Raw genomic sequence first — 276,884 nt, forward strand, 5'->3', positions numbered from 1 at the left:
CTGCTTGGAGCAAAACACTCCTTGTCACATGGGGGTGGGTGGGTAGGGAAGAGAAAGAGAGACATGAAATGAGTGTTGTTCACAGTGAAGGGGAAGTAACATGTTGTGCTATTTTTCTCCCACAAAAGCTTTCTGCTTTTATATGCAGGTTTTGTTTAGCAGACTGTGAGTTGCTCTTGCTCCTCTGGCAGACTGCAGGACACCAGCCCAGAGGAATTGTGTCACAGAGCTGTTTCATGGTCCCACACTCCCTTATACGTTACCAGGAAGTAAACAGCCGTATTCTCAGCTACAGTTTTATACTAATACTAAGTGGAAAAGGCTCAAAGAGAATATTCTATTTCAGGGTGGAAATTCTCAACCTACTCTTGTTTACCAAAGTGATTGTTTATTTCTGGAAATTAGCAACACTGTTTGCTGTCTGGGGCTCTCTTAATTTCCCCCACTGTCAACACCCGGAAACCCATCAAAGTTCAATAACACAGTGCAACCTGGAGCAAAAGCAGCTGATATTGAAATTGAAAGACCATGAAATGAATATTTACATTGAAAAGGCAGGAGACAGGGATTTAGTCAGTGGCCCAGATGACGAAGCTCCGAGGGGTGAGGGGGGTTGGGTGGAAGAGAGAGGTGAGGCAAGGAATTAGGGGGAGGAAGGTACAGAACACCTCCAATTCCATGGGGCAAAACACCAAAGAACACCTGCTATATGAAGGTAGTACTGGAGCTGTTAGCAAGCAGATCTTGTGACAGACTTTCAACTCAATGAAAAGCTAATAAAAACAAACTAGTGGCTGAGACATGGTTCAGAAGCAGAAGCAGAAATATTGAAATTGCGTCTGAAGACAAAATGGGGCATCCTGTCACACAGATAGAGTTATACTTGATTCTTCAATGATCTTCTCTGAGGAATCGATTAAAAACTCTTCCATTGTCCTGCCTATTCACAGCAGAATTAACATGCAAGAGAAAATTAATTATGCACTGCCATGATTAAGTTTTTGCTTCTAATTGCTACAATTTCAGGCTTGAGGAAGTTTAGATTGGCCAATTTATGGGGAGGTTAATGGGTTCCTATTATGGCTAGATTCCTCATCGGCATTGTGACTGGGACTGAACAACACAGGGAGGAACAGCTTTGAAAACAAATGACAACTTGCTCCCTGAAACTCATTCTGAAAAACATAACATTCTATACTTTTCAGAACAAAACTTTGAAAGACAATAAATTTGAAGGATCCCTGTCTTCAAAATACATTTCTGTCTTCATTTTAATGAGTACAGAGCATACAGGTGACCAGAGTAAACAGTATCAGTAAATTGTGAAAATAGGAAAACCACTGACCATATTTACAGTATATCTTTTTTACACATTAAACAATAACAGGCCCAGAAGCTGAAGACCACTTCTGCAGTGCAATGGTCTACTAGTCTGTTCTAGGCCTGGAAGTCTAACCAGCACATCTGAATGCGACTCACTGTTGGAATTTTCAGGGACTTGTGTCAGGGTGTAGCTATGAAACCATAGAAAGGACTGCTGTATTTAGCTGACAGTCTTGTGTTCAGACGTGCTGATGGAAACACTGTAGATGCAGTAAGAGTCGTGATCCAACTCTCAACAAAATTGACCTTCTGCTGTGGCAGAAGAGGATTTTATTCCTGTAATTTATTTATTTCTTGGCTTAAACTTTGGGGGTCACTGGAGCGCAAAATTACTGTGCAAATATACATTATTCACAACATGACAGATTTATTGTCTCCATAGAAACTGGCCTCTATTTTCTGTCGTTAAGGCAATTACCAGACAATAAGGTAAAGAAAAGTAGGAGAATCACAGAGTGAAATGGAGGTGTGTGAAAGGAAATCTAGACAGTGTGTGAGTGTGAAAGAAACAACTAAAGAGTTGATGAAGACATCTGAAGGAAGGGAGAGAATGAGGTAACAGCCTGGTGCCAGACATGCTGTGCTCCAATGTTGACCATTAACCTTATATTTATTAAAAGAAAAAAGTCTAAACGTTTTTTTAATCCTGTGGACATTAGGTAAGTACTTGTCAGAAACTGACAAATCAGCATAGCCTTTTTCACTACAGAATACACGTGCAATACTGTAGAAGAAGGCATGTTCCTGATTGGACATTGATTAGGATAGAAGATAGACACAGTTACAAAGGGGTCAGAGAACCAGACACTTCTACTCCAGTGTGACATTTCAGCCCTTGTCTCTCTGCAAGATATTTCTGACCCCCCTCATACCCCCACCCTGACCTCCCTCGACCCTCACACACATACACATACATACACACACAGGTCCAAACACTTACAGACACACACCCCTCTCCATAAGAGATGCAGCATTATCTGAGCTGGGCTGTCTGGTCAGCTAAGCCGTAAAGTCATGAAAAGCTTGCATGGATCCGACAGCCGCAACTATGACATTTCAGCTCCAACTGTTTTTCCATTAATGTTCCCCTGATGGGACTAAGCCCAGGTTATTCTCCTCCACCAGCCTCCACTCACAACACACTGAACACAATGAACCCTTGAAGACAAAGAGCAGATGCAAAGATGCTGCATTACATTTTCTGAAATCTTCACCTCTCTCTTTTAATTTCACTCCCTTCTCCATTCACTCTTTAAATCTCACTTCCCCCACCCCCACAACTCTTTCTCGCTTCTTTCCCTCTCTTCAATCTGGCATTTCATAGATAATCTTTGTGCGAATAGGAGAATAAGGTGGCGAGGGAGAAAAATGAAAGACACTCAGAGTTAAGGTGAATAAAGCAGATACAGTACTGTAAAAAAGATTTAAGGGAAATGTACCTGCTCACCCACCGTTCATTTTCCAATCCCTAGCCTTCGCATCGCCTCAATCTCCCTCCATTAGGCACCAGATGTATTCCCTAGCCTGTGAAGCTGCAGCATCAAGCCACCATTTTCACCTTTACACCTCTTACTTACTTTACACTCACAGTCTCACAGGGAAATGACGAAATGTGGAGACAGGGACAGGACTGAATGTTCCTGTTGCAGTCTGCGGGTGAAATTACATTCTCTTCCACAGTCTAGTTACCACAATCCAGGGTGATTATCTTCTTCTTTCCCATGACTGACAATCCTCATGTTCATCACCACAGCCACACTCCACACATCTGTGCTTCCAAATGTTCTGCCTCAGAGGATAATCACTATACTTTATGTGTAAAATATTACATTACATGGTTCACTGTGCTGACATCATGATTGGTTCATACTACTATATGAAAAGAAAACAGAACAACCAGTTCCTGGGTATCAGAATGTCTTTGTGTGAACCAATCCTAAAGTGAGTTTTATTTACTGTTAACATTCAAATGTTGCATGGCAGGGGGATTAGTTGTCACCCCCTCTGTCTGTTAACATGTCTCTAATCGTAGTTTATACTGTGGAGATTTGAGCAGGGAGGTTGGTATCCCTGGGTTGTTTTCTCACTTATAGTTTATTCAGATATAGCACCTGTCACCTCCACACCCACACAAGCATAATCACAAACCAGAAAACCCCCTTGGAAATTATATCTTAAGCGTCACTTTCATGTGGAAAGTGTTACATTTTTTTCGTGTGAGTACAGGTTGTGCACGTGTGTGTGCGTGGGTGACAGAATCGAATTAAACACATCTGAGAAAAGAAGGTAACAGTTTATTTCAATCAACATGTTTTGGGGGAAATTCTGAACTACTTGTTCACAGCCTGTCAATCGTTTGATAGACCACAGCAATCCTGGCAGAGGCTGGCAGAGGCTGGGAAAGGCTGGGAGAGGCTCGGAGAGGCTGGGCAGCCAAACTTAAGATCCCCCCTGACACGGCTGGCCTCTGAAGGAACACATCCTGCCTTGGGTGATCTCACCTGGGGCTAGCTAGGGCCTTATCTCTGCCTGGTCTGATTTAACACCAGCAAGGGAGGGTGGGGGGAGGGAAGTAGGGAAGGAGGGAAAGTGGGAAAGAGGGAGGGCTAGGCTCAGGAGTGGCCTATAAAAGCACTGACTTCTGAGTTCCGTGCTGATGGGTAATGAAAAGTTCAGTCCTGGGGTTGTGGTGGGAGGGGGCTTCCTCATCAGACAGCGGGATGATAATAAAGAAGGAATGGATGTGATTGACTGAGCATGTGATGGCAGTGCAGGTGGGTAAAGGGCCGACAGTGTTCACACAGGGTCAGAACTGGTTAATGGAAGTGAAGTGAAGCACTCAAGTAGTGCCAAATCATACAAAAAAATTGAATTATATACAATTAGCCTCTTCATTGAATCAAGCACTTTTACTGCATGTTGTCTAAAACTGCAACATCCTTGTAACGTGCAGTGGGCCTAGAGCCTAGAGCAGACAAACATACACACACACACACACACACAGAGGCCTTCATACAAATATAGACACATGGAGGTTTTTCTAGCTATCCCATTACATCCACTTGGAGGTCTTGCTTTTTCAGTCTCCCACACACTTGTCATTCTTCTTCGTGCCATTCCTCACAGTACTGAACATCAAAGTGAACTAAATAAACGAATGATAAAAAATGTTCCTTGGTTGCCTTGGTAACCAATTACCCTGTATTTTGCGAGGAACATCGACAATAATTGCCGCATCATGCCAAGTGATGAGCATAGTTAAATTCCCAGTGTGAAGATCGAGGGTCAGGGTGACTCTGGAGATTCACTCCAGAGTGTGGGCTGTTCCCACAGAACTGCTTGCCTGCCTTCTGACAGGCTGGTGGGAAGCAAACATGCCAGGAAGATCAGAGTTGTAGTATACTCACTGGAAGTGCCTTTTTCAAAAGTCAAACTAAAGCGATGACATTTCAACTCCAGGCCACAGTCCTCCCCCTTCTTATTTAGTAGCAATACTATTGCCGTCGATGCTCCTAAATTGAACGCTAAACACATTATTAGGGTTTTTCACTCTTTATGGCAGTGAAAGCTACAAAATATATTTGACTGAGAAAGAGCTTTCAACATTCTCTATGTTTGTTTTCATGTTTTCATAATTGTGACCAAGAAGCATTAAGAACTGAAAGGAAGCTCTCATAAAACCTCTTTTAAACATCTGTCTGTTCTGCAAACCGCCGAAAATGTTTTTGTCGGCGTCCCTCTGTTGGATCGTGGGCCACTTTGTTGACCCAAGTGAACAACTTTTTCTTGAAAACTCTAGCTGGAAGCTAACCTTCCCCACTAAAAAGTATTTTTAGCTCAGTGATGACTGCCTGCACATTTTTCACATTTTCACATTTGCAGCAAACAGCACTTCAGAAAGCTAATTCTTTGACCCATTAAATTAGTCAGAGACATCTTACTGTAACACTTCCAAAGACGATTAACCATCATTAACACAATGACAGTCATTAGCATTAATAATACATTTGTTTCAATGCAAATAACGTGTAAATGTTTTCTTTAATTGATACAATAGCCAGAAATTATTGTTTACATTTGCTTTAAAGAGAATTGTATGTAAATAGAAACACTTGGTGTTGTCTATCCTCCCTGCACATTTACCCGTCTCGTATCTTATTCATTAACCTACTTTGAACTCAAAACCACACCAGTTTTTATAAGCAAAACTGAAAAACACAAGAAAAATTGCATGATATCTCTAAATGTGTGTCCCTTATTAAGGTAGATTGTCTAAAGTAGCAAGTAAGAGACTAAACAGAGATTTATTTAGTACTAAGCATCTGTTTTTCAGAGAGCTGAATAATTGTGAATTATTTGTAAAATCCTTTCATTCGTATTGAGTGCATTTTTTTATGTGCCCATCATCTTTTTACTCCTACATTCTTCATATTTGTCTTTTTTGTGGGCAGAGAATGAATGCATGTATTATCTTTCAGTTGTGCCTTAATGAGTTTTATCTCTATGAGCAGGGTTTATCGCTCTTATTCAAACTCAGACACAGCTGCACTTCTGAAAAAATGGATTTCCTTAATATATGATATTTTAAAATTGCTTGGAAATGTCCAACAAAAGCTTCTATTATTCTCTCTTTTTGCAGCAGGAAAGAGTTTTGGTGATTCACAGCAGAAAACAATGGCTGTGCCAACTGAAAGGTCTCCCCTACTGCAGACACAGACTGAATAGAATAGAGAAATCACTGTGGCTGCCTGCCTATATCTAAGCCCATGTCTCCCACCCCTTTTATTAGATTTACTAAAGCAGTCCAATACTGTCCTTTACAATAATTCCCCATAGGCAGTATTGTGAGTGTACTATGAATAGAGAAGTCATATTTAAACTAGCATGCATTCAGATGATACCTTCAAGATCTTCTCAGCATTAGCTCCTGGTTACTAGGCAACAATAGTGCTCTGGTCAAATGAGTAATAATGTAATATACCTGTGAATGCATATATATAGATATACATTTGCATTGGAGGCCCTGTTTCATTACAGTGAGCACACTCTGTGCATCCATGTTGTGTGATTCTTCTGTTGCCTGTCCATAAACTGAAATGAATTCTCAGAGGAGAAGAGCTCTTTGGCACATTGATAGCTATTAACTTGCTCAGTTTTTGTGGATCAATGCAACATTGTGCTGTGCCCTCTACACATGACTGTACAGCACTTCAGAGAAGGCAGAGATGGGATGCCAGGTTTGTTAAGGAACTCCGAAGGTAAGAGACACAGCAGCCATCAAAGAGGAAGAGTGGATGATCATGATGTGTTGAAATCAACAAGCTCATTCTTCAAATGTAATTATCACTTGATTACAGCTCTTATGGTGCACCAGTAAACACAATATACCACTTAGAGAGACATTAGCATCAAGCTCAGTGGCTCCTCACATCAAGACAACAACAGAAGCAGTCAGCTGAACACAGCTCCCATCCACATCTCTGACATGTCACAGCGCTTGTGTCACACCAAACAGTGCCAACTTGTATAAAGTATTTATGCTCTGTTTGTACACTATCAGGAAGAGGAACCGCAGGGCGTAATTCTGAGACATGCAAAGCTTCCTGAGATGTATGAGAGGCAGGGGATGTTGACTGGTCTGGGTGGTAATGTACAAGGAGAGTGCCAAAAGTGTATTAATGTGTGTGTGTGTGTTCACACTGAAAGCAATCAATGCTCTGCATTGTCACGTCCTCAAGCTGCTTTCAAACCTGATAGTAAAAGGGTACTGTATTTTACTCAGTAGCTGCAGAACTGCAGCTTTTGTGAACAGTAGTTTGGTATCTCGAAATGACCATTTACTGTTGAAATGTTGGCTTTGATTAGGCACTGATCGCATTGGAGACATGACATACATGCATCAGTTAGACAACCAATGAAATATTGCACAGGTGAATCTTTTAATCTGTAGTAGCATGGTAGCAGTTCACTGCAACTACAGATCACTGTCTCCTTTTCCTCTGATACTCTTCTTCTGGATATGGCTCCTGCTTCCCTTGTGTCCCCCACTACCACACCCTTCCTGCTTACTGACTCACCCTCCCCAGCCCCACTCCCTACCCTTCCTCTGCTCAGACTCACTTGCCTATAAACAGGGTTCTGAGGGTTCACTGAAGATCGCATCTGAAAAGAAAGCCACTGGTGCATGCGCTATCGGGCTGCTCGCTGTGCCTCGTGTGTGGAGATGTGGCATTTGAAAAAGATGGCTTGCGTGTTTAAAAAGACAAGGGAGGGGGGCAGAAGCATAGAAGTGACTAGAGAACGGATTGTGCCACGATCCAACAAAGCGTTCGAGTGTCGGTCTGTTTCCGGGGAGAAGTGGCAGTGCAGGGGTGAGGGGAGGGGAGGTGAGAAGAGGAATGGGGAGAGGGAGTGGAGGGAGATGCGACCTGTCAGGGAGACAGGGGGGCTGGCTGAATGACTCCACATCACCCTTTCAGCTCTGCCGACTTCCCATTTATATTGTAATGCAAATCCAACGCCTGTCCCAGATGGTGCTTTTCCAGCGTCGTGGGTGCATAGAAATATGATTATTTATCCCTCTCGCTTCTCAAGTCGTTTCCTCTCAAGTCTCCTTCTCCTCTTCCACCTTTCCTTCTTCTCCTCTTCCTTCCTAGAGACCAGACTGTTGTATTGTGTCTCTCACAAATGACACAGAGCGAGGACAGAATTAGATAGAGAGAAGAGTTGAAAAATAAGAGAAAATAAGAGAGAGAAGAGGACAGAAAAAAGTTACAGGGCATGGAGTGCAAGAGACAAATGGAAAGTCAAAAAGAATGACAGAGGAAGACGAGAGAGAGAGAGAGAGAGAGAGAGAGAGAGAGAGAGAGAGAGAGAGAGAGAGAGAGAGAGAGAGAGAGAGAGAGAGAGAGAGAGTGAGAGAGAGAGAGAGAGAGAGAGAGAGAGAGAGAGAGAGAGAGAGAGAGGGAAAGGGAGACAGAGGAAAGTGGAGAAGAGAAACATAGGTACATCATTTCTTCTGGCTGAGCATTACTCTGAGGAGCCTGAGCAATAACTCTCACGATTCAAGTGCTCTTTTAATCATCTCCACTGAGCAAACGCAGCGCACAAGCCCATATCACTGTTAAATGTCACCTCTCTGGCACAACACGCAAGAAATCCCTCCTAGATTATTCAGCCTTTAATCTTTCCTCTGTGAAAAATCTACTATGAGATGTTATCTGCTGCAATCACTCAGGTTAAGATAATGTTGCTATAGCTACATCTGTTACTTTATGGTCATTGTCATGACTCAACTTTAAGCCATCTAATTTTGACACCAGACTGCCCCACATTTAAACCACCCTCCTATTTTATTAGAGGCGCTGTAACAGCAGATGGGTTGAACAATGAACTTTGATAAGAACATTATATAAGAGTGCAGATTAGAGGAAAGTTAGTTCAACATTTGTTGACAAATAATTGACAATCTATAAGGAACTCATTGATGTTAAATACAATCCGCTTAGCCACAACAACTTATTTTGATTTTAGGATACTCAGTCCTAAACATCTGAAGCTCAGCCTGAGCAAAACTTCAATACAAGTTCCTTTACCCAGGGGAGGAAATATGCTGTGCTTTCTCCAGGGCTGTTCTACTTGAACGTGATAGCTTTGTGGTGTCAGAGCTGAGGGGAATGGTTCGAACTCATAGGGGGTAAACACAGTGTATACCAGCCCATGGCAGTGAATGTAAACAGTGTTGTGCCGTACGAGTGGAGCATCAAGGAGATTTGAGTGTTCTGTAATCAGTCTGTTCCATTGTCAGTGTACCTGAGCTTTTATCACAGTGTGTCTGGTCTGATCTCCTGTCAACCTCAGAAGCCTCTCTAAAATCATACACACCACCACTGCCAGAAACATGTAATTAAATCACTTCCTGGTGTCAGACCGACTCCTCCACCCTGTCACCCTCTTAAGTTACAAGCTTTCACAAAGGTATGTCTTCCTTGAACTTGACTTATTTAAGCACAAAGTTAGCGAGATGCCTCACAGAAGGAAGAGTAGATGAGCAGCGAACAGTACATGAAGCTGCATCTGACAGCCTGAAAGGTGCTTGGCAGCTGGTTTAGGAGAGGAGGGGGAGCCACACCCTTTCAGCAGCACAGCTTAAAATGTGTTGCTTTGTTTGGCATGAAACACTTTACTCTATTGTCTCCATCAAAAATACAAAAATAACTTTCATGATAGTCTAATAATATTTATAGAAGTTTTATATGAATTATCATATTAACTTAGATGCATCTACACCAGTGGTTCCCAACACTGGTCCTCAGGGAACACCGGTCCTGCATGTTTTAGATGTTTCCCTGCTCCAACACACTTGATTCAAATGAATGGTCGTTAGCCAGCTCTGCAGACGCCTGCTTATGACCATTCATTGGAATCAGGTGTGTTGGAGCAGGGAAACATCTAAAACATGCAGGACCGGTGTTCCCTGAGGACCAGGGTTGGGAACCACTGATCTACACAAGCAAGACATGGCTGCAGATGTCATGACTGTCTTTCTGTTCCCCTCCCCTTGTGGATATGTCAGCTCATTTGTTTTCGGTCACTATCACCACCTGTCTTGTGTTAACCCACTGATTACCCTGTCTATTTAATGTTCTTTCTGTGTGCAGGTCTCTGTCAGATAGTCGCATGTGGCAACCCCGTCTTGTGTCTCGTGGAAGTTAACGTTTCGACTACCCCCAGTGCTTAGGACCTCTTGTTTTGTTTTTGTTATTTTCCCTGTCTGTTACGGGGGCTTTTGTTGTCTCCGGCTGAGTCGCCTAGGTGTTTTTGGTTTCGCTTTTGACTTATCGGTTTATCTAATAACGACCTTGGTTTGCCTACAACTAACTCTGACTTCTTGGATGCTACCTGACAGCAGATTCTGTGCTGTTGTGATTTTTCTACTTGACAGCTCTAGCCCAACGTAGATCTGTCCAATACAGGTTTGCCCATACAACTTCATAACTTAATCATAAATAAGCAGGAGTGGGAAGCAGAGGAGGTCACAGCAAATTTGTCATGAACCCCCCAACTAGCCCTCTGGAGTATGTGCTCATAGAAAGTGAATTTCTCTCATCACTGCTCATTAATGACAGAAGAAATCATCACAATAGCATCACATCCACCAGTTTTATAGAATTCTTGACACAGCATTTTGAGAAATCATCAATTATGACAAACACTGACGATTTGTTTTGTACTTTTTTGAAAATAGCTGTGTCTTTTACTTTGGTTTGTCGATTAAGGGTATCTAGAAACATCAGTAGCTGTATCTGAAGTAGAGCGTAGAAATTATCTGTAAAGAATCTATTGCGAGCAACTTTCTTGTCTTTTGTTGTGTATTTTGCATTTTTTTCTATTAGTTTATATACACGCTGCTATTTTGCCTGTGTGACCTATGTGGCTTGGGAAAAACAAATATTTTTATCAGTATTTTTTTTTCAAATACGGCATTTGTCTTCAAATACATTTCTAATGGTCATAATGTACTTCTTTGCTTTATTGTGTTCAACTCAAACCTCATCCACAAATAGAACCCACTCACGGTAATCTAATTTGTAGCAATGTGGATGGTATAATGGAATAACCCTCTTTAATTGCCCCTCTCAGTCAAGCATTCATTACTTCAAGGGAAGAGTAAGCAAAGTCTTTGCTGTTTCCTAGATAGCAAATGACAGATTCCTTCCCACAAATAGCTTTTTATTTCATCACAGTTGTCTCATTTGGGTGCTATTGTTACTCGCTCATGTGAAGGTAAGTTACCTTAATGTCTCAGTAAGAAGGATCCTGGAGGTATGGCTCCTCGGCCGAGCCTCTCCTGGATCAAGGGGCCTCTCTTACTGTCAGGGGGCCTCTTTTACTGTCAGGGGGCCTCTTTTACTGTCAGGGGCCTCTCTTACTGTCAGGGGCCTCTCTTACTGTCAGGGGCCTCTCTTACTGTCAGGGGGCCTCTCCTGGCTCAGGGGGCCTCTCTTACTGTCAGGGGGCCTCTCCTGGCTCAGGGGGCCTCTCCTGGCTCAGGGCCTCTCTTACTGCCCCACTGATGTCTGGACAGGGAGTGCCAGGTATTCATAGTTGTATTGAATTGTATGACATACCATGGAACTACAATGAAATAATATTTCAAACATGATTAATCTTCTACTGCGTCTGTGAGAAGATGGTGAAAATGGCAGTCCCACGACATTGTTTGTGCGGGACAGAAGTTTGTCTGATCTGAAAGGCTAAAAGGACAAGAAGTTCCACTAGCAGTAGAAAACATTGCAATCTGCTGTAAATCACAAGCATTCTTTTTCTGCTAACTATTCCAAACAACACCTTTTTTGCAATGAGACTATTGTCTACTTTTTAACTAGTTTCTGTTGGTCAGGTGAAACAATCAAGTCACTTCTCTATTATGTATTTTCTTCACTTGTCACTCAGTGGTCTACTGTTGTGCTTGCTATTATAAGATCTGATAGTTGTCGTGTGTTGTTCTGTTACCGGACTACAGAGGTGTTTGGCCTTGAGCCGGGTAGTCCCAAAAGTTTCCAGCAGCTCACCATCTGTGCTCAAAGCCTTTCCCCACAATGATCATCTCAGTCACAGAGAGATGAAAGACACAAGTGAGAGAGTGAGAGAGTGAGAGAGCGAGAGAGCGAGAGAGCGAGAGAGACCATAAGGCAGAATTAAATAAAGGCAATATGAGAGGACATACAGATAGATGGGTTGATCAAATAAAGTGGTGGGAAAAGGTGGAGACACCATGTGAAAAATTGGACACCAAGGAAGGCAAAAAAATATATACAACTAGAATTGGTCACAGACTTTCCAAACGCAACAAATCCGAGCTTAATCCATTTGAGCCCCCCCTCCTGTGGTTTTTGACCACCCTGTAGTCTATGACCCTTTATTTTGGCAGCACTGATAACAAACCAGAATGGTGTATTGGTCATCATTGACTGAGCAGAAGTGCACTATCGCCCTCTGTGGGCAAGAACGGTAATTACAGCCTTCCATTCCTCGCACAGCAGCTGCGTCTTGCACACTGCCTGCTCCGCCAGGAGAGACACACCGTGCCCACAAACACAGCCATCAGAATCAATTACTCACACACCACAGGTTTCACAACAGTTCATTAATGTTCAATTACCAGGGAATGTTCAATAGTGAGCCCATTACAGGGGAGAAGTTTCAGCTCTCTGACAATGATGCGTTAGAATGAGTTTGACACTTTAATGACACCATTAAAGTTAAGACTGAGCAGAGTACAAACACATGCTTTCAAGATGATTGGGATGAAGACACAGATTTCAAAAATCATATGCCACTCATGAGAGCAAGTTTGGACAGGCACATCAGAGGCTTATTTCCCCTAATCAACACCCCCCTCAGAGAAGAACACCTTTTCTGCTCCTGCAGGTCTGAACAGAGTACTCATTTGCTCGAAAACATTCCAACAAATAACAGAGAAGCTGCCTTTTCAATCTCCTTTTATCAGTGTCTTGTTGTTATCATTCATTTGTTTCATGATTAGGCCTTCAGAGCTGACACATAAATAAGATCACACCAAAAGCTAAATTGTCCAAACATCGTTCCCCCCCCCCCCCTTATACCTAGTAGAATGCTACTTTCTCATTCCATTTCATTTCTCTAGAAAGCAGACATGTTTTGTGGTCGAGGAGCTCCTGGCTCTGTACCTAATTAGCTGCACCCCTGACCTCCTCCTCTCCTCAGAGACAAGACCTCTTGCTGGGTACTGTCTGACAGACACTATGCTGGTAAACAAACACCACTCTTTTTTACAGCACTTCTGTGTTTAGTTGTGTTTTGTCTGTGGAAGTTTGGCTGTGTTTCGTCATTCTCCACATTCCGCAGATCCCAGCACTCGTTGGTCCCGAGAGGGCAGCTGGAGACTTTACTTCACATTTCATCAGATGAGGTAGGACATGAAAAGGTTTATTTAAATAAGGAAATCACTTGCTGAAATTCCAAGATGAAAATGTCCTTTGTTGACTAACTAAGAGAAAAGTCATGTGGAAATGCTGTTGATATTTTACTGAACTTATTCCCTCCTTCAAACTGACAGGTTTTACATTTGACTTGAAGTTCACAATTCTACAGCGACTTTCCCATGGCTTTCCCATAGATACACTTGTGTAACATGTGTCTTTATTTCCACATATCCACATTTCCATCCTCTAGCAACACCATCAGAACTGGTGTGTGGTTTCTTTTCACATACTGACCATGACAAGCATTGGTAACTGAAGCAGGCATCCAGCTTTTACACAGTCTGTTGACTATTGACAGGAAATACACAATTAACACATGAATAAATGAATCATTCACATAAATAAATCACTTTTGACGTAAGAGTTAAGAGCTTTCAAGTTAAGTAAGTTTGAAAAATGTTTGATTCCATATGGAGAGAGTAGCCTACTGATCATTTCTGTCTGTCATGTACAGTGGCAATCTTAAGTCTGCTAAGTATGTTATCTTTCTCATTACTCAACATTTAAGACCAGCTAATGATTTGAAGGCATTGTGGTAGGATTGGAGTAGATATTTTTCTGAGATAGGCTATTAGCTGCTATTATTCCAATGAAGAGATGGGTGACAGATCAAGCTCAAGATAAAGCTGTTATCAGAGCTATTAATGTAGCTATTATGTAAAACTCATAATGGTTTTCAATTATTACGGAAGACATACTCTTAAAACTAAAGAAATGTCTTAATAAATTCTGCTTCAAGCTATTTTGTTTCTCATTTTCAAAAACAGTCACATCTTTGTGAAAAGATCAGTGAAAAAAATAATTATCTTATTAGCTAAAACCTACCCATGTCAAAATGTTGGACATTTTCAGAGAAAACTGAATGTTTGATTATTCCTTTGTTTTGGTCATGAAAGACTTGTTTCTCCATTACATAGTCTCTACTGAGAGTAGCCTAGGAGTAGAAAATAAAAGAGAAAGAGCGACAAGATAAAGTTGGTTGGCAAGTGTTGGTTCCCCTGTTGCTCTCTCAACACACAGCCAAGACGGCCATATTGTGTCTCTAAACAAGCAGAATGTTTGGCACGCTGAACAAGGATTGTGTGTGTGTCTGTGTGTGTTAGTCTGTGTGTATGTTCTTAACTGTGTGTGTGTGTTCGTGAGGCTGAGTGCCACCAAGTCAGCATGACTGTGTACCCTGATTCCCAGGTCAGCACATGCAGCTGGGAGGCAGAATGCCATGTAGATGCTGGCAGTGTAGTCACATAGTAACCATTGCACTGGTCTGATCTTTTGGCCAGAGGAGGTGAAGGAGACGCCGCATGCTCATATAATCTCAGCACATATTCACATTTCATGATCTCGCTCATTGCTGCATGTTAGTTACTATGCCAGTAACTAATGTGGCGTGAGAATGTGTCGTGTGCTCCCATCTCAGCTGAGGCAGACCTCCGTCCAGACAAACTCTGTTGTGTAGAGTAGGAGATGGATGAATACACGGTATTCCTCTGGCTGGAGTGGTTGGTGGAGCTTCTGAGATCCATGGGGAGCCATCACTTAAGCTTGGACAGAGATATGCTTTAAAAGTGCATGCACAAACAGTCACCCACACCCACACATATCCACACACACTTGCTGTGCGCTCAGAGGCTGTGATTTCCCTCTGCTGTCAGATAAACAGAAGGCTCCAGCAACCCTTTCGCCATGGGAACCGAGATGGCTGCTCTCAGGGGTGATGAATGCCTCTTTTTTATGACCACGCTATAAACACACTGACACACACACACACACACACAATCCATTACCGACTCCCCTACAACAGCCCTTTACAGGCAAATAAAGGGTATTAGTGTTGGGCTTTAAAACCTGTCACACCTCCGGTTATGCGTGTCAGACAGTCAAAGCCCAAAGCACTGTCCGGAGAGGGATAAAAGAATCGATAACAGAAAGAGAGAAAGGGTAGAAGGAGTGAGATTAGCCATGTAGCACTGTGCACTCACTGGAACGCTCACAGGCTAATTGCTTGGAGGTTAGTGAGGAGCTGGGACTGGAGCACCTCCAATCAATTGAAAGTTTGGGGCATCTCTGTGGGGACATTGTTTTATTGTCCTCCTCCCTCCTCTTGTCACCAGATTGGCAGCCTCCAGGATACCTTATACTCACTCAGGAAGACCGATGGAGAAAAAGTAGAGGATGGATGAAGAAAAGCAGGAGGAGGAGTCTGAGTTCACCGAAGCAGACCATTTGAAAACACACACAGCAGGAAGTGTGACTCTTGAGAGTTCTCAGACAGGCAGGATTTGGACAACCCTGCCTATGAGGATCCCACACTGACTGAACAGATTGATGACATCACTATGCCTGTCTTGGTCGCATATCAAAGGCATCGAAGGCCAACGACCTTGTGTTATCTCTTGTAGACAAGGCATTGTAACATTTTGCAACAACACAAAAATCATCCAATTGTTATGAAACTAGATAAAACCAGCCTATACTGTTTTGAAGTTGATCATCCCTCTCCGAGATCTCTGATATTTTCTATCAATTTAGGACTTACATTGCCCTCTAGTGGTCCCAATGTGTGGACATTAAGCTTTTTGTATGGTCCTCATATTGTGCATGTGGGCTTTGTCAAGCCCAAACAGAAATTCCAAAAGCACAGAATAGTCTAGAATTAGATTTTATGCTTCAAACAGCATTTTTTATATTTCCAGGCTCCAGCACAAATAAAGCGATGAAAAGCATCTCTCACAGTCGACTGGCTTGGTAATGCCCCCATGCACAAAGTGAGGTCTATAAATATTTCATCAAATTGGAAACACTTGACAGATCTGCACAGATCCCTAAACTAAACACCATCAAACACATTTTTGATCAATTATAATGCAATATGCAAGCCAAGCCAGATATAATCACTGAAAACCAGTGCCTGGCCTCGCTAAAACTCTTGTGGCTCAATGGGCAGAAATTCCCCCAGACACACTCCAAAGTCTTGTGGACAGCCTTCCCAGAATAGTGGCAGCTGTTATAGCTGCAAAGGGGGGGGGTGGGGGGGGGGGGGGCGGGGAGCCACTCCATATCAATGCCCAGAGATTTGGAATCTGTCTATGAATCTCATATAAGTGAGATGATGAAACTGAATTCAGCAGACATGCACCAGCAGAGGGCAGCCTCATCAAATACATCTTACAGTTTTGTTCCAATGTCTCTCAGATTAAAACAGACTTTGTTTTGATTTCTATTGGTCTCAGGATATCACCTGGTGTGCAGAGTAAGGAAGTGATAAGAGTTCTAGCCGTTACTCCACCAAGACTGCAGAGCAGATGGTCATTAATCCCAAATCACCAATTCCCATTTTATAACTTAATGTACCATCTATATGTGGAATACCATTGTCACTGATTAGCAGATGGTATGGAATGAAAACTTTTGTGATATTTATGTAGGGTTTTCCTACACGTTTTCCACCAAAAGTCAGTTGAAAATATACTGAGTAACCAAAGTGGCTAACTGTCCCTTGTCATTCTTGAATGGGGCAATAGATGCTATGGTGTATTGCCAGTTGGTCGTCAAAGTATCGATATATCTGTCAAAATGTGGACAAAAGATTAAAGTCAGCTGCTGTCTTCAAACATTAACACAAGCAACAGGTTGGTCTTTAACTTCTTAGACCAGGGCACTTGACACACGCACATGGACCACTGCATTAGGACCAGAACGGCAACGCTCAAACAGGTACAGCAACCAGAGAGGGTTCCTGTTTTCTTTCCATTAGCCATGTGTATTATTGAATTAGAACATGGAGGAAAATGGAATGGAAAAAGGAGGGAGAGGGTCTGAACCCAGACCAAAACTGTGACCTGAGGTTCCCATGCAATACATAATACATAAAGACCAGGCTACTGATGAGAAGAATGCACAAATACAGACACCAGGACAAGCCTTTAAGTATTCATAATGAACACAACAGTTTGCAGAGAGCACGGCTAGTTTCTGCAATGTGGGATGGGCAGTGTTACTAAACACTTGGTTAGAAACAAATAGGGCAACAATTTACAGCAGGTTTACATTACGATCTAACTACATAGCAATGCCTTAGGAACTAAAGGAACTACGGTGTAGTTACACTTCATTCTGGTTATGACACAACTGAAACTTGATATGGGGGAGGTAGGGATTTCCAGGGGTGAGTGCTTTTTGATCTTGTTTTGTCAACACAACCTTCCAGTGTCCCTTTACATCCACTTACCTTGCCCCCCTGCCACATACTGCCCCTTCTTATGATTTTGTAAGAACTAATACTTTTAACACTTAAAACCATTAAATTACATAGCGATTAATACGTACCTACAATGTTTTACTATAGGTAGACAATGACGTTTTGTGACAGTATATGCAACATTGATGTAAAGTGTTGCCACAAATAGTAATGTAAAATTAACCTGAACATGAATGTGTCTATATTTGGAAAAAGAAGAACACAATCCTTCTCTCAGTCATGGTCTCTCACTTAGCTTTAATGATCTATGTCTGGATCCAGACTGAAACCTGTTTAATTTGTGTCGAAAAAGAGATTTTATTTTTATTTAAAAACACAAAACATTTGAAGGAGCGATAAAACATGGTGGGATACATGTTTCAAACACGCCCTGCTACATACAAGGCATGTGCTACATATATGAAATTCAGATCAGTCACACAACGTGCTTAGTCTTAGTACATGATCTGTGCATTAGTGCAGGAAAGTAAGTGCTGACCCCTCCAGGAGAGGAACGAGTTATATGATTTATTAACTAAACTCATATGGTTAATTAAAAGCCATCTCTGAAGGGTGCTTTTCCCCAAGTCCTAAAATGTCTTCATCGTAAAAACATAACCACTTCATCTAGCCAAGACATGCAACAGAAATGAGTTTCACCCAGTATCTTGAGCAGCTGACTTCCTTACATCATCACTGAAGCAAGAACCCTTTAACACCTTCATTGCCTTATACAGGATCAATCAGGACATCTCTTCACACTTTTAGAACCACATGTAATCCTTCTGACTTTGAAAACCCTGTTCTTTACATAAAAATCATGCTTTGCAGTGTGCTTTAACATCTCTTCACTATGCATGTCAAAACATGTTTGTGTCATGCTAAATTTAAATTATATCATGCAGATCATGCTAAATTATATCACTGATTTTCAAAAAATTGAAAGCAGAGAATCATAGTCTTCACATGAAGAATGTTAAACTGCTATGCAACTACTCTATGAGGTTTAACCAGTACATAAACACCTATGTACAATGTAGTGTACTATTGTAACATTTGCTGTGTATTAAAATATGTGTGGCAAACAATGTGTGAATCTAACCTTAAAAAATATAAATCTAAAATGACTTCCGCCTGGAGCGAGGGAACTCCCTGAAGTTGTACCCAGGAGAGAGTGCACTTTCTGGGGAGGACAGTCCTGGATTGTTCCTGGGGCTGGTGGAGCACCCCTGGATCCTGTAGGAAATGGAGTTGTAGTAAACAGAGTTAATGTGGCAGCCAGGGTGCTCATTGTATGATGGTATGGGACTGTCACACACACCCAGGCGGTAGCACATACAGGAGCAGAGGGACCCAAGACGGGTGTCAGGGCTGCAGTTGCCTGCTCGGATCTGTAAGTGCAGCCTGTTCCTGGAAGAGGCACCCCTGGCCTCCTGCTCCTCTGCTGGGGAAGCAATTAGGTTGGTGCGACTCGTTCCCTCTTCCATGGGTAAGAAAAGGGTGCTGTGACTACGACTGTTCGCCATATTGTCCCTGTTCCTCTGCCTTTGACCCGCTCTGGCCCTCTGCTCCTCCACAGTGTGGAGCCCCAGGGTCCCCTCCATCAGGCCCCTGTCTCTCTTCAGAGAGGCCCTCTCTTTAGCGTCGCGCCGCTCGTCCTCTGTGTTCATGGTGAGGAAACGCAGCACCACCAGGTTGAGGAAGGCCCCGATGACTGTCAGGCCCACAAGAATGTACATGAAGCTGAAAGCCACGTACGGAGTCTTCTCCTGCAGGTCCTCCTTTTTCTGCAGGGCCACAAAGTCCCCAAAGCCGATTGTGGTGAGCGTGATAAAACAGTAGTAATAAGCATGGAAGAAGGTCCAGCCCTCAAAGTGAGAAAAGGCTGCAGCTCCTACACAGAGTGTACCTAAGCAGGACAGGAAGCCAACCAGAACCATGTTTTCCATGGAAACTTCAGTCCGCCGTAATCTCATACACTGCTTGATGTTGCGCAAGAGGTAGCGGACAAAGGTGTTCATCCTTTCCCCCAGACTCTGAAACATGACCAGGGTAAGGGGAATCCCCAACACAGCGTAGAACATGCAGAAGACCTTCCCTGCATCAGTACCTGGAGCAGCATGGCCATATCCTGTTGAAAGAAACTCTACACTTTACCATGCTGTACTGGGATATTTAAACAGGTTAAGTTTGTGGAAATAACCCACACTGAATGTATGCCAATATTCCCCATTTAAAGGTGTAGGCCTAATAGTACACAATCAGTAGAAACGAAACCTAACCGACAGGGGCACATGCCTTATGCACTGGGGTCTGGTAGCTGGAAGATACCCATAGTAAGGTCACTTACATTTACATGTATTCATTTAGCAGACGCTTTTATCCAAAGCGACTTCCAAGAGAGAGCTTTACAAAGCGCATAGGTCACTGATAATAACAACAACAGATAGCCCCAAAACATTGCGAGTAGCTTAGGCTTAGGCTACAGCAAAGAATACAAAACTTACCAATAGTAGTGATGACAGTTATGGCAAAATAGAATGAACCGGCAAATTTCCACTGTCTTCCGGCACGATGGGGTTCGGCTTGGAGAACCACACGCTCAATTTCTCTGTAGTCGTCCTCGGAGAAACTATACTTCCTTTTCATCTCGCTGCGCTTCTGCTCCAAAATACGTCTACGGGAGCTCTCCGACTCGGATTCCAGCGCGTCAAAAACTGCGGCACCGACCAGAAGATAGGAAAACATGCAAAGGATGAGCGACAAGGTCCGGATGTTCTGCTTCTTCATATTCGGTTTCGGAAAAACTGAACAGTTGAGCTCTGAGAGCAGACGCACTGTTACAGGTGGTAAGCTACAGATAACTGAAAGAGAACACGACAACCATAGGCACCATTGGAGTAGAAATCCAACTGCAGGTGTGGTTTCGGGAGGAGGTGCATAGATTAAAGCAAATTGAATACAATTTAGTTACTGTATGTTTCTTTAAGCTATCGAACACGTGTGAATACATTTTGCACAACATAAATGCGCATATTTTACAACAGGTCAATTATGAACGTATCCTATTTCAAATTACGCATTTGAAAAATGCAAAATTCACTCTTCAATTGAGTCGAATGGACTTCGATATATCCAGTCAGCAACTTGCTGTAGCCTATAGCCTGTTGAAAATATAGATTTAATCACGAATGTCTCATTAACTCCCAGTCTCTCATTAACTAGTGTTTCCGTTCATATAAATAGCAACGTTCTCTAACCAGAAAATTTACCTAACCTACCACACAACAGTCTGTCCAAGTCAATTAGCCTTTTATGCGCCTTATTGGTGAATGTGAGAACAGAGCTTGAATCCAAAGTAGGCAACATAGCCTATTGGACCAATCTTTCAACAGGTTTCCCGATCCTTGCAGCCCACAGATGAAACACCGACGTTATATAAACCTGTGAGTGCCCACGTAACGCCAAAAGTCAAAGTTGATGTGCGATCACATGACCGCTTTTACTCAATATTGACTGAGTGCTGAATCTCCGGGTTTGAAAACATTCAGCACCGCGGACAGCGAATGGCGTGAGTACGCTTTGGAGCTATGGGTGACTGGACACCCCATTTTTTATTCCTGCCCACGTACAGGAGTTTAAAGTAGCTGACATATTTCTAACATTTTTGAATAATCTTTTAAGATCATTAATGTCAAAATGATTTACGTCACAATCCCAAAAATGTTTTACGTTAGCTTGAAATTCCAACCGCTTTCCATGAATAGGCCAATAAAGAGTTGGTTTTATCACTCTAAAATGGATCTGGCATACCTGTGTGCCTTGGTTTTTATGTAGCTATTCTTTTCTCTAGAGATAACAGACAGACCTAGACCTGTGACTCAATAAATGAAGCCCGATTAATCTAGCCGTTTCCTGAGTGCGAGAAAGGAACCTCCAGTTTGGATACAGGTTGCTTTCCGGTCGTATAACTTGATTGCTTTGCTTGGTGACGCGTGCGCGCGAAAGGCATTACAAACTACGGTGCCTCTGCCTTGTATTTGTTCCACACTTTCAAATCCTTTTACCAGAGACATTTAAAAAGACCACTGTAACAATCGCCAATAGGACAGCCAAACAAAACCTATGCTTCAACCATCTGCCCACGATGCCTCATTGTGCAACCGTGAGTTTCCTGTGTGTAAGTGTGTGTACGTGTGTGCGTGTGTGTGTGTGTGTGTGTGTGTGCGTGTGTGCGTGCGTGTGCGTGTGTAAGACAAACAGCAGTGATAGTGCCAATAAACCTAGAAGTGATACTAGTTACCATGGTTACTTCACCATCATCATGCAGCTACAAATTAAGACCGATAACTGTTCTGATTGATCTATGCATCCTCACAATTGACACAACTGGTCAATTGCCCTGCAGTATACATTTTTACTGTTAAATTATAATTTTACATAATTTATATTAACATGCCAAATGCAGCAGAGTAGGGTACTGCAGGTGCATTGTTGTTGAGCCCTTGTGTCTATTTGTTTGTCTCTGACACACCAATCTGGTCTCAGGGGCTCCCTGTGCTCTGGGCTGTCTGCTGCGTGTTAAGTGCCTTACAAAGCACACTTAAGTCTCCAGTGTAATTCAAACCAGCCCACTCTAAATCAATTACATGTCAGCTGATAACAGAGAGAACATGCAGTGCTAACAGCCACCTATCAATTCCCCCCTGCTTCTCTCAGAGACTGAGGGCAGAACAAGGAGAGCAGTGGCACAGTACTGTGAGGCATTTCATCTGTGGGGGGGGGGGGGGGATGGGAGTGGGGAGTGGGGATCAGAGAACCATTACCTAAAGAGATGCTTCATCAAGGAGATGTACTATTTGTCATTGAACAGATACATCTTTTCGGGGTGGATATGGATATGGATATCAGGGTTACCCTAACCCTGATATCCATTTGTTATTGCAGTCTCTACTCACCTCTTCTGAGGTCTGTGGTTATGCTGCAAATTACTTTATATCACGCCTGTCTCTGGATAAAGCAAGGCATCAGGCAATGAAAGGACAGCCGAGAGCTGGAGGCATCTCTCTCCACAGAGCAAAAAACAGATCCATCAACTCTGCAGGAAAAATGCTAATGTAGTAATCACAGTGTAGGAGGGCTTAGTGAAATTAAGCTCCTTATGATTTAGTCCAACTTTTGGTAAGAAAGAAGAACCCTAAAAGAGGAAGAGGGCACAGAGAACGCAGTCATGCAGCAGGACGAGAAAAGCACATGAACATGGACCCAGGAGGAGGACTGGGAAGAAAAAAGGAAATGGAATGAGAATGAGCAAAGGGGATTCAGTCACAATCCAACAAAGAGCATGCAGATAGACAAGGAAAAGTGGGAAATTGTAAAAGCTTTGGGATCCAAGCGGCTGTGGCTGATGTCTCCTCTGAGTCATAATTACACGGTGAGAATTCAGCATGAGGTCTCACATACAATTGGAGCCCTTTTGTAAAGAGCAGATGGAGTTGAGGAGGGGCAGGAAAGGTTGTTGTCCCCATCTAAGCTCTGAAAGACATAAGAGCTATACTGTGTGCTGTGATGCCACCCCAACCCTAAAACACCTTCTATACCAAACTCCTTTGATAAGAACCTGTATTAAAATAACTTCTAATTTAGTTAAGGCAGAAGGCGTCATGTACTGTACAGTGCTATGCGTTCTGTGCTGGTTTTTCCCTTTTCTTGTCACATCCATTATGTGTGGAGATGTGTCTTTTCACTGTAAACAACTCAAACATTGGAACCCAGTAACACACACTCACACGTGCACACATATTCAGCAGCAATGCACCAGTTAGACCATGTCTTTGAAGTGACACACATACTTTCATGGGCACGTTGCCACAAGAGTCTCACAACATAGGAGCTGAAAGCCCCTGAACACACAATTAAAACCCACACTTTACCACACGGTAAACAACTTAGAGGGAAACATGTTTTCAATATGTGCGTGTGTGTGTGGGAAGGGAAGGGAAATGGGTCTGCATGTGCATCTGAGATCTTAGATAAAATGGCACATCATGTTGTCATGACCTGCTGTGAAGCCTTGCTAAGATTCAATGGAACTCATTATCTCTGACAGGTAACATGGGCATCTAAAGCTGTTGTATTTTCAGCTAATTTCCTTCATCAAAGTTCTCCATCACGCCATCCAGCTCTGTATAACACTGTCAAGCACATCTTTAATGTTGGTGTGGCTCAACTATTTACTCTATGATAACAAAAAGGTGTGTGCATATGTGTATGTGCTTACATATATGCATCTGTGTGTGTGTGTGTTTGTGTGTGTGTGTGTGTGTGTGTGTGTGTGTGTGTGTGTGCGTGCGTGTGTGTGTGTGTGTATGTCTTTATCAACTGTAATCCCATAATACTAGACCTAGATCATTTATTATGAGTATTTGTACTGAATTATTCTCAATAGTATTGAAATCAACATAAAAAAATGTGAGCACAGCTCTACAGTTTCCACAGTAACTAGGACAAAAATAGCAACCCAAAAGAGCAGCCACACCACTCAGAATACCCCCAGATAGGTCAAGATACTATTTTTATCTACTAATGGTGTGAAATGAGAAAACACAGAGGTTTGTGTTCTCAGGATTTCCAATTGCTTAAGACAGCAGTTCACACAAAATGTTTGTAATCCAAATAGATAAAATGTTGAGCAATCCATTCTAATCTCATTAAATTGTTGAATTTGGACCTGAAATCGTTAATAAATCAACTGATTAACTTCAAAGCAAGATATCAGTCTTCATTGTGGTAAAGGAATGTACAGAGATGTAGCTGCATAGGGAACATAAATGTTGAACTACGCAGAGAAGGTATGGTATCTTAGAAATGACCATGGCTGTTCATTTCTCCATGGAAACCACAACATCACACCTTGAATGGCCAGATTGATATTAAGGGATCTGCCAAGTGACTCTTACTGCCCATCGGGCAAGATCCAAATAGCCAGCACAATCTATAATTTCCTTGCATGGGATTCAAGCATGCATTATTAAGACAATTAAAACAAAATCTCAGGATATCATCCTGAAACAGTACAAATACCTTTCCGCAAACCATCAATTTCTGTCACGTTTTAGACATGAAACCACAGTTATTGAAAGCTTCTAGGATATGGGTATGAGAAAGGCCTAATGGAAGTCAAAGGGCTGTTAGTAGTCACAGTCAGTAGATCCGCCTTCTTTTTTCTCAACCTCTTCTACGTTGCCTTCATCATTAAGCGTCATTAACTTGCTGACGTCAGCATACCAGGTTTACTAATGAGCTGATGAACTAAATAGTGTTAATATTTTAAAAATCCTCTACAAATTGACACATCACTAATTGACACATCACTTAAAACTATATTTGAGATTTATTTTAATATTAACACAATTTATTCATTTTTCTAACAATATTTTGTTCCTTTTTAGCTATATTCCAACGTAGACGGGGTACACAAAGTGTTGCATTTTCACTCGCATTTGCTGTCAAATAGTGGCCAGTCCGGGAATAACAAGTTGGCCTACTACTGACTAGCCTAGTAGTGCATGTCACTGCTAAGCTAATTCAACCAGTTAAAAGAACGCTACTACGGTGAACGCAGTGATGGGTAGTGACGATGTAGAAAGACGGAGGGACAGTAGTCCTCATCGAATTTGGAGCTGAAAGTTATTCAAATGTCTCATTGCCGTGGCAGACCCTTTGAAATTATTAGTTTACTTGAAGACTTAACATTGTTGTTTTAACTAAGTGATGGAGGACGATTTCGTCTGCGATTATGATTCGACCTGGGAAAGCGATGGGGACGACCCCGGAGAAAACCAAACGCGTCGCTCCAACCAGGAAAAAACGAAAACTTGGCTGGTATATTTGTCATTCGTTTGAGACTTTGAAGTATAGCTATGAAGCTATACAATCTTTTCGATCAACTACCTTTTGAACAATGGAAATAATAGCAGTAGTACGCTTGGTAGCTTAACTTGTGATGCTAGCCACTTTGCTTGCTAAAGCTAGTTTACATGGTAGCTACTAGCTAGCTCTGATGTAACACTACCTGTACAGTGTCAGTGTGCCTGGTTGGCTTTATACATCGGGTGTACAGTAGATTTGTTCTCTTTTCTTTTTTGACGAAATGCGAACCTAACCGTTTACGTTTGATATTTAAGTGCACTTTATTACTGCGTCAGGTTCGGAAAAACACAAGTGCATTTGGTTTGATGTTTTACAGTGTACTTTGGCCTGCAATTGCGAGCGTTGCTAAATGGCTAAAGCTTCCAATCCAAATATAATTGAAATCTATATTCTTAGCACATCACAACCAAGCATCATTCTGGAGCTATCAGAGGCCTTTAATTAAACTTTCTAGTGCTTGTTATAGAAATATGGTATTGTACTATTTTAATCACCATTTTAGTGAGACTGAATTCAATACAGCTTTATACGATGTAGGTTGTTGGTATTGGAGGACAAAGGTTGCATGCAGTGACTAAGCGATTGTATTTTATTTTTTGACAGTGGCTCAACACCTCCTCAAGAAACATGCGAGCGGCAAAGGATATGCAGAACTACAGGCGAGGTTATCCTGTAAGTCACAAGCTAAATTTCATGCTCTTGACTTTATCAAGACATATCAGAGACTGATCCAGATCATTCTTTGTGTTTTTATGTGTCAACAGAATCTTAAAGATGAGGAATTCCCAGAAGACAGAATGATAAATTTGAAATTTTATCTAAATGAATATCGCTCTTCTCCTGATGGTAGGTCACTAGAATGATTTGAATTCTTAAGTATAGCATATTTATTTGTGTTTGTCCCATAAAGTCTTGTCATGCTGTCTTTTGTTTTTGTTTTTACTAGATGTTTCAATTGATTCGTTTCTAAAAGAGTGGAAGACGGACTATAAGAGGTTGGAAAGAGTTCACTCCTACATTCAGTGGTATGTAAACATGTTTATTCTAGCCTTGATATCAGTGATTTTGAAAATATTTTACTCCCAATGTAGTGAATGGTAATGAGACAGATTTGATTAAGCTTCTCAGTATAAATACACCCTACCTGCAATCGTTTTTCATGGCATACCTACCTAAAGAGGTGTTTGCAAGGTGGTCAGCTGTATGCATGAGTAAGGGGACTCCAATTGAACCCCTGAGAGAGTAAGAGAAGGAGGATGTGGTAAAGATGAACAACCCTAGACACCTGTGACAACGCAGTGACGCACGTGACAGCTAAATGCTTAGATCAGTTGTCATACACAGGGATGGCTTAATTTGCAGCAACGACTGTCGTGTATTTTAACACATCAGGAGTAATTCATCAATGTATGAATTGATGGGTAATTGATGTTTCAATGTTGTCCATAGGCTTTTTCCTCTGCGTGAGCCGGGAGTGAACAATATGGCTTCTGAGCTGACCTTGAACGAGATCCAGGTGAGGAGATGAAACTGAAAGTGTTATGTAACAAATACCAATCTAAAAGTGAGTGTGAGCTATGGAGCTATTTTGGTGCCAGCACAAATGGAATCTGTATTTAATAGTTTTGAATTAGAAATTTTCAAACTGAACATTGTATGCAAAATTAGACATTTTATTTCACAGATTATAGTGGAAAATAGTTGGAAATTGTTTGTTTTTTTGTTTGTTTTTACAACGTAGTTAAGGCGGCAGGCGTGTGTTGCATAGGCGGCCGCCTTAACTGAAAACTGCTTTGGGTAACCCTGCAAGCTAAGTGTGAGTTTGTATTGTTTTCCATGGTGATTTTAAAAATTCCAATCTCCTGGTTACTCTCACTGTTAGGCTTTCAAGAAGAGTACTGATGCTACACGAAGGCTGGTGGAATCTTATGAACTTATGCTGGGCTTCTATGGCATCAGGCTGGTCAACCAAGACACTGGCGAAGTGGAGCGTGCTGAAAACTGGAAAGAACGATTTCATAATCTTGAACGGTGAGTTACAGAGTCAGACCCAATCTAAGGCTTCATATTTGTAATTGTATTCACTGTAAGGTGTGTTCTTCTTGACTGTAAAATAGGCTTTTCAATCTTATTTTCTGTTGACAATTCTGCATTTCTCTCACATTTAAAGCGTCAATTGAACTTTCCATCTAAATGTCTCTTCTAGTAACGTACACAACAACTTGCGCATTACTCGCATCCTGAAGAGCCTAGGAGAGCTGGGCTTTGAGCACTACCAGGCTCCACTGGTACGCTTCTTCCTGGAGGAGACACTGGTCAAGAAGAACCTCAGCAGTGTCAAGCGCAGCGTGCTTGACTACTTCCTGTTTGCTGTTCGCAACAAGAAGGAGCGTAAAGATCTGGTGTTTTATGCCTACCAGCATTATGAGCCTAAGGACAAGTTTGTCTGGTGCCCCAAAAAGATTCAGAAACAGTTAAAGATTAAGGCTGCAGGGTTCAGAGATGGAGTGGAGGAAGGTCGCTCACAGGCTAAAGGAAGAGAAGCAGAGACCGGAGCGTCTCCTAAGAATGAAAAAGACATGCCAGAGGATAGCACGCTCCCTCAGAAGGAATCTGAAGACACAAGTGCATTGATTGTTCCTTCCAAACCAGAGTTGAAATCTCTGGAAGATGGTGACAGCAATGATAATGATAACATGGACCACTCTGATAGCGCAGACCCTGATTCTGGAAAAGGGGAGAGTGATATGGAGGGAGGACTGAAAGATGGCAGTCAGGCAAAGGACACCCTCCAAGAGACCCCTCCAGTCCCAGAAACAGAGTGTGAAAAACCATTGAAGAAGAAACGGGAAGGTGACAGTGAGACTCTCAGCAACAGACCTACAGGGGACCTCACCAATGGGCAGGCGGCCATCCTCGGCACAGTCCCCCCCAAGGACACACTTTCTGACCAGGCAAGCCTGTCTGAAGTGCCACCCGTCAAGGCTCCCACTGAAGGTTCCTCTAAAGGTTCTCCCTCCCTTTTGTCAGAACCAGGGGAGAAAATCCCCCGCACTGACTTCACATCTGTTCCTGAGGAGGGGATGGCAGTACAGCCAGCAGCAAGTCTGGAAACCCTTGAGAAAGCGGGTGGTGACCAGACAAATGGAAAAGATGTGGAGAAGATGGATGTGGAATCCAACACTCCAAACTCAGAACAAGACATGGGACTCTCCTGAATATATAAAGGAGCAGGAAGTATCAAACTTAGTTATATGGTGTTCTAAAAATGACAGGTACTGAAGGTGTAATGTGTTCCCAGGCCTTATTGTTTTCTACTCTTCTCATTATTATTATTATTATTACTATTATGTCAATTGATCTCTTTTGTCAAAGATCTGATGAATTTACAGGAATCATTTTTAAATGCAAATCCATCAATCGCTTATTTGTTGGTTAGAACTGGGATATCTGTTCAGGTGGCGGGACAATAATACTGTGCCATAGGTTAATGAAATGTCCCTATTGATAACATGAACCCTTTTTTAAGTTTACTTGTGTAAGAAGCGTTATTAATGAAATGCTTGTTTCGACCAATATGTATAATGCAACTGTCTTTTCTTAGTACACTTAACACTATCAGAAGCTGTGAATGCAGTTGTTTTGCACTGAAAATGTGGGAAACTGATTGGTAAATATTATGATGAGGCTATACTCAAATTGACATTCTGCATTATTTTCTTTTGAACCCCCCCTGTGAAAAGGGAACATGATTGTATGCCCTTAGTTTTCTTTCAGGGTTGTTGCACAATTTGTATATTTTGGCTAAGAGATATGAGTTATATGAAGGACAAAATTGCCAAAAAACTAACAAACTAAGACTGGGTGATTGGGTGATTGTATGTGGTCTTGGCAGTTTTAGAATAAAATATGCTGTATTGAGTGAAATACATGTGGTTGATGTAAGGTGCTGGTTATGATCTGTTCCATTTGCTAGCCCTTGTGGTCTTTATTTATTACATTTAATGTTCATTTGTTTCTATATATTCAAGAAATGATTAGCCAAAGCCCAGGTTACCCTCCTAGAATATTGAATTGCAAATCTCAGGAAACCCTGTGGTGGATGGTAAACTTTGATTTCTGTATGGGTCATGATTATTCAATTTGTGTGGACACAAGTTGATGGTGCCATTGTTCAGGACACAATTTCATATGAATTATTTGTAAATGGCAAGAATTTATGCTCCATATTAATTTGTACCATGCAGCTTCTGAGATCTGTTAAATAAATTAATAAAGATTGTGCAACTGCTTTTGGATTGTTTACGTTTTATTTAATGCAGCATTTCTTTCAAGGCCAGATGAGTTCAGCTATTGATGGATAAAACCCCATACAGAGCTCTGAAAGTGTGTGCACAGTTACATTTAGAGGGGGCCACATTTTTGGACCCTAATTTTCCCAGCCTCATGATCAAATGTATCTAGCCACAGTCCTTTGTAGATGTGGCCAGAATTCATAGATCTTTACATGACCAGTCTGGACAAGTGGAATGTCAGTAGGCCTGCATACCTTTTGGAGATTCAACCATATTGCTTACACCCTTCCACTAATTTTTCACAAATAAGCAAGGAGTCGGCAGTGGCCTGTTTTTAATTGGTCACCACTCGCCCCCTGGAGTTTTGTGGACTTTTAGCTCATCCCACCGGTTCCAAAGTTATGTCCTTTTCCTTACTTTTCCCTCCACCCTTCCCTCAGCTCGCCTCACCCCCTCACCCCTTCGACAGAGCTAGACTGAGCTCAGCCCCTTCGGCTGGAGGCTCGGGTTTATCTGGATTCTAAGTGAATGCCATTCAGGAGCCGCTTGCTGTAAGGTGAAGGAGCGGTCCGTTGTTTATACTGGGGGAGCCATCGATAAGGATAGGGAACGGGGTTTAAATTTTTCCGTGTATAATCCGATTTGAGGGGCGAGCGGGAGCTATGGCTATGTTCTCAGCTCTTGGTGTGCTTTTGCTATGCCAGCTTTTGACATCATCTTCAGCACAGGTAAGCGGTAGCTTTAATGCGTTTCTCATTCCTTTTTCTAAAATGCAGTCTACATTCTGTCAGTGGTCTTAAAACTGAGGTTTGATGGTGGGTGGACGAAATAGTTGTAACTCCACATCCATTGCAGTAGCCTACTTGTAGGCTGAGAAACTTGAGATTGTATCATTGTCATTGAGATGCGTTTGATGGAGACATTTTTCCGTCTGTAGTGATCTAGAAAAGTGAGCAACTGCATGTGGCCCTGACAAATCTTGTCTTGTTTCATCAGGTAGCCTACAGGTAAATCGGTTTTGCACAGTGCTGTTTGTAAAACAAGGCCTACCACTGCAGTGCAATTTAGTTGTAACTAAATTAGCTTTCTAAACTCTTATTTAAGTTGGTCTAAATGCCAGGCTGTTGACACTTCTGTATTGTTGTATTCGTCTACTTTTAAGGATTTCTAAAGTCGTGGAGTTCAGTTTCCTGAAGCTGAGGAATGTAGAGCCTGGTGATCAGTCGCCAGCGCACAATGACACCTTTGTTCATTCAGATCATGCAGCTAATGGAAACACTGAAACTTATTAGCAATGTCCCTTATAAAATGATTTCTATTTGGCCAATATTTTGTGAAATTTGATTGTAGGCTTTTTGTGTCCTGGCCATGCCCCCCATCCGTTTGTGCGTAAACCTTTTTACCATCTACCCACTTTTCATTACCATCTAACCTGCAATCAAATATTATTTCGTTACATTTCTCATTATTACCCTGAATAGCATAATCCCGTTTAAGAAAACTTATTTATTATTATTATTTTTTTTTTTTATGTCTGTAGCTTTCGCCTGTGGATTCAAAAGCAATGCGTAAAGCAATGCGTAAAGCGTTGGCCATTAATATTTCCCCGCTTTTAAAGTTCTAGGTGCAATAATAGTTAAGCTACTTAAAAGCAGTGGACTTGTATCAAACACGATTTTTTCTTACTGAATTGGCCCTGTCAATTAAGCTTTAGTAGAAATCCTTCCCTAAATACGTAGAATATTATTCTGTTTTGTTGTGAATATTTATTTGGACGTTTTCTTCCTGTTACAGAGACCTGGCCCACGAGGACCAAATGGGCTGCCAGGAACCCCAGGACCCCCGGGAAAGGATGGCACTGATGTGAGTTGCCCAGAGACTGAAGACATAGTCTGTACTTCATAAGCTTTAAGACTGGGCCGACAGTTTAAACACATTTCCAATTACATCCACTATGTATTCATTCATCATGTAAGTCTAGCATGAGTTGTGTTCTTCACACAAGACCTGACACAATTGTGTTGAACTATATTCCTCATAAAATTTGACATAGGAACTGAGATAGACATTTGTTATTTCCGCTGCTGTAAATAAGGACAATAACTGAGATTAAACTTCTAATTTAATTTCAAATTTCAACAAATCAACAGGCACATACTGCTGTTTCTGTAAATGTGAAATTTGTAAACTGCCTTCATTGATGCTGATGTATAAGGGAGTTCTTGTCATTTGAGGATGATTGCTCTCAGAATAGGTTTTATAGAGTGGCTCCTCCCATTTAAAGTTTTGGTCCCACCCCACAGGCAGTCATCTTATATATATATGTATATATATATATATATATATATATATATATATATATATATATATATATATATATATATATATATATATATATATATATATATATATATATATATATATATATATACATATATATATATATATGGTGTCTATGTACGTAACAAACTAATATTAGCAGAAATGTTATGGTGCAAATAATAGACATTCAGATTTTATGTCAACCAGGCAAACGTGGCTGCCTTTCTTTTGCATGTTAATTCAAGTAAATATTTTAATGTGATTATCTTCGAGATTTAACATTTTGGGAGGGAATACTTCCACTGCTTTGATGAAGTAAAGTAAATTCACAACTGCCAGTTATACAGAGGCCTTATTCATACATTTCCCCGGCCCTAGCAGCAACTAAAGTTACCTCCTACTACCCCTCCCTCTCCTCCGTCACAACCCCCTCTCCACACCAACCTGTGGTCTCTCCATATGCCCTGTAGAATTATTGGGTCCTTTTAGCTCTGTTTGTTTTTCCTAATGCAGGCAGAGGGGAACTGCAGCCTGTTGTGTGCTCAAGCACAGTATGCATCCAGACTCTCTGTCTAGATCTGCTACCTCCTCAACTCATACACAACATGGGATTCATTTGTTGTATATATTTTGTGAGCTATTTGAACCATTGTCTTATGACAATATGAGTTTGTCTTGAAAATAGAGGTAAACAGAAACTTTATAGATTTGCATATAATAATAATTATGTAAATGATTCCATCTATGATGATGTTGTTTCTGTTTCTTAACAGGGCAAAACTGGCCCTGCTGGACTTCCTGGGAAGACTGTAAGTAGGACCACACTGCCATTTAAATGTTATGCCACAACAAGAGGCACTTTAAAGTGTAGCTATTGAGCTGGCCATGTGTTTATAGGGACCTAAAGGGAAAGCAGGTATACCAGGAGGACCTGGGAGCCCAGGCCTGCCAGGCCTTCCAGGGGTAGACGTAAGTAATTGCCACACACACACAGACACACACACACTTACATACACAACACTTCTTTCAGTGGGTGTCAGACTCATGCATTCTCCACACTCTTCTGACTTTGGGTGTACATCTCCCTTCAGGGATTGACTGGTCCTGATGGCCCAGCTGGGAAGGATGGTCCTCCAGGGGAGATGGTGAGTACTTCACTCAGAAAGGCTCTCCGTGTCACCCACTTCCCCAGGGCTCCTGGTGGAGGGTTTAGAGATGTGCTTTGTTGGATATCACATCTTCCTGAACTGTAACCGTCCTTTTAGTCCCAACAGTAAAACAGTAAAACACTCCCCCACACATACACAGTGAAGTCTGTACACTTACTTATCCAAACTAATTTCAACACATCCTTTTCAACATACACAGGCACAGGGGAGGGGTATGTCCCCTCCCAATTTGAAATGGATTTGTCCCAATACCCTCAGTTCTGTGATCGAGGCAGAAACAGTTTGCACATTAGGACCATGCAGAAGCAAATGCTGGCTGCAAGCTATGTCTTAAACTGACAATGAAATCAATCAAATCAAAAGGCATCAAACGAATGAGCCATAACCATTCCCCCATTGGTAACATTGGTTACCCCATTCTGTTTAGTATATAGAGTCTGTGATGCTACAGTATACACAGTCTGATGATCAGTCCCATGACTGAGGATAAAATAACCCACAGTACTAAATGTGTCTACCTATGGTAACATGACGGGTCAGTGTATCAGGCTGGTAAAGAGCGGTTCTAACAGACCTCACTCTGGGCCAAGCTGGTACCCACACCAGGCCTCTGTTATTCTCTGTCAACCTGGATTTGTCTGAGTCTAACCGCCTCTTTGTGGAAATGTTCTTAATGAGGAATCAGGTGACTGTCAGTCAGATTAATCTAGGTTGCTGCTTCTCTAATCCGGCCCGGAATGTGCCCAGTTTCCCACTGCTCTGGCCTAGACTGTTGGACCCAGGGGGACTATGGGAAGAACAGTCATCATCTGAAATAGAGAGAACAGGAAAGAGGCATGAAAGCATTGTGGTGTCTAAAGATGAATCAACTATGAAGGCCTGTATATTCATGCATAAAATCTGAAAATAAAGGGCGGAGGATCAGAAAAGGTCTGATGTTAACTTGAAGACTGACATTGACTACACTGTCAAAAAATAGGCAATTCTTTGCACTTCAACTAATCCACACATGTAATTAGGACACGCATGATTACCTGACAGCCTTAAATACCAAGATTTAATGTGTTGTGTTACTTCCTGGGTAACATCCACGTGCCAATAAATTGACAAGCATAACCCCACTCCCCCCCCCAGCTTGGAAACAAGGAATGTAGAGTGAACTACGATCTTATTTACTTTGCTCCTAGTGTCAACCAGTGACATTGGAACTATTAAGTATTAATCTATGTAAAATGTTCTAATTATGATTATATCTCAACAGAACAAAACATCCCATGGGAGTGAGTGAGTGAGCGAGTGAACGAGTTAAGAAACAAGTGGCTTAAATTACTCTATGTGTATGTATGGAAGTGTTTGTGCACAAATCAAGTTTTTTTGTTTGAACAGGGAGGAATGCCTTAAGGTTGCTGTGACACCACTATGTGACAGCTGAATGTTGATGTATTTTCCCTTCACACCACACAGACACTCCAAATAGAGCTGGGGTATAGGGGGCAAGGGTGAGGCCGTACGAGAGAGTGAAAGAGAGTAAAAAGGGAACCTGAAGCAGGAATTCCTTGGACTCATTCTGTGGTTGATCCCCACTCCAATGGGAAAACAGTCCCAGGTGTTTTTCTTTAAATCATGTCAAGTTCAGTAGACTGCCTGCAGGTACAACACATCTGATTGAATGATCAATCGTCAAGTTTGTGATCCCTTCAGATTATTGTCTGTGGTTATCTGAGAGGTTATCTGTGTGTGTGTCTACAGGGGGATGCTGGACCTTCCGGGCCAGGTGGACCTCCTGTAAGTACTCACACACCTCTATGACATTGGTACACAGGCGACCAGGTACATTGTTACACTGCTGCCCAGTGACACAGTGTCCCTGTTGCACTGCTTCACTATCACACAGTCTGTAGCAGAACTCTTTTCACCAATCTAAACTATTATAGATTATGTAGGTTTGGAATAACTCAAGGATTAGAAGCAACCTCTGATTCTTCATGTAACACACACACCAAGTTGCACAAATAACCTGGAAAAACACCCTCCAGTCAAAAATAATATTGTGTGTAATGTGTAATGGATTATTCTGTAACATTATTGCGTACAGTCGATTGATTCTCAGATTTCAATGAAACAAACCCTTATAAATCAGCTGCAGTATATCATCTGATCAAAATGACCTTGTTCAGTTGATATGTCACCCATAATCTGTTCATGTGACTTAATCTGCCTTCCCCTGTATTCCGTAGGGCAGAGGGAGAACAGGAGCTCCTGTGAGTACAGATTCTCATCTGGGTTTTCACTATGCATGTGTGTGAATGTATGCTCCCACAAATACCTACCTGCATGTCGGAAACTCTAGTAAATTTGTGTGTGTTTCCATTCTTCCTGTTTCTGTTGTTTCCAGGGGCCTCCAGGAGCCAACGGGCTGCAGGGCGGAGTGGGGCCGCAGGGGCCTGTGGTGAGTGTCTCCTCTCAATCTCTGAGATGTTATGTTTTATATTTTAAGGATTCTCTATATCAGGGGCAGTTTTGAAGTTGAAAATATACACATTCAAAACATTTACGAGCAGCTAATACAGCATCACCATAAAGCCAGTTATTTGGAACAAATGTACGTGGAGTATAGATGCACACTTACTTAGTTCAAAATACTCAACACATTTCCAATCCAGACTGCTCAGATAGCAGTAGCAGGGCCACCCCCTGTCACACCCCACTCTCTTATCTCTGAATTGCAGCAATACCTTGTGGGGTGATTGCTTTAGGGCCCACAGGAAGCCAAGCTAAGCTCAGGCAGTTCACTGAAAACAGGGTTGTGCAAATCCCTTCCCTTGTTCACTCTGACCTCATATTCTACAATCATTTCTATTTGAAGGATAAATCATACGCAACCATAGGAAATCATATAATCAGACCAGTTAGTTGGGTGGTTGGGGTCCATGAGTGTACGCTGTCCAGCCTGGAGTCCTGTCTTTGGGTTGAGTAGTCGGGGGAGCCTCCTAAGAGAAACAGGAGAAACACTTCCTGATGAAGTCTAATTTCAGACAAGCTCTCATCAGACTGGCTGATGGAGTGGTCTGGGAGGAACACACTGCTGTGACTGGGTCTGATCAGAGTAAGCCTATGATAAGAGTGTGTGAAGGGGTTCAGAACTGGATTCAATTGATGTCCATTGCTACTTGCAATAAATTCCTTCTTTCCTTCCTAAACTCCATCATTACAGATTACATTTAGTCATTTAGCAGACGCTCTTATCCAGAGCTACTTACAGTAAGTACAGGGACATTTCCCCCTAGGCAAGTAGGGTGAAGTGCCTTTCCCAAGGACACAACGTCATTTGGAACCAAAACCTTCTGATTAATAGCCTGACTCCCTAACCGCTCTGCCATCTGACTCCCATGATGAGATTAAAACTGTAGAGACTATAGAATCTAATATTTATACAGTGGGGATTTGATCCTCTCATATTGTGTTGTTTCTTCTTTTGGTTTGTTTTGAAACATCTACCATAGAGTTTTTCTTCCTCTCTCACAGGGCCCTGAGGGTCCTTCTGGACAGGCTGGCGCTCCCGGCCTTGATGGACCCCCAGTAAGTAACTTACATCAGTAAAAACATCTCAATCATTCATCAGAACTATACCATTGATTGTGCAGAAAACAATGTAAATGTTTACTGCCACCTAGTGGATGTTTCTAGCATGACCACAACATGAGTTAGAGCTGCATCACCACAAAGTATTGTTTTCTCTCCTTCTCTCTTTCTCTCTTTTTTTTCTCTCTCTCTCTCCCTCCCTCTCTCCCTCTTTCTCTAAGGGTCTTCCTGGTGCTCTCCCTGATGGCAGTGGAGATCTTTTGGTACAGTTTCTATTCAGTTGACCACATGGGAAATCATGCCAGACAGTACGTGTCAGAATAGTGTTGTACAGATTCAGAGAGTGACTCGATGTGTCCCTGTCCCCACATAGTGTCCTGCCATCTGTCCCCCTGGTCCCTCTGGCCCTCCTGGGATGCCTGGCTTTAAGGTGACCTCCGCCTTCTGGGCTGGTCTTCACTGGTGCTGAATGTCTGATGTCTGTGCTCTTCATAAGAAGCTCATGGAATGTGCAATGCTAACTTTCCTCTTCTCTCTCTGTACTCCTTCACTACCTTTCTCTCCTTCTCTTCCTATTCCTTTCTCATTTAGGGTCACACAGGACACAAAGGAGACAAGGGAGAGCTTGGGAAAGATGGAGAAAAGGTGAGATTATTTGGACTGAAACAGGGTACATTTTGTTATTGTTGTTGCCATTGCGTCTCGTGTCTGACTGTGTCCTGTCCTCTCTCCTAGGGTGATTCTGGGCTCCCTGGTCCTCCTGGGATCCCTGGCACTGTGGGGCTGCAGGTGAGTCAGTGCATCTCACCTGTTTCCCGTAGATGCTGCTAGCATTGTCTCAAATCCTCTTTGGATTGAGGTACAGTTCAGATGTTCTAAGTACTGATGGTGGGTGTGGGTTGTGGTCATGCTGATTGCGGTGTGAACATCATCTGGTCCTGTTTCCCAGGGTCCACGTGGACTGAGGGGACTCCAGGGGCCGATGGGGCCAGTGGGAGACAGGGTGAGTACCGGCATACACCCCACACACCATAGGTCTCTGTCACACCCCAGCTCTCTGACACGATAAGCAGCATTTAACTCACCAGACTGCCCTTGTAGCTGTGTGGGAATTCTGTTTACTGTTCAGTACAGCTTTGTCCCTGTTTATTTCTCTCCGTCTCTGATCCTCTTTTTAGGGTTTACCTGGTTTCCGTGGCAAGCCTGGCATTACAGGTGTTATTGGAAAGACAGTGAGTCTCTCTTTGTTTGTTAAATATTTTTGTTATTAGTGTTTCTCATCCCTGTTCAGATCTTCAGGATACTGTGTCTCTATGCTTGTACATAAGAGGCCATTGGTCCCATCAATAAATAGCTGTGTGTGTCTTATCTGATGATTCCAGGGTGATGCTGGAGAGAATGGACCACAGGGTTTCAATGGACCGAAGGGAGACATTGTGAGTAAATAATAAAGGGTTATGGTTAGGGCGATTTTAAGTATTGTCATGCAACATGTCATGATTTAATGATGAAACATGACAATGAGACATTCACTCACACGACATGTTCTGCAATCCACACACATCACCCAAGTAATGGGGCCAATTTACTGTAATTTCTTTAAACAGGGCAAAATTGGTCCAAAAGGAGGTCCTGGTGGATCAGGACCCAAAGGGGAGCCTGTAAGTGCTGCTTATCCAATACAAACTGAAATGAAAAGCAGAAACAGACATATCTGTCATGAGATGAATGAGCTTCAGGGCGTTTGTGTCCTTCTCAGGGTATTCCTGGCAGAGATGGGAAAGATGGCACCCAAGGATTAGATGGAGAGAAGGTACGTTGTCCCTTATCAGGCTACTCTCTTTCTCTGTGTTTGAATGAGTTTGGCATGGCATGTGACAGTGACCATTTTTCTCTCTGTTGCCAGGGTGATGCTGGTAGGGGTGGTGTGCCTGGCGAAAAAGGACCCAATGGGCTTCCTGTGAGTACCCTCAAGTTCCTCTGGCTCAGTGGGTCCTCCTGTCAAAGAGCCCTGTGTGGAGCCTGACAGGATCAGTGTGTGTCCCACTGTGTAGAGTGAGCCAGCCCCTATTGTCCTGTTATGCCCCAATCCGAACAGTCATTGAATTAGAAATTCATGTTACTGTGAATTTTTGTTGTCATGTGTGTGTTCCATTGTTTCAGGGTCTGCAAGGAAGGGCTGGCGCTAAAGGATCTAAAGGAGGAGTTGTGAGTATGACAAGCACACACCACCAAGGAGCATGAGACAGTGGTGACCCGATCAACCATACAGACAGTCATAACATCTTACTAACAATCCCGGTGTCTTCTGCTTCCTTCTCATTCCTCAGGGAGATCCAGGAGAAATGGGAGAAGCAGGACCATCTGGAGAGCCAGGTATTCCTGTATGTATCTGATGGGCTTCTGGGGAACTTTGGGCTCTGGGTTATACTGGGTGTTGGCAAACTAATCATGGTTGTTGTTTTTGTGGTTGTTGTTCTGTACGTGAGCTCCTCTCACCAGTATGCATCATCCTGTGACTCCTCCCACAGGGCGACATTGGTATTCCTGGAGAAAGGGGTATGGCAGGACCCAGAGGAGTGGCTGTAAGTAGACATGGTTACAGTACATCACTATATCCATTGCAACATCGCCTGAATCAGAACATGCCACTTCTGTTGTTATCCATTTATACATTTGTGTGTACCCTTCATACCTCTATCAAATCTTTAGAAACATGATCTTTAAGTACTCAAACATCCCTCGCTATACATACCTGATCCAAACTGCACCATCCATCGGACTGAATGATTTTAGCACATTATCTATTCATGAGTTCTTCTTTCTGTCATGATACAAGACTGGGAGGAAACGGGGACACTGAACCACAAATAGAGTCCTTTCAAATAGTGACAATTTTTTTATGTTTGTTTTTCTAACCTATCTGTCCAGCAATTATTTGAAGCTGCTCTTCTACTGACAATTCCAAGTTTGACAAATCACAAATATACAAATGACTTAATAGTAAAATTGTTTGCCTTCATAATTGGTGTGTTTTTTTACAACTTTGGAGGTGAGTATTGAGAGAGACAGTAGTAGAACATTATCAACACAATAGAATTATGATTAATGAAGACAGTTGCATAGCAACGTACAGTATAAATATATCCGTACACCCACAGCAGCATCTCTGGATTCATTTTCGGTACTACTCAATGCTATACACATTAGACTGTTATAGACTTACCCCGAAGATTTACATAATTACATGACAAGTGTCACCTGTAGAGAGTGTAATTTGTAGAGAACTGGAAGGGATCAAAGAAAAGAGGACTGCTGCTGCTCTAGTAACCTGCAAAGGTGGAGTCAGTGGTAAAGAGATGTATGCATAAAGGAGGGATTGAGGAGAGAGGAGGATATTGAGAAGGGACAGGTGGGTCTTTGTGTGCAGTTCCACATTAGATTCTCCAGATAGGTAAGGATTCAGCAGAAGTAAAAAAAATCCCACACACCCATATTAGGACTTACTTCATGCATTAAATTGCATACAAACACCATACAATCTCCAAAAGAGGTTTTAATGATGTGTTGTTTCAACTGGTCATTGCATTAAACAATATTTTTGATGTAAAATGATGTGAATCTATCATTGTGATGTGTTTTTTGTTTGAAGCCTCGGATGTACTTTGTCTTGTGTTAACACATGTCCCATTTCTAGGGTGGCATTGGACCAGTGGGCAACATTGGGGGCCAGGGTGTTAAAGGTTACCAGGTCAGTACCCTACTGTGAAATGTAAGATGATTTAAGTGTAAATATAAATACTGAATAACACATTTAAAAATTGTTGAATTTTGGATACTTGTTTATCTTTCATGCAACTGGTTGAATAAATTACAAATACTAATCTATTGTAATCTCATAATGAACTATAGAGTGATGCTGCTGTCTATGTCATGTGCAACAGGGGGTGAAGGGGGCACTCGGGGACCCTGGCCTTCCAGGACCAACGGGGATCCGAGGAGGATTTGGTGAAAGGGTGAGTCTGAGATGTGACATCTGGCAGGACCCAGGAGCACTACGGAGTCTCCTTCAGTGTTTACTCAATACCTGGGAATGCAAACCCAGGAATGTTCGCTATCTGGTTCAATGCCAGATCATCCCTAATCAATGTCAATGCAGTGCACACCTTGTGGAAATAAACATGGCCTTCCATTTGAAATATGTTAAGATAAGACCTTTGACCAACTGACCCAAAACTGGATTAAGCGAATATGTAATTTACAAATACAACACACACACATTTGCAGATAAATAAAGATAAAGTAGTTTATGTAGCCACACCCATCTCGGAATGTCATGTGGAATATGTTCATGAACAGGTCAGAGTACTCTACACAGCCCAACTTTAGTGTTCAGACTGCCTTGGAGAGTGAAAACAAAGCTGCCCCCTGTTCAGGGCCGGGGGGTAGAACAAAGCATGCCTTTATCCAGCTCCCAGATCCCCCTACTCGTACCTTCCACACCTCCTACTCCCACCATCTTGCCATCTATGGAGCTAAGGCCATTGCTATTGGGCCTTATAACGGCTGGCTCTCATTTATTTAACAGTTGCCCTTTCTTCTCTCTTTCTATCTCTCTTGCTTTCATTCTCTCTCAGGGACCAGTTGGTGCATCAGGGCCTAAGGGAGATATGGTAAGGACTTTAGAAGCACAGTCGACTACATCTCATTTGGTACAAGCAAATGAAGATAGCACTTATCAGTTCAAATAAGCAGCATTGAATTCAGATCCTTTTTTCCTGTTTAGGGCGTGGGAGGAAGTGATGGTCTCCCAGGAGAGAACGGAGAACCTGTAAGTTTATTCCTACTTCAGCTTGCCCTATTTTTGCCCACCCTGTTTATGTATAGCAAATATCTGCAAGTGGGGGAATTGCACAAAATTCAATAAGTTGTATGGTTGTATTTGTTGTTAACTTTTCAATACCATTTCGAAGTGTCACCTTTTGGTTTATAATAATAACAACTGTTCCAATATTTTCAGGGTCCATTTGGTCCAGTTGGCCAAAAGGGAGAGGTGAGTTATTTTTACAGTTTTTAATTCCATCCTTTGACAAGACTACAGCACACAACCCACTGAAAACTCTATGCCACATTCCTAGTTCAATAGGATTAATTAGCTTGAGGTATAAGTGCTTTAGCTTCATGAGCAGGCAGAGAGTGGACACACTGAGAAGCAGCACAGTTCATATTAATACAGCCACAGCATGAATGTGGCTCACTCATGGGCGCCGTATAGGGGGGAAAGGTTAGGACAATTCCAAGGGCCCCTGACTGATAGGGGCCCCCAAAAAATAGAATAAACTAATAGAAATTATGAAATTATTATTTTATTTTTTCATGGGGCCCAAAATTCCTGGCGGCGCCCCTGGGCTCACTACCTTCGTCGATGCTAACGCTCTTGCATTGTTGTTTCACTCATCACCTTCATTATGAAGAAAACACAACGTCTTCTCCCACACACATCCTCTGGGGACTAAACTGGTCCAAAGAGAATGTGTGAACGAAAGAGAAAACATTTTTTTTTTGCTGAAGATTACATTTACATTTTACATTTAGCAGACACTCTTATCCAGAGCGCCTTACAGTACAGGGACATTGCCAGGGACATTGTGATGTGCCTTGCCCAAGAACACAACATAATTTTGCACGGCCGGGAATCAAACTGGCTGATTAATAGCCCGATTCCCTAACCGATTCCCCAACCGCTCAGCCATCTGACCCCTTATATATATGTGCATAGCAATTTTCAATGGTAGCTGTTGTTTGATTGTGTTTATTTATTCATAGGGGGGAAAGACTGGTGAGCTGGGACCCAAGGGTGTAGTGGGGCCTCAAGGAGAACTCGGGGCCAGAGGGGCCCCAGGAAAACCAGGACTTATGGGCTTCCAGGGTGAACAAGGTCTACCCGGCATTGCAGGGAAAAATGGTGTTCCTGTGAGTAGCCTTAGTGCTCTGATCCCCTCCTACTGAGCATGTCTGAATGACACTACTAAGAATGCCATGCCTGTCTATGTGTTGTGCATTCTCTTCCCAGGGTAAACTTGCAAGTGAACAGCACATCAGAGAATTGTGTGGCTCAATGATTGATGGTGAGGATATTTACCATGCCCTTCCATGTATTATACTTGGATGGATAAATTACCATTGTGGTATCCAACTTCCTATGTCACTTAATAGATATTGATAGGTCTGTCAATATCTGAGTCTTCCCCTATCCTTTATTTCTTAGATCAGATTGCACAGTTGGCTGCCAACTTGAGGAGGCCCCTGTCCCCAGGAGGGGTTGGTCGTCCTGGGCCTGCCGGACGCGCTGGGAAACCAGGTGGTTCGGGGTCTATTGGACACCCTGGCTCTCGAGGTCCTCCAGGATACAGAGGGCTGCCTGGAGACCTGGGAGATCCTGGTCCCAGAGGTCAGAGAAGTTAACTCACATCTTTAGCTGAGATCTTTCCCCAGGTCTTGCCAATCTCACACATCAATTCAGTGTGGCATGGCCTAATGTTCTACTCTCTCTGTCCTAAAGGTGATGTTGGTGAACAGGGAGACAAGGGACCCATTGGAAAGGCTGTTGACGGGCCTATTGGAGACCAAGGACACCAAGGTATGCATCGTATACTGTACAGTATGCTGTTAAAGAAATATTGTTAAAGGCATCTCTGCTTTATGATAATGATGGTTGCATTGGTAGGAAACGTAGGGAAGAGAGAGAACTGTAGCAAAGGGCCCAGACAGTATACGGTTGACTCTGTAGGAAAGCTGTTATTAGAAGGACAAGGTGGACCTGAGTAAAAAAAGCTGGATGCTATATGTCAGAATGAAACATGACTTTTTCTGCACGCAGGTCTGACAGGAGTGCATGGAATCGTCAAGGATGGGCGTGATGGATCCCCTGGAGATCCAGGTGAGCCAGGAGAGTCTGGCCGGACAGGTAGGACCGGACACCAGGGGTCTCCTGGAATCTGTGACACTTCAGCCTGTCAAGGTGCCTCAGTTTCTGGAAAAACCTCCAACCCCAAGAACCATTAAACAATACTACCCCTCACCCTGAAACCACCAACCCCAGGGAAGGGGGAAGAGGAGGATGAGAAGAAGAGGAAAGAAACATCACATTTCCACGTTAATATGTGTCAAACGGGACAGGAACTGTAACAACAATGTGATTGTAAATGAAACGAAGAGAACATCCCATGAGTGTTAAAGAACAGTATCAGCAGTTTGGGAAATCATAGATGAAATGAAAGACTACAAATCTAAAGTCCATCAATAAATCAAGTGGACAAAGAATGATATAAGAAGAACACCTGTCACTCCAAATACCATCAAAAATGAATAACGTAAAAAATGACTGAAAACAACTTTACTAGAAAAGTGCTTGTAGGCCATACTTTCTTTAAATTCATTTATGTAAAAAGCATGTACATTTTGATTCAACATCCACCATCTTAGTTAACATACCTATAGTATATTACTTTCAAAGCCTGACAACAGTGATTGTCTTTGCAGTGACTGTCCATGTTTCAAGGTCCTTTCTGCTTAGACCACAGGTGACCCCCACAGGTGACCCCACAAGACAAGCTTACTTATGTAAAATATGAAGATATGGGGCCAGAAAGCAAAAGCTGAGCCTATATGTAAAGAAGCTGTGTGTACTGTAACAGGCAATGAAAAAAAGATCTACGCCCAGATATTGTGTATTTTGATGCAGTCACAGTATTTAACAGGTCTTGCAAATGTTTGTTTTTTGTAAAGTTTTGCTCCATCTAAATGTACTTTTTAACTTCTTGATTACATGTTAGATGACTAAGATCTCCCTTTTACACAAGTTTTGAAATAAAAACATGAAAGCGGTGTGGATGCATCAGAAATTATAATTGTAGAATAACTCAAGTATCAATTTGTGGGCTTTACATTTTTTATTTTGCAATGATCACATCCACTGTGTACCGGTGCTGTAACTATTAAATATACATGACTTTAAATACTATTTATTATTTGTGGGTGACTGTTGTATGTACAGTAAGATGCTACAGCACCATGTTGTAAGAAATAACAAATAAAGCCACTTTTCAGTAAAACTCTTTTCTACACATGAAGTTAATAAACATAATTTTTATGCAATAAAATAACAAACTCTAACCAAAGACAAGAATTTCAGTCACGTTTATTTTACAAAAAGAATGTCGGGAACAAGTTTAAACAGACAACTAAACTTACAATAGAACCATGTTACCACTTTCGAAAAAGTGTATTTTATATAAAATTTTAGTGAAGCATACTTCAAATAACAGAGAACAATATGCATTCATCTAATTACTTTTAAAGTGGATTACGGCTGCCACATACAAGCAACTAACCTATACTTATTATTTAAAAGGGCAAAGGATATACGTTACAATCACACATGTCAAAGATGGACATGACAAATATAACAGAATTACATTTACAAACTTAACTCTAATTAGTGTGTAGCTCATCTTCTGCCATCTGTGTATGGCTTTGCAAAACACTGCAGCTCTGAAAAAAATTCAATAATATAAAGCTGTTTAAAAAATGACCTCTGTCTCTTTCCCACACAGTAACCTGATCCAAGACAACCATGCTTAAATGTTATACATGGTCTAAAACTTCCAAAACCTTCAAATTACATCCTTGTCATTAATGTATTTGAAGACAAAACTCAAATTCAATAACTCTTTTAACAGGAAATGATTAACAAATGGCTAGTGAATTAATAATAAAAATGAAAACTGGTGGCCAAATACTGTGTACTAATGGTGCCCTACTTGTCCTGTCAAAGAGATAGGACAATGAGTCATGACAAAAAAAAAATCACACCTGCATTACATCCTCCTACCCCTCAAAACACACAAATAATAAGCATATGTGACCTTGGCAATACCTGATGTTATTGTGGAACAGATATCATCCCAATGCCATACCTGATGGAACAAAGTTACTGGAGGGTAAAATAAATTAGTAATAAATAGAATAGTAGTTAAATACTGATGGAAAAACTGTAGGTTGTAGGCTGGTGGGTCACTGCTCTGCTGCCTGTGGGGCGCTATGTGTCTCTGCTGTCTCCTGGTGGACCAAGATCTGACTGGAGACACCGCTGGGCTTCAGACGGAGGCCAGTCTTTCCACAGAACGTGCTCTGAAACTCCTGAAGGATAGGGCACCACATGAGAACAGATTTAGTGCCTCAGGGTAATAAGTCAACTGGCTGTAAGAATGAAGAGCAGGTGAGCTAAGGTACTCACACATGATTAGTTAAGAGTGCTCTGAGCTGGCTGTACTCTTGTTTTCCTATAGGGAGAGCAGTGGCATCGCTACCCACAATGTGGCGCAGCGCTTAAAACTGCCACCGAGCACAAAGCTCAAACTTCATAGAACAACCAATGAGCTAACAGCTGTATGTGATGTTAAGTTACCTAGCTGTTTAAGTATGCTGCTGTGCAACTCACCAAGTGACTACAGCTGTGGCCAAAAGTATTGGGAGCGACATACATTTTGTGTTTGCAAAGCTTGCTGGGCCTTGGCATAAAATTACTGCAAACATCATTTCAGTAAGTCATACCATCGGCACAGGGGAAAGTGTGAACTAGTTCTAGCCAGGTGAAATAAAAAAAGATGAAATGTGCCTTTTTGTATTCCAGTATTCTATAGAAACATGTGAAAACGTTTTCCTCAAATACTGAACCAGCAAACTTTGCAAAACAAATTTGTCATTGCCAAAACTTATGGCCATGACTGTACACTATACTCTGCGCCTTAACACGCTGTGAGCGAGCAGCACATTTATTTTCATTGAAGCCAGCTTCAGCGTATACTATCTTGTTAATCCAATCTTAGACACAGGACACTTGGTGCATAACAGTCAAGCAAAGGTATGAATGTAAGCAACTTTTGACTGCTATGGTAACCAAGAAATGTGTCTCGTCTCACCTGTTTGATGGAATCTCCATAAACTTCTCTGATGTACTTCAGGAAGGCAGTGGTCCACTGCAGGGTCGTGGCTTTGTCAGTCTCATGGTTACAGAACGGTGCGAGCAGGTTCAGCTCATCACAGCAAAAGCGAATTCTCCTCCTAGACATCAGTAAGAGAATTGTTCCAGCTGCTCTTTTTCTACTGTTGAAGAACTGCATGTAGGAAAGTCAAGAAAGGGTGGATGGATACTTGCAGCTGTTATAGCACAAAGTTGTGAACATAGTTACCTGCGGTCTCTCTCTTTGCTGTTGTGTCTCTCTCTGCGCTGGCTACTCTCCACAGGCCCCCCTCCTCTCTTCCTGGTTCCTCCTGTGGCCCCTGCAGCTCCACTTACATCAGCTGAGCCTGCAGTAGAGGCGGTGGTGGCCTTTAGGGTCCGAGGGCCACGGGTTTTAGCCCGTTTAGCAGGAAGTGCAGGTCTTACAGCAGCACCATCATCTTTAAAAACATTATGAATGGGAACATTTAAAAAATATAATGGAATGTGGTTTAGATAAATGCAATATTATCAGCATAAAAACTAAACTCAGGAGATAGTAGAGAAGCATTAACTTACTTTCTACTTTCACCCACACCTGTTCATCTGTTGGGGATGCGTTATTGATGCAGGGTGTTTTTGCATTCATTCTCTCCTGACGGCAGCTGAATGTGAAGTTCTTTGGGATAATCAATCCCTGATGCTTGTTGGTTTCAAGCACATGAGTATTACCAAACCCCTGAGAATTACACTTTTGTTGATCACAAGATACTTATTAAGAGTTCTTTGCAAATTAACTTTTGATTTTATAATGTTGCTCATACTTGACCACGAAAGCCTGCAATGGGGTTGAAGCTCCCTCCATACGTGTGCGATAGTTCAATGGGATTGCTTCGGTCTGATCTCATCCATTTCTGCATTTGAGGATGCATAGCTGCTTCTTGTGCTTCTGAGGAATGCTGAAGCATTGTCAAAAAACTGAAACACAGGGGTAAACAGATTAAATATAGTGAAAGGTTGTACCATATAGTGTGTACACATAGATAATAACACCTACTTGGTAAGAGCTACTGACTGTGAATCTTGCTGTCTGGGGAATTCACCACAGTTAAACCTCTTCTCCAAACGAACTCGGGCAGGAGGGTTAGGCCTGGCCAGTAAAGGTGCGCCATTGACAAATGGCTCTACACAACTGTCTCCTGTTGTATCACCCGCACTTCTGACTTTGGCCAAGACCGAGCCTGGGACTTCCCCGCAGGATGTCGGCGTCCTTTCACCTGATATACCGTCAGCATCACTGACAAGAACCATTTTTATCCCCTGAACATCAAATTGATCTTGCTTGGCTGAGTGAGTCAAAATGGACTGCCCATCAGATAATGTTGACGGAAAATCTGATGGGGTAGTATGGGAAGACGTGGCAGTGTACTCTGTTTCAACCTTTGAATTCGTCGGTTGAGCAGGGCTGCCCACAGCAAAAATTGTTGAGTTAAATCGGGCATCTCCGGATCCGTCCGGGTCAGATGTTTGTGACTCCATGTGCGTCTGGATGATGTGTTGAAGATGTGTGTACTCCACATCTGTCATCTCCATCAAGTTTAACTCAGTGTTTAAAATTTGGCCTTGGTCTTCCGTAACGCACCCAGTCTGGCTCACAATCACGCCGACAGAATCACAGTTGTACTGCGCTGACTGAGGTGACATACGCACTGTTTTGCAGGCAAATGACGTTAACATCCTAAAAAGCAAAGAAACACATGAATTATTTGATTTTATGTTCTTTCAGTTGTAAAGTGAGGCAGCTGATTAACATTTTGACTTGCAACTAGCTTGTACACTGCACATCCTACATTTTTCCCGCTCTGATGGAAAGCCTCGCGCATCTGCATAACTTAGAAAAGTAGCTAGTGCTAGCCTTCCTTAACTAACATTAATGTTCGGTAAGAAGCAACGTTGATGTTCAAATTACTTGATGACAGCTTAAAAATAAATTGAAAATGTTTAGGTATTTCTAACAAGATGATTGTATCTTTCCAGCTGAATTAACATTTTGGACAAGGAACTAACTACTTGATGTTTTCGAAACATCTTGCATGCTTGCCTACAGTACCTAGCTAATAATGGCTAACGTTATAAAAGTTATCCTTGCTTATTTTTTTCTCATACAGTCACACATTTACGACACTTATTTTTGCTCTTCTTTTCCAAGTAATTTAACACGAGACAACTACCTGGGTTGATTACTTGGTCTTCAGTCTCATGAAATTGATCAAATGGCTGTGGGCTCGTTCCTAACTGCACCAACTGTCAACTCAACAGGAATCCACTGGGGTAGCAACTGACGTCACTTAATCACGTACCAAACAATTCACTCCCTTGCTTTACTGAGCTGAACTAATCACAACAAAGAATTAAAAAAGGATACATTTCTTAATCTTTCCAATGTTTTATTATTAACATACCATTCCATACATCATACATTTTAACAAATTTCAACAAATTTTAACAAATAGGCCTTTCTAAACAGATTACAGTTAGGCTGTTTTTGCATTTAGAAGGGGAAAAAACCTGTACACTGTACACATTTGACTTTGAGTAACTATTGATCTGAGCTAATAACCTACTGAAAAATGGTAAATCAATTATAATAAAATTACATTCAGGAAATATGTAGTGCAACTATCTGGTTACCTTCAAACCGACTTACAGAAGAAGGCTAATGACCAACAGATGTTTCACAAAACAGTTCACAAAAATACCTTATGAATGATTAACACAGGCATTAGAACATTTTGATTGAAGAAGAAGGATCTCTATATGACATTCTTTAACACTGCATAATATTTACCTCCCCCCCCCCCCAAAAAAAAAAAAAAATATTTACAAACATTAAGTCCTGCAGTTAAGTCCTAAATCATGAGGACCCCTTCTTGTCGGGTGTGTCTTGTGGGATATCTGTCAATTTAACATTATCATCTTTTTTATCCTGTTCTCCTTCTCTCAGTTTCTTTCCACTTTCTTTAGTGGTGTCTTTCCCTCTCCAATCTGTGGCTCTGGCTTTCTCTATGTCTGCCTTAGTCTCCTCTTCCCTGTGCCTTTCTGTGTCTCTACCTCTGCATGAGCCTTTCTGTCTTCCCTCCTGTTGGATAGCTCCTCTATCACTTTCTCGCTCCAGACTCACTTGCCTACCTCTATTCCAATCCCTCCCATGAATGCCATCTTGCCCTCTTTTATTCTCTTCAGACAATACTCGCTCCTCTGAAAAGCGGGCGGATGAGTTGTTAACTATGTGGTGTGGTAAGTGATTAATGGCTTCAGTGGGTGTAGGGAGTAAGGGTGTTTTATGCTTTAGCAGTTGAACTCCTGATTTATTAAGTGGACTGTCAAAACCTAAACGTGGCTTCCCCCCACTGTCTGTAACATGGCCTGGAGATGTGCGTCTGGACCTGCTGAACGGTAAGGGATAAGGTTCACTAGGGCCAGGCAATCCAGGAGAATGGCCCCCCTTTTGATTTTCAAAATGACCCCTTTGATGAGATAAAGGAAACTTCGGGTTGGTGAAATCGGGAGAAGGTGATCTCCGTGGCCTTATATTAGCTGTAAAATTGTTTTTTCTGAGTTCTTCAGACATTTTGGGACCCCGAACATTTTGAACTCTCTCTTCCCACTTGTCTTGTCTGCTTGCATCTGAGCTTCTCATTTCCTTTCTTATGGATGGATCCCTAAAATCTGGCCTTGGGCCCCCAAAATCCTGTCCTTTAATATCTGTCCCTCTGCCCCTAAAGCCTGGAGCCCTTATATCTGGTCCTGAGAATTTTAAGTTTGGCCCTCTAGTATCCTCCCTTGTGCCAGGACCTCTAAAGTCTGAGCTTTTCATATTGGGTCCTTGCCCCCCAAAGTCCCGACCTCCTCTATCCTCCATCATGTCTGGTCCTGGCCTCCTGAAGTCTGGCCTTCTCATGTCTGGACCTGGCCCCCTGAAGTCTGGCCCTCTCATGTCTGGACCTGGCCCCCTGAAGTCTGGCCCTCTCATGTCTGGACCTGGCCCCCTGAAGTCTGGCCCTCTCATGTCTGGACCTGGCCCCCTGAAGTCAGGCCCTCTCCTGTCTGGACCCGGCCCCTCAAAATCTGTCCCTCTCATGTCAGGACCTGGCCCCCTGAAGTCTGGCACTCTCATGTCTAGACCTGGCCCCCTAAAGTCAGGCCCTCTCCTGTCTGGACCTGGCCCCCTGAAGTCTGGCCCTCTCATGTCTGGACCTGGCCCCCTGAAGTCAGGCCCTCTCCTGTCTGGACCCGGCCCCTCAAAATCTGTCCCTCTCATGTCCGGTCCCGGGCCTCTAAAGTCTGGTCCTCTCATGTCTCGCCCTGGGCCTCTAAAATCAGGACCTTTCCTATCATCCCTCATGTCAGGGCCTCTAAAATCTGGTCCTCCCATGCCAGGCCTTGGACCCCTGAAGTTTGGACCTCTCCTATCCTCCCTTGGTTCAGGACCTCTGAAGTCTGGTCCTCCCATGTCTGTCCCTGAACCCCTGAAGTTTGGCCCTCTCCTATCTTCCCTCATGTCAGGACCTCTACAATCTGGTCCTCCCATGTCAGGCCCCGAACCCCTGAAGTTTGGACCTCCTCTATCATCCCTCATGTCAGGATCTCTAAAGTCTGGTCCTCCCATGTCTGGCCCTGAACCCCTGAAGTTTGGACCTCTCCTATCTTCCCGAGTGTCAGGACCTCTACAGTCTGGTCCTCCCATGTCAGGCCCCAAACCCCTGAAGTTTGGACCTCCTCTATCATCTCTCAAGTCAGGACCTCTACAGTCTGGTCCTCCCATGTCAGGCCCCGAACTCCTGAAGTTTGGACCTCTCCTATCTTCCCGAGTGTCAGGGCCTCTAAAGTCTGGTCCTCCCATGTCTGGCCGTGGACCTCTAAACTTTGGACCTCTCCTATCCTCCCTTATGTCTGGCCCTGGCCCCACACTGTCAGGACCTCTATCTACTTCTGGACCTCTTCTTTCTCCCCCAAATTCTGGCCCATGTCTCGCCATTTCTGTATCACCGATATCCTGGCCTCTCATATTTAGTCTTAAGCCTCTGATGTCTGATCCTTTCCTGTCCTTCCTTACTTCTGGACCTTTCATGGCTGGCTCTGGACCTTTACTTTCTCCTCTGAAATCTGGCCCATGTCTCCTCAAGTCTGCAGGATCCCTCCAAACTGTTCCTCTCCTTTCATTAGTATGTTGACCTCCAATATCTATTTCTGTTTGTCTTGTGTTTTCAGCGCTCCATTCTTCCCTCAAATTAGGACCTCTATCATACAGCAATGGCTCTGACCCTCTGGGACCTTGCCCTGAACTCCGTGGACAAGACTCTCTCTTTTCCTCCTTAAAACAGGGACCTCTGGTGTGTGGCCCTGGGCCTCTCCATTCATCCCTCATATCAGGACCTCCCCCATGGAGTTCTAGACTTCTCATATCTGGATCTGATATTCGCCTACCTTGCGTGCTAAGGCCTCTCATATCAGGACTGCTGACATCTGGGCCTAGCCTTCCCCATTCCTCCCTTATGTTTGGCCCTGGTCTTCTCCATTCATCCCTCACGTCTTTCCCCGGTCCTTCCCATTCACCTCTGTCTGACCCTCTACCACATTGGTCTGGACCTCTGGGACCTGGACCTCTCCATTCCTCCATAATTTCTGGTCCTTTCCTCTCCTTGATATTATCAGGACCAGTCAGACCTGGACCACTCCATTTATTGGTTGTATCTGCCACTGACCCTGTCCTTCCATCCGTCACCTCTGGGTTTGACTCTCTCCATTCATCCCTCGTCTTTGGGCCTGGTCTTCTCCATTCTTCCCTTGTGTCTGGGTCTGGCCCTTCCCATGTATCCCTCATGTCTGGTCTTCTTCCTTGTATGTCTGGATGTCTCTCTTGTCCGCTCATATCTCCCAAACCCCCCTTTATACATACACTTCTAGCAGGAAGTTCTGGACCCTTCATATCTGGCTCTCTGTTGTGCACCCTCATTTTTGGACCTGGACCTCTCCAATCATTTCTTATATCTAGACCTAGGCCTCTGATATCTGGTCCCCTTATATCTGACCCTTCTTCTGCTACATGTGATCCTTGACCCATTATCTCTCTATCTGGAACAGGATCTCTACTGTCTGACCATGGATCTCGATTATCTACTTCTAGACCCCTGCCTGGCCCTCGTCCCCTTATTCCTGATCCAGGCCCTCTACCTGGCCTCCGTCCCCTCATACTCGGTCCTGCACCTCTGTCTGACCCTTGTCTCCTAAAGTCTGGCCTAGAACTTCTATCTTCACCTCTAATGTCTAACCCTCTAACATCTGGCCCTGGATCACGTCCATATTTTTCTAGTTCTATATGTGGCTCCCTTATGGCTGACCCTGTTCTTCCCCCTCTAAGGCTGGAGCCTATTCTGTTGGACCCTGGACGTCTCAGATCTGGATCTCTACTGTCCTCTATGTTAGAAACCCTTGTGTCTGGGCCTGGACTTCTCTGATCTGGATCGAGCATGCCTGGCCCTGGACCCCTCATATCTGGGCAAATACCTTTCATACCTGGGTTCCTAATGTCTGAAATACGATGCCTCACTTCAGGTTCTACAACTACCCTTCTTCTGCCACCTCTCAATGCAGGTCCTGGATCCCTCATGTCAAGTCTTGCTTCCCTGATATCTGGCCCTTCCTCTGTCATGTTTGACCCTAGATTTCTCTCATCTAGCCCTGCGCCTCTTGTGCCTATACTTCTCAGGTTTGGCTCAGGTGCATTTGCATCAGAGTCCCTGACATTTGACTTTGGACCTCTAATGTCTGGGCCTGACATGCCTTGCCCTGGCCCGATCATGTCTGGGCTTAGATGTCCCCTCTCATCTTGTGAAGTCCTAAAATGGTGGCCTCTAAAGTCTTGTGCTGGACCTCTCATATCTGTGCCTGAGCCTCTCATGTCTGGGCTTGGACTTCTGAAGTTTGGGCCAGTACCTCTGAAGTGTGGGCCTGGACCTCTGAAGTCTGGCCCTGGACCTCTCATGTCCAGGCAGGGGCCTCTGAAGTCTGAGCCTGGACTTCTGAAGTCTTGTCCTGGACCTCTCACGTCTGGGCATGGACCTCTGAAGTCTGGGCCAGGGCCACTCATATCTGGGCCAGGACCTCTGAAGTCTGGGCCTGGACCTCTGATGTCCGGGCCTGGGCCTCTCATGTCTGGTCCAGGACCTTTGAAGTCTGGGCCAGGACCTCTGAAGTCTGGGCCTGGACCTCTGATGTCCGGGCCTGGGCCTCTCATGTCTGGGCCAGGACCTTTGAAGTCTGGGCATGGGCCTCTGAAGTCTGGGCCTGGGCCTCTGATGTCTGGGCCAGGACCTTTGAAGTCTGAGCCTCTCATGTCTGGGCCAGGAACTCTGAAGTCTGGGCTAGGGCCTCTGAAGTCTGGGCCAGGGCCCCTGAAGTCTGGGCCAGGGCCCCTCATGTCTGGGCCTGGGCCTCTGAAATCTGGGCCTGGACCTCTGAAGTCTGGGCCTGGACCTCTGAAGTCTGGGCCTCTGATGTCTGGGCCTGGACCTCTCATGTCTGGGCCTCTGATGTCTGGGCCAGTACCTCTGAAGTCTGGGGCTGGACCTCTGAAGTCTGGGTCTGGGCCTCTCATGTCTGGGCCAGGACCTCTCATGTCTGGGCCTGGACCTCTGAAGTCTGGGCCTCTCATGTCTGGGCCCGGACCTCTCATGTCTGGGCCCAGATCTCTCATGTCTGGGCCTGGACCTCTGAAGTCTGGGCCTGGGCCTCTGAAGGCAGGGACAGGGCCTCGCATGTCTGGGCCTGGACCTCTCATGTCTGGGCCGGGACCTCTGAAGTTTGGACATGGGCCTCTGCCATCTAGTTCGGAACTCCTAAAACCTTGACATTCCATATCTGGGTCCAGGCTTCCTATGTGTGGCTCCTTCATGGCTGGCCCCATTTGACCAAATTTCATGTCTGAGACTGGCATCGCTTGATCTGTCCTTTCATTGCAAATGTTCTCCCTTCTCAGACCTGGACCTCCAAAGTGTGCTCCTGGACCAATCACTCCTAAACCTCTATTAACTGGGCCTTTTATTTCTAAACCAGCCATTCTTATTTCAGGTTCATTCACACCTTGGTCTCTTGCGCAAGACCCTGGGTCTGTGCTTTTCATGCTGGCGTCTTGCTCTCTCATGCCAGACCATCTCAAATCTCCTCTTGTTGGGTGTCCTTCATTATTAGGCCCTCTCATTCCCCTAGCAAGTGGACTCACCCCTTTGATATCCAGGCCAATGCTTTCATCCCTCTGGTCCAAACCTTTAGCCTCTATACTGCGACATCTCTCAATCTGTTGTTTTGGAGCAATATTATAAGGAGCTTGAGAGAGTTGCTGGTTCTCTGATGTACTCTGAACATTGTGTTGGCCCATTAATTCCCTTGGAAGGGATCCTCCTCTGTTGTTTTGATGCTTGCTGCCTATTTGTGTTTCTACCTTGTTTTGACTGGGTTGTTGTTCCTCAAGCTGCTGGGCTGGGTGACGACCATGGGACATTGGAATGCCTGTGTTTTCAGAAAGTCCTTGTTGTGATCCTACAGGCATAGACTGAGAGCAGTCTGCATTGGTTTTGTCCTCATGCTGCCTATCAAGAAAGGGCTGGGCTGAGTTTTTACACTCTGTGAGCAGTCCAGGATCTGAACCATCTGGGCAGGTAATTTCTGGGGCCACTGATTCCTTAGAGGGCCTCTTTGGTCCACCCGCTGAAAATGAAGCAGAATCATTTTTTTGTCTCGTTAAAGATGGAGATCTTCGATGGCCGCTGGAGCGCCGCCGCGGCTTGCGGTCTTTGCGATGAAGATGACGTCCTGAGTGTTCAGAGTGGTCCCGAGCTCTGTGACCTGATCTGTCCCTGTCACTCCGTCTGTGTCTCTCCTTCCGCCTCTCATTGCGTCCAGGTGAACGTCGGTAAAGTCTGTGTGGAGGGCTAATACGGTGATCCCTGGGTTTACGACCTCGCCTTTTTGGTGATTCCCTGCGTCTTCTCTCATGGGAAAGTCCACGCTGATGTAGGCCAGGTGAAATGTCCCTGCGGGATGCTCCACGACACGAGCTAGACACAGAGGACTCACGTGTCAATATTTTCCTCTCTCCTTTAATGTCATCTTTTATCTCATCAAATATGGATTCATCCTCTGGGTCGTAAGCAACATCAGAGTCTTCAATCTCACCAGTTGTAGAATTACTGTCCTCATCTTTTTCCATTTTTAGATCAGTCTGAAGTGACTTTTCAACATTATTCATGTCTGCATGTGAAACAGTTATGGTTTCTGTTTCAATCTCCTGCTTGACCGTGACTTGTTGTATGGACGTTTCTACTTTCACAGATTTGATGGTCAGGCTCTGTCTAGAGTCCCTGTCCTGATCATTAGAAACATCAGAATGTTTGGTTTCGGACTCCTCTGAGGCATTTGGTTGATTTAGGTTAGCAGTCCCAGATTTAGGAGGAGGAGACATTAAGGCATCAGAGACAGAGAAATGTGCCATGAACATGCCTACTGCTTCTCTCTGCTGGCGAAGCGCTTCCTCTTGCTCCTTCAACTGACGCTTCTGTTCTTCAATCTGTTTATTAAGCTCCTCCAGCATTCGCTGTTGCTCAGTTAGTGTTGCAGCTGACACAACCACAGTACCAACATGGGGGAGGTCCAGAGGGGGCGGGACAGGCCCAGGGAGGGCCAGAGGTGCTGGGACAGGAGCTGGAGTCGGGTCCGGGACTGGAATTGTGTCTGGTGTCGGAGTTGGGACAGGGACTTTTGCTACATTGACCACATGATTTTTCATAACTTCAAAGATGGTCTCATCCTCAGGGTCATAAGCCACCCCATCATCCATGGGCTCCTCAAGGGTATTTTTCGGAATCATTTGAATCCTAACCGGTGCAACCATTCCATACCCCTTTACTGGATCATATTCCTCCTCTGGATCATACGGCCGATCAAAATCAGTTTCCTCGTCCTCTATTGCTGTAACTTTGGATTTCTGTCCATACTGCTGAACAATTGGATCTACAATTGGGGGGGGAGGAGGAAGAGGCAAAGCTGAAACGGCTGGAGCCATAGGCACCACAGGAGAGGTGCTCACAGCTGGAGCCACAGAGTCATTTGTTTTTTTTCCAAACAGTGTCGACAGAATAGTCTGAAGGGGATTGTTATGGGTACCGGTAGTGGAGGTACCAGTAGGTGAACTAGAGTTAGGGGGGTTCTTTGCAGAGAGGGTAGCAGAGATGGGGGCTGAGGCAGAAGCGGGGGGTGTGGCAGAGGTGAGGAGAGTTTTGTTCGAAGCCAGAAGAGATGGGATTGTTATTGAGCCAGAGGAGGAAGAGTCTGATGGGGATTCAATTGAGGGAGGGGAGCTAGGAGAGGTGGTGAAGATAGGGGTCTCTGGGTCGTAGGGCTGGAACATTTCCAGTTTGTCAGAGCCATAGAGAACTGGGGGTTTTGGAAGGCCAGTATCTTTTGGGTCTTTACACATGTGAATCTTGGGTCTCTTTTCTTCAGCCTCTTGCAGAGAGTTTGCGGGACGTTTTGGTCTCTGGCAAATTGCCAAGCCAAGCAAGAGATTGGGGCGATTCTTCTCAAGCCCTGTAAAACAGCAAAGAAACATTTCTTACACATAGATTGGAAATAAAATCGAAATGATGTGCATTACAAAAAGATTTTCTGTATTATAATGTTTTCCATTTATATTATACCTGGCCCATCTAAGGGTTGAAGTTTGGAGGGGATGATCTCCTTTGCACTGAGTGGAACCAGATATAAGTCCTTAATGCTGCGGCTGTTATTGGCCACAACACCAAAACGTTTTCTGCTGCTGAAGTAAGAGAACAGGGACACATATGCCACCTCCTCTTCCTCTGTTGCTGGGTGGAAACGGATCACACATAGCTCCTGTGGAACAACAGGCGAAGAGAAGAAATCAACAAATACATTCTATGTAGGAAAGTTAAGAAAACTGAGAAATATTTCAGGAGTGCTTGCCTTTGTCACAGAGGTCCTCACTCTAGCAACATACTCCCACACAGTTTGAGGGGAAATTCGTCCGCCAATCTGTATGGTATCAGGCAGATCCTGGGAAAAATAGATTTCTTATGAGTACCTACTTTAAACTAAATTCCACAATGCATAAAAGTTCAAAAAACATTTAAAGTCAGGATAGTATAACACAATTTAGTATATCAACATCTTCAAAATAGATTACTTACCATTTTCAGACAATCTGAAGAGCCTGAGACCAGATATCCCTTGGTGACAAATTTGGCAACGCTGACCATGTTAAGGAAACCCTTCCACGTAATGTCTTGTTTGGCCAGGAACTGAGCAGTCTCTCCATCAGGAGGGGAGTGAGAGTTCACTGCACTACAGGACAAAAACAACACCACAATCATCCTACATACTTGGACATAGTTACTAAGCTTAAGAAAATCATGGATGATAACCTAAATATAACTTGGAAGAGTTACCTTGAGGATGATCCTGATGTACCATAAAATCTAGCGTCTGCTGAAGAAGATGGCTTCATCAAAATGGATTTGGGTATAGTTTGGGGTGGTAGTGATGGAGGCAAAGGAAGGGCTGGCTTGGTCCAGGTCACAGTTTCTCGTACAGGGACATAGGATATTGGTGTGGGTGGAGCTGGGGTGGAAGAAACAGTTGCCATGGCAGTAGGCCGGTTGCCAGCAGTTCGGGGGTCACGTCTTGTGATTGTTACTGTAGATACAGCCGGGATCATTACTGGTGTATAGGCTCTGGTAGGCGCTTTAACTATGGGGTTGTCCTGTGTTGGGGATGCAGGAGAGTCATTGATGGGGGAGCTTGGGGAATCCTGCAAAGGGGAAGCGGGTGAGTCCAAAACAGGAGAAGCAGGGGATTCCATGAAAGTACATGCCGGGGTTTCAGAGATTGGACGGCTACGGGGATCAATAACAAGGGAGACTGGGGAATCCAAGATGGGAGAGTCAGGAGGGGCAAGGAGGGGAGAGTCACCCCCTGTTGGATTCTTCCATGCTCCTTCCTGGGAGCTTCCATACATCCAGGATTGGCCATAATGCTGCCTGTCTCTATTTGACTCAGATGATCTATTTGATGAAGAGGCAGAAAACTTTGTTTTTTTCTGTTCGGGCTCTTCCTCCTCGTCAATTGTTATCTGACCTGAAGCAGGGGACAGACACATACACTCAAACAAGTTCTCTTTGTAATAAACATATAGCACTAAGGTTGTATACATTTTGTTTCTTTGATGCATGTTCACTGAACTGTCAACACATTATTAATAATAAACTTTACCTGTGCAAATTTTGCACTTGAGGTCAAACAAGTGAGTTCGGTGCTCTGCGGTTGTGTCTTTCAGCATACAATTGAGAATGTCTGGGACAGAGGTGCTCTGAATAGGTCGATTTGGCCTGGCCTTGAGGGGAGGAGGAAGTGTTTTCTTGAGTTCCTGCAATAACATGTTGTTCAGTAAACAAAAGCAAACACACACACATCACACATCTTGTATTATAATAACTAGTGATATGGTGTGATTAGGTAGGCTAAAAGTCACTCAAAGTTCAGGGTGAGATTCGTACAATGTTCCTATTAGTCCTGGAAGGAGCTGCAGTCAAACTGGGTAGCTCCATCTTGGTCATTTCTGGCTTCAGCTGCAGACATGGGGCTTTAGTACCAGAGTCCTGGTACACACACAGCAAATAGGCAATCAGAGCATGACACACCAAGCAATCACATATTGTGATAAAAATAATAATACAAATAAAGAGAAGGAAAATAAATGTATTTCAAAAGACATGTGAGATGAGCTGATTTGAATGTGCTGTCATGTATTTGCATCTGTTACATTTGCTTGTGATTCTGTACCTCTTCTGTGACCTTTGTATTGATCTCTGGTACTTTGGTGGCCTGCATGTCCCTCTGACTCATCCTGGCCAACCTGAAGGGGCTGATCTCCCCCCGGATGACCCGGTACAGCAAGCCCTGAAGAGGGGAAAAGGTAACCCCAATAACTAAAGCTAACAATGAGTATACTGACCAGACATCAGTTCATAATATAGATCTGTAATCAAAAATAGTTTTACTGATAATTACAGCTGAACTTAAATATCTATTAAAGTTTTATCTGTATAGACCAACCTTGTTTTTGGGGTCTTTTATGTTGAACATGATTGTTCGATACTTATTCATGTACTTGCTGTCTGTATTGCGAAATATGTCGAACATCTCCATCTCAATGTTTGTGACAAGTTTCCCAACATCACTTTCAGACATCTCCAAGTCATCACAGTCACAAACCCTTTTGGAATTAAAATGTAATTTGTGAGCCTACAAATGTTGTTCAAAGTATGTCAGAGGAAAGACAGGGAATGTGACAAAAAATGAACAGATTTTATAAATTGTATCCCATACTGTATATGGCTCATGAATGTGATCACCAATCATAAAATCAACCAAGGAAGATAAATATCTGCTTTTCAGCCATCACCCTTCATTCCGGAACATAGACAAGACACCACCAAACGACAAATTATAAATATCTAAAAATCCAATTAAAAGAACAAATTATTCCTCACCTCTTAAACAAGATGCTGGTGAGTGAGCGCTGGATGCTCTGCCTGACCTGGTTGTTTGGCTGTGAGGGTCTGGAGGAGGGGGCAATGGGTGCCGGGGACACAGGCAGAGTCCTGGTCTCTGCCAACAAACTTCCAGCTGAGGGTGAATATGGTACCGAGCTGGGGGATGATTCATGTTGCTTCTTGGGGATAATGAATGAGGTTTTGCTAATCTTTAGGGCACCGGTGTCGTGATGTCTGGATGTTGACGTGCCTGGGGTCTCTGGAGTTGGAGAGAGACTTGATTTTGAGAGGATGGGTTGAGGAGAAAGCGCTGAGTCAACAGCAGCTTTCCTTGATACACTGTCACCATTAACTGGTTTTGTAGTCTTCCCCGGAGCACCTCCCAGAGGGGGTGAGGACTCAGAGGGGCTCTCAGAGCAGGGAGTGGCATCTGGAGACTGCCTCGGGAGAGGCACTGGCTCACTCTCAGCGTCTACCTGCTCACTGTCTTTATTGGCTGTCAGGAAATAGAATAACAGGGTAACTGAGTCAGTCCTGAACACACACGACACCTGAGATCTGTGAATAAAATGATTCATACAGAATTTGGTATATGTAAGCTGCGTATAGACTCAACACAGAAGCTACTTTTTTCACATCTGTTATCTGAGAGGTATTGCTTGAGTAATATTTTTTTCATCTTGTGTAATGTACCTGACCTGTTTAAATATGTATATAGCTACAACCAATTTCAACATTGGAGTAGCAGAGCAGGGACTGGTGTCAAGAGATCATCAATCCCATGGTGGGACTTGTGTCTGTCAAGAAACTCCTGTGTTCCCTAATGTGTAACTCAGGAGTAATGTTGTCATTAGGTTTGCAACTGAGACATTCTGGTATGGTAATGAAGTCCTTAAAATATTTGGGTAGTCAGATAAAAATACAAAAATAAGAAAATATGTATTTTTCAGTTGGTCTGAAAGAGCAAACTGGCAGATGTCCTCTGGTTCACAAAATGGTATGAAACTTCAGCAACATGGTGTGATGCTTTAGCGAATAGTGTGGGTAATTGTGGCATAGTAACTTGAGGAGTATTCTGTTCCTGCAGACACATTTATCTATATGGCCTTTAAAACTAGAACACTAAGATCAGGATGGCCTGGATTCACATAACTGACTGGTTCCTTTAACAAGTGAACACATGCAAATGGAAGTAAAAATGCATTTGAACTGGAATTATTTCAACAATACTCCTAAATTGTTGAAGATATCTCAATAACGTGACTTGTGTTGATCTTAATAAGAGGAAGTTGACAGTATGCTTGAGACTCCATCTCAAGCTTTGCAATACTGCATCCCAAGAGATGGTTAACTACCTTTCACACAACATTTAATGCAGACGGTGGTGAACTGCAGTGGATCATATTTTGTCAGTGTGACACTTATCGCCATCCTCGTGTGTTTCCCCTAATATTCACGTTTGTATAGTCAAACCATAATACTATCTTGTGAGAGACGGTAGTGGATGAGATTAGCATGACACCTGTGTTCCAAACCCAGGTCACATGGGTGCTTCGTCTCAGATGGGATCCGTGGCAGAGAGGGACAGTATTTAGTCAATCCAATGCAGCTGTAGTGGCTCTTGTGATAGCTTAGGTGGCTCTGCATTACTCTTAGACTAATAGTATGATTTTTGGGGTCTGACTGTGATGATTGGGCTTGACTGTTGACTGTTACCCACTCAGCCCTATGAAAGGAATTTGTACATTATATTTACAGCTTGTGGAAAAAAGGACCACTGTGAGGATCTTTTTTTGAACTGACTAAACCCTTTGAAATATGCATTCCTTGTAACTGTGATGAATGTTATTTCCTCTGATGCAATTATTTGATTCCCATTACATTTGCATTGGTAATACATTTGAAGATTCAACAGCCTCATGTTTGTGTGCACCAACTACAACTGGAGCTGCTTGCACTGGACTGAGAGTCTGTTGCCTGGTCTTGTTTGGAGTTCAACATTGCTTGTGTGGTACTCATACATCTGAGGTGTTTCTACTCAGTCGTTTCTACTCCCGTTTTGGGAGAAAAATGTAACTGAATCTCAACATTTAATGTTTTAGGACTAGTCTTTACACTGCCTGCATTCCTGTGATAAAATAAATTGTAATTTATTGAGGTGGCCAGTAGATGGTGCTTGTGCTTCATAATGCATAAAGGCTCCCACAAGTATTTGACCATCTAACAAGTAGCAGACGTGTGTCACATGACAAACTTCGCAGCACACAAATGTTCCTTCAAACCTTCAATAACTCCTGATCAGAAATAGATCCAACCCCTTGCAAAGATGAAGAGAAATGTGGTCACTTCAAACTAAAGTACTGTGCAGTCTCAGGACCTCCTTGCATGTCCTATGTAAAGCAAATGTCTTAGTAGTTCTGCTATGGTTAGTAACCTCAGTAAGAGGTATGGGGTGGGTATTGGTTCAGTTTATGACTGGTATGAGGATGTCAGTCACCAGTCATTGATAGGGATAGGAGTTGATGTCCATTTAGCAGTCAAATCACAACTGCCAAAAACAAAAACTCAACCACAACAAAATAAAAAAGGGGCACAGACCTGGTGCAAGTGTGCATTGTGTTTCAAGTGATGTTGGTGTATTTGCTCCAAAATACTGATTCAAAAAATGTGAGAATACTTAAATGGATTCAGGCAACAGAAATGGCTACCAAGCTTTGTAACGTGCTCTCCAGAAAGCCTGTGTTGTGGACAAGATGATGAAAGACACTGCACCTATAAAACATGGTGGTGTAGGGTTTCCACTGAAAACAAGACCTGCACACTATACCCAAACTAAAGGACAGTTGAGTGGTTATTTATTGTCTTCTAGGATGAAGCAGGCTCTCCAAAAAAGCAATGGCAGTGAGCATGAATTATAGAACCTAATGATTAAGTGTAGCAGAACACTGGCTATACTGGCAATGACCAGCTGTATCATTGTCCTCCTCTTCATAGAGATTTAATTGATTGTCGTATCATTCACTGTTAGTAGGCATCCTGAGTGGTATTCATTAAGGGCAATCGGCATTCTTCATCATTCTTCCACTTCTCTCCTCGGCCCCATGCTGCAGCTGAAAATCCCTCCTCATCTCACCAGTCTCCATTTACCAACTTATGACACCTTTGGATCCAACAGGTCTCACATAGTGTGTGTACATGAGTGACAGTGTTTGTGTATGTACATTATCATATATGTGTCTGTGTGCATTTGTAAATACATGTATGTATGTATGTATGCATGCATGTACGATGTGTGTATGAACATAGTTGTTGCTTGGACTGCAAGTTGTAGCATTACAGGGATACAGCTCTGAGTATAGACCAATAGCACTTGTAGCAAACCCTGCCAGAAACTGACGATGTTCATTGGCATTTGATCCCCACCAGCTCAAGGTTGTGTAACTTCGGACACAACTTAACGGAGGTGGTTGGGAAGGGACTGGACTGAGGCAGTGGCTTGAAAAATCACAAAATGACACTTGCCATTTGCAATGACACTGCATAAGGCTCTAAATGTTGCCTTCAGAGTACCTTGAGCAGGGAACTGGGCTTGATCCCCATCAAGTGTGCCCAACAAGACATCCTGTTGTTGTAGTGCCGTGGACAATCTACATTTTCCCTAAACATGGCTCCATCCAAAATGTGTTCAAAAGGTCACAAAAGTATGGACTATAAAGATCACTCAGAAATAAATAAATACAAAACAAATTTGTCACGTATGTCTGCAGTAGTAAGTGTAAATCTATCTTAAATTTCAATGGAAGAAGTCATTTCTAAATTATTTACTAGGTAACCTTTCTGATTCAATAAACTACTATAGGAGCTTCCAAAAGTATGGAATGAATTAGTTAAAATAGAAATGATTTAACAACCTTCCACCTTAGAAACAGGCTTGTGTATGATTACCTAAACTTATCAAAGTAGGCACCAAAATGTGAAATGCTGTGACATCTGTGGGCATAAGAACTATCTACTCTCTGAGCGGAGGAATACAAAGAGAGATAGCTCTGACTTGGTGAGGAAGCGCCGTTCCAACCATGTGACCCTGTTCTGTACTTTCCCAGTACAAAGTGAATGTAGTGCAGGATCCCTCACCAGCACTGAATAGTTGTGGATGATGTGTCGAGAAGTGTGGAAATTGTATCACAGAGAGAACCCAGTAAACTTCGCGAAATGTGGCAACTGTGTCTTCAGTTTCTGAGGAGATACTTTTGAATCCAAGCAGCAACATAATCTTTAAGACTACAAAACTAGACCAGGATGTAGCATCTATAAAGAGAAAGGAAATATGCAGCTGAAAATACCAACTACAAAGTGGCTTGCTGCAATGTTAATATCCACTTGCTGTAAATATGATAACACTGATAAAGGAATAAATTAATTTTAAAGAACCACTACTAATATGCTGTCTCTGGTCTAAAGAAGATTCATGTGAAGAAAAAAATAAAAACAAGCATGGCTCGTCTATGTCTATCCATCACAAAAGTGATTTCACGTCCTTGAAAACTGTTTCCTAAAAAGCCACTACACATTTTTTAATTTCCATAAGTAATTAACTACATACCTAGCTAATCTAATGCTCTCTCAGTTAACACTTGTGGTCATATGACAGCGCAATTCCAGTATATCAAAGAGGATAGTGACCTGGGATTTGAGGTAACCTGGTATAGAGAAGTTGTCTTCCTGGACTACAGGTGGGCTAAATATCATGGAATAAGGAGAGATCGTCTTCCGTGTTGTCATTTTTCTTCTTCCCTCATCCCACTGGCTGTGTAAGTGTGCAGCCTGCATTTTTTGTAAGATTTACATTGTTTTGTAAATGTTGAACTCCTTAACTTTTGCATTCAGGACATGACTGACTTTTACCAGTTTTTGGACAGTGAATAATTGGACTGGTCTACAGACCTACCCAAGTTTCTCACTTTTCCATTCAAATTAATTGTTAAAAGGCATTACCTTGTTTTCCCTGCCATGATGGTGTTCTGTTCACATAATTTCTTGGTATTCCAGGCTACTCCAGGGTAGCTGTGTGTTATTGTGGTCGTCTTGTTATTACAATCCAGCTCATAACCTACTGTCACTAAGTACTACCATAAAATGTACTGCATTACCGTAATTACCAAATTAATGTGCCATTTCCTTTATCATAGTTCTGATAACTTCACTCAGATGGAACTATTTCAACTACTGCTAAAGGCTTGATGGCTCATACCGTTTTTTGGTGAAAATGCTTACCAATTGCTGACCCTTGTCATGTCTGGACAGTACTGAATGATCCGGTGTGCCTCATGTTCAAACAACTACCGAGCGTGTACAAGGATAATTCAGTGTGGCTGGGGTGTATGTGCAGTGAGTGATACATACACGCCTTGTAAAACATAGACGATGCTATGGGGGTAGCCTGAACTGGAGTGAGTTTAGGGTCGCAGGATGAGGATGACTTGGCCTCTTCCTGATCCTCCTCTTCCTCCTTCTCCTCTACAGTTTCTGCATCAGGCTGTCCTGCTGACGTCCTAGTCATGCGTCCAGACCTCTGACCCTACAATTAGGATGTTGCAGATTAGTTTCAATATCAACGTCAACCTCAATATGCAATAGTAATAACAAAAGCATCTTTGAGATGCATTTATAAGAAATGTGGATATCCAGGAAAGTATGTAATCTTTTCATGGGCATCAGTTACCTTAGGAATGACTTTGGTAGCTGCTTTCCTCTGTGGCCGTGCTTTCAATTTGGGCTCCTTGGAATCGGAGAGGGTTTTCATGGTGGCTGCAGCATGCTGGACGATGCAGTCTGTGCTACAGTAGACTGATTCTGGTAAAGCGTGTTTAGGGCACCCGGGCCCAATGCAGCAGGAAAGGGAGCTCTCCGTCTCTGTCTCAGCCTCCACCTTAGTCATCTCCTCAATCACCATAGCCTCCTGAGACCAGACTCACATCTCAGACCTCTACACCTCATACTGACACCTCAGACATACAATTAAATGACGACTATGTTTGTATTTAAACATACTTCCTGACTCACCTTTAAGGTCGGCGCTTCATGGACTGGCTCATTCTGGACATCCGCTTCCTTTTCCTGTACCAAAGTAGGAAGTGTCAGACCTTCAGGCAGGCTCTGGTGGGTCTGGGACCGGCTCTGGTTACGGGTGTTGCAGTTAGGACAGATGTAGTCCTGCCTGCTCCTTTCCATCTGGCGACCCCGAGCCTCGGTAATGCCAACACATTGGCCGTGGAACCAGTCCTGACAACTGTCACAGCAGATCATGAACCTAGAGTTGAATTCAAGGAATCACATTACTGACTTAGCAATAAGTCAAAAGGTGAGGGACTTGGTTATGGTTTGGTCCCTTGACATATTGGAAGATGGTGTACACACCTTTTGTTGTGCTTCTGTCGACAGATGCAGTAAAGAGCATTGGGATTATAACCCTCACTGTCTGATATGCTCGAGTACTCAGTGTTCCTGTCCTCCTCTTGCTCTGGGGCGTCATCACTTTGATTAGGCTTTTCTTCAGTCACCTGTTCCACGTCAGTCTCGGCAGTTGGAGAGTCTGAGCTGGATAGCTGAATGGGGCTTTGAGACTCAAATCTTATTATGTCTTTCTCGGGACTCCTTACTCTCTCTTGCTGCTCAACCTGATTTACAAATATCACCTCTTCCTCCTCGTCGGCAGTACTGGACTCAGGCTCTGCCCTCCCCCTTCCTCGACCCCTACCTCTCCCTCTGCCCCTACCTCGCCCTCTCCCTCTCCCTCTTGCCCCACCTTTAGCGCGGCCTCTGCCGCCACCCTTGGCCTTCAGCTTTTCCTGGAGTTCCTTGAGTGTGAGTTCTTCGCTGTCATCCTCTTTATTGGAGGAAATTGCAATCACCTCTGTACTGGAAAGAGTCAATAAATCCCTACTAGGCACACAATCCCCACTAGGCCCATCATCCCCATGCCCACCCCCACCAATGTCAGGGGCTGCGATGGACACGTCCTTCTCTCCTAAAAGGGAAAAGGCGGTGTGGAAAGCAGAACCAAAGTCTTGCCATGAGCTGGGATTGAGGCTCCCACCAGAGCACGCCTCTGCGTCTGGGTCCGCCTCCACTGGGGAGGATGGAGCTGACCACTCCAAATCAGCTACGACACTTGGACCTCCCTGCCCTCTTTTAGGAGTAACTGTGGGCGTCTGGGATGGTTGTCTAGCCTGGCGACCACTGGTCCGTCGCACAAGTGGAGGACTGGGCTCTGGGTCTCCAATCTCATCCATAAATTCCCTCCTGGCAATGGTTGACCGTCTGAAACCCCAAGTCTTTTTGAACTCCATGAGTGTCGGCCTAGATGTCTTGTCGGCACCTTGAACCTCCAGCGGTTCCTCTGCATCACCACCACCATGTTCCTCTATAGACAGACAGGTCACAAGGGGAAGGGTTTAAACAGGTATATACCTCTATCTGGCTGGAGGGCAAATAGAAAATTCATTACCATGATTAAGATGGAAACAAGAGCTTACCTGTATCACCAGCCGTTACGTCATCATTTGGATCAATATCCATACTTCCATCCATGGTGAACAACCTGCCTTTATATCAAGACAGAGACAGTATTGTGGTCATTAGCCCACATTCACATACCACAATCTTTTGCATTGACACTGGCCTGTTCATGTAACTTTCAGACAGAACACCTACAAACAGAAAGACTAAGGAGCAATAACAGTATTAGTAAGTGTAACACTACTTGTCTACTGTAGTTTTCCAAAACAAGGGGGACTATTTCTCAAGAGTACTGTAGAGCAAGACCTGAATCACAACGCGTACACGACTGACGTCCTTACGTATTATGATTTGTGGGAGCATTAGCGAATTGCTTTGTCACTCAACAGTTTAATCGAAGGCAAGGGCCGTATTAAACATTTAAAAATAGCACTACTCTAGCTTGCAAACCACAAATGTTGCTTTTGGTTGCTAGTCATAACGCGCAAGGCTAGCAAGGCTATCACTATCTCCTACAATAGAAAAGGCAACCAAGCTAACGAAGGTTAGCCTACAAACTGAAAACAAAACATTTGTCGCTTAAAATATGTATTAATGCTGCTTTACCAGATTACAGAAGGATACTAGCTGATCACTAGTTTGCTTTAAAATGCAGGCATGTCCCCAATTGCGTAAAATATTAAAAGTGTTAGACTAAACATACAACGGTATACATTTTACAATACACACTTCCAGGTCATAGTCTAAGCCATCATCATATACTAGCTTGCTAGCTAGCTAGCTAGAAGTAGGAAGGCAAAGCTAGTTTTGCGAGTTGGTACATGACAAACGGATGCCAAATAATGCATAATACACATACATCCATGCGCGATTACATACATTTGCAATGTATCAAAATGTATAGGATGTGTTTAAAATAGAAGAGACATTAGTTACTTACAATCTTGTTATACGCTCGTGATAATTGGCTTTACCCAAGTCTATCGCAGTTTGTCTTCCATTTTCTCCTCTGGCACTGCCGAATGCAATGCCCGGCTGTGTATCCTAGCGCGCGGAAGGATACCACTTTACAGTGATCTGAGACTCAATATATGACTCCTACTGTGGCAGGATGGAGATCAGATGACAATTACTTTCTTTTTGGGTAATTAATGTTTGAAGAATGTAAAGGGCTGGGTTGGGGCTTTTAACTGACACATCTAACCACGTAAAACGTTGGTCTAATAGACCAGTTTTTATTTTTTTCTTCATAAAGACATCAACAATCCATTTATTCTATGTACAATATGTAAACAAAGAGAACATGTGAAAGAACAAAAATAATCATGCTCATTAGTACACAGTCGCCGTTTCCCTCCCTCACTTTAGCAGTCTATCGAGCAGATGTGCATTAACATGTTGATTAGACTGTACTGACATTAATCAGAACTGAGGGTCAAGGTGACATTCATATTAAGTAACATCTCACTTTCAAACTGAAATTTCCAAAATGCTGTTGTTTCCAGATATTTGGAAATTGTATTTTCTTAAGTGGTAGGCTACTATAAAACAGAATTGTATATGCTTATAGCAATATAAATAGTTTATTAATTACAAAAACTGTACAGTTTCAACCTTTATAGTTTTTTTTATATATAAATCACAGATCACTGAATTATATTCTTACAATGAACTATAATGTAAATTTTTGTATGAGCCGAATGGGGGTGGGTGATTATTAACCGTGTTGTTTTCCCTACAATAACTCAACTATTTTAACAACGATGTCCTGTCAGATGAATATAGAAACTCACTGTACTGAAATACTAGTAATGACATGAGCTTAACAGTAAACAATGAAAGTCCACCAACAAGATGTCAGAATCTCTTTTGCAGCCTCTAAAACAGTCTCATGGTATCTTTTTAAGAGCAGCATTACAGGTTTCAAGTTCAAGATGCTTGTCAGTTTGCAATAAATCAATGTCTGATGTTTTGATACAATCTATAGATCAGAGCAAATTCAATGGCAACATTAAGATGTAAATGGAAACTTAAAAAGGAGAAAACGTGTAAATATACAGAGACTTACAGTTCAGATTCAGAAAGACCACAGTAACAAGGACAAGCTACGTGTACACAGACTACTAAAAAAGATGGCAAAGGTGATTTCAAATGGTCACTCGCATGGCAGACATAGAAATAAAGTAATGAGGAGGGAGTCACAGAGGAGCAGGCCTTCATGCAAGGAATGTCCCTGGCGTTAAACACCCTGAGCCCAGCACAACTCCTGTCACATGTCACACTGGGAGGGGGATTGTATGTCCATTTAAAATGGACTATGATGTCTTTAACTGAGATGGTTGCATTCTCCCAGATTTGTCGGTTTAAGACGATCCTTTCTGAGTAGTCCATATTTAACATATATTTTACAGACAAGGATTGCAGGGTGAACACGGTTGTGTAGTGTAGTGGTTAGGGCACGGCCATGACAGCACTGTCCTTGCTCTTGTCCACACTGTAAGAGGGGGACGGGCCTTTCTCAGTGGGAGTGGGCACTGTGGGGTGGGGCTGAGTGCTGGGGGAAGGACCGGACGGTTTGGTTGACGGGTCTGAGATCGACTCTGATTCTGGCTCCTGTTGAGTTGCTGTGGCTGTTGGGATATAGGAACACAATACATGAGTAGAAGAGAAAGACAGAGGCCAAAAAGTACAATTCAACTTAACAGTGGATGTGTGCGTGAGTGTTTTTTGTGTTTGTATGTATACCTGCTTGTGGGTGTATACCTGACTGCGTGCAGGACTTCATGTGCTCTGGCCAGTGGGCCTGCTGACAGGGGTAGTCACAGTAGCTGGTGTTCCAGCAGCAGTAGAAGATGGCCTCCTTCCTGCAGTTGGCACACCACTGTTTCTTCTTGGTCTCGTCCACAGCTTGCTGTTTCTCTACCTCCATCTGCTTCTTCACGTCTGCCACCAGCCTCTCCCTCTCCTGCTCCAGACTCTGCCTCATCTCTGCCATAGTCAGCTCTACAATATACACAGATATTTAAATCTTTTTGAACACTAATAAACAAATTCAGATATTCCCAAACATTTTATTAATTATGGCATATCCTTTGTAGCTGTCAAGTACCTAGGTTATGCTTCATCTCAGACAGCTCTTGTTGATGGAGCCACTGAAGTTTCTCTATTTCTATCCTCAACCGACGAATCTGGAAAGACAAAAAATGTCCATTATAAACATTTTAAAAGCTAACATCTTTCTTGCTTTGTGCTAAGTGTTCATGTCAAAGTCTGGTTGCAGCAACACTCACCTCTGCAATAGTGTTTCCTGATGTGTTTTTTGAGAGGTCATTGTAGATTTCAGTCATTGTCCCTTTTATTGTGTCCATCATCTGGAAAGGTAGGGGTACTTTAACATCTGCTTGAGCAACATGCAGTGTTGCATCATGGTCATGGGCCCATGGTGGAGACTTACCTTGTTGGTGTACTTGGCTATATCTGCTGCCACATCTGCTGAGCCCGTGGGAATCTGGAGGTCTCCTGCCATAAAAGAGGAGGAAGAGGAGGAGGTGCCAGAGGATGTAACCAAGGTAACTGATGAGGTGGAAGTGCTCTGAGGCCCATCTTTCTGCTGCACAGCTGGAAACGTCAAAAGGATACGAGACTAGGAATGAAATCTGAATATGACCCTACCACCATGATAACTTGTGACTGGGTATTCAGTAAAGTAAGTTACAAGTGGAGAAGGTGGTGTACCTTTTGCAGCCTGTCTGGTCTGGTAACGTGTGCTGGAGGAGGACTGCAGTGGCTGCTGTGATTGCAGTTGCTGGGGGCTGGGTGTCTGTGCCTGAACCTGGACTGGGGCCTGAGCCTGAGCCTGGCTCTGCAGGGCTGGCTGATCCCCTTGTTGCTCTTGCCGCTGCACCTTTTGCATGTGCCATTTCTGAGATGATGTCTGGAACTTATTGGTAGGGTTCCACACCACAGCCCTCTGCACAGCTTGGGCTGTCTCTTTGGGCAGCAGAGGGCGCTGCTTCTTGACTGCAGAGGGGGCTGATGAGGCAGCCGAGTGAGAAGAAGTGGAGTTGGAGGTAGAGGCAGGGGAGGAGGTGGTAATGCTGCTGGTAGAGGCCATGCTGGCATGACCAGAGGACGTGGTAGAGACAAGGTTCAGGGCAGAGGTCATGGAAGGTTGGGTGGCATCTTTGAGGCTGGAGGAGGAAGTGGAGACTTCAGGTGCAGGTATGGTGGAAGGAAGCTTTCCTAAGGGACAAAAACATATGATTCCGCATTAGTTAGACAGCTGGTGATGAAACTAGAACTTTAAATGCCTCTCCATTCAACATGCAAAATGAAACTCCTCACCATCAAGATTGGTACCAGTGGGCTCTTTGAGAGTTTTGGTGGCTGCTGCTGCCCCCGGTTCTTTTCTGGCTCTCTTGCGTTCGCGGCCCCCCTGCTCATCCCCTAGGTCAATTACCAGCTCTCTCTCAGAGTCAGAGTCCTGGTCTGGGTCAGTAAGGGTGGAGGGGCGTCCTGTTCTCCTCTCCTCTGGAGCTTTAGGCCTGTCTACTGCGGGCTGAGACTGGGCCATCCTGGCTTTGTCTTGGGACTCTCTCTCTGGGCCGTTGCCCAGTTCGTCTTTAAGCACACCTTCCGGGGAGGATTTGTCCCTCGTCCCTGGGAGCCCCTCCTTGTCCTCTCCCTGCATGTTCACTTTAGACCTCTTCCTCTCTCCCTTGTCTTCTTGGGTGGTGCTCTTTGGCCGGTGCTCCTCATCACTGAGATACTCACTGTCGCTAGAGTCTGACTTGTCGGAGTCCTCAGAGTCACTATGCTCCACGCCCTTATACACATCCTCGGAGATGTCGTCTATACCTGCAGTGTGACAATCACCTTCAGAATAATAACTAAGTAAGGACACTTCCCATGCAATAACTCCAAGTTCAAATCTAACAGCTGTAGTTGAGTGTCGAGTGTGGGTGTTTGTACCTAGTTGGGCCTTGCAGCTCTCGATGGTCTTGTCCAGGCTCCTGCTGGGTCTCTTGGGTGTGGCCAGGAGGACCGGTGCCCCCTGTTGTAGCTGCTGTTGCTGCACGGTCTCACTCAGTTCCTTCAGGTCCATCTCAGCCTTCACCCGGTCTGAAAGAGGAGGAATAAACCTGTCAATCTCAAGACCCAACTCACCACACAATGCCAGGACAAGACTAGCTTCAATGAGACAACAGGCAAGTCTCCATTAGAACACCTTTGACTGAACACAAAACTACTGAAGTACAACAGTGAGATGAGGCTGACCAAGGTTGAGGTTGAGGATGCTCCCAGTGGCTGCACCCCTCTCTTGCTTGGGCACAAGTCCCTGGGGGGTGAAGGATTTGGGGCTGCCCGTCATGCTGCCACCGTGACCCATCTTCGCTGAGGCAGGCGATGCTTGGGTAAGAACAGACAGGCAATCAAATATCAGCCAAGGTTTTAAGGTGGATACGATATTTAGAAATGCAGGCTAATGGGTTCAATGCAGGTTGGAGTTTAAGATTCAGTGCTAAGCCTCCGTCAAGGGGATATTTGTATGAGTAGCACCATGAACATGCCAGTCTATCCTGATAGTGTGACTAACCAGTGTAGTCCATAGACTCTTCCCCAGCACTGTAATGGAAGGGGAGGTTCCGCGGCCCTCTCTCAGTCCCATCCTGCTCTACGTCTGACCCCGTGTGCACTGACGAGTTGGTGCTCATTGGAGAACGAGGCATGTCCGTCATGGAAATCCTCCGCCCCATCCCACTGGATAGGGAGCTCTTGCCCAGTAGCATCTTGGGAGACGCAGTCATGTCAAAGTTGAAGCGGATTTTCTCGGTTTTCTCTGTCTTTAGTGCCCCAGCACTGGGATTGGATGGGTCCTGCAGCATCTGCAGCTGGTTGTTGGGTGTGAAGGGTGTGCGGAAGGGCGCATAGTTGAACACCCCAAACTTTTTGCGGATGTTTTCAACATAGACCTCCATCTCCTGCATGGCGCTGTTGAAGATGCTCTTGGTCTTCTTTACAGAGAAGGGAATTTCTTTGGACATGAGGTAGCAGTTGTTGATGGGAACCCAGGCCCTATCATGGAGAATAAAGAGATGGAAGTCAGAAGTAGAGCTTTGGAGGAAAAGTCCAAATGTAAAAAGTAGCTTTCATTCTCTACTACCATCAAAGAGAAGAATCTCACCTGTCATGCTGACCAAAGAAACGTGCGTCCACCTGTCCATCCTTCTCCCGCAGTGCCTTGGCTGGCCAGAAGGGGAAGCCTTTCAGCTTAGCCCACACCAGGGGGTGGGGGTGACCCTGAGGAGCCATGCCAAGAACAAAATCCCATATAAAACACACGCGTGTACAAACACCAACAAGTTTATCTGATAGCAACAACAACACACAAATAACTGTCCTAATTCTCCCCTTTAAGGTGATGTGCTGCAGGTATAGTTTACAACAAACAAACGAGGAAGTACTTGTCTTACACATGGCTCGCAAAACCAGTTATCCCTCTTCTGGCACGAGGACAGGTAGCACTCCGGACAGACCTCTATCTCATTCATCTGAGACAGAGGAAGCAGAACAGCATGTTGAAGTATAAGTAGCAGCACTGCGCCGGGCTCAATTCTCAAATGTAAAGTTACTGACCTCGTGTTCACAGATCTTGACAATGACTTTGGCTGTTGCTGTTAGTTTGTGATTACCTGAAACAAAAACATCATGTCAACATTATAGAGGTCCACACATTAAGAGTCTGGGTTGGTGCAAGGAAGTTGTTCGCGACTGACCTCCATTATAGATGATACAATTATGCAGGATCCATTTCATGTCAGCCAAAAAGGCTTCTGTACAGCCATACATTTTCTTTTTTATGTTCTGCAAAATTAAACGGTTTGGTTGTATATTATGAAGCAAATGATGTAAAAATGAACGACAAATGATCTACAAATGAGCAGTCCTCAGACAGGAGGTTGTCCTGTGGGGGCCTACCTTCTCTAGGGTGCAGAGGTCCATGGGGTGGAAGATGTACTCTGCGTAGTCAGGATGCTGCTCCAGAGACACTGGCTTCTGGAAGGGCTCTGTCTGTTCAGAGAATACACACTTCAGAAAGGCATCGACACAGAATATTCACGCAGAAGAAACTCACTGAACTCAGATGGTGGCAACTGCATTTGAACCCTGATCTGCAACCATTGCCATCAACCAAATCCTAATTGAGTAAGTACTTAAAACCAAGGTTCCAATCTGTAGTTGACATTGAGAACCTGGTTGATGTTAGTGTGAGGGCATGCAGGGGACTCACTCCAGGCTGCTTCATCTTCTGCAGGGCAAACTTGAGCAGGTAGGACAGCTGTTCTAGTGTCAGCATCGTCATGGCTTTACTCTGAGTTTCTATACACTCCGCCACAGTAATTTTCTGCAAGAAGGAGAAAGTCAAGACTATATTTCACCTCAATAGATCAATTCCATACAAACCAAAGAACATTACTAAAAAGTTTTCTGGATGCAATACATATACACTGTACATTCACATTGTTACAGTACATATCCTCTACAATGTGGATAAAGGTTAAAGGTATGGCAGGTAGGATTCCTTTGTATTGTTCCCTATAATAAGGCCCTCTGAGAGGTGTTTAGCTACACAGACAGCTCAATTCCAGTGAAACGCCAATTCTTATTTTGAGCGTCCCACTACTTTCCAGCCAATTATGTTCCAGCAATCTTGTTCCTGCCAATCGCCTTTGGCGAGGAGTGCCTTCCTCCTTGGCAGGTTTTGTGATACCAATGTCAATCAAACTCGAGCTGGAAGAAAGCGTGGGAGTTCAGACAAGAATTGAGGGGGCCGTTTGTCGTCATGGAAATGTTTGTAGCATGTAACTCATTGCAGCTTTAACCCCTGCACCCCCACAACCTGACAGCTCATGGATACAAGAGTAAAAGATTCTTGTCAGGTACATAAAGCGAGAATGTGCCTTCAACATTCTCACACACACTCGTGTGTGTACTGCGTCCCCCAACACATACACACGCACACACACGAGTGAGTACCTCACACTCTGGACAGAACCAGTCGCCCTCGGGCTCGGCTGGCAGTTTGAGGCACTTGGCGTGGTACACCCTGGGGCAGAGCTCACAACAGAGCACCTGGCCCTCGCGGTGGCACAGCCAGCAGTAGAAGTCATTCCTGCCGTCCTGCGGTACAACATCAACAGGGTCTGTGGTGAGTGCTGGCTGCTTCACATAGTAAAAGGGACCATGTCTTAGCTCTGACTGAAATGCAGGCAGAAACAGGGGAGCAGGTTTCAAAACACAGGCAGAAAACAACCACAAAAGGTGCAGTGCAACCAAAACACAAAACATGGTAGTAGGGCAGGATAAGCACTACTTAAGGCAAAACAGGGACCAAACACAAGACTGGTCTGGTGACAATACACTATGTAGTAATGCCATATTGTTGTACTTCACTAGATAAGATGAATGTAAGTTGACCTCTTGATATAATTTCAAGATGGTACCTTCCCTAAATTCATAAACAAGTCTTGTGTTGGGCATCATGCTTGACAATTGGCCAACCCCATTATCCAATCAGTGAGCAAGACACAATACTACACAAAGATCCATGTGACTGTAGCTCTATGAATGTGACTTGTTTATCTGTCAGTAGAACAGAACTCAACTGAATGGTATTGGGGAAGGCTTTAATGTCATACATGAAGCGTTCAAAACATATGGCAACCAATAAACAGTAACATCAAGCTGATAATACTGCGCAATGTAAATGATCGCAAGATCTTCAAAAACTATTGATAGGGGCAATATGGTCACCTTACCATTACCATTGTTAATCATCATCACATGATCATAGTCAATAAGCAATATTTAACACGGAAATAAACCATTTGGCAATAATTCCACCAGCGATCATGCAGTTTATCTCATTTAAACAATGTGAGGGTAAAGTGAAGCCTCATTGGTCAGACATAGGCAAGGAGACCCACGCGTGTGCCCTACCTGGTCTTTGCTGCTGTTGCTGAGCGCCCCTGGTTTCTTTTTCTTCTTCAAGGGGCTAGGGGAGGTTTCTGCAGGGGAGTGTCCATTGGATGAGTGGGTGGGGCTGGGCACCTTCCTCTTCTGAGCTACCAGCAAACGCTCTGCTGACCCAGGTTCAGGGACTTTCATCAGGGAATACAGGGCAGAGCAGGGGGAGAAGAACAACATGGAACATGTCAGGCAACTGGTGTTGAATGTTTCTATCAAGCTGAAACTTGGAACGCTAAAACTGGATCAACCAAACACTAGACACACACATGCTAGCACAGACTTACAAAAGGCACAATTGCACAATGTATGTGTGAATCCCACACATTTAGCAATACATGTTACATGTTAATGGATTATATCAAAAAAACTATACTAGCCTTTGCATACATTAGCTCTTTGCATTTCTGGGGCCTTGGGCTTACCTTTGGATCTCATGGACACATCCATCCCCTCTACCACATCCGACTCTGTCTTTATCTCCTCCTCAGCCAGACTGCGGCGTATGGAATGCCGGCAGAAGGAAAAGCAGGGAGGGAAAAAGAGAGTCACTAAACAGACCCTCCACAGAGTAAACAAGTGGAACATCCCCTCAGGGAGCCCCACAGGGCCCTGAGCTTGCTCCTCACCATGCTACCTGTTGCCGCTGAACTAACAACATTTGCAGGCCTGCAGAATGTCTGACATATCAACCTTCTGTGTGATTGGGGTGTCAATGGAAAATCTGATACTGGGAATACCCCAGCTTGCAGTATCAAGTCCACCATCAAATTGTAATTATTCTGAAATTGTAATGCTGGTCTAACTCCGACTATGTTTTGCATGTTAACGTTCCACTGACTGCCACTGGAGAGAATCTCCATGGCAACAAGTCCTCTATATTCAGTTGGGCACAACTTGCACTTCACAACAACATGCAAGGCCATCCAACTGAGATTACTTGGCTCTTTCCTCCAGGTGAGACACACCAGGGAGGACTTCCAGTCTCATCGCTCCCAAGACTAATTATAGAATTGATTGGCCGATCACATTTGTCCACAGCTTAACCTTCATGCAAATTGAGCATGCCTCGTGAACAGTGTGGCAATTTCCTCATATGGTGAGAAAATATATTTTATAGCTACAGACAAATAAAAAGTATTGGACTCACAATACCTGTCCTTACCATTAATAATTAATAACCAATAGTTACCATTATTGTAGCAGATCTACAGTATGGTGAAATATTTCCACCTGCAACCAATGACTTTGTACACAAGTTCAAAGTTGCGACAAGTAAATCATTTATATCAACAAATTAATCTTGTTAGCCAAGAAAGGTAAGAATATAAAGCTCCTCCTGTTCTCAGATTCCACACCAAACTTAATGTACTGCTTTGTGTGTCTCTGGTTCCACTCTTATCTCCTTTCTTGAGGACAAATAGGAGAGAAAGAAAGTGGGGGGAAAAGGGGGATCCTTGGAGATGAATGAGTTCTTAAGAGAGTTGGGCCCCTCTTTTGTCAGTACCAGAGGGGGCCTCTTTGCACGGATGTCAACCTATTTATCCTGCACTTCCCCAGAGCCTCCTAGGGATCCAGGACAGGTCACACACTCCGCCCGCTCAGACTCGGGCCTTCAGCCTGAGCTGAGTGCAGTCAGGGCTCTGGATGTGGGACTAATGACAAGAGGTCAACCAGATTAGTAGTTCAACATTCGTGTTTCATCAACGAAACGGTAAATTGACTTGTGCCATGGTGCCTTTACACACACGGATCAATCACATGGTAGATTGGTCAGAAAGACAAATGGCTAAGCAGAGAAAAGAGAATACAGTGCACCCAGTGTGAAGAGCTTTCTGAACGATTACGAGCATGATGTTGAACCTTCTCAAACAGACCACTAAACCTGTGGCTATTAACACACACGTCTCATTCATCTTGGCCAGGCTGTGACATTGATCACCCAATAACTACGCACGGCCTAATACTCACCATGCCTATTTAGGAATTGTCCTTAGATTATTACAAGGCTAATGTAGTTTTCTAAATATATCTCTGCCTTTTGAAAAAGCAAGGTAAATCCTGATTAGCCACACAAACCAAAACCTTAAACCATGTCACCTGGATAATGAAGAGCACTCACTTGATATAACACTGAATCTAGTCGTACATGGGTGTCTTGTTTCAGCACGCTCACAGACCAACCCCTCCAGGGCCTTCCTGTTCCCACAAAGCAAGTGAGGCCCGCATGAAACGGAGCTGACGTAGCCAGCTCTCCCTGCTCCGTGTGCTGGAGCACAGAGGAGGCAGGACTGGGGCCGGCCCAGGACACGGAGCACAGGATCACTATTCTTGTTAAACACAGTACAGGCCTAAGATTTGAGCAGCACAAGTCAGACAATCCCTACTTGATCCTGCCAACCTCAGGCTAAGAAGGTAGAATGACCTTGCAAAATATATTATTCCAAAGGGCATTGTCAGACCAGGAGCTATGTATTCCAAAAACCTGCCAGAATCATGCAAGTATAGCTGGTAAAAAATAAATAAAAAAACATATCCTCAGAAAGCGTTCAGTATAATCCAAAAAGGACATAATTTTTGCCGAAAAACACTGACAAAACATCCCCCTGTGTAAGGAATACCTGATAGACAAAAATCAACACAGTCTGTGTGCCTTGAGATTCATTCCACTCCTGAGAGACGAGCAGGGTTTTCTCGTCAGAGAAAATGGAGGCCACAGCTTGCTCCCCTCCCCCCTCTCCCCCATCCCCCACCCCGACGCTTGGGCTCAGGCTCACTAGCACATCCATGCAGGAGGACCAGGAGGCTCATGGAGATTGCGGTTAATTATCCAGACACCCAAACCGCTCAGCCCAGACACCAATACATTTAAGCAAGGATGAGAAAGATCTCTGAGCGTCAGAGGGGGTTGTAGGTAATTGGATCTCTCATCTTTACCTCTTCTCCAGTCTCGTCTCCATGCCTTTACTGTGCAACTTGCTTCTGTTGCTAGTTCCCTTTTAGACAGGATGAATGACAAACTGAAGGTTATGCAGTGTTCAACCTCAATGCAAACAACAACCCTCCTCAGAAGTGATTGTGTTTCCAAAGGGACATTTTTACAATACTACATTGCTTTGTGACGCATGTGACTTATGTCTTGACTACAAGATAGGAGAATTGATCTCATCGGGAATACACCCACTGCCTACACAATCTCTCTACAGCCTATGACCTTTCAGAGGTAAAACTGTCTCAGTAAAAGGCAAGATGCATGCATGTACACACAGCTAAGCACAGACAACATACACTATCCTTTTTATGTCTTGAATACACACATTTTCAGTCCTAAATTTACGGTCCGACATTGATATTATTTTACATTATAAACAACATTCATTACATCAATGGGTATTATCTTAAATTAACAAGACACATTTTCTGATAAGTGTTAATCTAACATGATCATCGCATACCTTGTACACAAAATATATAGGTTATAACAATCCTTGAGTCTGGATTTTGCATAGGGCTTGAAAGGATTAAACAAAGATGGCTGTGGAATTTTCCAGAAGGCCCCTGCTCTCTACTGCTTTCACCGCAATAGTCCATCTTTAACCTCGGCTACGGCTGCAATTGGTTGGAAGGCCTGCAGGACTGAATATGATTGGTTGGCTGAGCTGTGCCACACATCAGCATGTGCAAGCTTCCTTTTTACATCTAAAATGCATTTCTGCTGCAATGCAGATATTTCCCCTGCATTCAAACTATCACTTGGTTTGGTTAAAGCCTCTAGGTTTAGACAATACACCTTAGACCATAACTAACATCTCAAGAGCCTTTCAAAAACAGTTGCAAGCAGTAAATCAGCCAACATTGCCCTGGTGTCCAGTTTACAAATGACACTGCATCAGCTAACATACAAGATCCTAGATGATAACCCAACAATAATATCATCATATTGCTAACATTACCATCATATACATATTGCCTTTTATAAATGCTTTAGATTGAAAATATTTCAACTTGTCATCTCAGATGTGTCTAGCATTCTATAGCCTACGAGTGATCCATGCATTTGAGACATGATCCTTGCAAAAATGCAGTTTCTTTAATCGTAGTAGACATGGTTCTCCCTGCCCAATATGTCACTGTCAAACCTAACCTCCAAATGAAGCAGCAAATCAATGGTGTTTTTGTCTTTGCATCTAAAAATAGGCTCGAGGGCCAGTGCAGCATGCATGGGGAGATCTGAAACAGTCATGAAGAGAGCTACATGCAAAAGGGCCAGTACCTGGACCTGTTACTGAAAGAGCAATGATTGAAGTCCTTAGTCAATTGCTGGAAAAAAATCACAAGGATTGATCTTACTATTGGCAGGCTAATGGTTTCAGATCCTAGCCTGGTCCTTCGGCTGTGACCTAAGGCAAGCCACTTCAAATCATTAACACTAAACTAGCTCGATTCAGTCTTTTCCTGGACTCTACTCCGCTGCTGATTAAATTTAAAAGCAATACATGAGACAAATAAATAAAAAAGGTGTGGGTATGTGGAACAAAAAAACTGCAACACAAATTGAGTAACAATGGAAGTTCAACTAATAATTTAAAAGCCAAATAATATACTGGGCTGTTTCTGTCTCTATCAGACATTGTCTGTAGAGGGCCAGCCAGAGCTTGTTCCCAAGGCACTACAAACACAAAATGGCCGCTGTGTGTGCAGTAGAAATCAGAGGAAGTACAAGCTGTAAGGCCTTGGGCTGTAAACTAAAATACCAAGTGCCTCCTTCTCCTCAGCAAAGAATGCGTTAGTGAGTTAAAATGAGACATGGAAACAAAGAAATTACCAGACAAACAGATTCACAAAAATTATATTTAAATTTAAGTTAAAATGTAATTGTGCCAGTCACTGCATGTTCAAAGAAAACAAGAATATAACATCTGAAAAGCCTGTGTTCTCACATCTGAAAAGAAAATCCTATGTCCTCACTGTATTTAACCTGCTCACAAAATGATGGCCCTTCTGTAGGATACATGCTTTTAAGTTATCTGCCAGACACCCACCTTGCATTATACAGGCACATCTCCTGTCCCTGTGTCCATTCTCTGGCCTGGCATGACAAACCACAACAACGGAGGCAATCTGCTTACAAAAGACACATCCCTTCCCTTCCTCCTCCTCTGCCACCCATCCCCCACATATTCTGTCAGCAAATAGAGCCATATCAGAGCAGCAGAAAGGAGATATTATTGTCCATGTGCCTCTTTCACTTTTGCATTATCTAAAAGAAGAGATAAAAAGGATTTGCTATGGTCCACTCTTCCCTGGAGCTTGGCAGCTTGGGTGTCTAGGGCACCCATGTGACCCTGTTACACAGAGGGAGAGCAGGGGTGAGAGTCCTTCCCCAACCCCCTCAGCTCTGTAGAGCAAAGGCCTTGCAAGGCCTTCCCCTCCCCCCACCTCCTGGGGAAACCAACTGTGATTTCATGTATTCACATTTATATTAAATAAACAACATTTACAACAACATTAAGAAGGAGGTAATGTTGTAATTAGAGTTGTTATAAAGAGATAGAGCTTACCTCTGTGGATGCATGGCTGCCTGACACAATGTTATGTCAACACTTATAAAACATGGAGGACACTCTCAGCCCTCAGCCGAGGAAGGCTCCGCTCTTCAGGCAAGGCGATCAGGCCCGTGTAATGTTAGCCAATTCCTGACTGGCCCCTTTTTCACAGGCAGAATGTAAGGCTGCATCCGATTGGCCTAAACGTTTCCTGAGTAATTATCTTTGTTCAGCGCAGGCAGGGGCAGCTCTGAGTGCGGGAGAGACAGGGGGAGAAAAATAGAGACAGAGACAGGCCCAAATTACAAAATAATACATTTAAGAGCATTTCCTCGACCTAAAGAACCCACAGAACAATATCATACAGTTACCCAAGGCTGCATCTGGTGTGAGATTTGTTATTTTTCAAAAATTACAGGGTAAAAAGGCACCATGTAAAAACTGAAAAAACAGGACAGGCTGCTCTGCTCTAGCCTCCATTTTTTATGTGGATAGGACCTTTGTCTAAACCCCTCCCTCCTTCTCAACCGTCTACAGGAGAGAGAAAGAACGAGAGCAAAGTGTGGCTCACAAAAATACAGCAGTGGACAGGATATAAATTAATTTAAGGAGTTTAGGAATCTTACTGTTCAACATATTAGTATACCCAACATCAGTGTCATTATAAACTGGTGAAGCTACTTACTGTACATGAGACAAGAAACTAATAACTATGGGACTGTCTATTAAAAGTCATATTTAAAACCTTGCTTTCATATGGGTTGTCTTCTAAAACTAATAGACTAATTTCTGTATCCAGTATCTGTCTACCTATATTGTGCACTCCAGTGAAAATCATGAATAATTCACTATAACTGGAAAACAGCACCTGTATGTTATTGTTACCCAAGAAAAGGTCTGAAATTTGATAAGCGTCTGTTGAACGTACCTAATTACATATCCATGTGTTACTTAAATGGTGGCATTTTCCATTCTGTACATTGAAAGTGGTTCTAAATGTGTCTATATTGTATTAATAGCAGGCCAAAAGGATTTATACATACATGTAGTGTGCAAAGGTACGTTGTTAACTGTGGTCTATAAAGGGACCTGAGTAGCAAAGGACAGTGTCATTTTTATGCTGACAAAGCCAGCACATGCCCCGTGCTGTCCTCTAGAGGACAAAAATATAAATGTCCAGCTTTCTTTTTGAGTCTGTTTCCAAGCCCTGTCTATAAAAAATACAAACCAGCAGTTTGTTAAAGAACCCTCTACATTGCTGGGACATCTGAAGTATGGAAGAGCTGTGTTAAGGAAACACCACCTCAATTATCAGTGGCACACTGCCTTGCACTAAAGCCTCACAGCTAGATGGTCCTGTGTTCGACTCCCCATATGGTTTTCCCACTGTTCATTGCTCAGGTCACCTGAGTCAGGTGGGTTATCAGACGGGGCTTTCTGTTTGGAATGGACAGAACATGAGTGAGCCCTGCCTTGGACTGCCGTTAATGTGGCAGACCACCGCTCCTGGCCTGGCTACCATTCTAGGAAGGACAGTAGGGTGGGATAAATACAGAGCAAGAATTTCTTCAACGGACAATTCAAGCATGTGTGTGTGTTTCTCTGTGTCACCACTTTCTGCAAGCGTGTATGTATGTCACTGAGTGTAAGACATAGGTGTAAGACCAGTAAACTTGATTCTTCTTCAATGATTCACAAGGTCTAGCTATATCAGCCAGGTGGGCCTAGTTAGAATTTTACATTCATTAAACTTCCGTCGATTAGGTAAGTAGCTAGGCACTTTTAAAGTTATGAATAACGCTTTGGATAAAAGCGTCTGCTAAATAAATACTACAAAAATAAAACGAGTTGGTTATCACAATAAGTAGCTAACTTGTCGCTGCCTACCCAAAGTGTACATTTTCTCACAGCTTGTCTCGTCACCTCCTTGGATTTCGATCTTCTTGTTTTATGGCAGTTGACTTCCAGTTTACCGCCACCTTCTGTTCGGGGTGTAGACCAGACAATTAGACAATCCATCATGTCCTTTTTTTATATACCCCTTAATAAAAAAAAAAGCTAGCTAACAGTACCTTAACGTGTGCTCTCTCACCCATGTTCAGTAATTATTTTACTATGATTTCCTGCACCCCTAATTTCCTCAGATTGTTTCTCTCTTTTTCTTATACCCCCCTACAACTCAGAACTTGCTGCACTGGTTTATTATCTTCCTGACATCCCCTCACACAAGCCTGTCTGGTGTTTCCAATCTGGGTGTTTCTCTACCATTGATTATGACAGGCCGATCGCATCCAACTTGAAGGTGCAGACTCTGCCACCTACTAATGTGGTGGAGTAGGTGCCCAGTCACGGCCTACCCACATTAAAAGCCACTCCACAACCTTTGCTGGGCTTTAAACAAATCTAAGCCACTAACCAGAGGGACCACACCTCCTCCACCCCGAAATTATGGCCACCGTCTCTGCTATGTAAACTGCCACGTGACATCACTCAGCTTCAACAAAATGCACCCTGCACCCACCCTTCCACCGTCCTTCGTTATTTACATACGAGTAAAACCTCTCCGTTACATTCTCTTCCACACTAGTCTTAACTCAAGTCACTTTTACTAATAATATTCTACGTACTGGTTTAGTCCAAATTAATATTTCGAATCGACTCATGTCTCCCAGTTCTTACAACGAATTATACGAGTCATAACAGTGAGTAAATGAATAGTGAGCCCCCCTCCACGTGGTTTGTTCAGCCCAATGTCAATCAAGGGGTTGGATTCTCCATCTCTACGCAATGGGCGGTTCATGAATGGGTTTTGGAACGGCGTAAGATCTGGGAGGGGACATCTGATAGGCCAGGAACGACGTGTGTGGTGTTGTGTATGTTCTCGATCGTCGGCACATGAATATATATGTTCACTGACATAGGTGACAGAGGCAGAGAGTATAAGAGGAGATAAGAAAGTGACTTCTGCAGGGAGGGAGAGCTGTCGGTTAGCCATGGGTTTCCGCAAGAAGAACAAGAGCCCACCGGTGCTGAGCCACGAGTTCGTGATCCAGAATCACGCGGATATGGTTTCGTGTGTGGCTATGATCATTCTCCTTGGACTGATGTTCGAGGTATGAGTTTGAGACTGGATAAGCTTTCAAAAGACGCTAATGACGAGAGAAAACACCTTGTTTGATTTGATTAGCTAGCTAGATAGTGCTACCTAGCTAGCTAACTATGACAGCAGCACTCAGGGGGCTGGGCTCAAACGTTTCTCCCCTCTCATGTGTCACAGCGATTGCCAACGGGGAAGACGGGAGGGAGGCCCACTGCTATCATGTACTTAGCTTATTAGCTTGGTGGCTTTGAAATCTGTAGCCTACATTCATATATTTGTAAAGGTTTTCATTGCCAAGCTAATGCTTAGAAGGATAAAAAGCTTTTCAATACATCATACAATATCCCCTTCTTTCCCGAGTACTGTATTGACTGATATTAGTGCTGAGCTGGATGCTGACAGTGTACCTAGTTGCTTGCCAACTTGTTCTGGTAAATGAAACAAGATAGCGTGCCATCCCCCAAACTCTTCACCCTGTGTGTTGGAAAACCTTTCGATAGTCACATACTGTTGGGTAATGCTTAGCAAATGCCTTGATAGCTATCCAATGACAGACAGTGAGAGAACTTTACTCTGCTTTCCTGCAGAATTTGTAGAAAATATGTTAAGATCTGGGTCTGACTCCAGGATGATAATGAGGATAAAAACAGGTGTTTTGGCCAATAGTTGTCACAATGTTTATAATTAGTGGATGAAGTGGGGATTAAACCACTGACCTTCATCATGGGAACCTAAATTCCTAATTGTAAGGCCAAATGGAAAATTCTTTAGGGACCATATTAGGATAAGTCATTGAGGCAATATGAATTGAAGACAACTTAAGTGTACTGAAGTTCACAACTCGAATCTCCCTCTGTAATTCTTTATTTCAGGTGACTGCAAAATTTGCCATTATGTTTATCACAGTACAATACAATGTGACTCAAAGTCTTGGTGAGTTTGCAATATTATATTATCATATGCCTCTTTGTAATATGTCCATGTTTGTCATTAGCAAGTTGACATGTATTGTGGACCTTACAACGGAAGTCACGGCTGTTTTGTTCCTTTGATCTCCAGACGAGCAGATTGAGCCAGTTAACCTGTACCTGTACGGCCCAAAGGACATGGCCACTGTGTTCTTCTACCTGCTCATCGCTGTCATCCTCCATGCCTTGATACAGGAATACATACTGGATGTGAGTCTTTTATATACCACACGTTGCACATTGCCAATTGCAAATATATATATGTTTTGTTTTAAAACATAATTGTACACACTCAGAATGGAATTGATTTTCAAGTCTTTGTAAGAGATCATATCTCTTTTTGCAGTGTTATGCATGGTGTGTGTGTGAGAGTGAGAACTCTAGAATCTGGCTTTTATATGAGTCATGATGGCACAAGGTCAAGCAGGATGACCCTTCTCAGTCTTGTCCCCCTGATATTATCCTCACTCATAAATTTCCTGGCTGTTTACATTTGAAGTGGCTTTTTTCATGTGCCATTTTAGAAAATGAATCGACGGTTGCACCTGTCAAAAACCAAACACAGCAAGTTCAATGAATCTGGACAGCTAGCTGCCTTCTACTTATTCTCCTTCATCTGGGGCTGCAGCATCCTCACAGCGGTAAGAGGGTAGCGCTGCCAAGAGACATGAGCCTTATGTGTCCTGATGCTTTGGCTTTTATATTTATTTTATGTATATATAATTTTTCTTTCAGGAGGAATTTGCAACAAATCCTACTTTCTTATGGGATGGATACCCACATACCCACATGGTGTAAGTAAGGATTTATATACCTCAGCTGTTGGAGATGGCACAGTTGAAATGCCTTGATTTCCCATAATGCAATGCAGCTTAATTAATGCATGCTCGCTTTAATTGGCAGCTGCTCATTAAAACTATGTTGGAGTTGTGTTCCTCTGCAACATTTATGAAGATTAACGCCCCAAGCTTAACAAACTAGGCCACGTTTCCGTCCTGTTTTCCCCGTCCCTTTTCCTATTACACATTTCATGAGTCTTTCAAACTCTCCAGTTTAGTAAGCGTCTGTATTCCAGATAACATGGACAACAACACACCAGAAGAGATAAGAGACAATCATTATAGGTTCTTATTGTGGTCAATGACTTTGACCATTATCTGGAGCAGATGCAATGTTGTTCCTGTTTGCCCTGTGTCATCCCCCATGGAAGCCCCCCATGTCTGGCCTCTCTGTCTGAGTGTGTCAGCCCAGGAAGGCCCCCATGTCTGGCCTCTCTGTCTGAGTGTGTCAGCCCAGGAAGGCCCCCATGTCTGGCCTCTCTGTCTGAGTGTGTCAGCCCAGGAAGGCCCCCATGTCTGGCCTCTCTGTCTGAGTGTGTCAGCCCAGGAAGGCCCCCATGTCTGGCCTCTCTGTCTGAGTGTGTCATACAAAAAGGAGTCCAGCTGCTGTGCCTGTATAACCTGTCTTCTCTGCAGCTTTCAGGTAAAGTTCTTCTACATTTGCCAAATTGCCTACTGGCTCCATGCACTTCCTGAGCTCTACTTTCAGAAAGTGCGAAAGGTAGGGGTCACAACATCTCATCTCTATGTCATAGAACACTGTTGAGCACGTAGAACATACTCATTAGTGGATTATTATTTTAGCTTATCGGACCAATAATATGGGATGTTGATGCTTACCATATACCCTGCAGTGAGTCAGTTATTGATAAATGACCTCTTCTGTTTGTCTTTTTATAGGAAGACATTCCCCGCCAGCTATATTACATTTGCCTTTATGTGGCCCACATCACTGGTGCCTATGTCTTAAAGTAAGTTTTCATATGTGTGTTTCAGTGACTAGGTTGTGGAAAGGACAAGCAAGAAGGGTTGCTACATAGGAGTTTACTATACATATCTGTCTTTCTACACTCCCTATTATTGTAATGTCAGCACATGCACAAGAGCCATTTCTTGTAAAGTATTGTAAAGAGTGTCTTGTTATTCACTCACCACTCCCAGAGTTTGTGTAAAGTGAGAACCTAATTTAACTTGACAGGACTACGCAGGCTTCAAAAGTGGTAGTCAAAATATGCAAACTACATTTCATAATGATGTAGTTATGCAAAATTAGAAGTACGTGTCTTGTGGAAAACTATGCTGCTGCTGTCTTACATGTTTATAAATTATATTATTTGACTCTTACATACCGCATTTAGGTGACTTCAAAACCCTAAATCAGGTGTAGTGTTACATGACTTCTGGCTCCCTCTCTGCATGTGGAAGTGTGGTGATGTTGTTTCCCATATTATATATATGGTTCCCTGAACCTGACCCCATGATAGATGATTTGCCCTTTGCTGTAATGTAAGGACAACAAGAGGAGGGGTTGTCATCTTCGCCTGGTGAGGGGTTATGATGGACGATGGTGCAGGGGAAGAGGTCACTTGAGGTGACTTGCAAATGGCTTCAGGGTGTCTCTGTATCCTGCTCCCCTCAGTTCTGTTCCCTTGTTGCTGCTAGTGGCGTCAGTTGTCATGTACCTTTTTTTTTCCCCTGTTTCCAGGGTACTTGTTGCTTATATCCTGGTTTCTGAGTATCAGCTGGTTGTTGATTTCCTGTTTGTGTTGTGTGCAGCCTCCAGAGACTGGGCCTGGTGCTTCTGGTCCCTCACTACCTGGTTGAGCTCCTGTTTCATGCCTCCCGTCTCTTCTATTTCAGCGATGAGAACAAGCAAAAGGGGTAGGACCTGAATAACCAACCAGGCAGGATAATCATCATATTTGACCTCTTAGCAGACCACAATATCTCATATGAACTCTCTCTCTTTCACAGCTTCACTCTGTGGGCACTTCTTTTTGTCATTGCCCGTCTCCTCACGCTCACCCTGTCCGTTCTGACATTTGGATTCGGGCTGCCCAGGGCAGAGAACCAGGGATTCTGTCTGGCAGAGGGAAACTTTAATGTACTTACCATTAGGCAAGTCCAGACTATTAACAGTCACAACTACCATAATTTTCGGACTATAAGGCACCGTTATATAAGCCGCAGCAGCTAAATTGAATGATGTGTACATATTTAAGCTGCACTGGACTAAAAACCGCAGGTGTTTTAATGTTTAATTACCATATGTAATTAGTTGTCGGGAAAGAGATGGCTGCTTGAGGAAGCTCCCATATATTAACCGTTAGCCGTTAGCTGTAAAAACCCATAGATTAGCTGCACCGTTGTATAAACCGCAGGGTCGAAAAATGCGACAAAAGGCGCGGTTTATAATCCGAAAATTACGCACTTGTCCTTTGTTGAAGCGTCATGTCGGTGAAGCCCATTGCTGGTCCTCATGGTGTATTTCTCCTGCCCTCAGGATGACCTGTCTGGCAGCCATCTGCCTAACTCAGGCTTGGATGATGTGGAAGTTCATTAACTTCCAACTAAAAAAGTGGAGGGAGCACAGTCAGATCCAAGCCTCCAAGAAGAAGGTCATCAGCCCAAAGAGCAAGTCCCAGAAGAAGGACCCTTCCCGGAGTGAGTTGGCCTGTTTTCGGCCCCTCTGATCACACACCTCTAGCCACAGTCATTAAAAACTGGTGGGACCCTGTTTTGTCATTAGTATGCATTATGTCCATTGTATTCATGTTGCAGCTGTTTATTTTCTGTTTCTGTTATCAACAGGTGCTGCCAACGGCCTTGTGAAGTTAGAGGATAAGACGTCTCCCAGGGCGAGAAAGGCCAAGGCCTCATAGGTATCGAGGTTGAGAGAGGAAGCTTCAGTCGATGTGACTACCTTTTCACTATTTAAGCTAAAGTTCAAACTACTACTGCCCCAAACTATCACTTGAGTGCACTAAGAAACCTTATGTTGACTGTCCCTTTAGGGTTAAATCTTTAATGAACGTTCCGTGTGTTTGACCGAATATGATTACTGTTGTGTTCTCTGCAGGATGGTTGAAATGATGAAGAGGTTAAATGCTTTAACTGGATAGATACTTAATTCATTTTTTAAGTGCTTTTGCAGAAATTAATTATCTTTTTGGTATGTATTTGATCAAGAAAGGGCCTTATTCATTCAAACATGTTAACCAGGTTTCGGACAAGTCCAAAGACGCTGCTCATCTTGCTTCTCCAGATTGTCTGGATTACTTCTCTTCACATAACAGTGTGAAAGGTTTGAGAGGAAACTGCTTGCAAGACTGAGCTGGGCCTTTACTTGCTTTGGAAATTGGAAAACAGATTGGACTGAGTATAGGCAGTTGTATTTTCTCCCTGTGTTTGTTCACTGCCACCATGTTTCATGGCCAGTCCCCCTCCAGCCCCCGAGCCTGCTGGGGTCCCTCCTAGTGAGGTGAGGTGCTAGGATTCTCCCCCTGGCCTCAGATACTGGGCTGTGTTCACAGGAATCAGTGAGTTGGGAGTATCTCTGTCCTGGTAACAGTAATCTCAGAGGATAGCCCCTGCCAAACTATTGCACTCTTAAATGACTGTCAGACTGGATGCTCTGATGACAGGGAGTTTGCCTATACTGTATCTCTCACTAGCATTCAGTGGCCTTTTTTGTTTTGTTTTTTACATCTGCTGTAAGACCTGTGCATTATTCATTTTAGTTATATACTGCAGTGTAGTTATTATTTTGTATGCTTTGGAAACTTTATAACCAGCACAGACAGGATAAGTTAACCCACCAAATGGTACAATCCTCCTTCAAGTGTCCTTATAATGTCTGGCGCAAGCTGTGAGTTGTCCCTCAAGTCTCTTGTGTGTTTTTCGGTATTAAGGGCAGACTTCAGAGCTACCCTGTTCTTATACTGTACATCCCAACATTAAATGGGATGGCGTGTGTGAGCCTGTGTATATGGGTGTGTGTTGGTGTGTGTACATCAGTGTGATCATGTGTTAATGTACAGTATGTGTGGCAGTGACTGCTCTGCATGAGTCCGCTTTAACCATGTTGTTGCTTTTACCCTGAAACTGTTGAATGGCTAAAAGAACAGTTTCTTGACTCCCTGGGTTAGTTTATTTTAGAATCATTGAATGTGTTTTGGTTCATTTTCACTGGGTTCCCAAAACGGCTTTCATAATGAAAGCAATACGTTTCAAGTGTATTTGATGGATTGTTGGTTTCTGTACTCTACTGTGTTTTCTGCCCTCACTCCCACAGCCTGAGTGAGAGAGATGCTGTGACTTCTGCTTGCCAATTGTGGGCTGACCAGACTTTTTGCTCCCCTTTCCAGTGATTCTGACATTGCCATTGGACCTTGTTCTCATGTCATACTGTAGACTCAATGCTGTTTCCATCAATGGGGGCCAAGTTCAAAAATTCTGCTTTGTGAAACCACTGTGCATGTATGGCCCTTGGTTGGCGAAGCATGCCTGCTGTATGTGGATGGACTGGGGTTCTGGTTTGGTAGTTTGGCAGGCGTGTGTGTGTGTGTGTGCGCGCGGCGCGCGTGTGTGTGGGGCAGCGTCAGTGGAGGAAAGTGGGAGCAGCGTTTTTATACCAGCATGTTACTTTACTGTCTGTAATGTCAAAGATTTAAAAAAAAATATTTATATGACTAGTGATACACTAGTATTAAGAGGGTGTGTCAGATTTTTAAGCTATTTTTATAGAGTTTGAAAAGATCCTGTCAAAATGTACTTATTTACTTTATGTATGGACATTGTTTTGCATCTGTATTGGTATGAGTTGTTTTCTATTGTGGTATAATGCAGCTTGCTGACTTGTAAGTGTGGGGTGTGAATATTAATCAAAAGTAATCAAATGAGCACTCTTAAGGTATAACTTATTTTCCAGGTTTTTCGGTAGGAAACTCATGAAACAGCAATCCTGGCATATAGTTCAACAATTTAAATTATGTGCCCACAGCAGTTCCATTCTGCTCTTGAAGTTGATAGGGAAGCATCTTTAGGTGTTCTTTTGTCAGCTCAGGAACAGCTGTTCAAGAAGTACCCAGATGAGGTGTCTACCACTCTCACCTTTTTAAACATGAAAAGTGGACAGGGAAAAGGGTAGAATGTGACTACCTACACCAAATTTCTATATAACACATCAGCTAGTCATCAGAAACATGCAACAGCATGACACAAACATCCCAGTGCAGCATGAAACAAACATCCCAGTGCAGCATGAAACAAACATCCCAGTGCAGCATGAAACAAACATCCCAGTGCAGCATGAAACAAACATCCCAGTGCAGCATGAAACAAACATCCCAGTGCAGCATGAAACAAACATCCCAGTGCAGCATGAAACAAACATCCCAGTGCAGCATGAAACAAACATCCCAGTGCAGCATGAAACAAACATCCCAGTGCAGCATGAAACAAACATCCCAGTCAAGCACCTGGCCTGAGCAGTGAAATGGCTTTTGGTCTTTAGCGAGAAATGTGGACAACTAATTAACCGTTAACAGGTACATAACACATGTCAGTTTATTTCACATATGCACTGTCCATATTTAGTATGTTACTATGCTGCTTGCTTAGATGTTGCAGTGTATTTCTTTTAAAGTGTGTTGAAATGCTCTGATGTATTTATGCAAACCTTACATTTTTCTTTTTGTTGCAATTTTCATGTTTCAATAAAGCTTTTGTTGACTGTCCTGACATGTTATGTCTCCTTCACAGGGTGTGCTTATGTGGAGGAAGTAAAGAAGTTCAGTGTTGTTTAAATGTAGAAACCTACCATACAAAGTGCGTTCATTTCAACCTAAACCAAAGTTCTATCACGCAGGCACAACAGTTGCCTGTTCTACAGCAGGGGTGCATGCAACACCTTTCAACTGAATCTGATATATTCCATTGATATCTGGATAGAATCTCAACATCACTGTCATGAATGCCTTGGTCTTTCCCTCCATCTCAAAGGACAAGAGGAGAAGATCTGAGGGCCCCCTCTGTCCGACTAACGACAGATTTGATAGGGAAGGACAGAGTGAAGGGGTATTTGAGGAACCAATAAAAATCTCTTGCCATTGTCTTTGAAGATATATTTATTTATTGTCAGTTTTGTACCTCTTTCCAGCTGTGCTGCAACACCATTTGCTGACTCGTTTGGTGATGTGATGGAACAACAATCCCTCTAGGGGGCAGTGGTGTTCCTCTTACCAGCGAGTCCATGGTCGTCTGCAGGGGCATAACTGCATGCAGATCTGCATTAATAAATCACTACACTGAGACACACAAAGATACCCATTCAACACACAGAGAAACAGTTGTTTCCCTATCCTGTGATGTCTAACAATTGTTTAATTACACGTTTTAATTGACAAGTTTGTTAAAATACACAATGGACAGCAAAATAGAGACATGGGGAGAGATAATTCTGTTGTGGATTGGATGTGTGACAGAGGCAGGAGAAGGGGGGGGGGGGTACTGACATGTGGACAGACGAAGGACAGTGACACCTGCCCCTCACCAGTGGTATGCAGATATGTTCTACTGTTGAACAGACAGCACATGATGGATCAGTGGATTCCCAGAAACCCTGTGAGGCGCTGCTGGGCCAGCAGAAGAACAGGAGGTCACACATGCAAACACACACACATTTCCTCATTGGTAGTGAGAGAGGGTGTGTTTGTGCATGTGCATCTCTGTACTAGTGTCCAAGACACCATCCGGAGGGGGGGAAATCTCTCCTACTCTTTTCATCTCATTTCTCCCCCTTCATCCAATGAGGATGAATCTCTCTCTGTATTGTACGTATTAGGTGTAATTTCCATATAAATTAGCTTCATTAAAAGGGGAGTACTTTCTTATTTAACGAGGCTCATTTGGAATTCTGTATTTAATAAGACATGTAATCCCACACTAGCAGACTAATAGCCAACGATTAGCAAGACTGGGATATCAATGATGTTGTGTGTATAAGTGTGTGGGTGTTTGTGCATGTGTGTTTTGTGTGTGTGTGTGTGTGTTGAGTGTTGAGTGTTGCATCTCTTTTCCTCCTCCTTTGTCTGTATCAAAATGGCCAGCAGCTGCTCTCCAATGGGTTGCCAGTTTTTTTCAGGGGTACCAATAGCGTCTCCTGTGTGTTTCGAGTGTGACCTGAAGGCTGTTCATGGTGCTGGCTGAGCAGAAAGGAAAGGAGGGGGAGTAAACAATGAGACAGATAGAACAGGTGTAGAAAGATGAAGGACAAAAGGTGGGAGGAGAAGAAAAATCCAGAGAGATAGACGCACAGGAGGATTAGAAACCAGAGGTGGTTTGGCTAATTAGTGTTAACGTTGAGCTAAGCCAGTCAATGAGAGACAATCATGACTGTTGAGACAGGAGAGACAGCAAGAGAGGTGGGTGTGAAGGTAAGACAATATGAATGAAATTTGAAAGCAGGTCAGTAATGGTCAGCCTTGTGATCTGGACTTGATGTGCAAGCAGATGAGCGGCAACAAGCTGTGCATCTGGCACAGAGAATATTTACACACTCCCATGAGCACGTAAATCAGCATCCAAGATGCAGAGAAACACACACATACACACATGGACACACACTCACACAACAGGGGTTTACAACCAGCTGCATGGACAGCTGACAGCACTAGATGGGTCACATGTGTTTGTTTAGACCAGTCCCACTGCTGAGTGGCTGGCCTTGTTGGTGTTCTGCTTGGTTTTATGCTGTTTTGGTTTGATTCTGGCTATACCCTCTAAATTATTACAGATATTCATACCAATATGGGTTTGTGTTATAAAATACTGAAATGTTTTACAGTAGACAACTGTTAGTTAAAATGCCAGCCCTAAACATACAGCAAGTGACCTTAACACACAACCCAGGTCCATCCTCAGTCAGCTTCAACTTTTACCTTGATTTGTTTGCACAAGCAGGAGTCACACAAGAGTCCCCTGAGACTTTGTGGTCTAATAGCACCATTCATCCTCCTCTACCTCCACAATCATGCTGTATTGATTTGATATTGGGTGGTTGGGCTGAGGTTGTTCTCACAGTCAGAGATAGAATACTAGCTTGGGGGACTAGATATGGGCCATGAAAAGAACAAACTGGGACTTTTATTTTCCTTCCTGTCCATCTTTCTCTCTTTTGTCTGTCTTTTCCTCTTTAGTCTTCTGTACTGCCTCATTGCAGTCTTTCTCCAACCCCTTAAACTCTCCTTTTCTTTCTCAAAATGTTGTTTGCTACAGCTGATTGCTAGTGAACATCTCTCTTTCCCATGCACTCTTGTTCTTTTCCATCTCTAAATGTCCTTTTCCCTCCCTACCTCCGATGGCTCTTTCCCTCTTGTGCGCTCTCTAGTTCTCTACCACGTCTGTGTGAATGAGACTATTTCCTCCCCCATTCACATCTCTTCCAATATAATTTTCCTGTCTCTCTCCTTTGCTGTGAACATGTGTGCGTGCGTGTCAGTGGCGGCTGCTCTGCTGCTCCTGAAGTCTCTCTACCTGTTTGGAATGTTAAACACCCTAACTCTAACCCTCCAGCATCCTCTCTCTCTTTCTTTTTCTCTCTCTCTCTTTGTCTCTATATTTCTCAGCCTCTCCCTTTCTATCTCTCTGTCCTCTCTGTTTCTTGATTTCTCTCTCTCTCTTTGTCTACATTGATTTCTCGACATCTCTCTTTCTATCTCTCTTTATCTGTCTTTCTCGCTCTCTGTCTCTCTATTTCTCTCTCTCTCTTACCGCAGTCCTCAAAACTTCCAGGATTCTGTTTCAGTAACAGTTCCACATCACATTCCACCTGTGTGTCATTTACTGTTCTCTGGCTCATTCAATTGCAAACATGAATTCTGATGTCAACTGGCCTTTGTGCGGGTGTTACTGTAGGCAGGTTGAGGGGTGTCTCTCGTCTGACATCATAGACTTGCACTGGAAGAGGGTAAACAATTCCCTTTCTTACCATGGTCACCTTCTCTGCATTTCACCCTCCTGATTTTCTCTCTCCTGTAAGTCCTCAGCATTCCTGTCCCTCGCTTACTCTCTCATCCCCCTCTCTTACGTTAATGGAGGATGAACAAAAGCACTGATAGCGTTGAGTCTTTCTGCATTGTGTGGAAGTGGAGGGGTTGGGGGAGGGGGTGACATGCTCAAAGCTTACAGAAGCCAAACACACCAAGGACAGATCATCAATACCAACTGTTGTAGAGATTAGTATTAATGTCAACCAGAACGCTTTTCTTCATTCTTCAGGTTAAAGTTATGGGTGTACTTTATATGCTCATGCTTGATGCGCTGGAATATTACTTTCAAAAGGAAAGTGTCTGCATGACAGTTGTTAACTTACAGCATGGTTTGCAGGTGTTGTGCTGTGTCAGTGCTGTTTGGAACATATTTAGATCCCTATTGGCAAATTACTGTAAGAGCTGCAGTTTTAATTTTCCAGTCTTTGTGTTGACTTCATGCAACTCCTGCAGAGCACCCCCCCCCCCCCCCCCCCACACACACACACACACACGCACACATCTCCACCTCCTATCTGTGTTTTAAGTAAGCATGTAAGTTGACCTTTCTCTGTTGATCCTCTTTTGAAACAGTTCTTTCCAAGTTATTTCATCAAACAGGTCATCAAATGGTGCCAAATTGCTGTTCCCCACTTCTCTATTTCTCTCCTAATTTCTCGCCCTTTCGATCTCTCATCATGTTACTTTAACTGTTTTTTCATCTATTGTTTCCCTTTTACTAATTTGATTTTCTCTGTCCAACCTTTCTCTACCTCTCTTCTAACCCACATTCCGTCATCGATCATGGGTCAATCTTAACCTGTCCCATAGTTCCACCTGTTATTTGATCTTTCCTTCCCTTGTCTCTCTTTTTTTCATTTCCCCTCACTGCCTACCATCTTTTCTTTCACAGTTGAAACCCTACCCCCAACTCTCAGCCAGTTTGTGTATGCGTGGCTTTCTGCTTGCTTGTCTGCCTGCCTGGCGTCACCATGGTGATGAGTTTGGTGCTATCTACCCCTGCTCTTCTTGGCAGGAGTGTGGGTGCTGAGCCGATGGTGCCCCTGTCCCCAGGCCACCAGGCGCTAACAGTAGCATGGCTCCAGCTGACCCTGCCATCTCATCCATATGGAGCCCACATATGGGCCTCATCTATAAGACATACCAGCCTGGAGATACCATACAGACAGAAACAAACCAGAGTACCGTCCTGCTCTACAAGATAGGACTGAATGAGAAGAATGGGGGGGTCATTGAATAATTGAATCAGTGCAGATACAGGAAATAGCGTTGTTGTCGGAGTTTACATAAATATATACAATTAAATTGATCGAAATAAAGGTTTAAATTTGCAAATAAAATCAAATTCGATTGTTTGCTGTATTTGGGTACTTGTTTGAAATGAACAATTAAACGTATGTTATTATCAATAACCTGAGATGCTAAGCCATGTAATTAAGAAGTAACGCCGCACCCTTACATAGTCTTCCAAGCAAGATTAGACAGCTTTGTAGCGAGCGAATCCAGCACACAAGTCTCTGTTTGCTTTTCAAGTGCTCTTCAGGTTAACTAAAAATAAACACCGTGGCATTTTTCTGCTCTAATATTGTCGCTGTCAGCCGTCTGAAGTAGAGACCGAGTTCCCCTCTTGTGGCACACATGTAGTTGTAGTCCGTATCTGTAGTCTGCTGTAGCTGGACGAACAGCGTTCAATGTAAATGACTACTCTACCCAGAAATCCTATCGCTCGAACACAAGCTGGCATCTTTCGCTTCGGGAGTGTTTCCCATTCCCATTAAACAAATACAGTGATGAAGATGGCGGAGGGTTAATGGTGAAAAGAAGAATCTGATGTTCCCACTTAGACAACTGGTGAGTTCCATTGCAGACTGATTTAATGCTTTATTTATATGGCGCGGTTTTCTGCACAAAAAGCATGCCATGTTCGAAACGACGGAAATGCCCAGGCTTCATCTTCCACCGACGGCAAAGTCTCTATACACCAGTAATTGTTGACTGGTGTGCACAGACACGGTGCATGCTCGTTTATTTTGAGAGCGAATAAAGTGTATACTGTTGGGCTAAGCCAAGTTTGGAATTGTATAGCTTTTGAAATCGCTAAAGGATCGTTCATCGAATCGAGGATTTGATCGTATTTGCCTCTGCATCATGTTGGTTAGGCTACCTTTTAACTTAACTTTTAGGCAAGAGATTCGAACTTATGGGCTGATGAATGGGCGTTTTTAAAATGTCTGTGCAGGTGATGTGCTGCTTTCTGTACTTAAGTTCACTGATGTTGCTGTCGCTGTTTGTGTCGCCCGGGCAGGGTAAAGTTTAGTCAAATTTAAATGCCTCTCCCTTTCACGCGCACACACTCAAGAAAATGTGCCTGTGTGTAGCCTATAGCCTACGTGGGTGTGTGTCTGGAGTTGACAGCGGTGCATAGTGCCGTTTGCACCTTTATTTTGACACAAAGAGAATGCTTCGAAATATTTTCTTCAGTTACCTACTAAAGGCTACCGGTTTGACTGTTGAACAAATAGGCTACATTGGTGCGTGAGTGCCAGAGTTGGATACGTAGAGGGTATTTGTGGATCGTTGCGCAATGCTTTGAATTTGTATGACTTGGTTTAATTGTTCGAAAGGCTTCAGTAATCTATTACTTCTTTTACCGTGAATTGATTAAGTGAAAAATTATTTCAGGCATGTTGTCGAGAAAGATATCTTTCTGCTAAAGCTTAGGGGTGTATATTTTCCGTACAGTTTGCTCACACGCCGGTCCTGTTGCTGATTCGGACCCAAGTGAAGGGTCGCGATGGGCATTCTCTTCCTTTCTACTAAGTGCAGAAGCCTACAAACCCCAGAAAAGTTGAATATGGTTTGCTTGTTCATTTTTCTTTTTCTCGGAGCCTGCAGGAGAGAATGCAGGGGAGGTGTGTCAGGGGGCCATGATCTGCAGTTAATTATAAAAGCCTAGTTTAACTTTAGCATTGAGGTTTGGGCTTTGTTCCCAGATGACCTGGTTGTGTGTTGAATAGAGGGGTGTGGCAGAGAGGAGCCCACATCTTGTTCCACAGCTCCATCCTGACAGATTTACAGTGAAGTCCCTGTGTCCAAACCATCAATAAACACACAGGGACAAACACTCTCCCATAATGTGCCCTTACTGGGTGTTTCCAATTTGTAGGGGGAAAGGGGAGGCTGAACACTGGCAGCCTGCTGGGCTTGTAGGTCCCCACATGGGGATGGGGGGGGGGGGGGGGGAGTGGACGTGGGGATAAATGGATGGATAAGGAGGAGGATGACAGTGATGCATGGTGTTTGCTCAAGGGGGTGGGTAGGGGGGCTGGGGGCAAGAGGCAATGTTGGTGACTGGGTCAGGGCTGGGGACAGGGCTATACAGACTGCCTAGAGGAGGGGGAGTCAAGACCACACAACCTCACCTGGGACCATGGGAATGGATAAAGCAAGTGGGATTCCTTTAGGGCTTTAGGCCACATGCTCGTATTATATATGCTGCTGTTTTCTATTGCTCATTCTTCTCTCTCTCTCTCTCTCTCTCTCTCATCTTCTCATTGTCTCCTGTCTGTCTCCTGCAGTATGGTGAGCTGTTGTTGTTGGGGCCCCCGTCCCATGTGTCAGTATGCGTTAAACATGAATTAATCTTCAGACTCTCTCATTGATTTTACTCTATGGAGGAGGGGAAAGAGGCAGCCTTTCATCTCACTCATTTTCCTTATCCCTTCATTTACTGATCTTCAAACCAGTTAGGCCTGGTGCCTGCTGGGTTCTGAGTTTTGTTCCAGGATTGGAATTTTAGTCTTTTAAATGATTAACTATTCTTGTGCATTCGCACGCACACGCACACGCACACGCACACACAGAGCAGTCACACACAGAGTAGTCACACCCGTCTTCCCCACCCTGGGTCTTCCCAACAAACAGGGCTCCCCTCCTTCCCAGTCAAGGCATCTCTTACACATTTCTTGACTTAACACATATTCTTCCAGTGGTGAGTGAGGTGAGAACTGGGGCAGATGTGTGCGATACAGCACTTACAGTTGAGGCCGTAACTGTCCAGGAAGTGGCCTAACCACCAAACTTCTGGGCTGCCGACACAGTGATCTGCCTTCACAGAGTGAAGATAGCACTACTTGTTGCTTCACTGCTGGGCTAAACAATATCATAACTCTGAAGTGAGCAGTTCATGTCGGGACAAAAGCTTCAGGGTTGTTCACTTGATGCTGCCCTTGAACGGAGTTGTTAACTTGCATTCTGAGCTGAATAGGCGCTTGGTGTGCTGGTGTGGATCACAGATGCTGAAAGGTGACCTGAAATATGAAACCTGGTATCAATAGACTATGATCAGATGAATGGATGAACCTTGAATACCAACTGATAGCGGACTCTGTACAACAGTACTTCTCAGAGGAGTGTTTAACATAGTCTAGGTAAGGAGTTGAGAGAGAGACAGAGAGAGACAGAGAGAGACTGCGAGGTTTGCTTGCTCTGGGATTCTCTCTCTGTATTTCCAGCGTATGCCTCGGAGTGCAGTTCATGTCCTCCAGTTTTTTATTTTCTGAGAACTGTCACAGCTGTGAGAGGAATGCCAAGTGTCTATCTTTCACTGTTGCTCTCGGTATTTCTTTCTCTTGCTTTCTTCCTCTGTCTGTATCTCTCTCTACACCTGCATCCTCCTCCCACATATTCCCTCCTCAACCCCCTCTCCTCTCTTTTACCTTACTCATAATTAAATTGAGAGTCCTAATCCCTGCTAAGTCTGAATTTTAGTGCTGGCTAAATAAGTGAAGTCTGCTGTGCACTCAGATAACTGAGTTGAAGGCATTTGAATAGGCATGTTTGCCTGTTTGACAGTAGGTGTGTGCCTGAGTGCATGCACATGTTTGTTTATGTCTGTGGTGTGTGGGTGGGTGGTGAGGATAGTATTGTCTGTCTGTGTGTCTATACGCTCACTGTGTGGGGTGTCTGACACCAGCTCTTCTGAATGGTTTCCAGATGCAGCTCCGAGTGACTGAGACAGCCCTGCTCAGGTTGGTCTATATACACATGTGGTCAAATCCCATACGTCCTGTATGCTAGGTGGCACTGGGTCTCTCTCTGCTCTGTCAAGAGGTCCACACGCACGTGATGGGGAGGGGGAGGCAGAGTAGGAGCAAGAGGAGTGTCTTTTATTTATTTTATTATTAACGTGGCGACTCCCGCTAAAATTCAGGGAGTGCTGTTGCATCCAGCTGTTACTGGTTGCGCGAGGCTTGGTTGCCAAGGCAACACAGCCCTGCGCGCCGGCTCAAGGTCGTTCATCCAGTTCTGAAGCGAGTAGCGAGCTACACACACGATGCACACGGGTGGAGAGGAAAAGAGAAAAGGATAGCGCAGAACAACTTCAAAGTGACCAATCACAGTCCCTTCACTGGTATTAGCATTGGCAAAAAAGAACTCCCTCCCTCCTTCTCACAATTGCCCCCCCCTTTTCCCTTTAAAGAAACAAACAAAAGAGAACCCCTGGCCTTGGGGCTTGTAGGTTCTTTTGCCAGCTGATAAAATATTTAGCTGGTCAGTGGGAGACGGAGAGAAACAGAGAGGAGAAGAGAGAAGGGACTCTGTGGCCAGAGGTGTTGAGGTGGACTGGGAGTTGTGTTCTCCATTGTGGAATGGTGCATTGCTCTGAGGCTACCTGGGGCTACCTTCTTCTAACTGGACCCTCCCTCCCTCCCTTTTCTTGAGATGTGGGAGTGAAGGGTTCTGCATGTCTGCCAGGAATGACTTCAGTCATTCCCTCGTAGGATGCACTAAGTCACATGCAGTACATTTTCTCAGTGAGAAAGTCTACCGTGTTAAAGGTTGTAGTCACATGAAGGGGAATAAAACCAAAAGTGACCCGAGGGAGAAAAATGGAGGAGCAACCCAACGAGGACTGGTGTTGCTCCACACTCGCCAGTGTAACAAGTGTGTTTGGGTTCCTGTATTTGGATCCTCTGTCCAGAGCTTTACAGGAATATATGGGGGAATGTTTCCCTCTGTGGGTGCTGGCTGCCTTCTACAGGGTGCACGCAGAGTTCAGCAGGCTGGACTGGCTCGTCAGAATCCATTATTTGTTGGGGAGAGTATTAAGGAAATGTGTCACTTTCTTTAGCTGTGAATAACGTTATGGTTTTTAGTGTTGCCGTGTGTGAGTGAGTTGGTGAGAGAGAGAGAGAACATAGGCTGTTGACGTGGGGAGGGGGGAGGGGTAGTTTCACATTTCTCGTTGCTCTCCCGACTGTAAAGTAATAGCTGCTTGTTAAAGGGGTCTGCAGTGAGTGGTTCATTGGTGTGTGTGTGTGTGTAGAAGGAGATTCAGTTTTTTTTACTTTCATTGTAAAAGAGTCTAGTTTACGTGCTTAAGAGACTGTCCCCCCCCCCCTCCACACACACACACAGTTAAGGAGTTGGAGCTAAGGTAAATGTTACCAGCTGCAGCACAGCTAGTGAGTGGCTTCAACTCTGCCTGAACCCATCTGTTATGTGGCCATCTCCTCCGTTTATTTCCCCCTCTCTCCTGCCTGGCCAGCCTTACACCCCACACCTCCATACCACCACAACCCCCACCCATGTCCAGCGACACTAGCATCCTTATTCTACCAACCCCAACCCCCAATCACCTTGGCTTGGTCTGAACAGCAGGGATCAGGCTGTGATTGGCTCCCTCCCTCCCTCCCGAGGTTAGTGGATGTCGTTGTGGTGTCACTATGAGGGTTGGTTACCTTGGTTGTGTTGCAGCATACCATGCAGTACCAGTGTAGCCCCCCCATGCAGACTGTAAGCTCGTGCTCAACACCCCACCCATCTCCTGTGGCTTTGCTGTCTCTTACACAATAAGACTTTAGGTTTAGTAGATTCAGCTTTTTTGTAGAATTCTGCTTCTTGTTCTTTTCCCCCTCCCCACTCTCTTCCTCTTACCCATGTTCATAGTAAACTGGTTAGTGTCAGGAGAGGTACATTGTAGTAAACAGACAGGGACAACAGAAAGCACTCTTCAATGGAAATAGGACAACATTTAAATATTAATTTGTTGCAATGTAATACTTGACTTTGTGCTTGTGTCACAGGGGTCATGGTGTTGCGCGTGAGTAGAGCTCCCTCCCGATCTGCCCATACTGTTGTGCGTGCGCTTCCTCTGAAGGCTGACTTAGGGTTCTCCGTTTTCCAAAAAACGGACACATGGGAACGCCTTCGTCTACATGGAACGCCCTCTCCAAGCTCTCCAAGAGCTCGACGTACACCTCGTGAATTTGCTATCCGTCCTATTTTCAGATAGTTACGGATACCCCCTTTGCTGTGATTGGTCCGCTAACGACATCATTACCGTTGCGTCACCTACTCTTCTGGCGGTGCATTGTTTTCGGCACCCACAGCCTACAGAGAACCATAAACGAAAAAGTGTATCGTATCCGTCCGCCCACCCATCCGTAAAAGGAGTCGGAGTAGCATATAAAGGCCTTGACACACGGACGCAACAACCACCTCTATAAACACTGCTTCAACCAGCCACTCCACTGAAAAGCTAGCTGTTTGACGGCACGGCTGGGTGGTTCTTTGTTCTTTTTGACAGTTTTCTTTGTGTTTAAAAAACAAATAAAAAACATGCAGTCCAAACTTTACCCAACAGAGTGTGTGTGGAACACATGACTGGGATGTAATATCATCTGTGCTTTGCTGGACTCCCCTACAGAGTCGGGTAACAGCTTCACACACCACCCCTGGGCGGAGGTGTGTGTGTCACTGAACTAATTCTTCACCTGCTGTTGAGACTGGTAAGGTACAGTCAGTCTGGCCTGCTGGCTGGAGTGAAATGGGCTGTGGGGAATGCAAATGAAATTCTCTAAAGAACATGCAGCTACACGAGCTGATGCTGCCGAGGCTAGGGCAGAGAGGGGAGAGGAGGGAGGGATCACGGGAGGGTAGAAGAGGCAAGTGGCATTGCAAGAGAGGATATCAATAGAAAGAAGAGGATGAATGGGGACAGTAGTGGTAAACTCAAGCTGAGAAACACGTAACATGGTGCTGCTGCTAGCTCTGGTGGGTGATCATTCTGTTGAATGCCTGGTACTGCTTAGTCCTGCACATGGGTAAATGTCAGCAACGCTTATACTGATTCCAAGAAAGGTATGGCACAGTATGGTCTTATAGACAAACACAGATGGTAACAGGGATAGAAACCATTTCTCACTCACACTTTTCTGACGGGCCTTCAGAAAGCCCTTGTACAGAATATGTGCAAGCCCAGCACGATCGCTCTCTCTCTCTCGCACACCAATCTAAAAATAACCATCTTTTTACTGGTCTTAGAGAGAGGGAGAAGAGAGAGGGAGAAGGAGAGAGAAAGGAGTGAGTGAGTGAGTGAGTATGGGGGGTCTGAAAAAGAGGGAGAGGAGAGAGATGATACAGGGAGAGCAGGAGGGGATGAGAGCGAAGGGCAGAATGGGAGGACGGGGAGAGTGAAAGAGGAACACAGGTCCTCAGAAAGAGAGAAGCCATCAATAATTTACCTCGAGACTGTGGCTGTGGTGTGACCTTTAGCTGGTCGCTAGTGCTCAGACACATTCACACACATTCACACCTCCAACACCTGGCTGCTCCCCATCACATGCTATTGTAGAGACATCCTCAATGCTCACATGGAATGTGTGTGATGCGCTGGCTGTCCGTCCCCTTATCTTACCCCCTTGTTGGGAAGTTTGCTCGGTGTTGTGTTTAAAGCTTTGTGTTATATTGTCACGTGGACAGTACACAAGGCCCTTGTATGTGTGTGTGCGTGTTGGGGGGGGGGGGGGGGACCGGCTAGGGGAAGTTAAACACACACACAAACATGTTCGTGCGTGCACACATACAGTTTATTGGACCCTAACTAATCACCCTTAATTGATGTGTGTTCTGTATTTGACCTTTGCCATGACTCCGCTAAGCAGCACAAAAACATGGATAACAACAGCCTTAGGTCAAACACCCCTTGTTGCTAGGTGGTAACAACATGTTAAACTGTGTAGCAAGTTGACCTGTGCCTGAGTGTGGCTGTGAGTGTCTGGATGTGTCCAGGACCTCAACCAACGAAAACAGCACTAACCACCAAGGACAAAGACGACAAGTACTTCACACTTTGAATCTGCTTTTCTTGAAAGAGAGAAGAAGGGAAGTTGAGGAGGAGGAGAGCATAAAATGGGAGTGTGGGAGTTCCTGGGTTTCCATCCCAAAGGGGGTTGTGGGTGCAGGGGTTTGAAGGGAGGGAAGAATGGGTGTTGCAGTTGACATTGTTAAATGCAAGTGTTTTTCTAACAGACCATTTACTATGTAACCAGAGCCCAGAGGAAACCTTAGCCCTGGCCCTCCCAGGGGAGGGGTGGACACCTCTCTGTTTTGGCAGTTTAAGGGGGGGGGGGGGGGGCAGTGCTGCTCAGGCATGTCTGTCATTGAAGCCCTCAGATTTCCCCAGTGTGTTTGGTGTGTGTGCGCATGCGCGCAATGGAAAAAATGTGTTAGTGTTAGCAAAATGATTCTGGAAAATGTTTTAGCTTGTGTGATTTCCACTCTTTGTGTCTGAATCTGTCACAGTCTCTCACAGTATCTGATGGGGGCCCAGGTAAACTGGGGGCAGTCACTCCCTCCTTCCCCATGGAACTCAATACCAGCGCAAAACATCCCCCAGATCCTCAGTCCGACCCCAGCTCAGGGCAAAGGCTATCCTCTACCTGATAGAGAAAAGAAGAAAGGGAAGGGAGGCTTTTGGAGTGGGAGAAGAGATGATGAGGCCCCAGTCTCCTCAATGAGTGACAGGCAGCAGTAAGATGATACGTGGTTGGAACCTGGCTTAGCTACTAGCCTGTCACCAGTCACTAGTGTTCATAGCAGGCGGCGGCGATCCGACTGAGGGTGAAGGTGGGCTTGTCTGTTTGCCCCTCAGATACCTTCTTTTCTGTCTTCGCTACACACTTGGGACTGCAGACTGTACTTACATACTGTTTTCTCTCTGCGTGACGTAGTAGTAGTAGGAGGGGGGGGGGGGGGGGGGGTTGTGCTGTTGATGTTAAGACTGAATTGACAGGAAGCTCTTTCAAGACCCAGGGTTTGTTAATTAACCACACATTCACGAGAGAGACAGAAAGAGAGAGAAAGCGTCGCTTCTCCTCTCCACTCTTCCCGAGGCTGTGAGGCATTGTGCTCTCTCTTCCAGCCATTCCTGGCTCTTCACAGACTGCTCTCCACTCCGCTCGCTCTGTTTGCCAAGCCGCCCCTCCCCTCCTGTAGCTGAAGCTATGATCTAACTGCAGCCTCCTCCCCCCTCACACACGCGCACACACACGTACACACAAACATTCAGCGGTGGCTGCTCTGCATAGAGATATGGGCGTGCCTCTGCAGTTGTTGTATGTGTGTGTGGAACAACAACCAGAAGAGGAACGTGTACTGTGGACTCTGGCTATGTCAATACCATGGTATGCTTTGTTTTTCTCTAGGAGGACTGTTGATCTTGTGGTTCTGGTCCTCCCCCCTCCCCTTCTCCCTCTGTCCCTCTCATCAGTTCCAACGCAGTCATATTGGTGGCAAGTAGGAGACAGAAATAAGAAAAAGCGAGCAGAGAAAAGTATCTGCTGAGAGGAGGTAGAAAAAGAGCAAGTGGAAAAAGGAGGGAGAAACGGTGGAAATGGAGAGGCGAGCCTCAGATCTTTACAGGCACATTCTTGGAGTGGGTCAAAGTTCCCCCAGCAGCCGTTGCTGTGTTCTGATTGGCTGTGGAAAGGTGAAATTAAAACCACGGTAAACTTTTGACCCTGCAGGAGCCGGGGAGGAACGCCCATTGCTGGAGCGTGAGCGCGCCTCTCACTCTTTTTCTATCTCACTCCCTCTTGCTCTCTCGCTCTCCGTCTCTCTGCTCCCTTACAGTCCTCCCCAGTTCTCTCATTCGCCTGTTTTCTCTGTCTCTCTCTCTCTCTGGTTTTTCTCCCCCTGTCCTTTTCTCTGCCGTGAATTTGTGCACCGCCGCATATAGCCTGATGAGAGGGGAGGGGGAGGGAGGGCTAGGCACAGCACGCAGGAAAGGGCTGGGGGAGGGGTGGAGAGGGAGGAGACAGCAGGAGAGGGGGGATGGGGAGGGAGACAGAGAAGCAGAGAGAGAGAGAGAGAGAGAGCAGGAGAAAAGGACAGAGCAAGAGGGAGAGAGAAAGAGGCAGAGAGGAGGAATGCAGCCTATTTGACTGTGTGCCATAATTTCACAAACTGTTCCCTGTTAAAAGGGAGAGGATGTAGAAGGAAGAAGAGAATGTATAAATAGACATGTAACTGTGGGTCTGAGCTCCAGTGAGCGCCAGGGCGGGGGATCCCATTTTTACTGCTAATGTTTTCTCTCATTACACATCAAACGGTTTAAGGGGGTCTCGAGTCGGGCGATTTAACAAGATTTCATGAGCTAACTAGAAGAGCAGCTCTCTCCCTCTCACTGCCTGCTTTGATTCAACTCACACTCACACATTCGCAGGCAGAGGGCTGCGCTGTCTAGTCTACTGTTCCGCACTAGCCTAGCCAGTGCTAATTGTTTTTTTTCCTCCCCCATTCTCTTTCTGCTTCTTTATCTCTAAGCTGGCAGCTCCAGCACCACCCTTCAGAGAATAGTTAGCCACTCCACATACACACACACCACATACAGGTGTAAGAGTGAACTACTCTTTAATGTTTTCAGCTGGTTGCCAGCGATGATGGCACATTGACAGTTCTGTCAGTTTCTGTGTTTTAATTTGATTGAAGTAATCCCTTTTGATTTGGATTAAGCTGTGTGAGCAAAAGATTGTTATGATATGATGTTGTGTTCTGCAGGGTAATGCTCCAGTAGAGGTGGAGGATGATTGACAGCAGGTGGTTGGGAGGGGGTGAGGTTGGGGCTGGATGGTTGAGGGTTTGTGGAGGGATGTCAGAGTATACAGGTTAGAGGAAAACAGGAGAGGTGTTGAATATTGAGTTAAACACAGGGAGAGGGAAATGGAGGGAGGTACAACAGTGTCAGGGAGGGAGAGAGTGGATGGCTGTAGTTATGGGAGGAGATGAGAGCAGTTCTCTGGCCCTGTGCCCACTCTCCCCCACTCCCCCTGCACAATGGGCACCATATGGTCTCATAATGTATGGAGCTCACATCAGCTCTCTTCCCAAACTGTTTTCCTCTCCACTTCTCCACCACACCCCCTCTCCCAGCCAATTACCTCACCCTTAAGAGACAGCCCATTAGATAAGCCACACGCACACACATACACACACATACACACACCATTAGGTAAGGAGCACCCTCGCTGACACACACGCGCACCGTCTTGCGATAGAGCACCACCACAAACATGTGTACTCACGCACACGCATCCAGTTAGATAGGGGTCCCATCCCCCCTAATGGGAAAGAAGATTGATACAGCCAGAAAATAAAGATTTCTCAAGATGTTGCTCTCCCCCCAGTTTGTTGATTTAAATATTTCAAGCTAAGATGGTATATTTCTTTCCATTGTGAAGTCATGGAAATTTTTTCTCTGATGCAAATTGGAAGTTAGCCGAGACTCTAGAGCAGAAAAGGTAGGCTAGTGTATTTGCAGGCAGGTTAGGTAACTGTTGTAGTGTGACTGGATGTCAGAATTTGTAGTATTTTCATTGTGTAGTGGTTTATTTAAGGTTTCATTGTTTGTGTGGCCATTCTGCATGTTGCCAAGCAGTTTCCCTGGTTCTCCAGTGCTTTTGTCTGTGGGAGTGATGAATGGCAGGTACAGAGCTAATGTGATTTGGACGCTCCACCAGGAGGGAGAGATGAAACGAGAGAGGGACAGAGGGAAGGGAAAGAGAGAGGGGGGTGGGGGTGGAACAGGAGAGATCGGGGAGAGGGAGGTCAGAGAGGAGGAAAGGGATGGAGGAAGAAAGAGGGATGAGAGAGAGCAGCCTATGCAGGGAGCTTGGTTCTGCAGGTAACCAATGTGGATGTCTCTCTCAGCATGGTCACCCAGTGGTACAGTAAGCTTGTCTGTCCGTCCGTCTGACTGGCTATGACTCTCTGTCTGCTTGTCTTTCTTTATGTCTGACTCTGGCTCTCTCTCTTTCTCCTTCTGCCTGTCTCTCTGTCAGTATATTTAAAATATAATGCAAATACATGCGGACGTATACATATATATGCAGATACAGATGTGTGTCTCTCTCTCTCAAATTAACATCCAGTGGAAAATGGCTTTGTGCCTGCCTGTCTCTGTCTGTCGCTGTGTGACTCTCAGCCCACCCTTCAGTGCTGGTGTGATGTGGTCGATGCTCATCAGATGCAGCCTAAAATAGAACCTGTCCACACACAGTAAACATTTTTATTTATTAATTAATTTGGCTGATGCTTTTTATCCAAACTGATGTAGAGCACAGTGGGGATTTTGACCCATGACTTCTTGATCAGTAGTCACATTTTATCCTACGTTTTTATCTTTGTCCTTGATCTAATGTTTTTAGGGGATAGTTATGTTGAGGTTGTGTCTGTGATGGAAGGTGGATGTCACTGCAGGCAAGGAGTCAAGACTGGGCGTAAATATGAGTCAGACATTGCTGTTCTCCACTGTTGCCGTGGCAGCAGATTGACCATCAGGGGTAGGGTTAGGAGGCTGGGGTAGGGCTTATTGATTGACCTATTACACTAATGTGAAATCTCTCATGAGTTTCTCCACTCTCCTACAAACTCTCATCCTTTCCTCTAATGCTCCCACACATTGTTAGAGGCAATATTCTTTGGGGAGGAAGGATATTGGTCTTAAGGCCCGTTTACACCAAGGACGATAACGATAACTACAACTATAACAATAACTATATTTGCGTCCACACCAACCTCGATGATTAGCTTTTCGTCTTCCATTTCCAATGCGTGGGCACTTTAAATTAGGATGGATTCTGATTGGCTGTCATTCTTCTTCATCAGATGGAGAAAAAAACTGTTCTGCTATATAGTTGTCGTTATCGTTATGTTGTGCTCCCGCCTATAGATTTAAATATAGAACGATTCTTAAAACTGTATAGTTAGTGTTATCGTTCTTGGTGTGAACGGCCTTTACTGTAGGTCTGCTGCGTAGACACAACGCACTTAGGTTATTGGCTCTTTAAATAAACATGACTTAACTACCACATTACTACTGCTCACTTTTAATTTTCTCCCTGATATGATGAACTTATGCATGATTCATGAAGTTCAAAGTGGTGTTTTAAAAAGGCCAGTTCTTCTTTTCATGATCCTCTCTGTGATCCAGTCCTGGCTGCATGCTCATTCAGCTATGCCTCCTGCTGTATAGAGTTTCTCACCAGGGGAACAATATGATGGGTGTTTTGATCTGGTTCTGCCACTGATATTTACACACACACGGCTTACACAGTCTCGTGTTTTTCTACTGGGTTCAGCTGAAGTAGACAGATGAGGATGTGTTTTTGCCCGTTTCTTATATTATCTCGCTTCTGCCTGTAGCTTCTGCGCAACTTTATAGCCAGCCCCAACACATAGAAACCTGTCCTTTTTCTCTGTCTCCCTTAGTCTCTCACTCTTACTGGCGCACGCGCACACGCTCACTCTCACAAGCACACTCTCACACACGCACACTCTCACTCTCACATGCACACTTGCATGCACACTCTCACTCTCACACGCACACTTTAACACACGCATGCACACACCCTAAGCTTCTGGCTTTAACCGTTTGGCATTTTTCCATTAGAAGCAGCAAAGGATCGTGGAAAAAGTATTTTTCTCTCACTCACTTGCTCACACAGCATCACCCTCTCTGTCTAGCACTCCCCTTTTCCTCTAACCCTACAGGCATGAGGGAAGTGAACGTACACACTGCACACATGTTCAACACATGGCTGGTCCGGGTCCCCTTCAGTAAAGTCAACCCTATTGTTGATGTCCGCACATTCTATACAACGTGTTGATGCCAGTGACCCCAGGGAGTTGGAGCAGGCATGGCCCAGACCTGCAGTGGAGGTTCAGTTGTTTCCTTCCTGCAACCCTCATCTTTTAATATGCTAAAATGGAGGGTAAGATTAAAGTACGTCTTTGTGTTTTTTTTTTTGTGTCTTAAACAAAGTTGTCCTCGTGGACTAAAAGCCTTTAGTTTCTCTGTCCTGGGTGTAAATAACTTCATAGTTGGTGTTTGTTCTTGGAAGAGATGACTCATGTAAAGGCCTGTTTCCTCTTTTGAATATGTAAATGTCAGGTGGCTGAGCAGTTAGGGAATCGGGATAGTAATCAGAAGGTTGCTGGTTCGATTCTCGACCGTGCAAAATGGCGTTGTGTCCTTGGGCAAGGCACTTCACCCTACTTGCCTCGGGGGAAATGTCCCTGTACTTACTATAAGTCGCTCTGGATAAGAGCGTCTGCTAAATGTAAATGTAATGTAAATGTGTGATGACACCCTGAACGACTGTTAGAGCTGTGGAGCTCCAGTACCATCTCTCTCCTCCTCTTCCTCCAGGGAGAGGAGGGCCCGGTGGTGTTCCTCCAGTACCATGGCCACTCTGAGGATGGCCTTCCATTGACAGCACATAACAACATCTCCACTGCTGGTCTTTATTGAGGTTAAAGCCTGGGCTGATGGGTGCAGTGGAGGCTGTCACTGTTGTCTTGTGTCTGAATAGGAGGTCAGTGGTGCGTTTTGTATGGGGTTCTTTTGATTCAAGGATAGGGGAGCTGAGGAGGCCTTCCCCTCTCCGGTCCCCCTCATCTGTGGAGCTCGGCTCTGGACCGGGGGCTTTATTAGCCTCTGTGGTCTGATTTGTTTAAGGCGAGGCAAGGTGCCAAGATGTGGCTTGGCTCAGCCTCTGCTCCAGTGTAAGTGCTGGTTTTGTTGCTGGGACTGGACTAAGCTCAGCTAAGCAGAGTCACCCAGAGTTTGTCCCTGCACACACATACACCCCCCCCCCCCCCTCTCTCTCCTTCTCTATAGCTTTACTGTTGGTATAACTGCAGTGTTTGTGTGAACTGGCTGACACATACAGTTTCCTGTATTATAAGCCAAAACTTATGGCTAGAAAAACACACAATAAAGAAAGAGAAAAGTATAGAGGATATGTTGACTCCCAAATTGTGGAGACAAATGCTTATCATTTTTGTGCTCCTGGTGTACTTTTGCATGGTGCAGATCTAGTCGTTGGAAGGCAGTGTTGGCCCAGGCCTGCAGTACTTTATGCAAGTCTTATGAAAGAGGGGGTTGGTTGTACTTGTCACCATGACCTCCACTATAACTTTCCACACACCGCCAAGCCATCTTCCTCTCCTCTTCTGTCCACCTGTTGGTTAGAGGAGGGGGAGGACAGAGAGGGAACAGTTCAGGTTTTCACAGATGGAAGTGAACAAACACAGACCCCTTTATATATTCAGAGCATTAGTTCAATAGTCATTGTTTAATGCCAGGGAGATGAGTGGAGGAATCATTCATTTGTCTGAACAGAACACGCACACGCATGCATCACAATCACATGGACTGTATACATTTGGAGGATGTGATGAGCAGATTTGAGTTCCATTAAATGAGCACCATCATGAACTAACATTCAGCCAGTGCCGTACATCCTTGTAACACTTGATGTAACAGTTGATGTGAGCCCAAGGTAGTAACACTCCCCCAGAAGTCTCTCGGCTCGTCTACATGTCTTGCTAGACGTCACTATACTTTTTTTTAACCTACAGCCAAAATGGAGTCAGTTCCCCATTGTCTCATACATGGTAAATTCTCTCTGCTTAGGCAATCATTCACAGTTCTTTCCTCAGTTTTTCTCTCCTCTCAATTAATAGGAAACACGTCGGCTGAAGGAGAACCTTTGTTGGTTTGTGAGGGGCCATACATCACCCAAACTACAGCCCCCCCTGACAGCCTCCATCTGGTCTCAATTGGGGGGTGGGGGGGGGGGGTCACTGGTCATGTATGGCACACTCATACACACACTCATAGACACACACACACAAATGCACACGCATACACACAAACACACATGCAAATGTGCAACCAGACACACAAGGCATGGACTTGTACACACAGGAGTATGTTCATGGACACATTTGGTATTTCCTAGGTTTGTTTTCACTGATAACAGGGTGTCATGGAAACGCCTACCTCTCACCATGGTTACTCACTCTACACCCTAAGAGGATCCACTCCTGTGAATGACCAGACCAACCACTTCAATGTTTATATACACACAAACATGTTATTTTGTGTTACCCCTGGCATGGATTTTACCAAGAAACTGGGTGCGTTGTGCTGTGCATTGTGCTGTTGTACGTACAGTTCCTACTAGTCGTCTGGACCAGAGCATTGGCTGGTGGCTCTGTCATATAGCTCTTTACCACTTTCTGAAGCATCTAGACTTCATGTGTAACTCGTATCACAACATGCTTTTTCGGGAAAGGGAAGTTATGTGGTTGTGGGGGCGTATGTGTGTCTGTACGTACACATAGGCAAAAGGTGTGTGTGTGTCTATGCTTACAAATAAGTCACGTATACCTCAAGCGCCCAGTGACATGTCACTTTGCTCTCACTGCATCCCCTCATATTTCCTGCTCCTCATTAAGATGTTAATTATGTTTCCTTTGCTGTCGTCAAGATGTTGATTAAAACCGTTGGCTGTTATTCATTGATACAAGTATAATGAATGTGCAGCGTTGAGCAGAAGTGCTTATTATCTCCCTCTCCCTTTCTCTCTCTTCATCTGTTTTCCATAGACTCCAGCATTACCTGGTACCTGTCCAGATCAGATCTTTACTCCAGAAGGATCTATCTTCTCGTCCATACCTAGCGGCTATCACAAGGTGAGCTACCTCACATCGCACACCAGTTGGCATGGTTACTCAGTGCAGGCCCGTGTTATGAGAAGGTTACATTTGAGTTCGACTGACGTCAAAATACTGGATGATCTAGATATGCTGCTGTCTCTCCCTGCCAGGGTGTAGCGACACCAGGGAAAAGAAGAAGAGGGAGAGAGAGAGGTTATCCACAGAGATAACAAGAGGCAAGGGAGGAGAGATGATGGCTATGGGCAGAGAAAGGAATAGAGGTAGAGAGAGGGGGGGAAATGGAGAGGGGAGGGCTGCTGGGGAGACAGGAGGAGAAATCAAATTATTCTCTCTGCTCTACCTGCCATGGACACAGAAACAAAACATTAATCTTAACCCCAGTCTGCAGGTGACAGCAGCACCGTGCCACACACACGCTGGTGCACACACACACACACACACGCGCATGCACCTATCACATGCCCTCTCCCTCCTCTCTTCAGAACATATAACCTGTGAATGTCTGTTAGAGGTGGGGGAGGAGAAGACAAGCTCCTGGAGGGGCTGGAGGCGGGTTACAGGGAAGAGAGGGGATGATGTTGGTTAAGGGAGAGTAAGAGACAGGATAGTGAGAGGGGAGGAGGGAGGGGGGGTGAAGCAGGGATGTGCAGGTGACTGTAGGATTCTGCCGCATTGTGTCACACTGACTTATATCACCAGGCTGACTCCTCCCTATACCCAGCATGCCTCACTCTGTTTACCAGTCCTACTCTAGCTCCAGAGGGGATATGGCTCCAGTGTAACCTATTGGACCCATCCTCCGTGGTCTTCATGGGCTGGCTGGCTGGTGCTGTAGGTCAGAAACAGACCAGGGCGGTGTGCCTCGGTTATGTCAACAGACATTACGAAACACCCAAGCTGGCTGGCTGGAGATTTGTCAACTCCTAACTACACACGTCATACTAACTCCTCTTTTATCATGCTCCCTCCCTTTTACTCTTCCTACAGATAATGATATGGCTCAACTAATGGTGTGTCAGTCCTAGTGATCTACAATCACTGCATATTTAAGTGAAGATGGTCATCGTCACAAGATTACAATGATCTAGTCCTAATCCAACCTTTTCTATTCTTTCATTGACTGTGCACAACACATGAGAGGCTGCCCAACAGTCAGTGAGATGAATGGAGTGTGATAATGAGTCTGTTTCTAGGGTCAGGAGATATCTACATACTTCAGTGTTTGCTTCCCACAGAGACCTATTTTCCTTCTGTCTCTGTGTGTTGCTGGGTGTCTCCGGCGCCCAGTAAGTCTTTCTCTTGCTACTTGTTTGTTGCATTGTGGGATTTCTTAGCATGACTCATATGATCGTAGGAGGGTTATCTGTTCACTTGCCAAATTGGTTGAATTTTTGTTTTTTACTAAATGAGCCCTGAATCTGCTCATGATTTTGCACACAGACACACACACACGTACACACATGGATCTGTGGGAAAGAGAAGTGAGAAAGGGAGTCAACAAGAAACAGCCAGAAAAAATAACATTGCAAAATGGAAATGGTTTGATTTAGATCTGGTCTGATTCAGAACAAAATATTTTTCTCAAGTTTTAGACTCCCATATACAAATAGATGTTCAACTTTTAATTAAATTATACCCACAAAAACACACCATACGCCCTCCTTCTCCCACTTCCTGTCTCATTTTCCTCCAACCCTTCCTGTCTGCCCGTCCTTCTCACTCCTCATCGTTTTCAACCCCATCTCCCACAATGCCCTTCGTCCCTCCCACAACGGTTTGTCTCTCTCCCCCTCTCGATTTATTCTTGTTCTTCTCTCTCTTCATATTCCCTCCCTCCTGGCCCTCTCCCCCCATGCGGTGCGTCATGCTTGTAAACAGCTGCCTAATGGGTCTCAAACACACAAACATCATCAGTCATGAGAGAGGCGCTCGTCTGGGCCAGGTCCTCCTCCCCTAAATCATTCAGGCTCATTTTCTCAACAAACACAGTCGGCTGATTACCATGTTGGCATCTCTAGCCTCATACTGGCTGAATCTCCAATACTGTCCCCTGGCACACACACACACCATGTTTCTCTGTCCCTTTCACACACACAGGCATGTGATCTAGAGTATGGATGTTCAGATTTGATTTCATGGCTTATTTTCTGTTGTTCATTGCAGGATGTGAAGTGGAATGAAGTTGGATTCCGTGGTTTCTACTCAGCGTTAAGAGGTGAGTGTGTAAGAAGGCATAGGTGTGTGTGTGTGTGTGTGTGTGAGGGGGGTGGGGATCCTCTGGGGGTCCATGCAGCATACTGAGGTCTAAATGGACTCCCAGGCCAGTGCTCCTGATGGGCCTCCTCAGTCCACTGGGCCAGTGCTGGAGGGCTGCTGTGCTGGAGTGGGGCTAAGGAGAGGGGTTTGACATCAGGGAATTTCCATTGCAATGAGTCATCCTGTTCTCTTCATCATGGGTGAACTTCAGTGGGTGAAATTCTAATGGAGAAATCAAACAAACTGTTAACCTTGAACCAGGTGTCAACCCTGTGCACAAACACATTATTACCAACTCGGATCAGGCAGTATGGAGCCTCTTTAGTTAAAGTTGCCAGACTGAGACTACCCAATTAGAAAGGGCCCAGCTAGTTGTAAGCTTTGTACTTAGTAATGTACCACACATGTAACAATTTCAAAGTTGTTACAGTTCACATAAGGAGATCAGTCAGTTGAAATCAATGAATTAGGTCTTGGGGATTTAAAATGAGAATAATCATGAAACATAGCTGAAATACAAATACAAGTTGGAATGGTGTGACCAGGTGCTGAGAGAGGCTGATGGGAGATGTAGTGACCAGGTGCTGAGAGAGGCTGATGGGAGATGCAGTGACCAGGTGCTGAGAGAGGCTGATGGGAGATGCAGTGACCAGGTGCTGAGAGAGGCTGATGGGAGATGCAGTGATGGTCAGGGAGCAGCTTCTGCAGCAGTGGGCTGGGTAGAGTGAGAGCAGGGGTGTGGTTAATGAATGTCAGTACAGACAGGTTACAGGGTTAATGTCAGAGTGGGAAGAGGGGCATGGCTGCTCCCTATATCCTCACAGATGGTTTCTTAGTGCCTCTCTATCTCCCTCACTATTAGACCCACCCCATCCCTCACCACCTCAACCCAGCTCTTCCTTACTCACCTAACCCCCTTCTCTGAGTCCTCACCTAACCCCATCCCCTCGTACTCATCCCATCCTCCCCACCTCACTCCATCTCTCCCTTCCCAGCCCAGCCCACCCAACTATTTCCCGCCCCCTTGCCTCTGCCACCAGGGCACTGTGCCTGTGGCGTGTAATTGACTTTCTCCCTGTGTTGTGCTGTAAAAGCAGGCGGCCCGCCCCGCACAGACCCAGCGCAGCACCAGACTGGAGGTGACCCATTTCCCTGGGGCATTCAGCAGCCTCCTAATCAACCATTCTCTGGGGCTGCCTCATTCACTCCACAATTAGAGCGCTCTCCCCGAGAAGTCCATCAATAAGCAGGCACGAACAGAGGAGGAGAGAAGACAGGGCTTCAGTCAAACCCGAGCTTAAGCTCTAGAAGTTCTTAAAGCTCAATTCCCCCTCCCCCTCTTCTCCTGCACTCCTCCTCCTTTTCATCCTCTCCCTTGAGAGGCAGGTTTCATCAGACTTTGGAGGGGGAGACTATCAAAAGGAAATTACAGACAGACAAGCTCACAAGACAGACACGGGGAGGTACTTAAGAGGGAGATGGGGACAGAGAAACAAACAAACCAAAATGGGTGGGGTGCTGGTGGTCGCGTGGGGGGGGGGGGGTAGCGTACCAGTCTACAAAGCATTTTTGTCTTCTAGTCTCTGCAGTGAGAATCAGATGCATCTCCCAACATGGGCCTGTGTGGAATGGAAGGCTCCCCCCTGTCTGCAGTTTCACTTTATACTGTTGTTGACACGTTCAGGCTTCAGAGGAGGCACAGTGTGCATTTTAGTCTTTAAAAGCATTTTGTACAGTAACCTCGACCTTAACCCAACACCAGATGTAGTAAATAGCCGTTAACATGGCCTGCTCTGCCGCCTTCCCTCCCTGACACTGGCCTGCTTACCTATGCAGGAGAGGCAGCATGCTGGTCAGAGGATAACCATGTAATCAATAGAATCAGAATGATGCACTCGCTGTGAAGGTTAAGAGGGGCACTGGAGTCTTTATCCTCTCGCGTTGCCACACACATATTCAAAGCACATGAGACATCACACACAGAGCGCTCTCTCTCTTCTCCCTCGCTGTTCTCCTTCCTCTCCTCTCCCTTTCCTTCTCTCTCTCTCTCTCTCTCTCTCTCTCTCTCTCTCTCTCTCTCTCTCTCTCTCTCTCTCTCTCTCTCTCTCTCTCTCTCTCTCTCTCTCTCTCTCTCTCTCTGTCTCTCTCTCTGTCTCTCTCTCTGTCTCTCTCTCTGTCTCTGTCTCTCTCTCTGTCTCTCTCTCTCTGTCTCTGTCTCTCTCTCTGTCTCTCTCTCTCTGTCTCTCTCTCTGTCTCTCTCTCTGTCTCTCTCTCTCTGTCTCTCTCTCTCTGTCTCTCTCTCTCTCTCTCTCTCTCTCTCTCTCTCTCTCTCTCTGTCTCTCTCTCTTTCTCTTTCTCTCTCTCTTTCTCTCTCTACTTTTCATGCCCCGCCCCTTTCTCTGCCTATCCTTCTGCTATATTCAAACCTCTCGGTCCTCTCGTCTCCTACCTCATTCTTTCTATCTCTGTGAGCATTCTTTCCCTCCCCTCCCCCCGCTCTGCTTATCTTCCCTCGCTCCCTCCCTCCCTTCCTCTCCTACCTTTCCCCAGCGTCAGCTGCTGTCACTGTGGCAAAGGAAGGGACCAATCAGAGCAGACTTCATACCGCCAGCTTCTCCCTCACTCCTTCCCTCCCTCCCTCCACGCCTCCCTCCCCCTCTCCTCTCCTCCACCTTTGTCAGCCCACTTCCTGTAGACAGAATGTGATGCATTGTGGGAGACAGACGGCTGTCTAACAGGGTTAGTCGTGCAGCGTGGCTCACCGGCAGAGACACTGCTAATCCTAGGGGGAGTGTGTGTGTATACCATGTGAGGCAGCCATGGTACACACAAATACACACACAACAGCGGAGGGAGGCAAGGCGTGTATTACATAGACAGATAGTTACATTTATGTGGCAAGTGAATACGATTTGCATGGTATATGCTTACATTACCACAGCTCATTGCTGTCTGCCCCACAGGTTTTGAACTGTCTCCATAGCCACCTAAGAATATTTGTGTATTGCATTCACATTAAAGTAGCCGCACATTTCTCCCCATATTGACTGTCTTGTTTCATGTGTCTTTTGAGGTGCTGATATGTGTACACGATGAGCGGACTGGGGGACAACTCCATGGAGCCTCTGAGCTCAGAGAACCGAAAGCGCAAGCTCTCCACCTGCGACACACCCGGTCTGGGGTGAGTACCGGGCTACTGCTGGTGGACTGTGACGCAGGAGGACCTGATGTGCGCTCCTCTGAATGCTCTTCTGTAACTAAGAGAGTGTTCTCAGTCAGACACAGTATAGTATACCTGGACATACCCGTCCAGGTATGTGGTAGTGACAGTGACCTCCAATTGACACCTCACCACACCGCCCCCTGCAGGTGTGAGAGGAGGCGTCGGGAGCAGGAGAGTAAATACATCGAGGAGCTGGCCGAGCTCATCTCCGCCAACCTCAGCGACATCGACAGCTTCAACGTGAAGCCAGACAAGTGTGCCATCCTCAAGGAGACGGTGCGGCAGATCCGCCAGATCAAGGAGCAGGGTGAGTAGAGCCCACCTGCCCACCACACCTCCCACCATAACCAGCTCTACAACCGCTGCCACTAAGACCACCTGCTGGAGATGGTTAGTTGGTCTTGCAGTGGTGAAGGACGGGCTGGAGAGAGAGGGGGGGGTTGTGAGTGTGAGTGTACTGATGCCAGGAGTACACGTGCACACACACTCGCCCAGGTGCAAGGACGGACCACTCATTCATCTCCAATTTCACAGCTTTGGCTGTTTGTTTGTTGGGGGAAACGTTGCCTCTGTGTGTGTTTGTGCAAGCAGCTGCATGGCTGCTTCACTTGTTACTGTATCATTGTGCCGTTCATCAAAGGTGACAGCCTCAACCCTCTTAGTATAGTCGAAATGCCACATTTGTGGGTCAGTTTTTCATTTACATACGCCATGGTGAAGTAGTACTTAGTAGCTGTTTGCCTATGCCCAAAGGAGCGGGTTAGGACTAGTGCTGCCACACTCTACTGCCTCCCCCTCCCCCCCTCCCCCCTCCCCCCTCCAAGGCTCAGTGCATAGCTGCCACCTCCACAGGAAGGGGAAGAGGGTACAGCTGGCCCTGACTTGTCGGAGACAGGTTGCCATAGATACAGGAAGTGAAAAACATTGCGATGACACAGGATTTACTCTTTCACCTTCTGTCCTTCTCTGGTCTTCACACTTAAACATTGTTACTGCTCCTATTTACTACAAGCAGCTCGCTTTTGATCCCCTCCGTTTCTTTCCCTCTCCCGACGCTTCTTTCTGTTCTTCTTCCTTGATACTATCTTTCTGTTTCTCTTTCTCTTTGTTTTTCTTGCTATTCGATCCCCACCTGTATTGCAGCACTGTAATGTGCATCATCCTAAGTTAGCTCCCAGCATCCTAAGATGACGTGCAACCCAATGGAGCATCCTCCTCCTCTGCTGGTACGAGCAGTAGTGGCTGTGTCTTTTTTCTTCTTCTTTGTCTTGGTATCTGTGCCCCGTGGGAGCTAATCAGATGGAATGATTCCTGTAGCCGTCTCCCCTCCTCTCCCCTCTGCTCCAGACAGCCTCAGCCCTGCATTAGCACGGCTGCCTGTGCCTCCGCCTCAGTCCCTCTGAGTCTCTCGCTGAATATAAAGCATGAGCAGAGTTGCTACCTGCTCCACAGACAGCCAGCTCTCATACTCCGTCTGACAGGCTTCTCCGATGGAAGCTGGCTGTCCCCTGCCCCCCCCCCACCTGCTTACAGACAGAGACAGGTTGAGAAACACTGTCCCCTGGTGGTGAGAGAAGCTCAATGCGCGATTGTCGGGAGTCTTGAGGATCTTACAGTGTTTTTGTTGTTGTTGTCGTCGTCTCTCGTACTAATGGGAGGCTGCGTTTGCCAGTTTATGTCCAGTCAGGCTGCCGCTCTCTGACCCTACCTCCTCTCTCCTGTTCCTGTCCAGGAAAAGCCTCGTCCAATGACGACGATGTCCAGAAGTCTGATGTGTCCTCCACAGGCCAGGGGGTCATCGATAAGGACCACCTGGGGCCCCTCCTGCTGCAGGTGAGGCCTGGCCTCAGCTCCCTTCTGGGCAGTTCAATTGGCTGTGGGTGGGTTGCCCTGCCCTGTGATTGGCTGTGTCTTGATTTGTGCCATTGATTGGGCCACCAGGCACTGGATGGCTTCCTGTTTGTGGTGAATCGGGAGGGCAGCATCGTGTTTGTGTCTGACAACGTGACCCAGTACCTGCAGTACAAACAGGAGGAGCTCATCAACACCAGTGTCTACAACATCCTCCATGAGGAGGACAGGGAGGAGTTCCACAAGAACCTGCCTAAGACCAACGGTAGGCACACACACACACACACACACAGACTGTATTTGACTGGAATGTAATAAGGAACAATACAGGAGCCAAGAGAAAAAACTTGAGAAGTTTTATTCAAACATACACATCAACATACAGTTCCATATTCATGCTTTCATTCCCCTCTCCTGCTGTCTCATTATAATGAGCGGGTCCTCAGGAACCTGTTCAAGTGCAGCAGTGTTTTTATTGTGTATGTGTGTGTGTGTGTGTGTGTCTGTACACACACGTGGAGGCACCCAAGAGTACACAAACGGAGCCGGGCAGGCGGAGCATAGCAGAGCTGTCAGTCACACTCAGTGAGCCAGACAGTGTTGAACAGGCCTGTGTTCTATTCAGATCCCACAGCAGCCATCTGGAAACTACTCACTACTGAATAATGCACCTACGCACTCTCCTCTCTCTAATTCACTGTGCGTGCATGTGTCTGTGTGGAAGAGAGGACCCCATTTGGGTTTGGAAGCTTCCGAATGTTGTATGTGTTCACGTGTGTTGTGTTTTGTGTGTGTTTGTGTACGCACGTGTTTGTGTGCGCGCGCACGTGTGTCTGGTAGTTTAAGCGCGCATGTGTGTGAGGGAGCACACACTATTTATAAAGCTGATTAATTATGGATATGTGTGCTCGACTGAACCTGCTACCCGATTAACTCCACAGCAGTGTTCCTAAGCAGCAGTCCTAATGTGTCATCGACACTCTCCCTCTCTCCCCTCTCAACACACTCCTAATGTCACTCTCTCACTCTCCCCTCTCCACCTCTCCACACACTCCTAATGTCACTCTCCCCTCTCCACCTCTCCACACACTCCTAATGTCACTCTTTCACTCTCCCCTCTCCACCTCTCCACACACTCCTAATGTCACTCTTTCACTCTCCCCTCTCCACCTCTCCACACACTCCTAATGTCACTCTTCCTTGCTCACACAGCTCTTCTTGCTCTTGTTCTCAGGCTTCTTCATAGTTAATATGAGGACTTACTATGTGGGAGAATGTGTGAGCTCAGACCGCGTTTGTTTCCCTGCCTGCTTCTCTCTGCTCCTGTCACCATCATTATCTTTGAGTGCGTGAATGAAATCCGCTCTCTCGGCACATTCCTGTGTGGTGACCGCTGACCATGGCAACAGGGATTGCACGCACAGACACACACGCATCTTTTTTTTTATCTCGTTATCGCTCTCTGACTCTCTTTTTTCTCATCACTGTTTCTCTCCATTTCGCCACACACACACACACTTGTCTCCCAGGCCGAATGGAGGTGTGATGCCTTTGTTCCCAGGTTGTTTCTGTGTGTTCGCCTGGTGTCCGGCCTCTCTGGTGACTAATTGTGTCTGAGGGGAGATGTCAGGCCCAGCAGCCAGTTGGCTTGTTTCTGTCAGCTTGGAGAAGAGCGTCCTACAGCCTTGTTAAATCACCTCTCAGTATCAGTTAGAACCCCCTGTGCCCCTGGACCCCTCCCTGCAGCCCAGAGAGACCCTCCCTCCCTGCAGCCCAGACAGACCCTCCCTCCCTGCAGCCCAGAGAGACCCTCCCTCCCTGCAGCCCAGAGAGACCCTCCCTCCCTGCAGCCCAGAGAGACCCTCCCTCCCTGCAGCCCAGACAGACTCAAGGCCTTGGCAGTGTACGGCTCCAGACAGACCTTGGAGCAGAGTTGGTTTTCTCTGAAGTTTCCCTCCCCTCCCCCGGCCCTGTGAAGGTGACCCCCCCGTGAGCCCGTGTGCTGTGATGAGGAGTCAGGGCCTAAATGAGGATAGATGGCTGAGTGTCCTTGGCCTCCTACCCACTGCAGTTTAGAAGCGAGGGAGGGATGAAGGGATGGAGCGAGGAGTGGAGGGAAATTGGAAATCGACACCTCTGCTACATTAATCCCATGGTCCATTTAGCCAGGAATCAGAATGGGAGGGGATTCTTCTGCCTCTAGATTTGAAGACGGGAAATACTAGAACATGCGTGACTGGTTCATCTGTCACCACTCTGTCTGTGTGTGCGTGCGTGCGTGTGAGCGTGTGTCATGTGGAACACAACACTAGATGAAACCATTGGCTTTCTCATCTCTTGGTATTGTGATCAGGATTTAGAGATGTCACAGCCAATGATGGCTGTGTGTGCTCCTGTGTGTGTTTCCCCCCTCAGTGAGTGGTGTGTCCTGGGGAGGCGAGGCCCCACGTCAGAAGAGCCACACCTTCACCTGCCGCATGCTCGTCAAGTTTGGACACGCCCACGGACCTGTGGAGGAGGGGCCAGGCCGGCGCTACGAGACCATGCAGTGTTTTGCACTGACCCAGCCCAAGGCCATGATAGAAGAGGGAGAAGGTACGGTTAGAACGTGCACAGACACACGCACAGACACACACGGACCGGACTGGGGTGAAACTATTCCGAATATTCTGCTGAGCTTCTGTCCTCCTCCATTGCAGATCTGCAGTCTTGTATGATCTGCGTGGCTCGCCGTGTGACGGCCGTAGAACGAACGGAGAGCTTCAACACCAGGCATGAGCTCTCAGGTGAGACCCTCTTACCCTGCTCACCTGGACGGTGTCAAAATACGACAAAAACCTTCCTCTGAAAAAAGCGGGATGGAAACACCTTCAGCATCGTTTTTCCATCATGTTGTTGCGGTCCCCAGGCAAGCTGATCCAGATAGACCAGAACTCTCTGAGAGCGTCCATGCGTCCAGGCTGGGAAGACCTGCTCAGACGCTGCATCCAGATGTTCCTGCAGCACAGCGATGGGCAGCCCTGGTCCCACAAACGCCATTACCACGAGGGTATGCCACACACACACAAACTTGGTCAGATGATTGTCCTTGATGTTACCGTATTGTAATGGTGTTGTGGTCTTCAGCCTTTCTGCAGGGCCATGCGGAGACCCCACTGTACCGCTTCTCTCTGTCGGACGGCACCCCAGTCACAGCCCAGACTAAGAGCAAGCTGTACCGCCACCCCATGAGCAACGAGCCGCAGGGCTTCATCTCCACTCACCTGCTTCAGAGGTGAGCACCTGGAAACCAGGAACACACACACACACACACACACACATATTCACACTGTCAGGTACCACTCTCAAGGAGAGGAATCTGGTCTTTCACCTTTTCTCCTTTCTTTCCCAAGGAGATGAATGTACAATTCTGGTGTTACTCCTGGTATGCTTGAAAACATGGCTGGAGAGTGAATAGTGCATTTTTTAAATTATGAATTATGAATGGTGTGAATGGTTGTTTTGAAAGAATAATGGTCAGTGTCAAGTCTCTACAATAGATTCCCTTGGAGCTCATCTGCTGTTGCTCTTTTTCGCGCAGGGAGCCAAATGGCTATCGCTCTGCCCAGGGAGGGGGCATGATGCCAGGACCTATGAGGCAGCAGAGCATGGGGGGCCCCAACCCCAACATCCAGATGAACATGCCCCCTGGCGGGGGAATGGGCATGGGGGGCATGAACCGTGGCTTTGGCATGAATGAACAGAACCACATGGGCCACATGAACCAAATGGGCGGGGGCTCCATGTATGGAGGAGGTAATGGTGGAGGAGGAGGGGGCGGAGGAGGAGGAGGAGGAGGAGGGGGCGGAATGGGCATGGGAAACCGGATGATGCAGATGAACCAGATGGCTCAAATGGGCCAGATGAATCAGATGGGCCAGATGAATCAGATGGGCCAGATGAATCAGATGGGCCAGATGAATCAAATGGGCCAGATGAGTCAGATGGGTCAGATGAACAACCCTGGCCCTGGCATGCAGCAGCACCCGCAGCAGCCCCCCTTCCAGAGCAGCGGGGGATTCGGCCTGGGGGGCATGAACAGCCCTTCAGGAAGCCCCCGCATGAGTGGCCCCCAACAAGGGCTCCTGATGTCCCCCCGCAACCGAGGGAGCCCCAAGATGGGCAGCAGCCAGTTCTCACCTGGAGGTACGTCATCTGAGAGAATACAACTTGTATGCAGAACACACACTGAACTGTAAGCACTTGTTTGTGATTCAGATTGTAATGGTCTCTGTTCTGACTGTCCTAGGCATGCACTCTCCAATGGGCCTTGGCAGTGGAGGAGGAGGAGGAGGAGGGGGTGGGGGTGGGGGTGGTGGCACCTCCTTCTCCAGCAGCTCCCTCAATGCCCTGCAGGCCATCAGTGAGGGCGTGGGCAGCTCCCTACCCTCCACCCTCACCTCCCCGTCCCCTGCCCACAAACCAGACAGTTCCCCCAGTGTCCACTCCTCTTCATCATCCTCCCAGTCCAACCAGCCAGCCAAGCAAGGTCAGGATGGCTCCACAAGCCCTGCAGGGGGCCCGGGGCCTGGGCACGGCGACCACCATCACCCCCTCCACCACCACCACCACCCACACTCCCAGGCGGAGAGCTCTGCAGAAAGACCAGACAGCCAAGCCACCGCTGGCGGCAAGGAGCCTGCAGAGAGTGGGAGTGAGGCTGGGATGGCCGGCTCTGAATCCTCTCGCCGGGTGACAGACAGTAAAGGCCATAAGAAGCTGTTGCAGCTGCTAACCTCCCCCGCTGAGGAGCTGGGTATTGGGGGCACGGGCCCAGCCGGAGCCCCTCTACCACCACCGCCTCCAGCCAGCAGTAACGCACCAGCAGGCTTGGACAGCAAGGACCCCGCTGGAGGTATGACAAGCCCCTCCTCTACTGGAGTCTCTTCCTCTTCTTCCACCAATCAGGGCCCGGCAGCAGGTGTCGCGGGTGTGCCCGGTGGTCTCTCCTCCACCCAATACACAGCCTCTCTGCAGGAGAAGCACAAGATCCTCCACAAGCTGCTGCAGAACGGCAACACGCCCGACGAGGTGGCCAAGATCACAGCTGAGGCGACGGGGAAGGTGACCCTGGGGGGCCAGGAAGGCGGAGAGACGGGGGCGGCAGGAGGAACCGGGGGTCTGGGGGGAGGGACCGAGCCCAAGCAAGAGCAGCAAAGCCCCAAGAAGGAGAAGACTCACGCTCTCCTCCACTACCTCCTCAACAACTCCTCAACTGACTCCAAAGAGCCCGTGGATGTGAAGCCCAAGCCCGAGGAGCTGGAGGGGAAGGGGCCGGCGGGAGCCCCAGGCGGTCCCCAGCGCAGCTGCCCTGGCTCTGGGCCCACGCCCGAACACCCGGAGAGCAAAATCAAGTCGGAGCCACCTGATGAGGTAACGGCATTCGTCCTGCCGTTTGTTTTATTGAGGATCTCTGCACTGTTCTTGTTGGTGGTTGTTGGTAGTGAGGGGGAGTGATGACGTGTGCTCAGCTAACTGTCACTGATGTCTGTCCTCAGCTGGATAACCTGGAGTCGATCCTAGGAGGACTGAGAGGCTCTGGGTCAGAGTTCTATCCCGACCAGGGCACGGGAGGAGGGGCCGGCGAAGGAGGAAACAAGCCCCAAGGATGCCTTGATGACAGTCTGCAAGGTAGGGGTGTCAAATAAACCCATCATGTCCCGTGTGTTCACACACATAGGACAGGAGAAAAGCATAGAAGCCCTCTTATAGGACGTCTACGTGTGTGTGCAGGGAGTCCAGGTATGGGTCCGGGGCCCCGGGGGCCCTTCCAGAGGGCCATGTCAGTGGACAGTAAGCCCCCTGGGGGGCCTGGAGGGCCAGGGAGGCGCCCCATGCTCATCAAGCAGGAGAACATAATGGGCAGCCCAGACAGCTACCCAGGGAACATGGGTGTGTGTCCCAGAGGCATCGGAACAAGTAACTGATTTAGTTTATTATTTATCTTTGTCTTTGCCCCCTCGATCTCTCTCTTTCTCTCTATTTTCTCTCTCTGTAATGAACTAGGGAAACTAGATGACGAAGACTCGGAAACCCTGCTTCATGAGAAAGCTTCTACAAAGTTCATTTCTGTGCCTCTGTTCCCCTCCAGGAACAATGAACAGGGGAATGGGAGTTCCCCAGCGGTCCCCCATGGGGGGTTCTGGTGAGTGGGGGATGCCCCGCTCCAGTGCCAGTCCTGTGGGCTCAGCAGGGCACCCCTCCATGATCCGTCCAGGAATGGACTACAACTCCAAGGGCATGATGGGAGGCCCCATGGTGGGCAGGTCCAACAGCGTTCCTGGCACCAGGTCAATGCTGCAACAGCAGCTGATGGACATGGGTATGTGTGGGTGTGTTACTGAGTCGTCGGCCAACTGGAATGAGATACAATCAAGGCTGGCGTACTCATGTGTATTTTGTGTTTGTGTGCAGGCTCCGGTGACATGGGCATGGGGATGAGCCCATTCAGCCAGCAAGGTCAGCCCAGCCAGTCTCCCTCCTGGCCAGACAGCATGATGGGGATGGAGGGTGGCCACAACAGGTAACAGACAGGACTCTTACAGGAGCAGTCAGCTACAAACGTCATCTAGTGTACTGGATTTGGTTTGCTTGTGTGCTGAGGGTGAATGTGTGTGTGTGTGTGTGTTTCAGACGTCAGTTTGGGAACGCCCTGGACGAGCTCCTGGTGCCGCCCACCACCAGTGAGGGCCAGAGTGACGAGCGGGCGCTGCTGGATCAGCTGGACTCTCTACTGAACAACACAGACGGCATTGCCCTGGAGGAGATCGACCGGGCCCTGGGCATCCCCGACCTCGTCAGCCAGGTAGGGTGGACTGACGGGGAAGGAGAGAATGAAGAGAGCAAGACTGAAAGACAGACATTACAAGCTGAGCAACAGGAAAGGAATTTGTGTCGGACCAACTTTGAACTTTTCACACTTTTCTCATCCTCCACCCTAATTCTGTTCCTCTGCCGTCTTCTGCAACCCCCCCTCCCCCCCTCACAGGGCCAAGGGCCAGCTGAGCACCATGTGGAGCCTTTCCCCGGCCAGGACACGTCCATGGTGCTGAAGCAGGAGCCCATGTACGGCCAAGGCTACCCCGGACCCCCCTCTGCAGGCATGCAGTCTCCCTATGGGGGCAACCCCATGCCGGGCCAGCCCCAGCAGGGGGGCTTCGGCCCCATGCTGTCCCAGATGGGCCAGGGGGGCAGCTTCCCTGGGATGGGGGGCATGGGGGGCATGGGCCACCCCCGCGCCAACATGATGAGACCCAGGATGATGAGTGCTACCAAGCCCATGAGGCTGCAGCTGCAACAAAGACTACAGGGCCAACAGGTACACACACACACAATTAGCCCTTTCTGAATATACCCACCACATACTTTCACAGCCCATGTACTCTTAGGCTTTTATACATGGCATGTTATGCTCCATGTGCATCTTAGCGCTGTCTTGTATTCCATGGGAGGCTTGTTCTGTAAAGGATTGTTGTCTTACGGTACTTTGCTTCAACAGTTTATGAGTCAGACCCGTCAGGGCATGGCCATTAAGATGGAGAACCCAGGAGCGGGCAACCCTGGCATGCGCCCAGGCATGCAGCCTGCCATGGGCGGACAGGTAGGCATCCAGAAAACACAGGCCAACAGACAGTTACATGCCAACACACACTGACACATGCCAAGTGTTCAAGGGAGCGTTAGGGTGGAAGTTAGCATAGCCCTTATCCACACATGCCTCCAATATCCCAATGACGTGATGTGGTGTTTGTCGTGCCCTGGCCAGCCTGGCTTCCTGAACGCCCAGATGATGGCTCAGCGGAGCCGGGAGATGGTCACCATGCAGATGAGGAGGCAGAGGATGATGATGCTGATGCAGCAGCAGCAGCAGCAGCAAGCTGCAGCCGCCGCTGGAGGCTTCAGCCCCCCTCCCAACGTGACTGCACCCGCCGGCATGGACGCCCCCATGGGAGGGCCCAACATGGGCCAGCCGGGCCCCCAGCAGTTTGGCTATGGAGGAAACTATGGTGAGTCTGTTTAGTTGGGCAACACAAACTGGTGCTGCCCCCTGGTGGTTTGTTTATGTGTAGCACGAAGCTTTGAAGCAACTTTAAGTGCACTTGTGGGCAGCAGCACTGTCTGCTCCTTGTGTCATGTGTGTTTGAAGTCCCAGCTAAGTGTGCCGTGTTCACGCAGGGATGGCCCAGCAGGGGGACCCATCGTTCGGCCCCTCAGGGGGAAGTCCCCCCAGCGCTATGATGTCAGGGCGCCTGGGTCCGCCTCAGAATCCCATGATGCAGCAGCACCACCAGGGCGGTGGCATGTATCAGGGCACAGACATGAAGGGCTGGTCACAGGGAGGCATGGGACGCAACAGGTGTGAGCAGTAACCCTCCAAAATGACAGGATCGTGGTGGGAAGCTGTGTGTCCCCTGCAGTGGGAGTGTGATTGAACCCTGCTCTCGTCTCCTTCCTCCAGCTCCTACCCCCAGCAGCAGTTTGGCCAGCAGGGCAACCCGGGCCAGTACGGGGCCATGATGATGAACGGGGGCATGCCTGCCAACGGAGGAGGGGGTCACATGGGCCAGATGGGGGGCCAGATGGGGGGCCAGATGGGGGGCCAGATGGGGGGCCAGATGGGCATGAACCCTATGGTGATGGGACGCATGCCTATGGGGCCTGACCAGGTATGTGAGTGAGGATGTTTTTGGGTGTGTGTGTGTGTGCGTGGGGGTGGGGTGTGATGTCTTCCTTGTCATACACATGCATAAGTAACCCTTTCTCTTTGTCTCCGACAGAAATATTGCTGAACATGAGATGGAGGCCGATATGAAGAAACAGACTCACTGTGATCCACCTTCAGAGACATGACGTCTGTGTGCGCGTGCGGGTGTGTGTGTGTGTGTGTGTGGTGTAACTCCAACCACCTGGGGGTGCCGTTTCCCTCTCCGTAGGCCAGTGTTGACCGAGCCACAGCCTGAGGAACATTAAGAGAGTACACGTGGCACCTGAGCACAGACTGGAGAACAATACCCCCCCCCCCCCAACAAGTCAGATAAATACACTGTGACACACACACACACACACATAACCACTCATACAGAACACTGTATTTCTTCCCCTATCAGACTCATGCAGTTCTTCTAGATTCCGCTTTGTAAGTGTGTGTTTGTGTGAGCGCACTCATGCATGCTCTTAACACCACTCACTGGACCAAAATGATGTAAGGTTAACACACTCAAGAATGACGTGGATCCAACAGTCAGCAAGGACAGGTGTGGTGGTGCATGGCCCTGACAGTGACAGCTCAGCTCACAGTGTTTCACAGAGACTCTGGGTACAGGTACGACAGATACTAGTTGGCTGTGGTTGCACTTTAATGAAGGCTGTCGGTAAAAGGATTGTGGCAATATTTCATGGTCATAGAGGCCTTCATCCAAGAATAATTGCATAACAGCAAATGTTGTTGTTTATTCTTGTGTGTGTTCTGCTGTTCTTGACTGAGAATGGGTAACCAATATTGATTGGAAATGGGTGACCATGATGATCATTGTTATAAATGAGTAACCAATGGAGTGGCAGTAAGCACAGATTTTATACAACACTTTCTTCTGCAGTGTGTTGATTATGAGAGAGTACGCAGATTGGAAACTTTTTACAAAACTTGACAAGAAGACTAACTAGTCTTTTTTAGAGTGCACAAATTACTGTTTTATTTATAATGATTCATAAATGTCTGAATTTTAAAATCAAGGTGTATTGTATTTTTAAGGCACAACTATTGCAATATTTTGATTACCTTTTAAATTTGTTGGCAATTGCTTAAGATGGTTGATTCCCATAGTAATTCACACTGGAGAAGAAAGTGTTCCTTAGATTTAAATGTATATATGCAGATTTCTAGCAATAATCTTGCCTCCTTGCTTCCTTCTGAGGATGTAGTGATCATTATCAACTCAAAGCGAAGGTACTGCAGTATTAGATGCGATGTCGTTTGAAACTTTTCTTTCTGTCTGTGAATACAAATTGTAAATATGCTTCAAATGTACTATATATAAATATATATATGCTTTTGTAGGTCACATACTGTTTTTGCACAGATTGTAAGGCTTGATATTTAAAGTGTAATTTTCTTATTCTGTTGTAGGTCAATACAGCTTTTATTTCCAATATTTCATTTCTGGTTGAAAGGCAGGGAAACCGTCTTTTCTCAGTGCTAATACACATCTAAAAGGTTCCTCTCTGAAAGTTAAGACTGCCACATTCATTCTCTCTGAAAGCACTTTTTATTTTTATTTGTGATCAAGTCATAATTTTCTCTTTTTCAAGGACATTCGCATAGATGTAAAGGTGCAAGTGTGATCCTGTATTTTCTTTTTTGATTGATTATAGAAAGAAGAAAAAAAAACGACACAAAAGATGCCTATAAATAAGTTGACACATGATTGTGTTTCGTGTCCTAGTGGCCCAGGTGTGTGCCAGTGTGTGGGTTGATAGTAGCTTTTAGACTGAGGCCCAATCAAGCTCAGTGGCTGCAGCTCCAATTCCATTCCTTAGAGTTTCAAATGTCCTTCCAGTACAGATTCAAATCATCTTTTGGTAGTGGGATTGTAGCCACAGAATTGTATTGACACTTTTACTGTCTGGCTGTGTTTGTGTGTTTTGATAGCTGCAGTAATGCGATGGCAATGGCGGGATGTACCTGCCAAGCACCTGGTGATTTAGACTTCCTAAATGTAATTACTCTGCAGCTCTCTGACCGTGTTATACATAATACATGATTTGTTGTTGAGATGTTTTGTTTTGCCTTTATTTTTGTTGTATTTTCTGCTAAGCTTTTGAAAAAAAAATCTACCTTCTAAGACATGCTCAATCCAAAGATTTTTGTTTGTCATTCTGCAGTGTGTAGAGAACCTTTCCCTGAAGGAGATGGTGTGAGTACTTGTATATGTGTGCTTCTCTTTGCACATAGTAAACATTCATACACTTTCATACACATCCATAGCATGCAGGCATCTGGGTCTGCTTATTTATACGATTATTTCTTAGAATCTTTATGGCCAGTTGAAATGTGGTGCTGGAATTTATTTCATTAAAGAATGTTTGAGTTTGTTGAAGTTGTTTTTATGGAACATGACTTCATGATAAACTTAATTACTTCATGGAATAGATTTTGAGTGGGTTTAATTTTCAGTCCTGATGAAGAAAAAGATAAGTAATTATCCACCGAATATTCAAAAGAAGCATCGTCTGTGCTTAGCTGGATCCCTCTCAATGCATCTTTTGATCTTATGACAAGAGAGGTGATGAAAAGAACACATGGGGACAATATACTGTCATTGTCACAGGATGTAAATTACATTGCATTTTTCTTACTCGTACTTGATGTTAATATTGATGTAAATACAAATTTCTATTTAAACATTACATTGTGTGTTGTGTTTTTTATGTTGTGTGAGTGACAATGAAATAGTACTTTGTTCCTGTGTCTGCATGTGTCTACCAGAGTGTTGTGGAACACTGGACCAGCTATGGTGGTGGCTGAGGGGAGGGACAGGAAAGAGGGGCACTTATCATGTGGGTATAAATGATGACTGGAGACTGAGGGTCTGCGTGACCCAGATTCTAGAAGTGAGATGTGTGTGTGTGTGCGCGTGTGTGTAAGCATGTATGTGTGTGTGTGTGTGAGCCTGTGTGTGTCAATATCAATTGCGTCTTGCCATCTTATTTGATCACATCAGAGTCATATGTCTATGTATGTATAATATGAAAGTCTAAAATGTATATCTGTCTTCAGACACAAATCTAGATAAGGGTCAAACATTGTATGTGTGTCCTGAGAATAAAGGTGCAGTGGTCTCTAAGGTCAACGGTTTTTCTTGAATAAGTGTTGAGAGACAGAGTATGTGTGTTTTTCTCATTCATGTTGGCTTGGCCTCGCTACCAAGACCAGCGTCCAGTAAAAAAAAGGAAAACCCGCACACCTCTACATTACAATACAACCTTTCAACTGCCTTTCCTTTAACCGCCCTCTCCCCCCGCCGGGTGCGCGCCTTTGTCTTTTATCTCAATTTCCTGTCTCTCCTCGCTGCCCCTGTAATGTTTTACTGTGTCGTCAAATCACCGATTTGTTCTTAGTCTTGGAATAGACAACTATTAGACTTTAATAAACTGCCAGCAGTGGCCAAACTGACATACACATCGAGATTTTGTAATCAACCAATGAACAAAGATTATTTTTTCCACAGTTTAGCACTATAGTCGTTTATCAGTGTATCTTAAAACAAAGACAGGTGTGGGGTAGTGGGGCGTGCGAAGTTCACTGAGGGTAGCCTACTGCCAAAAGACGCTCCGCTCATTTATTGGACAAAGAGGGAGTAGGCGTGACGAGACATCGTTTAGTATAAATACTTTTTTTTCTGCCATTCAAGGCAAAAGTATTCCTGTCAAGACACCTGTCAAGAATCGATACGACATGGGTAATACTGGGTATGGAGTAGATAAAGCTTAACGACGGGATTCATGAAGCTTGACCACGAACTTGGAAAACGCAACGTTGATGCTACTAAATCCTTATTTTACAGGCTAATCTTTCCTCAGCCGTGGTCGATTTTTGGTCTTCAAATAAGTACATTTTGACATCTTAACTTTAAACGTGTGCTGCGCGTAGACGACATTAGTCCACTAATGTTTCTGAGTCCATTTGGTGGAGGTTTAGAAATAATGCATCCTACTGTTCAAAAAGACACAACTTACACAAAGATATTTGTCGGCGGTTTGCCATATCACACCAACGATGTTTCTCTTCGGAAATATTTCGAAACATTCGGGGACATTGACGAGGCAGTTGTGATAACGGACAGACAGACTGGGAAATCAAGAGGATACGGCTTTGTAAGTTATATTTGGCGACTAGTCTATATCCGTTTCAAACCATAATTGTCTTTTGTTGGTGATGTCAAAGCAAAAGGCTACTTTTTGAGATGGAATATGCAAAAGAATGGGAAACATAATTTATAGGAACAATGATGACGCTAACTACTGTGACCTTGTCAAAGTATGATGGTTGGTCGAGGTAGGCTACTGTAATGACCCGTTTCTGGAAAGTATAATGCAGGTGATCTTTCAAGACAACTAAAATTGCAGATATATATATATATATATATATATATATATATATATATATATATATATATATACCTTGATAAACCTTTGACTCATACTTATTACAATAAAGTATATGACGTTGTAACAAGTTATATGACCTTTTCTCAGAATAAACATATTCCTACCCGTTTCAAGTTTGGTAACGAAAGTGATGCAGTTCAGTTTCAGTTGTGTTGTAGGCCCCCTGGTACATTTCCTCCTTTCAACCACTCAAGGCTGATTTAAACCTTTCCATTTCCTCACATAGTCTATGCCTTGTGCTTTTCATGGACGCGCATGCAAGGCTCACATTCCAGCAGGCATTGGACTGAAGGTGCAGGAGATAATCTGTAGAGAGCAGAAGTCCTGAAGGGTGTAACACTGCCACTTTGTTCAGCCAACAAGTGTGTGCAGTGTGTGAGTGGTGTTGGCAGTCACATGTTGTAGCATGAGTAGATTATTTCTTAAAACGCGTAACATCAATTAGCCTATCTCCTGAGCAACAAGCAGTCAACTCTCCCATCTCTCTCTCTCTCTCTCTCTCTCTCTCTCTCTCTCTCTCTCTCTCTCTCTCTCTCTCTCTTAACCCTCCTACACACATTAAGGTACACTATTTAATACAACAAAGAACTGCTGAGATGTGCATTCCAACTTGAACCCCCCTTCATTGCCTGCTCCTCCCATCTTTTTCTCACTCTGCCTCTTTGGGGGGAGTTTGCATTGTGTGTGTGTCAGCACAAGGCAAATCCCTGGTCACAGAGGTGTGACATGTCAGTTGGCATTGTGAGATAAGGCTGCAGTTTAATTTGGACTTCCTCCCACACTATCCCTTCTGCTAAACTGTGCATGAGGAGAGGGGGAGGGGGAGAGAGCGGGGAGACAGTTTTAACCAGGCATATTTTCCCTGCCTCATGTTGATGCACCGGGCCAGTCAACCAGTGTGTTCTGTGTTTTGTTTGTGCCTAGTCCCGTCTGCCCATTTCACTCCTGAGTTCCCATAGCGGTCCATTTCCCAGAACAGCCTCCAGAAATACAGCAATCAAACCAGTCACTGTGTATGGGTGCGTGTAACTCGAGAGTCTGCTGCTGTGAAACCAAAGCAGCAGTATGTCTCTGTTCCCTCAGTGCTCTGTAATGCTTTGCTTTGTGGAGGAATGGACGTGGTGCTTCACGGCTGGTCTGCCCGCTCACCTCACTTCACCCATTAGCTGGTCCAGCTCAGTGGTTAGAGCACTTGTCTGCAGATCAACAGGTCGCAGGTTTGCATTCTCCCCTGTACTGTAAGTCGCTGTTGATGAAGGCGTCTGCTAAATGAATACATTACATTACAATTAACAAAGCTTGTGACTGCTATCACAGATATGTGTCTGCGTGTTCGTTCATTAGAATCAATTCAACTTATAGTCAAAGTATTCAAAGTGCTTTGTCATCCTGAAGTGCCTATGCAGCAACATGCTCCAGATGAGAATGTGCCCTGGTCTTCAGCAGCAGGCTCTAGTTAGGAATGCTAATCCTGCTCCTGCCCTGTTCCCTCTAGGTCACCATGATGGACCGGGGCGCAACAGAGCGGGCCTGTAAAGATCCCAACCCCATAATTGATGGTAGGAAGGCCAATGTGAACCTAGCATACCTGGGAGCCAAGCCACGAAGTCCACAGACAGGTGAGTTACACCCAAACACAACCAGCCGTTCCTTCGGCTGGTCGACAGCCCACCCTCCGGCCCCCTCATCCTGCCCCTGTGCACACCCCCTCATCCTGCCCCTGTGCACACCCCCTCATCCTGCCCCTGTGCACACCCCCTCATCCTGCCCCTGTGCACACCCCCTCATCCTGCCCCTGTGAACACCCCCTCATCCTGCCCCTGTGCACACCCCCTCATCCTGCCCCTGTGCACACCCCCTCATCCTGCCCCTTAATCATACTCAGCATGGACCTTGGTGATGCATAACCCCTGCGAGTGTGCAGTTGATGTGAAAAGGAGAGTATTTTGCTGTTTGTGAGATGAGAGAATGAATGTGTCTGTGTGCGTCAGATAGCAAATGGGAGGGGTTGAATGAAGGGAGACAGAAAATGGGAGACGATAGAAGAGGGGGATGGGACTGGAAGGAATAACAACGGAACTGTCTCTTCCTTGTTCTGTGTGACTCACTGTGTGTGTGTGTGTGTGTGTGTGTGTGTGTGTTTGTGTGTGTGTGAGCACAACAGCAATAGAGCTTGTGTTTTTGTTTCAGAAAGAAGGGTAAGACATGGAAGTTTGGTGGAATGAGTGAAAAAGAGATAAAGAGATTGAGGTAGTGAGTGATAGAGACATACAGATAGAAGGAGAGCATGAAAAAGAGATGGCAGCAGAGAGTAAAAGAAAGAAAGAAAGAAAGAAAGAGGGAGGTAGAGACAAGCAGAGGATGAGTCTTCCCTGTCTTACTCAGCTGATTCATGAACTCAGTAGGCAGTGAAGTCAGATGTGTGTGTGTGTGTGTGTGTGTGTGTTTACAGCAGGCTGTTGAATGAGAGACATTTGTTATCAGTGTACAAATACTTTATTTGCCAGAATATTTTTGCCAGATTTTTTGATTTAGCAACAATGCCATGCTCTGTATAGCTAATTGATGGAGGATGGAGGGAGGGAGAGAGACAGGAAATAGTACGAAAGAGAAAGAGAAGATGGGTGGGTATAGATGGACATCTACCTCCAGGGACATAATTGCCCCCTACATAAATGTAGAGTAGAAAAAGAGGGTATACTAATGACACACTAACTGCTGTTCTCTCTCTATCCTTCCTTCTCTGCATCTCTCATTGCTCGCTCTCTCTCTCTCTCTCTCTCTCTCTCTCTCTCTCTCTCTCTCTCTCTCTCTCTCTCTCTCTCTCTCTCTCTCTCTCTCTTCATCTATACCCTTGCCCTCTCTCTCCCCTTTGATCTCCCTTTCTCTTTCTGTCTCCCTCTCTCTTCCCCAGGTTTCTCGGTGGGTGTTCAGCAGGTACACCCAGCACTGATCCAGAGGCAGTACGGGTAAGAAAAAGTCTCCTCTTCCATGGCCCTGTCTCCTGCCTACTTGTAGTTGATCTCGTTGTCACGCGTCCCTCGTTCCCAAAGTGTCTGTGTGCTTCCCAGTTATTCAGTCAGCTCAGTGCTTTTGTAGCCCCAAGCTAGCCCCTGTAGGGGAAGCAGTCAGACACTCTCTCCTAATTATTGAACCCCCCTCTTTACTGCTCTGCTTCACTCAACTGTTTCCTAAGGGTGGCCAGATTTGGACATGGGTATATTATTAGCAAAAGTATGTTGGCCCCTTTCTGTATCTCTTCCATCTCTCTCTGCTGTTTTGCTTTCTGTGGTCCATTACATTGCATCGAAGTCCCATTCTAACTGTCAGTCATGGTTGACCTGGACCCAGACACACACACAAACTGGCTTTTTCCCAGAGGTACAGAGTGTGTTGTGTAAACAAAGCGAGTGTGTGACTCATGGTTTGATGGATAGGTGATCACTCTGTCTGTTAGTGAGTGTGTTTCTCTGTGAGTGCTGCTGGAAAGTGATCTCACTTTCACCCCTAACAACTCATGTTTTGTCAGAAATGGGATCATGTAAAAAATATGAGACAGTCAGCTTCACAATCTCTAGTTTGCCTGGAAACAAAGAGTCTTTGAGTCCTGATTGGCCAGATGTAGAATAGTATCATTACTGTGTGTGTGAGCGTGTGTGAGCGTGTGAGCAATCATACTATGCACGTCTCCCGTGGAGTGAGCAGGGCCCATGTGCTGTACTCCATGCTACTGGGGGTGCTGTGAGCCCTGTTGAAATCTCCCTGGCACAGAGGGCTATTAATATTTCAGCCGCCGGCCCTCAATTATTGAATGATATATGGAGTGATAGGGGAGTTGAGACTGACCCAGATGAGCCCATGAATGAGTGATGCTGAGCTGATTGAGTGTCTCCCTTAGAGAGGGAACGGCCGATTTAAAGCGGTATGGTTCGGTATCTCTGCTGGCTCTAGACTGCTCCCTCCTCTCAGAAGACGACAGGACGTCCTCCTTAGTGAGGGAGATGAAGTCAAGACCAAGTCAAATCAGAGTGAGCGAATCAAGGTGAGGTACACTGGAGCAAGTGTATAATCAGACACATGAAACGTGCCTGACACACATACAAGCACACACACACACACACATCCACATTCGTTATTCGTCACCTCCTCGTTTGATCAGGAAGCTGCATTGTGTGTCCCAGCTCTCCTGTAAAACAGATAACAAACAAGCTCAACTCAAATAACACTGGAGAGGCCCTGCCTCTGTCTGCAGCGCAGCCATGTTTACAGGAGACACTAAGAGTAGGCTGACTAGGACTCAGAGAGGCAGTGCGGGGGTGAGAGGTTGTCTTCTGCTCCTAGCTGCTGTCATCTCTGCCTGGAGGAACATCCCCGAGCTAGTTGGCTTAGTGTTGGCTGAGGCTCCATCTGCTAGCTGGCAGGGCCAGATGTAGGGGTGTTGACGGAAAAGTACGATTTGGCACTTTATTCAAATGTACTTCTCTCTTTTGTCAGAGGAGAGGAAGGATGTGTGGTGTGTGGGGAGTGTTTCCTGTTGAAACACTGAGGCATGGAGGCATTCGTTAGGTTGGGGGGGGGGAGGATAAGGAGGCTAGTCAGAGAAAACACACACCTGTCTGTGGGCGGGAGGGGGTCAAAACCACTGGGGCGTGTGTGTATGGGCATATGTGTGGCCATGGGGTGTCTGTGTGTTTTTTGGTCTTACGTGTTCCTGCTCTCTGCCTAATGATCTGTCTATTATTTGTCTGTTATCTCTCCCCTGGTTCTGCTAGTTCCTCAGGTGTTTATCTCTACCACTCAGGGGAGCAATTAGAAGAAGCTCCACAATAAAACACCCAATTAAAAGAAGCTTATTTTCATTCAGTTTCTTTTACAACTAGAGTTAATGTTGTGATTGTCAGTTTATCTTTACATCACTATGTTATTGGCCTCTTGGTAGACAGAGAATGCAGATTTTATTTTCCATCTCTGGCATCGGTAAAGATGCTACATTTTGGAATGAACGGATCTGTCCCAAAGCTGTCTCTTTGTATGTGTTTCCTCTATCCACTGATCCTCCTTCAAGGGCTGACCTTTTGTGTGTTTGTGAGTGCATTAGTGGGTTCGAGTGTGTGTATAGCAGAGTATGTGTAAGTGTGTGTGTGTGTGTGTCCGTGTGTGCGTGCGTGTGTGCGTGTGTGTGTGTGGGGGTATCTGTCCTCTGCCCCTGACTCACCCAGCATGTCCCTCACAGGAACTATTAAAAGCATCACTGTCCCAAGGCACGATGGATATGACTGCTGATCCTTCACCTCGCACTATCCTTCCTTCTATGCATCTCTCCTTGCTGTCCTTATCTCTCTCTCTCTCTTTGTCTCTTACTTGCTCTCACTTTAGCCACCCCAAGTTGTGGCTGTGGCTGTTACACTGTCTTTTCTCCCTGGACAGAGAGAGAGAAAGGGAGCGTTGAGAGTGGAAGAGGGGGTAGCTCACTCAAGGTTATTTTGCTCTTGTGAGTCTGTGAGTGAGTGTACACCCACGCAGCTGTGCCAATTACCCCTCCCTCCGTCTGTCTGTCTGTCTGTCTGTCTGTATCTCTCTCTCTCTCTCTCTCTCTCTCTCTCTCTCTCTCTCTCTCTCTCTCTCTCTCTGTCTCTCTCTTTATCTGTCTCCCTGTCTCTATCTATATTTCTCCATCTACTGTATCTGTCTCCCTCCCTCCCATCCTTTGTGTGGTTCCTGTGGGTGTGATTGTGCCTGTGCATCTGTGGCATGTGGTGTGTATGTACAGTACTAAATATGCTTTTGTGTGGTAGCTTATGTGACCATATGGTTTCTGTGCATGTTTGTTTGCAACTTGGTTTGTCTCTGCTTTTCTGTGTCTGTCTGTGTGTGTGTGTGTGTGTGTGTGTGTGTGTGTGTGTGTGCATGCTTCTAAACCACTGATGAGTGTGGCCAAAGGAACCCAACAGGCAATGCTGGGCTGAGCTCCCTCGCGTACGATGTTACTGTCATATTGGATCCATCATGCCAGGGCCCAATGTTCAGAGCAGGGCAGTGGCAGAGAGCAGTATAGGGCAGCCACCTGACTGATGCTGCACTTCTGCTCTGGGAAGGAGAGATCAACCATTGTAGCATGTTCCCAGTCCCCTGTGTTTTTGTCCATGTCGGTATGTGGTACAGCTTGTGGTGTTGTGAGTTGCGTTTGATTGTATTTGTCTGTTTGTGTGTGTGTGTGTTTGAGTTTGTAAGTGTGTGTGCAGCAGAGAGGAGGTAAACAGGTGGATATCACCCTGCACATTAAGTCCTCTGTTTGTGGTGTCATCACACCCAACCAGGTTCTCTGTTTGGGGGTAAACACCTGAGGCCTCACTCACCATGATATGAGAGCCGTTTTCTGCAGGGAGGTTACAGTTAGTATGTTGTCAGGCTGACACAGGCCCCAATGAGGTTCAGTAGGTAGCAGTCGGATACGATCATGATTCCAGATCAATGGCATGGTCTGTTGCATTGATTTGTCTTGTTGCGTAGGTAGTTGTTCTGATGTCATCTCTGCTGTGAAACTGGACTGAGGCACTTCAGGTTAAATAGCAGCTCGAGGCAAGAGCACCATGGAGCTGTGGACAGTGTACAGTGCTGTATGTTTCACATAATTGCTATGTCTCAGAGTCCTACTGATACCGCCCCCATTGTTGGGTGTGGAGTGCGGTGTGTGTGTGTATTCATACCGTGTGTGTGCGAGATGTGTGTGTGTATTCATACCGTGTGTGTGCGAGATGTGTGTGTGTATTCATACCGTGTGTGTGCGAGATGTGGGTGTGTGCGTGTGCTTTCACTAGTGGCTGTGATAATTAGTCATGCACCAGGGAGAGCATGGGCTATTCCTAGCGTTTGTAGTTCTAGTGATAATTATGAAGAGTAAGGATGTGTTTCTGGGAGGTCACTGTGTGGGTGTGTGGGTGATGTTTGTGCTAGATTCTTGCTGTGTTATATGAATATCTATCCTGGCATGTGTTCGTGCACTTGTGTTTTCTATTTTACGGATATGTGCACTGGATTAAATGTGCTTTAAGCTGCTTATTTATTACGTTAAACGTATACAGTTGGACGTGTGGTTGAGAGTGTGTGACGATGATGTCCTATCTTCCCCTGTGTCCAGGCTGGCCCAGCAGTATGTGTACCCCCAGGCCTTCCTGCAGCCCAGCCTGGTGCTCGGGTCCCAGCTCAGCCCCACAGCTGGCCTCAGCCCCCCCTTCCTGGACTACTCCTCCGCCTACACTCACTACACAACCCCGACCTCAGGCCTAGAGCACTACCCCTACACACCCTCTCCCTCGCCCTCTGCAGGCTACTTGGGCTACAGCTTCTCCCCTGCCACCCCTGGCCTCGGCGTCACTGGTCCCCCTACCCCGCCCACGCCGGCCCATCCTCCCCTTGGCCCCCTCTCCGGGTTCTCGGCCCCCCCAGCTGCCTTCCTGCAATTCCCCCTCCAGCAGCCAGACCGCCTGCAGTGAGAGCAGTCCTCTGGGCGAGAGAGGTGGGGGCAACTGCAACTACTCCAACTGATCTGTAACATGGAGATCTGAACATGGGGACTGCTGCACTATTATGTGACATCATCAGTGCAAGACTGGATAATCGTATAATGGGAGTGTGGAATCCAAAGGGCTCTGTATAAACACACCTAAACTTCCTTTAGTTTTTCTATTACCATTGTTATTGCTATTGTAGTTACCTTACTGAACAGAGACGATGCTGTTGCTCCTGTCATTGAGATGATATGATTGTCTGTTGCTACTGGAAGTCAGATGCCATATGGGATGGAGGGATGAAAAGGGGAGACTAACCTGGAGGAGGATCAACCTTACTTACTTAAGAATTGTCTATATGCAGTAGCAGGGTGAATAGGATGAGGGCAGCTGTGGTAAACCCCTTTCACCATCCTAAGGTACTGAACACACCCAGGTCTAATGAACAGTTTGTCAGGAATTCCTTTCTGTACGAGGCCTTGAAATCACTCTGTCAGTTAGCTTTTATCTTCCTTTTATAGTTCTTGTACACGTTTAGTTAAACAATATCTTGATACTTCCTCTGTATGTCTGTCTTTGGTCTTTGTTGTTCTTCTTTTTTTTTTTACATCTGTTGCTGACAGGAATCTACAAGTGTAAATGATCACAGTTTAAATGAATATGCAATTGTTCTATTAGGCCAAACATAGGAATGAATATGTATAGGGTAAGACAACACTGTAACAAATAATAATAGCGATAATCATGTTAAGGCAGTTTTGTTGCGAGCACATTTCCATGTTTTGGTTCATTATTTCAATGTGTTGAGCAGCAGATGAATGAGTGTGTGTCTAAAGGCTGTCCTCCATCAGTTATGTGGTACCAGGGAGAGACAGGACTAACTAGCTGCCTGCTAGTAATGTTGTTGTTTATATGCAGTTTGTAGCTGTGTGTATGTGTGTGCGTGTGTGTGTGTGTGTATCAACCCTATAATAATTGGCCATTGTGTGTGAGAGTTGTCCCTTGTTTCCCCAGCAGAGCAGCTCCAGGAGATCTGCATCATGTCCAATGAAGCCATACAACAAAAGACCAGAGAAATATGCAAAATAAACCTCCAGTGTCTAGAATAGAAAATACTTGTTTCATTATCATTATTATAATGTCTTTTTTGATGCTTAACATTTAATTACACGGTGTAATTGATCATTGGCTATCTATGTAGGTACACTAACTCTGGGCACGGATTCCATTTCTTCTGGATCCGCTGGTGTTTTAGTAGTACAACGTAGACCCTGCATCTTGGTTCTCAGTCCTTTCAACTGGCTTCATCTGCGCATCAACTTTAACATCCTAGAAACTGAAGTACTACATCATCCTATCTACAAATATATAAGTACTACATCATCCTATCTACAAATATATAAGTACTACATCATCCTATCTACAAATATATAAGTACTACATCATCCTATCTACAAATATATAAGTACTACATCATCCTATCTACAAATACAGTCTAAGAAGCATGACAAAGAGGGGGAGAAAGTCACAAGCTTCGCACCAGCGTCATTATCACAGATACAATGCCCCTCTCAGGGACCAGCTCCACCCAAGAGATCTGCCCCACCTCTCCCTCTTCCCTCATCCTCCATCTTTCCTCTCTCTGCCTCCAATGTCGTTTGGCTCCTCTTGCTGTTTTCTCTTGTTGTTTGACTAAACAGGTCAACAGTGTGCACATTTCCTCTCTGTAGATTCACAGTGTGTGGCCAATATCCTGATATCTGCATGGAGTTGGACCCATAATGCCATTATCCTGGAAGTGTTTAGCTGTGGCGCCACCCTGTGTCCACTCCTATGCACTGCAAAGTTTTGCGTGTATGGAATTATGAAATCATGAATTAAACAAATGTGACATGTTTTTTATATCAACTTTTTGTGTTTATTATCATTTAAATATGATTTCAACTGCCTTGAGCTCCCAGTGAGCATCACATGATAGGAGACTCTGTAGAGAACAGGTGTGGTTCAAAGTCTGGGATCAAAACATTTCATTTGGATTGCATGTTTTTTTTTTTTCAGAACAAAAAAGCAGATGGTTTATGTAAAAATGAATATCATAGCAAATACCACAGTGAGGGGAGGAGAAATTATAATGTCTTAAAAATTGATGACAAATGAAACAATACAGTACAAAACAGGAGAGTTGTAATGAAAATTAAACAAAATGAAAAGTACTATATCTGTTATCACACACGTACACACACACACACACGTACACACGAACACAGGCACGTTCACTTAAAATCACAGTCATACATACCAGCACACAAACACACACTCACTCATTCAATGTCACCCACACTCACACACACACACACACACATACTGTAGAAGCATGCACACTTCCTCACTCACTCACTCACTCACTCACTCACACACTCACAAATACTCACAAACGCACACAGATAAAATGTGGTGATTTGAAAAATGAAACCCTGGTAAAATCGAATGGTATCATACATCCACGTCTTGTGTCTGAAGTGCAGAAAACAAAATGAAACTGAAAACTGAAAAATAAATTCAGATGAATAATGAAAAGCATGCCCATCTTCACTGGTCTAACTCAACCCTATACGACTACAATCCCACCCCCAACCCCTTAACACTTCTACTGTCCCAATCTCCAACCCTCTAATCTACCCCTGCCTATGCCCATGGCCCACCTATATTCTCACCTCTTACCCCACCCATACCCATATCCTCTCTAAACCTCACCTTCATCCCACTCCTCTCCCCTGACCCCCTGACACCACTGCCCCTGCCCCAGGTCCCCCTGCTAGACACAGCCTACTCTCTGACCTCCTCTGGCAGTGTGGCAGTGAGACAGGTAGACTAGGGTTTGTTGAGCGAAGGTGGTGGTGGTGTGGGTGTTGGTGGTGTGGGAAGTGGGAGGGGCAGGCACATGGAGCAGGCCCTGGTTGCTTCTACCTAACAGAATGTCCAGTTCAGGATACAAAATGAGGTTTGAGGGAGAGTAGTCTTGTTGTGTCTTGAGGTTGAAGGTTGTGAACCTGTAAGTGTACAGTTGAATGTTTTGTGTACTGCATTTAACCTGTATATTAGTTGTGTTTCAATAGGAGTATCTGAGTGTTAGTCTGTGCAAGTGTTGTTGTGGTGAGGGGTTGGCAGTGTGGGGCTTGGCAGACACAGGGCCCTGTTCCTCGTCCCGGATCCCAGGCTGAGGCAGGTTTATAGAGCTTGCGTCTTGAGCTCGATGGGCTCTCCACGGGTGTCCTGCTGGGTCTCGGTCTCGGGAGATCGGATGCCCTTCAGTGTGGCCAGGCGCTCAGAGAGACCACGCATGCGTGGGAACAGCATGAAATCGTACAGAAGAGCGCCCATGGCACCTCCTATCATGGGACCGACCCAGTACACCTGCAACAACACGTGTTTGTTTTTTAGAGCTGGTCAATATGCTGGTATATATAAGTTCATTGTCCTGTGTGACTGTGTGTATCTGACTTACCCAGTGGTTAAAGAAGTTCCTGAAGAGGACAGCAGGAGCGAAGGATCTAGCAGGGTTCATCCCAGCACCAGTGTAGTACATCTGCGGTAGAAAGATTGAAAGGTGTCTCCAACGGTTTGAGACTTTACGGTGTGTGTGTGTGTGTGTGTGTGCGTGCGTGTGTGCGCGACTTACGCCCATGAGGTGTCCGATGGTGACTGAGAAGCCGATGGAGAGAGCAGCTGAGCCCATGCGACCGTTCCTCCTCTCATCCGTCACAGCAAAGACACACACCACCAGCTGCATGGTGAGGAACACCTCCACAGTGGTGCCCATGCCCAGGCTGATGCCGGGCTGCAGCTGGAGAAGCCAAGCACACAGGGAAAACACACTTTATTAAGCTATGTTCAGGACACGGGATATTTGTCATCCTCCGAACTTCTTGTCCCTGTTTTTCCTCAATTCTTCTTTGTAATCCCAGTCAAATAAAATGTATAAAGCATACTTTTCAAAACAAAGTTTGTTGAGGAAAAATGAATACTCCCACACCACCACTCTGTTCCATGACCAGGAGCCCTTAAACTCTGGTCAGCTATGTCTGTTCTCCATCTCCATAAGGGCCTCTATCCAAACTAAACCCACCACATACTATTGCCGCTAGTCTAGATGTGAGCAGGTCCTCCCAGCAGATGTTACAGCAGTCTGCTGGTCAGGGTGCTGGGCTTCCTTACCATGTTCAGCGCCATGTTGCCTCTCATGTTGTTGGGTGTGACCCCGTAGAGCACGGCTGCGCCGGCCACAGCGCCCAGGCACTGAGCGGCCATGTAGAAGACAGCGCGGAACAGGGACATCTGGGAGCCCACCAGGTAGGCGAAGGTCACCGCCGGGTTGATGTGGCCTCCGCTGATGTGGCCGATAGACTGGATGAGGGTGGCAGCCGCCAGGCCGAAGCAGAGCGCCACGTGTAGGATGTGGTGTGGCCCAGTGGTCCAGCGGAGGGCTGCGCCCATCCCGAAAAACACAAAGAACATGGTCCCGAAGAACTCGGCAAACACTGCCCGCCAAAATGTCATGGACCGGAACTCCCACATGATGACTTGTCACCGGATGCCCACCCCACAACAGAAGATTCTCTGCAAAAATCTATTGACGTGAGTCTCGATGAGGTAGATGACTACCCTCTCACTCGGAGCCTCCTTTCACAAGATTTAAAAATAAAAAAAATCGACTTCCCTTTTGCAGTCAGCTAGCTTGGCTGACCGAAACGCTAGACTAACAACAGTTCAGCAAAGTCAACAAAAGATCCACTCCACAGATCTAACTCTAAGCTATGGACGATCAGGACAATCAAACATCAAGCCGTGTACTGGGTCGGTAAAGTCAACTCAGCTGTGCGTGCTTGCCTCCCCTGTCGACCTGTCGTAGAGACATAGGTGTGTGCGTGTAAGCGTGTGGAGAGATCAAGAGGTGTGCATCGATGCCAGATGGGTGGTTCTAGAGTAGAGACAGGGATAGACGGAGTGTCCTGTGGACGTTTTAGCCTCTCTGACGGAGGGGAGAGGGCCCACTGGGGGCTTTATAACACCCCCCAGGATGCCCCCGATGACGCCACAATCCCCCCCGCAGGACAGGGGGCGGGGGCGGCAACACAGGACGTCCCAAATGAAACAAACTTAACCCCTTTGTTCCCCCCATACCACAAACTCTGAGTGAAAGAGTGTAGGCTGCAACTTGAGCAAAAGAAGGGGGTGTAGAGAACGTTTTTAGGGAGAGGTAGATGAGGGTGAGGGACCACAAAAACATCCATGTCATAGATTAGAATGGGGGAATCTAGTTGAAGTGTGTTTGTTCAGCCAGGCAAATACATTTTCATATGGCTCCTGTTGACCCAGGGCTATATGTAATTTGTTGATAATCATAATCATGTGAACCATGGAAACAAATGCTGATTGAACACACACACATTAACTCACACACACACACATTAACTCACACACACACACAGTGATAATCCAGGGATCCATTGGGGGCCCGAACGGATGAGCACAAAGTCCACAGTGTTGAAATGAGCCACACACTGAAACCCCTGACCTTGTGCAACCATTGTCTCAGTAACAAGCATGTTTGCAACATGTGAACAGGGCAACACTTCATGATTTTAAAATGATAAGGCAGCACTAGTTGTGCTGCAAAGTGACACATCATAGATCTTTTGTGGGGAATAGATGTGATATATCTCACATGTCATATATTGCTGTAGTGTGAATGTGAGATGTTCTTGGAGCAGGGGTTATGCAGCCTCCCTCTGCAGGGACGGCTGCTCAGGGCTATTGAAAGATGTGCACAATAAAGGCACGGTGATCAACATAGGAGCAATATTATATGTCAGTTAGTCCTTAGCGACAGTTTGTGGTGGTTATGGATCTTCAAGTGCCCCCTCTAAGGTTAAGAACCTGACAGTGAACTCAGACGCAAGATTAATATAAGAAGATTGATGTTGGAGTTATTTCCACATAAAAAAGGGGAGAGCATGGAGAAGGTCTGGAACACTGTTAAAAAATCATGTGGAACAATCAGAGAACAGCATGGTGGAAGGTCTGTGGTCATCGCTGCATAATGATAGACCTGCATGGAGATGCTTTTCTGGGATTTCCAGAGCACATAGTCTGCTGTGCACATCATTGACTAACCATACATTTGTGTTGTGTGTGTGTGGATGGTTGGGTCTGTGGGTCTGTGTGTGTGTGTGTGGATGGTTGGGTCTGTGGGTCTGTGTGTGTGTGTGTGTGTGGATGGTTGGGTCTGTGGGTCTGTGTGTGTGTGTGTGTGTGGATGGTTGGGTCTGTGGGTCTGTGTGTGTGTGTGTGGATGGTTGGGTTTGTGGGTCTGTGTGTGTGGATGGGTGTGGATGGGTGTGGATGGTTGGGTCTGTGGGTCTGTGTGTTGTGGATGGGTGTGAGTGTTGGTGTGTTGGTCGTGAGGGGAATGTGTCTGGTGGGGCCCAGGGTAATGTGGCTCCCATCCACCTAAAACGCTGGAAATTCTCTTTTCTGTAGAAGGGGAGCGACTGGGGGGGCTTGTGATGCTGGGGCAGGGGTGGGGGGTGGGGCTATTGAGCCGCAAGCACTGCTTTGACCAGATGAGAGCCATCACTGGGCAGAGTGGGCCCTGAATAGAGAACGCTGAGTTCACCTTTTTAAGTATCTATTCTAAATGTTAGAAAAAAACACAATACAAAATGCTGGCGATACAGGGGCAGATCATTTGTATTGTGTGTGTGTGTGGGGGGGGGGAGACAGACAGAGAGAGAGAGAGAGAGAGAGAGAGAGGGAGTGAGTGAGAGACAGAGAGAGAGTGTGAGAGAGAGAGACAGAGAGAGACAGAGAGAGAGACAGAGAGAGAGAGAGAGAGAGAGAGAGAGAGAGAGAGAGAGAGAGAGAGAGAGAGAGAGAGAGAGAGAGAGAGAGAGAGAGAGGAGAGATAGAGAGAGAGAGAGAGAGAGAGAGAGAGAGAGAGAGAGAGAGAGAGAGAGAGAGAGAGAGAGAGACAGAGAGAGAGAGAGAGAGAGACAGAGAGAGAGAGAGAGAGAGAGAGAGAGAGAGAGAGAGAGAGAGAGAGAGGGCATGTGAATTTGTGCATATCTAAATACCTTTGGGGGATGGGCATGTGTCTGACACTTTGCAGACACATCTGAAGATGTCAGTTTTTAAGTGTGTGTGTACATAAGAAAAAGAATGGATGAAATGTTGCAAATATTTATTCTAAAAACACATGAGATAAGATACACACATACAAAATACAATACATAAATTAACCAATACCAAATTTGTGTTTCACATGGATCAATACTTTTTCAAAATATTGTGAATGACATTATACAAACAACCCTAACAAATGAGTTAAGAGGTCTAATATATTTTGCCATCTAAATGTGTACCTGCATTTTGTCTTTCACATTCAACACACAGTCACACACACACACACACAAACAAACGTTAATTGCTCATTTCAAAGCTATGTTACAAGGCCTAATGACAGCTTTCATTGATCCTTGTGACAGAAAGGTTTGTGTGGGTTACTGATAGGCAAGGAAAAAAACAATTCAGTTCAGGAGGGTCGTCCTGTTAGCATTTCAAAGCCTTCACAGGTGGAGACAGCAGCTGCAACAAACATACAGGTATTTTGTATAGTGGTTAGATGTATAAAATATACACAGACAACTAGACATACAAATGGCTGAGGCTGTGCAAAAATAGATCAACATGTCTGGTCATACATTGTGTCTACTACTCAAATAATAAGCTTAGGGCTAGGGTCAGTCTATCCTGTTTCTGAACATCTATGGTATATCCCTTTTATTAAATCCAATTGGTAAATTGCTGCATGTGTGTGTGTGTGGGTGTGTGTGTGTGTGGGTGCTTGTGTGTGAGAGAGAGAGAGAGAGAGAGAGAGAGAGAGAGAGAGAGAGAGAGAGAGAGAGAGTGAGAGTGAGAGTGTGTGTGCTCAGTTGTGCTCCTGCTTGTTGGTCTGCTTGGCTCTCATGGCGGTCTGTGTGACGGTGGACAGGGAAGAGCGAGACACGCTGGCCGTCTCCACCATCTCGATGTCCTTACAGGTCAGACATGCCACCAGCTTCTGGCGGGACGCACCGGGCGCAAAGAAGAACTCATGGGACCACGCAGCCAGAACTGCCCCTAGCACTGGCCCGATCCAGTACACCTGGGAGGGATGGAGGTGGGGGTGGTCGGGGGGTTTGAGGGACAGACAGAAAGGATGAGTGAAAGGCAGCAGAAAGCGGGTGGAGATCGAGTCTCAGTAGAAGAGAGAGGCGTGCCCTGAGCTATGTTATGGTGTTCAGATCACAGGGACAGTTGGACTGGGACACATGCAGATCTTACCCAGTGGTTCTCCCAGAAGCCTGTGATGATGGCTGGGCCCAGGGAGCGGGCTGGGTTCATACTGCCACCGGAGAACCGACCCTGCAAACATCCCAAAACACACATTATCAATGGTGACAGGTTTCATCACGGTTGTGATGAGATCTACAGGTCTTCTATTCACTGGTGCTCAAGGGGATTGGTAACTAAGCAATCAGTCAGGCTGAAAAGCTTCCTGACCGCCATGAGGACCCCAGCACTGACAGAGAATCCAATGGCCAGGTTCCCTGGCTCCATGTTCTCCCGCCTCCTCTGATCCTCCACAGAGAACACTGTGAAGACCAGCTGGAACGTTGACAAGACCTCCATCCCCAGAGCCTGGGCAGCGTTCAACTCCATAGGTACCTGAGAGAGAGGGGGGAAGGACAGAGGGAGAGAGAAAAGGAGAAGGGAATAATACGACGTGGTGGTGGAAGTAGAGAAATAAGAAAGGTCGTAATTTGAAAATGTCTACAAATTACGGTAGTTGTACTAGCAGCAGAATTAGTTATTTGATTTGGTCTCCTTTTGCTGTCTTTTTCACCCCCCCCCCCCCACACACACACTCACTGACCTTGCTGATAAAGCATTCTGCAGTGGATTTTAGTGGCAGGGCAAAGTAGAGGGCTCCAGCCCCTAGCGAGGCCCCCAGACATTGGGCCCCGACGTAGACCAGTGCCCTGAGCAGGTCTAGCTTCCGTGTAGCCAGCAGGGCCAAGGTCACCGCAGGATTTACCTAGGCCCAGACACATACACAAGCACTCACTGTCAACACATCCATTGACATAAAAATGCTCCTACTCACCGGTAATTCAATTCCCACGGTCAACCTCTCGGTTGCACAGACACACACACAAGGATGTCCCCATGCACTAGGTTAACATCTCTAACACTTCACCTGCGCCCCACTGATCTCTCCAAAGCAGTGACCCAGGGCAACAGCCACCATGCCAGCAGCCAGGGCTGGGTACAGGGGGCCTGGTGGGGCCTCTCCAGAGCCGGGCACCGAGGAGCCCAACACGGCACTCACAAACACCAGGGAGCCCAGCAGCTCCGCAAGCATGGCTCGCCAAAACTGACGACTGCGCAACTAATGTTTGACAAGGGAGAGGTTAACATTTTTAAGGTGCAAGCCAAACACAACTGACCATTTATGTGTCATTTATATGAAATCCAGTGATATGAAATCCAGTGGTAATATGGTAAGGTCAGAGATAAATATCGATACTACGTAACAGCTCTTACAGTTATGATTGTATTTTTTTGATGACTGGCAGAAGTCCATGAAATGGACTGAACAAACAATTGTATTTATAGTAATTCCAGAAATTCAAGTATTTTCTCTTGTAAGGCTGGTAATTTAGGCAAGAATCCGACTCAAGTGTTAAATCCATCACACTTTATATTACAAAAAGAAGGTAGTTCCGAACTCACCTCACGCAGTGTCATTTCTAGGAAACCGAGAGTGGGTTTTCTTGTTTGTTTGTCCGTCAGTTTGTGTGGAAGAGGCCTTACGGTCTGAGGATGTTCACTCTGTGACTGAGCTCATTCACTCTCCTGGAGGGGCGACTGAGTGGTCCTCCCGCCAAACAAGAGAGCAACCCCTCCCTCCTCTTCTACATCTTTTCCTCTCTCCCACTTAAGTTAGACTGACTCACTTCAAATTGTCCAGTTTTACTGCTCTCCTTCTGCTGAGCGTGTTCTTGTCCTCCTACCAGGCCAGTACTGAGGACTGAGGTGGATGGATGGATGGCTGGCTGGCGGAGAAGGCTTTGGTCACCACTGTCCCCTCCACAGTGAGGCTCCAGTCTGCTCCCCAGTCGCAGCTTCCTTCTGTAAGGCTCAGCTCAGTGTCCTGAACACCTGGCACACAGCACAGCTCTTACAGCTGATTTTCATATCAATGACGCCCGGAGAGGCCTGGAACTCAGTGTGGAGCCCCATGATCCCCGTGGACAGGGCTTTATCACTCATACTGACTGGGAGAGAAGGATTCTGCTTGTAAATTTACATATGTAATCCACTGTATAAATAGAGGTGGGAGAGTACATTGTGAAAAGTGATTGAGTACTTAAAGGATTATGATACAGTAAATGATCCTTGTCAAAGACACGATCCATGATCCTTCAAAATATTTACAGAGCAAAGCATGGGGATGAAAAAAAACGACATGAAAGGTCCTAATCCAAAACTCATCTTCAATAATTGCACATCTAAACATCTGTTTTCACTATGAAATCTCATTCTCTCCTCCCATCCTCCCTGTTTCCTCTTCATCCACAGAACTTGAGGTACCATTCAGATCACCATGGAGACAGTCTCTTTCGTGATGCTGTTGCCATGGTGCCTATTGTGATGCTGCGAGGTGGATGCTTTTTGCATCCTCTTTGATGTGAAACAAACATGGTGCTGTGAAGATACTCCCCACTGAAACACGGAAGGAATTTACTTTATTTTACAGAATTGAATTATTGATAAATTTGTGACAAATTCATATTTGTATGCCTAATATGCAACGTGTTTGGTGTACACATATATACATAACCAAGTAAAAACTGGAGAAAAAAAACTCTCATATTTACATATATATATATATATATATATATATATATATATATATATATATATATATATAAATTTAAGGTTGGAAGCAGGTAGCAGAAAGGTAGGTAGCTGGTGGAGGAGGAGGATGGAGGTGTTTGGGGGACAAGAGTTGACGTGTCAGTTCAGGGATCAGGGGCCCTCACTCAGGCACAACCGGTTCAGAAAAAACTGGTTAGGGTTAGCATGCCCCATTATGGCATGGATTACCCCCTTCCACGGGTGCTCTTATCCCCCTTTTGTGGAGCTAAGCCCCCCTGTGTGAGAGTGGGGCAGGATGGGTGGGGGTCATAGTGGAACCTGCTGGCGTGGTGAGTTTTCTGCCCCCTACGCCCAGAGTGCTGACACTGACACAAACTGTCCAACCATCCTGAAACACACATCACCACAAGAACTCCTCTCAAAGTGCCAGCTAAGGGATATGAGCACAACAGACAGAAAGCAAGCAAGCGCAGGGGAGAATGCCTGTTGGAACATACTATTATTTGACAGTATAGCATTCCCCCTTTATTATTCTGATTCAAACCATGTGCACACATTTTCATCTTTCCATTTAAAAATGTAGGTCTTTCATGGAATCCAGTCTTAAATGGTTTCCAACATGTCAGCGGTGAAACCTTCTTAGTCTTCATTAACAGCCCTGACACCCCCCCCCCCCGAGCTGCAGTCCCAGCTGGAGGTGACAGGACCTTCCCTGCAGCATGTGCTACAGACAGAAGCCAGCATGGTGCTCAAGGGTAGCTAGCTAGCTACTCCCACACAGTATTGCAGCAGCTTCATAAAACCTTCAAGCATTCCTCACTGTTGGACTAATCACCAGACTTGCTCATTCTGGGCCAGATTATGCCCTTACATTAAGCTTTCCGAGCCCAAGTAACAAGAAATAAAACATGTAGAATCAAGGAAAGATGTGTGGTGGCACTTACTAAAAAGAATGGTTGACACATTGACAAGAGGGTACTTTCTCAACTAGATGTGGTTTTTATTCAACTCACAGTACATTCTACAGATGCACACGTGTTACATCACCTTGATACAACATGGTCTTGTAATACCTCCTCTTAAAAATGATATATTGGTCCTAAAAATATAGAAAGGAACAAATTTAAAGTCACAAAAACTGTACATTATTAAAAATTCACTTAACACCACATTTGGTTTTATTTTCATGTTTTTTTTTTGTTTATTTAGAAAAAACAACTGTCCCTTTAGTGTAGCAAGGAACATAAAACTTCCTATCAACCGATTTTAAGTTCAGTGTAAGAAACTACGCTTAAATAAATGCCAGAGGGTGGAAAAATTGTCGCCTGCTGCCTACATGCCCTTCCCATCATTTTCTGTGCCAGCCCTGGCAGACAGTGGCTAACCTCCAGTCAGAGAACATTGGATTAAAAAAGGAATGTGAAATAAGCAATAATTCACACATATGTACAATGTCAGGATTCTTTTACCAGCCGGTGTCTACAACAAGGAAGAGAGCTTTACCTGTAACACGAGAAATAGTACTATCTTCTATACCTATGACTGTCTGCTTACTACTGGCTAATTGCAAATTACACCTTCAAGGAAAACCCGATTTAAATGGACATATACTGTTACTCCACCAAACACAGTAGTTCATGGAATTTGATGGAATTCAAGACTTTTCTGTGAATTTAGAGAACTTTAAAAGCCACTAAAATACAATTGTCTGAAGTAAGTTATTCAATTTCCAATGTAAGTTTTGGAGACAACATTTGCAGTATAATCTATTTGAATGTTACAGTAAAAGCAATGACGATATGACACAAAGCCAACGGTAAACTGTGGTTCAAATGGCAGTAGAGACATTTCAGTCGGGGACAAACTTCATTTCAATAGTCCAGCTACTAAACTAGCAGATCTGTTTGTGATTATGAGAGGGTACCAGGACTACACAAAAACAAGACAGAAATAAGCAAACATCTAATCCTCCAGTTTCAGTAACCAGTGTCCTTTTCAAAGCAGCAGGAGAGGTGTTGGAGTGCATGTTTGTGTGAGGGACTGTGAGGGAGCGTGGTGAGCTAATGAGGAGATTACACAATGCAGGAGATTCTAAATACTTAAGAAAACGTTTCCATTTGTTTTACTGGCCTTTTCATAAATCTTCTTGACATCTCTACTATGTAGTCTGTACACATTCACTACAAGCTATTGCTATTAAATAATCCCAGCTATTGTCATCTTTATATATATATATATATATGTGTATATATATATATAATATATATAATAAAAATAGAGAAAATTGCTTCTAGGCAGAAGACCACACTACGTTACATCTCCATTGAACAGGTAAGAGAGGGTGTAGGCCCCAAGTGTGGAAGGAGTTTTGATACATTTGTGGTGGAGAGGTGCTTCGAGCAGATCCCACATGCGGCCAGTCGACCCCTGAACTTTGCCTTGACAGAACTCGGTTGTGGTCAGCTCTGGGCCTCACTCTCTCTAGCGCCCCAACCTCTAAGCACCTGGCCTTAGCATGAGACGGGAGGTGGTCTGTGGAAGGTGAGGATAGTTCAGGTGTAGTGAGGGGCTCAGAAACACCATCCTTCAGATGGGACAGGTAGGTAGAGGCTCAACCCAACAGTGTCTGGGTTTTAAAAAGGTGACGCTGAGAAAGAAAACAGAGACATATAACCAACTATCTACATATATATCTGTACATATATGTATACAGTGGGCTGGAGGAGTCTCCAAACAGTCTTGGTAGCATCAGAGAGCATCCTCATCAGCTGGGGGGAGGGGCTTGGTGGCCCCACCCCCGAGTCAGTGTTCCAGGCTTCATTTGTCCTTGTTCTCATAGAACTCCGCCCAGCGGTTTTCAAAGAAACGCCTCATGGAGTGTCCGGCCAGGCCCACCTCTGAGGTGTCCTCGTTGAAGAGCTCACAGTTGTTAAACACTAGCTGAGCGTCCGCTGCAAATTCCTCGCAGCTGCAGTACCTGGGCATGGGAGAAAGGTCAAAAAGGTCAACAATAAAAGCACAGTGCCTCTTGGGAAGCTCCTGCGATGATCATCGAGCGCATCGAGTTCAGATCGCCCTGACACGTACCCTCCCTGCAACAGCCGCTCCCTCATGGTGAGGAAGTCCATGGGGGTCTTGATGATGCGGCGGTATCCGGGCACCAGGCGTGGGTTGACGGGCTCCAGGAAGGGCCAGGCGTCTGTGTGAGCCTCCATCTCCATCAGGATGATCCTAGAGGGCCACAGCAGTGATGCATTCAAACCAAGATCACTGACCACTGAAGGTCCCCATCTCCTTGAAAAGACTGCAGCTCACATTAAGCAAACTGGTGTTTGTTTGCACCTTTCACAATGTCAGTAGTGTGTGGAGAGACTCACTCGCAGTAGGTGAGGTCGGGCTGGTTACGGGTCGTCATGCGACGGCGCTTGGCGGGGGAATATCCGCTGCCTCCGTCTCCTGAGTAACGGGAGGATGAGGAGGAGGCAGGGGGGCCGTCCTTGTGCCGCGTGGTCATGCCGGCACCGCGCCTGGGCGCCGTGTCTTCATCGGAGCTGCCGTCCTCGTACCTCCTCTTCTTCACTCGGGTCCTCTGTTTGGAGGAGCGCTGGGTCTGCTGCGACTCATCATCCTCCTGCCAATCACAGATCACGGAGGTTAAGGAGAACAACTTGGGAACCATTAAGTATAATCATATAGAAGCAGACAAAGTGGCTTTGTGAGTGAAGAACTTTGGGGAGAGAGAGAAAAATAAATAGCATTTGGCTTTACCCTCAGGAGACCGAGCATTCAAAAAAAGGTCTAAATGAAAGACTGTCATGCCAATGCCACACCAGTCCTCCAGGGGCTGATGTGTGTGTGAGGACTGACCTTGGAGCTGCAAGTGGGACAGAACCAGTCTCCCTCTGGGACCTGGGTGACCTTGGGTCTGAGGCAGTACATGTGGCAGCCGCGGTCACAGCCGTCACACAGCAGCAGGTACTCATCGTTGTCTCCCTTCCGGCACAGCAGGCACGTCTGGAGACACGACATGAGCGCTCAACCACTAGCTCACATGGACCATGCGTAGAGCATGAATAAAGGATGTATTCAGAGTGTGGGTCTTACCACTTTGACCACAGATCTCTCCCAGGCGATGGCCTTCTCCAGCTGTAGTAGACACAGGCACATCTGGGGGGCGCTGCGGCAGCGGTCCAGGGCCTGCCTCCACGTCCTGAGTCTCGGGGTGATCTCACTTTCCAGACTGGAAGGGGCGGGAGAGGGACTCAGTAACACTTTCATATTGTGTTTGACTGAAAAGCCACAATCGATCCCCCTGAAATCCTCCACTACCTCATGACATCCATGTGTGATTCCTCTCCGGGGGAGGGCGTGAGGGGGGCAAGGCGCACCACCTCGGCCAGGTTCCAGAGGGGCTCCTTCAGGTAGCGTCTGTCGATGTTCCTCTCCAGGTTGGCCAGCCGCAGCACGGCCAGGTCCAGAGGATGGGTGGCGATGCGCGGAAGGTCTGACCACTCCTTCTTGGTCCGCACTATCCAATCATCGCGAGGATCAGTGTCGTGCTCGTAGTAATGAAGGTCGTCACGGGTGGAGTCTGGCTCCGGGGCCGTGTAGGGCTGAAGAGGCAGGGAGAACATAGCACATTAGGTGTCGTGGGGAGAATTTGTGCAAATATTTTGTGAATTAAAATAATTTAAGAGGAAGTAACCAGAGTAGCTTGAGCACAAATGAAATGGACTGTGCCCACCCAGAGGGAGGGGGGGGGGGTTCTGGTAATACCTGGAATCCTGCTACTGGTGCTGGTGTCTCAGTGTTTCCATCTGTGCCACTCTGAGGAGCCACCTTTTAAATCAACACAAGAATGTTAGATGTGGTCAGCAGTTCCATGTCAGCTACAGCCTCAACACATAACACCTACGCCACCCTCTGGACATTATGAGGTACAGCATCAGAGCAGGCTGATGTCCTGACCACCAGCACCACTCCTCATCCAACAGCCAGACAAACTGAAAGACTGATCTCCTGTGAACACGACTGTGATAAAGCAGGCCGCCGCCCCGCCATCTTACTTTGAGGTGGAGGTCTGCAGTGATGACCCTCTGCTCCAGGTCCTCCACCCAGCGGAGGGCGCTGATGTCCGTCTCCAGACAACGTTCCTGCACCTGCCACGGCTGCTGCAAGGCCTCCAGCAGAGCGTTCCCCTCCTCCACCTTCACCTGGAAGACAGGGTCTGAGGACAGGAGCGCAAACAAGAGACAGGAGCTCACATTAAGCACAGGAGATGAGGAGGAAACCAAGAGCAAGTTGACGAGCAAACGATGGAATAAAAGGTTCAGGAGCTGTAATCACGACAGGCTGTTTCCTATGCAAGTCATGGCTGTGGTAGAAATGGTTGGTTTGGCGTCTGGCCTCACCGTTGACTGTGCGCGTGCACATGTCGGTCAGGTAGTCCATGTGCTTGGCCAGGTGTTTGTGGAGCACCTTCTCCCTGATGCCCCGGGGGTGCATGGCCCGCAGGGTGAGAGCCAGCTCCTCTGTGTCCCTGATCCACCACCAGCCACGCACCATCGCTGATCACACACAACCACACACACGCACACACATTAAACACTGCCAACACACCTAAACATCCAAGATGACATCCAGACACCTGGGCTCGGATGCATCAGCTTACATGCAGGGATGGGCTTGACCACAAGCTGGGTGAAATACTGCTGTTCAATCTCCTGGAAGAGAGTGGAGGGTGGCCGGCCGCGGCGCTTGGCTGCACCCCCTCTGGCTCCTCGAGCACCCCCTCTCCTGGCGGGGCTGCTGCCCCTTCTCCTCCTGCGGATCGGTCGGGCAGGAGCCGGGGTGGCAGCAGGGGGTGGAGTGGTGTCCGCCTGGAGGGGAGGAATGGTGTCCAACTGAGGGTTGGGGGGGGCGTCTGGGTTCAGCCCTGCCAGCTGTGGGCCAGACCGGAAAGAAGGACAAAGCTCGATTACAACAGTTATAAATAAAATAAAGATGGAACCTGTCCTTCCATTAAGCTCCTTGATGGAGTTGCATAGACGTGTGATGGCATGGACCTCACCTGCAGGAGAGGAGCAGCCAGGGCAGGCAGGTGGCTGGGCAGCTGAGCGGGGCCTTTGGGGGGGGTGCTGGTGGAGGTTGGCGGCTGGGGTTCGGTCAGAGAGTTGGGGTCACACGGCTCTTTGGGCAGCAGGTTAAACCACTGTCCCTGTTTCTGTGCCATCTCTTTCATGCTGTCTTCTGCTTGGCGTCCTTCCACAGGCTCCCCTGTCACGGGGCTTGTTCCGTTGGTCACCGCCCCCTGCGATTGGCCGAGCCAGTTTTGGAAGGCAGCCTGTGTGAGGTCATGTGTTCCGTTGGTGTCCTTGGTTACGGCCGGCCCCTCCTCACCTCCAGACTTGCTGCTACGGCGACGGCGACGGATCTTGGCAGTTCGGAGGTGCAGCTCCACTTCTGGCTTGATTTTGCGGGGGCGTCCACGGCCTCTTGGGCTGCTCATGAGGGAGGCTGTGCCGGGGAGGGGGTCCTCCTCCGGGGAGGTGGTCTTAGACTGAGCAGGAGGGGGAGGGGAGGAGGAGAGGGATGGAGGACTGATGGGAGTGGGCTTCTCCTCCACCTTGGGCTCCTTCTTCACCAAAGTGATGGGCACATCTGCCACCAGGATGTCTTCTGAAACTGTCATAGAAAAGAGGAGGAATGAGTTCACACGCCATAGTGGCAATGTAGGGGAATTACATCTTACAGAAGAAGAAAAAAACTTTCCCAAACCACAATAAAGAAAAATGTCATCTTTACCCAGGATTTCCTCCGGGCCCTCGACCAGGACCCCTCCCAGGTGGGGCAGGGCCCAGTACCTGCGCCTGAAGCGGTCCTGGCCCAGAGAAACAGCACGGAGAGAGTGGGACGACTGGAGCAGCTTCTTGCGGAAAAACACCTGCCGCTGTGGGTCATAAACACATGAACGAGTTTATAGGTGAACTTCATTACCTCGAACACCAACCAGAGCATTTGTGTTTTCACTGGGTTTGGTTTTACCTTGGTTAGCTTATCAATCTGTCTCTCCAGCTCTGGAATGGTGGCGTTGGAGGGGCTGTCACTCTGTGGGGAAAGATGTACAGTTATGGTACACTGTGGACATTAGCATGCCGCTTGTGAGGATCAAGATATGAACGGTCCCATACGTCGCTGAGTTTGGGCTCCTCCTTGCGTGCGCGGCGGCTGCCTCGCTCCAGAGGAGTCCCCTCCTCCAGACTGAGGTTCTCCTCCTCGGCCACCCGGGCGCTACGCCTCCGCTCCTCCAGACACAGCTCCTCCTCAGAGCGGCCTGTCCGCCGTGCTAGCGCCGCCTTCAGCCTGGGGGAACACACACACATCAGACAGTGGACACGGACGGGTCTCAAATACTTCTTCACACACTGACAACTGTCTACTGTCAGTGTGATCTGTCACCCTCAAACAGACACAAGACATTTGGGGGGAAACGGGATGTCTTACTTTCGCAGCTTCCCTTCAATGATCCACTTGTTTTTCCTGTAGGTAGCCATGTTTTCCAGTGTGTTGTCAATCTCACTGCAATGGGAAAAACAATCTTAATAAGGGCAATCGTTGGCATTTTCTGCTGTGGTTACATTAGTACAGATCTTCAGGTTCCCACAGAATCCAATTAAGACTAAAAAATGACCTAACGTAGGATGACACAAAGCTCGAGTTGGCTTGAATCTCAGATACTGACACAAACAAAAAACACGAGACAAGTACACAAAATAAAATGCTAATAGTGTTGCAAGTTGCACTAAATAAATGGTCTCATGTGAGACTTCTCACCTTATAACAATGTTGCTGCCATTCAGCTCTTCCACCAGGAAGCCCAAGATGGCAGCCTTGGTGTCTGGAGAAAGGGTGTGGAAGGTTTTGGTGCGCAAACTGGTGCACACTTCAGTGTCAAACCCGTGTGCTTCAAGGAAGACCCGAGCCCCCTCTGACACCGTGCTACGAGTCAGTTCCAGGTCAACAAGCTTCTCACCCAGGATCTTCACAGACTGAAGAAGACGGAGGGAGAGGGGGTTAACAGAAGCCATTATAAAATCCATTGAAATATATATGATATACATGCAACAACTAGATAAACCCCCTTAAGTCCTCTTAACTGACCTGGTAGAAAGGTGGTAGGCCTGGATCGTGGAGTGCTGCTTCCACCAGCTTCAGCAGAAGGTCCTGGACCTCCCCTTGGCTATTGCCCAGGCCGAGAAGGCCCTCCTGCAGAGTGCTGAGGCTAGGGACGTCATTCGGGATGTTTAGACCCAGGACCTTGCCGTAGCTGTGCAGGAATTCTACCACCGTCAGACAGTGGGAGAAGGCTGGGCCAGAGAGAACCAATCCAGGAATCCGAGACAGCTCTGGAAGGGGCTGGGGATAACAAAAGTCAAAAAGGTCATCCTCTGGCATGTAGAGACTACTGAGAACTTACTGAGGACAGTCTGATAAGACCATGGCATGTTCTGAGTTCACTGACCTGGTGGTCCGTCAGACACATGTCCTCAACGGGCTTCTTGAGCTCATCCAGGATCATCTGCTGCCTCTTCCTCTCCTCTAGCCGTCTCTGGGCCTGCGCCCTCCTCTCTGCCTGCCTCTTTGCCGTCAGGGCAGCCTGGGCTGCAGCCTCTGCTTCTGCCTGGGCCTTAGCCAGGGCTTTGGCCTTGCTCCGAGCCCCCAGCACTCTCTTCCCCTGGGCCAGCCTCTCCTGGTCAGTCTCGGGCACCGGCACAGGCACCTCAGCCTTCACCCTCTTCTTGCGACCGGGCTTCTTGGGCTCTGGAGCAGGTTGTGGGGTCGGCAGAGGGGGCTGGGGGGTCTCCTGATCTACAGGCTCTGCGTTTCCCTCTGGCTCCTTGGTGTCTTTCTCTTTCTCAAGCTGCGAATGAGCAGACAGCAAAGACGTTGAGGATTAGGTAGTAAAGACAGGTTAGAGTTCGGGCAACCGTTTCAAATGGTTGTCTTCTTACTTTGGCTTTCTTCTTCTCTTGTTTCATTTTCTTGTTCTTTGCATCTTCGTTCCTTTTCATCCTTGCCTAGACAGAGAACAGAACCTTCAAAAAAAATCTGGAAACACTACAAATATGCCACATAATACATCAGTTGTTCATGCTGAGATCATACCTTTCTCTTTAATTTCTTCTTGATTTTTACAAGTTTTTCTTTGTCCTCATCAGTAAGTGCTTCTAGAAAGTCATAACACACAACTTGTATTAACACACAGCAAAGGAAAAATTCAAAGTAAAGAGCACTGAAATCTTCTGCAATTACTATACGACTCCAGCTAGTTTTTATCTTTGTTAACTTCTCCCAGTCCAGTGTAGTTCCACTCACCCTTTGCCTCCAGTTTCTTTAGCATTCGGGCGTCTACCTTGCTGAGCAGGTCTACCATCTTGGGTTTGGGGGGCCTGCCTGGACGTCGCACCTGTCCAACCTTGGTGCGTCGAACTCGAGATCTGGGCTTCTCCTTGTCAGGATTTGGAGGCCGCCCGCGGCGACCAGTGATGGCCATGATCATGGAAGGCACCTCCTCATTAGCCAGCAGAACCCACTGCACTCCCTGGAAAAACAGCAGCATAGACCATACACATTAAGAGTGAATAAGAAAGGGCTTTTCAAACCAGGCCACTTTATTGAAGGTAACAACAAAGTGAGCAGCACACGGTTCCACACCTCTGGCGTGTCTTTCTCCTCGTAGAAGTCACCTACGGGCATGCGAGGGCTGAAGCTGAAGTGTTCCCTTGTGACCAGGCTGTCTTGATGCCTGTTCAGGTACTGAGCAGAGATCAAAGGCTTTCAAGGTATGTTGATTTCATGTAAGGAAGTTAATTTCATTCAATGATAATGGCCATCGCCGTCGAACAGAGTTTTGTTTTACCTTAATGACTTCAGGAAACTGCTTCATCCTCCTTCCACAGGGACTGTAGTACCAGGTCTCCCCCTTCAGCCTGTCCTCAGTCTTCTTCACACGGATCTCCCTCCTCCAGCTAGAGATCAGAGGGGAGTCCGTTAGAAACTACAGGCACAGCATGTGTTATTACAGCTGGCCAGGAACATAATGGGCTTGGATTTATTGGTAGAAACGAACCTTGTGCACTTTGAACACATTAAATGTTTTTGGCATTGAAACAAACTAATTACGGGGACTTGAACCAGAGAGAGACTGTATAAATCAGATGTTTCATTACCCATGGAGCAAAGGGAAGTGGACCTGTTCCTCTGTAGCTATCCTCCTCCTGGGAGTGTCACCTGTGTAAGTGGGAACACATAACGATGGCGTTAACACTAATTTGCTTAGTATACTCCAAGCAGCACCATATATTGAACTGTTACTTTAAAACTGTTAATCTCGATTCATCCAAAACCATGTTAACCTGCAGTGGAACTGTCTTCTCCATCATTGTCCTCTTCATTAGTTTTAGTGTCCGTCTCCATTTTCGGTATTTTGGCTGGTTTTGGCTCCAACTTCTTGGCCTTTTTGACCTTCTTGGGTTTGACAATGGGTTGAGTTTCACCACTGGCCGCAACAATTGTTTTGATTGGCTCTTGACCAGGAAATGACTCATCAACCGCCTCGGTTGTGATGCCTCCTGGTGGCTCTGTAACTTCTGCTTTAATGCTCTTCTTTCGTTTTCGACCAGTTCCTTTCTCCTTCTCAGCTAACCCTTCTTTCTCAAGCTTCTTCTTCCCTTTCTCCACCTTATCCACCTTGGGAGATTTTGTTTTGGGCTTTCTCTGGACTTGCCCAGGGACCTTAGGAACTGGACAGAGACAAAATTATTAAACCAGGAAACCTTGTCTGGCAAATACGCATGAATCTTTTATCTTATCTTAAATGTTATCAAGGCATCAAAAAGGCAAAATAAAATCTGGTTTACTTGGAGTAGAGGAGGATGGAGCTCTGGGCTTCCGGGGTTTTCCAGGAGTTTTTGTCTTTCTCCCAGTGGGAGGCGGAGCATCAGCAGGTGTTGGCAGAAGTAGGGGAACGACAAGGCTCTCCACAAGGGGCGCTACAAGCACCTCCTTCTTGACCATGGAGGAGGGAGCCACAGTTGCAGCATCGGCAATGCCATTTCCATTGATGGTTCCAGCAGAGTCTGGTATGTCCCTACCCTCTGGCTCCCCATCTATTTCTAAAGAGACCAAGATGTTAACAGAGGGGTCATCATGTGTGGTAACAGTAATGGCCTCAAAACAAATCTGATAATACGCTTCTCTCTGTTTGTAAAGACTTAATGATAGGAATCACTCTCACCACGCGATCAAGAAAGGATATGCATGTTCACCTACAGCCAAATTATGAAGACAAAAAAGCTAAATAACACTGCTACAGCTTGTACATAGACCATAACCAAGAGTCTAACCTCTGCGGCCTGGTGCAGGCTTGAACGTGCTGAAGGAGCTTGACAGGGAGGCCTCCTTCTGGGATGAGTCAATCTGGGAGTCTTCAATCTGGGAGGTGTTGTTTACAGTGGACTCCAGCATGGACTCCTTGGTGCTTAAGCAGCTGTCCATTGTCTCCTCAGCCCGAGAGCTGTCCTCCGCCTGGATATCATCCAGAACACCATCTCTGGAGTCAACCATGGAAAAACTGCTGAACATTGTGGTGTCACATATTTGTGACCTATTCTCCATACAAGAAGTATCATCCATTTGAGAGACACTGTCCATGCAAGAGGTGTCGTCCAAGCGAGAGGTGTCATCCAAGCGAGAAGAGTCGTTGTCGTCTAATCTAGAAGAATCGTCAAATTGAGAGTAATCCATACATGAGTCGTCATCCAAACCAGAGATGTCATTCATGCCAGGAGGGTCATCAAGTCTTGAGGTGTCATCAAATCTTGAGGTGTCATCCAGGGACGAGTAACAAGTTGATTCCTTCTCAGTGAAACTGGTGTCTTCCATTGTGGTGCTATTGAGACCTGTGGACACCGACAGGAAGGACTCATCCACAGACTTCCCAGTCTCACAAGTGTCATCCAAGCTTTGTTTCAGATCTGTATCTGTCTCCGTGAAGGCTGTAGGGAGTTTTCTGTCAGCATATCCTGTGCTTCTGGGAGAGCTCTTTGACTGTTGGGGAGTCATGGGAAAATACTTACTTGAGTGAGTCTTAGTCTGAGCCTCAGTAGCATCAATCTTTGATGACATCATAACCATATCCCTTTCAGGCTCGTCTGGAGCCATTCTTTCCCCTGGTCCTCCAATAGAAAAAGCACCCTTATTCCTGATGCCATGACGCTCTGTCTCAAGGAGAGACATTTTGGGGCATTGTTGGGGTGTGGAAGGCGCAGAGGAAGCAGAAATATGGGCCTGAAGAGGAGCTGTCACTGCTGGAGGAAGAGCAGACATCAAGGCAGGAGGCCCAGAGACAGGAGAGACCCTGGCAGGAGATGTGAGAGGAGGAGGTCCAGATACAGGCGTGGTTCTAGGCCCATAGGCTGTTGAAGGAGGGAAGGGCACTGCCTTAGGAGATGAGGTTAGTGCGGCGTTTGGCGAAGAGACTAATGGAGGAGAGAGAGCCTGAGGAGGTGTGGGCACTGAGTGAAAAGGTGCTCTGACAGCTAAAGGAGACACTGCTAAGGGAGTTAAAGGTCCTGACATGTGAGGGGCAGACACTGATGAGGGAGGTGCAGAACCTGTTGAAGGAGGTCCACAACCTGTTGCCGTCACTGATGACAGAGGCCCACATATTGATGGAGGTCCCAGCCTCTCTCTCGATCCAGAGACAGCTGGAGGGCACGGCGTCAGAGGAGGAGGTCTGGATCCCTGAACCATCTGCTGAAGAGCAGAGATCGGTGCAGAAACGGAGAGGGGGGGAACCGATGTCGTGGGAAAACTAGAGACCACTGCAGATGGTGAATACATTGAGGAGGTCACTGATGAAAGGGCTGTGAGAGAATGGAGTGTAGATATTGTTGAAGGTCGACTGGCTTTTTCCATCAAGGGTGGAGGTGCAGAAGACTTAGGAGGGGATGCACACACTGAAGAGGGGGGAGACACTACTGATGGATAAGTGGATCCAGTAGGGGACATCTGAGAGCCAGATACAGGGGATCGCCTAAGGCCTTGGACCACCAATGGAGGGGAGGACAGCCTGTGTGGCGCAGATGGAGAGAGAGCAGAGGACACCACAGGAGGTGTTGAGTTCCGTGGAGGAGTAGATACAGCCACAGGGGATAAAACCACTGGGGGTCCTGGTGAAGGCTGAGGAGGACCAGACGCTGACACCCTTGGAGGTGTTGTTGCCACAGACGATGTACCAAGCACAGTTGGCGGAGCCGACACGGCCGAGGGAGGCGACGACATTGAGTGGGGAGGTGCGGTCATGACAGGATCCCGGGCTGGGGGGGCCACTTCAAGGCGCTGGGTCACTGGCTGGCAGTAGTCACTGGTGGGCGCAGTCAGGGGTCCAGGGGGCTGGGAGGGGTAACTGTCGCATTTGGGCAGGCGCTGCGTTACAGATGTCCTCTCCATCCCATTGTAGCTTTTATCTGACTCTTTATACTCACTTATCCTCCCTGAGGAAAAGGAACACAACACAATCATAAAGCCATCAGACAACTTGATAACTTAAATGATTACATCAAAACAGATGGGGCTCTTTAAAAATATGTCTATGAGGATCTGCTACATCAATACATCCAGTAAAACACCACTCTAGTTGGTCTTTCCAATAATGGGATTATTTTGGTTTGAAATGTCCTTAATCTTCTACAATACTGTCGGTATGCACTGTGTGTTGCTTTGGATTAAACCATCTATATAAATAAAAATTGAATAAATGAAAAGAAAAGAATGCAACGTGCAAATTACAATGGGGGTGACACAGACACCCATATGTATTATCTGTGAAATTGGAGAAGGTGAAGTTACACAGGGTTTTGTCAAATCAGGTGTAAAATAGTCACCTTGCATTACAGGAGGCATCCCCACATTGGTGCCATGAGGACTCCTCTCACTGGTCTGGCTCTGGGGTGACCCACCATCCGGAACTGCCGAGGGTGACATCATTGGTACAGAGGAAACCCCCATAGGGAGGGGGCTGCCGGTGCCCCCTCTCCCCAAATTGTGGTGCTGGGGGCTGCCACGTGGGGGAGTGAAATTCTGGGAGGTTGGAGGCATCATTTGAGATTGCGTCTGGGGTTGCGACGGGGGTGGGGCCTGGGGTTGGGGAGCAGGCAGGGGTGGGTGCTGAGGCTGATGCTGGTAGTAGGGCATCCCATTGGGCACCATGCCATAATGCTGAGGTTGCTGCTGGTGATGATGGTGAGGGTGATGGTGAGGGTGATGGTGCTGTTGTGTCTGTTGGTGAGGGGGAGGCTGTAGGGACTGCTGCTGGTGGTGCTGTGAGGGTGCAATCCCAGGGTGCACCTGACTCTGGTAGGCCCCATACACACCATGAGAGTTATACCCCATCTGCTGTTGTCCTGGGTTACTTCTGTTCCAGTACTGATTCCCCGACAGAGTCACATTAGGTGGGGCCGCCACAGGGGGCTGACGGGACCCTCCCATGCCACCATTTAGTTGGTACTGTCCATGACTTTGGAAATGGTGCTGGGTCTGTTGTTGCATCACTCCAGGAGGAGGCTGCTTCTGATGCATTGCATGCCCAGATGGAGAGCCCATGGCTGGGCTGTACTGTGGCTGTCCTGCCCACAGTCCATAGTCATAGCTCATGCTGCCCTGATGGTGGTGGTTGCTCATATGAGGGTAAGGAGCCGTTGGTGGGTGGGAGCCAGGCACACTGGACCCAATTACAGTAGTTACACCATTCACATTCATTTCACCGTTTATATCTATAGGAGACAACAATACAGAGGAGATCAGAACAATGTCAATGAATAGCCAAGTTTCAACTGGGCACAAGTTGTTTGAGAGGTTACATTTAGAGTAAAAGGAAAGTGAAAACATGATGTTACAACTGCTCGTACAATTAGAACCAAGAGAACATAGAATGTGTAAGAGATTTTCTAAGGATTTTGTCAATACTTACTTTTCCCTTGCTGAGGGAAGCTCATGGAGGACCCGTTAGTGTAGGGAGAATCCCCTGAGGAGAGTTTCAGTCCTGAGTTTGATGATACAGAGTGGCTGCCATAGTTGAAATGGTTATTTGCCTCCATCTAGCAAATAGAGTGCATCGGGAAAAATGTACCTGGATTTATATCATAGAGGTTCAGTTGTTTTGACACAATTTCATATGATAGAACAAATAATAATAAATATAAAAAACATAGGAACGCAATACATGTGGTAATTTGACAATATTGTGTGGTATTATTTCAAATGTCTTAACAACAACACCACAGCAGAAGCACCATAAACATTGTAATGCATTCCACAACTCAAAATGTCGCAGTTACAGCAGTTGTCCGTAGCCTGATGGGCCAGGCCCGCACAACTAGCGTGTCTTGCCACAACGGACAATGAGATTGTTAGTGAGGAGGCACAGCGGGATACTTTTGACAACGGAAAATGCCGTATTAGTAAATAAGTTGGCAAATCATAAACGATGGTGACATCAAACAAAATGTTTACGCTCGTTTAATGATTGCATTCATTGAAACATGGGCACAATCTAGCTGACATTTGCATTTCCAGCGATACAAAATAATAAACCTCGAGGTTGCTACTAAACCATGCGCTGTCTGTATGGCGCTGGCTACCTAGCTAGTATAATACTACTACGACACGGTACGCATAAATCCACCCACACGGTATCATTGAACCCCACAGTAGCCATGCAGTCAGCTAGTAACGTTATAATAAGACTTTTCCTAGATTTGTCTGCTAAATTATCCATGGCCTTGCTGTAAATAGTGCAACACAACATACAAATACTGGCTAATCACGTATGCTAGAATACATAGAACATACTATCAAGTGAGGTACCGCTAGGCTAACGCTTTCATAAACATCGACTTCCAATAAAAACGGATAAAATTGAAGTAGAAGGTCGCTTGCTAGCTATCAAATGCACGTGTAAATAGCTAGAACATCACTCAAATTCTGTATAAATGTTCTTGTTTTGAACATATTTTATACATTGCAGTAGCTAGATAGGTTAGAGCCAGTTTTTTGTAAATTCAATTTCATGGGGAAAGGGTAGGACGAATCATCACCTAACATAATTTGCAACACCACGGCCTATTCAACAGCAGCGCCGCTCACGAGAGCATCCCATGTTGTTAATCCTAACTAACTACCATGGTTATCTAGGTAGCGTTTCTACCAATAACAAACCACTTCAGCTAATGTTTCCAACGTTTACAGCAGCTAGCTAACCAGCAAAGCAGCCAGCTACAAGTGCTTGGAATAATTGTCCGGTTTCAGCACGCAATAACAAGGCCTGAGCTGAAGTGTTAGATTAGCTAGGTATATTTTAGCTTGCTCACATTCAAGGTTATTTTCTAACAATAAAACCATAACTTGAAATATTTATTGCGAGTAATGTTCGTTAAATGCGCAGAGTTGGCTACAAATGCAAAACAACTAGTTACAAAGCTTGAATTGACAATGCTGAATAAATTACGTTGAAATCCATGCATTGGCTGACCAAGACCAGTATCGGGCTAGCTTGCTCAGCTGGGTTAGTTAACAGTAGTATCTACTAGCTAGGCTTGCTTAAAAAACTACTCCATTTGGCTGTTTTTGTTTACGTTCTAGTAAACCACCTATCTATGTAAGACAATTGGGATGTGACTCCTTTGTTCCCAGCAGTTAGCTGCTATCCTATAAACTATCTCGACGTTGTTTTCGTGAGAATAACCTAGCAGATAGCTACTGTAGCTAGTGTCAATTTGCTAGCTAGCTCTAGATAGCTAGCCAACCAACGTCGTTGGAGACGAGTCAGACACAGCATCTTTCCTCATTCACAAATACTGTCCAAACTTTCCCCGACAAGATTACATTAAATCCACCAACCTTGAAATCCGTGGATTTCAGGAGGTAACGATGCTTTTGAGCCTTCGACTGAACACCTATGTTTAGATTGATGGGCCAAACAATATAATTAATAAACAGGTAATCGCTAACCTCTGGGTTTCGAATTAGCAAACATGGCTGGTGTGTTCGAGCGCAGCCATGACCACAGAAGATAGAAAGACATCGAGTCGAAAGAGGAAGTGCTTAGGTTACATATTAAGCCCTGGGTCCTAGCGCCAAGTCATTAAACGAACTGGACACTGGTGAATGAACTGTACTGTATACAGAAAGTTTCAGAGTCGACGTTGGTGTGTGTATAGACAAATGTGGACACGTTTTAGGTTTATCTTACTAGCTAATGTATTGGTTACATATAAAGTCAAAGGGAGACACAGCAGGCAGGTATCTCGTATGGTCACAAGAAGCTCTTCAGTGCAAATCATTTTCAAAATAAAAGTACCGCCATAGAGCTCCCTTGACCCGCGTAAATAATTTACAGTGAATGTAACATTTGTAAAACCATATTCTAAGGTGGCAGGCGATGAACACATTTCACTATATCAATTTCACGTAAGAGTACTGTGCTTAATTTAATATAATACAATTAATATAATTAGTTGAATTCTCGATTACCCAATTAAATGTATTACCTCGTAGGCTACTGTAAACTGAAGATGGTGACCAAAAACCAAGTCGAAATACAATTTTAGATTATGACTTGGTCAAATGTATTTAACAGTCTATCAATCCTTGTCAATAAATGTAATCAAGTTAAATGTACAGAAATAACATTGCACAGAAAACCCTGTTTAAATAATCATGCACAAATGATGTCCATAGTTAAACTGATTGATAAACACACCCAAGTTTTAGACAGTTTATTAGAAAGATGTAGACAATAAAAAAGAATTTCCACTGTAATTCAACATCAAATTGAAGTTATTCAGCCTGGGATAATCTGTCAGGTTGAAATACAGAACAAGTACTCATCTCACATTTCCTTGACAGTGCAAATATAATTTGGTCATTATACATGTTAACCTTATCTTCCCTGACACCACTAGGCTAAGTATCTGAATTAACTACTGAACCTTTGAATAGAAGGCAATATTTTTGAGAACAAACAAAATGTTTGTATGTGGATATTTGGACCTGAAAATATTCACACCCTCCTTTAATTTCATAGGTTATTGAAAGGGGTAATATTTTCTTTGAGTTCAATGCTATGTGAATGCTTGCTTGAACACGTTTAAAAGTGTGAACAAAACCTAGACCAGGGATAGTCAGAAAATTGGGTTGTGAGGAAATACAGAGATGTCTAATCTGCAGAAATTCCAGATTTGATATTATGAGCATTGATACGGGCACATTTAGAATTTAACAGATTTACAGGAAAAAATGGGAAACATCTGAATTACAAAACTGTTAACTGTTTCTGAGATACCTATCCACACACACAGGCTCAAAAGAGAACCCACTGCAAGATGCAACTGATTCTTGGCTTGTGTCTTCAAAAATAATATTGATCAAACTTTTACCTTGAATTACACAGAAACCAACTTTAAAACACTGAAAATTTGGACGTAGGTGTAAACCCATTTTTTTTTTATATATATCAAGACTTTTTTGAATTTCTTCACATGTATTGCTAGGTTGAGGATGACTGTACAGTTGTTCCAAAACAAATGTGCTTACTTGTAATTTATAGTAAAACAGAATACGCCAAAAGTGCAGCACTGCAAATGGAAGCGGAGATAGCTGCTTTGTACAACACTATGCATATTAATGTTCAGTGGACTGATTGGAGAGCACTCTGAACATGAGGCTATGGATTTAAATATGGCTACCAACTCATCTTTACAGTTTTTTTTTTTCACTGTTTCAACCAAGATAGTTTGTTGATGAATCCTCCTGCATTCACTTTTCCGAAAAAGAGCAATTCATTCCAAATCTGGCATTTCTGAAAATGAAGATTAAAAAAATCATTCAAATAAATCATTAAATTCAGCATGTTACAATTAGTCATATGGTAAATGACAGTAAACAAATGTGTTGACCAATTAACTACTTTTTAACTTGTAATTTAGGGCAAAACGTTATGTGACTAACTACTAGCTTTGGTTGCAAGGGCATGACCCCAGGTGAACTTACAAAAGGATAGCTCTCAGTTAGTGGACCCTTGTTTAGTAAACGTTCAAGGCCCAGTTTCCCAGACATGGATTTAGCCTAGTCCAAGACTAAAAACGTTTTCATTGGGAATCTTCATTGGAATGTTTTCTTACGTTAGGACTAGACTTAATCCATGTCAGGGAAACTGGGCCTGAATGTTTACATGCACAACATTTGGTCATTCAGAATAAGTTAACTCTGAATGGACATTCCCAACCAAGTGTCTGCACATTCTTATGGTTTATTGTGGCTATCGGTTTACATGTACTCATATTACCTCAAAGTATTTAGCAGGAACAGAAAAGGTTACTTACTTTCATCATCACTATCTGCAGACTCATCCTAAACATGAAATCAATAAAATAATTTAGTGAAACATTTTCATATGTGAATGATAACTGATGAAAAAAGGTATACAACTTTTTTTTCAAAACTTTCTTACATCATCAGCTCCATCTAAATCAGGTAGGTCATCCTCCCCTCCCATGGTGTTCATCATCTGAAACAGATCGTCAAATTGTCTCTATAAGAGCAGCAGTTTGCTTTAAGCTCCTTTTTCATGTAACAACCGAATGCAAGGTCTGAGAATAAACCATGGGCCTTTTGGGTTCTGAAAAGAGCGCTAAGCTCTGGACACTCAAATGTGTTTTTATGGCCATCAGCTCATATTTCCCACAGGTGCAAAGTCAGTAAGAAATGTGTGTCTATTTTATTTGTTCTGAACCTGCACGACCAACAATGACTGATTTTACAAATGTATCAAACACATTTTAATAAGAACGGTTCCAATATTGTTTATTTTGTAAAACAAAAGACAAGCCAATAATTGTTACAAGAATTATCCTGCCTACCTCTGAGAAACGGTCAAAGTTGCCAAGTTCCTCATCTGAATCATCCTCCCAGTCTTTCCAGTTGTTGAAGTCCACACTCAGCCAGGTTACCTGTGGAGACAAGTTAAAGAGGCAGCACAAGTTGTTTTTGGTAGGATTTCAACTACAAGAAAACAGGACTGACCTTAGCTTTATCTTTTGTTAGCCTTGGCCACGCCTTTCCTGGATCTGCTTTTCGTAAACAGCACAACACAGATCGATCTGTCCGTTTATGTTTGGACTCCTGTGTGTGATAGAGAATCACATGAGAAAGGAACTTCTGATCACAGCATCCAATGCATTTGGCAGGGCATGAAAGAAAATTCAGGCACCGTGGAAAAACTTACATTTTGATCAATAGCTTCAAAAAGGTCTACTTCATTGTCATGTTTGACATTGTCAGTTCCCCCAAAACAACTGTAGAGGAACAAAAATATTTTAAAAGGACAAAGTTGTATATTTGTTGATGATTTTTGTCTTTGCATATCAGTTCACGGCTGCAGCTTTAAAATGCTGACAGCCTGGCAAACTCACTGACCTGAAACCAAACTTTGTCTTGTCGAAATTGACTTTTACATCCCTGCTGTCTGCGACACAGAACTCAATGAAAACATAATCCCGCCTGTCGTACCACTTGGCTGTTGCTGGATGCCTGAGAATAGAGAAGAGTTGTTATATCTATAAAATATATATTTATATAGATATATTATGTGCGTATGTAGATTTTAAATTTTAAAGAACATAAATGAGTCCGTGTCATCCTAACAGATGTTTGTAACAAAGTTATATCAAGTTGTACTGTGCTCAATTATTTTAGTTTTATAAGGTCTCATGACAAAACAAACGGCAAAAATTATGGCAACATCTCAGTGGGTGACGGGAACCACCTGTAAGACAGGTGGGTCACGCAGATACTAGAGTAGTCTGTGGCACAATGGTCATCAAAAGCAAGGTGTATCCAGTTGCCACATGGTCCATTTTCTACGAGCTTGTCACAATGGCTTATGGTACGTACTCTCAATATTGATCAAAATACAACTTTTACACACATTAAGCAAAAATCTGATACGCTGGCTAGATGTAGCATTATGTTATCTACTGTACACAAGTTCTGGCTGTATTTTAATCAGTGAAAGATTAAATGTTACAGTACGCGATCAGACGCATGCAACGCAGTCTCACAATCAATGAAACAACTTTTACACAAATTATCAAAGAAATCCAATACGCTAGCTATATGTAGCATGATATTTTATTCAGGGTGAAAGATCAAATATTACAGTATGCCACCGTGCACTCAGGATAACCAGTCGTGTACCGTTCCGCTGACGACAGAGCTAGCTAGCTGGCACAGTTACGTTTAGTTATGAGACAGAATTTAAAAGCAGTAAGTGTAAACCAAGCTCTGAGTATTCTTCTCCGCCTTTGAGAAAAAGAAGGCTTAAATGCTCTGATTTTAAAAAGTTCCTCTTATGTCGTCATAAGATGAAAGGTTACCTCCCCTTTTTCAGCTTTGCCTACCCAGAGAATTTGGCCCACCAATGAGAAAATGAGCTACGACCGTGCAAGCGTGATATTGGTTTTTCCTTAAGAGACATCATGCCTTGCAAACGACCGAAGCATGGCAGTTATCCCCGCCTTTCTCCTCCTCATAGCATTTAAAGCTACAGACACAGAAATGGCACGTCCTAAGGAAAGCTCCTTGTGGGACTGCTCGTAGTGGCTGTAATTCTTCACCAAGGCTGAATTTCTGGAAAGAGACTTCAGATACAGTATTAGGGGACCACTAGGGCCTATATAAAAGCCCCCAAACACAGCATGCCATGGGACCTTTAACATATCTGTACAAATACAGAGACATATCAAACAAGCCTGGGTATGATCAGTTTGACCTCCACCTTGAAACTGTGAAAACTATAAATGTTTACCATGACAAACGGTTGCTACGTTCAAGAAACACAACAACAAGCCGATTGGGCATCGCTGCGAAAATCGCTCCTTATTTACATCAAGTTGTGAAAATCTCAACTCGAATCGCGTCGCTACCCACAATACACCACGCAAACGATTCGCCTGGCTCCGTTGAAAAATGAATGGATAGCATCGTGTCGCTCGCATTGCTGTACTGGACACGCACCGTTAACGAAATGTTTGGAAGCTTATGATAAGGAGCAGCAGAGAGTAGTTTATTTTATGGCAGATCACACCGCAAGGCTGACGATTCTGATGAGCGTTGTCAAGACCTTGTTAAAATCTTTCCACAATCTTGTTTTTAACAGTCAAAAACCACAATCTCATACACTGTGAGACAGTAGACAACATACTCACCCTAATATTATAATGTACAAGTCTCGTTTGGAACTGACCCACACATCATGCCCCCCTCATTCAATGATTCAATTATGTATTAGCTCGCAAACGTGGATGCCCATCTAAAGCTTTTATTTAGACTTCTAACTAGATAGATAAATACTATGTGTAACTAACGTAACCGATTCACTGGTACTGTACTGCTCAAAATATTAAGTTCATTAGTCATTCATTGGTCATACTTGAACATTGAAATGAACGATAAGTGGGGTGCACTTAGCTAGCAGCAAGTTAGCAAGCAGTATGTAGCGTTATACCATCTTCCGAGCTAACTAGCATGCAGTGGCTCTTAGCATCATGAAGTATCGACATTAGGTGTTAAGTTCACAAAACGATGTTTCCGTTCATTTGTACTTAACCACAAGTCCACTAAAATATATTAAAACTAAATTCATCGTTACATTTCTCCTAGCTACTTACAGTTAGTCTACGTGTAAATTAAATCCGTAAGCAAGCTAAATCGGCCAGTACTCCCGCCACTGCGCACTGGTAATACCCAAGTTAGCATTCGGAGGGTTGGTAGGTTAGCTTGCCAACTCGCAAGTGAGACAGTAAGCTATGGCTATTTGTACGTCAAAGCAGCTCCGACTTTTCTGGAAGGGGCCGTTTCATGAAAAGGACCAACACGTGCAGATTTAGGGGATGCCGAATTTTGTTTAGCTAACATGCCTATTCATGTGGGAAACATACATATATTTTAATCCAACTGTATTAGACCTGCGTAAAATGACACATTTCGATGCATGCAGTACTATTATAGAATGTTACTATCGGGCAATACTAGTCTCGGCCTCCTTATGCTGTTCCACTAGCTGCATGCTATTATTAGCTAGTTGGCTAGCTAGCTATTCTCTGCGGACACGCGCTCGCCATTCTTTTCAAACTTACATGACTTGATATGTGGATGCGAGATCTCCTTCTCCTTGATAATAGATATGTCGAGAATAACTGTCCCTTTCGTTTCAATTGGCTGAAGTAAAACAGAAGTAAATAAACAATATGCCCGCACAATGCACTGCTACCCTTTCAATGCCTGTTTTACACTCGTTTAGTACTGGATCGCGGTAGTGAGTCGTATGAATGACGCTGACGCAACTATCGCGCGCACAGACGTTTCTAGATTCACCACAGCTGCGATTGATGTGATGACTGGAAGAAAGGCTGTCCTTTCCTTGGCTTTGCGTCTGTAACTGACAACTTCGCAGCCTCAGAGAATTACTTGATTTCTGTTCCGAATTGTATTGTTTCTCAACCTATTCGAAACAGATCACAACAAGTCCCTCAAAAAACAGACCCTTAGAATCAGAATCACCTTCATTCGCCAATTAAGTTGACAAACAAGGAATTTACTGAAATAAATCTTACAGAAAAGTGAAATGCTCGGCCAATAATCCTATGCAAAGTAATATATCTGCATCAAACATACTTTTGTTTAGTTTTTGTTTATAGTTGTGTAAATATAACTTAAATTATATTGTTTTGATATATTGGCTAGCAGAACATATTGACACCTTAATTTATGTCTGTGCATGTTATCTAGATCTGTTGTACAAGACTCATCTTCAGTCCCACATAATGAAAACTGGGAGTGCCTAAATAGCTCTTCAGTTTTCCCAACTTATTTTACTTAAATTCCCAAAGAATGTGTTGAGTTTTGTTAACACCAAATGTACGTGCATTCAATTTCATACACCCCAAAATTCAAAGAGACACTAAATTCAATTCATCAAGCCACAACTTTATTTCCATCTTGGGTATAAATTGTACAAACAAGTGTAGATTAAATCAGCAACCTTTCATAAACCCCTTCTCCTCCCATGTGCTCTTACATCGTCAATTCCTGTGAAAACAAGAACAAACGTAAATTTTTGTACAAGCTAAAGCTTTTTGACTTTGAAATAGGTTTCTCTTCTCAGGACAGAAAGGTTGGCTTCATTGGACTCAGAAGAACGAAAGTCACTGTATCAATCATCATAGAAGAGAGCATAATTCAATATAGTCTGAACCGATCATTTGAGTTTAGACTGACAAGCTCACAGATGGTGTGTGTGTGTGTGTGTGTGTAACACAGACTATATATATTTATATAAACACCCAACCTTACCATAATAGCATTGACGATGTCGTTGTTGTTGTTTTTCAGGGCGCGTACAGCCTTTGCCCGCGACACATTGGCTTGTGACATCACGAGTTCAATGTCCTTCACCTCAACCCCAGTCTCGTCAACCTATTCAGAATAGCACAGTTCAAATACAGAACGTTGAGAGATTGATGAGATTTGATTGATTCCAATTTGTTTAGGAAAGTGGAATACACGACGAGAACAGTATGCATCATTAAGAGTTAACAAGATATGAAGACACAGTTAAGAGACCCCCCCCCCCCCGTCATCTCTAACCTCCTCCTCTTCGCTCTCCTCCTGTACAGTGGGCGTCTGTGTGTTTTCCTGGATGTTTGACACTGCTTCTCCTTGTACCTTGAACTTCTCTGCAGCGGCTAGCTGGGCTTGCTGAGACAGATCTTCAATCTAATGCACAAAGAACAGTATAATGAGTGATACCAAATAATTAATTTGACATAAAAAGCAACTGGACACAGGCAGTCAAAAAAACAGCACATTAATTAAAAAGTTGCATCTTCAAATGTAATCCCAGAGAAGAAAAAAAACCTGCTGTTTGTTATTGACCAGAGTGAGACATTAAACATTATTAAGACCAGCGAATGTTCACTGTTTGCATCTTACCTTAGCCTCACCAAAGACAATATAGGTGTCTGATGCAGGACTCTTGTACACGTCTGGTTTGGTGATGACGAACAGGATGTTCTTTGACTTACGAATGGTAACCCTGGTGACTCCCGTTACCTGCCTTAGACCCAATTTAGACATAGCCTGAAAGGGGGGGGAAAGAAAAGTTATGCAAGTCATGTTCATGTATTAAAAGCAAGGAAAGGACCCCCCAAAATCAGTTTGATTTTAAAGAGAACCTTAATTCAGGGCTTGAAATAATGTTTTTACTTGGTAGCACTGGTGCTCCTTAATTAAAAAAGTTAGGAGCACCAGCAAAAATGTACGAGCGCCAACCACACATTTCTATATCACCTTTACAGCACTTCAAATTTTGACTGCGAGTTTTGTAAAGAAATTAAAACAGGTTGCAGCATAACGATTATTTGCACTCGCACAAATGCTCCCAAATATATTTTGAGGTCGCACAGATAAGATTTTGGGAAGATATGCGACCAAAAGGTTCAAGCCCTGTTAATTACTGCTATGGTTATGATCCACATAGCATTGTGCCCCACATTTCTTTCAAATAGGTAAGCATAAAACATTACAACAGATGCAAGTAAGGAAATACATTTTAAGATGGGTAGGTTACTGAAAGGAAGATTACTTGTTACCTTTCGTGCCTTCTTTTCACTACGGCTCTGTTTGGCTTTGCTTACTGGTTCTTCATCGATCTCTGCAGCAGCAGCAAGCTGTAAAAAAGAAAACATTAAAACCTCCACAATATAAAATAACCCATAGCATGCAGTCAAAGGTCAAGACCTGATCGTTTTTATCGCTAAATACTTGTCAGGCATTTCACCTTGGACCTTTTCTCTTCTCAGGACAGAAAGATTGGCTTCAGTAGACTCAGAAGAACGAAAGTCACTGTGTTATTCATCACTGAAGAGTCAAGGGTCTTAACATTACTAGGTGATTATCAAATATCCAGGAGGTAAAAGCAGTATCAACGAGTATTTGACCTCAGCCAGTATTTTTGCTTTCCTTTACTTGAGCTGTCCCCTTCAGTTCTTACAATATCACAAATGTGATTACCTGAGCCTGCTGCGTCTGTGTCTGTGCAGAGTCCTGTTCCTCCAGATCTGGTACTGACTCATCACTGTCCGATTCAGTGCCAGAACCTGTAGCCCCCCCACAAAAACAGCAATGAGCCAAAGCACATGTTGACAACTTCACATATCTTGAGGTAACCTATGAGACAAATTGTTATTTTAAGTGGACCAAGTATGTAAGAGGCCTGGATGAGGAGACAGAAATATTGAATGTGCATAGTGATCGTTTTACTTGTCATCTGAGGCACTGAAACACAACGGTTATGTGGATGGGGTTAACAGAAGAACCTGCTATCCGTATAAAAATGAATGCATTAGCAGGCAAATGTAAGAAAATGAATGAAAATATTTTATATCAACCCTTTAAAAGCAGAAAGAACCTCCCAATTAAAAATGTGTATTAATGTTTAAGGAAACAGATTATATAAACGTTTGCCATGTTGCACATTAAGCTCAAAATGCATTACAACCTAAAAAGGAAAAATATATATTTAATAGACAAAAGTAGCCTTTCTGTTACTTGAACTTTTTTGGCAGTTGTAAATATAATGACTTTGTGGTTCCATCCCAAATAGTATGAAATGGTCCTCAAATGTGGGAGCACTAATTTAACCAATAAATAGTTTTAAAAAACTAAGTCATCTTTGAAACAGGCCAGTTCTTAAGGTTAACAATTTAAGTTGAGCTAATGGAGACAAATATACTCTACTTGTTTGTTTACTAGAAAGCAAAAATGTTGGGAAACCACACAGGAGACACAGGACACAGAAAGGAGAAGAAATACCCTTGTCATTCTTGATCAGTGGCTCCACCTTCGTTGGAGTTTTAGCAGGGACTGTGACAGGTTTTGGGGCTGAAACGGGGGATGGTGGGGGTACAACAACCACTTCAACGGGTTTAGGGACCGCTGGGGCAGGCACTGCAGCTGGTTCAGGAGCAGCAACTGGCTTATCAGCAGCAGGCTTAACAGGGGTAGGTTTAGGAACCACTGGAGTAAGCACTACAGCTGGTTCAGGGGCTGGTGCAGGAGCAGCATCTGGCTTATCAGCAGCAGGCTTAACAGGGGTAGGTTTAGGAACCACTGGAGTAGGCACTACAGCTGGTTCAGGGGCTGGTGCAGGAGCAGGATCTGGCTTATCAGCAGCAGGCTTAACAGGGGTAGGTTTAGGAACCACTGGAGTAAGCACTGCAGCTGGTTCAGGGGCTGGTGCAGGAGCAGGATCTGGCTTATCAGCAGCAGGCTTAACAGGGGTAGGTTTAGGAACCACTGGAGTAAGCACTGCAGCTCGTTCAGGGGCTGGTGCAGGAGCAGGATCTGGCTTATCAGCAGCAGGCTTAACAGGGGTAGGTTTAGGAATTGCTGGAGTAGGCACTGCAGCTGGTGCAGGAGCAGCAACTGGCTTATCAGCAGCAGGCTCAACAGAGGTAGGTTTAGGAACCGCTGGGGCAGGTACCTTAGCTGACTTTTCAGCAGCACCCTCAGCATGGGGAGGAGGGGTTGGTACAGCTGCCTGTTCAAGAGCTGGTACAACAGTAGGCTCAATAACAGGCTCAACTGAGGCAGGTTTAGGGGGAGCTGGTTGTGCAGCTGGCTGGTTAATCACCTCAACTGCTGACGGTTTAGAAGGACCTGTTACAAGCTTAGGGAACTCGACTACAGCAGGGGGTAGGAAAACTGGCATTTTGACAGGCTCTGCTGGTGGAATAAGAGGAGGGAGGTCATCATCCAAGGCAGGTAAGGGTGCAGCCTGGGGGGCGGGTATAATTGGATCTGGGACAGGGGCCAAACATGCCTTCACCTCAACCTTCTCTGTAACCTCAATTGATTTGGGCTCTGGGCTGACTGCAGACACCTCAGGAGCAAGTTTAGGGGAACCTCTTGCAACTGCTTCTGCAAATGAGACAGGTGCAGCAGCAGCAGGCTTAGAAGTCACTTTGAAAGCCACAGGGGCTGCAACAGGCTTGGGCGGGATGGGTGTGGGGGCAGCAGGCTCAGCAGGGACAGAAACGAGGGCAGGTTCAAGCGCAACTGGGGTCACTTTGGCCTCAATAGGTTCAGTTTTGGGCTCAACAGGCTTGGCCTCTGCTGGTGGGATAGATTTACACTCAACAGGGTCAGCTACAACTGGTACTGGAACAGGAGCCCCAGCTGGGACTGGCAAGGGTTTGAATGGCTCTCCTTTAACCTTTCCTTGTTTGCCAGCCTTTACAACCTTGGGGGTGGCACGATTGCTTGGGCTAGATGCAAAGCCTCCGGGTGAGGACGCTAAAGGAGATCGTGGAGTGGAGGATGAAGTGGACTTGGGGGAGGTGGGAGATGAGGAGGAGGCAGACATCGAGGATCGTTTTCTTCTGCCAGGGACAGCCTTTGGGGCAGTAGAACCTGGTCCACCCTTTGCCTCTTTGCCTTTGGCCTTAGCTGGGCCAGCAGCAGCCTGAGCGGGGGCAGCCACACTTTCAGGGGCAGGAGGTGTGGCTGAACGAAACAAATGTTTTTATGAGTGCGGAATTTAGTGAAAGGTGGATCCATGCGTGTTAACATCTGAAGTACTTTTGCCTCATCATGATTAAGAAAAAGTGAACACCACACCACACTCAAGTGTCCAAGCAAATCCATTAGAACCGTAAATCAACTTGAAAACACAATTCAAGCACAATTCCACACACTCAATTTAGTGTTTCTCCAAAGTTAACAACCCATGGTCAAATCTGAGGACTCACTCGGTGCAAAGGGGTAAACGGCAAAATGCATGGCAATCTGCATTGACATAGCGTGGCACTACTGATGAGTGAGACAGTTTATAGACCAGTGACCCTCTAAAAAGTAACCCTCAAACCTTAATTATTGCTAGTATAACAAGAGCACATACAAACCATTTCCAGCTCAAAACCAAATAATCAACCGTTATTAACTTCAAGTAAACTTTGTATATAATGACAAGATATGTCTAATTAAATCTATAAGTAGTAAACACATTGCAAGAGATGTGTACAGTTGAGAAATGTTGGATCAATCCTATTCTTACAACTTCAGAAAACAAATACTCGCCATGCACGTTACAGTATAGCCTTCTCATTATACAAAATTGGATCATTGAGTTGTTTCATAGAGATCTAAATACATTGACAAGGAAGACAGTGAGAAAAATGCAACAGTCATAAGACAATGATTACAAACTGGCAAAAAAGACGAGTTGATGGACGTGAGATATTTTTTAAACATTCAGTACAAAATGGACTGGCCTGCTTCAAGAAATAACAAGAGTAAAACCGTATTTAAAAGGAGACCGCAAGTTTTAAACAAACCAAATTAAAAATATAGATTATGCTTCAAATAAGCGTTTACCATTGATTCATCATAAGAGTGTTGTTACCAGTTTAAGTACCAGTTGAAACGGAAAAAGGCCTTATTGTTGCAAACATGTGGAACCAAAGATCTGAGAGGAAGCTGGGTTGGAAATGGAAAAGCAGCTTAACTTTCCACACAAATGAACCCACCTGACAGGTGCCGGGTGGTGAGGGATGGGCCTGCACGATTAGACATCACCTTTGTCTGGATGGCTTCAGAGAGCAAAGTAATTGGCTCTTTCTCAAGACTGGTCACCCCAGTCAAATCAGCAGGCAGTGATTCCGGTTCAGTTGCGACAGTGTCTGATCTAACCACTTCAAAGCTTGGTTTGGCATCATCAGCTTCATTTGTAGATAGGCTAACTATCTTCAAGTCTTCATTGATAATATCAACCGCAGGCTCGGAAGTGACCTCTGGGGCAACTCGTGCCGTGCCATCCACTGTGTCAGCAACCTCTTCCACAATTGGCACTGGTTCTTGGACAGGAGCATCTTTGGCCACCACCACAGGGTCATGTACAGCAGGTTCTCCTGCAGCTAGCTCAGGTTCCTCTTGTACAACAAGCTCTATGGCTGCATCTTGTTGGTCTTGAACAGCTGAATCCTCACTGAGGGCTGAGGGTTCTTGAACAGCTGCTTCTTCTTGGGCAGGTGTGGCAGCTTCAACTGGGTCAGTGGTCAATTGTGGTATAGAAGCTTCATCTGAAGGTAATGACACCTCAGCCTGCATAGTACCTTCAACCAGAGCTACACCGTTAAGTTGGCCTATGGGAACTTCTAGCACTGGTTGTATCTCAATCTCCATGGAGCCTTCTGCAGGCACTGGATTCTCCAAAGTGGCTGCCTTGGTCACTTCAGAAACAGCCATCTCAGGGGGAACAGAGGGACTCAACACCCCTGGAGCAGATAGGATGGAAAGGAGGAGCAAGAGGAGGAGCAGCAGGGAGTGATGTAGTCATTGCGATGGTGTGTGTGTTGAGGGAAGGGGAAAGTTACTGTACAGAGGCAGGGCTACTGAATTGAACCCTTTAAGATATGGACATGGCACTATAGGCCTTCATAGAAGCTCAGGTCCAAAATTCTTAGTTAAAAACAAAAACATTTAGGTACATTAGGGTTGTGATTACCACATTTCAATTGAACCAATGTATGAGTGATATTGTTCAGGGATGCAGACATAAGCTTTACATTCACCAGTTGAAAGAAAACCAAGAATAGGTGTGTTGTGTGCGCACACACGAAACTTGTGCCCATTTCCCAGATATCATGCAGTGTTTATGCCTAAAAGATCGGCAGTGGGAATATACAACTCTCAGACCCTAAGTGAGGAAAACCTTCTTGAAGGAAGGGTTGCATTCAATACTACAGACTAAATTGTAATTTAACATGAGCCAAAGTCTCTACCAAAGAAATAAACAAGTGTTATTATACTGATGGCTACTTTAACATGGTCAATGAAAACGATGTGTATGAAATAAACAAAACCAAAAAACATGTTTTACCATGATAATGATCAGTGCCACGCCTTTTTGACAAGATTGCTCATTAATTTAAATGTTTTCGTGCAGGGTTTGTTTCACTGCAATGTTCAGTCCTAGTGTGCCAGACTACAAATACCCGTGCATTACCCATGTGTGTTATACAACACAGTTGTCTGTGCAGTTACATTCAACAGGCTGTTGTGAGTTTGTTTGTGTAAACTGGGGTCCTGGTTAACCCTTTTTCTGAACAGTGGAAATAATAATTATTTTTGAAGGACACATTTTGTCCCTTATCCTATCCAACCACCATATAAAAAGATTTGAGATAAGTCAACTCATTTTAAAATAAACCCAACACATTTCTCATACATACTCAAAAGGGGAACCAGGGCAACACTCAGTTGACCCACAAGAGAAAAAAAAAATGGTCACCATTGGTATTCAATGACTTTCTATGGTTATTCTAATAATGGAATGCGAAGTTATTCTAGATTGACAGCCACCATATGTAGGGCTAGACATAGACCTAGAATTTATCAATATATCCAGTGTAGTATTTTGAGTTCCAGGACCCCATTTACTTGGGTTGTTTAGTATTGTAACATGCAAGTGGGAAATAAATGTATCATACATACCAGTTTCTACTTGAGGCTGCTGCATCTCCTGCTCGGTGACTGGAACTGTCTCTGTGGCTTCGCCGGGCATTTTTGTCTGAAAGGAGATAAAGGAATAACATGGTTACTTTGGAAGTTGACCATTAATGTTAACTTGAACTATTAATGTGAGTCACGAACCAAGATCCCTGGAGACACAAACCGTATTAAATGAAATTGGTTCATAATCTTTTTATTAAGTCCAAATGGCAATATCCTTGTGCTAAAATGTCATCATTGAAAATGTCGACGTTGAAAGGGTATCAAGTATAGACTACATGGCCCCGCCCGATTTTACTTGTTTAAACACATTTCTATGGCGATTGTATACCATCTTGCTATCTGCTAACTAACCTTATTGTGCACATGCCTGCCTCAATTCACGTGTCCGACTAACCAAGAAGGCAGATTGCTGACTAACGTTATCGTTAGTCTTTCTCAGTAGCCATTTTAGATAATAGGATTGGTTGCAGGACAGTGGATTTTACAAGTTTTAAAAAGTATAATTCAGTTAAAACCCATCGAGTCAAGCGATTTGACTTGACTGAACAGCGAAAGCAAGCAGGCTTGCAACATATTTGTACTGTAAATGCTTACTGGCTGCCCAGTCAAAGCTTGAAGCTACTGAACCAGGCATGCTAGCAACTATTTTCAAACCCAGGTAAAGTGGATCTCTGATGCCTAACTCCCATTTATCAACTAACATTATTGAGTTCTGTCAACACCCCACAAAAGTAGCATGCTCTTATGTTCTGAAGACTAACGGTGCACTGTAAATCTAGCTAGGATAGTTGACAAAGAAGATTCCTTCCTTTTTCGCGAACTCTAGCTAGTCAGGTAATTAGAACTACACTGACAGCACAATCAGCATGAAATAATAACAAATGAAGTGTGCCCTGCCAGTATATTTCTCATGCACTCCAGGAGGCTGATAACTCAAATCTGTCAAGTTGGTTCTCGAACATTAATATCCATATTAACTCTAACCAAGTCGGCCCGAGTTTGCTAGCGCCATGTACCGTCCTTTCCCCGTCCCCCCCCCCTCCCATTTTGAACTAGCGATGAGGAACATTTACGGTGGGTATTTTATTGTAGAGCAAACAAAAAATTGTAATATTTACATAAATGCGAATGCATTTTTCTAACGAACCATAAAATCTATGTTGTTGGAAGTTATATCGTAGACAATTTGTAGGATGAAGTTAGATTACAAGCAGAGACACTCACCGAGTCAGGACACTATTTCCAAGATGGCTGTAAGAGGGATTTCTGACCTCTGTCTCGCGGTGATATCAGACTAGCTTTACTTCTGGTTCCGGGTTGTGTTTGAGCTTGTTAGAATTGAGGGGTTGCATCTTTTTCCACTAACAAAATCAAGCACGAATATGAATAATAAATGTTTCACTTTGAATACAAGTAGCCAGTGTAGTTAAACTGTACGAAAATTACAAAGACATAAAAAATGTATGAAAGTATTTTATTAAAGAAATGAAAACAAAAATATGCACAGTAAAAATAAAAATATGCAGAATGTTGTATGTGCATGAGTAGCTGTAGGGGAATGTCTACCTTTAATATAAATGCAATGAGCATAATCAAATTGTGGACATTTAATTAGATCACACATACAACATCTGTAGACTTAAAAGTCCTTTTGCATATCTGTGAGAAAAAAAGGAAAAAGTATTGTCATTAACTTGTTCACATCTTAATGTGATCTTCACATCAGGATTTTAAAATTGTATTTTACGTACCACTCTTTTTCAGAAGCTCGCCTTTCCGAGAGCGTGCCATGCTTTCCACAAACTGATCAAACAGTTTCACATACTTAGCCAAGCTTGTACGTTTGTAGTCTATAGGAAATGAAAAATATATCATAATGCATTTTGTTGCCTAAAACATATCTTGGAAAATATGACGAAATGCACTGTTTAGTAACAATGCAACAATACACGTTGAAAAGCTTGAAAGGACAGATTAGGCTACATATAGTGTATCATCTAAGGTGAGGTTCTTGCTTGTTACCTCTCAACTTCCGTCGCTCTGCTGCCTCTTTCTCGTTCTCTTTCTCCTTGGCATCTTCCTCATCTTCCTCTGCTGTCCTGGGCCGATCAAGCTCCTCACAGATTAGACTGGAACAGCAAGGGTAATAATACCACTGATGAGTATGGCTCACATAGTATCAACCAGACTTGGGCAAAAGGGAAGCAGGACAAAGAAGTGACAAACTGACTCAAAACTTACCTGATAGTGGGCACATCAAAGGGATCAAACTCATTCAGTTTTCTCAGGTCAATAGGAACAGAGATTCGCCCTAATAGGGTGCAGAAAATGTATGCAAAAAGTTACATGTTTGATAGAAAGGAATATAAATGTCTATTTTTTAGTGTGTGTAACCATGCTTAGCTAGGAGGGCTGTCTCAACCTGTTTTGGGGTGGACACTGAAGGGGCTCTTTAGTAAGTGGTTGACTCCTTTACTGACATTAACATCAAGTCGTGGGTAGCAATACTGCAGCATAATCTCCATTTCAAAGTAGTGGCCTTTCTTAGTAGTTCCCTGGTTGAATGAAAAATAAGTGGTCAGCCAACATGCCGAATATTGTGAGCTTTAACATAGCTTAGTTTTTACTGACACATCACTTACACGTTTTTGTTCGGCTAGAATCTTGAGCCTGTCCCAGCGCTTCTCAGGATTTTTCTCACTCTGAAAGTACTGCAGCAACTCCTTCCTGATATGTTAAGTATATGGTTAAGGACATTGACATTTTATTGTAACAAGGCCTTATAATAATGCTGAGTGTGTGTCCTGGCAAGACTCTAAAAAATAAATAAGGATATCTTCAGGGACGAGGGTGAGCACTTTGTCAGTAGTCTCCTTGATGCCCATTATGTCCTGGTCCTTTAGAGCATACTGAGGGAAGTACTGCGTCACCACTGTCAGGGCCTCTCTGGTAGGTACAGAGAATATTTATGCGACAAATACAAAACTAAGCTCAAGCTCCATGGTTTATTAAGGAGCAAGAAAGCTTTGCATGTCTTACTTGATGAAAGGATGAATTGGGTCTGTCAGCACCACTTTCCTTGCTGTCTCTTCCCCACCCTTTAAAAAGCAAATTATTTTCCATAAGAAAATATTTTATTATCAGAAATCACTTTCAATATTTCTTATTGGGTGCGAAGGCTTTTTACTTTCAGTGTGTTAATTTGATGAGTGTGGAACAAGAGACATGTTGTATTAATATGTCACATTACCTTCACAAGGCTGAGGTACTCTGCAACAGCAGAGCGTGCTGCCACAGAGAGCTTTCTGGCTGCCTCGTCACACACCCAACAATGCACCCCTCTTCTGCCAGAGTAAACCCACAGGCAGTGCTGGAAACCAAAGTCATCTGGAATAGAATAGTATTGCCATTTGCCATTAGTCAACCTGCTACAGGGATTATTCCTTATCTACAAACTTTAGTTTTCTTAATTCACCTCGAAGCGCCCTGTCCAGGATACGGATGGCAATAGTCATCAGAGTCCAGCATTTTGGGCAGATGTCTGCAGCACTGAAAACAGCAGAACAAAACATTGGGCAAAACCTCTGCATCCGGATAAGCTTAACATCAGAGGGTTTCTTTTGGATTTTTTTGTGTGGCTGTAATTTAGATACCTGCAGCAGCTTCTGACATCATCATAGTCTGTCATATCAATATCAAACACCAACTCTTTCTCCAGAGCCTGGAAGGTTCCAGACTTCACTGTGTTGTGCTGATTGGGCTGTAAGTGACAAAGAAATAACCTGCAATTATGGAAAATTAAGCAAGACAGCCAAAACAATCACTGAAAAACCCCAAGCCTCTACTCCATTCTCTTCTCTTAAGAAACATGTACTTTTTCAGCATTCACACCTGATTAACACTAGCATAATCACCATAATCAATGGTAGAGGGGCTAGAAAAACAGTCGAACAGTAACAAAGCCTCACTCTGTGACTGTAGACAGCCCCGATATCAATCTTGAAGGGGTTGATCTTCTGCATCTCTTTCTCTAACTCGTGCTGACTACTAAAAGACTGGTATCGAACGTAAATGTCATCTTTCAGGGTGAAGCTAAACTCTCGGTTCTGGAAGTAGTTCTTTGTCACTGTGAGAAGCAGGGCACAAATAACAACATTAGAAGTTACTGATGACAGCTAAGTGATTCATATAGCATATAGTTCCAAAATAGTAGCAAGAAGGTTAAATAGCTAATGATTTCAAAGTTAAATCTTTTGATACGGGTATCTTTAATTTAAACAAAAACAACTTAAAGCCATTTTATATTATTATTGTGACGGTGATAGTTAAATACTAGCTAACATCAATTGTTGCCTTAGCTTGCTATCCAACCAGCTCACCTCCTCCATAGTTCAACCACCGGTAGTATTGATAATATGGGAAAAGTCGCCTGTAATACAAAGGCAATAAATCGGGTAGCGATGCTGGGTCGTAATCTGAGGACAGCATTGCTAGAAATGTAAAATATATGAAAACCTATTTTAAAGTTGATCTGGCTGCTTTGACACATAAAACTACCACACCGCGGAGTGAACGCGCCAAAATCTGTAAATAGGCGCTTCGTTTTGTAAAGTACAACAATCCCGGTAGGCGGAATCGTTAGCTTTGACTGACAGAACTAGTCAAAAACGCTTAACTCCGTCCATCTGGCGTAAAATGTGTTATAAAACGATGGTGCTATCAAGCGGAGAGCCAAAAAGTTGTTGTGAACATGTTTTCATGGGATATGTAGTTTTGTTATCCATCACTGCACCATCGCTACCTTTTCCCATGTCATTATATTTAGACAGTGATCACTCTTCATATAGGCATACTGTATCTCACCCCATCGTAAGAAGGTAACATTTAAAATAAAGTTATATATGTAGCCTGTCCTTGTGCAGGTTTTATTGTTTATTGCTGCCAGTTTGCACCTTCACTTTGAAACCACTGGAGGGCGATATAACTGTAATTTGCTGTTGTGGAGCGCTCAATGAATATCAATGAGATGTCTCTCTGTACACACCACCTTCTTCACGACCACCGCACTGCAGTTTCTCCAGAGGTATCAGCGAAGATGTGCCCCTGTTAGCAGACTGACTCATGCCTCTCAGGGTTCACTTCAGAATTCAACCAGCAGCATATTGTGTTAAGAACATGGGGAGTCAGGTGGCTGAGCGTTTAGGGATTCGGGCTAGTAATCTGAAAGTTGCTAGTTCGATTCCTGGCTGTGCCAAAAATGAAGTTGTGTCCTTGCACACTTCACCCTACTTGCCTCGGGGAGAAAGGTCCTGTACTTACTGTAAGTTGCCCTGGATAAGAGTGTCTGCTGAATGTAAATGACTAGATGTACCATGAACCTTTGAAAAATCCAGGACGTGTGGCCTCCTTTGCTTCTGTTGTGCCATCTAGTCTCAGACTCCCCTGACTGAAGTAAACCTGCTGTAAATTGAGAGCAGAGAAATTGAGTGGACACTCACAAATACTTGTTCCACAGTGCAGTGGTGAGAGCTCTCTCCATCAGTGGCGTGTTCAGGGAGTGGCCTAGGGTGGCACGGGCCACCCCTGAAATCTGATTGGCCACCCCAATATCTTAAAATATGATTGGCTATATGCCCAGTCAGAGGCGGGCCACCCCTGGTGCCACCCCTATCAAAAATGTCTGGACACGCCCCTGCTCTCCATAATGGTGAGGGTGCTTCTGTTAAGAATAATGTAGACTTTTTAGTTATTTTTTTCTGTTAGAACGCCAGTGATTCACTCTAAGGAGGTGGTGTGTACAATGGGTCTCATTGCAACACATTTCTGGTGGGGAAGAGGAAGGGGCAGAAGGGAAGGTTGGCTACCCTAATACTTAATGTTGAGGTCAAGAGTAGGTAAGAATCAATGTTTGGTAAACTTACAGTAGGGTGGAATTTAATGACATCTGCTACATCCTTGAGGCTACACTCAAGGCTACACTGTCCCATCTGTTAATACTCTCTGTTTTGACTGTTGTCCTCTTACTTTCCTCATAATTCTAAGGTGCCAACATAAAAAGTCAAGTTTCATTTACACTATGAAAACTAAACTAATGTAAATGATGTGATGTGGGACCTTTCCTTCCTTCCTTCAGACTGATGACACAGAACTACATAGCCAAATACTGGTGTGTGTGACTCCATTGTTTGGAAAACTTCCTGCCTCAGCCTTGGCACTGGTGTAGGAGGAAAGCTTCCTTCCTCCTTTGAAATGTGAAAATGTCATATTTTTATGACCGAGTAACCCAATTCAACAGCAGGTGTTAGACACACCCTGCATTTCTCTGGGCAAATTTAATATTATGTACTTAAAACGTAAGCCTTCCGGCCATGGGTATCAGAGTAATTGATTCAACTACATTGAACACCCACATATAAAGTCAATAGCCTGATTATGTATTACATTGATTTCTTAAGTGCTAAACAATTACCTTGAAACTTCAGTGGCTTTCTATGACCTACATTTGAAACGTTTGTCTTCTGTAGGGATTTGAAAATCTACCAGTAGATAAAAACACCAACTAAATGCACTTGTTTCTTGAACAAGTCACAACAGTCAAACATCAAACTGGGTCAGGAAAGTTTCAACCAAGCTATAGAGGAACATCAAATTGTGGGCACTTGAAATATCTGTTGTCCATCTTAATGCTAAGAAACGACATAATTGGTTTAAGGATTTCAACATGTTTTAATTGCACCTTCAACAATCTGATATGTTCAAAGGCAATTCATAGTATAAATATTCCCTATGACATTTTTGATGATTGCACTTGTGCCTAGAAAATACTTTAATCATTGCCTAATTTACATAATGTAACTCTCTCACCCGCATGTATCTTGAATTATGCAAATTCCATTGCTGTAAGGCATACAGGATGAGATTTATTTTTCTGGTTGTTAGTTGTGCATACACTACTGCACGACTGATGGAATAAAATGGTCTTGTGTTGCAGAGGATGTTTTTAGGAGCTGGTGCAGTGTTTTTGATAATGACATGAATACATTTGGAATTTCTTTTGTTATCGGCAATTACAAAATAATATGACCCATAATGTAATTACTAAATATACAACATTTATGCATATCTGTGGGACAAACATAGGCCTACACACTTACTGTATGCACACTTGCTCATGTACCCACTGCCACACATGCAGAGACTGAGGTTAAATGACAGTACATCAGTAGATAAGTAGGCTAACTCAGTAGGTGATAATGTCACTGCTGTGTTTGAAGCCCTGCTAGTCTGTTGCGCAATAATAGATTGAGGTCACAAAGCTGTAAGTGGCCACAAAATGTGCTGATCTGTATGACTGGTTAAAGCATTTACACTAGGTGCCATCATGTATTTTGAAAGGTCAGTGCATGTACGGAAGTTGGGAAGTGTTGTACCTCAGCAGAAAATAACTGTTACCTGTACAGTAAACTTAAAAAAAGGATTGGAAGGGCAAGGTGAAATTTATAAAGATGAAAAGATGGACTAATGTACTATACATAAGCATAAAGGTCCACCAAACTAACCAAAAGAACACAGACAATAACAGACTTGTTAATGTCGAGTCTTCCACGTCGCTATTTGTTCAATTTAAGAGGTGAATTCGAAGTGCAGCAGTTAAACTCTAGGCTAGGGGATACAAATCCTGGCGGGGATATGCCTTGGCACGACACCGGAACAACCTGAATCTATTCCTGAATTATGTTATCACATACCGTAGCCTAATCGTTGTTAACTGAAGCTGCTACTACTTTTGAGAAAGGCTACACCTGAGATCAGGCCTCAAGAACTGTGCAGTGTGCAGAAAGAAGGTGTAAACCTTTGTTGGGCAATCAAGGCAGACGCTCGTTGGTTGAGAGTGCAGTATATAGCTTATGGTCTCCAGCCCTCTCAAGCTTCTGGTTGGCAGAAACATGAGAACAGCATCATTCTGAGCGCACGGACCGAGGACCTACAGTCGCAGGTTTCCTTTGCTTGTCAATTCGTCTAGTTTTATATTCCGTAGGCTATTTTTAATTTCACAATGAAGGAGAGGAGACATACCCAGCCCTTTTTGGCGAGATGTAAACTTGTGTTAGTTGGAGACGTTCAATGCGGAAAAACGGCAATGTTGCAAGTCTTGGCCAAGGACTGCTATCCGGAGGTAGGCTGTGACCGTACACCTGACACAATACAAAATAAAATATATTACAAGCTGTATTTACGTTAGCTGTTTCCTTTTGACCAGGAAAATAACTATTTTTTGTTAAAATGGACCGATTTAAACTCGAAGCTGGATAATAATGTTCAATTTAAAATAATCTGAAAACCTGTAGCCTTCTTGGTCATGCAATCCTTTTTCTCTTCAGACCTATGTTCCAACAGTGTTTGAGAATTACACAGCCTGTCTTGAGCTTGAGGACCAGCGCGTGGAGCTCAGTCTTTGGGACACCTCAGGTGAGATGGCAGGGTAAAGGTTTTGCCGTTGGAAGAGACTACTCTTAATGGAGTGTCCCCCGAAGCCCATCGAATTTCTACCTCCCTATGTTTCCGTGTTGTGTTCTGAAGTTAGTACGCTAATAACGGCATGTTCTGCACGGTATCTGCCCTCAGTGGAACCTTAGTTGGTAAACAAATGAGCCCAGGCCCATTGTGTGTGTTTATTTCCTATCACACATTTCTAAGCCCTGTTATTGTAGGAGTTTATGAATGTTGGATTGTTGGATTGCAATCACTTAATCCCTAATAGTTTTCAAGCATATATCTTTGCTCTGTGGTCTAGCTCTGTATGCTTAGATGTAGGAGTGCCCAATTATCTCAGATAAAAGTAACAACTGTCTGCATCTCCTTTTCATTCATTGTACCCCCTCCTTATATTGCATTCCTGTTTGGAATACATATTATTGTACACACGCAAGCATATACATACATCAGCTGTCATGTTACATTAATCTTGTGAACTGTTGATGGGTCCATTATGAATTCAGAGAAATCCAGCTGCTAGTAGTTGCAAGTTGTGGGTACCCACTGACACCATTTTCATTAAATAACATAATCGATGGGATCAACATCAGAGGGGACTGTTAGAGTTGTACTTGGCTAGAACTCTGTAATTGGATTCAGTTCAATTTTGCCAGTTGGCTTGCTGGGGGTGGGGGGGTGTGGGGGGGTGGGGGCTCGGACAGAGAGATCGAGAGAGTGTGTTTAGTGTGTGATGTGCATGGGGTAGATAAGCCTCTGATCGAGCAAAATAAATTTATTACCTCCCCTATGGCCCTGTGATGTGGTTTGGCTAAAAAGCCTTATGTAACTGGAAGCACTGCAGGGTAGGTTTGTCTACAAAACACACTGACCATTCTAGAGATGGACTTACATAAGGATCTCATGAAACATAATGTTTTTGCAGAGCTTGATTTTTGCAGCTCATGTTTTACAAGTATTAAGGAATAAGACACAACTTAAGTGATTACAATACAAGTTTCTTTGTAAGTTATTAATGACCTCAATTGTCAGGAGGTTACCACTCTATACTGGCATCTAAATCATTCCCATTTCATCATCATTCCCTTTTCATCGTCCTTCAAGCATTCCTCCAGCTATCCATCCCTAACTTTTAAAGCTTTTTATCTGGCTCTTTGACGTCTTGGTCTGATAGAATTCTATCCTTTATGGACGTAATCTTTCCCTCTCTCTCTCTCTCTCTCTCTCTCTCTCTCTCTCTCTCTCTCTCTCTCTCTCTCTCTCTCTCTCCCTCTCCCTCTCCCTCTCCCTCTCCCTCTCCCTCTCCCTCCCTCTCCCTCTCCCTCTCCCTCTCCCTCTCCCTCTCCCTCTCCCTCTCCCTCTCCCTCTCTCTCTCCCTCTCCCTCTCTCTCTCTCTCTCTCTCTCTCTCTCTCTCTCTCTCTCCCTCACACACACACACCACACATTATTCCAATGGGTTATGCGTGAGGGGCAAGGCCGGGTATTTCAGTCATGTACCGTGTGGTTAGAGCCCACAGCAGAAGCATCCAAGCATCTTTGGATAGCTCTGACCAATGACTAACTCTGTCTCTTTATCCTTCTGCATTTTTTAATCATCCATCATGCACCCCCCCTCCCCTATTTCTTCCATCTCAGCCTACACATTCTGTCATCATAGTTTTACCTTTAGTATTTGGATCTTTAACTATTTTTATCTCTCTGTGTCTTCCTGTCTGCATTTAGATGTATGTACAGCTCTGATACAAGGTTAGGGTAGGTTTATGTTTGGTACTGCCAAGATTTCAGACAAAATATATCTCATTTAACTTCACAGAAACACACAAGTTGGATACAATAAGGGGCAGTAGATTTTACCAGTTGTGTGCGGGGTTTCATTCAGTGTGAGGGTAGTAAGAATTATTAGTAAGGTTTTAAGGAAGTAAAATCTTATTTCATTGACTTGGGTGAGGTTTAGGGTGTAAGGTGTCAGTCAGAGGTTTCGGGGTTGAGAATGCACATAAGTAAACCCTACTACTCACCCCATTTTGTAAGCGATCATTCAATTAATTCCTGTGTTTCAGAAAACTGCAAAAATGTTAAGCAGGAATGAGTGAGAAGGCAGACGGACAGTCCAAGGAGACAATTGCGAACACATAGAAGGGAACAAGTGAGAACAAGGTAAAGGAGAGTCTGGGATGGGGACAGTTGGAAAGGACAGCGGCAACATACAACACATTCAACATTAGGAAGATGTCTATGTACTAATGAGTCTAGCATGCAGTGTCAATGTCTAAGTGTCTCATGCGTCAGTCAGATTCTAAGAGACACCACATCCCTTCTGTCTTCCAGCTACCCTTCATATCTCCTACAAAACACATCCCTATACTGTACATCCTTTTTTCAGTCCCCCTCTCTCTCTCTCTCTCTCTCTCTCTCTCTCTCTCTCTCTCTCTCTCTCTCTCTCTCTCTCTCTCTCTCTCTCTCTCTCTCTCTCTCTCTCTCTCTCTCTCTCTCTCTCTCTCTCTCTCTCTCTCTCTCTCTCTCTCTTTCTGATAATCTTATCTCATTATCTCACCGGAATGAACCTTCGATATACATTTTTGTCTGTGTCCTTTCCATCTTTCATAAAGAGACAGTTTATCTGACACTGGGTCTTAGAAACTGAACATGACTCGACTCCTCACTGCTATTGATGTTTTTTAGGATGGAAAATGCCTTTAACAGATTTTGATACTCAGGCCAGTAGGGTCAGCTTCTTGGCTTGATTTGTGATGGTGATTGTATGTCAACAGCTGTGAGTGGGAGGTATTAGGTAGGTGTTGCTGCATCCTCTCCTTTCTACAGATCTATCTCTCTATTTCCACAATTGCATCACTCTGGGGAAGCCTGTGTCCATGTGGACAATACTTAAGAAAAAAGGTACATTTCTACAGTGTTGTTAAAAAAAATACAAATAAAACATGAACCATTGCAGATGCAGATTAGGCTGGGAACATCATGTTTTGGGCCTTGTGAGGTTGTTTCATTGTGTCATTGTGTCTTAGCTAGATCCTCTTTCTGCTGTCTCAGAGGATGAGGAAATTAGTGTTATCAATAGACCGGGTTGAACAATAACTGCTAGTTGAACAAGAAAATATGCTTGCTTTGTCATTTAACATAATGGCATCCAAATATAGGGTATTTTAAACTGACAGCATTTTGTGATAACATCCCAGAGGAAAAAGTTCTTGATAGATTATATCCTTGTTTATTTTGTATTTAATGAGTTTCCGGCTGCCTTTTGGACTGGAGAGACAGGAATAGGAAATTAAATGGTGTTGTTTTGGTGAGAGCTGAAGTTGTATGGAGGGGTACAATAGATGACAGACATCCTGCCTGTGCCTCTTTATAGCACAGGACTCTTCCTGTGAAACAGGTCAAGTCAAGCATACAGTATATGTGACTGATTGTATTAGAAACACTAACATAACTTTAGCACTTTAAAGTAAAGTGTTAAGTGTAAAATTGAAGTGTAAAATAAAGATTTAAAGGTTTATTCATAATTGAATGATGTGTATCACCAAAGAAACCTAAAAAATACAAACATCTTTTTTCTTTATCATATTTCATCAGTGATTTAAGCAAGAGATCAGGATGCATTGTGATTGTGGTAATTATTGTGTAGTTTTACTAAGTATTTGTATTTGTGTGTGGTTTAATGTGGTTTAGTGAAAGAACTCTGAAGAGGAAAGTATGTGGTTTAATGAAACGGTTTACTGTGAGGGTTTTATGGTAAGGAATAGGTAGGATATGCCTTGTGTATGCAGAGAATTGTGGCGCAGGGGGTTATAATAGAATGTTGGAATTAGGCATTTTCTACCAAGGCTGTTGCCGTAGTTACCACAGGGGGTAGTGGGTGGCGGCCTGTGTGGGGGACAGACTACTGCACCGGCACAAACCACACACACATGCACACATGCACACAAACACACATGCAAACATGCACACAGACACACTCCCACAGACACACAAAGATAGATAGTGGAAAAAGCCTTCTCCTGTTAAAGTCCAACCGTAGACTACAGCAACCAAGCATCTATCCACCTGCAACCCTGCAGCTATCGTGCCCCCGGAATGTCTCTCCATAACACGATCCCTCAACCTGTACTAATCATTGCTGTGAATTATGTCTACAAAAGGTAGAACTTCAGTCACTTTAATATGCTGTTGAGACTGATGCTATTCTCTGTGTCACCCCTCCAGGCTCTCCTTATTATGACAATGTGCGACCCCTCTGCTACAGTGACTCAGACGCGGTTCTTCTTTGTTTTGACATTAGCAGACCGGACACAGTGGATAGTGCACTGAAGAAGGTACAGGTGTTTTCATAGAGTTATGAGCAACATAGTTTTATTGGATTATTGTGCCCAGTGACAGTACTATGACAGTTGTGTGTGCTTTTCATTTCAGTGGAAGACAGAGATCCTTGATTTCTGCCCCAGCACACGCATCCTCCTGATTGGCTGTAAGACAGACCTGCGCACAGACGTATGCACGCTAATGGAGCTGTCCAATCAGAAGCAGACTCCCATCTCCCATGAGCAGGTTATTATCTGTCTGTTACAACCCCAAACATAGTCGAGGGCTATGTAGAGGAACATAACATAATCCACCAGTTGACACTGTGGAGAACAGGTAGTGGTATACACACACATAAGAGAGCAATGTTCTCGCCTCTCTAAAGAGTTTTTCCTTGTCTTCCTAGAGAGTTTAAGGTTAGTGTACTATACAATGTCCAAACCTGCATGATGAAAATGTAAGGCCATGAGCATTTGACCTGCCTACTCGGCCTCCCCTGGGCTAGCTACAGGGACATCGGACAATGAGGAGAAAAGGCAAACACAATCGCAAACCAACAGAGTACAAGGAACATAATGCAGGGGAGTTTAGATGGTCCCACCACAAACAGGCCGCATAAAGGGATGTGACATATCTGACTTATATTTGACTTTGTCTGTCCCTGCCCCACTTACTGTGTGCTCTTTGTCAACCTGGTTGCAGGGTTCATCCATGGCTAAGCAGTTGGGAGCGGAGGCCTACCTGGAGTGCTCAGCTTTCACCTCAGAGAAGAGCATCAACAGTGTATTCCGCACAGCAGCCTTGGCCTGCCTCAACAAGCTGCAGCCCTCATCCAAACCTAGCCCCACCAGACGCCTCTCCAAGAGGCTCCTCCACCTTCCCAGCAAGTCAGAGTTGCTCTCCTCCACCTTCAACAAGGATAAGGCCAAAAGCTGCTCCATCATGTGAATAAGATGGCTGCTGGGGAGAGGTATTCCATTGACTGGTTCTGTTGACTGGAGGGTACTGGATGCTTGGAGATGAGGGGATGTAGGGCATGACAACCTTTTCTCTGGACCCCTCTCTCCTCCACCACATCCTGCCTACCCTCGCTGATGAACCCCCATGTGGTCATGTTTTTACTGTAGCTTCACACTGCCACATGATCCTCACCCCACCCACGTTCCAACATAAATATTAGTAAGCCTGAGTGTGATTGATGCTCAGTTTCTCTACCCTTTCTTCTCCGAAGGTGGTTGTAAACACTGCATTTGATTACATTACGTTGATGAGACGTTTTCAGAATGCAGTGGTGTGTGCTTTCTCCTATCCATCTCCATCTTACTTAATGTTAATATAAAACGTGATATCTTCTGAAAGGCTCAGATGGACACCTACAGTCATGTGGTAAAGAAGACTGAAAAAGAGGGGCCGTAGTGTAGGTCCTTAGACTCCATATATGGAGGAACCATAACCTCAGCAGTACTACATCCAAAAAAGTACCTTTGTAAAGGACAGTGGGGTATGGGGGAGGGATATGGCAAGCAGTGTCTTCAGTAGAAGCTGTGGGAATGAGGAAGTACAACCAGGACGGAAGCAGTGCAATGTGACTCCTCACTCACAAGGGCCACCAGCAGTCTCGGGAGGGCATGCTGTGACAGATAAGACGGAGAGCCATATAAAGGATGCGGGGATTTGTTTTTTGTCACCCTTCCTCCCCTTTTATGAGTTGCCATCCATCTCAGTTCTAATTGCCTCTCTTCTGTATCCCCGTTATTACCTCAGGTATTGATTGAGAGGTTCTAGAATGTGCTGTTTATTATTATTTCTCTCATGATGCAGTAAATGCTGCTCTATGGACAGCAGCATTACTTGTTCTCTTGAGGAAATATATTAAGAAATCTTGATTTCACATCAGCCCTTTCATGTCCATCTGTTTATTGTGAAATGCCAAAAGCAGAAAGACCCCTGGCTAATGTTAGCATTTGGATCATTTCTCTTTCTAAAATCTTCTGACTTGTGGTTACATAAACCTTGAGCTTTTATTTGTAACATTGAAAGTTAAGTCAAGTAACCATGATGCCTAAACAAGCTGAATTGTGCCTGGGATCAGCTAAGTCTAGGTCCTCCTCCTGTGGCAAGGGTGACAGTCCATCTGGGGTTCTTCATTCCAATAGTCTGGCTAGTTGCCTTTAAAAAAGAAGGTGTCTCTTTCAACTGAGTGTTCTTGTGGGTGTCTGGATCATGAGATGGGAGGTGGGTTTGAATGCAAATGAACAAACAGGCTGGTCCTGTATGTAGAAAGTTATTTTAAAATTTTCTCACTTATATTTTCAAGTCTTTTGTGATTATTTCTGTTTTCAGAAATACCCTTCTTAAAAGTATTTTTTGTTATCTTTGTTGAGGTCCTTATTGAATTTTCTGAAGTAATCTGGTTTTAGGGGCTGCCATCAGCTGACTAATTGAGAATGAGTGATTTGTAGGTTTGCACAGAGGCTCAGAGTTCCTTGCCATACAGAACACTGGAATTTCATGTGTTGCCTAGCAACACCATGAGCAGGGCAAGAGCTGAGTCCTGGTGACTGGGATGCCATGGTTCCTGTGTCTGAGAGAGAAGGATGGCTCTCTAGCAGGGAGCTTCACTTTTCATTTTGTAGCATCTCTCTCCATGCTAATGGCTGGACGGATAACAAACTAGAATCATCCCCAAACTGGTGGTGGCAGTTTTGGACCTTTTGGAAACAACATAATCATTAGTAGTGCGTAGCATGACCTTACATCTGCCTGAGCTGTTAAGACATAGTCCATTTGACTGAGAGATCATGTCACAGGAATCTCGTTTTTTTGCTGTGGACAGACTTTCTATGGTTGTAGATATTTCTTTGTTGAGATGGTTGTTGAACTCCAAAGGATTATACAAGGAAGTTGGTGTCAAGATTACTTAATATTATTGTTCCTGGCGTGTTTTACAGTTTCCTATAAGTGTTTGCTTAATTTAGTCAATACTGTATCACTCTTAATTTTATTTGATGTATGTGCAGTAGGCTAAAGCCTTGCCCTAAACTATGTTGAAGGCCTGTGCTTTTAACCATCCTTTTAATTTCTTGTTAATTAATCTGAATAAAGATAATGTATCTGTTCTTCAGATACATTACTTTTCTGCCTTTTTATACTTGGAGACTCACAACACATGTCACAGATTCACATTCTGTAGTAAGCCCACAAAAATATAAAATTGACAAAAAGCATCAAACGACAACACAGCAATAACAGCACAAAAGCATTGACAAACACAAAACGTTTGAAACATTTAAACTCAAGTGGAATAATGCTTTTGTGTTGTCACTTAATGCTGAAGTTTTGTACATTGTACATTTGTTTTTTCCAATTATCTTTTGTTAATGCTATTGTGTTAAGGGTTAATGTTATTGTGTTGTCAGCTTTTGTTTGCTTTGCTAATGTTGTTTTGAATAAAAACTAGAATTGATTGGCATGGCTGATAACATATTACAAATGTGCCAGTCATGATTAATGCAATTGAAGACTATGCTGTAGGCCTAGTTGAATGCCTAAGTCTTAACATTTAGAATAAAAAGCAGCATGAGCACAGGACAGAAAGTTATAATTATATGAATTATTCTTACAGTTTCTTCTATTTCAAAGGGAACTCTTAAGCTTTAACCATAGCAATCTACATAGGACTAACCACTGAAACAAGCAGTAACATGTTTCTGTATGAAATTGGATTCCAGATTGAAGATATATAGAGTTACAGAGAAATGTTTGGGCTGGCCACTGGTCACTGTTAGGTTTTCTGGAGGACTGATGTTTCTGTTATTCATTCACCAAGAGACTGATGTAACAGCAGAATATTATGTAATGGTCAGGTCACATAGTGCTTCCAAGAATCTTTACTGCCCCCCTTTATAGTGTTTCATTCTCAATAAAAATCAGGTATAGCATTAAAATCAAATAATAATTAGATTAAGATTTTTGATTGCTGTCATGATGTCACAACAACAATATAGCAGTGAGGCATGAGCATAGTCCAGGGATGCAGTACTCTCTGTCCGCCTGCCTGCCTGCCCTCTCTCTCTCTCTCTCTCTCTCTCTCTCTCTCTCTCTCTCTCTCTCTCTCTCTCTCTCTCTCTCTCTCTCTCTCTCTCTCTCTCTCTCTCTCTCTCTCTCTCTCTCTCTCTCTCTCTCTCTCTCTCTCTCTCTCTCTCTCTCTCTCTCTCTCTCTCTCTCTCTCTCTCTCTCTCTCTCTCTCTCTCTCTCTCTCTCTCTCTCTCTCTCTCTCTCTCTCTCTCTCACACACACACACACAAACACCACACATTATTCCAATGGGTAATGCTTGAGGGGCACGGCCGGGTATTTCAGTCATGTACCCTGTGGTTAGAGCCCACAGCAGAAGCATCCAAGCATCTTTGGATAGCTCTGACCAATGAATAGCTCTGTCTCTTTATCCTTCTGCATTTTTTTTTTCATCCATCATGCACCCCCCCTCCCCTATTTCTTCTATCTCAGCCTACACTTTATGTCATCATAGTTTTACCTTTTGTATTTGGATCTTTAACAATTTTTATCTCCATCTATGTTTTCCTGTCTGCATTTAGATGTATGCACAGCTCTGATACAAGGTTAGGGTAGGTTTATGTTTGGTACTACCAAGATTGCAGACAAAAGATATCTCATTTTACTTCACAGAAACCCACACACAGATCCTCTACACTGGTACTTTCACAGCAATAGGGTACAATAAGAGACTTCTACAAGAGCAATAAGAGCACGTGTCCAGAGCACATCTGGGTTGGGGTGGTGCCTGAGGGGGTGCCTGATACAGACAGACAGCGACCAGAAGACTAACAGAAGTGGGAACACTTACTTCCCTTACCGCAACATCTATATCTCTTGTACACTTCAGCCTAAGAGTCCTCCTAGCAGAGCTGAGTTTCTCTAGGTAATTTGCTAATATGAATAGCAGGTGGTATGTTGTTCTCACTGTCTACCTGCCTGCCTATGTATGCCAGCAGAACTCACAAACATATGCCAGGAGTCTGGAAAAGAAGGCAAACATCTGCCCAGGCCCATGAATCTATTAGCCAGTCAGCCATGTCTGCTCCAGGAAATACTTCTGCCGCATGGGTCTGATGGTGTGATGTATGGTACAGCTCTGGATGTACTTGTCTGCCCTACCCAGGAGTAGGATGTCATGGTACTGTTCATGTAATTTAAACAAATAATTACTTTGTTTTCACATTATGTATCTGACTGTGCTGTGCATACAGAAAAATATTAAAAACACATACAGTCAACCATTTACCTTAGAATTCGTGCATTCAGACTTTCCAAACTTTGAATAGACTAAAGAAAATCCAAGACCTTGGACATTACACTTTTATTAAGTCTTGAAGCCTGCCCCTTTAAAATAGATGCAGTCATTTTTCTTCATTATTAAAATAGATAGACAATAGGAAAATATGTGTAAGTGGCCAGGGTGGGGCCACAGGCAAAGGAACTTTGATGCAAAAAGATTTAATTTGGAAGAATAGTTCTACCCTGATAAGCTCAGACCCTTTTGTGGAGTTTGGTAGTAATGATCAGTTCAGCCATCATCATTACCAAACAAGCACACAATTCATCAGACATGACACACATACACAGCCTTTCTCAGACGTGGCACTGCGACAACAGGAGAGTGAGGTGGGGGTGTCAGGGTGAGGGGGTGCAGAGTTCTGCTGAATGATTACTGATGAGCTATCTGCACCCAGTCTGTGATGAAACACCTCAGACAGAGTGCTGTTTTGGCCACTGTGACAATTGCCATAACTCTTGTCTCTTGGTACAAGAAATGGGGCTCTATGAAACAGGCTCAGTGGAGCGAGGAGAGTGAACTGACATAGTGTCTGTACCCTCAGAGCGTCTGTCTGCCTAGGTTTTCATCTCAACTTAGTGTTACCATCTCTTCTGTCTGTTTGTGTGTGTGTGTCCGTTCTTTTGTGTCTGTTTTTGTTTGCTTGTTTATGTCTAAAAAATTGTGTGTTTCTCCTTTTTCATATGCTGGTTGGTTTGTAACAAGATAATACCTCTGGCCTGTCCAAAAGAGCCAAAGGATTGTTTTTGACTCATTCTTCTGTGACGGTTATTTATTCTTCACTTGATTTCTTTGCCTAAAACTGTCAGTTGTGTTCAGACCATTTGCATCCCTCTGTATGGATGTATGTGCGTTTGGCTGCCCAGTGAAGCACATTGCCTCCCCCAGACAGCAGACGCCAAGGCCTGCAGCCCCAGGATAAAAACAAAACATAAACCATATCAAACAATATTAGCATATTTAATGTGTTCATAGTCAAAACAAATTGCTACTAGATGGCATAGATTATGCATTATAATGTATAATGCAACTGCAAACTTCACCATTCAGTCAGTTTTCTTTGTGTTAAATATATTTTTCCTAATTTTGATTCATTTAAATATTATGTATAAATGTGGTCAGGGGGGGGGTTGCATTTGTTTTTCCATGTGTCAGTGTGTGTTTTTGTCTTTTGAACACTTAGAATTATGGTGTGTGCTTTGCATATATTTTTTTCCATGTGCAGAGATGAGCACTACTCCTGTGCTCTTACGCATACTTGCCCTCAACTCAGGCCTGCTGGAAAGCTATGTCCTCCTATAAGAATGTCAGAGGTTCCCAGACTCCCTTGTTCACCAACCCCTCAAGCAACCTTCACCCAGGCCCTTCTGTTCTACCATGGAGACCCCAATTAGTAATTCTGTGCTCTCTTATCTTACCACCTTATCCTCCTTACCACTCTGGCATACCCTGAGGGCTTGTAAACAGTGATTGCTACTAAGCTGTGTAATTAGGCAACCAAGCCTGGCATCAGTGCTTGGCATGATTTGGTTGAGGTGTGGGGGATGGGGTCATGGCACATGGGGTGTTGGGGGTAGGGGATCCAATGGATATTCTTGTTGGGGCAGAGTGCTGATTTTGTACATCTGAAGCACATTTTGTTTGAAGGTCAGGTAACGCTACTGCTTAAGTAAGGCTTAGTTAAGACCGGAAGAATCGTAATGGTTTGTGGAGAAGTAATCCATAAATAATATTATAATTGGCTCCATTATTGACTCAAGATGATGGAAAAAGTATATAAATATTTAAAATTAAATTAAATATGTAGTTCACCATCACAAACAATTGTGCTGTCGATAAATAGCATGTGCAGAATTTAATTGTTAATTGTTAAGTACAAATTATTCACAAATGGCTATCCAGGACTTCTGACTGTCCTATTTAACCAACTCACTGTGCAGCCCTGAAACCTTGTATAATCCTAAGGATAGTTGAGCTTGCTGGGTGTAATATGTATATGAACTAATTAGGTCAGTGCCCACCAGTGATGCAAGATCATAGAAAGTCACTTATTACTCTCTTACCATTGTCTAGGAATTGTCAACTCCGGCTTCTATCTTGCTATTGGACACAACTAATGGTCTTCAGTGCACTGTTGGTAAACTAGCTACCTAGCTTCATGAAGTGCAGTGACTACAGTATGAAACAGTCATTACACATGATTAAACACACATACATGGGGGAGTGGTTTGATATTGACAGGCTGATCACAAAGCAAGCCAGGGCCATACTTTGTTTTCACGCCATACTTTACCTAAAGCAAACAGACAGCAACAATAAAACACAACGAAATGACCAATTGGAAATCCTCTTCTAGACGGTTAGCTGAGGCCATGTATCTGTTTGAGTTTTTGTAACAGATCATTCCTTTTGCGGCAGAAGCAGGGTAGCTATAGCAACAGTACAACGATAAGACCTGTCTCTCTCACTCTGTATGTTTGTGTGTTTTAAGATGCTAGGTTCTCTCTTCTCTGAGGGGGGCTGTGGTCCTGCTCCAAATGGCAGAAAAAAGCAATTTGTCCTTTAATCAGATTACCCAGGTAAAACTACACTCAATCACAGAGAGATTGATTCCCTTATAGAATCTGCTGACTACTGCACAGATAGTAAGGGATTGGTGGCTTTTAGCGAGATGGGGAGAAGTGGGCACGTCTTAACTCGGCTTGCAGCACTGAAGAGAAAAGTGGGGACAACAACATCAAGGACAAATCGGAGGGTTGGGTGCAAGAACTGGCTCTTATAACAAAGCAACTGCAGCAAACTCTCTGAAGCCATATGGTGCTGATCAAATATTGCCTTGCAAAATTGAGTTGGGTACCTGCTTGTCCTTTACAAGGACAAGGTGTTAACGGAACAACATGCTCTAAAGAACAAATATCTAGGTTAGACTGGTTATGTGTACCAGTACCCACACAAATAGGAAATAGGAATTGACACTTCTTTCAAGGTATTTTTGTGCCAAGTGTGCCATTGTTCATGCTTCACAGTTGATCGAGAGGCTGCTGACACAGTTTGCAAAGGCAAAATAACTCTTCCCCACTGACAGCTGGATTTTTTATTATCAAAAGAAGTTACTAAACAAGAAGCAATATTTATTTTAATTCATATATATATGAGCACCAGAAATATGCGTTTTTCAACTGCAAAAAGCACTTTGTACAAATGAGCATAGTTGGCTGCAAAAATTGAGAATTGTATTTTGGGGTGTGTGCTGCCTCTATGCCAGTGTCTACAGTCAGGGGCGTTGCCAGGAATTTAGGGCCACATGAAAAAAAGAAAATAAAAAGTTTATCATTTCTATTAGTTTTTCAATTCCCCTTTAAGGCGCCCCTGTGTACGCTCAGTATCCTTGGCCGACTACAGTTGATTGCAGTGTTAAAAAGTCATTACAAGTGTGCCACCTTGTGACTGAATTGTGCACATCCTAAAAACATGGCTTCTCAAAAATATTATTAAACGGGCACTTGGGTAGCCATGTACAAAACATTGTGGGTCCTAATGTGCACACTGCATACACTGCATGGGATGTGTAGTTTTGTATCCTATTGAAGTTCACTGTCTAAAGTCCGGTGTGCACTACAATTCCTAGAAGTACGCTCGGGATTTCAATATCGTGCTGTGTCTTTGCGTTGGTGAAACGACTCCAAATCGCAGGGGCCTGGTTTTAAAGTTCTAAGGTTCGTATTTACGCTATTTGTGCATTTTTACAATCATTCCCCTATTACGTTATTGAAATATGTTTTTTGCAGCAACAATATACAAAATCACTGCACAAATAACAAGCTTTTAAGCATCTTTTTAGTGAGTTAGGTCTAGCTAGCCAGCAATGCTAGTTGGTGAATCGCGGTCTGCTACACAGACAAGTAGTTAGCCTATGAGTGTGGTGGTACTGCTATAGCTAGCTTGTGCAAACTTGTTAGCTTAGCTAATTTACTTGTTTCATTGTTTAATACATTAACAATACACGAAACAATGAATGTATTGTTTATTCATTCATTTACAGTCAGCTAGAGTCACAAACGTTGTCAACAAAGGGAAATACTATTTGAAGGCACTTTGTTGACAACGTTTGTGATTGTAGCTGACCGTAAAAAAAGTGCGTTACTCAGGTCCAATTATGTGGCGTTAGTTAGTTGTATATGAAGTTGGTATTAAATTCCAAGCGCTTTATGCTATGCCACGGTGATAGAAAACATACCATTGCCTGCCACTCACTTTTTCATAGATGGCTGGTGATCCAGCTGAAAAGAAGGATGCAGAGACTGTGGGGGTCAAGGAACGAGAACGCAAACCGAGCCGCTCACGGGAGGGTGAACGCAAAGGCTCTCCTTCCAAGGACAGAAAACCGCGTCAGAGATCCCGTGACCGAAATCGCTCCAAATCTGCAGAGAGGTCCGATGTGTTTCATGAAACTGACTGGCTAAGTATATGTTTAGTGAATGTAAATATGGTTAACTCTTCAACTTCCATCTATGCTGCAGAGATCGCCGGCCGAAAGATAAGGATAGGGACAAGGACCGAGACAGGGGCCGCAAGGACAGAGATAAAGACAGTCATCGGCGTGACCGCAGCAAGAAATCAAGGTTTGTGGTTGTCAAAGAAGGTTTTTATTTGAAACATGTAATGGTTTCATATGTAAGAAAACAATGTTTTTAGATGTTCATTCAAGACAGGTTTCCCTTATTTACAGAAGTGTGTCCCCCAAATCAAAGGAGAGGCTGAAGAGGGAAAAGGATCTTAAAAAAGAGGATGATGAAGAAGATGACAAAAAGAAGAAAGAGAAAGTAGGAGTTGTTTTCCAGTCTTTGTAAACACGGTTAAGGACAACACAGTGATGGATTTCTAAGTACCAGTACCTCTCTCTCTAGGTCCAGCCATTGTCTTTGGAGGAGCTTCTGGCCAAGAAAAAGGCAGAGGAGGAAGCTGAGGCGAAGGTGATATCAAATTACTTATTTGAGCTAGTGCTTTTCTGTGTTTGGGTGAATAGACAATGCAACTTACTTGGCACACTCACTTAACTTTTCTCCCTCACTGCCTCTCAGCCCAAGTTCCTGTCTAAGGCTGAGCGGGAAGCAGAGGCTCTGAAACGGAGAGAGCTGCAGATGGAGGACAAGCGGAGGATGATCGAGGAGGACAGGAAAAAGAGGAGGGTGTTCCAGGACATAGGGAGGAAGATGATGGGTGAGCACAAGGATGCAGAGTAGGCCTCAGTTGAGACTCCCATGTGGAGGTGTCTCCCACTACTGTTCGGGGTGCTCACCGTTCAGGAATAGTGCGTTCCTCTCACTGCACGTTCCTGTCTCACAGAGGACCCCCAGGAGAGGGACAGACGCGAGCGGAGGGAGCGGATGGAACGAGAGAACAATGGGAACGAGGAAGATGACGGCCGACAGAAGATCAGAGAGGAGAAGGACAAGGGCAAGGAGCTCCAGGCCATCAAGGTTGGCCTTTAACCGCAGAAAGCTGATTGGTTTGTTGGAGGGGTGTGATCAGGCTGATAGGTTGGTTGATTGATCAGATTGTGTCTGGCTGTCTCCTCAGGAGCGGTATCTCGGCGGTATGAAGAAGCGTCGGCGGACACGCCACTTGAATGACAGGAAGTTTGTCTTTGAGTGGGACGCTTCGGAAGACACGTCGACCGACTACAACCCCATGTGAGCCAGATGACACACACACACACACACACACACAACATCCCATCCAGCTTCGGATGATGACCCTCTAATCCTCTTTCAGTTACAAAGAGAAGCACCATGTGCAGTTGTATGGGCGGGGCTTCATCGCTGGCATCGACCTGAAGCAGCAGAAGAGAGACCAGTCACATTTCTATGGTGACCTGATGGAAAAGAGACGTACACTGGAGGAGAAGGAGCAGGAGGAGTGAGTCCTCTCACACATTCTAAACACCATGCTCATTCATACATGTACACACATTGGTATTTGACAGTTAAACTCTGTAAACATCTTGGTGTTGAAAGGACTCATTGACATACATGGCTGGTCAATGAAATGTTTCCTAATGAGGCTGGCAGTGGTACCTGGCACTTGACTGAAAGTCTGCCCCTCTCTCCAGGGTGAGGCTGAAGAAGGTCCGTAAGAAGGAGGCCAAGCAGAGGTGGGACGACAGACACTGGTCTCAGAAGAAGCTGGAGGAGATGACAGACAGGGACTGGCGAATCTTTAGGGAGGACTACAGCATCACCACCAAGGGAGGCAAGATCCCCAACCCCATCAGGAACTGGAAAGAGTACACCATGCCCCCACACATCATTGAAGTCATCGATAGCTGTGGTTACAAGGTCAGGACACTCCCCCGCCCCCACACACACACAGTGTGTTCAACAGTCATAAAACCCTGTGCATGTTGTTTTCTTTTAGTTGCGTAAACTCATGTCTAACACTTGTCTTATTTTTACCTAGGAACCCACACCTATCCAGAGACAAGCCATTCCTATTGGCTTACAGAATCGTGACATCATCGGCGTGGCCGAGACGGGTAGCGGTAAAACGGCTGCCTTCCTCATCCCTCTGCTGGTCTGGATCACTACCCTGCCCAAGATTGACCGGTAAGATATTTTCTGTAGTGAGTCTCTCACTCAGTGTATGACTGGTGGGGTCAGTGGTGGACTCTCTCGGTCTCGCTCTCCATCTGTATCCGCTCTCACTCTATACTGTCGATGTGAAATCATGTAATCCTACACACCCTCTCCCCCTCACATCCTTTCTACTCCACCCTGCCTCTGTGTAGGATTGAGGACTCAGATCAGGGGCCATACGCTGTGATCCTGGCACCCACCCGTGAGTTGGCCCAGCAGATCGAGGAGGAGACCCTCAAGTTTGGGAAACCCTTGGGGATCCGCACTGTGGCCGTGATTGGAGGCATTTCCAGAGAGGACCAGGGCTTCCGCCTCCGCATGGGCTGTGAGGTCAGACTAAGGGACAAGCACACTTACACACAGCAACTGAAAACCCATCTTAAAGCAGGGTAGATGAGTATGTGGTTGTGCTTCTGACAGATTGTAATTGCCACTCCTGGTCGACTGATCGACGTGTTGGAGAATCGCTACCTGGTCCTGGGGCGTTGTACCTATGTGGTACTGGACGAGGCTGACCGCATGATTGACATGGGCTTCGAGCCGGACGTCCAAAAGATTCTGGAATACATCCCAGTGACCAATCAGAAACCAGACACAGACGAGGCTGAGGACCCTGAGAAGATGCTGTTGAACTTTGAGTCTGGAAAACACAAGTATAGACAGGTATGGGACTTAAATACACGTTCTCACACCCACCCCACCACCTTGTGTGATGTGACATGGTAACGGTCCCTTCACCCTGTCTGTGTTTGTCAGACGGTCATGTTCACAGCCACCATGCCCGCTGCTGTGGAGCGGCTGGCCAGAAGCTATCTGCGGCGCCCTGCGGTGGTCTACATCGGCTCTGCAGGCAAACCCCACGAGAGAGTGGAACAGAAGGTCCTGCTCATGTCAGAGGGAGAGAAGAGGTAACACACATGCTTCCATTTATGGTTCATGGTCATCTTAGTTTGTTACAGTGTAACTAGATGGATAAAGCCGTTAATTAAAGCAGAAGTGAGACTATAGTTGAAAGACCCAGTGCTGTTATCATGGAAAGCATCTTGTCCTATCAAACTACTGGGTCAGAACCAACTGTTGTATAAAACACAATAGCCCAAAATGAATGAGTACCGTTGTCTTATTCCTTCTCTGGTCTTCTATATTACAGGAAGAGGCTTCTGGATGTTTTGGCACGTGGCTTTGAGCCGCCCATCATCATCTTTGTCAACCAGAAGAAGGGCTGTGACGTGCTGGCCAAGTCTCTGGAGAAGATGGGGGTAAGGAGCCATCTCCAGTATGAGGCGGGTCATGTGGATGTGTCACATGGGTCAATTGTTTGACTGGGAAGCTGAAAACATGTTCATTTCAACTCTCTCTCTCCCCTCCATCTCCCTCTCAGTACAATGCTTGCACGTTGCACGGCGGCAAGGGCCAGGAGCAGCGAGAGTTTGCTCTGTCCAACCTCAAGGCTGGAGCCAAGGACATCCTGGTGGCCACCGATGTGGCGGGGCGAGGTATCGACATCCACGACGTCTCCATGGTGCTTAACTATGACATGGCCAAGAACATTGAAGGTACGGTACACAGGGACACGCACACGGTAAAGTATCATTCTGTCCTGACTGTTGGGATCCTAACCCTGTCTGTCTTGTCCACCAGACTACATCCATCGTATTGGTCGTACTGGTCGTGCTGGGAAGAGTGGTATGGCCCTCACCTTCCTCACGAAGGAGGACTCCACTGTGTTCTATGACCTGAAGCAAGCCATCCTGGAAAGCCCCGTGTCCAACTGTCCGCCTGAGCTGGCCAACCACCCAGATGCCCAGCATAAGCCTGGCACCATCCTCACCAAGAAGAGACGTGAGGAGACCATCTTTGCCTGACCTGCCAGTCCATGTTATCCCACAAGCCCTGGACGGGTCACACAGACTGCTCACTGGGGTTCCAGTCAGATATCATGTCTCTGGATCTCTTTATACATATTTGCCACCTAGTCTGTTTGTGGAAATACTTTTTATGGCTATGCGCTAGCTTGCTTTGCAGAAATACACAACACGATTAGATATGTCCTTCTGCAGGAATATGTGGCTTCATAAAAGCCTTTGTGTATTCTCATTTTGTCTTGTTTGTATTTGGACACATTGAAACTGTGTAAAGAGACCAATGCATTCTATTCCTTGTTTTTTTTTCTTCAGTCAGATAGATGTGAATTGATTACAATGCAAGATGCTACACTGATAGCAGTTTTAAGTGAATTAAACAACGGTCTAATGGTATAAATTGGTGTAAAGTGTTGATTTTCATAAAGAGACAGCAGTGTTAAAAGTACATAAAATGTCATGTTTATTTAACTTAGTTGTATTTTGCTTAGCATTGTAATTCTATGTTCATATAGAAAGCATTCTATACAGCATCAGGCAAGAAATTTTCACTTTTTCCATTTTTGTTTTCTTCAGAAATCGATGTGGGAAAGGGGCGTGTTGGATCACGCTAGCACGCTATGATTGAGTTCGGTCGACACATGGTTATATTTAGTGCAGTTATTGCATTACAGAGCAACCATCAAAAAAAAATATTAGTGCAATTTTTTTTATCTACTTACACAAAAGAGGAAGTCCAAATGGTCTAAGGCGTCTTCAATGTTAGGGTTAGTATTGCATACAGGAGAGACAAGAGGACATTAAAGTGTAACCCTTGTAAAAATTGTGCTTCATAAATTGGAAAAAACGTATCAATTTATATGTTGGTCCGCTTTAAAAAACATCTTGCCAAAGTACAGTTAAAACAGGGAACTAAAACATGCAAGGCTGCATTTTAACAAGTCACTCATTTCTTTATGTTATAAAGGTGTTTTTCTGCCACTTGTTATAAGATATTCTAAAGCAAGAAATTATTGGACAACCTTTTCCTATTGATCGATCAAAGTGTTATATTGAATGCATTTCAGTTTCAATATAGGTTCATGTGGTTTTCTTTTCAGAAATGTTCAAGTGACAATGTATTTTGCAGACAGATTAAATTGTCTTCACAACAAGAATATCACGCAAGATAACAAGGAGATTTGTAATCAATGCATTACTAAAGTACTTAAGAAAGAAACAATCAAGTTTCATGCAACACTTGCATAGATATATATATTTTTTAATCATGCTGTGATTATTGGAAAAATACCGAAAACTACAGAAAGATAATCGGTGAACGTGGAAGTACTAGACCAGCAGTCTGGCCAAAGTCAGTCCCAATGACCCCGGTGCAGACAGGTCTCTTCCCCACTGGGTCCAATCCATATGCTCATGGACTAAAGGTACAGACACAGTTGCTACAGCTGTGATTCCTTTTGGAACACCCCACCAAGTTCTTAACAAGAGTCTATGAGGTGACCTGTTGAACGTGAGTCAGTGGTTGGCTGATGGAGGCTGAGCTCTCATGAACAGGGAGACTTAAGGGTCTGCCTAAACAGCTGAGGTTGGTAGACAGTTGCAGTACACACAGACCAACAAAGATGCAAAGGACTAAATAGTTTGTGTTGGAAGTGTATGTATGTTTGGAGGGTATTTTCAAACAAACTAAAGAGCAAATATTGTATGAAAAGTGTTGTGATACTGTATGTGTGTGAGGGAGTGAGGGAGCAAATGCTACAATCAATCATGTGCTACAATCAACTTGATGACAATCATTTGGGGGAAATGACATCAGTTAACTCCAGGGAGTGCTAGAGGTGCAATGGCATGCCTAGAGTATACTTAAATGTGTGTGAAAGAATGTGTGTAAACAAGTAGGTTGGCATTTAATTTGTCCACATTTGACATTAACTTTCATTTCATCATCCTGATTACATTCATCAAGTCAACTTTGTGTGTGAGTCTTTGAGAGTAATTTACGCAATATTAAAGACTAGTGATGCTCAAACAGTAAGTGACAGTGTACTGCAGCTTCATGAAGCTTAAAAGTAGTTAACCATATAGACTCTGAAATACCTGTATTTCTTCCAAAACATTCTCAATAATTTAACTGAACATATTTCTCTGAAACAAGTAACATGATGTTCATATTGAAAAAATTCAACAAACATACAAATAAATTAGAGAAAATACTTCCCGTGCCCATTCAGTATATACACTATATTTGGATGCATTAGTATTTCCCATATTAATGAGCAAACATTTCTACATTTGTTTTTCCTTAAAAATCCTTCTGTTCCTGCTCTGACCTTAATGTGCAAATAGTCTTAACATAATCATATTTAAACATGCCATAATAAAGATGCATGAAGGTATTTAAGGCCAGTAATATAGTCTTCATCAAACAACACATAAACCTTAGTGAAGCAGCTAATGGAGTTGACATACAGCTACTGTAGCAGCCTGAAACATGTCCATGGTAGGTGAGTAGCCCTGTAGACTGAATCTGATATACAGAACCTCATAGAGGAAATCGGTCCCCATGTTGAATAAATCAGGTATCTGGAAGAGTATGAGTGGAGAAGGTGCAAGCCATAAAAATAAATTCTGTAAAGAGTTTTACCAGATCTTCAGTCTGACTGGGCAGTTTTAAAGCAGATCTTTTTTAGTGATTGAAAATCTAAATTTAATAGATAGATAGATAGATAGATAGATAGATAGATCGATAGATTGGCAAATTCAAGACTGTGATTCTCAGGTCAATTGTGTTTGCAGTGTTTTGGTGTTAATAGGCTGATAAAGTTGGGGGTGGAGGTTTGGAGAGGAGCAGACCTGCAGAGTGGGGGTTTTGTGGTCAGGATGGTACACACTATGTCTCCTAGTACTGATCATGTACTGTAGAGTTTGGAACATGGTCAGGGCAGTGTAGGTAGTTGTCTGAGGGCCAAGCCATAGCTGTGTTGGTGATCTAGTGGCCATCTACTGGCTCAGTAGTTGTCTCGGGGCCAGGGGCGGCTGCGCTGGCGGTTGTTGCGCTGGTTGTGGCCTTGCTGGGCATCGCGTTGAAGCAGCCTGTCCTGCGACTCATGCCCGTTGGCACTATGGATGCTACCTGGGTGCCCGCGATGTTGAGGGTACATGTCCCTATATGTGTGGGAATGGACGGGAGATGCATACTCATCTTCCTCTTCATCTTCCTCCTCCTGCTCCTCCTCCTCTTCAAAGTCCTCATCTCCCTGGTGGTGTGGGCTGCCCCTCCGGCCGCGGGACAGGGAGTCGCTGGCCTCGTCAGATGGCATCAGGCTGTCCTGCTCCAGGGGCGAGTGGGCGTCCTCCACTGGCTCCTCGTCCTCACCCCCCACCCCCCGGGGGGACTGCTGGGGCTGCTTCTGGATGACATCAGGACAGTGAGGGGGATGCAGAAGGGAGAAAAAAAAACAGAGAAAAAAAGAAGCCAGTGTCAGTGACAACTTCTTATCTGCTTCATTTTTTTTTTTTACTTTATCACTGCAAAGCCAAGTGGCTTTGTGTCTAAGGCTTGCTAGTCCTGATGGTTGCAGCAAACATGGATATAAGGTTACAACCAAAGACACTGTGTACGAAAGAAATGCAGAACAACAACAGTGGAGCAGTTGAATCATGGGTGGTGAGTCAGGGGGAGGATACACGCTTTGACATTACCTGGTATTTTACATTTACATTACATTTAGTCCTTTAGCAGACGCTCTTATCCAGAGCGACTTACAGTAACTACAGGGTCATTTTCTCCGAGGCAAGTAGGGGGAAGTGCCTTTCCCAAGGACACAACGTCATTTAGCACGGCAGAAAAATCAAACCGGCAACCTTATGATTAATAGCCCGATTTCCTAACCACTCAGCCATCTGACCCCACTCCCTTTTGGTTAATACTACTCATAACGTTAACACTGTGTCCTAGGGGACATTTCCACAATCAATGCAGTTTATTTTGAAGTGAGAAGTTCTTAGAATGGTTCAATTCGCTCTGTTTATGCATTCAACCTTGTTTTGGCCAGTGTTCACATAACCACTTGCCAGCCATATCATTCACAATAGCATTCTATGCAATTGTGAGAAGGTGCATCATTCACAAAGCAAGTCACAGATTGTCCGCTCATCTTCGCGGTCATAGATATTAAATCAAATAATTGTCTTTCTTATTGTCTGTTTTATTACTGTTTTATTAAATAAACAGAGAATGGTTATATTACTACTTACACTTTTTACTATACAGGAATGTCTGCTTTGTGAATTTTCTCACAGCATTTACAAAGCTTGTTGTATAGTGTCAATAAATTAGAAAAGTTGGATACAATAAGGGGCAGTAGATTTTACCAGTTGTGTGCGGGGTTTCATTCAGTGTGAGGGTAGTAAGAATTATTAGTAAGGTTTTAAGGAAGTAAAGTCTTATTTCATTGACTCAGGTGAGGTTTGGGGTGTAAGGTGTCAGTCAGAGGTTTCGGGGTTGAGAATGCACATAAGTAAACCCTATTACTCACCCCATTTTGTAAGCGATCATTCAATTAATTCCTGTGTTTCAGAAAACTGCAAAAATGTTAAGCAGGAATGAGTGAGAAGGCAGACGGACAGTCCAAGGAGACAATAGCGAACACATAGAAGGGAACAAGTGAGAACAAGGTAAAGGAGAGTCTGGGATGGGGACAGTTGGAAAGGACAGCGTCAACATACAACACATTCAACATTAGGAAGATGTCTATGTACTAATGAGTCTAGTATGCAGTGTCAATGTCTAAGTGTCTCATGCGTCAGTCAGATTCTAAGAGACACCACATCCCTTCTGTCTTCCAGCTACCCTTCATATCTCCTACAAAACACATCCCTATACTGTACATCCTTTTTTCAGTCCCCCTCTCTCTCTCTCTCTCTCTCTCTCTCTCTCTCTCTCTCTCTCTCTCTCTCTCTCTCTCTCTCTCTCTCTCTCTCTCTCTTTCTATCTCTCTCTCTCTCTCTCTTTCTCCCAATGTCTACTCTTCCCACCCACGCAAGTAAATATATCTCACCTGTAAGCTAGAGATGGCTGAGGGTGGAGTCATCAGGCTCTGGTCCAAAAGGGGATTGAGGGGGGTGGTGCCGGGCAAATGAGTGGCACGCCAGTAAACATCTAGATAGTCAGCCAAGTGCTCACAAGCATCTTCCAATTGGTTTTCATCCAAAATGACATCAAACATATCCTGTGAAGTAAAATAGGTACAAACGGTTGTTTCAAACAGTGGTACAGTACAGTAAATTGTTCTACAATTGTGTTACAAATTCATGGATGTGGAAGGAGGTATGTTTGAAGTGACTCACAGGTGGGCACTGAGACAGTTTATCCCCAGCCATCATCTGCACATTCAGGTGCTTACTCTGAGACTTCCCTCTGGACTTGATCAGTCTCTGGAGCACCTAAAACAGAAAGAGAGAGAGGGAAAAAGAAAGAGAGGGAGAGAGATTAGCTATGAAAGCATCTATGAAACAATACAAATATTCACACATTTTAGGAATGTGAAAGTGTGCTGCTAGCCACCTTTGGAGAGGACACTTTGACGTAGACGATGATGGGAGCCAGGGAGGTCTTGGCTAGCTGGGCTGGGTGATTGATGGTGTCTGCATCCAGTACCACCAACTGCAAGGTCTTAGCCAGCTCAAAGATCCTCTCAATCTCACTCTGCACCTCCGCTAAACAGGAAAAAGACCGGAGCCAGTCCAAACTCAGAAACTACCATCCAGTCTGGTAAGATATCTAACTAAGGCCATGAGTAAAGTAACTTTACCTATACTGGAGCGCGTATTGGACCGCTCCATGATGGGCCTCTTGTTCAGGACAGATCTCTTGGCTAGTGAGAGGTCTGCTGTTACTCGTGTGATGGAGATTCTGCAGGGTGTTCCACAGGGGCAAGCACAGACACATAGAACACAGCAAGTCAGTTAAATATACACATATGTGAAATGAAATAGACATTTGAGCTATTGGTGTGAGCAAAGGTGTAATTTTACTGACCGTCCTTCAAATCTGTGTTTTAAAAAGTCAAAGAGAGCTTTCTGCATCATATCTGTCACCTAGGAGATAACAGGTAGGAACATGTGATTGAATCATCACACATAAGTCAGAATGGAAACACAGAGAAACATTTCACAACAAAAAAATTAACATATCGAGAGACACAGTGTGCTATATAATTCACTACAAATGAGCCCCATTTAACCAGAATCTACATTTAGATCAAGAAATGATCCACGCTTGGTGTTTATTCCACTGAGGGATGTTGATGTAGGAGAATGCAGCAATCAGAAGGGAGAACAGAGGCTGAAGACTGTAGGCTGGTTAGGACATACTTGGGGTATAATGAGAGAGAGAGAGGGAGAGGGAGGAAGAGAGAGACTGACCTCATAGCCCTTCAGGGAAGGCCCCACCAGGACCACTGGTCTCATAGACGGCACCACATCATAGGGAGGAACATGCTCAGCCTATCAGAGAGGGATATGGAGGGAGGGGGAAAGGGAGAAAGGAAGGGATGATGTCAGTCTATGCCTCTATGGTATTGTCGATTATGTTGTGAACGAGGTATGGCTCAGATTTCGATTCGAATAGAGTGATAAAAAACCTACCTGTTTTTGCTTCTGTTTAGCTTTTGAGGAACAGAGTATTCAATTCAGTGATGGAGAAGTTGTTTATTCAGTCGGTGAAAAGTTTAAGATTGATGTTGTTATTAACATTCTGTATGGTATTAATGGCGCAATACTTACATTCACCCACAGATGGTGGTGTGGTCCTCCAGCTGCCAGACACCATGTCACCCAGGCTGGATGAAGAGTTCCCTCCCGTTTTCCTGCACAAGAGGTCATCGTTGTACAACAGTAGGGGGCATTGTATGGAATAAGAGTCAGGGACAAGAGTCAGGGGTCACAACCAGAGTTAGAGGCCACTTCTTGGGTCGTCCACTAACCTCTGTTTCTGCTCCTGTTTAAGTCTCATGGCCTCCAGACGTAAGGGGCTGGGGATGAAGGTTATGTCTGCCCCCTCTTTCACCAGCCGACCAATCCACCAGTCATTGTTGTACTTCTGAAGGTTCAGGACAAGAGAATGACTCAACACTTGGAGTTCACTGGAGCTGATGAGCCTCCACAGTCTTTGAACAAGAAGAAGAGCCGGCCTCCAGTCACATTGCAGCCCCTCACCTCCTTAATGTGCAAGAAGTCTTTGGCATCAAAGTTGACTGCAGCACCTTGGACTGGACAGTCCTCGTCCAGAGCTCCGCAGTAACTCACATTTGTCCTCACTGCAAATGCTACAGGTTTGGACTGCAAGGACAATGAGCACAACAGCAAGGGTGATTGGTCTGGAATATGACATGTGAATAAGTAGATGTGACCGGGTGTCCTTGTAAGTGGCTGGGCAGTGTTGTTGGGAGCGATGGATACCTTAGCTCTGTCGAGCTGTAGCTGAGCCTGGCGCTCGGCTTCACGCCGATACGCCTCGCGGTCCTCCTCCGCTGACAGGTCGGAATCCGACGGTCTACTGGTATACGAATCAGCCGACCCCTGAGAAGACGTACAGGTTGCTGAATTTGTCACAAGGGTCAAAGGTGAGGTTTGACTCTCTAAAGAGTGGTGAGATGACGGCCACAGTCTGAGGTTTGAGAATGATCCGGACTGGTTTTGAGTAGTGTCATATGGGGATATACCCACACACACTCACCCGCACGCACGCACAAACAGACAAAGGAGACCGTGCTTTGGTCTCACCCACATATGAGCTCTTTGGTACACCAAATATAGCTCAAACGAGCCAACTGCTTCCTCTCTCTGCCTCTTCACCCCCCTCCTTCCCTCCATCCCCCTCAGTGCAGTGCAGTGCGCATACATCCTTTATCCCCCTGCCTGTATTCTCAGTGGACACCTCGTTAGCAGAACATACAGTGCATCTCATTTATCATTTAGTGGTTTCATATAAGGACACGCCTAAGGATCCTATAGCACACCAAGCTTTGGGGAAAGCAGTAAATGAAAACAGAGACCTGCTTGCACAAACAAACAACTCCAAGTCTAACAGATGCTTAATGACTTTCAGTGTACACAGTTGAAGTGTAGCATAATGTTCCCTATTACTGATACAATCAGAAACAAAGTACAGACATGAGATCGCCGACTAAACATGCAGTAAAACACTGCAGCAGCTGTCCCAAACCAGCGGCCAAACAGATATTCCACACACACCCACACACACACACTGTAGCAGAGGTGATGGACTCGGTGCAGCTCGGCAGTGTGTTCCTATGCCTTCCTATATTTGGATCCTCTGAAGAAACTCAGCCCTGAATCTGTCAACACTGAGGAGCGCATCGGGGAACAAAGCCAGCCGGACATGACAGAAACAAGGGAGGAGAGAGAGGAGGGGAGAGAGACACTAAGGAAGAGAGAGGAGGGAAAAATACACTAAGGAAGAGAGAGGAAGGGAGAGAGACACTGAGGAAGAGAGAGGAGGGGAGAGAAACACTCAGGAAGAGAGAGGACGGGAGACAGACACTAAGGAAGAGAGAGGAGGGGAGAGAGACACTGAGGAAGAGAGAGGAGGGGAGAGAAACACTCAGGAAGAGAGAGGAGGGGAGACAGACACTCAGGAAGAGAGAGGAGGGGAGACAGACACTAAGGAAGAGAGAGGAAGGGAGAGAGACACTGAGGAAGAGAGAAGAGGGGAGAGAAACACTCAGGAAGAGAGAGGACGAGACACTAAGGAAAAGATAGATAGGAGGGAGGGAGGGAAACCAGAGAGGAAATGAGAATACATTATGCTAAATATACTCTCTTGCAGTCCATACACACAACTGCACAAAAACATCCACATTGGCTAACATAAAAATACTTATACACATACCGACCTAACCCCCGTGCATATAATTTATAGCAACAAATGCGTTCTTAACAAGAGATTCAGATACTGTCTTTGGGTCGGTATAGAGACTGTTCAAACCTTCTGCCTGACCTGGCTCTCTCCTGCACTGGCTGGAGCTCTGTCCACAGAGCCAATCTCTCTCAAACCCTTAGAAGGCCATGGACTTAAGTCCTGGGAGTACGGCACACAAACCAAAAATATACACAAATGAAAACTGTTGCTGTTTATGTGCATGTACACTTTTACATTGAATACTCTCTCCTGCACCATTGCAATGTTGAAGCTGCTCTAAACAGTTATTGGATTCAGCCGACAGAGGGAGCAGTGACTGTTTTACGTGTACATGCACACACACACAGTATCGCCACTTGGTTTTTGTGTTAGATAACTGGATCTGATTTCCACCACTCAAGCGCTCTGCAAGCCAATACTGCACCAGTGCCAGAGTGGTCGCTGTCTTACTGAGAGAGAGAGAAAGAGAGAGAGAGAGAGAGAGACAGAGAGAGAGACAGAGAGAGAGAGAGAAAGGAATGAAAAAGGTAGACATTGTCTAGAAAAATCTAGATACAGTTGAGGAGAGGTGAGCAGGAAAAAAAATTATATAGCGAAGATGAGGTTATCTCTCCAAGATAGATACGACTAGTACAGACTACAATAATGATGCTGGAAGGAGACGAGTGACAGTCGCAGACATAGGGAATAGAAACGTCGAAACAGACGTATATAGAGAAACCGGATAGATGAAGGAACGAACACACAGATGGACAGATGGGGGCTTTCCATACCTGACTGATAAGGAAGGTATCACTAGAGCCTGACACAGACATGAGACGCCTGCTCACAGTAGCAGCTCTGCATCCACTGTGAACATAATGTACCCTCCACAAATACATTCTCTCTCTATCTTTCTCTCTCTCTTACACAGACACACACACATACAATAAATGTTGGGAGCAGGGAAAGGCGTTAAGTGGTACTTAATGATGTTAGGGTGCAGAAAGAGCTGCCTAGGTTGCCTCTACCATCCATTATTAATGCCTGGAGATCAGCTCAGGGAGCAGTGGAGCAGGGGACCAACAGCCTGCTGAACTGGACTCTGCTAGCTTGCTCCATATCTAACACTGCTGTATGATTGGTGGGCTATGTATACATGCCACCATCTATACATCTGTCTATCCATTCATCTGTTCATCCATCTATCCATCCCTTCATTTATTCATCCAGTTATTAATCCATCCATCCGTCTATCCAGCCAGCCAGCCATCCATTCAACCATCCATCCGTTCAATATAAATTCCAGGTGGGTTCTGTAATATTAGGAATAGGAAAGATGAAAGTGAGGAGACATATGCAATTAGTGGAGAGTATAATAGTACAGGAATATTAGTATATCTTGAGCTAAAGAGCAGAGTGTGACTCTGTTTTCATGGATAATGTCTCTGTCTAAAGCTAAATTTAGCTGCTTCTTGACTCCCCCCTCCATTCCTGTGATTAGTCTTCACACCGCAGAGCTGATGGCCCACAACTCTACTGGGAGGGGCCAAGTTCAAGGGAGGGAGGAAGGGAGGGAGGGAGGGGAGGGAGGGAGGGAGGGAGGGAGGGAGGGAGGGAGGGAGGGAGGGAGGGGAGGGAGGGAGGGAGGGAGGGAGGGAGGGAGGGAGGGAGGGAGGGAGGGAGGGAGGGAGGGAGGGAGGGAGGGAGGGAGGGAGGGAGGGAGGGAGGGAGGGAGGGAGGGAGGGAGGGAGGGAGGGAGGGAGGGAGGGAGGGAGGGAGGGAGGGAGGGATAATCACACAGCCAGGCCAAAATCCCAGGAATGGACGTACAGATACACTAACACATACCCACACACTAGCACGCACACACAATGATGAACATGCTGTTACTATAGCCAGTACAAAGCTCATAGTATCAGTTAACCCTACAGTATGTTAGGGAAACGCTGTATGTTTAAAACAAGCGGATAATTGACTGAGGTTGAAGGGAGCTTGATCCACAGTCATCAATACATATATGCACACAACTTGCAAATTTCTAACAATCCCAATTAAACAGATATCTGCACATTTACCAAGTTTACCAAGTAAAGGTAATCAGTCATGCCAAATGTCATTGTGGAGAAATGTGATATAATGGACAGAATTGGAAGGTAGTGTAATAAACAAAAGGGAAAGATGAAAGTGCCAGATTTAAAACTAAAGAGGCAGAAAGAAGCCAGTGATGTGAGGCGGTCTGACAGAAAAACCCAGGAGCTCCATAAAGATATGCAGGGGAAGATCAGTTCAGAGATGAGGAAGGAGACAACGGGTAGGAGAGAGACACTAAATCTGGAATAGAAAGTGGGATGGGATGTGGTGAAGAGATAGAAAGGGAGAGAGGAGAGGAGGAGATGTCTCCATGGGGAGTGTCTGTACTTACTCAGTTTGGTAATGCTGCCTGTCCCTCCCTATCTGGACTACATGCTGTATGCAGTCGTACTGTACTGTGCTCCATCCCTAAGCCAGGGAGGACATGCACTGGAACCGTTTACAGAGCCTCACTCCCTCCCTCCCTCCCTCTCCCTCTCTTTCTTTCTTTCTCTCCTGCGCTCACCTTTTGCTGAGAGCCTGATGTACGTCACTTGATCAAATCCACCTCCTCTCTGTTTGTTTCTCTTCCTCACTCACTCACTCACTCACTCACTCACTCACTCACTCTTTCCTTCTGAATCCCTTGAATCAATCCCAGTCTTTGCAGTCTTGCCGTCAAAGAAACATGTCATCATATCTCTTTAACTCTCAGTGTTTAGAATCAGATGCAGTGTACCTAAACCTAAATATCACCTCACCTTCCGAACACTTGGTTACTCACGGCATCTCCGAGCCGGAACAGACACTTAACTACAAAGCAAGAGGCTTTCATGAGCATGACCACAGTTTTGTGGCACGGTTTTGTCAGTATTTATGTACAGTATGCTTTGTTATTATACCTTCAATATTTCACATACATCCTTGCTTAGGAACAGCCAATTGTATTCTACTGCAGAAATGAGTCATACTCTACTGCTCCATGATAGCAACCCCACCCCATCACTATCAAAATGGAAAGTAAAATAAACAGTTATTGAAGATATCACCAGGACATAACACTGTAACCCCTAACCCACATCTGAACACACACATGCACTCACAGATGTAAAAATGCTGGTTTGAATGGAGACATCACCCTGAGTCTGCAAATGAGTTTCATTAATATTTTAGGTCCCATGATATTCTTAGGGAATATGGAAATTGTCATTGAACTCTAATCAGTATAACTAATGTTCCCCTCCTAAATAAAATGTCTGTTCAGCCCTTTCTCTCCTCTCACCCTCCCAGGGGCAGAGAGCACCTTCCTCGTTCTTTTTAACACGATAGTATCAAAAACAATTCTGTTACCTTTCCATACGACTTGGTGTTTGTGACACAGAGATTGTGTGATATCATATTACCAAATGGGTAGACTTATATTATCATCTTAATAATGAACAAACAAAAATATGATGCAGGCCAGGAGGAATATTTCCAACATTGACACAATTTCAAGAGTCAGTCCCTGGTTACTGATGTAGTATTCACCATTTGCTAATTCTCCCATTGTCCTCTCTGGCCACGCTTCAAACCTCTAGAGGGTTTCTAGTGTAAGCTGCCACCACAGGAGACACCCCCCCCAATCCAAGATTTGGATTGCTGGATGAGATCTTTGCTTGATGTTTCTCACTACTATTTGTGTGACTTCCTCTTGGTAGTCATCCTTCCTCTTGGTAGTCACCTCTCATGTGCTTAAGACTGGAACTGCTCTCCCTCCTTGATGGGTCTCACACCTCATTGTGTGACTTACAGTTGTATTTGGTCATATGTTGATAAGTGAGGGTCAAAATGTGGTCTGGTTATTCTACATATAATAATTGGATATAAAAGAGTGCAAAGCAGAATCTAGATTCTTCATCTCCGAGGTTCTTCTCCTCAGCTCTGGCTTCTCCTTCTCCTCGGTCACCTCTTCCTCTTTCTCTCTGATTTACAATAATCATAGTAGAGTTAGTAAGATTTAACATAAAATATCATAAAATGTTTGTCTTGTAATTGATTTAATTCATTTGTAATGTTACATCAACTTAATTAAACTCTCCTTAGACCATCCTTGCTCTGATTTTAACTCAAGGAGTCAAATGGCTGCAATTCCAGCCTTGCTTAATATATATACACTGTGCCGTTTACCCCTCTTCCATTAGATCCAGGGGCATCATTTTGGTTGTTATAAAATATTTTTAAAAACTACTATGTTGAAAATTAAGAGTCAATATGTGGTTTGATTGGTTGATATTACAAATGATGGTTGAGTATAAAATGGAATGTTGACCATTGTTCTCAATCTTTTACATCTCCTGGCTCTCTTCTTCTTTCTCTTTCTCTCTCAAATTTACAATAATCATGGTAGCGTAGGTAATATTTAACCCTTCATGTGTAGGCTAACATGTTTTTCTTGTAATTGATTGAATTAATATGCAATGTTTTAACAATCATCTTGAAATTGTCAAATTACTACAATTCCAGCATATTGTATTAATACACACGACCAGGTTACCCCTCTTCCATGAGATCAAGGGGCATAATTTTTGTTGTTTGTTGTTTGTTGGCCAATTAAAACCCCTAGTTTCAGTTTCAAACTTGATGATTCTATCAACTCAATGAAGCCTCTTCTGATTTTCCAGATTCAGATAAGGTGTTTGGTGCTTACGTCCCCCTCTACTGGCCTCCAGCTGAACTACAGATGCATTCTTACTGCACTGACACACTAAGCAAATCAGATGCATCTGCAGAGACATGGAGACTGGTGACGACTTAACTGTACACTGTATAGAATGACTGTGTTGAGTCCATAGTCCAATGACTCTGATGCATGACATACCATTGTAAACAAAACCACTAGCTCAATATGTGGTGACTTTTTAATTTGAACATAAACCCATTTTCTCTCTTCCCCTATTGCTCGAGGTTCTGTTTAATAAGATCAAACCTCCAACCTGCCTCATGGTGGCTTGACCTGAAAACATTAATTATAAAACTGGGCTGGGTTATGATTTTCATGCAACACTTCTGCTTCTTCAACAACAAAGGCACATACTGCACTCTACAGGACATCAGGAAAATAACAACCAGAAGAAAAAGCACCCACTCTTTTAGGGCAATTCAAAGGTGGAGCACCATAACTTCACAGTAAAAAGTACTAAAACCAGAAATTATGAACGCAGCTGGAGAACTATAACATGAGTATCATTACAACAAAATAACGTGTTTAAGTTTCACATGATCACTGATATCAGGCCCGTAGACAGGGGGTGGGGGGTGGGGGGTGGGGGTGGGTTGATAGTTCAAATGACCCACCTGTCGTTTGATGAAGCTGGAATTGGTGTCTGAGGATGTGCTGCCATCTGAACGTTTGAAACGGCTCTTCCTCTTGGGTACCTTCCTTGGCAACTGTGGACCAGGGAGAAAGAGGTTAGAATGGAGATACAGGGCACCTTGCTCTGGTGTTTGCTACCCTACAGGGATAGTTGGGCTCAATCTATAATGTTCACTTTTTCTTTCCTACGTAAATAGAGTTGTTAACTAATTGTATTACTCCTTACCTATGACGTTCATAAAATAGTGGCCAAACTGACTTCTCAGATTGTGTTAAAAAATGTTATTTTGCAAAGCGTGAACAGACATATTGATCTGTTTTGGTTTCCAGGCCTGACATTCAACACAATATACAGACTTTACAGGACATTCCAATAAATAATAAAACTGCATTCCACAGTGCATGAAAATCTAAATAGAGGCCCGAACTGCGGTTTGAATACAGGGGTAAATGACTAAAGCGTTTGAGCAATGTGTTGTATTTAAGAATGATAGTGAATTTATTATCGTGTTCTCTATATCAATTTATGAAGGACTTAAATCGATCAATGTTCAGATCTGTCAATTGAGAATTTGTCATCGCGTCCTGTCGCTCTTGCTGATATTCGATTGGCATCATTCTGCTTTTTCGCCGAAAGAGCTCTTTCACAAGCACAGGTAGAAAGTGCTGTCAGCGATACGATTATATTTCAACAACAAGTAGCAGGGCATTAACCATTTTCACGCCACACTTTGCAGAGTGTTAAAAAAGATTACACTTACCTGAAAATAGTGAGACTGTGAGCTGGTTTCAACACCAGCCAGTGGGTCTGCAGACGATTTGGACATTTTGACTTGCACCATCTATTTGAGAGCGCAGGGAGGCGGGATGCACACACAGACATGGGTTATTGGAAGAAATGGAGATACAAAATACATGCAGTGGCAGAGGAAGGGTGCAGAGTAGTAGCTAGATCTAGATCTGTGTGTATAGGCGGGATCGCACACGGAGCTATGACCAGTACAAAGGGTACAAATGCGGAATAATACCACAGAAGAGTCAAGACTCAATCTACAGTTGATCAGTAACCTAACGATAACCAAATGGCTACGTTCAAACATCTCCTGCTCAACGTAGACTACTCTCTCTCTCTCTTTCTCTCTCTCTCTCTCTCTCTCTCTCTCTCTCTCTCTCTCTCTCTCTCTATCTCTCTCTCTCTCTCTCTCTCTCTCTCTCTCTCTCTCTCTCTCTCCCCCCCCCCCCATCTCTCTCTCTCTCTTATTACACACACAGACTTAGATGAACATATGATATACATTTTATTAATCTAGGGCTTCAATTGAGTTTAAATATGATATTTTTTCTTTACTTTAAGAACATGTTACACTGTACAGTAACAAAACGGCATGTACCTCAATTAATGTTTTAGTATTACAAAAATAAATACATAAACAGGATATCTTCAGATGTTGATTTTCTGTTGGTGCATATGTTATTAATTTCAGCAGTGCTTTCCACCAGCACACTAAGTTAGTGATATTTGTGTGTGTGCATTGATGCAAGGATCCTATAGACTCAAAAATCTCAGGCTTCAAAATCTATGAATTGAAAAAAACTGAGCTGATAAAGCAGGTCTTAGGGATGCAATGCTATCAGGACATGTTATCAACACGTCTGTGTTTGAGTGCTATCAGGAGTTATAGCCTATGTGCATCATATACCGAGTGATTGTAAGTGGGACAGGGTATGGCCAGAGGTCAACGCTCAGTAACAGGCAGCTCAGACGGCATTGTATCATTTCCTGCAGGCCTGAGTTTCATGCCTGTCATATTTGGACACCAGAGCTTTAACACCTGACAATGCATGTTATTTGGCAGACATTAATTGACAGTGTCTAACATTGTCATGTCAACAAATCACATTTATCGCTCACATGAAGAAGCAGCAGTATTTTACTGCCAGCTAAGTTGTATTACATGAAGGTGATCAGACAGATTGAAGGAATACAAACAACTGGGCATTGTCACACAATTATTACTACTCAACTTTTCTGCGATACTGTTATAATATGTCACTTCATGTTGCCTTATTAATCAGTTAAAAACACAATTTTGCATAAACACCTTTTAAGTACCCTCCTACTTCAAATGTTTAGGCAACAGAGGACCTTCCAAAAGCACAAGCAGTGGACCTGCATCACACACATACTGCAGGCCCACAGTCAGCTCAGCATTAAGCAAACCTGCAAAGGTTTATTTCTCTTGCTCTTATTTGTCTTCTCTCCACCTTCATCTACTAACAACATACGTGCAGGGCAACACATCCACTCATTCTTTTAAAGGTTTGGGCTTCACAAAGATATTAATAATTATGGTTTAAATTATACCTCTTTAAAGAAGAGGATCTGTTGTTTTCACTATACTTTTAGATCTCAGGTCATTGTTATCCATGTACCATTGTTCATAATGAGACCAGTCAGTTAGTTAACAATGCCTTTGCATTCTTTTAATTAATGTTGTTTGAACTTGTGTGTGTGTGCGCGCACGTGTGTGCGTGTGTGTGAAATACTAACAGGATAAACATCATAATCTTTAGTTCGTGATGGGTTGCCATAACATTGCAACTGTCAAGAGCTAGGACCTGTCTTGATATAAGTAATTATCCAGCTAAACAAATTGACTGCTGATAATCCAGTGTTGAATCAAAGTTTTATCTTTGGATATATAGTTAAATATGTGGTTTCTTTATAAGCCTTCAACTAAAAGACAATACTTTCGTTGATTTGGTAAACAGCCTGAATGTGTATGACATTGGTTAGGAGGAGTATGTGTAAAATTTTATAACATATCCATATAGATGTGGATATGTCACCTTCTCCAGACTCTGGAGAAGGTAAGAAGGAAATATGTATAAACAGGACTCCCATGAGTTATGATGTTATCAACTGTTTGTCTTTTCTACTGTACTCATTTGCTGACTATGCTTGGCCATGAAAGGAAATGTTCTGTGTACACTTTATTTGAACTTGTCTATCTATTACATATAAGGACAGTTGTGAACCATGACGGTTGTGAACCATATGCCTCACTCATCTGACCACTCTCTCAAGAAAAGGCCACATGATCCCTGCAGCTCGTTCTGATAAAGGAAATCACCTCTTTTTCGTTGTTGTGCATCTTTCCGGCCAGCCTTTTGACAGATCTCATCTTATCACTCATCAAATGTGTAAAATTGTGTACATATTTTGGGGTTTGGTAGGCTACACTATATCCCAGTTGCCCAGGATACAATTTTACATTTGTGAAGGCTCATTCATGCTAGAACATGCAGTTGCATGTGGCAAAAAGGTACAGTTCATTGCTTGACAATGTACAGTACATAGAGATATAGCCTACAATCCTATGACTTGACAGCAGAACTAGCTCTTTCTCCCATTGTCCTCTAGGGGGAGTGACGAGGACGGAATGACTGCCGAGTGTGAGCAGTGGCGCGTCTGAACTGAGTAGAGGCGGAGAGGCAAGGGAGTGGGGAGTAGGGTAAAGAGCCAAAGGGAGACCTGATATCTACTGGATGACGGTCAGTTACTATTGGTCTACACTGAATTGACAACCACGGGTATCACCGATACAAGCGATTTGGACATCCCCAAGATATGGCTGCCTCTTGGTCTGCTTGAAAAACAAATGAAGGAAGATGATGATCACGGTGAGACCCCAATCCAGCGTGATCCGTATGCATAGAATGGTTGGCGCAGGCCAACAACTATGATCTGTATCTAGTGCATTTCAATACCGCATTGTGTCAATGGCTATATAAAAGTATTCCAAGATTTTTATGGTGACTTAGTATTGTTGTATGGCTCCAAAACATTGTCATGGGTTTATTATAGGCTAGCCTACTACTAATAGCCCATTGGCTTATCGGTCGTTTAATGTTTCTCCTGGGTGGCTATACCCAGACATAAGAACAGTTAGGCTATTTGTCTTTTATCTCACGATTTGCAAGTTTGCGAGAAGCACTGACGTCGTTGATCTACGAACTAGGCTGAAATCTAAACAACGCTTTTATTGCAATCATATCCTAAAGGTTGCTTGATGTCTTCATGTAGGCTACCGAATGAATCACCAACCCATCCCTTTGATGCCATTTTACATTGCTATCTTTTGAAATGCAGACAGTGAACTACAAATATTTTTTAAATGCTAAATGTACCTACATAATTTAAGTGTGGCATTTGACAAGATGACCGATGTGTTAGAATGTGGCGAAGGATAGTCAGCTCATTTGACAACCTATTCTGCCGTGTTTATTGACTTATTATGGCGTTTGTTTGTGGTCAGGAGTCAGGACTTGATGCTGTCCATGCTAGATCTTCATTTTCGCCTTGTCTATTGAAGGACAACTAACAGAACTGAGTCTAGATCAGTCGGTTATGACACGCGGGACTATTGGAGTTGTCGGACATTGTTACTGTTACTGTAGCATTGAAATGGCATGGTCTCATAGGGTTGTCACCCAGGCCACACTGAACTGTTATGTAACGAGTGTGTGAATGCGGACGATAGCTATCACACGGCCTGTGCTGGAAATGTTAAGCTACATTTCAAGCACTTTCGGTATCCTCATAGGCTAACATTTTACGGATTGTATAAGCTTACACATATTTATGCCCTTTAATAGGCAAGGCTTTTAGCGAACATGAACTGAAGCGCATTCTTTGCAAATCATCTTTTCAGAAATTTCGATTCAAGACGACTGGCTCACGAAAATGTGCCAAATAACAATTTTCGAACGGATGCTAGGCAGCATCCACGCTGTTTGTATTATGTAACGTGTGCCACTGTCCGGTTGAAATGTCGTGCAAATGTCCCCGAGGAATAGCCCCCAACACACCATTCTGCAAGCTCTAGTGAGGAAACCATTGATTCGCCCAAGATGACAACAGCCGCCGCCTACAACTAGAAGGTAAACGTAAATGCAGTCGCTGCTGTACTCAACATAGCAAATAAAAGACTGACAGCATTAGGCTATGACATTTACCACGAGGGTCACTCTTCGACCTTGTGTGGGAAGAGAAAGGGACCGGTCAGAATTGTGTTCCGTGATCTATTTTGATTTACCAGCCGTAATATAGCTAGGCTACTCAGAATAAGCAAATACGTGCGAAAAGCTCAACCTAGTCTTCGTGAAGAAATTCTATTTTTACCTACTTCATCAACAGCATGCCTTCTGAAAGGAGTTGCCACTCATGTCTCCCTCCCCCCCGTTCAATTAAATAAATACATCTATAATACATCGAAAAATAAAAATGACTAAAAACCTGTGGGCAACAGTAGCACAGTTAAACTACAGCATTCTCGAGGCTTGGTTATTATGAGTCGTAATGGTGACAGAATAGATTGGGATGGTGATGGTAAACTGAAAACGGATTTATTGATTTCACTTTCCACTCATGTTTTGAGTCCTGGTGCTAACATAAACGTGGAATTATTTTGAAGAAGAACCAACAGACAACCCTAAAAATTGTGGGCTGGCCGTTCTACACCCATAGCATTATAGCACCCATTTTTATTAAAGCTAACACTGCACTCAGTAATGTGAATTACACTTAGACATATAAGTTCTGTCTTGGGATCCTTGGTAAATGAAACACTTATTCAATACAGTGGATAGAAACGACACCTACTAACTCTTATTTACTTAATCTGCTCCAGTTCACTTTAGTAAGGAAAAAAACAAATACATATTGATAAATCTGTTACTACAGGGTTCCGTAAAAGGGATCATAAGAGTGCTTATCAACCTTCACATTCAATGAGACTAGAATTGTCACCACCTGTAAGATTATGACCCATCCCTGACATTTTGGGTAGTCTCCTTTGATATAACGGCTAGACACCTGTGAGATGATCAAGTCTCTTACCAGTTCTTTGTGATTCATTTTTTTCTTTAGACTCAGAGACCCCAAAGATGTGCCCCACCTCAGAGAGTAATCACCTGAAGCCTGCTTCTCCTGTCGCCTGCTCTGGTCCAGTCATCTGGGGTTGAGTGGACGCTCACAGCCACGCCTTGCCACACCCCGGTAGAGTTGCATCTGAAACACCTCACCTTTTCTTATCTCTACCCACTGGAATAAATGAGTGGACCGGCTGGAGAGGACAGGGCTGGGACATGTACCAGAACCCACACAGGTAATGGGGCAAGTCTTACAACTTGTTAGAAAGCTGTTTATAATATAGATTTTTTGTATTGCATCCCTGACCTTAGTTAACAAAAATACTACATCTTATTTAGTACCAAGTAGTCACCAGTTGTGGTGAAATTACACTGACATATATACTGTAAACATCAATACCACAGTTTTCCCAGAGATAATAAAAATCATAGTCATCATTTTCATACAAGTAAAATTATAAAAAAAGTGTTCTTCTTATGCTAATCATCTCTCAACCGTGTCTTCTGTTTTGTCACTCACACAGAATGTCCTGGTTCAGCGGCTTCCTAGTCGCCAGAGTGGATGACCGTAAGACTGCGTGGGGAGAGCGCAATGGCAAGAAGTCCAAAAGGAAGGGAGGCTCGTCTCTCTGCAACCCACGTTACATGAGCTGTCTGCGGGATCCAGACACCATGGAGCCTCCTTCTGGAGCCCCCCTCCCCCAGCACCACCGTGGAGGCGGGTCCGGGGCCATGGGTGGAGGGGGCAACTTTGGCGTTCGCTTCGGCTGGCAGGAGGACCACTATGGCAAGAGGGGAGGGGCCCCTGGGGAAGGGGTAGGGCTGAAATCTGTCGATTTGGGCTTCGAGGATGGGGACTTGAAGGGGAGGAAGGGGGGGTGTAACGGCGGGCATGGTGAAGGGGGGGACGACGGTCCGAATGGGGGAGGGGGGGTGACCGCTGCAGACTGCTGGCTCAGAGTGGTGCGTGTGTTCCAATCAAAGAAGTTCCAGTCTTGTAAGCTGGAGCGTCTGTACCAACGCTATTTCTTCAGACTCAACCAGAGCTCCCTGACCATGCTGATGGGCGTGCTGGTTATTGTGTGTGGCGTGATGCTGATCTTCCACTGTGTCCATGCCGCCCCTCATGTAGCCTACTCCTCGGCCCTGTCTGTGGCCATGGCTCTCTTCATGGCTCTCATGGTGGTGTGCAACCGCAATGGCTTCCACCAGGACTATATGTGGATGGTCAGCTACCTGGTGATCGGGGTGTTGATTTCAGTGCAGGTGTTCGGGGTCCTGATGGTGGCCCCTCGGAGCGCCTCTGAGGGGATCTGGTGGTCCGTGTTCTTCATCTACATCATCTACACTCTACTGCCTGTGAGGATGAGGGCAGCAGTGTTGAGCGGAGCGGTGCTGTCCACCATCCACCTGGTCACAACCTGGCAGATCAACCAGGAAGATAAATTCTTCTGGAAGCAGGTAAGGAGGACTGCACTACACAGGGGCTGCTGCTGTCTGGCTCTACATATTGCACACTAAACCTAGAGCGGACAAAATGTTTGACATGGTGGAAGTTTTGTAAAAGTTTCTTGTGAGGTTTGGGAGAAAGCACTTTTAGAGAAAGGTTTAATGCAATTTATGCGCAAGGCTATTGTGTTTGGTCACTTTTAACACCTCTGTGTTAGCCTGAGTGTTCACACACTGCACTTTAGGCCTGTGTGTGGGTCCAACTGCACAGTATGTTGTTTGTGTGTCATGCCAAGGACCCAAGGGCTAGCTGAAGGTCAGTAGGCTGAATGAACTTCCTTTGCAGATGGCTATGTGACTCTGTTTGTGTGTGTGTGTGTGTTGCAGTGAGAGAATACCAGAACAATATGGAGCAGTATCATTCAGGTCTCTGTGCTCCCATACAATGGACATTTTGTACTTTCCCTCCAGGGATGAGGCGTGGTATGGGGGCTGGGTGCATTGTGGACCACCATAACAGCTGTGTAACTGTTAATTGCTATTGAGAGAAGGTATGGGAGAGGAATAATGGAGAGACCATTCCACAAAAACAATTAAGGGACATAGAGGAATGTGTGGTCCAGATAATGGTGAAACATTAAGTTTCCACCCTTGATTACAAGGAAATGGATTTTCAGGAACTCAAAGCATACTGTATGTCTGACATCATAGTAGTTAAGTAAAATTAAGGTTCTTATGCTTCTTACCGCCTGAGAACCAGAACTCATTCAGCAGATTTAAAAAATGAAGTTGATTTTAAAGTTAAAGTTGAATTGAAAACTATAATGTTGAGTTCAACATTCAGTTAACATCAGCAGACCCAAGAACCATAAAACCACTTCATGTGTCAAGTGAGACCAGTTTATGTTGCTTTGGAGAGTGTACGGACTCAATATTTTCAGAAGTAAATTGGAATCAAAAAGTTGTGAATCGTGACATCCATACTGTGCCTCAACCCCTAATCCCCACAACCTCTAACTCCCTTTTTATAAAGAACCCAACAGGTACATCCCATGTGAAGCTGAGAGAGGTGCAACTTAGGTTTTGTTTATAGTACTTAGATATTAATTAGTTTTTATTTACAAAACTCCAGAACTAGAAAAGGCTTTATAAATATAGAATTATATGGATGAATCTGATGACAATTTTGCACTTGGCCAATTGCAATTTATTATTAATAGAACGTAGCTATCATTGAAACTTATACTGAACATAGTACAGTATGTTATGTCAAGTCATAATTAAGGCAAAGCTGTTATTTACCTTGAATAAGAAAAAGGAAATCATTTGATGTCTGTGAGAGAGAACAGTAAGTAGGTTTCAAGCTGTACAGTTTTCATACACAGCTAAATGCACAAAGACTTATCTCTCGCTATAGTGACATCTATGTGTTCCATTTGGATGTTATCAACACAGCCGATCAGATCACTGCTGAACCACATAATGTTTCTTAAAGGCCGATGAGAACTTGGTGTTGCTGATGACACCAATATCATAGGTTTGATACAGTGCACCATGACAAACTCTGCTCTGTTTGCCATGAGGGCAAGTGCATGAGGGTCATAAGATAAACACAGACCAACAGTAGTTTGTGTCCCTCCAGCCCCGTCTGTGAACTGTGTTACACAGTAATACAGCACCATTAATCACTTCTTTGCACTTGTGTGTTGTATTTCCCCTTTCTCCGATCACTCATTAACCTCAGTGGGATCCTGTTGGTGTCAATGTACTTCAGATAAGGATTCATTTGTGTAATTATGATGTGCACAGAGAATAAGGACATAAGGGTGTAATTAGGCACTATGTTGCATAATGCAGGCTATGTTGTCAACTTGTCAGTCACATCCCCTGGATTCTCCCTGCCTGTCACCGATGTAAGACCACCCGCTGAGAGTCCTTTCCCCTGGGCTGGATTATAAATCTAGACTCGGGTTACACAAGGCCTTCTTACGCTCCCAGCGAAAGTGTAAATTGTGTTTTATAGTCACACAGAAGATTCTCATTAAACGGTTGTGTTGATTCAGTTTCTATGACTGTCAATCATTTAAGGGATGTGTGTTTTCAGAAAGGTCTGTTTGTTTTTCCTGGGCTTCTAAGAATGAGAGTCAGATGATATAGTAGATCCCTAGACCCAAGGTCAGGTATAGATAGTGTGTTTCTGTTTGTGTGTGTGTGTGTGTGTGTGAGTATGCTTACGTGCGTGTGTGTGTTTGTGTGCATGCTAATGCTGAAGGCTCCCCTACTTGTATTGTCTCTACCAGGGGTAAACACCCGGTTCACTGTTTAAAGAGACAGTGTCTAGATACAAAGCTCAATGGGGACACTGAGAACCAGTCTACTTCTGTTGTACATCTTTTCATAAACCTTTTCAAGCACAGATCAGAATCCTTTTCCGAGATGCTTACATGCTAATTGATCAGTTATGTTTCGTCAGTTGGCTACGTTCTTTACTCTTACGATTGCCAGGACAGCATGACTACATGTATGAGCTACATGTGTGTCTGACATGTTGTAAAAATGATACAAAGATCTCATATTCTTTTAAACATTTCAATGTAATGCCAAATGTGACTTGAGATGTTTAAGTGGTGAGATAGGTTGACTGGAGTACATCAACCCTGGGGTTTTCTCAAAGGTTTACCCCTAGTACGAGTTAACATGCCAAGCCTGTAAAGCATCGGATCAATTTTCAAGGAGAGGGATTTCATGTACTTTTTAAATACTTATATACACTTATCTCTCAATGTCTCTTTCGTTCTATGTCTCTTGTGTCTTTCCATCTGAAATCTTCAGTCGTCTTTCCCCAGCTGAAATCAATTAGCGACACGCGCGCACACACGTGCATGCGAGCATCTCTGCACATACACACGTACACAATCTTTGGCAGGGCTGACCCCTCCTTTAGGGTTCTCTAATAAGAGTTTCTTTTATGCAGCACTTTGTATTCTTTGGAACGCTCTTTGGAATGCATTGTCTTGATTTGTGTGTGTGCGTATGTGTGTTCCCATCAGTTTCAACTTAAAAGCTGGGTGACTTGGAACCTTAATTGTAAACATCACACTTCACGAAAACATTACTCACTAATACTTTGGTGATTAGTGAATGTGATGTGTAAAGATTAGGAATGTTGGCTTGGTCACTACAGGCAGATTTGACAACTCACTGACACATTTCAGACACTATACTACTGAGTGTGTAAATGAGAGCATCTGTTTTGTTTGATTGAGCATGTGCAGTACAGCTTTGGTTTCTTTGTTTGTGTGGTCCTTTCTTGGAAAGAAATCTCACGTTTTGGTTCAACTTCAAACCAGTTTTCGTTTTACCATGGTGTCTTCTGACAATGGCGGCTGGTATTGTCGTGTGGATGTTGTTGATCCAGAGGCTCTGAGAGGTCAGAAACTTGTTCCTAAAAATACCCAGCCCCTGGCGTTCCTGCTCAGCACTGCGTCATATGGAACGGTCTTATCAGAGACTGCGTCAGAGCAGCAACTCACCCTATCCCACTCTCTATACACATACACACACACACACACACACACCCAAAACACCCACTGACACACTCACAATCACACATGCACATGTAGCACGTACACATGAACACAGGTACCCGATAGTACATTCTGTGGCACAAACACAAAGTCAAACACGCTGTGGTCATTTTTTCCATGGCACTTCATGACGTTGTTCCTAATGCATTTTGGGGAAGATCTTTGATCCCCAACCACAGCAGAGACAGTGGCTTCGGCCCTGAAAGCCCATTAGACAGCACATCGAGCCTGGCTGGAGGACTTAAGGTCAGGACACACAGTCAATACTGCTCTCTGGCCTGTTTTCCTGCTTCTCAGTATGTTCTGTTTCATTCAGTGAGACAGGTCTCTCTGTCACTGATAGGAGAGTTCCACTGGAAATCCATTCAGGAGTTATTTTTAATCATTGCTTTCTATTAGACAGTGAAAGTCATTGAAGTTTCAGTGTTGTAAGCCAACGTTTGTTTTGCTTTGAATCAGGGCAGAGTTGCTTTCAAGTGAATGTGACCTTTTCTCAGCTCCCCCCCCCTTCAGAGACAGTAGGATGACCTGGGCTGGATGACCATCAGATAAGCTTGTGTGGCCCAGTGTTTCTGTTCATCCTGCAAATCCCAATCACGGTAGAGGGGGCGTGAACCCTCATCCTCTTGGTTTGGAGCTGGAGAACAAGAGGTGGGGTGGAGGAGCGGGGGGATAGCGACTACCAGCGAGGCAGCACTATGATGGGAGGAGAATCCGATATTCTCCCCACGCAGGCTTCTACTGCCTCCCTGATAAATAATTTGTGTGTTTAACGCAGCGGCAGCATTTTAACGAGGCTACCTGTCACACACAGACTCTCGGCTCAGGACCAGGCTGTCTGCTGACTGATGGGATCCCACCAACACTAGCACTGCACAGCACCCCACTGCACAGCACAGCACCCCACTCCACAGCACCCCACTGCACAGCACAGCATCCCACTCCACAGCACCCCACTGCACAGCACAGCACCCCACTCCACAGCACCCCACTGCACAGCACAGCACAGCACCCTACCTCACAGCACCCCACTGCACAGCACAGCACCCCACTGCACAGCACAGCACCCCACTGCACAGCACCCTACCTCACAGCACCCCACTGCACAGCACAGCACCCCACTGCACAGCACAGCACCCCACTGCACAGCACAGCACCCCACCCCACAGCACCCCACTGCACAGCACCCCACTGCACAGCACCCGTCTGCACAGCCTGCTGTGGAAAGAGAGCTTCCTTTATCCAGCTTCACTGGAGTTTGACTGCTGTCTTCATGAGCATTTTGAGGCCAGTGACAGGAATCAGTTGATATACACAAACGTAACATTAAACAATGGGCATGTCTGGTAATTCATCATTCAGTGTTTCTGCATGTTGCATGCACCTATTTAAAAGTTATTCATGACATGTTGTTAGTTCTTGCACAGACAGCTGCTTCAGAGACTTTGCAGTGGCCTCTTATCAGCTGTGGGCCTATAAGCTTCACAGAGAAGGAATTATAGTTTTAGAATCATTTCTGAGAATGACTGGTGGAAAAAACAACAACTAACCAATCACGTGTCTACCTCAGTGCTTCAGTTCAGTCGGTCCAGCGGTTGCCACGGAAACAACTACGACTCCAGCAGTCAAGACCCAGTAGGCTGTTGGTATACACAGTTTAGTAAATGTTGCTTTTCAGTCAAGGGAAAAAACAGGACATCAGTTTAAAGAGGATTTTGTCCCCTGTCCATTATAAGCTTGTAAATGTATGCATATCCAGGATGCCTTAGTCATTTGAACTGTACAAAAATGCCACTGAGTACTGCTTCTATCACTAGAAATACCTGTAGCTGTTTGATTTCCCTTCTGCAATTGAAAGAAGACAGTTTAGAATGGATGGATGGCTTGGGGAGGACATTTATTTGGTGGGGGTGATGTGTGTGTGTGTGTGTGTGGGGGGGGGGGGGGCGGGGGGAGAAGGATGTTGTTTGCCAGTTGTCTGGTTCAGAGAAGCTTATCTCTGGTCAGCTAGCTGTGCCGTGCCGGTTTTTGATCCTTCCTGGGGGATTGTTCAAGCACACAGTATTTGTAGGCCTTGAGGAATGAGAACCATGTTTCAAAGAAGGATGGCTGTTGTTAGCCTTGGTGACTTGGTAACCTTGGTTCAAATGGTTTGATGTGTGCCTTTGGAAGTCTTGGGTTTTCAACCTGTACCGCATGGGGCATACATACCTACATAACAGTACAAATAAAATCTTCTCTGGACTATTGAGTGAGTCCGGCCGGGTGACTGAGGCAGTTAGTGAAAGCTTGAGGTAGTGCAGTGGGACAGTGCACTTGTTGACAGACAGACAGACAGACAGACAGACAGTAGAAGGCTGAGTGACTGGTTGGGCAGGGCAGGGCAGGGCAGGGTCTGTCTCCCTATCTGACCATCCAGCTCTGGCTATTTCAGATAAGGGCAGGGAGAACTGTGTAGACATGGGCTCAGGCTGAGCACACAAACCCAGCAGCTGTCTGCTGGTCGGCCTGGTTCCACACACAAGGCACTGAGGGAGCGGTACGACTGGCGAGGGGGTGGAGCGAAAGAAAACCTAATGAGGAATAAAAACAGATGAGAGATAAAGCGATTGTGGAATTAGGCTAGAAAACGCACACAAAGACAGAGAGAGACAGACAGAGAGAAAGAGAGAAAATAAGGCATGACCTTTACCTAAGGAAATTATCCATAGGAGGGGTATTTTTGTCATGAGTTCAGCACAGTCATTCTTTTTTGGGTACAAGAGTATGTTTTATAGACTGATGTAACACAGATGTTTTAAGGACTTTCAGATGCTTTTTAAAGGCCAGTTGCTTCAACTGTACTCTCTCTGGCACCATTTCAACGAGATCCCAACAGTCATTGCTCCCACTGGGAAAACGGCTTATAAATTCACTGCTGCTCTGCTCCACTCCACATCCTGTTCTGTCCGGCTAAATGATCTTTTCCCAAGCCAGTGCTAAATGTCTTTATCTATGTATAGAAATAACCTCAAGAGTACAGAATTATGTACAGTCCTGTTGCTAAGCCACAGAGGATCCTTCAATCAGCACATACAGCATGTCAGGGGTCCATATTAGGAAATCATTGGTGATTTTTGAAGATGTAGTACAGTATATGGGTACTATTATAGAACAATACAAGCATTTAAACTCCACTCCAAAATTACATTCTGAATGGCAAGAATTACGCTTCAGGAGGATTTGGTGTCGTTCCTTCTAATGTGTTCTAATGTTCCAATTCTACTAGCAGCAGTTCTTGGCTTTCAGAGGCGTCCAGGCTTTCGACCCCCTCCCCCCTCCTGCAGGTCCCCTGGTCTGCACCCTCGCTGAACCCCGGGAGAGAGATGGCAGGTTTTGGAGGGAGCTTGTGGAATGTGGCTGATGGCTGCTAAGTGAAAGCAGTGCTAGCGTCTCTGTCAGTCTCAGGGTGGAAGGTTTTGACTGAAGCAACATCAGGGGCTAGTGTTAACTAGCTCCTGATAATTCCACTGGTCATGGCTTTTTGGATCATTTTTGCATTTAAAAGCACGTGTTAATAATATTTTCTTGGTATGGGTTTCATTATCTAAACAACAACATCCTAATGCTTGAAGAGCAACGCGAGACCTGGACGTGAATACAATGGAAGAGGGTGTGAGGTGTAATGTTCTGAGGTACAATCTGAAGAGTCAAAGAATACAACTGGGCCCTGGTCTCTCTCCTCCTCTTTCTCACAATGTGTTCTGCATGAGACAAGTGCAGCATGAGACATGCACTCGACCATAGTTTGATGTAAGATATCAGTTTGACTTTGTCTGACATGAAGACAACAAATGTGCTCCTGTTGGCCATAACAAGACTTACTTGATGGCGTGTCCCCACACTTACTGTGTTATACTTTCACCTGGGCGTCTAGTCTTTTGATGAACTAGTGAGATTTAGGTACAGTAGTCGTCAAGTTAGGCCACTTGTCCCTCTCCCTCTTTTGTCCACATTCTCTCTTTCTCCCTCTGTCCCAGATCCTTCTTTAGCTCTGTGGAAGTGACACATTTAGAAGGTCCCTGACAGCCTTAAAAGACAATGTTTAGAGACTCAGTCCAGACCACAGACTTCCTGCTAAAGTAAATGACTGGAGAGCTAAATCAATCTTAAAGTAGCACAAATTATAAATAAACTGCCTGAATATTCCATTAGCTCTCCTTCATTCTCTAGGCCTCCAGCTTGACAATAAAAGCTTCGAGGTCTGTGAACATGTGTGTTGCAGGAAGAGGAGGTTGAGCGAGAGCCCGCCCCTTGCTTCCCTGCTAGATGGGGGGGGTAAGGTCTGGGGTGGGTAAGGTCTGGGGGGGGGTAAGGTCTGGGGGGGGTAAGGTCTGGGGTCTGTAAGGTCTGGGGTCTGTAAGGTCTGGGGGGGGTAAGGTCTGGGGGGGGTAAGGTCTGGGGGGGGGGGTAAGGTCTGGGGGGGGGTAAGGTCTGGGGTCTGTAAGGTCTGGGGTGGGTAAGGTCTGGGGGGGGGGTAAGGTCTGGGGGGGTAAGGTCTGGGGTCTGTAAGGTCTGGGGTCTGTAAGGTCTGGGGGGGGGGTAAGGTCTGGGGGGGGTAAGGTCTGGGTTGGGTAAGGTCTGCGGGGGTAAGGTCTGGGGTGGGTAAGGTCTGGGGGGGGGGTAAGGTCTGGGGGGGTAAGGTCTGGGGTCTGTAAGGTCTGGGGGGGGGTAAGGTCTGGGGGGGGTAAGGTCTGGGTTGGGTAAGGTCTGGGGTCTGTAAGGTCTGGGTTGGGTAAGGTCTGGGGGGGGTAAGGTCTGGGGTGGGTAAGGTCTGCGGGGGTAAGGTCTGGGGTGGGTAAGGTCTGGGGTCTGTAAGGTCTGGGGTGGGTAAGTTCTGGGGTCTGTAAGGTCTGGGTTGGGTAAGGTCTGGGGGGGTTAAGGTCTGGGGTCTGTAAGGTCTGGGGTCTGTAAGGTCAGGGGTCTGTAAGGTCAGGGGTCGGTAAGGTCAGGGGTGGGTAAGGTCAGGGGTCTGTAAGGTCAGGGGTGGGTAAGGTCTGGGGTGGGTAAGGTAGAGAGCCCCCTCCTCTGTTTAGGGTGGGTGCTGGGAGGAGAAAGATGCTACAATCATTTAATTGAAGATGCCATTCAATCAAACACAGTAACCAGATTTGTCTCACAGAGAACATTGGTCCTGGGATTTTAATCAGAAACCCAGTTACCGGAAGACTCAAATACCATTTACTTGTCATTTCTTTAGCTCTATAATCATTTGGTCATTTATTGATTGAGTCTGTGTATCTTCTCTAAGCTTTTGGTGGTTTATTGTGTGATAAATGCATTTTAATCTATGCTGCCTGTGCTGTTGTTATTTTGTCTGTGTAGATCAGGGACGGCTCTTACATAAATCCATTTTGATATGAGGGATTAGACCTCGACAGAAAGCCTGTCATATCATTCCAGCAAGGGAAATGAGGACTGACTATTTCTGATTTCAGAACTGTGATACAATGGGTTGTCCTGACAATAGACTTTGGCCCCGGGGCATAGCCGCCTGCAGTGCTACACAGTTCAGTTATTTTGTACATCCTCTGGCCACTGCTTTGAGGCCACCTCCTAAACAACTGGTGCTGAACCAGGAACAGGAAAAACAAAGTAGATAACAGGATACATACAGCCACAGATCCAGGCACAGTTGGAAGGTAGGGCTACAAGGAGAGATAAGGCTAGAGGTAGGCCTAATGGTGGAACTCTAGGTACAGGAAGGCCTCCACAGGTAGAGTTAGTGGACTTTTGAGTGCTGTAATGCATAAATACAGGACCTGACTGTGTACTATGTAAACCTGCTAGCCCTCTCCTTCTTGAGAAAAGCAAGCAATTATGTTTAGACCATGATCCCAGGCATATGCAGTGAGCGTGATACGAAAACTCGCACACACAAGCTGAAATTCTCACAATAAGCATGTGTAAATACACACACATACGTGCTCACTACTTTGTCTATACACATATGCAGACAGTAGACGTTCACCTGCAAACACTCACTCATACACACAATAATAGCAGGTTTCTCTCTGGTCTCTGGCCTGTTTTTGCTTGAACAGTGAGAGTAATGTAAACAGAGCTGTGCGCTTGGAGCCATCTGCCTAATGTCACTGTGGCCCATATATTTCTCTCTCTCTCCCTTTCTCTCTTGCCTTGCAACTCTATGCTCTCTCTCTCTCCCTCAGCACCACTTCCTTCCTGTCCTTAACAACCTTCTGTCTACCGTTTTATCAGTGTTGTCCATAATGCTACCCCGAGCCTGTCCTCTCAGTCCACTGTTGATTATCTGTGTCCTATTGCTGCTCCCGATGTTCTGCTATCTCTCTCACCTCCAGTCACCTTTACTCTCATCGCTTCTGCCTTGGTCCACGTTCAGTCCTTCCCTCACTTCAGTTATTTGCTTTTTTTTGGTGATTGATATAAAGGGCTGATTTCATACCTCAGTCTTCACGTTCATTCATCTAAAAATACCCCCCCCCCCCCCACACACACACACACACACACGTCCAGTCCCAACAGTTCTGTCCTAACTGGTAGTAGCATTATCTTGGTAGGACAGCTTGTATGTAACAATATGGTTACTGGAATGCAAGTCATGATGTTGGGGGGGTAATCTCTATTGGCGTTCTTATTCCTGTCCAGTGAGGGTACATCTGCAACCTGTTGGAGGCACAGAAACCTGTCAGACCAGGAGGTTTGACATGTCTGAATGGAAGAACTCAAACAGTGAAGTAGACCGTGAGGTGTAAGACTGAGGAAACATGTTAGTTATTTGGTTTCTACAAGATGACAGCGGGAGTAGTTCTGGAATGACCCTGGTGAACCCCCTTTGCTTGATCGTTACATTTCTCATTTCTGGCTAATTTAGGGTCTGATACAGGATGTGACATCACTGCTTGCTCTTGGCTTGTGCTAAGCCTGTGTTTGCTGGCCAGAAGCTGCCTCTGGAGCGGAGCATTCTCCTCTCAGGCTGTAAACAAGAACACGTCTTTAAAGGAAATGTCCCAGCGAAGGGTCAAAGGGCAACAGCCCTTCCCACGATGCAGCAGGGGACACGGTGTGGACTGTCCAGGATGTCCCAGAGCAGGACACATAAAAACCCATCTTTGTTTCAAGATAAAGCCTTTCAAACGCAGCTGGAAAACATATTAGTTGGTCAACGGACTGTCAATATCAAAGGGGAAAAAAATTATACCACAAATAGGATTGTGTCCCTTACAGCGGATGCTTATACTATCACTGTTTCTGTGTGTGTGTGTGCGTGTGTGTGTATCTGTCCAAATGTGTGTGTTTTTAAGTGTGTGTGTGTGAGGGAGAGAGTAAGGATTGTAACCGTTTGACTGTATTCACTTACTCTCAGTACTGTTCATCCATGAGAAATATGGTTTGACTCCACTCTGCCCCCTGGCCAGAGGTCTTAGCTTTGCACATAAAATGACTCTTAGTTTGGTTTTGAAGTAAGTCAGATGTTTTCTCCTCTGTCCATCAGGTGAGTGCCAACGTGCTGATCTTCTTGTGCACCAACATCATTGGCATCTGTACCCACTACCCTGCTGAGGTTTCCCAGAGACAGGCCTTCCAGGAGACCAGGGGCTATATCCAGGCCAGACTGCACCTGCAGAGGGAGAACCAACAGCAGGTACACACACACACATTCACACTCACACACATACACTATGTTTAAGTAGCAGATACTGACCATATCTGTTTTGTTTTACTTTAGGAGCGCCTGTTGCTGTCTGTGTTGCCAAGGCATGTTGCTATGGAGATGAAGGCTGACATTAACGCAAAGAAAGAAGACATGATGTTTCATAAGATCTACATCCAGAAGCACGACAACGTTAGGTCAGAACATTACTCATGAGGGAATCCTTAGTTACAAATGGCCACACTATAAACCAGGCCTGTAGACATAGGACCATAATACAATCACATAGTAACCATCTATTACCCTCAGAAAACAGTCAGCATTTATTTCTGTGGCATACTATATCTACATTCTCTTGCAGATAAACACACTCACACACAGACACTCACACACAGACACTCACACACACACACACACACACACACACACACACACACACACACACACACACACACACACACACTTGGCAGAAAGCAGGCTAATTAACACTAGTGAGGGAATACTTAATCACTAGCAGCCAAGATAATACCCCAAAGATAGGATGCTCCAGCCCAAATTCCCTAACAAACTCTCTCTCTCTCTCTTTCTCTCACACACACACACAAATACAAAAAACACATTCTCTCTTCCATATGCTCCATATGTTTAGTTTTGTCTTCCTTTCGGTCTTCCTTTTCTGTCTGTCTCAGTCTGAAAATAATTCTGATCAGTAACTGATCATTAATAATGAATACTCTTTTTTTTTTACAGTATTCTGTTTGCAGACATTGAGGGCTTCACCAGCCTGGCCTCTCAATGCACTGCTCAAGAGTTAGTCATGACACTCAATGAGCTTTTTGCTCGCTTCGACAAGCTGGCATCGGTAAGCAGACGGGGAATCTTTGTTCTTCTCTCTCTCTCTCTCTCTCTCTCTCTCTCTCTCTCTCTCTCTCTCTCAATAAGTATGTGAATGTATACAATCAGTACATTTAAAGACACTTCCAATTGTGTGAAAAAGATGGAAAAAATGTATCCAATTGTGTAGAAAAATATGTAAGTTGACTCTTTTTCTGATTGGGCATTTTCTACTTCCTGCTGTCTCTCACTTCACTCCTCTCTTTTATTCATCCTCTCCCCTTACAGTGGATTATTTGTTCTTATTTAGTTTCACACTTTTTTGATAACTGTTTGGCCCCTCTCAGGAGAACCACTGTCTGCGTATCAAGATCCTGGGGGATTGTTACTACTGTGTGTCTGGGCTGCCCGAGCCCCGGGCCGACCACGCTCACTGCTGTGTGGAAATGGGCGTCGACATGATAGAGGCCATCTCGTAAGTGGTGCTACTGTGTTTATGAGTGTGTGTCTGTGTGTGTAAGCACACATTTGGGTCTTCAAATGGAGGAGTGATTTTACACCTCCTGTGTGTGTGCTTCGGCAGGCTGGTGCGAGAGGTGACCGGGGTCAACGTGAACATGCGCGTGGGCATCCACAGCGGGCGTGTGCACTGCGGGGTGCTGGGACTCAGGAAGTGGCAGTTTGACGTATGGTCCAATGATGTCACGCTAGCCAACCACATGGAGGCCGGGGGCAAAGCAGGGTGAGAAGTTGAAGCACAAATCAACACCTACACACTTTGACACTTTGTGTTACACAAACATGTAATACAAACCTGGCTGTGGCCCTCCTCAGACGTATTCACATCACCAAGGCCACTCTGCAGTACCTGAACGGGGACTATGAGGTGGAGCCAGGCTTCGGAGGCGAGAGGAACGCCTACCTGAAGGAGAACAACATTGAGACCTTTCTGGTGCTGGGCTGCAGCCAAAAACGGGTGAGTAGAATCCCACTACTACTCGTCACATACACTGAAATGAGAACGGCTGTTAGACCTGAGCAAGTGTCCAACCTGCGAACGTGTCAGTAAGTAAAGCTGTCTGTTTTCTGTATGTGTGCCTACAGAAAGACGAGAAGGCCATGATGGCTAAGATGCAGCGGACACGGGCCAACTCCAACGAGGGTCTGATGCCTCGCTGGGTGCCTGACAGATCCTTCTCCAGGACCAAGGACTCCAAAGTCTTCAGACAGATGGTCAGACCCTTCTCAAGTCATTCAAACCAACTGAATTCATACTGAACATTTTATACATTTTATCCAACTAGTGTCCTGAGTGTCCTAGTATATCTTTGTTGTATCTAATCCCAACATCTATCTGTCCCCCACAGGGAATTGATGAGACATCTAGCAAAGACAAGTATGTATTTATTTTGACAGTAACAGTCATTGTGTTCCGTTTGAGAGATATTGAATAACAACATACTACATATTAAATGCAATTTGTCACAATGTAGCTTTTCTGGCTCAACTCTATGTCTTATAACTTTAGAACTTTATCTGTTATACTATTTCTGTCTTTTCACTCTTTCCCGTGTAGCCGCGGCATTCAGGAGGCAATGAACCCAGAGGATGAGGTGGATGAGTTCCTGGGACGAGCCATTGACGCCCGCAGCATCGACCAGCTAAGGAAAGACCATGTCAAGAAGTTCTTGCTCACCTTCCAGACCCCTAGCCTGGAGAAAAAGGTTGGCCTACAATTCCCAGGCTGCCCTGGGGTACCACTACATGGGTTATAAGCAGCCTATATAGGAACATGTGTTATCTGATATACGTGTCTCAATTTATAGTATTCAAAGAAGGTGGATGATCGTTTCGGGGGATATGTGGCCTGCACTCTACTGGTCTTTTGTTTCATCTCCTTCATTCAGATTGTCATCTTTCCACAGTAAGTGACATGCACACCCCCCCCCCCTCCCACCTACACACACACACACACACACAGATGTATGCCACTTTGACTATTCTTGCATTCCCTCTTGCAGTACACCAGTCATGCTGGGAATCTACATCAGTATCTTCATCATCCTTGCCAACATCCTCTTCATCTGTGCCATATACTCTTGCATAAAGGTGAGAGACTCAATTATACAGACACATTTTATATACCTCCACATTCAGAAATACAGTGTGAATACTGCACTCTGACGTGCTCCACCCATTTGACTGTCTTTTAGCTTTTTCCAGCTGCCATGCAGACAGTGTCAAAGAAGATTGTCCAGTCCCGCACCAAGAGCACACTTGTCGGGGTGTTCACTATCATCCTTGTCTTCATCTCTGCCTTTGTCAACATGGTAAGATTATACATACTAGATTACGATCATAAGAACACACACACACAATAATTCATTCACACACCCACACACTGAGTAACTTCTCTGTGTTCTCCCCTGGGGCTGTAGTTTGCCTGTGACACAGAAAGCTTGGCGGAGTGCGTTGCCCGGAAGCTAAACACCTCTGTTGCCATGGTGACGCCCTGTCTAATCCACAGCTTGAACGTGTCTGTGGATGGGGGTCTGGAGATGTGCCCTAGCAATGGCCCCTCCTGCCCCTTCCCAGAGGTAGGCATGTGCCCCTGAACAAACGCCTATCACCGGGCTGCACGGTCAACACTCACATATCTCAGCTCATTCATCCAAAACTGATGAGCTGGAGGAACATGAATCTATCATGAAGCCTGCTGCTGTGTTTCTCTGTGTGTGTTTCAGTACTTCAGCTACAGTGTGCTGCTGACGCTGCTAGCCTGCTCAGTGTTCCTGCAGATCAGCAGCATTGGCAAGCTGGCCCTCATGCTACTGATCCAGCTCACCTTCCTGCTGCTGGTGGAGTGGCCACAGGTGGCGCTGTTCGACAACGCCGACCTCTTTGTCACCTCCAATGCCATGTGAGTACCGCCCTCTGGGAGACACTTCATCGCCTACATGTCTTACGCTTGATTACCAAGGATCATGATCAAATCTTTGCAATTTCCCTTCTAGTGATTTCAGTGAAGCTACTCAGCGGTAAGAATCCTAAATCATCTCAGCTTTCGAATTGAGTTCATTCTTATCTTTGTTGAATATACAGCATGTTTCCTAATGTGTGTGCTAACCATGTTCCTATTCTCAGGTCCAGTTTCAATGAAACTACAGACCAGTGGTAAGTTATACCAGGATATAACAAGAACATTTGATTTATTATTCAATTTTCTTTCCTCTCTGACATCATTTCTGTTTCTCTGTAGCCCATTCAGTGAGACCAAAGTGTCCCTGAGGGTCATGACCCCAGTGATCCTAACAGTGTTTGTGCTGGCGCTGTACCTGCACGCCCAGCAGGTGGAGTCCACAGCACGCCTCGATTTCCTCTGGAAACTACAGGTACCAGTAGCTAGAAGGCGCCACACACCATGCACTCCACAACTCTTCTCTGTATGACTCCCCCACCGCAGACTCCACACAAAAATGACTCAAAACACTAAACACATGATCTAGTAGTGTGTGCCGGCTGTCATAATGAGGTCACAGCCGTGTTAATGTTCTCTATGTTCTGGCCCTCAGGCCACTGAGGAGAAGGAGGAGATGGAGGAGCTGCAGGCCTACAACCGTCGCCTCCTTCACAACATCCTGCCCAAGGACGTGGCCGCCCACTTCCTGGCGCGCGAACGCCGCAACGACGAGCTGTACTACCAGTCGTGCGAGTGCGTGGCCGTCATGTTCGCCTCCATCAGCAACTTCTCCGAGTTCTACGTGGAGCTGGAGGCCAACAACGAGGGGGTGGAGTGTCTCCGGCTGCTTAACGAGATCATCGCTGACTTTGACGAGGTGAGCCAGACAGGGAGGATGCAGGGGAGAGTGTGGCAGGCTCTGTAAGATCAGGCCGTTTGTCATTTTAGGACATTTAGTAGATTTGCAGGCTGTTATGTGTTCATACATAGCTGTCCTAACCTCATACAGTAACTCTGGCCTGTGTGTTTCTTTTTTTTAGATCATCAGTGAGGAGAAGTTCCGTCAGCTGGAGAAGATCAAGACCATCGGCTCCACCTACATGGCCGCCTCCGGCCTCAACGACTCCACCTATGACCGCGAGGGCCGCTCCCACATCCTGGCCCTGGCTGACTACGCTATGCGCCTCAGGGAGCAGATGAAGTACATCAACGAGCACTCATTCAACAACTTCCAGATGAAGATAGGTGAGGGGAGAGGCCTACAGAATAAGTGCTCTTCTAAACTGTCTATAGTCAAATTGTTGATATAGGTGACGGCAAGCTGTTTTATGTTTTTTTTGTTCCCAGGTCTGAACATTGGGCCAGTGGTTGCCGGGGTAATTGGTGCTCGGAAACCACAGTATGATATCTGGGGGAATACCGTCAACGTGGCCAGTCGTATGGACAGCACAGGAGTCCCCGATCGCATTCAGGTGTGGACTTTTTGAATCAATTTATACTGTTGGCGCCTTATTTTTTTGTCCAAAAAGCAGGGTTCTGTTTGACTCAGTTATGCAGTTACCTGGCAACCCTCTTGATAACAAATTATATATTTGTAACTGTTCTCAGGTGACCACAGATCTACACCAGGTGCTTGAAGATAAAGGGTACATACTTGAGTGTCGTGGAGTTGTGAAGGTCAAAGGTAAAGGGGAAATGACAACCTACTTCCTGAATGAAGGACCACCCAACAGTTAGCAGCCATGGCCACTGTAGCTGGGAAGATTCCCACTGCAAGGACAGCACCACTGAGGGAGGACTCGCATCGCAAACCAATGGCTAACAACGAACAATGCCATCTCAAGAAAACTGAGCAAAGAAGAAAAGACTTTGAGACTCCAGGACTTCAGAAGGAAAATGTTATTGCTGAGAAGGAAAGGGATGTGTGACACAGCCAGGTCTTGGCCCACATACAGTACACATTAAAGGACAAGTGATTTTCTCTTGTCTAGCCTCTCTCTCAGGCTACTTGAAAGATGCAAAGTCTGTTTATTTAAACAAAGCCTTTAGCCTGTGTCAAAAGAAGATAAACGCTGTACAAAAGGCTACTTTTTTGACTTATTTTGTGTGATTTTTTCAGTCATTTTTATTTCATGAGAATTATGAAGCAGGTACTCATGTTTTATTTCTAGATTACTTATTTATTTTGAACTAGATGTTTTGTGCAAAAAGTCCTTTATAAAAAAGTGTGAATACATACGTGCACAAATATCCAGTTTATTACACGTTTATAAGTGTGTATGTACATGCATATTTGTGTGTGTATGAATATGTGTTTAAATTGAGAAGGAAAATATTGACCAAAGACCAAAGTATTTACTAAAAACTAGGCAAGACATGTCTGTTAGGTTCTCACAAAAGTCTGCAGTGATCAGTGATCACCAACTCAATCTGTTACACGGCAAACAGTACCCTTCTTACAGTGCTGCCAGCAGAGTTGCAGAGTTTGAACAAAATACGTCAAATTACTTTTTCAGTTATCTGGCACAGTACAGTATATTGTCAACAGCTTCTCCAGGATTATTCTCTGTCTCTTTCATTTTTGAAGAGAAAATTAGAAGTCTTTATTCAGCTCAGCTCTCAGGGGACAGGATATAGCATTTGTACCCTGGATTTGACCCCGCCCACCATAAGAGGCAGGAGATACAGTAGCTTCTTTGACTATGTTAATTTATTTTGAAATGCTCCGCCCCTTTCTGCAATTTTTTGGGGGGCAAACAGAAATGAGGGACTCTGAACCAGGAGGTTTCCGGTACCATCTATCTAGGGAAGCCGTGGCAATGAAAACAGTGGTACCAGACCAACTCACAGGTCTGAATCGCTAGAGTCTTTTCTAAAGAAAGAAAGATATATATATAGATATATGTATATGTATATATATATATATATATATATATATATATATATATATATATATATATATACATACATATATATATATACACAGTATATACATAGCATATATACATATTTAAATATATATGTACAGATGGAGAGATAATGACTGAATACTGTGCTTTGTAATTTTGAAGGGGCATAACTATTTTCACTGTGAGGTTTATATGATACGACAAACTGCTTTCTTGCCAAACCTAACTGCTCTAAAGCATGTCTGATTGTGGTATCCTGTTTTTATTTATGTTTGTTTGTTTTAACGTTGGGTATTTTGTATGACCTCTGTATCCATCATTTGTATATTCTTATAGTTGTTATTATTATTCTGATTCTGGTTAATTAATATGCTTATTATAATGATTCCATTCCAATGATAAGGAACAAAGACCAGCACGCTTTCATGTAAAATGCCAGACCTAAGCTCAAGCTCATTGGTACCAACTGATCAACTGCAGCCAAGCCCTCTTCTGTCTCCTTGCCATTAAGTGACCAGTTAACACATGCAGTATACAGATTACCCACAATACCGTTTACCCAGAACACACAGCTGCAGTATTACACATCTCAGTCAAGTAGGTGCTGATGCCTTCCTTTTCAGGGTGCACACCTATCCTGAGATACCGAGCATTGATACCTCTACAGTTGTCTCCTACTATGAGAACTGGACTGGAAAGAATACAATCATGAAATGCCTGATTGTTCTGTATTCAATTCAGTGCTTACAGGGGACTGGGAAAAAAATCCCTGCTTTATGATTTGATTGCCTTAATAGAACAAATCACACAGCAGGAAAATGAGCAATGCCTGATCCTCTGATCAGCCCAGACAGTAAGAAAGACATGAAGGAGGAGAAGGTGGTTTGTGAAATCATTTCAAACCTTCTCCCACCACCTTATAACAACCCCAGTCAGAAGCAACTTGTCATCCAGTACCCTGGTTGACAGTGGCAACGTACAGTTGATCATGTTTGTACCAAAGCCAGCTCATGCAGCCTTGTGCTATTGGGAACGCCAGGGAACAGTCATGGGTGACGGTCAGAGATATGACCAATGAAGAGCAATTCACATAGTTAAGCAAAATCTTAGAATGAACATGTTTTTTCATGACAATGTGCATTGTATTGATTCTATTTCCTGTTCTGTCTTTGGAGTTGGGTAGATGGCTGACTCTAGGGGTGTTTCTGGAAACAGAGGAGAGTTGTTCTAGAACTACAGAGTGTTCTGCTCAGGCCAGATGAATCCTATCCTTTTATTTTTATTTGTTTGTATTTTCCCTGTTGAAAGATTTTAAAAGGGGACTGTTGAAGTATATGAAGAGTTGAGGACTATGACAAAGAGAAATATGACATTTCCCCTTGAAAAATAAAAGATCAATGGCTGTTTGATTGTATTTTTGTGGTAATATTATTTGGTTTAGTATTAATATCTGACTGTTTAATAACATGTATTATGGATTATTAACACAGCAATACTAGTCAATAGCAATCTGTTGCCATGTAGGTAGCCAGGATCATGCTGAATCATTGTCAGTGTCCTTTTTTTGTTGTTGTTCATGTACACTGTAAAGCTGATACTGTTGCGGTGCAGGTCCAGACGCCTGGTTACAGCTGAATCCTCTAAATCTTTTAAACCTTCAGTGAGATTGGTGTGTGTGCCGAATGGCTCACTCAATAACCCTGTAACAGGTGACAGCCTACCTGCCTGGAGCTGTTGTGTCATATATTATTACATTTACACAGGGATATCTTGGTCTCATTCAAGTGTATTCTAAGTTAATATATTTCACCTTATCACACAAATTGCATTAAGCAAAGTTTAGTTTTTATTTTCTTAACATTCATATAGACCACTTACAACAGTAACTCTTCTAGTATTGGCAGCCTATTGGTGCAGTGTCTGAAATAAGATGGAGATCAGTCTTTATAGAGTGAACTTAAACACACACACCACACACCTGTTTAAGCTCTACACGCCATTCAGTCTTACTGCCAAGAAAGTATTGGAACTATCATCGGGTCGATGATTAGTACAAAGTTAGTATTACCATTTCATATCTCTACAGACAGCCAACAGCATAGTTGGAAAATAATTGAGTTACATATACAGTAAGTACAGTATACAGATTTTTTTAAATATGCTCAAACATAATAATAAAACCTGAGTATTTCTTATTACTTTTTAGTTTAATTATCAGAAACAAATGATTGCATCTGCTTATGTGTATGAGTGTGTGTTTGTGTGCATATGTGTGTTAGTATAAGCTGAACTCCCGGTCCGTCATTGACATCTCTTTCACAAACCTGAGAGAGAAACATGTTCAAGTTAGAGCCGGACACCAGCGTTTACTGATAAAAGAATGGCATGATATAAAAATGGCCCTACTTTGTCATCTCGCTGTTCTTTCGAGGGAATCGTTTAACATGTGCCCAGGATTCCTGCATCCTTCCTTGGCCATCGTTAGAGTTCCACCACCCATATTGCTGGTTGTCTGTCACTGGCACTGAGTACAACTGGTTTGGGGCTAGTGAAGAGAGACTCGAGCTGATCACTATGCCCTCTACTGATCCTTGGGAGGTTGATTTCCACCCAGTGTATACGTATGTAGTTTATAACATTAAAATGCAGCTTGGTCTTACATCTTGGTGTCTGTATCCGCCTAAGCATCTCTCTGTATCGCTCCTGGCTTCCACGATGAATGTCTTGGCTATAGGGAGAAGGCTGCTTGTAGATCGTGCATATATCAGTGCATTTATAGGATTCCCTCTGGATTTGAGTTGGGGGTTTTGCCCAGCCCCTTGAATCAACCTCATCTATTGAGAGAGAACAGCAACACTATTACAGTAGTCACATTAAAATCAACCTCATCTATTGAGAGAGAACAGCAACACTATTACAGTAGTCAGCTACATTAAAATTAGTTAGTACTGTACGCGTCCTATAACGATATCGTCGGCAGCACAAATAACATATATGGAATTGTTACTGGAAAAATAGATTCGCTAACCTATAGTTATTACAGTTATTTCTAACTAGGCTAGAAACTAGCTAGAACAGTACTAGGGCTAGCTACTGTACAGCACTGTAGAACAGTATTATTAGCTAGCTACTGTCAATGATAGTACTGTACTAGTACAGCGCTCACTCACCATGGGAAGCAGTCGTTCTAGGATTCACTAACATCTTATCCCTAATGGAATTTTGATACCCCAAATTTGTTATTCCAAAGAAAGCCATTATTTTCTGAAACTGCCAAAAGCTGTCCAGGCCAGGGATATATACACTTGAGAAAGCAAGCAAGCCCTAGCACTAGCTAGTTAGAGCTAGCTAAATAAATCACAACTAATGTTTTAGATGAAACCATGGTAACAAGCACCGCCCCATCCTTTTGTGAAAAAGTGGTGCTCAAGCGTAAACTCAAATCCAGGGATTTTTAAAATGTATTGCTAGTTTAAACCCGGGAGGTTATTATCTCGAATAATTTTAAATGTATATACAATGTTATTTTCTCTATACAGGAGAACTAAAGACTAGAGAACTAAAAAATGTACATACTTAGGGGAAAGTTTCAACGAAAGCAACAAACGAAAAAACATTTCTGTTGAGCTACAGTTTCTTTTCATTTGTTAATTTTGCACCATCCATAAGTAAGCAATACGGTTCAAGACCGAGGTAGTTTCATATTCCACATTCGACATTCGTCTCACATTAGGAAGACTCGAGTCTTCCTAATGTGCAAAGGAGATCTCCTTTGCAGCGTCGGGTTAGGGACCAGATGAACACTAAACCGTCCAATTTAGAAAATGTATGTGTTTCATTCTATTTATATGGATATAAAACTATGTATTTTAACAATATCGGGTCTGCTTCCATACCCTTTACCTTTTCAATAACGTTTTCAACAAAATAGACATCGCTAATCTCTGAAAATAGCATGAAATCCTTGATAAAATTGATATTTTTTTTATAATTGTGATAACAAATCTCAAATTTACACCAGATTATTCTAATAATGTCTACTCTACGTCCAAATCTTTTACTTTTTCAATAACATTTTCAAAACAATGCTAGACAATTGATAATCTCTGAAAAATATCAGGAAATCTTTGATAAGATGAATAACTTTTTCAAAATTGTGATAAAAAAATCTCAAATATACACCAGATTATTCTAATAATCTCTGGCCTACTTCCACACCCTTTCATTTTTCAATTGCGTTTTCAAAACAATGCTAGAAAATTGGTAATCTCTGAAAAATATCATGAAATCTTCGATAAGATTAATAACTTTTTCACAACTGTGATAAAAAAAATCTCAAATATACACCAGATTATTCTAATAATGTCTGGCCTACTTCCACACCCTTTACTTTTTCAAAACAACGCTACAAAATTGCTAATCTCTGAAAATATCATGATTCCTCGATCAGATTTATAATGAATGTGAGACGAATATCGAATGTCGAATATGAATCTAACTTCACCTCGGTTCTGTTACGGAAAGCGATTCCAGCTGCTTATAAAAGGTGCATTCGACTTCATGCAGCACCGGCGCTGCCTGCCTGCCTGCCGCCGCCTGGCTGGAAGTAGCCAATGACATTCTCAGCTTCAAGGCAGCCGGCTGCATGCTTGGTGTTGAGTCGGTCTAAGATATTAGTATGTAGGCAGCTGGCTAGAGTACACTTTTTCTAAATGTCGGGAATTAGATGATATAGCTGCAATTATTAGTAATTAGTAAATTATTACCAATCCTGATTGGTAAGGATTTACGATTTACCCAGAGTCTCTCTACATGGCTCGTGTTTATACAGTGTGTAACCACGCCCTTCCTTGGGTTCGGTCACAGATAAGCCTCTCTGGTTGGTTTCACAAGCCTCAGAAAACGTGACGTAGTTTGAGCCGACAGTGATGGGAAGTCGAGCGAGTGCTGGTGAGTTCCTTGCTAAACCAATACAATTACAGAATTGTGCCATGTCATTTTAACAGGGAAGAAGCAAATGGTTTTCAAGAGATGCGATAGTTAGGCTACAGATTAAGTTTACCTATCACTTATTGACTATCACTCATCTAGCTCTGAATTTTTTTGTCTCCCGAGAACGTCTGATGTAAGTAGCTCGAGGTGAATGATGTTAAATAAAGAAGATATTTGGTTGTTGACTACTACAGTTAAAGCCACCCACTGTAAGCTGTAAACGCTAGCCTAACTTGCTAACTAATTGGTTGGCAACATGGATTTGCTGCATGCAGGTCATGTTGTCATTTGATAGCTTGGTTATGGTTCTAGCGCAAGTTATTGATACCTATAGCTTCTTAGACTAGTTAATATAGGGTATCTACAGTGAGTTTTTAGGTCAACTTTAGACGTTTTGAAAGTACCAAGGACAGAGACTACATCAGACTCCACGTACGGGATCGGTAACTGCATTATAGCTAGCCATGGCTGTGGTTAGCCGAATGTGTCCTGCAGTATGTCAGTTCCAACGCGCGGTTTAGCCTTTTAAATAGGGGATTGGGTTGAGGATTTTGCTAATAACATTATACGAGTGCGTGTGTGTACGTGCCTATTTTTGTGACTGCAAATGTCCATCTAATAGAAGTGCACGTGTGGCTTCTGTCAAACTTCTCACTTCATTGTGTTGGGTTGTTTATTCCCTGGGGCATCTCGTGTTGCTGTCTGATTCTTTGCATGTTCCAAGAGAGACCCGTGATTGTTGTACAACAAAAAACCGGTATGAATACTGTAAAAAGTAAATGCTTGCTGTGAGTGATGTCTTGTGTTAAGTAATATGTTAGTTATAAATAGACCTAGATCGTCATATTATAGTTAGATGTGTTATTTTACTGGTGTGAAAGAGGCTGCAATAATCGTGTAATTATTCGTTTCGATAAAGTGATTATGACTGAGCCGTACATTTTTACCTAAGGTCGCCAGCTCTCTTGGGCAAACCTGAACAAAGTAGCTACAATAAGGAACCAGTGTATTATACCAGAAGTGTTACGCAAATGATTACATCAAAAACGCTTCCTGAAAACGTAACCGTAGATGTGTGTACATAATGTGCCACAATAGATGTCTAAACTTTTAAAGACTTTTAATTGACACAGGTAGGCTTAGTCATATTTGGCACTGGGGTATGTAAGTTTAGAGACTTGTGTGTCTTGTTTTTCTTGGGAGTGGAAAAAACACTTCCTTATTGTTATAGCCAGTGCAGTGGGGTTGAAGTTGCTAGTTTGCATAAGAAGGTATGTTTTTATTCTTTGGAAAGCATGAAGTAAATTGACAAGTCAAAGTGTATGGATTTTGGGGTGTGCTAAAAAAGTAGTAAAAAAAGTGTAGCGGTTAGTAAATGGTTGAATGCCCAGTCATGCGAATGTTGATGCTCTTGGTATTACTAATTGTAACCAACAGTGTGCCTTCTCCCTTTCTCCTAGAGAACATGAGTGCCTTTCCCCTTTCTCGCTCGGAGGTGTTTGGGGAGCTGAGGAAAGAGCTGCATGAGGATGAGGAGTTCCGGCAGTCTGATGCTCACATCTTCATCATCATGGGAGCATCGGTAATAGAGGGAAAGGGAGGATGACTTGATAGTCACACTATTCAAGTTCATTATATACTTTCTAAAACATTGTAATTCTTTTGAGAGTATGTAATTTATGTTTTGACTCAGTCAGGTCAGCAGTTTTGAAGAAGTGAGGAACTACCCTATATTAGTTAACAGGTTAAGTGGTTGAGTCTTATGAAATAGTGGAAGTAATGAAATGCAGTAAATGCACAATAATTTAGAGCAGGCTCAACAATCTTAGCTGTAGCCTTTTGGGTACTGGGATTATATGTTCTTCCATATCTTTCTTTTTTATGCACACAGTCATTTAACCGAGTCATTGTGGCTATTTCTGTGCATGAGTGAACTGTACACACTGTATGATAAGTCCTGATTAGAAAATAATTGTTTGAAGAGGAAGGATTTTGCACCTCTGAGGCAGTTTGAGGAAATGTGGAAACTGTGTTGAGACACTAAACAGCAATCTTGTGAAACTATGCAACATCAAATCATTTGAGCCCTTGGGAGCCTGGCCTTGAGACAGAGAACATCGTCAAGGTCCTTGTCGTTGGTTAGCCAATTATGGTGACCACATACTGTTGGACAATCATAATGAGGACAGCTTGTAGATTGGCCAGTCATATTGAACGTTTTGTTTGTAACACAGTAAATGTAATTTCTCACAGCATGGAGAAATGCCAAGTCCACTGTGCTGAGCCACGTCATTCTGAAGTAGCGTTTATTTTGTTATTTCCTTCTTTAAAATGATCTAGAACCTATCCCTCCTCACATATTTTTTTCTTCTATTGGCCCTGCAAAAACCTTCCCTGTGAGTTGACAAACTTGTGATCTACCTTCTCACTGTATTGTTCTTGAGTGAAAAGAGTGGAGTAAGAGCTGAATAGTGCTAAGTCACTGTCTGTCAGCATTTTTCTTTCAGTACAGAGGAAAGTGAGAGGGAAAGGCATGATCATACACCCTGTGCTAGGTGTGTCCATGTCATTTTAAGGGAAATAAACTATTTGCCAAGATAAAACAGTGTACAAAAGTTATTGGCTTGTACGCGATGCTGTGGTTCTTGGCTGTATCTTGCACTTTCTTTGACACTGTGGATCAGCTGAACACCACCTCACTAAACATATCATTTATATTTATTCATTTAGCAGACGCTTTTATCCAAAGCGACTTCCAAGAGAGAGTTTTACAAAAGTGCATAGGTCACTGATCATAACAACGAGATAGCCTCAAACATTGCGGGTAGCCAAAACAACATGAACCTCAAAGTGCAAGAGTGTACCTGTAGAAAAGCAAGCAACAATAATATATTTCACAGCAAATCATTCCTAAGTACCGTTGTACTCCCGGAACAAGTGTCTTGAGCCTTTTCTTGAGGTGGGGAGACAGTCAGTGTCTCTGATGGAGGTGGGGAGTTGATTCCACCATTGGGGGGCCAGACAGGAGGAATTGATTCCACCATTGGGGGGCCAGACAGGAAAAGAGCGTGTGTTGGGACCGGGCACTCTTGAGTGGTGGGACCACCAGACGGTTGTCAGAAGAGGACTGTAGGTGGCGGGTGGGGGGTGTAAGGCTGGAGGAGACACCTGATGTAGTCAGGTGCAGTCCTGTTCACCGCTCGGAAGGTCAGCACCAGGGGCTTGAATCTGATACGGGCCGTGTTGGGTAGCCAGTGGAGGGAGATGGGAGCGTCTGGGTAGATTGTAGACCAGGCGAGCCGCTGTGTTCTGAATCCTCTGGAGAGGGCGGGTTGTGCATGCTGGGAGTTGCAGAAGTCCAACATGACCTGACACATTTGTTTCACCAGTGGGCTTGAATACATATTGGCTAATACATTTGCTTTGGCACACTGTACCAGAAAGGAATTTCTGGTGAGAGCTGTAGCCTTTATTGTCTTACTATACGAAATTATTGTTCTGCAAACCACCTGGGCCCTAAATGGAAGCCATATTGTATTTTATCATGACAAAAGTGTACAGTACCATGAACAAAAACAAGATGTAGAGAGATTTGGCACGTTCCTGTTTGAGAGGCAGTGTCACCATAATCCATCATGCATGTCATGCAGTGGGGCCACCCTCTGACCTCAATGATTCACTAAAGGTGATCATTACATACCTAATTGTGGAAGCTAAATGATTGTTCAGTAACTTTTATGATTCACTGGTACAGAAGGCAACGTCATCTGGGTGAGAGGAACACAAATTAGCTTCCTAATTGTCCAAGGTTTACATTTACATGAGAAATACCTAAGCATATCACCCATTATAAATGGCTTTCACTGGAATATGCTGCAGTGTGGGAGTGTGGTGGCAGATAAAACAAAGTTTGATGATAACATACCGGATCATCTCAGATTTTAACTTCCTTCTCACTGACTGTATGACTATGCAGTACTGCAGAGTAAACAGAAATTCTAGGGCGGCTCTTCTACCGAGCAAGTTTAATGCCAGCAACAATCATTTTTACAAGAAGACAACATTTAACATGAAAATGATCTGAATAATGTCATTTGATGTAATTATACTGTATAGACATGGGTCTGTTACACTCTGCCTCCAGTACTGTATAGACATGGGGCTGTTACACTCTGCCTCCAGTACTGTATAGACATGGGGCTGTTACACTCTGCCTCCAGTACTGTATAGACATGGGGCTGTTACACTCTGTCTCCAGTACTGTATAGACATGGAGCTGTTACACTCTGCCTCCAGTACTGTATAGACATGGGGCTGTTACACTCTGCCTCCAGTACTGTATAGACATGGGGCTGTTACACTCTGCCTCCAGTACTGTATAGACATGGGGCTGTTACACTCTGCCTCCAGTACTGTATAGACATGGGGCTGTTACACTCTGCCTCCAGTACTGTATAGACATGGGGCTGTTACACTCTGTCTCCAGTACTGTATAGACATGGGGTTGTTACACTCTGCCTCCAGCTTCTGGTGTGTCTCTGTGGACAGGGAGCTGTGCCAGGATTACACTTGTGCTGGGTAACAGCTAACAAGGCCAAAGCCGCCTACACAGCACCATCTGCAGGCTTGTTTATCTGACCGCTACAAAATTGAAAACGGAATTAATTCTACATACAGCATAGCCCTATACCGTATGTTTTCAGTGGCTGTTTTATGGTAACATATCGTTATTTGTATCTTTTTCTAGGGGGATCTAGCCAAGAAGAAAATCTATCCAACTCTATGGTGAGAATGTGAAGCTGGAGCAATGTTTAATCCTTCATGTAGCAGAACTTATGTTCAGAATGGGGAAAATGGCAAACAATAATGAGTCCCTTTTCTGTCCGCTCCTTCTCTGTGCTCCCAGGTGGCTGTTCAGAGATGGCCTCCTCCCTGAACAGACTTTTTTTGTTGGTTTTGCTCGCTCTGAACTGACAGTGGATTCCATTAAGACCGCCTGCTTGCCCTACCTAAAGGTAACATGTTCACCCCGAACAGAGGGGTGAAGAGCGTACAGCACAGGGCGGTATCCTTCATCTGTCCTCTCCTCTCCGCGTCCTAGGTGGCAGACACTGAGGTGGAGCGTCTGGCCGCGTTCTTCAGCCGTAACTCCTACGTGAGCGGGAAGTACGCAGACGAGAGCTCCTTCGCCAATCTTCACACCCACCTGCTGTCTCTGCCAGGGGGAGCGGACGCCAACCGCCTCTTCTACCTGGCCCTGCCGCCCAGCGTCTACCACGACGTCAGCCAGAACATCAGACACCACTGCATGAGCGCCAAGTCAGTATGTCCCTCAAGGAGGGGACCTCTGTCTCAGCCAGGGATCTGCTCTGCCTGCCCTGTTTGTCTATCCCTGCTCTGCCTGAATGTCTGTGATTACATCATGAACGTAAAGCTGTCATGAGGACAATGTCGGGAGGCTTGGTGAACTGCAATCTGATAAATGGTTTTATGTGTAACTGGTGAGGGAGTCTGCCATTTCATAGCTCCTGTTTGTGATGCGTAAAGGGCTGTTCAAGCAGTGTTGTTTACATTGTTAATCTGCCTGTGCTTTGTGTGATGTGTAGAGGCTGGAACAGGGTGATTGTGGAGAAGCCGTTTGGGCGAGATCTGCAGAGCTCTGAGGAGCTGTCCACCCACCTCTCCTCCCTCTTCACTGAGGACCAGATCTACCGGATAGACCACTACCTGGGCAAGGAAATGGTGCAGAACCTCATGGTCCTCAGGTGCACTTACTAGAGATCTTCCTTGCTCCCAGCTTGTTCTGGCACAGTTCTTGATTGACCTAAGACAAGACTCAACGTTGTGAATACTCCCTGTCACCAACAGCCGAATCTCTTTCCTAATGTCTGTGTCAGTCAGGCTAATGCCACTTGCATTGTGGTGTGCTGGTTTTTCCAGGTTTGGAAATCGGATATTTGGGCCAATCTGGAACAGGGACAATATTGCCTGTGTCGTCCTCACCTTTAAAGAACCCTTTGGAACTCAAGGCCGGGGCGGCTACTTTGATGACTTTGGCATCATCCGGTGAGGATACAAACATAGTTAGACTAACAAATCAGTTAAGCTTACTTTGGAAGATAAGCAGTACAGTAGCTTTTGATGTATGTACTACATATTCTGATAGCTGTAACCATTAATTATTTCGTTAAAAAAAAAATATATACACACACTCATTGTCCCTTTTTCTCTGTACCTGTGCCTCCGTTTCTCCTCTTTTGTCACTGCACAGTGATGTCATGCAGAACCACTTGCTCCAGATGCTCTGTCTCGTTGCCATGGAAAAACCAGCCTCTACAAGCTCTGATGATGTCAGGGATGAAAAGGTGCCAAAACATCACTCATTGAGCCGAAACGCCTCAAATTAAGACGTTGAGTCATCTATTATTTACATTATATACGATGGAAATAGGTTACCACTATCTTGTAAAAAATCTAATTTCCTTGCCTACGTACGCCCTCTGCAGGTTAAGGTGCTTAAATGTATAGCCCCACCGACAATGTCTGATGTGGTTTTGGGCCAGTATGCCGGCGACCCAGAGGGGGAAGGGGATGCTAAGCTGGGTTACCTTGACGATCCCACTGTCCCCAAAGGCTCCACTCAGGCCACTTTTGCCACAGTTGTGCTCTACGTACATAATGAGCGCTGGGATGGTGAGAGAGGCTTCTGTCCGTCTCATTTGAATGTCTCTATCATCAGCACTATATAGCAGGGCTTTTTACTTTCTTTCCTTTTTACATCCTAGCTATTCTTTAGATCCCATCAACGTTCTCGCTCTGTTCTATCCCTTCGGCAGGTGTTCCTTTCATCCTGCGCTGTGGGAAGGCGTTAAACGAGAGGAAGGCAGAGGTCCGGCTGCAGTTCACTGACGTGCCAGGGGACATCTTTGGGGCTCAGTGTCGTAGGAATGAGCTGGTGATGCGTGTTCAGCCAAACGAAGCTGTCTATGCCAAGATGATGAGTAAGAAACCAGGAGTGTACTTCCACCCTGAGGAGACTGAGCTGGACCTGACCTACAAAAGCAGATACAAGGTCAGATGCTGGCTTTATACTTTTTCACATGGCTAGCTTGTTTCAGATAATCACACTGTATTTTTCTCTCCTCAGGATGTCAAGCTGCCAGACGCTTATGAAAGACTTATTTTGGATGTCTTCTGTGGGAGCCAGATGCACTTTGTTCGCAGGTGTGTATCTCTCCACATCTCCCATCTCTGCATAACCTAAGCCTTACACCTGCCATAAACTTTGTCCCCAAGAGCTAGTGTGTGCAAACATAATTGTGCATTATAGTCTTCTCCACTAGATGGTGCCACATGTCGTTTTTTTCTCTCATGGATCCAGATGATCCAGTTTTGAGATAGTCATGACTTATACTGCTTGTGTTTTCTCAGTGATGAGCTGAGGGAAGCTTGGAGGATCTTTACACCTCTCCTTCATCACATAGACAAAGAGAAAACTCCCCCAATTGCCTATAGATATGGAAGGTAAGAATTCATTTCAAAATGTGCCTGCTTTCTCTAAACATATCCTTTTGTCACTTTTCTGTGTAAATGTCTACTTTGTCAATTTGTAATCATTGAATGCATTTATTTTGTCTCAAGTCGTGGCCCGGTTGAAGCAGATGAACTCTCCAAGAGGGTTGGATTCCGGTATGAAGGAACATACAAATGGGTCAACCCTCACAGACTGTGAAATGGGATGAAAGAAGGAGAGAAGGATGTGAAAAGTGTCATGTTCCAATTCTCTTAAATGTCTGAGTCAGGGGGTGTTACAACTATGTTGACTTCTCTCAGCTACTGTTAGGAAAGAGACTTGGAAATGTATGGAAAGGAAGCTGTTTGAAAGGAAGCTGTTTTGAAGTATAGGAACATTGCCAAAGTCTCAGGTACTTCAGTAATCATTTGTGCAGTGGCCTGTCTGGAGACAGTTTCACATGCTTTCACAGATTTGTTTCATTAGTGACTGAAAACATCCGAGTACGTCAGTCCAACATTATGAACTCATTAAATTAGTTGTAGCATATGATTCTTAATCAGAGCTTTGTCTTTTAAGGTCCATGCGAAAGCCAGTTGGGACCAAACCTGAAGTGATAGGGAACAAAATACAATTCCACACTGGACCTTTTGTAATGTAGATTAAATATTGTTGGAATGGTGTGGCATCAGGGCTTAACCCGTCTGGAGTGGAAAACAGAAGTTATTTAACCAGTGGGGAACAAAATGGGAACAGGAGCAATACTGTACATTCTCACACATACCCATCACACATTTTAAACATGTATAACATGGAGAACAAAACCAGTAACCTGCTAATGGCAGTTTTTGACAGGTCACAGCTACAATTACATGACTGTAATACTCAGTGCACTGAAGGCATTTACTATCATTTTGCTTCTGCTGTTTTGAAACAAGAATCTTGATAACAATGATGCTTACTGTTGGAAGTCTGACAACAGGGTTGCTGAATATATTTGGTGTTAATCTTTTGCACTCTCCTATTCTTTTCCAATCACCTATTGCAGCATTGAATTGTAACAGGCTTTAGTGTGCTTTAACATAAGAATACATCTTGTTCTGAAAGATTACTTTTGAGTTACATTCCTTTTGTTTACATTTTTCTTGGATCCAGACTTATTTAAGTTACTATGTCTACCACAGGGTCACCAGAGGATACCATCTTAAAATGACATTGTGTACTGAACAAATATTCTCCTGTAAAATTGCCATTTCCAAAACCTGCAATAAAAGTCTTATTTTGACCATTCATCACTGAAAAGTATATTGAGTTTACAGCTCTAAAACTTAAAAGCTTGATGTGTAAGATGAACTTTCAGTTTTGCAGTTTTTTTTTTTTTTTTACATTAGAGTTCATGATGTGTAATAAAGCTTAGCTTTCACTTGCTTCTCAAAGACTTGCCATTTATTTGTAAAGTTCTTTGGAATTATATTATGATCAGAACTGTAATGACAAAGCCTTTCTTTTTTGCTAAACCACTACAGCAGGGCTTGATCTTTTATATGGTTGCAAACCTCTCCGCCAAAGAATCACCCTTTGTCCCAGCATTTCACATGCTGTTTGTCTAGTCCCGCCTACCCAGCTAAGGTAGTAGCTAAAGCTGTAGCAACTGTAATCTTTGAATGTCTATAGTTAGAAAGCAGAGATTATGACTTGAGAAACAGCTGTGTAAACTGCTGGTCTTCATTGTCTCCTTTGTCTCAGTACTAGTCAGCTCCAGGTTTCATGTTGCTTCTGTTCCATGGAGCTGATGCATTGACAGCTTGAAATGGCAACAGTTCATTTGGAAAGCATGCGTTACGATGCTGGGATTCAACAGTAATAGCTTGCTGTATCTGTACACCGAGACCATGCTACCCTAAAGTAGGATTGGCTACCTTCCTGATCATATGGGGACATGGTAAGCAGACCATTGAAGAGGACTGGCACTTGATGTCAGAGTTAATCATTTACTGCAAAGGCAATGTTACTTTTCACAAACTGTTTTACACACAAGCCACGGGTTATAGTGTTCACAGAAGGAATTTAAGAGGAGGTATTTGGTTTCACAAACCATAAAACTGCCAATACTTTTTTTAGCAATGTGACAGTTTAAGGCACTTGCATTGTCAACAGTTGCTATGCTAATTTATAAATGCTTACAGTACAAGTCAAGACAATTCCCACTCAGAATTAAAATACTTATAACAGCAAATATTAGACAAATCAGATAAAAACGACTAACTAGTTAAAAGGAATTGCCATTAGATACAGAGAGGACATATTCCTTGGACGGTAAGAAAAACAATGTGCGTGTTCAGCCTAAGTCGTTTTTAAAAATTCAGATTTGAAAAAGAATTATAAAGGAAGTGGTATTTCACACCACTACTCTAATGCAGTCTTATAGCAACTTACTATTACAAGGGAGTCTACTTTCTGCATCCGAGCCGTGATGTGAGTAGCTTTATCAGTCTGTTTTTAAAAAGAATGATCCTCCATTTTAAAGGCACTTAGTCATTTACATATGCTCTGGGTGGTTCTGCAAGCAGCTGATGAACTCTGAGACAGGTCGCCCCTGGAAGCATATCTGGTACACAGCATCGAACAGGGGGAACCTGGAAATAGAAACAAGAGGAGGGGGGCTTAATTTGTCTTGTAAGTTTCCCAAACCCCTGGCAGCAAACCCAATTGAAACAGGTTTGTTACAAAAAAATATTTTATAAAAAATGTGTTGTAGTTCCATTCTCTGAACAGTTTCTGTGGTTTGAGTCAATATTTTTCAGTGGGGAGGACCATGATCAACTTCATACTAAATAGACATTTAAGGTGTCTGCTGTTTAATGCATTTACTGACTTCACCCGCAGTTAAACACCCATTTTTGCTCTTAAAGCTGTTCTTACTTATCAACCAGGTTTTTGCTCTTTAGGATGAGATGGACTTCTGCTGCTGTTGCTGGTCCCTGGAGCTTCTGCCCGTTTAACATCTCTTTCTCCAGCTCTTCAATTGACTGAAGGAAACAAACAAACAAACGCCTTACTATTACCAGCCTCTAAAAACCACGTACTCAATTATTCAAATCCCCCCGTGTCACCACCTCCTTAGATACTCACCTTTCCTGTCTTTGCAAACGCTTCAGCCACCTTGCGGTTGCGACCTCCATAGCAGGTTGTGATGAGGTCAGCGACTCCACAGCTCTCCAGAAAGGTTGCCGAGGAAACAGGCCCAGCGGTGCAGAATATGCGAGCAAAGGCGATCATCTCCATCAGGCCTAACCGGATTACTGCTGCCTTAGTGTTGTCCCCGAAGCCCAGACCGTCACAGAAGCCTGCACCCACGGCCACAATGTTCTGACGACCCAAGACAGGAAGTCAATAGACCAACAGTAAAGGTAACAATAACTTCCATCAACTAGTGCTCACTGCCTACCTTAAGGGCTCCACAGATCTCCACCACATCAGACTCCTCCACCACTGTGACCCGGAAGTTTTTGGTCTGCAAGAGCTCTTTCAACAAAGCCCCATTGTTCTTATTCTTACATCCTGGAGAGAGAGAAGTAGAGACACAATTACAAATATTAACATCTTTGAAATATCCTACACTTTGTTGTCAAGTATGATCTCATTAGAAATCATTTTATGGGCTGAGATCGGTAACCTTTGGATACGAACACGTCTTGTGTTCTATCACACCATGAAAAAGACAACTACTGTAGGTAATAATTGATCAAAGCATGATGTAATAGCAATGACTAACCGATTGTGGTCTCACAGAACTTCTCGTCTGCGACCTCGTTGGCTATGTTGGCACCCATCAGCACACTCATAGCGATCCCTAGTTTGTCTTGGATCACTTCAGAGATGAGCTTCAGTCCATCAGGCCCCTCGTCTACACCCTAAACAAGAACACACAAAACAATAGCTGGGATTTAAAACATAATATGGACATCAAGCTGGTTAAACCTTTATCACACAAGATGTAGATCCAAAAGTCAGTTCTGTGATTATTGACAATATGTGAACTAAATAGGACAGTGTTTCTAAAAGAACTAATCAAAGTATAATCATATTAACTGGCACAAGTGTTTGTTTTAATCTGAGCCTGAATTGAAAGAAAACAACAAAATGGTGGTCTTTGGCTCAGTGGGTGCAGCATTGTGAAATGACTGGACAAGGTCACTTGATCCAAGCTCCATGGAGAAGAAAGCTATTCTCAGAAAAACCTTGATGAGGGAAATCCCCAGTGCATCACTCTTGATCTTGCCCTTCATGGTGTCACACACTCGCCCTATGAACTGGTGAGGGATGACAAACACCAGGATGTCTGCTTCGTTGCTGGCCTCCACCAGGTCAGGAACAGCCAACTGGAGAGGGAGGAGGAGACAGTCAGGAGTCTGCTCTGGGCTACCACATTGCATCAGACTGCTCCTTACTGAGTGTGTGTGAGCAGAATTGGGGGTTTACAGAACACATAGGCCTAAATTTCACACAGGCCTTACTAATATAGTCCTGCCTGGTAAACTTCCTCTTAGATTCATTCTGGGTTACTGGGAGTCACATGAACAGCTGACTGCGCAGTGCACATACTAAAAGGACACATTTCCTGATCTGAACATATACTGGACTACTAAGTCCAGCAGTAAATTGCTACTCCCAATCTGCAACACGTGTCTCACATGAGCAGTTAAAATAATAAGTTAGCTAGTATTACAACCAAATCTGTGCAATAAGTTGATTCTGCATACCACATTGGGTGGAAGTTTGCGTCCAGGGAGGTACTTGACATTCTCATGGTCAGTGTTGATGATCTCAGTCAGTTTCCGTCCATCAATCATCTCCTCAAAAACCCACATCTTCACTGTGTTGTCAAAATTGGGGTTTTGAGAAGCATTTGCACCAATGATCTTGGCAATGGCAGAGCCCCTAGGTGGGGTGGAAAAATAATACTATCAATATTATCACAATCGAAATCATTCAATTCATGTCAATTATAATAATAGACCACCCAAGTAAAAACTACAAATATAGATACTTAAGCCTAACTTGTTTAGCAGCCTTTTGTTTATCAACTGCTGTGAAACTCGGACATAACTATTTTGCCAACTCCCCATAATATGTCAAAGCTTCCAAAATGTGCAAATGTTGATGGGGGATAAAAAACTATACCAAATTCTTCAAATAATGTCTGTGGCTTTAAGGAATTTATAATTGCACGCTTTAAATCACCTGTTTAAAGCTGCAAGTGCTGCATAACGTCAGTCAATGCTAACTACAATCCCTGCGCTTGCCGCTTAAAACTATCATGGCTAGCCAGCTACAAAGGCCAGAGCCTACAAATAAACCTTTTAGCAAGCGAGGGATACATCATAATATGAAAGCAGCATCTCATTCTGGCACTCCATGCATACGTGACTTATCAAACTGTCAGTGCCAACAAACACAAATAGCAAGCTACCACTACTAGCAGGCATCAATAATATACATGTGCTGTTCTGTGGAAATGGGATATATGCGGGCAGAATTATTAGCTTACTGAATGGCTGGCAAGCTCGCTGCCTACAGTAGATACAGCTTCAGTACATAATATGACTCGCTAGCTAGCTAGGTGCTACCACCAGCTAGCCATTTGGCACAGCATGAGCCAAAATGATTAAAAAAACAAAAATTCTGCTTACCAATTGCCAGAGCCAATAATGCAGATTTTCTTAGGACTTGCCATTGAAATGCTTGGTGATCCAACCTCTCACAGTTCTTGTTATCGTAGTGGCGACAACGTGGAGACAGTGCAATGCGAGCCAGTAAGAAATCTATTACGCACACTTCAACTTCATACACAGACAGCGACTTGCACTGTCTGGAGAGCGGGCCGCTTCATTGGTTTGTCAGAGGGGAGACACAGCCACGCCCACTTTGGAGCCACCATTAGTAGGCAAGTAGGGTCAGTCGAATGAAAGTTACTCGGGCAAATGTTTCCATGTGAGCGGTCACAGACAGTGTCTGAGGAACTTGGTAGACTTGTCACAATTGATGAGGATAACTGAAAACGTGAATATTTCAATGTGTTCTTTAAACTCAATAATTCTATCCTGGTGAAGTGGTCGGCATGCTAACATTTCTACAATGTGTGTGCGTATATAAAATGGTTCAATCATTTTCAGCAAATACTCCCCAGTAGCATTGGTACCAAATTAAAACAACATTAAATTCTAATGTTCCACGCTGTGACAAGCACATTCTCAACATCAAGTAGCTATTTTTAAATGAACAACTCGGAAATGCTCAAACTATAGAGTCCTTGTGCAAAAAATCTGACTTACAGGCAGTTTTTATCCACTATAATGGTACATTCAGCAATTTCAGCAATTCCCTTCCTCTTCAAGCTGTTAGATGTGTCAATCTGCAAAGCTTTGGATCATCAGGCCTGGTCACATGCATCGTATTAAAGGGGGAAAGTGTCAACATTGCTTACAAAAAATATCCACAAAGTTCAATTTACTGTTTACTTTATTGTTGAATTTTCAATAAATAAAACATCTGAAACATTTAAACTGGTAGGCACAGTATTCATAGAAAAAAACAAATCACATATACTTAGATAGCCTACACACTTAGATCAACAACAATAGGTACAGCATGATATTATGGAAACGTTATCCTTGCAATATTTTATTTACATTAGATTTACAACTTGATGGTACTAATTGTGCTTGATAATTACTCTACACGGCCACACACTGTAGAGCTCCATCCAGCATGACAGCATGAGGCATGAGAGAAATGAGACTGATTTATCATGTTAACACCTCCAATGGTCACGTCCATGATTTGGTGCTTTCTATGGGCCTATTTGAGGAGAGTGGTTTTGACTATTTTAATACAAATGCACATGAATGGGAACTGGCATAATTTTGACCACCACCACGACACACACACACACATCATCCACACACCAGAAAAAAATATATGCCCACAACAGATAACCAAGCCATAAACAGACAGACAGACAAGATGTAACATAGACAAAAATGCCAATTTACTGCACATAAATAGTTTAAACATTATCATGGCATAGCTACATGCAACCTGGTGGTCGGAGCCCTGAAGTTATCATGGAACATTCAACTAAACAAAACAGTCATGTTACTATTGTTTTTTGTCCCACTACTACTACACAGCCAAGGATAAACACTGTCTTGACCTGGTTCTCAGGCAATAGCTTCATGTAGTCCACATGTACTGTATGTCAAATTACATTCTCAATGCATTATACTTTGGATCCTTACATACTGTAGTGATGTGGAGAGTCATTATCAAGCAGACTAGTCCTACTCTGTGCTACATGGTGCTACAGAAAACCAATCCTTCAATAGTAGGACTTACGCATGTCTTTTTTAAACAGTCATAATTTCATTAGGCCTACAGTACGTTCACATAAGAGTTCAGATAAAAGACTAAATGAATGTTACATAGTTGTATTATTGTCTGTTAATGTAATTGTGTAATCTTTTAAAGCTTGTAAATACTGATCTAAATTCTTAACTATTCAATTTCTTTCCTCAATCCCTTCTGATTGGTTCAGCAGGTGAAGTCTTCAGGGTTGCTCCGCCCTGTGTGATGAGGTAGCGCATTGGCAGAATATGGGGGTGGTGGATGAGTGTGGTAAGGGACAGACTGATATAGGGTTGGTATAGATTGTCAGTAGGAGTTGAAATGGGTAATTGGTGGAAAAAACAAACAAATCATGGGGCAGTAAAACAAAAAAGGAAAAGGACAAGTTAATGTAGAACGTGTGAAAACAACCAAAACAGCGGATGGGACATACAGTAGGGTCATACTACTTAAAAAGGCAACTAATCACACTTTTTTGTTTTCTCTTTTAAACCGCAGCTCAGACTTGATAGATGAATTTGTACATATAGTAATGATTGATAGGATAGACACATTTCCCAAGCTGATATACTGTACCATAATACAACACCACATCACCACACATCTATCTGTTCTAATTTGTTTATGAAAAACTATAGGAAGATCAAATGGCGATTGTCAGAACATTAGCCATCATAGTCTGAGGGTGGTGTGTGGATCATTAGCTTCAGGGCCTCCTGGTCCCCTGAACACTAACCCTATGAGAAGGAATGAGCTCCAGCCCCTATACACACACTCATGAGCCATGCCAAGTTTCTTGTCTGGAGAATACTTTCTCATTGACTAAAACAGCCTGGCTTTGTGCTCATGGAAACCTTCCTTTTACATATTAAGAGGTGGGGTGTGGCTGCCCCCCTTCTTAGTGAAAGTTACTGACGTGACACTTTACATCATCCAGGCTCAGGACTGTCCCCTGGTCGTTGTTGTTGTTGTGCTTGTGCTTCTTATCAGAGCACCGGCAGAGCCTGTACTTCATCACCTGAAAGAATGGACACACACACATCATGAATAATTGACTAGTGTTCACACACTAGTCTGAGGTATGAGGGAAGGTCCAAATGGTTAAGACAAAAAGTCACTCCTTGTAATGACCATGTAAAAAGGTTCACCTCATAAATGTAGTCAAACAGCTCCAGAATAGTGAGGATACTGGCACCAATAAAGAGGCCCATCTGACCGCCAATGTCACCTTGAAAAGGATATACAGGCTTTATGGACAGTAAGGTAATTTTACAAAAAATCTGTCATACATAGACTGAACTGACATACTGTACCTAAAAGTCCAGCTACTTCATAGGCCTTCTTTTGCTCAATCGTCTCATAGTTTAGAGCCTCAAAGAAGATATCCAGAACTAGGATATTGTCACTATGCAGAGAGGACCAAAAGAGTAAAGGGGATGAGATGTCATGTAAAATGTCAAGACGTTTTCTGTCTTGTATGGCATCCCTGTCTTACGGTATACTTTAACAAGTGGACTCACGCTATATACTGCTCTGACTTGTTGTACTTCTTAGCCAGGTACTTGGCAGAGGCCTTGCTGGGGATTTTGACAAAGGACAGCTCCTTGCTGAATCGAGTCATGTTGCATGGGGTCTCACACACGCAGAAGTCGTTGTCTCTCTCTACTAGGAAGTCTGGGGGAAAAAGAGCGTTGTCACAGCATCCGTTGTTCCCGTCTGTCTCCAGTCCACTCGTGACATGTGGTTACATTTCAAGTGAAGTAAACCCCTTCAAGAGGAACCACTCTGCATAGTCATGTGTTTCATGATGATCACTGATGTAACTGCCATACACTCAAAAACAGAACGTGTGTACATTTTTAAGTAAACTGTTAGTGTGTTTTATGTGCTGTGGTGAACTGGCATTGCCTGCAGTTTTTGTGTAAATGTGAATATTTCTTTCTTACCGAGCGCAGGATCAGCACATTCTTTATAAAGCTCAGGGGTGCAGTATGGGGCATCTCCTACATGGCAAACAATACCAAAATAAATCAGTTTATCACACAAAAGTTGCATACTTTAAAAACTGCACACTTTCTTGCACACATAATGTTTTTCTAGTTTGGCCTCAGAGTCTCTTACCAGGCATATGCACCATGCGACAGTTGCAGTTCTCCACCAGGTAGCGCGTCTCACAGTCGATGCGGCATGCTGTGATGCTGTATGTGTCAAAGAAGTCTGAATCCAGAGGAGTCACTTTACAGTCGCCCCAGGGAGGAGGCAGGTATATCAACTGAAACACACAATCACACATTCATACAACCCTAGACTCTACTTGAATTCTGAATACCTTTCAATTACACTGACCTTCAGTCACCTCTCCTCTCTAATCTATGATCAAATAAAATGTTCCAAGAACTTACCCGCTGCTCCTGGCAGGATACAAATGTTTGGAACCCAGGTGCCACTCCAAAGCCCAGCTGGTCGATGAAGGAAGGCTCGTCCTGACTGTGGATCTGAACTTTGACACCAGCCTCAAACGAAGTCTCATCTGGGGAGTGGAGAACAGAGGCTCATTGCACCACACATACATGGGTTATTTAACTAACGAGAGCACTCAATCGCACAAACTGAGAGAGGGGTAGGTCTGTGGGATTGAACAACAGAAAAGTGTCAGCTGGGTAATGGACTGCATGCATAGAGAGACTGACAGAAGAGACAGCTGAATAAACAGTGTTGGGTTCTCTCACCTGTCTCTCCCCACACCGGAAGATATTCATCCTGCTGAATGTCCAGCATGAGCTCCAGCCCATTACCCATACCCCCCTTGGTGGTGATGAGTGGAGAGTGACCATCCCCCCCTGCGTTAAAGGTGTAACATTTCCCATAGCGAGTGAAGACCTGAGGAGACACATCAGAATAAAGAAAAACATTGGCTCCGAGGTGGTTACTCATCTCAAATGTAAATGCTGCATGTCCTTTTTTATCCTTCTCATCCCTTAACCCATGATGATGTGATTCTTAACTATAATTCTCCACTGGGTGTCAGTGTTAGTCTAGGCTGGAGTTGTGGACTTGGCTCCAACCCTAAGAGGAGAGTGTGTGTGTGTGTGTGGGGGGGGGGGTTGGTCCTGGGTTTAGGGTTAAACAAAAGGTGCACTCAGGTGAAGATGAACATCCTGTCACAAGCTCTTATAAAAGCCTGCCGTTACTATGGAGACATAGCATCTCTTCTAAGAGCTGCACTCTCTTCTGTAAACAAAAATGTTTCTGACCAACATTTAGAGAGCACTCACAATCTGTTTGGATTTGCTGGTGTGATTATTTCACCAGTGTCCGATTCTGTAGACTTTCAGTTGCGCAGCAGTCCTAGTAGTTCGTTTCTATATTATGTGATTTTTCATCAGCCATGATGTCTCTAAAAGCTGGAAACAATCTAAATGGGGATGCTATGATCAACATGTACATCTAGTCACGACAGATTCATCTTTGATTGGCACATTACCCCCATCACCATGCACCATGGGATGTGTGATCTGAGTCATGCAGCCCATCCAGGGAGAAGGATACAGCGGAGAGAAGGAGAGCTCCGGAGGGATGGAGGGAGGGGTATGTGTATGTGTGTGTGAGAGCGTGGTAAAGAGAAAAATAAATGGATATAGGTAAAAGTGAAGAGGTAGAAATGGAGAGTTTGGTTGCTGCTGCTCGAAGCGAGCTATTGCTCAGTGTTATGGCACATCATGACATATGTGTGATTAGAGAGAAGCAGCGAGCGGTGTGGCTGCAGACAGAGTTTAGGCTCTGCCAAGGGTAGCTGTATATCTCAGCCATTCATCACCCACAGTCAGAGGGAGGGGGGGTCTGTGGGCAGGCCTGCTGGTCATGGCCTTCCTCCGTACTATGGCTGCTTCCTCTGGGAACAACTAAGCACGACTCTCACAGTCAAATGGATTATGATGACTTTGTTATCGCTCTCATTTTCAGTCCAAAGAAAATTATTATGAGTCTGTCTCAATTAGATTGAGGATTAGGTTCTAATGAGTTTTCTTGCCCATAACCTCCAGCCTTCCTCTCTTCGAATTGACAGCTTCCTCTTCTCTATTCATCAGACAATTTTTTACAGGTTTTTCCTCCTCTTCCATCCATACCTAACAGCATCCATCACTTGCTCATTTTCTCATCACTAATGTAACTGTGATTGGCATTGTCACAGTCACAGGATAAAGAACCTCATGGCAGAGCTATGTGCCTGCTCTTCATAAATACATAATATTTGAAAGCGTGACATACAAGATCATGCACTTTGTCTACTTTCTAAAAATATCAGAATCAATAAATTAATATTATGTCTGTCAGCGCTTGAATACATGCCACATACAGTATGTTTAACATTTGTACTGTTACTGATTTATTCATGAAGTGTGTTTTTGTGTAGCTGTTTTTACAGTCACAGTTGGAACCTGGGTGATGTTCTGTGATAGCATGGAGCAGGGCTGAATGGACAGAGAGAGGTATGGCTATGCCTTAGCTCACTATGGCGACACATCCTTCTCCAGCCCTCATCAGAAAGGGCTCAGTGTTCTAGAGAGACTTTCAAAAGCAAAGGTGTGAAGAAAAGGGATGGAAACATGGAAGTTTATTTGTGGGGCACCGAGCAGCGTGGCTCCTGTTGCTTTCTACCAGGGTAGTTATCATCTTAATGAACCTGGGTGGTGCAGCTTCTCCCCCTCTTCCTCTTTAAATCACTTTCTTTCCCTTACTCTCTCACATGCTCTCTCTCTCTCTCTCTCTCTCTCTCTCTCTCTCTCTCTCTCTCTCTCTCTCTCTCTCTCTCTCTGTCTCTCTCTCTCTCTCTCTCTCTCTCTCTCTCTCGGTGCAACTCTGTCTTTGTGTAAGTCCCTCTCTTTCTTCCTCTCTCTCTTGTTGGCACTTCACTGAAGTGACTACTTTGCAAAATAATCAATCCTCTTTTGCCAGCCCCAAACATCAAATGCACATCTTAAGGAGTTTGCCCAGGCTATAATCTTCAGAGCTCTCCAATCAATCAAACTGTCACTCACAGTGAGTTTCCCACCATAGGAAAGCACTCAGCACTCTCCAGAAAATGAATATGCAAGTCGCTGTGTATGTTGCTCGTAACCACCCCAGCATGTAAAACAACCCCTAAATCACAGGTCCATACACATTGTCCCATACCCGTAAGGCAGGTCTAATAAACCCCTGCAATCTCTAAGCTGTTAAAGAATCCTCAGCGGGGTGAATACAATCCATTAGTGCTCTGTTGTTTTACAGCTGATCCAAGACATAAAACAATGCCTGTGAAGTGCAAACACTCGCCCAGTTGTTATGTTGGCCTCCTTAACCCAGTAGCACAGTGAAGGATGTTTAAAAGCCGCCGCAGCTATACGACATGGTCGACTGTGCTGCTGTTCCAATCTTCCTTTTAGAAAATCATTGTATCAACGTTCTTTTAATTTCA

General features: G+C 44.5%; 22 protein-coding genes and 2 non-coding genes across 65 annotated transcripts in view; 8 read left to right on the top strand and 16 right to left on the bottom strand.

Annotated features, from left to right (window-relative positions):
- Nucleotides 1-17,955: 17,955 nt before the first annotated feature.
- On the bottom strand, nt 17,956-21,297 carry kcnk15 (potassium channel, subfamily K, member 15). 2 transcript variants are annotated; one of them, XM_084680274.1, is made up of 3 exons: nt 20,928-21,297; nt 20,154-20,363; nt 17,956-19,777 (listed from the first exon to the last, which is right to left on the bottom strand). In XM_084680274.1, the coding sequence occupies exons 1-3, from the start codon at nt 21,013-21,015 to the stop codon at nt 18,765-18,767; spliced, it is 1,311 nt and encodes a 436-aa protein (XP_084536400.1). In that variant the 5' UTR covers nt 21,016-21,297; the 3' UTR covers nt 17,956-18,764. The 2 variants fall into 2 exon arrangements, with proteins under 2 accessions (XP_084536400.1, XP_084536401.1); XM_084680275.1 differs by lacking the exon at nt 20,928-21,297 and having other exon boundaries at nt 20,154-20,807.
- A 3,881-nt stretch (nt 21,298-25,178) lies between these two features.
- col9a3 (collagen, type IX, alpha 3) lies at nt 25,179-44,976 on the top strand. Of its 3 annotated transcripts, XM_084680992.1 has the most exons (36): nt 25,179-25,530; nt 26,182-26,250; nt 26,343-26,424; nt 26,525-26,603; nt 27,028-27,094; nt 31,668-31,736; nt 32,969-33,004; nt 33,093-33,164; nt 33,287-33,340; nt 35,114-35,149; nt 35,602-35,625; nt 35,760-35,813; nt 36,890-36,943; nt 37,168-37,209; nt 37,320-37,376; nt 37,538-37,591; nt 37,682-37,735; nt 37,896-37,949; nt 38,125-38,178; nt 38,329-38,382; nt 38,554-38,607; nt 38,706-38,759; nt 38,853-38,906; nt 39,110-39,154; nt 39,277-39,330; nt 39,478-39,531; nt 40,644-40,697; nt 40,891-40,962; nt 41,584-41,619; nt 41,733-41,777; nt 41,967-41,999; nt 42,773-42,919; nt 43,020-43,074; nt 43,215-43,397; nt 43,509-43,586; nt 43,827-44,976. In XM_084680992.1, exons 1-36 carry the CDS (start codon nt 25,420-25,422, stop codon nt 44,009-44,011), a joined length of 2,379 nt encoding a protein of 792 aa, XP_084537118.1. In that variant the 5' UTR covers nt 25,179-25,419; the 3' UTR covers nt 44,012-44,976. The 3 variants fall into 3 exon arrangements, with proteins under 3 accessions (XP_084537118.1, XP_084537117.1, XP_084537116.1); XM_084680990.1 differs by lacking the exons at nt 25,179-25,530; nt 26,182-26,250; nt 26,343-26,424; nt 26,525-26,603; nt 27,028-27,094 and adding an exon at nt 30,339-30,601; XM_084680991.1 differs by lacking the exons at nt 31,668-31,736; nt 32,969-33,004; nt 33,093-33,164; ... (26 more) ...; nt 43,509-43,586; nt 43,827-44,976 and adding exons at nt 27,461-27,609; nt 27,785-29,868.
- A 69-nt stretch (nt 44,977-45,045) lies between these two features.
- Nucleotides 45,046-49,314, bottom strand: LOC146252072 (transcription factor-like 5 protein). Of its 2 annotated transcripts, none has more exons than XM_084680994.1 (7): nt 49,181-49,314; nt 48,025-48,687; nt 47,774-47,927; nt 47,529-47,688; nt 47,200-47,410; nt 46,930-47,071; nt 45,046-46,147 (listed from the first exon to the last, which is right to left on the bottom strand). In XM_084680994.1, exons 2-7 carry the CDS (start codon nt 48,684-48,686, stop codon nt 46,022-46,024), a joined length of 1,455 nt encoding a protein of 484 aa, XP_084537120.1. In that variant the 5' UTR covers nt 48,687; nt 49,181-49,314; the 3' UTR covers nt 45,046-46,021. The 2 variants fall into 2 exon arrangements, with proteins under 2 accessions (XP_084537120.1, XP_084537119.1); XM_084680993.1 differs by having other exon boundaries at nt 48,007-48,687; nt 49,181-49,313.
- A 61-nt stretch (nt 49,315-49,375) lies between these two features.
- LOC146252073 (uncharacterized) lies at nt 49,376-69,140 on the bottom strand. Of its 2 annotated transcripts, none has more exons than XM_084680989.1 (16): nt 69,036-69,140; nt 68,113-68,181; nt 66,995-68,000; nt 66,641-66,866; nt 66,300-66,536; nt 65,981-66,155; nt 60,575-61,073; nt 60,138-60,297; nt 59,865-59,981; nt 59,579-59,680; nt 59,295-59,448; nt 58,472-59,159; nt 58,214-58,367; nt 57,990-58,079; nt 57,704-57,899; nt 49,376-57,593 (listed from the first exon to the last, which is right to left on the bottom strand). In XM_084680989.1, the coding sequence occupies exons 2-16, from the start codon at nt 68,165-68,167 to the stop codon at nt 49,864-49,866; spliced, it is 11,589 nt and encodes a 3,862-aa protein (XP_084537115.1). In that variant the 5' UTR covers nt 68,168-68,181; nt 69,036-69,140; the 3' UTR covers nt 49,376-49,863. The 2 variants fall into 2 exon arrangements, with proteins under 2 accessions (XP_084537115.1, XP_084537114.1); XM_084680988.1 differs by having other exon boundaries at nt 66,641-66,887.
- Nucleotides 69,141-69,303: 163 nt separating this feature from the next.
- On the bottom strand, nt 69,304-85,332 carry LOC146252074 (MYND-type zinc finger-containing chromatin reader ZMYND8-like). 29 transcript variants are annotated; one of them, XM_084679264.1, is made up of 24 exons: nt 85,296-85,332; nt 84,556-84,650; nt 84,013-84,191; nt 82,684-82,918; nt 82,165-82,467; nt 77,548-77,618; nt 77,096-77,256; nt 76,133-76,354; nt 75,387-75,500; nt 75,074-75,166; nt 74,872-74,959; nt 74,732-74,787; nt 74,569-74,646; nt 74,280-74,395; nt 73,692-74,170; nt 73,373-73,504; nt 73,067-73,216; nt 72,440-72,970; nt 71,831-72,337; nt 71,550-71,713; nt 71,386-71,466; nt 71,205-71,283; nt 70,841-71,098; nt 69,304-70,725 (listed from the first exon to the last, which is right to left on the bottom strand). In XM_084679264.1, exons 5-24 carry the CDS (start codon nt 82,182-82,184, stop codon nt 70,547-70,549), a joined length of 3,579 nt encoding a protein of 1,192 aa, XP_084535390.1. In that variant the 5' UTR covers nt 82,185-82,467; nt 82,684-82,918; nt 84,013-84,191; nt 84,556-84,650; nt 85,296-85,332; the 3' UTR covers nt 69,304-70,546. The 29 variants fall into 29 exon arrangements, with proteins under 29 accessions (XP_084535390.1, XP_084535396.1, XP_084535406.1 ...); XM_084679270.1 differs by having other exon boundaries at nt 84,013-84,105; nt 85,296-85,310; XM_084679280.1 differs by lacking the exon at nt 85,296-85,332 and adding an exon at nt 84,741-85,177 and having other exon boundaries at nt 70,859-71,098.
- Nucleotides 85,333-85,458: 126 nt separating this feature from the next.
- Nucleotides 85,459-93,313, top strand: LOC146252075 (translocating chain-associated membrane protein 1-like 1). The gene is made up of 11 exons (XM_084679294.1): nt 85,459-85,781; nt 86,641-86,701; nt 86,828-86,946; nt 87,261-87,377; nt 87,472-87,530; nt 88,212-88,296; nt 88,476-88,546; nt 89,352-89,456; nt 89,550-89,693; nt 90,079-90,239; nt 90,387-93,313. The coding sequence occupies exons 1-11, from the start codon at nt 85,662-85,664 to the stop codon at nt 90,455-90,457; spliced, it is 1,113 nt and encodes a 370-aa protein (XP_084535420.1). The 5' UTR covers nt 85,459-85,661; the 3' UTR covers nt 90,458-93,313.
- A 5,043-nt stretch (nt 93,314-98,356) lies between these two features.
- On the top strand, nt 98,357-133,211 carry LOC146252076 (nuclear receptor coactivator 3-like). Its single transcript, XM_084680402.1, has 24 exons — nt 98,357-98,476; nt 114,365-114,451; nt 116,600-116,651; nt 119,766-119,873; nt 120,062-120,222; nt 121,648-121,748; nt 121,857-122,031; nt 124,182-124,361; nt 124,466-124,552; nt 124,675-124,815; nt 124,893-125,040; nt 125,347-125,951; nt 126,055-127,178; nt 127,304-127,436; nt 127,539-127,724; nt 127,897-128,127; nt 128,220-128,328; nt 128,439-128,610; nt 128,794-129,123; nt 129,304-129,405; nt 129,571-129,811; nt 129,981-130,161; nt 130,264-130,471; nt 130,583-133,211. Exons 4-24 carry the CDS (start codon nt 119,785-119,787, stop codon nt 130,592-130,594), a joined length of 4,716 nt encoding a protein of 1,571 aa, XP_084536528.1. The 5' UTR covers nt 98,357-98,476; nt 114,365-114,451; nt 116,600-116,651; nt 119,766-119,784; the 3' UTR covers nt 130,595-133,211.
- Nucleotides 133,212-134,234: 1,023 nt separating this feature from the next.
- Nucleotides 134,235-143,593, top strand: rbm38 (RNA binding motif protein 38). The gene is made up of 4 exons (XM_084681072.1): nt 134,235-134,678; nt 136,468-136,591; nt 137,887-137,941; nt 142,111-143,593. The coding sequence occupies exons 1-4, from the start codon at nt 134,472-134,474 to the stop codon at nt 142,463-142,465; spliced, it is 741 nt and encodes a 246-aa protein (XP_084537198.1). The 5' UTR covers nt 134,235-134,471; the 3' UTR covers nt 142,466-143,593.
- Nucleotides 143,594-145,708: 2,115 nt separating this feature from the next.
- On the bottom strand, nt 145,709-147,055 carry mipb (major intrinsic protein of lens fiber b). The gene is made up of 4 exons (XM_084679535.1): nt 146,696-147,055; nt 146,160-146,324; nt 145,986-146,066; nt 145,709-145,894 (listed from the first exon to the last, which is right to left on the bottom strand). The coding sequence occupies exons 1-4, from the start codon at nt 147,053-147,055 to the stop codon at nt 145,709-145,711; spliced, it is 792 nt and encodes a 263-aa protein (XP_084535661.1).
- Nucleotides 147,056-150,467: 3,412 nt separating this feature from the next.
- Nucleotides 150,468-152,329, bottom strand: LOC146252079 (aquaporin-4). The gene is made up of 6 exons (XM_084680764.1): nt 152,315-152,329; nt 151,779-151,970; nt 151,455-151,616; nt 151,082-151,246; nt 150,863-150,943; nt 150,468-150,683 (listed from the first exon to the last, which is right to left on the bottom strand). The coding sequence occupies exons 1-6, from the start codon at nt 152,327-152,329 to the stop codon at nt 150,468-150,470; spliced, it is 831 nt and encodes a 276-aa protein (XP_084536890.1).
- A 2,110-nt stretch (nt 152,330-154,439) lies between these two features.
- baz2a (bromodomain adjacent to zinc finger domain, 2A) lies at nt 154,440-170,599 on the bottom strand. 3 transcript variants are annotated; one of them, XM_084680054.1, is made up of 30 exons: nt 170,534-170,599; nt 168,495-168,621; nt 167,410-168,297; nt 164,869-167,019; nt 164,383-164,637; nt 163,879-164,265; nt 163,693-163,753; nt 163,383-163,491; nt 163,178-163,279; nt 162,839-163,064; nt 162,629-162,690; nt 162,475-162,540; nt 161,985-162,383; nt 161,624-161,878; nt 161,297-161,511; nt 160,967-161,041; nt 160,654-160,825; nt 160,508-160,570; nt 160,268-160,412; nt 159,534-160,147; nt 159,135-159,405; nt 158,875-159,030; nt 158,530-158,690; nt 158,240-158,302; nt 157,793-158,076; nt 157,568-157,703; nt 157,331-157,477; nt 156,841-157,094; nt 156,551-156,694; nt 154,440-156,440 (listed from the first exon to the last, which is right to left on the bottom strand). In XM_084680054.1, the coding sequence occupies exons 2-30, from the start codon at nt 168,619-168,621 to the stop codon at nt 156,281-156,283; spliced, it is 8,148 nt and encodes a 2,715-aa protein (XP_084536180.1). In that variant the 5' UTR covers nt 170,534-170,599; the 3' UTR covers nt 154,440-156,280. The 3 variants fall into 3 exon arrangements, with proteins under 3 accessions (XP_084536180.1, XP_084536178.1, XP_084536179.1); XM_084680052.1 differs by having other exon boundaries at nt 170,423-170,583; XM_084680053.1 differs by having other exon boundaries at nt 168,495-168,653; nt 170,423-170,583.
- Nucleotides 170,600-171,285: 686 nt separating this feature from the next.
- ptges3b (prostaglandin E synthase 3b (cytosolic)) lies at nt 171,286-176,876 on the bottom strand. The gene is made up of 8 exons (XM_084680283.1): nt 176,719-176,876; nt 173,999-174,112; nt 173,808-173,877; nt 173,606-173,704; nt 173,443-173,532; nt 173,034-173,090; nt 172,906-172,933; nt 171,286-172,382 (listed from the first exon to the last, which is right to left on the bottom strand). Coding segments are annotated over exons 1-8 (480 nt in total). The 5' UTR covers nt 176,721-176,876; the 3' UTR covers nt 171,286-172,362.
- A 671-nt stretch (nt 176,877-177,547) lies between these two features.
- LOC146252082 (uncharacterized) lies at nt 177,548-186,510 on the bottom strand. Of its 4 annotated transcripts, none has more exons than XM_084680997.1 (10): nt 186,380-186,509; nt 185,135-185,210; nt 180,647-182,146; nt 180,455-180,565; nt 179,654-179,739; nt 179,233-179,310; nt 178,574-178,720; nt 178,229-178,357; nt 177,935-178,057; nt 177,548-177,670 (listed from the first exon to the last, which is right to left on the bottom strand). In XM_084680997.1, exons 2-10 carry the CDS (start codon nt 185,202-185,204, stop codon nt 177,656-177,658), a joined length of 2,259 nt encoding a protein of 752 aa, XP_084537123.1. In that variant the 5' UTR covers nt 185,205-185,210; nt 186,380-186,509; the 3' UTR covers nt 177,548-177,655. The 4 variants fall into 4 exon arrangements, with proteins under 4 accessions (XP_084537123.1, XP_084537125.1, XP_084537122.1 ...); XM_084680999.1 differs by having other exon boundaries at nt 180,740-182,146; nt 186,380-186,508; XM_084680996.1 differs by having other exon boundaries at nt 180,455-182,146; nt 186,380-186,510.
- On the bottom strand, nt 177,738-177,811 carry LOC146252083 (small nucleolar RNA SNORD59). The gene has a single exon (XR_014732178.1). It is a non-coding gene; the product is annotated as a small nucleolar RNA SNORD59 (small nucleolar RNA).
- Nucleotides 179,434-179,507, bottom strand: LOC146252084 (small nucleolar RNA SNORD59). The gene has a single exon (XR_014732177.1). It is a non-coding gene; the product is annotated as a small nucleolar RNA SNORD59 (small nucleolar RNA).
- Nucleotides 186,511-186,612: 102 nt separating the features above from the next.
- Nucleotides 186,613-189,771, bottom strand: prim1 (DNA primase subunit 1). Its single transcript, XM_084681001.1, has 13 exons — nt 189,535-189,771; nt 189,124-189,281; nt 188,809-188,915; nt 188,631-188,704; nt 188,406-188,542; nt 188,195-188,253; nt 187,987-188,101; nt 187,798-187,884; nt 187,578-187,710; nt 187,397-187,466; nt 187,178-187,284; nt 186,907-187,005; nt 186,613-186,814 (listed from the first exon to the last, which is right to left on the bottom strand). The coding sequence occupies exons 1-13, from the start codon at nt 189,641-189,643 to the stop codon at nt 186,795-186,797; spliced, it is 1,275 nt and encodes a 424-aa protein (XP_084537127.1). The 5' UTR covers nt 189,644-189,771; the 3' UTR covers nt 186,613-186,794.
- A 2,780-nt stretch (nt 189,772-192,551) lies between these two features.
- On the top strand, nt 192,552-201,105 carry LOC146252086 (rho-related GTP-binding protein Rho6-like). The gene is made up of 5 exons (XM_084681002.1): nt 192,552-193,331; nt 193,537-193,624; nt 197,871-197,980; nt 198,078-198,212; nt 198,669-201,105. The coding sequence occupies exons 1-5, from the start codon at nt 193,212-193,214 to the stop codon at nt 198,912-198,914; spliced, it is 699 nt and encodes a 232-aa protein (XP_084537128.1). The 5' UTR covers nt 192,552-193,211; the 3' UTR covers nt 198,915-201,105.
- Nucleotides 201,106-206,895: 5,790 nt separating this feature from the next.
- On the top strand, nt 206,896-212,219 carry ddx23 (DEAD (Asp-Glu-Ala-Asp) box polypeptide 23). The gene is made up of 17 exons (XM_084679998.1): nt 206,896-207,038; nt 207,587-207,753; nt 207,843-207,944; nt 208,052-208,145; nt 208,230-208,295; nt 208,404-208,542; nt 208,669-208,802; nt 208,903-209,015; nt 209,098-209,241; nt 209,435-209,660; nt 209,782-209,927; nt 210,110-210,287; nt 210,378-210,620; nt 210,714-210,865; nt 211,108-211,216; nt 211,339-211,513; nt 211,599-212,219. Exons 2-17 carry the CDS (start codon nt 207,587-207,589, stop codon nt 211,820-211,822), a joined length of 2,412 nt encoding a protein of 803 aa, XP_084536124.1. The 5' UTR covers nt 206,896-207,038; the 3' UTR covers nt 211,823-212,219.
- A 605-nt stretch (nt 212,220-212,824) lies between these two features.
- cacnb3a (calcium channel, voltage-dependent, beta 3a) lies at nt 212,825-231,496 on the bottom strand. The gene is made up of 15 exons (XM_084679999.1): nt 231,360-231,496; nt 226,932-227,012; nt 226,152-226,244; nt 219,281-219,400; nt 219,038-219,160; nt 218,806-218,921; nt 218,612-218,688; nt 218,468-218,487; nt 218,246-218,326; nt 217,860-217,918; nt 217,633-217,733; nt 217,386-217,537; nt 217,169-217,264; nt 216,880-217,050; nt 212,825-215,229 (listed from the first exon to the last, which is right to left on the bottom strand). The coding sequence occupies exons 2-15, from the start codon at nt 227,010-227,012 to the stop codon at nt 214,828-214,830; spliced, it is 1,692 nt and encodes a 563-aa protein (XP_084536125.1). The 5' UTR covers nt 231,360-231,496; the 3' UTR covers nt 212,825-214,827.
- On the top strand, nt 229,669-252,917 carry LOC146252089 (adenylate cyclase type 6-like). 2 transcript variants are annotated; one of them, XM_084679996.1, is made up of 25 exons: nt 229,669-229,854; nt 230,886-231,114; nt 232,103-232,340; nt 232,629-233,565; nt 244,654-244,803; nt 244,888-245,009; nt 245,563-245,674; nt 245,994-246,121; nt 246,230-246,388; nt 246,481-246,622; nt 246,751-246,879; nt 247,014-247,042; nt 247,223-247,370; nt 247,473-247,570; nt 247,668-247,755; nt 247,860-247,976; nt 248,085-248,243; nt 248,391-248,566; nt 248,661-248,684; nt 248,791-248,820; nt 248,906-249,038; nt 249,219-249,482; nt 249,646-249,850; nt 249,953-250,077; nt 250,214-252,917. In XM_084679996.1, the coding sequence occupies exons 3-25, from the start codon at nt 232,321-232,323 to the stop codon at nt 250,340-250,342; spliced, it is 3,624 nt and encodes a 1,207-aa protein (XP_084536122.1). In that variant the 5' UTR covers nt 229,669-229,854; nt 230,886-231,114; nt 232,103-232,320; the 3' UTR covers nt 250,343-252,917. The 2 variants fall into 2 exon arrangements, with proteins under 2 accessions (XP_084536122.1, XP_084536123.1); XM_084679997.1 differs by lacking the exon at nt 230,886-231,114.
- Nucleotides 252,918-253,387: 470 nt separating this feature from the next.
- Nucleotides 253,388-254,903, bottom strand: spmip11 (sperm microtubule inner protein 11). The gene is made up of 4 exons (XM_084680000.1): nt 254,685-254,903; nt 254,175-254,348; nt 253,921-254,059; nt 253,388-253,838 (listed from the first exon to the last, which is right to left on the bottom strand). The coding sequence occupies exons 1-4, from the start codon at nt 254,770-254,772 to the stop codon at nt 253,790-253,792; spliced, it is 450 nt and encodes a 149-aa protein (XP_084536126.1). The 5' UTR covers nt 254,773-254,903; the 3' UTR covers nt 253,388-253,789.
- Nucleotides 254,904-256,332: 1,429 nt separating this feature from the next.
- Nucleotides 256,333-265,311, top strand: g6pd (glucose-6-phosphate dehydrogenase). 3 transcript variants are annotated; one of them, XM_084679806.1, is made up of 13 exons: nt 256,333-256,464; nt 257,967-258,088; nt 261,254-261,291; nt 261,413-261,521; nt 261,608-261,825; nt 262,113-262,271; nt 262,447-262,572; nt 262,778-262,871; nt 263,013-263,199; nt 263,343-263,578; nt 263,654-263,730; nt 263,938-264,030; nt 264,148-265,311. In XM_084679806.1, the coding sequence occupies exons 1-13, from the start codon at nt 256,443-256,445 to the stop codon at nt 264,236-264,238; spliced, it is 1,572 nt and encodes a 523-aa protein (XP_084535932.1). In that variant the 5' UTR covers nt 256,333-256,442; the 3' UTR covers nt 264,239-265,311. The 3 variants fall into 3 exon arrangements, with proteins under 3 accessions (XP_084535932.1, XP_084535933.1, XP_084535930.1); XM_084679807.1 differs by lacking the exon at nt 256,333-256,464 and adding an exon at nt 256,492-256,639; XM_084679804.1 differs by lacking the exon at nt 256,333-256,464 and adding an exon at nt 257,245-257,263.
- A 685-nt stretch (nt 265,312-265,996) lies between these two features.
- LOC146252092 (glycerol-3-phosphate dehydrogenase [NAD(+)], cytoplasmic) lies at nt 265,997-269,893 on the bottom strand. The gene is made up of 8 exons (XM_084680129.1): nt 269,713-269,893; nt 268,783-268,960; nt 268,261-268,401; nt 267,795-267,933; nt 267,468-267,580; nt 267,152-267,388; nt 266,942-267,048; nt 265,997-266,655 (listed from the first exon to the last, which is right to left on the bottom strand). The coding sequence occupies exons 1-8, from the start codon at nt 269,754-269,756 to the stop codon at nt 266,559-266,561; spliced, it is 1,056 nt and encodes a 351-aa protein (XP_084536255.1). The 5' UTR covers nt 269,757-269,893; the 3' UTR covers nt 265,997-266,558.
- Nucleotides 269,894-270,523: 630 nt separating this feature from the next.
- Nucleotides 270,524-276,884, bottom strand: part of LOC146252093 (acid-sensing ion channel 1-like) — a 35,689-nt gene continuing 29,328 nt past the window's right edge. The window contains exons 4-11 of the mRNA XM_084680128.1: nt 274,156-274,306; nt 273,829-273,956; nt 273,548-273,698; nt 273,373-273,429; nt 272,947-273,100; nt 272,740-272,831; nt 272,575-272,654; nt 270,524-272,444 (exon numbers count right to left, since the gene is read on the bottom strand). Of these exons, the coding sequence (XP_084536254.1) occupies nt 272,325-272,444; nt 272,575-272,654; nt 272,740-272,831; nt 272,947-273,100; nt 273,373-273,429; nt 273,548-273,698; nt 273,829-273,956; nt 274,156-274,306 (933 nt within the window). The 3' untranslated portion in view covers nt 270,524-272,324. The remainder of the gene's footprint in view (nt 272,445-272,574; nt 272,655-272,739; nt 272,832-272,946; nt 273,101-273,372; nt 273,430-273,547; nt 273,699-273,828; nt 273,957-274,155; nt 274,307-276,884) is intronic.

The sequence above is a fragment of the Hypomesus nipponensis genome, chromosome 18 (assembly GCF_054491055.1).
Source record: "Hypomesus nipponensis isolate SF chromosome 18, ASM5449105v1, whole genome shotgun sequence".
Lineage (NCBI taxonomy): Eukaryota > Metazoa > Chordata > Actinopteri > Osmeriformes > Osmeridae > Hypomesus > Hypomesus nipponensis.

What these genes read in the sequence shown, in the direction of transcription:
- kcnk15 (XM_084680274.1), bottom strand. Translation starts at nt 21,015, where the DNA reads ATGTTGCCTACTTTGGATTCAAGCTCTGTTCTCACATTCACCAATAAG. An exon ending in CTTGGACAGACTGTTGTGTG is followed by an intron (nt 20,364 to 20,927) that starts GTAGGTTAGGTA and finishes TCGGTGCCGCAG; the next exon opens with TTTTTGACGCGCTGGAATCC. An exon ending in AACTGTCATCACTACTATTG is followed by an intron (nt 19,778 to 20,153) that starts GTAAGTTTTGTA and finishes TTCTTTCAACAG; the next exon opens with GATATGGCCATGCTGCTCCA.
- col9a3 (XM_084680992.1), top strand. Translation starts at nt 25,420, where the DNA reads ATGGAGGACGATTTCGTCTGCGATTATGATTCGACCTGGGAAAGCGAT. An exon ending in CTGGACTTCCTGGGAAGACT is followed by an intron (nt 33,005 to 33,092) that starts GTAAGTAGGACC and finishes ATGTGTTTATAG; the next exon opens with GGACCTAAAGGGAAAGCAGG. An exon ending in CAGGGAAAAATGGTGTTCCT is followed by an intron (nt 42,920 to 43,019) that starts GTGAGTAGCCTT and finishes TTCTCTTCCCAG; the next exon opens with GGTAAACTTGCAAGTGAACA.
- LOC146252072 (XM_084680993.1), bottom strand. Translation starts at nt 48,686, where the DNA reads ATGTTAACGTCATTTGCCTGCAAAACAGTGCGTATGTCACCTCAGTCA. An exon ending in TTGCAGGCTTTCGTGGTCAA is followed by an intron (nt 47,689 to 47,773) that starts GTATGAGCAACA and finishes TGTAATTCTCAG; the next exon opens with GGGTTTGGTAATACTCATGT. An exon ending in GGTGTGGGTGAAAGTAGAAA is followed by an intron (nt 47,411 to 47,528) that starts GTAAGTTAATGC and finishes ATGTTTTTAAAG; the next exon opens with ATGATGGTGCTGCTGTAAGA.
- LOC146252073 (XM_084680988.1), bottom strand. Translation starts at nt 68,167, where the DNA reads ATGGATGGAAGTATGGATATTGATCCAAATGATGACGTAACGGCTGGT. An exon ending in CCAGGACTAATAGGAACATT is followed by an intron (nt 59,449 to 59,578) that starts GTACGAATCTCA and finishes ATGTTATTGCAG; the next exon opens with GAACTCAAGAAAACACTTCC. An exon ending in TCAACCCTTAGATGGGCCAG is followed by an intron (nt 57,594 to 57,703) that starts GTATAATATAAA and finishes GCTGTTTTACAG; the next exon opens with GGCTTGAGAAGAATCGCCCC.
- LOC146252074 (XM_084679264.1), bottom strand. Translation starts at nt 82,184, where the DNA reads ATGTGCCTGTATAATGCAAG. An exon ending in CACTGGTACCAATCTTGATG is followed by an intron (nt 72,338 to 72,439) that starts GTGAGGAGTTTC and finishes TTTGTCCCTTAG; the next exon opens with GAAAGCTTCCTTCCACCATA. An exon ending in AGGTATACACCCACAAGCAG is followed by an intron (nt 70,726 to 70,840) that starts GTATACATACAA and finishes ATATCCCAACAG; the next exon opens with CCACAGCAACTCAACAGGAG.
- LOC146252075 (XM_084679294.1), top strand. Translation starts at nt 85,662, where the DNA reads ATGGGTTTCCGCAAGAAGAACAAGAGCCCACCGGTGCTGAGCCACGAG. An exon ending in TACCCACATACCCACATGGT is followed by an intron (nt 87,531 to 88,211) that starts GTAAGTAAGGAT and finishes TCTTCTCTGCAG; the next exon opens with CTTTCAGGTAAAGTTCTTCT. An exon ending in TTTAATGTACTTACCATTAG is followed by an intron (nt 89,694 to 90,078) that starts GCAAGTCCAGAC and finishes TCCTGCCCTCAG; the next exon opens with GATGACCTGTCTGGCAGCCA.
- LOC146252076 (XM_084680402.1), top strand. Translation starts at nt 119,785, where the DNA reads ATGAGCGGACTGGGGGACAACTCCATGGAGCCTCTGAGCTCAGAGAAC. An exon ending in TCCCAGAGGCATCGGAACAA is followed by an intron (nt 127,725 to 127,896) that starts GTAACTGATTTA and finishes GTTCCCCTCCAG; the next exon opens with GAACAATGAACAGGGGAATG. An exon ending in TCCCCGACCTCGTCAGCCAG is followed by an intron (nt 128,611 to 128,793) that starts GTAGGGTGGACT and finishes CCCCCCTCACAG; the next exon opens with GGCCAAGGGCCAGCTGAGCA.
- rbm38 (XM_084681072.1), top strand. Translation starts at nt 134,472, where the DNA reads ATGTTTCTGAGTCCATTTGGTGGAGGTTTAGAAATAATGCATCCTACT. An exon ending in AATCAAGAGGATACGGCTTT is followed by an intron (nt 134,679 to 136,467) that starts GTAAGTTATATT and finishes TGTTCCCTCTAG; the next exon opens with GTCACCATGATGGACCGGGG. An exon ending in CTGATCCAGAGGCAGTACGG is followed by an intron (nt 137,942 to 142,110) that starts GTAAGAAAAAGT and finishes CCCTGTGTCCAG; the next exon opens with GCTGGCCCAGCAGTATGTGT.
- mipb (XM_084679535.1), bottom strand. Translation starts at nt 147,055, where the DNA reads ATGTGGGAGTTCCGGTCCATGACATTTTGGCGGGCAGTGTTTGCCGAG. An exon ending in GCAACATGGCGCTGAACATG is followed by an intron (nt 146,325 to 146,695) that starts GTAAGGAAGCCC and finishes TGGCTTCTCCAG; the next exon opens with CTGCAGCCCGGCATCAGCCT. An exon ending in CCATCGGACACCTCATGGGC is followed by an intron (nt 146,067 to 146,159) that starts GTAAGTCGCGCA and finishes TTTCTACCGCAG; the next exon opens with ATGTACTACACTGGTGCTGG.
- LOC146252079 (XM_084680764.1), bottom strand. An exon ending in CAGAATGCTTTATCAGCAAG is followed by an intron (nt 151,247 to 151,454) that starts GTCAGTGAGTGT and finishes CCTCTCTCTCAG; the next exon opens with GTACCTATGGAGTTGAACGC. An exon ending in GCTTCTGGGAGAACCACTGG is followed by an intron (nt 150,684 to 150,862) that starts GTAAGATCTGCA and finishes CATCCCTCCCAG; the next exon opens with GTGTACTGGATCGGGCCAGT.
- baz2a (XM_084680054.1), bottom strand. Translation starts at nt 168,621, where the DNA reads ATGGAGGCAAATAACCATTTCAACTATGGCAGCCACTCTGTATCATCA. An exon ending in AGAAGAAATTAAAGAGAAAG is followed by an intron (nt 162,541 to 162,628) that starts GTATGATCTCAG and finishes TTCTCTGTCTAG; the next exon opens with GCAAGGATGAAAAGGAACGA. An exon ending in GGCAGCAACATTGTTATAAG is followed by an intron (nt 161,042 to 161,296) that starts GTGAGAAGTCTC and finishes TTCCCATTGCAG; the next exon opens with TGAGATTGACAACACACTGG.
- ptges3b (XM_084680283.1), bottom strand. An exon ending in ACTTTGACCGTTTCTCAGAG is followed by an intron (nt 173,091 to 173,442) that starts GTAGGCAGGATA and finishes GATCTGTTTCAG; the next exon opens with ATGATGAACACCATGGGAGG. An exon ending in TGCAGATAGTGATGATGAAA is followed by an intron (nt 172,383 to 172,905) that starts GTAAGTAACCTT and finishes CTTCATTTTCAG; the next exon opens with AAATGCCAGATTTGGAATGA.
- LOC146252082 (XM_084680996.1), bottom strand. Translation starts at nt 185,204, where the DNA reads ATGCCCGGCGAAGCCACAGAGACAGTTCCAGTCACCGAGCAGGAGATG. An exon ending in CACAGACGCAGCAGGCTCAG is followed by an intron (nt 179,311 to 179,653) that starts GTAATCACATTT and finishes TCTTTTTTACAG; the next exon opens with CTTGCTGCTGCTGCAGAGAT. An exon ending in AGGAGAGCGAAGAGGAGGAG is followed by an intron (nt 178,058 to 178,228) that starts GTTAGAGATGAC and finishes TATTCTGAATAG; the next exon opens with GTTGACGAGACTGGGGTTGA.
- prim1 (XM_084681001.1), bottom strand. Translation starts at nt 189,643, where the DNA reads ATGCTGTCCTCAGATTACGACCCAGCATCGCTACCCGATTTATTGCCT. An exon ending in AGTACCTCAGCCTTGTGAAG is followed by an intron (nt 188,254 to 188,405) that starts GTAATGTGACAT and finishes TGCTTTTTAAAG; the next exon opens with GGTGGGGAAGAGACAGCAAG. An exon ending in AGAGCGACGGAAGTTGAGAG is followed by an intron (nt 187,006 to 187,177) that starts GTAACAAGCAAG and finishes CATTTCCTATAG; the next exon opens with ACTACAAACGTACAAGCTTG.
- LOC146252086 (XM_084681002.1), top strand. Translation starts at nt 193,212, where the DNA reads ATGAAGGAGAGGAGACATACCCAGCCCTTTTTGGCGAGATGTAAACTT. An exon ending in TGGATAGTGCACTGAAGAAG is followed by an intron (nt 197,981 to 198,077) that starts GTACAGGTGTTT and finishes TTTTCATTTCAG; the next exon opens with TGGAAGACAGAGATCCTTGA. An exon ending in CTCCCATCTCCCATGAGCAG is followed by an intron (nt 198,213 to 198,668) that starts GTTATTATCTGT and finishes ACCTGGTTGCAG; the next exon opens with GGTTCATCCATGGCTAAGCA.
- ddx23 (XM_084679998.1), top strand. Translation starts at nt 207,587, where the DNA reads ATGGCTGGTGATCCAGCTGAAAAGAAGGATGCAGAGACTGTGGGGGTC. An exon ending in GCCTCCGCATGGGCTGTGAG is followed by an intron (nt 210,288 to 210,377) that starts GTCAGACTAAGG and finishes TGCTTCTGACAG; the next exon opens with ATTGTAATTGCCACTCCTGG. An exon ending in ATGTCAGAGGGAGAGAAGAG is followed by an intron (nt 210,866 to 211,107) that starts GTAACACACATG and finishes TCTATATTACAG; the next exon opens with GAAGAGGCTTCTGGATGTTT.
- cacnb3a (XM_084679999.1), bottom strand. Translation starts at nt 227,012, where the DNA reads ATGGTGCAAGTCAAAATGTCCAAATCGTCTGCAGACCCACTGGCTGGT. An exon ending in GACCACACCACCATCTGTGG is followed by an intron (nt 218,488 to 218,611) that starts GTGAATGTAAGT and finishes GTTCCTCAAAAG; the next exon opens with CTAAACAGAAGCAAAAACAG. An exon ending in CAGCCATCTCTAGCTTACAG is followed by an intron (nt 215,230 to 216,879) that starts GTGAGATATATT and finishes GATGTCATCCAG; the next exon opens with AAGCAGCCCCAGCAGTCCCC.
- LOC146252089 (XM_084679996.1), top strand. Translation starts at nt 232,321, where the DNA reads ATGTACCAGAACCCACACAG. An exon ending in GAGGCCGGGGGCAAAGCAGG is followed by an intron (nt 246,389 to 246,480) that starts GTGAGAAGTTGA and finishes GGCCCTCCTCAG; the next exon opens with ACGTATTCACATCACCAAGG. An exon ending in CCAAAGTCTTCAGACAGATG is followed by an intron (nt 246,880 to 247,013) that starts GTCAGACCCTTC and finishes TGTCCCCCACAG; the next exon opens with GGAATTGATGAGACATCTAG.
- spmip11 (XM_084680000.1), bottom strand. Translation starts at nt 254,772, where the DNA reads ATGGCTTTCTTTGGAATAACAAATTTGGGGTATCAAAATTCCATTAGG. An exon ending in TAGAACGACTGCTTCCCATG is followed by an intron (nt 254,349 to 254,684) that starts GTGAGTGAGCGC and finishes CTCTCTCAATAG; the next exon opens with ATGAGGTTGATTCAAGGGGC. An exon ending in GCGGATACAGACACCAAGAT is followed by an intron (nt 254,060 to 254,174) that starts GTAAGACCAAGC and finishes TCTCTTCACTAG; the next exon opens with CCCCAAACCAGTTGTACTCA.
- g6pd (XM_084679806.1), top strand. Translation starts at nt 256,443, where the DNA reads ATGGGAAGTCGAGCGAGTGCTG. An exon ending in AAAATCTATCCAACTCTATG is followed by an intron (nt 261,292 to 261,412) that starts GTGAGAATGTGA and finishes CTGTGCTCCCAG; the next exon opens with GTGGCTGTTCAGAGATGGCC. An exon ending in ATTGCCTATAGATATGGAAG is followed by an intron (nt 264,031 to 264,147) that starts GTAAGAATTCAT and finishes TTTTGTCTCAAG; the next exon opens with TCGTGGCCCGGTTGAAGCAG.
- LOC146252092 (XM_084680129.1), bottom strand. Translation starts at nt 269,756, where the DNA reads ATGGCAAGTCCTAAGAAAATCTGCATTATTGGCTCTGGCAATTG. An exon ending in AGATCTGTGGAGCCCTTAAG is followed by an intron (nt 267,389 to 267,467) that starts GTAGGCAGTGAG and finishes TTGGGTCGTCAG; the next exon opens with AACATTGTGGCCGTGGGTGC. An exon ending in CGTTTGCAAAGACAGGAAAG is followed by an intron (nt 267,049 to 267,151) that starts GTGAGTATCTAA and finishes TGTTTCCTTCAG; the next exon opens with TCAATTGAAGAGCTGGAGAA.